Here is a 268,950-nt window from a genome sequence, read left to right as displayed (position 1 = left end):
ATTTATGACAGCAAGCAAAGGAAACAAATGTTTGGATTCATCGCAGGGCAGGGTGCCTTGCTAAGGCACTAGGCATTTTGTGGGACATCCCTCATTTTCACCAAACGGAAAAACCAGATCTGGCGAGCGTGTGGCGAATGTTTCTATAAAGTTTACAAGGCTCGGGTGCCTCCCTTGGTTTCAAAAGTTTTCGTGGGGAAAGGACTCGTACTAATCACTATTCACATGTATATTGCGCTTTGGTGTATGTCATCATAAGGTCTTTGGTCTCAGTGCCTCCTCAGAACAGCTCAGAAAGATAGGCCAGAGCAGACTGCATGTGGAGTTTGCACAACCCCCCTGGGCTTTTTACAGTTAATTAATTAATTTACAACGTGTATATATTGATGGGTGATAATGCTAAGGCCTGGTGCCTCCCCTTCAAAGCAGCGTCACCTGGGATTCATCACTCCAGTCTCCTGGCACGCTGATGTGGCCCATATCAAGGGACATGAGCACATGATTAGCAGAGTTCAAAACAGAAGCTCAGCCGTGAGGAGTAACATCTAAGCCTAATTTATTGCAAATTAAATCATATGTAACAGAACAAAGAAAACATGGCTTCTCTCTCTGTCTTTCTTCCTCAGAGAGAGAGCAGCAAAAGCTATACAACAACGGAACAGCGTATCTCCATGTCCCCTCACAAGACTCCAACAATCAGTGCTGGAATGTAAACAGACATGTGACATGTAACAATCCCACACAACTGCAGCTCGGGAGGAATGGAATTCTCAACATCCTCCCCCATTTCATGTAACCCGCTGCTGCAGTATTTCAGCCTAACTGCAACCGCTGTGCATAAGCCTGAAGTTGTTCCCTGTCAACAACTTTTGACAACAGATAAGCAGGAATTTCCTTTCCTGGCTTGTAGGACACCTGAATGAGTCCCAAGATATACTGCTTGATTGTAGTAAAACCTCTAAGCACGTTACAAGAAATTTTAAAAATCATCAAAAGGAAAAAAAACCCTGTTGATTAAAATCAATTGGAAAAAAAGAGATTAAAACACAGTAGCATCTACGTGTCTAGCAAGGCTTACCAGAACAAAACTGTTCTAAGCAGTTGGGAGCCCCAGGGGGGGGGCGCTTTCACAGCTTTGGGGCCATCATAGAGAAGGCCCTCTCCTGAGCTGGCACCCCTCTATGCGATTTATAAAAATACAACATAAAACATTAGAATTCTCAATAAAAACAGTTAAAAACTGCTCTTTAAAAATATTCAGATGATGTTTAAAATCATCAGTAGCTGAAAAGAAATAAAACACATGTAACTTCTATAGGCTTGCATACTCTTGGCTAAACAGGCATGTTTTTAATCAGACACTGAAAAGGGTATAGCAAAGGAGCCTTCCTCTGTCAATAGGCATGGAGTTCCAAGGGGCAGTTCCTGATTTCTTACAACTGCAGAATGACCCGCAACAGTGCCATTTCCACAGGTCAGAGGAGTTGAGTGTGCTGGTGATATCATTAGGCATATATTTCTTTATTTGGCACTTTGTTTGTTTGTAACACTAAAACACAATATTAAAAACAGTTTAAAACAACTTGCAAGTATAAAAATAAGGTGGGTCCTAAAAATATGCAGCTCAAGTGTCAAAAATCAGGGTAAAGGTATGTGTCTTCCACATTTTCCAGAAACTGCATAACGAAGGGGCCAGATGCACCTTTGTGGGAAGGGGCTTTCACAGCTTTGGGGCCATCACAGAGAAGGCCCTCTCCTGAGCTGCCACCCCTTTGAGCCTCTGAGGATAGAGGAACTATCCAGGTGCTGATCTCAACATCCGAAATGGTTTTGAAGGGAAGGAAGTGGTCTTTCTGTTATCTGGTGCCTGAGACATTATGTAGAATCCACTTAATCAGAGGCACACCCTCCAACCCACATGAGATCACAGAGCCCCAAATATGTGCTTTTTTCAGAGCTGTGCTTGCACAGCACCTTAAAATGCGTGTTTTGGAGAGTTGCGTGAAATCATGGTTCCCCCAAAAATGTTTTTTTTAGGGGGTTGCTTTTTTACAGGGCAGGATCTCAGCGTCAAATCACGCAAGATCATGACATCCAAAATGGCCGTCATGCTCTCAAGCAAGCAAACAACATGTCCCATTTTTTTCGGGACACTTGTGGGTTATGAGAGAGTCCAGAGCTTTCCATACTTTTCATGTTGGTGACACACTTTTAAGACGTGCATCATTTCGTGACATAATCATTCAGTTTCCCTAACGAACCGGAGGTTAAAGTAACCCCTTTTCCAGCCCTGGGAGGTGTGTGGAGAGCATTTGCATGACACAACTGCACACTGCAGCCGACACACTAGTGTGTCGCAACACACAATTTGGAAAGCTCTACTCTAGTCTACGAAGGCTGATGATGCCACAATACATCTGTTGATCTCTAAGGTGGCAGGATATTGCTCTTGTGCCAACAGGCTCACATAGTTGCCCCTCTGAAATTTGATGGCTAGGGCTTGCTTTGTGGGCATCCTCACAGGTCAGACCCATGGCAGCCATTTTGTGCTGTCACCCACAGCACTTTTATCAATATAAGATGACCCCCCCCAAAGCACCAGTCAGACTTATAGTCTCTGAGCACAGTAAGAGTCCCACTGGTTCAGATCAGAGGCTTGTCTAGTCCAGTAACCTATCCTCCCGATGGCAGATTCTCCTTCATGATCGCCAACAACACGACTATCTTGACTTGTAGCCATCGATAGATTTATTTCACCCTCCTTGAATTTGTCTAACCCCCATTTAAAGTTGTCCAAGTTGGCAACCATTACTCTATCACATGGGAGCAAATTCCATAGTTTAACTGCATGAAAAAAATACTTCATTTTGTCTGCCCTGAATCTTCCAACATTCAGCTTCCTTGCGTGACCCTGGGCTATGAGAGAGGGAGGGAAAATTTCCCTTTAAAAGGACTAGAAATTTGAGCATTAAAATAAATTCATGCCAAATTCTGCTGTGAGGAGCTGTGACAACACTTCCCAAAGTTGATAATAAAGTGCCTCTAGAGCGTGGATGGAAATGTAAGAGCATGTGAGCCGTGCTGGATCAGGCCAGAGGCCCATCTAAGCCTAACATCCTGTTTTCATCAGGTACCAACCCAGGTGGCCCTGATGGGAAACCCACAAGCAGAGCTAGGAGGCAATAACGTTTGGTATGTAAAGGTATACTGCCTCTGTCCATGGAAGTTCTCTGTAACTATTGTGGCTAATAGCTGTTGATGAACATGGATTTATTCAACTCCCTTTTACTCAGGGCCAAACTAGATGTGTCACTGCCATAAACACACAGGTTTCTAAACGCAAATTGCATCAGTTGGTGAGGTGGAGCGATAATTCTTTTTTAAAAATCCTTCTTTAATGTCAGTATTGGCCTTGCAAGGAATTCCCCTCTGGGAGCTAACAGTCAGTATGAACCCATGGCTGGATTTGTTTTTACATATGTAATTGCTTTTCATTGTTTCTTCTACGGAATTGTTTTTAATTGTTTCTCTTGCTGTTTTTCTTACTGATTGTTGATTGATTCTATTTTATGGGAAGTTATTCATAAACGGAATCAAGCAATAAACAAGCAAATAATTTGCTTTGGGAGGAAATTCCTTTCTGGATTTAACCACGGTTTATTATGAGTGGAATCTAGCTGGTGCCCTTGAGCTCACACAGTGGGGAATGTTTATCTGTCCATTTTGTTTTCTCTTAATTTTCTCAGTTTCTCAGTCTTAAATTCAGATTGCTACATTTCCTCACCAGTTTGTGGTTTTGTCTCTGTATAGTTTTAGGCGCCGGGCAAAAACTTTCCTTTTTATCTGGGTTTTTGTCCCTTAATCTGAAGGGTTCTTAAATATTTGTGGCCTCCTGAGGTGAGGACCTGCTAGGCCTGTCTTTTATTTGTGCAGATGTATTTCTCTATTCATTGATTGTGTTTATTGTAATTGATTTTAGTACAGTGGTATCTTGGTTCTCTAACTCAATCCATTCTGGAAGTCCGTTCGACTTCCGAAATGTTCAAAAAACCAAGGCATGGCTTCTGATTGGCTGATTGGCCCTGGAAACAATACCGACAGCCGAAACGGATGTTTGGCTTCCGAAAAACGTTCACAAACCAGAACACTTACTTCCGGGTTTGCAGCGTTCATGAGCCGATTTGTTTGTCAACTAAGCCGTTCGGGAACCAAGGTACCACTGTATTGCTATTGTGTTCATAAGTTGTTTGAAGGCCTTTTTATGAATAAAATGACTAATAAATAATAACAATAGTTTTAAAAATATGTTTTTAATTAAGATTTTCTAAGTAACAAAAGTACATTCAGTGTCTCTATTTTCAAATTGCAGAGTCTTTCATATAGGTCAATTGCAGTCAGTCTGAAACATTTTTGTTGTACATAATAGTAATAATAATTTTAAAACCAAAAGTCATCATTCAGAATTTTGATATGCATTTCTCCTGATAGACACATTTTCATGTGTTCAATTTTGCCAAAGATGCACCTTTTTTGCAATGAATTTTCCCCACAATAATGCATTTTTATATGTGATTGCCACTAATTATATAGGCATTTGGCTGTTAGAGGTACTAAGTTCCACCTGACATTAGGGGGGCTCGTCGCATGTGCATGACATCACATGTGCAATACACACCCCTCTCTGTCTGCAAGGTCCGATGAGCCCCCCCCCCCACAGGCAGGCCCAGCAAGGCTTGGACACTCAAGATTGGGGGGCTCAGCCCCATCCCCGCATACTTGGGGGGGCAGACTCAGTTGCCCTCATCCCCATAAAGTTGACTTTTATGTTAGCTTTGATTCCTAAATTGCAGGGGGTTGGGCCCTTCCAACTCTACAACTGTATGATTCTGATCTATTAACCACCTTGGTTCTCCATCTTAAGGACCAAAACAAGGAATTCTGAGCCGCTGCTTGAGCCGCTGCTGGCATCAACACAGCTTCCTCTGCTATGTACTTCCCTCACCCTCTGGCAAGCACAGCTCTTAATTTTGGATGGAGGAATTGGAATTGCCCAATTCCGGGGCTGTTGGACGCAAGACATTAAAACTCCAGCAGATAATCTGATGCAATTGAACTGCTCTGCTTTGCAGTTGGCATTCCTGGAAGTCAACATTCCAGTGTCTCTGGGTGGGGCTGGCCCCGGCCAATTGTGGTGCTGGTTGTAATGCAATTTGGTTACTTTTAATTAACTCTAGCTCTAATTAGGGACTGGAAGCAAGCCGGTCGGAAAGCTAGTCAAGTGGCTAACTGATATCACTTCCCAGGAAAGAATCCAGCATTTTGGCAGTGAAGCAACAGGGAGACGCTATTTGTGGAAAGAGGGTTCTGTGTTGTCAATCTTGGAAAGGAAAGGAGAGGAGAGGGAGCGCGAGAGAGAGAGAGAGAGAGAGAGAGAGAGAGAGAGAGAGATTTAACATTAGTCCAGGGGCCTAAGAGTGCATTAATCACAAGTCAAAACAAATCAACAGGGGTTTTTAAATTTAAAAAAACTCTCCAACAAAATCAACATGCCTCATCTTGTGGGTTTTGTATTTCCCTGGGAGTGGCATCCACAAATGGGTGGCAAGAATTGGTAACTCCGCTTGGTACACTGAGGTCATAAGAACTTAATTAAGGCCTTGCTGGATCCGGCCAAGTTTCATTGATGTACAGTATTGCAAACAGCAGCCTGCCAGGCGCGTGCATGCATGCCTCCTGCAAGCACAACAGCAGAAGCTGGCCAGAATGCGGAAGTTGACTGACCCTGGACCTGGAGCCTTTACTGAGCAATCAAGAGCGTGAACTGGGGCGTCCTAGCTCCCAGTTTCCCCTGAGAACAGGGGTGGAGAGACTCGAACCCAAGGGTCAAACGTGCCTCTCCAGACCTCAATGGCATGTGGGACTCCCCCCTGCCCCAGCAATGCACTCCCTCCCCAGGCTACACCCCTCACTGGCCCTGCAGCATACCCTGAAGGTTTATGCCTGGCTGGCATTTGCCCTTGAGCTAGTAGCTGATATTCCTGCATTGTGGAGGGTTGAGCTAGATGGCCTTTGGGGTCTCTTCCAGCTCAGTGACTCTATGACTCTATGGCAATGCCTTTTGCTTCACTGGCTGGAGGGCAGAAATGGGTGTGTGTGGAAACTGGCCTGCTGGAGAAGAAGAAGAAGAAGAATATGTATATTTGCTGCTCTGCCTACTTTGGCTTTCAACCTTGCCTTCCGCTCACATGTGGCCCCCAAAAGGTTGCCCCACAGGGAATGCGGCCCTCAATAGGAAAAAAGGGTTCCCCATTCCTGCTCTAAGCCAATTGACTGTAATCCACCTTGAGTAAGATAATTCCCAATGTATTAGTGATGCATTGCATCAGTAAGGCACTTCCTTTCATCATTCCTGAACCTAATGCCATATCAATTAATTGGGATGACTTGGAGTTCTGAACAATGTCCGGGTGTCCACACCATGCTCACAGCACGCACCATTTCGCAAACCTCTCCTGCAGTCATGCTTTCCCCCTTAAATTAAAAACCCCACATGTTGTAATTGTTCCTTGCCAAGGAGTCAAGCAGTCGCTTGAGCACTCTGGCCACCCAATTCCAAATCTACAATATCATTTTTGAAATAAGCAACAACAAGAATCTGTCACGGTGTTGTTGTTATACACGTGGTTTTTTCCTTAGGGTATTCAGGGGTACACAATACCAGCATCTTCGCACCAAAATGTTAAAAGTGCGGCACTTAATGTAACAATTCATGGCGAGTACCAGCACCTTTTTTTCTAAGTAAATAAAAAAAGCACTGAAGATGACGATTTTCATTTCTATACTGCTTTATATTTCAGAGAAAACACCTCAAAGCTGTTTACGACCTACATTAAAACATCAAATAAAACAATCCAGAATGAAACATCACTGAAGAAAGTCAGATATGAAGTATACATTCAATGCAACATGGTTAACAGGAAACTAAAATGTTACCTTAAAAGATTTCAAACTAAAGCCTTACAAAGGAGGTCAACGTCAGAATCCATATTTAACGCAGCAAAGTTAATGAAAAGAAGTATCTTAAACGTTTCAAAAGAAAGCATCACTAAAGGAAGTCAAATATACCACCTTAATTTCACTTTATTGTTCCAAGCTTTCTACCTCACTTTTTCCTAAATTTTTGCCCAACATTTTCATCTTTGCCTTATTCAATTTAAACCCTGCCAATTGCCCAAATTTTTCCATTTCTTCCAATGCTATTTTAACACTTTCTTGAGGCTCTTCTAGGGTTAATACCAGGTCATCCACATAGGCCTTAAGTTTAAAATCTTTGGCACCTATTCTGTAAAGGAAGTCAAATATAAAATGGACATTTAAAACAGCATAATTAACAAGAGAACAAAACATTATCTTGAATGTAGAATGTATCTGCCAATCCTGCCCATAGAGGTTCATAGCAAGTGGCAGCTGTGGAAACTCAGGCTCCATGACCTGGGTCTGCACGATGAGACAAGCAAAATGTCACTGGCGATATCACGATTCAGGGAGCCTACAGACTGTCTGCCTGCCTCCTCCCACTCAGCCGCCCTACAGCTTAGGGCAGGCAGCAGGCAGACCGTTTGGGGAATGCAGAACCTACGCGCATCCAAGCCACCATGTCTCTCCTAGGAGAGACGCGTGGCTTGGGCACGCTGCAGGCCCCGCAGTGAGTACAGCCTGGCATTTTGTCACCCCCCCCCCCAGTGGTGACACCCAGGGCAGACTGCACCCACCACACACCCCTTCTCCGTCCCTGGCAAAACGTAGCTTCGGGCGATTAGAGTGGATAAAAGCACGTAAAGCCTGAGAGCAAATCAGCGTAAAATGCAGGATGAGTGCTCATTATATATATATAAAATAGACCAGATTTGCCACCGCATAACAATGAGAGAGGAATTCGATTCAGTTTGCATTGAAAAACAGATTGATTAAATCTGCACATTCCAAAACAATGTGAGAACCAAAACAGAGCCACTGTTTGAATTACGCACCTTTCCGAATTGTCTGATGCAATTCTTCCTATAAATGGAAGCAGAACAGGACTTGAAAAGCAAAGAGTTATCTCTCACCTCTTATCAGCAGCCTGGGGCAATGTTGCCAAATCCTTGAAAACCTTCAGCATCTGTCATTTGGATTGCTGATACTCCAGGGTTTGGCAAATTGCCCTTCTTGTAAAGATCTCTCATAAACTAAAAGTACTGTACCTCAAGGGTACAAATGACAATATTTGGTGGTTATATAAAGGTAAAGGGACTCCTGACCATTAGGTCCAGTTGTGACCGACTCTGGGGTTGCGGCGCTCAGCTCGCTTTATAGGCCAAGGGAGCCGGCGTACAGCTTCCGGGTCATGTGGCCAGCATGACTAAGCCGCTTCTGGCGAACCAGAGCAGCGCACGGAAATGCCGTTTACCTTCCCGTCGGAGTGATACCTATTTATCTACTTGCACTTTGACGTGCTTTTGAACTGCTAGGTTGGCAGTAGCTGGGACCAAGCAACAGGAGCTCACCCCGTCGCGGGGATTTGAACCGCCGACCTTCTGATCGGCAAGTCCTAGGCTCTGTGGTTTAACCCACAGCGCCACCCGCGTCCCTCCTTGGTGGTTATATGGCCTGATTTTATTTCTAATACAAATATTGGCACACGGTCTGTGCAAATGTCCAGCTCATCTAAGACTCTACAGAACCTTTATTCTCAATAAAGATGGAACTCTCAGGTAGAGAATGCTTTTCTTTTTACACATCTTTTTTATTAGCTGTAAAGCGAATCTTTGTATGAGTTAACATATTATTATCCCTCTGCACCGTGTCTTTGTACTTTCCTCCTACTAGGCTGTGACGCTTCATGGTTGATAGTTTTAATTCTTTGTTTACTTTTTGTACTTAAGGAAAAACAAATCAAATTAAAAAAAGAAACGGAGAGGACTGAAATTGGCAGGTCCTCCCATCCCTGCCTATGTCTCTAAGCTTTGTGCAAGCAAATCAGGATGGATGCTGAGCAAACAGAAACAGCAGCCCAGGCCTCTCCTCAAAGTGGCTCCACATTCTCTGCTCAACCGATTTTTCAAGTTATACCGTTTGATCAATTGTGCCTCATCCAAGCACTTCCAGCTTCTTCCTTTCCCTCCTACTCTCCTCATCACTCACACCCTTCTCCTCAGTCATGAAAGTCTGTGCCTCATGCTCAAGGCGTGGCCCTTCCTCCCCGTGACAGCTCTCTTAATCGCCCGTGAGTCTCAACACTTCCCTTTTCCTTCCTCCTTTCCACACGACTTTGGTCACTGGGCAGTTCCCCTTTCCTTAGCTGCTCAGACAAACACCAGGATTTCAATAGGGACATTCTGTGCTTCCAGAATCTTCTGTACACATCCCTCACACCCTCCAAGTGCCCCTATTTTCCAGGGACATCCCTCATTTACAGAAGCTGTCCCGGTTTCTGATTTGATTCCGGAATGTCCTGCTTTTCTTTAGGATGTCCCTATTTCCATTGGAGAAATGTTGTAAGATATGGAGTTATCCGACCCCTGAGCCATCTGAAGGAAATTCTGTATAGGGAATTTTTTTTAAAAAAAAATATGTATTGTTTAAAAAATGTTTAATGTTTTACAGTGGAACCTCGGAAGCCGAACGCCTTTGAACTCGAATGTTTCGGCTTCTGAACAATCGAAAACTGGAAGTGATTGTTCTGGTTTTTGAATGATTTTTGGAAGCCGAATGTCCGGCGCAGCTTCCGTGGCTTCCGATTGGCTGCAGGATGCTCCTGCAGCCAATCGGAAGCCATTCCTTGGTTTTCAAACTGTTCCGGGAGTTGAACAGACTCCTGGAACGGATTAAATTTGAAAACTAATTTACGACTGTATTATGTTTTTATATATGTTGGAAGCCACTCAGAGAAGTGGGGGCAACCCAATAAGATGTGTGTGGTAGACATAGTAAAATTATCATTATGGAATGGGACGTCCCTATTTTCATCAGAGAAATGTTGGAGGGTATGATTCCTCAGTTCAGAGATGGGGAAGCTTTTCCCTCCTGAGGGCCACATTCCCTTCTAGTCAACTTTCCAGGGGCCACAGGGTAGGCCAGAGGTAAAAGCAGGTAGAGCAACAGAAGCAAATGTTACCTTTCTTCATTTTCCCACTCAGACAAGAAAGAAGCATTGTTATCAGAGCTCCAGGAGGCACTCCAGCCGGGAGAAATTTGTCAAAGAGCAAAGAAGAGTTGGACGGGAGGCGGGAGGCATCCAGAGTGCCCCAGGGGCCACTTATAGCAGTTTGGAGGGCCACATTTGCCCCTTTGCCTAAGATTCCCCATCCTTGCCTTAAACACTCAAATCTTTTTGGACGTAATCCCAACTAATCCCAGCTAATCCTTTTGACAAATTGATAAATTGTAGGGATGTCATGGCAGCATTATTCCAATACGGCAAGTGGCTAGATAGTGGTGTCCTCAGGGCTGATCTTGGCATTTTGCAATCATCACAGCAGAGTTTCGCCATCTTGTTTTTAATGAGAGGAATCTGTTGACAGCCTGCTGTTAAGGCACTATGTGGAGGAGGAGAAGGCCTAACCTATTCTCATCTGTTTTCCCAGCCAAAATGGGCCTCTCCAAAGCAAGTGCCTTGGAGCGAAAGGGACCACCCAGCTCAGTATTGTCTACACTGACTGGCAGCAGCAGGGTTTTCACAAAGGCATCTTTCCCATCCCTAAGATTGAAGCTGGGACCTCTAGCCTACAGGAAACATGTGTTGTGTGGGGCTGCCCTTGTAGGTGGTCCGGGAGTTTCAGCTGGTGCAGAACACAGCAGCCAAGGTGCTCATAGGAGCAAGTTGCTGGCCATATGTTATTCTCTTTAGGAAGAAAATAATTCAGGGCCTCCTGTCATTTTTACTCAGTGTGGCTGATTGGGTCAGATTGATCCTACAATGGTGGTTCCCTCAACCCTCCAAGCATATAGTCTAGATAGGTAGGGAGATGGAATTGACCATTCCAGCATGAATAGTGCCAACAAGGTTTGTGGGGATATAGATGGGGGGGATGGGGAAACACAATGCCTAAACCCTAGAAATTAATAAATGGTAGGATTTTATTTGGGATATGAAGGGAGAATACAAGCTGTAGTGGAATTCCTGGGCTAGCTTATGCCAAATGACCTGGCCAAGCTAGGACCACTGAGAAACAATACAGGGCTATAGAGATTCTTTGGCAATACAAGAGAACTGTCCTCCCTTAGGGTTGCTATGTGCCTGTTTTCCAGGACATGTCCTTTTTTTCAGGTGTAAAATTTCTATCCGGGTGGATTTTTTATATTTGCCAAAATGTCTCTGGCTATACTTTCTGGATGAGACATAGACATAACTGATGGTTGAAGACTTGCCTTCCTCTTCTCCTGCTCCCCTCAGCAATATATCACAGCTTCTATAGCCTACATGTAGTAGAGGTATTTAAAATGAGTGTCGTCACAGCGTCCTCTTTTTTTGCTCTTCAAAATATGGCAACCCTATCCTCCCCACCCCTTGCGCTGAGGTTGTGAACAGAGACTGGGGGCTTGGAAGGTTGCTAGAATAACTGGAAGTGAGGTGACAGGAAAGGAGAGGTTTTAGCAAGGTGCGCTGGGAAGAAGAAGGGGAGAGAAGAAAGACCGGGATCCATCTTGGGCAGGCTGGCTGAAGGCTGGCTGGGAGAGATGCCCTGGACTCCAGGGCTGCACTGCTGTGGGGGACAAGTCTCTCTGGAAATGACCATGCTTTAAGATCTGGACTCCCTCCATGCAGACTGAAGGTGCAAATAGGTGAACAAACCATATTTCTTAAAGCTACGACAGTCTCCGCCGTATCTCAATTCTCCCAAGGAACACAGACCCTGGGTGAGTGCCTGGAACCCCATGGGCTCTTGCCACTGCTCGGCAGAGAGTGGGGTTGGCGCATGACTTTTGTAACAATACATTATGAAAGCTGAAAAGTAATCCTGTTGCAATTCAAGGATAACAGTATAAACAAAGAATATGATTTCAGCTGAGTGTCACGTCAAAGTGCCTGTTCCCAGTCAGCAATGAAGGGAGAGAGAAGCTCCAGGAACCGGATCTATATCAGGCCCCAGCCTGTGGGACAACTTTGATAAATGGGCAGGCGCTTGTCAATCACACGGCATTATTATGGCATCACAGGTTGATAGGTGGGTTGTCATGCCCATTTCAAAATCCTTTGCATGGGCTTCGCTATGCTTCTCCTTTCTGTCGCCAAAGCCAAAGGCAGAAAGGGGAGGATGATGCTCATCTCACCTCTCCCCCACTGCCTACTGCCTGCTCTCTGTGGTGTTTAAAGAGAAAGGGGACAACTGCATCAAAGAGCACCTTTGCAAAGGGCTTCAAAACACCCTCTGCACTCCCATTTGAGGCTCTGGAGGCTCAGACAGGAGCACGGGGGCTGTCTTAAAGCCCTTTGCAAAAGCGATATTTGAAGCAGCCCAGAACTTCTTTAAGTGAGCTGCCCACAACCGTACCCCTTTAAAGAAGACATGTAGAGCTGCTTCCGAGAGTGCTTTTGCAAAGGGCTTTAACCCCTCCTCAGTAGCCGAAGAGTGGGGATTACACCCTGCTGCCTCGGCTGCACAATCATGTACCCTGCTGGGAAGAAGGCAAGCAGCCAATACAGGGTTAAACCCTGCCATGCCAGCCATCGACTGACATCACCGATGGTTTGAAGAAAATGGGCCTACTGTCCAATCTTGGCCTGTGGGCTAGAAGTTCCCCACCCCTGCTATGTCTGTTAATGCCAAGCATTCTGTTATCACCAAAGCACCTCTGCACACCAGATCCCTTGTCTTGTCACAACCTGACCCTTCTCGTGTACACCCATCCAGTTTCAGTGTTTGTATCTCCTGATATTTAAGATTTGCCAAGCTCCCCAAACCAAGGGTTGCATACAGTGTTAGTCCTTCTCAAAGTAGACATGACTAATGTGGATTCAGTGATTTCAAAGTGTCTACTCTGTGTAGAACTTAGTTGGATACTACTCTTGACGCTTCAGAACATTCACCTGATGTCTTAACTAGAAACCGCAAGCTGCTGCACGTGTGCCTCGTATTCCTCTTCCTCTCTGTCCAGCTACTCCCAGCTCTTTTAATAGAAAAACATGCCTTGCCCTCTGTGGCATCATGCTGATTTTGGTAACTTATAATAGTAGTCGTTTCGGCAAGCTTTGAAGAGATTCCCATGCAGCAGAGTGATTGATACCTTTGCCAGGTGAGTCCATATGAATCACTTCCAGCTGGGTGAGAGGGAGAGCTGCACTGGAGGCTAACTTGTGCTTGGATCACATTCCAACGGCTGTAGCCAACTACGTCCTACTTAGAGTAAACCCAATGAAAGTAATGTACCTGTTTATTTCAATGGGTCTACTCGTATTTACGGGACCGCCTCTCCTGGTATGCCCCGCAGAGGACCTTAAGGTCCACGAATAACCATAGTTTGGAGGTCCCGGGCCCTAAGGAAGTCAGACTATCCTCCACCAGGGCCAGGGCCTTTTCAATGATGGCTCCGACCTGGTGGAATGCTCTGTCCCATGAGAACAGGGCCCTTTAGGATTTAACCTCCTTTCGTCGGGCCTGTAAGACAGAGCTATTCCACCTGGCCTTCAATTTGAATTCAGTCTGATCTTCTATTTCCCTTCTCTGCCCTCTCCCTCCCCTTTTATGAAGATTACCCGCTCTGAGACCCCACAGCTAATTCTCCCTGGCCTCCTTGCTGGCCCAAGTAGGACTAATTCAGCCAGCTAGCCCTGGTGGTTATCTAATGCTTATTAGATGGATTTCCCCTAAATTGATTTCTGAACTTTGAATTTCATTGTTATTCGTGTTTTTATACTGTATTTTATGCTGCTTTTACAACTGTGTTTTAAATTTGTTGTTAGCCGTCCTGAGCCCAGTTTTTGAACTGGGAAGGGCAGGGTATAAATAAAAAAATATTATTATTATTATTATTACTCTGAGAAGGACTACCCACACTACATGCAACCTAAAGGCAACAATTTTATCCACTATTTTTCAACAATTTCTCAACAATTTTGGGTTCTCCCCCCCCCCCCAAAAAAGGCTCAACAACCTGGTTTTTACTTTTTGTAAATACGGTATGTCAACTGTAGCCTTATTAGACTATACCGACTGGTGGGGTCTGCGTTGCTCCTGGGAGGGAGAAAGGAAGTCAAATGACATCGAGGTTTGGTTCAGAGAAAGAGTTTATTCTGCTCTCCGGATAGCAGAAGGCACTTGCGTGGTCAGCCCACAGCAAGTCCAAAGAAAAGAGAAATTTCATGCAGTATATATATCCTCCAGGCACCCTCTCTCCCCTTCCCCAGGAATCTAACCACGTCAGCTTATACACGTAAGTTGACATCCATGACCATAAACAGTTGTTCCTGTTCCGGCACTCTTGACCATAAAAGGTTGTTCCTGCTCCTATTCCTACTCTTATCTTGGAGCAAGAGGTCACCAACTCTAAGAGCTCTCCTGGCGCCGTTCCCGGGTGGCTGACAAGGTCTGTACGTCAGTGTGGTCAGGACGTAAGATAAGACCCAGACGTGCCATCCCTGCTCTATTTTGGAATGGACAAGGCCATCCATTGCTGTCACGGACTGATAAAGGAGAGGGCTTTGAGCACTTGTTTATACAGCTGGCTTTCTGTTTATACATTGACTCAAGCTCAAGCTTCCTGAGCTTGAAAAGCTCAAGTTAATGCATTTTAGAAATGCTCCCTTGGAGGAGGAAAAATGGGGATTTTGGGGGCCCATTTCAGACTGACTGCACAGTCAGTTTTTGGGTTTGGGAAACCCATTCCTTCACAACCCTACTTCCATGCATCTATATAAACTACGGATTTCATAGAATCATAGGGCTGGAAGGGACATCAAGGGCCATCTAGTCCACCCCCCTGTAATGCAGGAATCCCAGCCATCCAAGCTCCATTTAGAAACTTCCAACGAAGGAGAGTCCACCGCCTTCTGAGGCAGTCCATCCCACGGCTGAACACCTCTTACCATCTGAAAACTCCTCCTAGTTTTTAGTCAGAATATCCTTCCGTGTAATGTGAATCCATTGGTTCAAAGGCATCCTGTGGCAGTGAGTTCCATACATTAACTGTGCATCATGTGAAGCCCTCTCTCTTTTCTATCCTGAACTGACTGTCCATCAATTCCAGCGGGCAGCACTAAGGAATAATATTACTAAACAGGGGAAAGCATTTCTCTCTATCCAGTTTCTCTACCCCATGCATTAATCGTGTGTGTAAACTTCAACAGGTCTCATCTGAGTAGGACTAGCACCAGATACAACAACAAAATTCGGGTGCTAATTCACAAAGCCCAAAACAACTTGGGACCAGGGGACTTTATGGGTTGCCTAATTCCTTACTATCCAGATCGTTGGATGCTGTTCCCTCCATCCCCTGTGATCTGGCAGGCCTTTATCAGAGTGTAGCAGGCCCAGCCCTGTGGAACTCCTTGCTACCAGAACCCGGCAGCCTCTGTGTCTGGTTTCTTTCAGACATCTTTTAAAACTATTTTTCAGGCAGTCCTTTGGCATATGAAATTCGCTTTGCCTGCTGGTTTTTACTGGTGCATTACTGAAGTTTTCAATATTGCATATTTCCCACAGCTACATTCCTTGTTATATTTCCGGTGAGAGTGCAGCTTAAGTAAAGGTAAAGGGACCCCTGACCATTAGGTCCAGTTGTGACCGACTCTGGGGTTGCGGCCGCTCATCTCGCTTTACTGGCTGAGGGAGCCGGCATACAGCTTCCGGATCATGTGGCCAGCATGACTAAGCCTCTTCTGGTGAACCAGAGCAGCGCACGGAAACGCCGTTTACCTTCCCACCGGAGCGGTACCTATTTATCTACTTGCACTTTGACGTGCTTTTGAACTGCTAGGTTGGCAGGAGCAGGGACCGAGCAACGGGAGCTCACCCCGTCGCGGGGATTTGAACTGCCAACCTGATTGGCAAGTCCTAGGCTCTGTGGTTTAACCCACAGCGCCACCTGCGTATAAGAGTGCAGCTTATACAGAGGTAAATAAAATAAAACCATCCATAGGCATAGGCACTCTCTACCCACTGCTGCCTCAAACCCTGGCAAGTCGCTGCCTGTCCGTGTAAACAATACTGAGCTAGATGGACTAATTGTCAGATTCTGTATAAGGCAACTTCCTGTGCTGTTTCCCACTGTTTCCCACTGACAAGGGAGAGGACGATTGAGGTGCCTGATATTTCCCCTTGGCTCTGCCATTCCTCCACTGAAACTCATGGCCTCTGTGGCTGCTTTTCATATTTTCGTACGCGGGGAAGCCTTGGGAGACATCAGCAGCATAATATCTGGTTTGGCTTTTGGGTTGACCAGCGAGTTCGTGGCTTAGCTGGAATGTTAAGTGGGGACTTCCTGGTTTGTAGCCAAGGCTTTTCGGCACAGCCGAGATCATCGTTATTGTCTAATTATTATTTATTGTGTTTCTGACCCGCCCTTCACTAGAAGGGCTCAGCGCATGTTACCACATATAAAAACAATTAAAGCAACAACAAGAAGGAAAAAGTCAGTAGCAACACAACCCTATCCATCATCTCAAGTCCTTAAAACCAGCTGCCTTATTTGTCAAATATTTGCAAATATTTTTCCTGGCATTTATCTCCAGCTAGTAAAATACCCATTGTTATGACGGCAGTGAGAAGTAGGTTAGAGGTTATATATTTTTTTTTTTATAAAATTTTTATTGGTTTTTCAACATATAATATAAAACAATACAAAAGACAAACACAAACAAACAAACATATAAACATATATAATTTCATAAATTTTTTCATGCACCCAATTTCAGCGACTTCCCCATGCCTCCCTTTTCTGCATCCCTATTTTGAGCTTTTTTTTTCAGCAACCCCTGGTCCAAATTACTTATTAATTCCTTTCTTTAACCTCTTTCTTTCCTCTTGTCCAATCATTTATCGCTACAAATCTGTTATGCTTTACCCATGACATTTTAACACTCAATAATTTTACAAGAATTTTTAAGATAAAGTTTAAATTTCTTCCAATCTTCTTCCGCCGTCTCTTTCCCTTGGTCACGGATTCTGCTCGTCATCTCTGCTAGTCCCATATACTCGATCACCTTCGTCTGCCACTCTTCCAGTGTGGGTAGTTCTTGTGTCTTCCAATACTTTGCTAGTAGAACTCTTGCTGCTGTTGTAGCATACATAAAAAACATCCTATCTTTCTTTGACACCAATTGGCCTACCATGCCCAGAAGAAAAGCCTCTGGTTTTTTGTGAAAGGTACACTTAAGCACCTTCTTAATTTCATTATATATCATTTCCCAGAAGGCCTTAATCCTTGGGCACGTCCACCAAAGGTGATAGAAAGTACCTTCAGTTTCATTACATTTCCAACATTTATTATTGGGCAAATGATAAATTTTTGCAAGCTTGACTGGGGTCATGTACCACCTATAAATCATTTTCATAATATTCTCTCTTAAGGCATTACATGCCGTAAATTTTATACCGGTGGTCCATAACTGTTCCCAGTCAGCAAACATAATGTCATGACCAATGTCCTGTGCCCATTTAATCATAGCTGATTTAACCATTTCATCCTGTGTATTCCATTTCAGCAGCAAGTTGTACATTCTAGACAGGTTCTTCGTATTGGGTTCTAACAATTCTGTTTCTAACTTTGACTTCTCCACCTGGAAGCCGATTTTCCTGTCCTGTTTGAAGACTTCATTTATCTGGTAATAATGTAGCCAATCTCTTACTTTAAACTTCAGTTTCTCATAACTCTGTAATTTCACATTTCCACCTTCTTGTTCTACAATTTCCCAATATTTTGGCCATTTAGATTCCATATTAAGTTTTTTAACTTCCTTAGCCTCCATTGGTGACAGCCACCTAGGGGTTTTATTTTCCAACAAATCTTTATAACGAATCCAAACATTATATAATGCTTTCCTAACAATATGGTTTTTGAAGCTTTTATGAATTTTTACCTTGTCATACCATATATATGCATGCCAACCAAATCTATTATTGAACCCTTCTAGGTCCAAAATGTCTGTGTTCTCAAGAAGTAGCCAGTCTTTCAGCCAGCAAAAAGCTGCTGCTTCATAGTAAAGTTTTAAGTCCGGCAGGGCAAACCCCCCTCTTTCTTTTGCGTCAGTTAATATCTTAAATTTTATTCTGGGCTTTTTGCCCTGCCAGACAAATTTCGATATATCTTTCTGCCACTTCTTGAAACAGTCCATTCTGTCCACAATCTGCAATGTTTGAAACAGAAACAACATTCTTGGCAAAACATTCATCTTAATAACAGCAATTCGGCCTAACAAGGAAAGTCTCAAATTTGACCATATTTCCAAATCTTTCTTAAATTCTGTCCAGCATTTCTCATAGTTGTCTTTAAATAAGTTCACATTCTTAGTTGTTAAGTTAACCCCTAGATATTTCGCCTTATTTGCTACCATTAATCCAGTTTCACTCTGAAACTTCTCTCTTTCCTCCACTATTAAATTCTTTCCCAATACCTTTGTTTTTTGTTTATTTAACTTAAAACCTGCCACTCGACCAAAGACTTGTATTATCTCCAAAACTTTTTTTGTACTAGTGTCTGGCTCTTGCAAAGTTAAAACTAGATCATCTGCAAACGCTTTCAACTTGTATTGTTTAGCTCCGACCTGAATCCCTTTTACCAGCTGGTCACCTCTAATCATATTTAGTAAAACCTCCAGAACAGTTATAAAAAGTAGTGAGGATATTGGGCACCCCTGTCGTGTCCCTTTTTCAATAGCAATTTCTTCAGTAACCACATTATTAACAATTAGTTTTGCTTTTTGTTCAGAATAAATTGCACCTATACCATTCTCAAAACCTTGGCCCACCCCCATTCCTTTGAGATTCTTTTTCATAAAACTCCAAGAGATATTGTCAAAGGCTTTCTCAGCGTCCACAAATATTAATACTGCCTTAGTGTTAATGTTATTCTCAAGTAGTTCCATAATGTCTATTATATTTCTCACATTATCAGATAAATGTCTTCCTGGGAGAAAGCCAGCCTGGTCTTTATGAATCTCACCCACCAAAACCCTCTTCAATCTTTTTGCCAAAATGTCTGCAAAAATTTTGTAATCCACATTAAGCAATGATATAGGGCGGTAGTTCTTAATCTGGTTCTTTTCAGTCTCCGATTTTGGTATAAGTGTAATATATGCTTCTTTCCACGATTCAGGTGCCTTCTTCCCCTCTAAAATTTCATTACAGACATCCTTAAACGGTTGAATCAGCCAATCTTTCAAAGCTTTATAATATCTGGAAGTCAGACCGTCTGGTCCTGGAGATTTTCCCAATTTCATGTTTTGAATGGCTCCCTCTATTTCCTGCTCAGTTATTTTCTGATTTAAACTCACTTTACTTTGTTCAGATATTTTTTGTAATCCATATTTTTTAAGAAATTCTTCTATCTCTTTTTCATCCACCGGCCCTTGTGCATAAAGTCTTCTGAAATAACTCTGAAAGCAGTTTCTAATCTCATTTGGCCTAAAAATGTTCTTTCCTTCAACCTCTAAGCTTGTAACTATATTCAGTTTTTGTCTTTTCTTCAATTGCCATGCCAGAAGTTTCCCACATTTATCTGCCGATTCAAATGTCTTTTGTCTCATTTGCTTTATTTTCCATTCTATCTCCTGGTTCATCAGTTCCATGTACTGTCTCTGGTAATACTTTATTTCTCTTAAAATTTCGTGAGACTTTGGCTTTGATCTCAATTTTTTTCACCTTCTTTTATTCTTTCCAAAATCTTATCTTTCTTTTCGTTCTGTCTCTTCTTTTTTAAGGTGTTCTGCTGTATCAAGAATCCTCGCATAACGGCTTTACTTGCGTCCCAAATTGTTCTTTTCTCCACCTCTGTTTTCAGGTTTATCTCAAAGTAGTCCTTGATAGTTTTCTGGGCCTTTCTGTACACCTCTTCATCTCTAAATAGGGAGTCATTCATCCTCCATCTGAAGGAACCAGCTGTTGTTGTGTTCATTTCCATCTTTACGGCGTTATGGTCGGAGCAAGTCTTTGGGCAGATTTCCACTTTTTTTATCTTAGGTGCCATTCCACTAGTTACCCAAATTTGGTCGATTCTGGTCCAGGTCATTTTTGCTTCAGAGAAAAAAGTTCCCTCTCTCTCCAGAGGGTTTCTTGTTCTCCAGATGTCAATCAAGTCGATATTATCTGTCATTTCAAAGAAAGTCTTGGGTAGTCTCCCATCCTTAGAAACCACCTGTCTTAGTGCTTTGTCCATATTTGTAGAGACCACTCCATTCATATCTCCCATCATGATTATATTGTAATCCAAATAGTCCATTAATGTCTCATGTAGTTTCTTAAAGAACTCTGACTTCCCTTCATTCGGAGCGTAGATCCCAATTATCAATAATTTTTCTCCTTGGACTTGTATTTCTATTGCCAAATATCTTCCTTGTTCGTCTTTAAACATCAACTTAGGGGCCAATTTTTCCTTAGCATAAATCACCACTCCTCTTTTTTTCACTTTATCTGATGAAATAAATTCCTGTCCCAGTCTTTTATTAACAAGTAATTTTCTATGTGTTCTAGTCACGTGGGTTTCTTGCACGTGGGTTTCTTTAAAAAGGCTCCTTCGCAGTAACGGGGGGCGCTTCAGGTGCCCACCGAGTCTCCTTGTTCACAGGCTTCCGCGCCTGTGATTTTAGGGGTCCCCGCTTCGCCGTAGCGGTCGGACCCGAACTCACGGAGTAGTCTCCCTGAGCGGAGCTCAGCAGGAGACCGCCATTAAACGCTGGCGCCGACCGGAAGTCTTAGGTTAGAGGTTATAAAAGCTGTCTTTTGCTCTCCCTCTCGACAGGATAGAGAGATGCATTACAGGCGCTCCTTACTTATGCTTGGGTTTCGATCCGGAGCCCTGCACACTTAATTGAAATTGTGAAAAGTGGGAAGCACCCTCTAAATGCCCTCTTTGATCCATACCAAAAATACTGTATCCAAAAATATCCACAACTAGAATTGATGCTCTGGGGCTGGCAGGAGGCAGGAGGATGCGCTACCCCGCAAACCAGCTGTTAGGCGGGGAGGCGGAGCAGCTTAAACAAAGCCCTCTGGTCTTTTCGGGGCTTCCTCTGGCCTGACGTCATTTTTGGGCTCAGGGTAGGGTCTCCTTGTGAGCCACAAGAACTCTCAAGCTCTCTCCTGCCATTTCTGGGTATGAATCGAATTAATTACCCAGCACAACACATATACAAAGCCACATGCGAGCAGAAAACTTGTAAGTGGGGTGTGTGTGTGCCTGTAGGTTTACTTTTGTGTAAAAATACAACTGTCTGCTAGTCACAGATGCTCCGCCCATTTTTTCTTCCAGACCCACCCGTCAGAGACATGGGAATGTGGTTCTCAGGTGAGAAAATCCCCCCCAAAGGTTGCCTGGAAGCCAAAGGAAAGAGGGGGCTTCACAGAGGTGAGTGAGGAGGGTGATTCTCTCCATCCATTCTCTGCTTCAGCCAACACACTTGGCTTCTGTGCCTGGCACAGAGGAAGGGAAGTCATCCCACAAAGGCTTCCTACTTTGCAGAACCTATTTTTAAACAACCTGCTAAAATGCTCTTAGCCAGTGTTTCTATGCAGGCTGCAGAGGAGGCGGCTAGAATTTGGGGGCAGGGGTGCCAAACTTTTATGGGTTTCTTATTGAAGCTCTGGATAAAGAATGGCAATGAGGAAGAAATCAGATGCAGTTTGCATTTAAAGGAAAGCCAACCAGATTTACAATACAGAAACTGAAATACTTTCAGAATTCACACTTCTCACAGGTCTCCAGCTGAATAATGTCAGAAATATGTACATACCAGGGTAAAGTGTGCATATATTAGCAAAAATAATATGCAGAAATGCATTATATATGGGGAAATCGCTTCAGCAAAAAATGTATTTACAGTGGTACCTCAGGTTACATACGCTTCAGGTTACATATGCTTCAGGTCACAGACTCCGCTAACGCAGAAATAGTACCTCGGGTTAAGAACTTTGCTTCAGGATGAGAACAGAAATCATGCTCTGGCGGTGTGGCAGCAGCAGCAGCAGGAGGAGGCCCCATTAGCTAAAGTGGTGATTCAGGTTAAGAACAGTTTCAGATTAAGAATGGACCTCCGGAACGAATTAAGTACTTAACCCAAGGTACCACTGTATTTGGCAAAATTGCATGCAAAAAGAGAAAAGTGCACTAAAATGCCAATGAATTTTCATGAGGACTTCCTGGGCTGTATCCAATGTTAGTCCTACTAAGAGTAGAACCATTGCAGTCAATAAACATGACTAACTTAGGTTCAGTGGGATAACACCCTACAAAATAAATAAATCACAAACGGAGGTGGAAATGTGGAGAAATACGCTTACATGGTTGGGTGGGGGGATTAGAAACTGACAATGACAGATTCGACCCTTCCTAATTAAGGGGCCAATGGCTCCGTGAACTTCTGGGTCATGCCCTGAAAGGGAAGAGAGGAAACAAAACAAAGCAAAACACAAATCCACACAGATGTATCCAGAAATAGGTCTATTCATAAAATACTCTTGGAAAGTAAGAAAATAGAAAATCTAGGCTCCACGTAGACAGTCTACAAGGTGTTGTGGGTGATGGAGGTTCTTCCCCCACTCAGTGCACTGACTGGACATAGGCCTTGCGCTCCACCTGGGCACAGTACTTCTCGGGGAGGCCGGCAGCTCTGCAAAGAAGAAAGAGAAGAAGGAAACGCTGGTCACTAGAGGGCACGCAGTCCATCCTCGCGTCAGTGCTGTGCAAGAACGCCAACCAGATGAGTGTAAATCGGTCGCTGCCTGTGTAGCACATTTGAATCTTACGTGGAGGTTCAGTTCCAAGTGTTCCATGTATACATGAAAATCGTGTATACCCAAACCCTTGGGTCCGCTCATGTGCTTGACAGGTGGGGGGGTGGGAGAGAGATAGAGAGACAGAAATACAGAGAGAGAGAGAGAGAGAGAGAGAGAGAGAGAGAGAGAGAGAGATGTCCCTGTACTCCCAGAGCCCAGGTGCTGACCACCAAGCAAAGCACATAGTTTAACAGGGGTCAGCAAACTTTTTCAGCAGGAGGCTGGTCCACTGTCCCTCACACCTTGTGGGAGGCCGGACTATATTTTGAAAAAAATAAATAAATGAACAAATTCCTATCCCCCGCAAATAACCCAGAGATGCATTTTAAATAACAGGACACATTCTACTCATGTAAAAACATGCTGATTCCTGGACCGTCCGCGGGCTGGATTGAGAAGGCGATTGGGCCACATCCGGCCCCCGGGCCTTAGTTTGCCTAGGTAAAGGTAAAGGGTCCCCTGACCATTAGGTCCAGTCGTGACCGACTCTGAGGTTGCACGCTCATCTCGCTCTATAGACTGAGGGAGCCGGAGTTTGCCCGCAGACAGCTTCCGGGTCATGTGGCCAGCATGACTAAGCCGCTTCTGGTGAATCAGAACAGCACATGGAAACGCCATTTACTTTTCCGCCAGAGTGGTACCTATTTATCTACTTGCACTTTGTTGGGCTTTCGAACTGCTAGGTTGGCAGGAGCTGGGACTGCTCACCCCGTCACGGGGATTCGAACCGCTGACCTTCTGATCGGCAAGTCCTAGGTTCTGTGGTTTAACCCACAGCACCACCCGCGTCCCTTAGTTTGCCTACCCATGGTTTAAAAGCTATTTGGGTAACCCCAGGCAGACCATGCGCAAAAAGAGCTTTTAAGCCCTCCACCTTTGCTAGGATTTAACTTGAGCAATTTCAACCAGCCTGCCTGCAACCACGTATGGTTGAAATTGCACCTTGTGCATGATGCAATCATAGCAGGGGTGGGGAGGGGGAGAACGCGAGCTGAGGGAACCAGATTTTGTAAAGTGCTACGGATTCAGAGACTGGGATCTCTGGCAAACATGGACAATGGGTCAAGAGGAATCATAGAATCATAGAATCATAGAGTTGGAAGAGACCACAAGGGCCATCGAGTCCAACCCCCTGCCAAGCAGGAAACACCATCAGAGCACTCCTGACATATGGTTGTCAAGCCTCTGCTTAAAGACCTCCAAAAAAGGAGACTCCACCACACTGGTCCACTGTCGGGGGTCGTCGCGCAGCCTCACCGGAGCTCGTCGAGCTTCTTGCGCTTGATCTCGTTGAGGCGCTCGCTGCGCCGGCGGGCTTCTTCCTTGAGCCTCTTGCCCTCTTCGAAGATGGCGATGCGCTCCTGGACCTGCTTCTGCTGGTGCTCGCGCACCTGGCGCCGGATCTCGTCCGCGTGGGTCTGCTGAAGAGCCACACGCTTCTCATGCTCTTTCCGCTCCTTCTCAATCTGTTCCTGTTGGATTCTGGGGCAGGGGAGACAACAACATGAGTTAGTGAGTGTGCGCGACTAAGTCTGGAAGCATTTAACCCGGCCAATTGCAGGGGTTAGTATGTGGCAAACACCCCCATCAAAAAAAGAGAAGAAGATTGCATTGATTTCCAGAGGTGGGCAAATTTCGAGAATGTGTGTTGGGTGTGTGTGATTTTATCTTAAAATCAGATATTGCTACGGTCCAATACCTGCCATCTTAAGCCTGAATTGAAGAAGGCAGCGCAAAGGATGTTTCTTTGTAGGTTCAGTGTGAGCCATAATAATAGTGATAGTTTTATTATTTGTACCCCGCCATGCCCACCAGTAAATTTTGGCTCACCTGACACCATTGTGATGTCAGGTGACTGGCAGGTGGGAGGCTCCATCCACCTGTCAAAATGGCCCTCAGGAGAGCAGGGAAGTCAGGATCCTGCCTGTCGGTTGGATCCTATTCCCCAGCTCTGTCTTAAAACTGGGAATTCTGGCAGCAGGATTCAGGCACCTTGCGGGAAGAGGGAGCTGCTATCCTGATCCCAGCTGTGTTGCAGTGCAACCATCTGCAGAAGGCCAGAGCAGGGATGGGGAAGCTTGTGATGCAAGCACTGCCTTGTGGCAGTCCACAATGACTACACAAGATAATCTTGCAAACAGGAATATAGGAAGCTGCCTTATAGCAAGAAAGACCCTGTAAAGTATAATTGTTTAATTGCACACTGAAAAAGAGAAATACCTGTATGTATATTGCTAAGAGTTTAATATTGAAAAAATCCATTGAAGCATACTGAAGCTCTCTGAGCTCTAACAGGTTGGTAATTAGCTGCTGGCGTTCTCTGCTCTTTCACGCGAGTGTTTAACCTTAGATCATGTGAGTAATGTATTTAGTTGAAAATCTCCATCTTGATGGGTGTTTGTTGCCTGTTAGTTATTCTCTGGAAGCCACAGAGAATAAAGGATGTGATAATGATGCCTCTCCAGGAGCAAATAGCCTTAAGCTGGATTAAGGCTAATTCAGGCTATGAATGAAACAGAGCTTTGGTTTTTGTTCTGATTGTAATTATGTTCTATTTTGAAGAAGAAGAAACCCATGCTTGGATATGCATATGTTTTATACAACTTTCTGGGTGTATCATTGATTGTCTTGCACCTGTTTTGAAGATGTTCTGGTTAGTAAAGCTTTGAATTGTATTCATGGGTCTGGAAAATGATTATTCCAAAAGGTGTCTGTTTTGTATGCATCCTATCACAGCAGGGCCCCTACCCCTGCGCCACGGCCCTTCCATGCACTGCCAAGCAGCCCGCTTCCCTACCTGACGATCCTCTCAAACTCGGCCCGGTCCCGCTGCACCTGGACAGCCAAGGTGTGCTCCTTGTGGGCCACCTGCTCCAAGCGGCTCTGTTTCAGCATGGCTTCTGTCTGGGCCTTCTTATGCGCCGCGTCCTTCTCCTTCCGGCGCCACTCCCGCTCGGTGGCCTCCTGGTTACGCTTGGCCCTCAGGGCGTCCTGGAGGGGATGGAAGGGAAGTGGGGGCGTTGGCTGGGCCGTGAGGTGCTGCGTGTGGCGATGCCTGGGGGAGACTCTTATCATATTTCAGAAGAGAGACAGGGAGAGGAGCACTGTGCTTCCCTGTAATATATTACTACAATGGTACCTCAGGTTACAGACGCTTCAGGTTATAGACTCCGCTAACCCAGAAATAGTACCCCGGGTTAAGAACTTTACCTCAGTATGAGAACAGAAATTGTGCGGCAGTGGGAGGCCCCATTAGCCAAAGTGGTACCTCAGGTTAAGAGCAGTTTCAGGTTAAGAACGGACCTCCAGAACAAATTAAGTTCTTAACCCGAGGTACCACTGTATTTATTATTGTTATCGTTAGAATCAAGGGTCATCCATTCTAACCCCTTGCAATGCAGGAATCACAGCTAAAGAATCCCTGACAACTGGCCATCCCACCTCTGTTTGAAAAGCTCCAGCGAAGGAGAGTTCGCCACCTTCTGAGGCAGTCCACTGTCAAACGGCCAAACGGAATTCCCTCCTCTGCTCTAACCACCATGCTGCCACTGGTATCGATACTTCAGAATGAACAGGTGAATAAATGAACAGCATCGTCTAACTGTGGGCTGTCCACTTTATCCATTCACTGGTCGAAAGAGCTAGGGAAATTTAGCCAGGAAAGGAGGAGACAGAAAGGAGATACGATAGCAGTCTTCAAATCTCTAAAGGGCTATCACATGGAAGAGGGACCAAGCTTGTTTTCTCCTACTCTGGAAGGTAGGACTCAAACCACGGTGGACGCTCGGGTTGCGAACGTGATCCACGTGGGATGCACATTCACAACCCGCAGCGTTCGCAACCCGCATCTGCGCACGCGCGGGTTGCGATTCAGCGATTCGACGCATGTGCAAAGCGCGATTTAGCGCTTCTGTGCATGTGCGACCACCGAAACCCAGAAGTAACCCGTTCCGGTACTTCTGCGTTTTGGTGGTCCGCAACCCAAAAAAACGCAACCTGAAGTGGCTGTAACCCAAGGTATGACTGTAATGGCTTCAAGTTACAACAAAGGAGATTCTGACTAAACATACGGAAAACCTTTCTGACAGTAAGAGCTGTTTGACAGTGGGAAAGACTCCCTTGGTAGGTTGTGGACTCTCCTTCCTTGGAGGTTTTTAAGCAGAGGTTGGGTGGCCATCTGTCACGGATGCTTAAGCTGAGATTCCTGCATCGCAGAGGGTTAGATTGGATGACCCTTGGGGGTCCCTTCTAACGCTACAATTCTATGACCTGCACTCCTGGCCCCGTTTCGTGCTTTAAGAATGCACTCCTGAGCCACACCTGCTCTGCTTGGTGATCCTGGGCTTTCTCCTGCAGCGCCCTTAGCCGGGCCGTCTCCATCTCCTTTTCCCGGCGGATTTTCTCCTGCTCAGCCTCAAACTCGGCCTCCCGTTCCTGGCAGGGTACAAAAAAACCCAAAAAACGTACATTTTCACAAAGTTTTAAAAATATATATTTAAACAAAGTCACAGGTTGGTGCAAGCAGACTTATGAACACACGCGAAACTGACCCAGCCTGACCAGCCCATCCCTAGCCAAGAGGAGGCCGAGGCAGGAGGGAGTTGGCTCTGGGAAGGTTTTCCGCTGTACCTGAAATTTGCCCAGGCGCTTTTTCTTCCCCAGCGGTGCCCTCTCCCTGCCCACATGCCCTGCCACCACCACATACCATCTTCTTCCTCTGGTACTCCAGCACCCGCCGGTCGGCCATCTTCTCCTGCTCCAACATTTCCTGTTTGCGCTTCTCGTTCTCGTCGTTGACGCGCCTGATCTCGGCCTGCAAACGCAGCTGCTCCCTCCTCCTGCGCTCCATTTCCTGGAGGAGAGCCGGAAGAGTCATTAAGCATCCTCGTTAACCGTGGGTTGGGTCCAGCTACGTCAGGCCATGTCTGTGATTCCTGAGGGGTCTACTTGGAGCAAGACTAATGTTGGACAAAACATGAGCCTGAAATACCACCGGTTCCTTCTGCTCTCCTCAGTCACAGAGATCTTCTGACTGAGGCACTTTTGGCGGTTTCCCCATGCTTCTGAGGTCCGCCTTTCTCAGCCTTGGGTTCTGAGATGCAGTTGGACTACAACTCCCATCATTCCTAGCCAAGATGGCCAGGGATGATGGGAATTGTAGTTCAAGAACATCTGGGGACCCAAGGTAGAGAAAGACTGGTCTACAATGTGGCTCTTCCGCAAAGGCACCTGCTCCTGGGGGCTGAGGCAATATAGGCCCTCAATATTCAGAGGGCCCAGCACACAATGTCAGGATAATAATAATAATAATTTATTTATACCCCACCCATCTGGCTGGGTTTCCCCAGCCACTCTGGGTGGCTCCCAACAGAATAATAAAAACAGGATAAAACATCAACCGTTAAAAACTTCCCTGAACAAGGCTACCTTCAGATGTCTTCTAAAAGTCAGTTTTTATTTCCTTGACATCTGATGGGAGGGCATTCTACTGCCGAGAAGGCCCTCTGCCTGGTTCCCTGTAACCTCACATCTCGCAGTGATGAAACCACCAGAAAGCCCTTGCCGCTGGACCTCTGTGTCTGGGCAGAACGATGGGGGTGGAGGCGCTCCTTCAGGTATACTGAGCTGAGGCCGTTTAGGGCTCTAAAGGTCAGCACCGTATGAATGCTGATGACACTGAATTAAAATGAAGGGGTTCTAGTAATAAGAGATAAAAATTTGAAATTTGGGAGGTAAAATAAATAAGGATAAAGTAGTAGGATACGAATTTGCTGAACTAATTGTTAAAAAGGGATATAAAAAAGGGAGGCGTGAGGAAGTCAGGAAAATAAGTTAATTGAAGATGAATAATTGGAAAAGAGTGATTTGTGTTTTTCTTATTCTACTTTTTGAGTGTTGATTGTCTCTTTTTTGTTTTCTTGTTAAATGTTTATATTTTATGTATCGTGAAAGTTTGTATTGTTGTGTTTTATATTTTCTTTGTGTTTTTATTGTTTTACTTTTCTATTGTTAAACTTAATAAAATATTATTTAAAAAAAACAACTAAAGGTCAGCACCAACACTTTGAATTGTGCTTGGAAACCTACTGAGAAACATTGTGCATGTGGGGCCCCCTCAATCGTATGGAGAAGCTGGCACTTCTGTTCTCCAGGGCTTGGGGCAGAGGGCATTCCCCTCCCTACCTGGAGATCTGGGGCCTTCTGCATGCAAAGCAGGTGCTCTACCTATGGGCTCCTCCCAATGTGTAACTCCCCAATTCTTACCAGAAGGACTGCTGCCCCGTCCCAAGCTCTTTGTCCAGCTAGCTCAACGTTGTCTGCACAGACTCGCAGCAGCTTCCCAGGATCTCAGACAGAAATAATCTCACTCTTCTGTGCTGACTGATCCCTTTTGTTAAACTGGAGGTACTGCTGGGGACTGAACTGCGAGTCTTCTGCATTCGGTGCAGATGCTCTGCCCCTCAGCTGCAGTCCTGCCCCCTTACCCTCTCGTCTTCAAACTGCAGCCTCTCCAGGTACTCCAGCATCTCCTGCGCCTCTTGGTCTCGCTGCTCGGACTTCACGGAACGCATGTCTTCGTTCTTCTGTATCTGCTCGAGGAGGTGGCGCTTCCCCCTGAGAATCAGGTGAAGGAGGAATTTTCCTTTGGAGCAAATGGGTTCTGATGGCACAGAGAGGCCTAATGAATGGTATTCCTCTGTGCAAGGAACCAATTGTGGCCAAGGTTCCCAATCTTAGGTAGTTGTGGTATCACATTAATCTGTTGACGTATTTCTTGTTGAAGCCAGATACGATTTCCCAGGTATGCAAAAATTTGGCCACAACTGAAGGAACCTTTGTTAAAGTTCTTTCAATTTGTTTCCTTATTTTGTTCCTTCAATTTTGTTTCCTTATTGTGTAGGTCACGGATAGAAGCTGAGGGTGGCAATATTTTGAGTGGTAAGACCCTCTGACCTTGGATATGACATTATCAATGTGCAATGGAACTGTTTGTGCACAAAGAAACCTTTGAAATCTGTCTCTACCAGGATAAGAGAGACCTCACTAAATTTCTTCTTAGGTGGCATTTCATGCCAGTGAGATTGTCCCACATCTCAAGTGACTCTGATTCTAATTGTTAGCAGGATTGCAGGCTTAAAGGAACCTTCTTCCATATATGGTGACACTGCAGACAACTTTCAGACCAGTGTCTTTAGAGAAGCAGGTCTCCTTTTTTCATTTACTTACTTACTTATTATTTTTATTACAGATTTCTTGGTTTACAAAAGTATGTGCAATGTCTCTTTTTTCAAGTTACATTTTCTACAGATCAGTTTCATTTGCTGAGATATTAGTGTTACATTAGGAAGGAAAAAAGGGGAAAGAGGTGGAGGGGGGGAATCATGAGTTGGGGGTGGGGGTCGGGTGGTGATGTTTCTATTTTACTTAATGTATGTGTGGGGTTTTGTGTCAGCGTCGCTTGTGCCTAAGGGCATGTAGCAACTTCACAGCAGAGGTGAGACCCAAACCAGGGCCTTCCTGACTCACAGCTCATTGGCCTCTTGCACGGTTTGAGAGGGAGGCTCTGATTCTCCAGGGGTGTGCTCCTTTTAACTCATGCTGCTGCACACATGCAGGGAAGGCAACGCTGCAATGATGCTCCACCACTGAGCTACAACGAAACCCCTTGGCCAGAAGCCGCACAGAAGTCTGGGCTCTCACCTGTACTTCTCCTCCTTCCTCTTCCGTTCCAGCTCATCCTGCATCATGCCGACCTTCTGCCTCTCCGCCTCCATCATCTTGGCCAGCCGCATCTCCTCCTCGTTCATCTCCTTCTCAATCTGCCTCTTCTCTAGGATCTGGGCATCGCGGATGGCGTGGCATTTGGCCTCCAGGATGATCTGCAAAGAGCGGAAGGGAGCTGCTGCCGTGGGCCGAAATGCACATGCGGGGCTTCATCTGGAGCTGAGCTCCAGCACCTCTTTTTCCCAGATCCCAGCAGTTCCACCTTGGAAGGTGCAGAAGCCAGCAGTTAAATAAATCCACTCTTGGAAGAGAACCTGAGCGCAACAGTATTCTCTCCACCTGCAATTATCAGCAACCAATATGCAGCTGCAGGCAGCAGAGGTCAGAATATAGCTGTTCTGGCTAGTAGCTATAGACAGCCTCCATGAATTTGCCCTGTCCTCCATCTACCATATTTTTCACTCTATAAGATGCACTTCCCCCCCTCCAAAAGCTAAGGGGAAATGTGTGTGCATCTTATGGAGCGAATGCAGGCTCCATGGCTTCAGCGAAAGCAATGCAAAGCCTCTGGAGCGCAGCAGGAGCTCCCACCGTGTTCCGGAGGCTTCGCGTTGCTCTCGCTGAAGCCAGGAGAGCAAGACTCTCCTGGTTTCAGGCATAGCCGCCAACCCCTCTCGCTCTCCAGGCTTCAGGGATAGCAGCCTGAAGCCTCCAGAGCGCAGCGGGAGTTCCTGCTGCGCTCTGGAGGCTTCACGTTGCTTTCGCTGAAGCCTAGAGAGCAAGTGGGATTGGTGCGCACCGATCCCTCTTGCTCTCCTGGCTTCGCTTCGCTGGAGAGGCGCTGCACAGCTTTCCCTCTCTGCGCAGCGCCCCTTCAGCGAACCGGGAGGAGAAATGGAAGGGGCTCTGTTTCTCCTGCCGCTTTGCTGAAGGGGCGCTGTGCAGAGAGGGAGAGAATTTTTTCTTTCTTGTTCTCCCCCTCTAAAACTAGGTGCGTCCTATGGTCGGGTGCATCCTATAGAGTGAAAAATACGGTAAGTTGAAGCCATCCAAGTTGGTGGCCATCACTTCCTGTGGGAAGTAGAACATAGTCATCATGGCTGGTAGACACTGGCAGCCCTTTCCTCCAGGAAGGAGGGGCAGAGAGGCCCCATATGCCTCTGCTTCACTCGCCTACATGGAATTCCTCTTCCCCTGTGACAAGAGGGAGACATGTGAAATAGGAAGCTGCTTTTCTTTTGGGAATTATAGGGACAAAGCTACCTAAATTGTATAGAAATTCATTTATGTCTGCTACTACAGCAGCAGCAAGAATGCTACTCGCCCCCAAAATGGAAAGAAGCAGAAGTCCCAGCAAAGGAAGAATGGATACAAAAACTTATGGAATATGCAGAAATGGCGAAACTTACCGGAAGCATAAGAAATCAAGATAACAAACTTTTTATAAAAGAATGGAAATGGTTTACTGAGTATTTACAGATAAATTGCAAATGGATAAAAACACTGGCAGGATTATTGTAACAACCTGCAGTTTGATAAGAGTATATTTTTAAAGTAGATAATTAAATGAGCAAATTGAATGAATTTGGATATGCAGAAGATATTTGAAAATAAATTTAAGCAACCGCAGAAAGAGGGGGAAAGAAGTCAAGCTTTGAAATGTTAAAATGATTGTAAATTAATGAAATGTATAAACCTGAAAAATATAAATAAAAATTTAAAAAGAAAATAAAATAAATATGAGGCCGCCCTAAGGGGAACCGCCACTTCTCGCTCCCTCACCTCGCCAAGAGATTTGATCTCATCTTCCTGCTCCATGCGCATGTTGGCGGCTCGCTGCAGCAGGTACTGGGCCCTCTCCTTGGCCTCCTCTTCCAGGTCGTTCAGCTTTTCATTCTTCTTCCGCAAGATCTCCTTTAGCTTCATGGATTTCTTCCGCTCGTTCACGGCAACCTGGGGGAAGGGAAGATGAGAGGGAGAAGCAGACGGGGTGCATCTTGCCACCCAGGGTTGGGCAGGCCACTCTGGGGCTGTAAATGGTTCTCTATTTACTTACTTAGGTTAACACAACGGGGGGGTCCCAGGTGGGCCAGGACTATATCTCCTCCCACCCAACTTTGACAGGTGGGTGGGGCCACCCACCCACCAGTCCTCTGGTATCATCATGGTTCGAAAGGGAATGTGTTAGCAAGACAGCACCCGGTAGAACTGAACCCCCAGGCCCACCTGTCAATCAACTGACATCACCAGAGGATGTCAGGTGATTTGACAGGTGGGCATGGTTTGAGAGAAACAGCCTTGCGGGCCAAACTGGACCCCCTGGCTGGCCAAGATTGCACCACAGCCTGGAGGTTCCACCCGCATGGCTTAAAGATTTATACACTGCCTGTCAATAAAATCTTTCCAGGGTGGCTTACAAAGTAATCGCAAACATAGTCATTTATCATGTCTTTGTTTTATGCCACAAATAAAAAGAGGAATCAGCAACGTTTTAGCTCTTCAATACCAGGCCAAGATATTTTTTTGCTCTTCCAGGCTTTTGGTTTTTAAATAGAGATTTATTTATTATCCTATAGTATGGTGGGGGAAGGATATGTGTATTTCTTTGCTATGTTTTCAGTGGATTAAGACTTTTAGCAATGCTGTTTTTCCGAGAAAAAGAGGTGCCAGAACTCAGCATGAACGCCTCCCTTGTTCTCTTATAATGGCAATGGTGCCCACCTGAGATTTCCGGCTGGGAAAAGGCTTTTACTATGATGTAGGCCTCCTCTGTTTATATGCATGACATTTTTGTATTTTAAACCTTTGTAAGGTGCTCTGAGTCCCTTTTGTAAAAAGCGATGAATATTTGTAATTAATAAATAAGTCAAATCCACTTTGGCTGGTATCTCAGTTACATCTGCAGTATCTACCTACATTCCACTTAAGAGTGGATCCATTGATATTGATGGACCCAAGGTACTCGTGCTGATGAATTTCAGTGGGCCTACTCTGAGTAGGACCAACAGTGGATACAACCAAGAGACCTGGCCAGTGACCCCTGTGCACCGGTGACTTCCTAATTAGACTACTGCAGCAAACCTTTGTGGGACTGACCCCCAGAGACTGTTCAGAACTTTGAGAGAGCATAGAATGTCGCTGCTGATTTGTTACAGAAGTCTGTCGGATGATGATCTGAGGCCAGGACAGGAACAGCTGCGTTAAGGGGGCAGATGTGTTTGCTCTGGGGGCAGAAGCAGCGTGGTAAAATGGTTCAGAGTGCTGAGGAGATCCAGGTTCAAATCTTAACTCAGCCGGGAAGCTTTATGGAGTGCACTTGGGTCAGTCACTCTCTAACACACACAGGATTACCGGACTTTTAATTAATTTATTTAACAAAATTTATATACCGCTTGATTGCGACGAAACCTCTAAGCAGTGTTGTGAGAATAAAACAGGGAGCTTCACGTGTACGGCCCTGAGCTCCCTAGAAGAAAGGCCGGAGATAAATGCAATTAAAAAACAACAACATTCTCTGCCATGACGAGGAGAGCCTTACGTACGATGGTGGCTTCTCGCTCTGCCTTGAGGGCTGCTTTCTGAGCTTCGCGCTCCTCCTTGGTGAAGACACGGGACGAGTCTTTGATGCGCTGGAAGTCCTCGGGGCTTATGATCAGGGACTCTCCAGAAGGGTCGAGTTTGGGCACACTGGGCATGTGAGAGAGAGAAAGGAAGGAAGAAGATGGTGATTTCATCTCTCCATTTGGAAGGGTGATCGCAAGCTGGACTAGGCCAGGATTCCACAGAACTGCCAAATCTGATACCAGGAGAATAATTTCGTCTTTCATTTTAAAAAAGGAAAAGGGGGAGGAGCTCTTAGCCTCACCCCAAGCACCCTTTGGTTAATAATAATAATAATAATAATAATAATAATAATAATAATAATAATATTTTGGGTACCCCACCCATCTGACTGGGCTGCCCCAGCCACTCCAGGCAGATTCCAACAGAATATACAAAGACACAATAGAACATCAGACGTTAAAAACTTCCTGATACAGGAGTGCCTTCAGATGTCTACTGAAGGTCATATAATTCTTTATTTCCTTGACATCTGATGGGTGTTCCACAGGAGGGTGCCACCACCGAGAAGACCCTCTGCCTGGTTCCCTGTAACTTCACTTCTCGCAGTGAGGGAACCGCCAGAAGGCCCTCGGAGCTGGACCTCAGTGTCCAGGCTGAACGATGGGGGTGGAGACACTCCTTCAGGTATACCTGAAAACCTACCCAGACATTTCATAACAAAGAACCTCAGGTCCTGGGGGACAGAGAAGAGCCACCCTCTGTGACACATCCCTCACGAGCCCTGCTTTATGCCACTGAAGGCTGGTCCATTAGGACCAACAAGGCATGGCCCCACCAACCTGTCTGCTCTCAGCCGGTCCCTACCTGTCCGACTTACAACCAAACAGGGAGCAGCTCTGCCTATTATTAACACTGGCTCCCCCTGCTGCTGATCTCCCTGCCTTCCACCCTACCAGTGTATTTGTTTATTCAACATATATCCCACCCTTCCTCCCAAAGGATCCCAGGGCAGCAAAGAACAGGTGATAAAACGTCTTTCAAAAAAAGATTGTTAAAATGATTCCAATACAGATGCAGGCTGGGGAAGAACTCAACATCAAAGGCTTATTGGAAGAGGAAGGTCTTCAGCAGGTACTGGAAAGACAGTAGGGATGGCACCCCATGTGATATTTAGTGAATTCCCAGCAACCACCGTTCAACTGTGGAGGGGAGTGCCTAGTCCGAGTTCTAGAGAGCTTACATGAGGTCCCGGATGAGGTCCCGAGTGATGAGACGGATCGTCTCCGGCTTGTGGCCCCAGCCCAGGGACTTCCTGGCCGAGTCCACATCTCGAAGGACCACAATGGGGCTGCCAGTGCGGGACAGGTTAACATTCTGCAAGAAGGAAGGTGGCATCAGAAATGTTCACGGATGCTTGGCAGGAATGCTACCAGCCTCCCTCTCCCTCCCGCTTTGGCTTCCTTCTTCTGGCGCTGCTTGGGCAATCGTAACCCAGTTTAAAAGCTAAGATATGGATGAGCCTTTTAGCAGCAACCAAGTTCCTTCCATCGTGAGCAAACCAACCATTAAGTCTTCCTTTATTTGATTTTATTTAAAATATTTATAAACCACCTTCAGGGTAACCACAAGGCAGATTCCACACATGAAAATACAGAAAACCCCAATAGCTACAAGATCATATGTCTCAAAATCATCCAGTAAATATTGGATACAGGTACACTGAGTGGTATTCCATGTTTGTCCTCCTCAGAGTAGACTCACTGGAGTTAAGGGACATATCTAACTTAGGTTCATTAATTTCAGTGGGTTTACTTTGAGTAGGATTCAGCTGAATACAACTCACTGTTCGTTCCACTCAAAGTAGACCTACTGAAATTGATGGCACTAAGCTGGGGTTGTCCATTAATTTCAATGCTACTCTGAGTAGCGCCAACACTGGATATGACCCATTGTGATGCTTTGTATGCTACTGTTCCCATTTTGTGTTGGCACTGCTCCCTTTTCTATGGCTGATTGCTACTGTTTTATACAAGGTTGTTTTGCTTAAGCTGTTAGGGGAGATTTCAGAGCAAGAAGAGCATCATTCAGGATTTTAAAAAGGAGATTTTGCAGAGAACAAAGAAGCTGCCTTTTAACAAGTCAGACCATTGGTCTGTCTAGCTCAGAATTGTCTACAGTAAACAACACAGTGCCTTCCGTATGTCTTGGCCTACAATTCTCATCAGTCCCAACCAACATGGCCAATGGTGAGGGATGATGGAAGCTGTTGTCCATCAACGTCTGAGGAGCAACACATTGGCTATCCCTGGTCTACACAGATTGGAAAAAGCTCCAGAGATTCTGGAGATTAAACCTAGAGCATCTGCAGGCTAAACAGGTGCTTTATTGTTTTCCCTCTAAAAATAAAGTGTTATTTCAGTCCTTCTGGTTCTAAAGACAGGTTTGATTTAAAGAGGAACACCGGAATCTGCCTTCTACTGAGTCAGACCATTAGTTCCATATAGTGGCAGCAGCTTTCCAGTGTTTCGGGCTGGGGATATTCCCAGCCCTAAATGGAGGTGTCAGAGATTGAAGGTCTGGGATCTTCTGCATGCCAGGCAGATGCTCTTAGCCCAAAGCAGCCACTGCTCCCTTCTGTCCTCACCTTGGCAAGCCCAAAGAGGCTCTCATCCACTTCTGAGCTGGCAGCCTTGGTTCTGTAGCGGGCGTGGGAGCGCGAGCGGGACCGGCCCGAAGAGCTGATGGAGGTAGCACCCAAGGAGCATACACTGCCCGGCTGCGGGAAGGAAAGAGAGGCAGAATTTTGGAGTTATACGTGATGGGGAGCTGAAAGGAAAGATGCAAGGGATTTGTGTGTGGTGATTTGTAGGCCTTTCCCATTCCGAAAGATCATTCTTAAGAAACAAGCTGCAAGATCCTAAACTGAATTTAGCTGGCCAAAAATGTAGGGCTGCCTCTGTAGATGGTTCGGAAACTTCAGCTGGTGCAGAATTTGGCAGCCAGGTTGCTCACGGGGGTAAGATGGTTTAAGTATATTACACTGAGCCTGGCCTGACTGCACTGGTGGCCAGTTAGTTTCTGGGCCCAATTCAAAGTGCTGGTTTTGACCTTAAACGGCTCAGGACCACAATGCCTCAAGGATCGTCTCTCCCCATATGAATCGATCCAGCCCCACAGATATAATCTGAGGGCCTTTTTCATGCGCCTCTTCCACAAGAGATCCAGAGGACGGCAACACAAGAACGGGCCTTTTCTGTGGTGGCTCCCCATTTGTGGAATGCTCTCCCCAGGGAGGCTCGCCTGGCACCTTCATAACATACTTTTAGGCACCAGGCAAAAGCATTCCTCTTCAACCAGGCCTCTGGCTGATGGACATCCGATGCCCTTTTAAATGTGTTGTGGAAGGGGGGATTTTTTGTTTTGTTTTTGTTTTTATCATGTACTTGATTTTGTCTTCTCATTTTGTATTTTTTATGTTGTGAACTGCTCTCTGATCTTTGGATGAAGGGCAGTATACTACTACTACTACTACTACTACTAATGATAATGATAATAATTGCCTCCAACTGTGGAGGGCAGAGCCACAGCCGGTCTGGCTAGTCACTTATATTTTAAAATTTATTTATTTATCACTTGATGACGATGATGATGAATGTATTGCCTTCCACCTATACGTCTCAAGGTGATGTACACAACACAGTCAAACCAGTTAAAAACAGCATGGAAAATAAAAGCAAATGTCTTGGAAAAACAGTAAAAGGATATACCCTCTGCAGACACCTTAACATCCAGCAAACTATATTAGTTAGCTTAAACGTGAGATATATTTCTATATTCATAAAAACCAGTTCAACTGGGGTTTTTTATTTTTAAAAACCCCAGTTAAACTTCCTTAATCAGCCAGGACACTGCTGTTGCATTATTTGCTGTGTGAATAAACTAGCCTTAATAAAAGTATTTTTAAACCCCTCCAACGAGGCCTCTCTAGAGCAACAGGCATCTCCCCCCTCCGCCTCCCGATGAAGTGGCCACGCTGACATAACCTTAGGGGGCTTCAGGGCTTCCCTGAGCCCCGGCACCCTTTTTGGGTCAGATTCAGCCCCGCGCTCACCATCTCGCCCTCCGCGGCCGGCTCCGGGAAGCTCCGCCTCCTGTTTACCCGTCGCCATGGAAACAGCCGAACCCTCCTCCTTCCCCTGCCCGCCACGTCTCACCTTGGCAACGGGAATGTCGTCAAGGGAGGAGCGCGGGGTTCCCCGAGGCGGGGAAGTGACGTCACGAGGCCTGCTCAGAAGTCAGCCCCGGCTGAGCGGGCGGGGGGGGGGGGAGCTTTTTCCAGGGGCCGTTTTACTTATGCAATATACCTACTTAACGAGGAACGCAGGAAAGCGACTTACCCCTGAATCAGACCCATCACTTAGCTCAGCATTGTCCGCACTGACTGGCAGCTGCTCTGCAGGGTCACATTCCCTGTCCTGCCCGGAGTTGCCCCATCGGGGATTTGAACCCGGGACCTTCTGCCTGCAAAGCGGGCCCTGGCCCTATGGCACTGCGGAGGTGGCGTTTGCGGACGCTGCGTGCCGGTGGTGTCCTTGAGCTTCGGCTTTTCCTAAAGAAGAGTCAGCAGAAATATGCTGTGGAGTAGGAAGGGAATTGCGGGACTCCAATTCCCATCATACCCAAGCCAGCAAGGCCATTTGTGATGGGAGTCTAGTGACGCCTAGAGGCCAGTCAGAGATGCCCATGCCATCGGAGCAAAGCATGTGTAGTGGGCCTTTTGTATTGTGCAGAGCCTTTGGGATGGCATGATATCTATAACTTTACTCAGTGCTTTTCTTTCCTAAAAAAATGTTTAGGGGTACTCTCATTTTCCTAATCACATTGAAATACTGCCCCTCAACGAGGCCAAACTTAGATTCACAAAATGTTTAGGGGTATGTGTACCCCTGTGTCCCCCCAGAAAAAAACACTGTCTATACCTATACAGGAAATAAATATGAAATAATAAAAATACTCTGACAATGCCGAATGCTTAATTAATAATACCGGGTATAGGGTGGTTTATAAATTCAATAAATAACAGAAAATTAAAATAGCAATCCATTAATAATACAGTCTGTTTCCCATTATTCTTGCTGGGGTGGTAGTGCTTTAAATGTATGGTGTGTATGCAGCCTAGGCTAAGTATCTATGTCTTCAGTGTGTGTGTGTGTGTGGCCTCATTCACATACGGCATGTGGCCCCCAGCCCCAAAAAGGTTTCCCTTACAGGATAACTAGTCAATGCATGTGACGGGCTTTCGAACTCTCAAAAACGCTATACCAATTATTATTCTCCTGCTCCCATATGCAGTGGCCACAAGGTGGCACATGGACACCACAACCCGACACAAATATCTTTGCAGTACAGTACCTTTTAATGAAGAGCACATACCTAAAGGTTTTGGGGAGGAGAAAGGGTGTTTGTATGAAGGATATTATTCTTCCTCTACCTGTCAAAATATTCCAACCCCCCGCTCACCATGTAGACCAGGGCTGTCGAATCACTGAGGTGGCCTTACTAAGTTTTCCTCAGCGTATCCAGTGCCAGGAAGTTGGAATGCATGAAACTGCTGGATGTGTGCTTACTGAGCAGCTGCTGGGGGCTGAAAAGCAATGGTAATATCCTCCATCCCCATTGCAATAGTCTGGACCCTTTCCTGACATGTTCAGCAGTTTCTGAAGGCAGTGTGGGTAGCTGGATACAGGAGGCACCAAAGCAGTGTGGCCAAACTTTGGAGAGTGCTCTTAACTTGTATTTTTATCATCACCATCACCATACCAGCAGCCTTGTACCCACAGTTAATAAGGAAGTCTAAGAAATGAAAAAAATCATTGCTGTTTTGAAAGCAGCGGTCAAATTCGGTGCCGTTTTGACAAGTTCTTGATTCTTGATTCATCATGGCGCCTCATTGTATCCAAGCATAGACATAAAGCCTGCTGGTTTGATCTCAAGAACCACCCTGCAAAATTTGGTAGCAACATCTTCAGAAAGGTCCAAATGCACTGCAAACAAACAGCTTTCTAAAACACGTGGAAGATTATTAATTTTTTTACCAGCAATATATATATATATATAAAGACAAGTACAGTGGTACCTTGTGTTAAGAACTTAATTCGTTCTGTAGGTCCGTTCTTAACCTGAGGTACCACTTTAGCTAATGGGGCCTCCTGCTGCCACCGCGCCACCAGAGCACGATTTCTGTTCTCATCCTGAAGCAAAGTTCTTAACCTGAGGTACTATTTCTGGGTTAGCGGAGTCTGTAACTCGAGGTACCACTGTAACATGTAAATGGAAACCAAACAGAACAACATAGAGGTCTACATGATGCCTTCTGTATAGATAATAATTTTGCAATAAAAGAAGGTTGAAAAAATTCTGTCTCGGTGCACAGTGGGCCCTTGAGTCCAACCATAACTTTTGAGTTATGGTTTGGGATCTTCTTTCTTGCCCATGCGAGTTTATCAATTCAATAAATGGACACAAGATAATAGGAAATATGTCTGTGCAACTGGGAGCCTTCTTAACAAAATTTGTACGCTTTTCGGACAGCGCTATGTAGTTCACAAACAATTATATCAAGTAGGGGGTGAGACGGAAGTAGTCTTGCAGATCTGTGACTTCCTGTATAGGAAATTCATGTTTGGGGCAGCACCCATTCTATAGCTGAGGGGCAGCCAACCTTTGTGGGCCAGTGGACACATTTGGAAATTTGAAAAAGTGCTGAGGGCGCCAGTCACAAAATGGCAGCCATAACGTCTTTGGCATAACAAAATGACAAGTACAGAGGCATGGAATAGCCCAATATGGCCATGACGTTTGAGAGAGCAGAGAAAGAGAAAGGGGCACAAAATGGTGCTGGCCTGCCCCCTCACACCAAGGGAAGAAAAGGCGCCTACACCAGTCCCTGCTGTGTTTGCTCACAGAGAGAAGTTCTTTGTGCGGTTCCTCTGTTCAGAACTGGGGGGAAGGAGGGTGGGGGTCCAATGCTGACACTCAGTGAAATGTGGGCATGTTTAAAGGGTTCCGTTTCACGATGAAGCTGAGCCAACGTGAACAGGGACTGAGCAGGGGGAGCAAACAGTTGCTTCTGCATTGTCAATTTTTGAGGGGATATTTACAGGAACCTTTCGCAGGCGCCATAGGAGTTCCTGGAGAGCACCCTGGTGCCCATGGGTGGCAGGTTGGCAAACCCTGGCAGCTAAAATGGAATTGGAACGACAAGAACAGCAACACCGAACTGGTTAGAAAACTGCAGGGTAGGCCTGAAAGCTGAAAAAGAAAGCAGGGCTATTTGTTTCTTAAGCGACTTCAATTGAGAGTTCAATGAGGTCACAGAAAGTTTATTTTTTACATCATTTTTTTAAAACGTACGGCCCAGCTTGTTCTTGCCACAGTCCTGACCATTGCTATGTGCGTGGCACAGTGCCCAGCTAGCCAGGAGAGGGAGAGGCTGCCGGCCGAATCCGCCACAAAATCTAGACAGAGGTAGCCCCCCGGCCTGCTACTACTGAACACTGTTTTTGGGAGCCCTGCCAAACAAATCAGTTATGCCACCACCAGCTTCCCTGCTTCCCGCCCTCCTAGGGTCAGGCCTCTCCATTGTGAAGCTGCAAGGAGCGGTTAGAAAAGAAATCAGAAGCGAGAGGGGGGTGCAACTCTCTAGCTACGGCAACAACACAATTGAGCACAAAGGATAGTTGAGAGATTATGAAACCATAGCAGCCTTGTCTGGCACAGCTGCCTGCCACATTCCTCTTGGGTTCTCACAGCAGTGGCTCACAGCTGCTGTTCCCCAGGAGCTGAAGGAGGCATCCGCGGCAAATTCCTCCCCACCAAGGAAACCATTTCCCCCTCAGGGGTGGGGGTGAGGGAGAATAAAAGTCATGCAGGGGTTGGGGGTGGATTAACTTGAACCCTAGAATCTTTGCCCAGAGTTCCAAGGCTCAGTCTGTGGGAGCATGTACCCACAAGACAAAAGAGCATCATAGAACATGTGCAGAGTGCTTTTTGTCACCAAGTCGTTGCAATCCTTGTTTTGCAGCGCTAGCCTTAAGAGGGACACGTCATTGCATCAGAGGGAGTTATCTAGAAAGGTTGAAGTGCCAGTTCTTTCTCGTTGGCACAGCCTTCAGACTACAACTCCCATCATGCTGGTTGGAGCTGATGGGAGTTTTAGTCCTGAACATCCGGAGGGCACCAGGTTTTAGGCTGCTTCAGCAACTGAACACTTGGGTGGGTTAAATTTGCTCTTCCATATCTGCAATGGAGATCCCAAATAAGAAGTGGAAAAACAACTTTCATGTCAACTTGTCACAGTTTTGCCAGATATTTTACAGCTGCTTGGGACAGCAAGCCAAGTCCAGCTCAATAGCCTGCTTCGAGGGTGGGTGAAAGCTCAGCTTCTTGTTTTCTTTCTGGGCTGAAGGGCGTTCTTTTGGCACTGGAGCAGAAAAGGGAAAGTTGCCAGGTCAACAGGGATAAGAAGGAGCTGCCAGTCAAATGCTCCAAACGCAGGTGATCAGCTGTGTGAACAAGCACACCCTTTTAACTGGTCAGCAGGCCTAAAACAAAGAGGCAGGTTTTGCAAGAAGAAACCAAATCACAAAGAACCAGTGGACAGACTCTCCTTTCAAAGGAAACTGCTCCATATCTTGCCACTGGAACCTCCACTGGGAGCCAGTGTGGTGTAGTGGTTAAGAGCAGTGGACTCGTAATCTGGTGAACCAGGTTCGATTTCCGGCTCCTCCACATGCAGCTGCTGGGTAACCTTGGGCCAGTCACACTTCTCTGAAGTCTCTCAGCCTCACTCACCTCACAGAGTGTTTTTTGTGGGGGAGGAAGGGAAAGGAGATTGTTAGCCGCTTTGAGACTCCTTAGGGTAGTGATAAAGCGGGATATCAAATCCAAACTCTTCTTCTTCTCTTGCCGCTTGAGGAAGTATGAGATTGCAGTACAGTTAAGAGATACAAACCAGAGGTAGGGAACCTCAGGCCTGGGGGCCGAATATGGACCTCCAGTCCTCTCTTTCTGGCCCTCAAAACTCTCCCCAGACCGCCCCTTCAGCCCTGTTTTGCACCTTAATTTTTTTGCCTGTCCTGAATGTGGACTTGAATGCTGATTAATGTCTTGTGCTTGCTAAGTTGGATGGTAGAGAGGGGGGCTTGAGTGTCTGTAGAAATTTGTCTATGCACAAGCATAAAATCTGCATCCATTGCTCCGCCCATTTTAGCCTCTGGCTCTGCCTACCATGTGGCTCCCAGAAGATCACTCAGAAAGGAATGTGGCCCTTGGGTTTCCCCACCCCCAAAAAAAGCAAAGCTTTTCATAACCTCTCTTCTAAAAACAAAACAAAACTTGGGTTAAATCATGACTTCTAACAAATCCAGACTGGGCTTTAGCCTAGTGAGAACCTGGGAGGAAAATGCTCTGAGGTTCTGACTGGGCAATTTCTAAAAGTCCACCTCATATTCCCCCTTCCTTCCACTTACCCTGAGAATGCCACGAGCAAGTGAAATTTAGCCAGCATGTCCAATTTCTCACACTTTTCCAGCAATGCAGCATTTTCTCAGCAAAGCAGCCCCACTTTCTCATCCCGCCCCCCCATCATACCCCCCCCACCGCCTTGTGATTTTCCACTATACAAATGGCGGGAAGTGACTCATTTAGAGGCTCTGCACTGGCTCCCCTGCCAATCTCCTTTTCTGGTGGTGTGTGACAGCCATCTTGGCCTCGAGCCACTGGGCTGCTGGATTCTCCATTAAGCTAACGAGCGTTTCCTTTGATGTACTTGACAGAGAGAGGGGAAAACACAGAGGCTAAAGCAACATCCTCCAGCAGGATGACAACACTGCCCCCCCCCGAATGCCAGGAGTGAGGGGTGAGGTGAGGAAAAAGCTCACTGCACATGCTCAGTGGTACTCTCACCCTTCCTTTGGCTCAACAACAAAGCATTGCATGCAGACGGTTCCGGGCTCAGTCCCTGGTAACGTCCCTAGATAGGGCTGGAGAAAAGCCTCAGCCTGGAAAGCCTCTGCCAGCCTGTGTAGACAGTACTGAATTAGATGGTCCCTGGCTGAATGGAGGAAGTGGTTTATATCAACCCCCTGGTATCAGTGGGACTGGGAGCGGGCAGCTGAATAAAAACCTGGGGGTCGAAAAGGGCCTAGGGGTGGAAAATAGATTTATGGGATATAGTGTGAAATTTTTAATTTGGAACTATGATCCTCAAAAATAAAGAGCATGGACATGTACAGAGTGCACCTCCCTTGCCATTGCAGAACCTCTGCATGATATCATAATTATTTTCACTTGTAAGCCTTCTTTATTTTTTATTTTATTTTATGCTTCCTAATAATGGATCAAATGTTGATGACATATTCATATTTCATTTGCATTCCTAAGAATTGGAACTGGGGTCAACAGGTTTGAGCAAACCTGGTGTACAAGCAGTACAGAGCAAGACGGAAGAACGGCGGTCGGACTCAGTGTAAGGCAGCTTACACCCCAAAAGCAGATTGTGAGATTCCAGGAAGTTCCAGGCACTTACCCAGGGTCTGTATTTACCTTTGGGCATTGAGGCACAGCGGAGTCTGTGGTGTCTTTATGACATATGATTTCTTTAGACTTAGTACAACCTCAGTCTACGATGGATGGTCTCCCAGCATTACGCTCCAAGAGGGTTCCATTTATCCTCTACCTGCAGCCTCTGATTCCAACTGTCAGCCCACATTGTGCTCGGACGCCCCTCACCAGCTTGCCGCATTTAACAAACTGCAACCTCTTTTCCCCCAGGTCATATCATCCCCATTGCAATCCTAAACTCAAAACTGATTTTTCTCTGCTTACTATCTCTCAGTAGAAGGAGGGACGCCACCTGCTTACTGTTTGGTACAGCCTATACCTTCTTAATGGCTTTTCTCCTCTTTTAATGGTCTTCTCCCAGATGATTTCCTGATCACAGAAGAACTGGCCGGTCTGGCCTGTATTTCAGCGCTTTGCTAAATCCAGCGTCTGGCAGCCCCATTCCAATACTCCAAGCACTGATTTAACTTCAACACTCATCAGACCCAGGAATTCAGGAGAGTCAAAGCACCCACAAACTCTTAACTGCCTTCGGTGCCAAGCGCTGCAGGAATGAGAAGCTGGGCAGAGACTACAGCTCAGTGAGAGACCATTTGCCATGCTGGCTGGGGCTGATAGGAGGCAGAAGAAATCCAGCAACATCTAGAGCAGGGTTTCCCAAACCAGCTGTTGTTGTTTTCTTGGACTACAATTCCCATCATCCCTGACCACTTGTCCTGCTAGCCAGGGATGATGGGAGTTGTAGTCCTAAAACAGCTGGAGACCCGAGTTTGGGAAACCCTGATCTAGAGGCCCAGATGTTCTCTAACCATGAGCTAGAAGTATCAGATTATGCGAAAGGTTTTTCTTCACCTACCCAACACCTTGGGGCAGCGGAAGAGGAGTATGGGTACAGCACTCCCCCGCCCCAGGGCAGGAGCAATGACGTCATGTGCCAGGGCAGCAGGAGAAATGACAGACCTCCTCTTTGCTCCAGCATGTGGATGAGGCAATAACAAGGCTTTCCAGTTCGCTTGTAAAATTTACATTCGTTTTCTTTTGCCCACTTTTGCCTCTGGCTCTGCCTGCCACTGGAATGTGGCCCAGAAGGAAATATGGCCCTCGGTGTTAATTTCCAGGACCCACCCTATCCCTGTGACTGCAACTTTATTTTATCTGGTTTTAATACTTGAATTGCTATAACCTGCCCTGGGACCTGCTGGTGAAGAAAGGGTAATAAACGGAATTATAATAATTTATCCTAATATGCACATACAGCAAGCCCGCAACTTACTGTGCATTTAACTTGTGCACATTCAGCTTCACATGCTTGGCATATATATACCTTAAATGTTTTGACTTATATGCAGTTTTGGCTTTAGGATCAATCCCTGGAATGTAACTCCCACGTACGTTTCAGGCTTAATGTATGCAATTTTGCCCTACTGAATGTATTGTGCCCATTGTTTTCATTGATCTTTGTATTTATATGCACAACTTAACACAGCAGGTACATTTTTGTAGACAGTACTTGGGAGAACTGCATTGCAAAATTCAGAAAAGTGCAAATTTTGAAGCATAGCTGTGCTTTGGTTTGCTTATTGTTTTGGAACGTGTGACTTAATTAAGTTTGCTGCTATTATTATTGCTTCTTAATGGCATTTAGCTAAAGGGACCCCTGACAGTTAAGTCCAGTCGCGAACAACTCTGGGGTTGTGACACTCATCTTGCTTTACTGGCCGAAGGAGCCAACATTTGTCTGCAGCCAGTTTTTCGGGTCAGGTGGCCAGCATGACTAAGCCGCTTCTGGCGAACCAGAGCAGTGCACGGAAACGCCGTTTACCTTCCCGCTGGAGCGGTACCTATTTATCTACTTGCACTTTGACGTGCTTTCGAACTGCTAGGTTGGCAGGAGCAGGGACCGAGCAACGGGAGCTCACCCCGTTGCGGGGATTCGAACCGCTGACCTTCTGATCGGCAAGTCCTAGGCTCTGTTGGTTTAACCCACAGTACCACCCACGTCCCTAATGGCATAATATCCCACCTTTTTATCTGAGGAGCTTAAGGTAGCATACATAGTTCTTCCCCTCTTCAAACAACCCTGAGAGTTAGGTTAGGCTGAGAGGGCACTGGCCCCAGGTCACCCCATGAGTTTCATGGCCCAGTGGGGATTTGAACCGATGTCTCCTGGGTCCTCGTCTGACACACTAACCACCACACCACAGTGGCTCTTTAAATGCAGAGTTGAATTTCTCCTCCACCTCCAGTCCCTAAGTCTAAAAATTACCTGACTGTGCCATTGGTTCAACGGCTGAAACTTGGGCTGAGGACTAGGGCCCAGGATGCAACAGTCTCTTTGGAATGCATGGAAGACGACAGAAATAAGGGTGTACGCCCCACATTTAAACATAGGGAGCCTGGGTCTCGCTGCAAGTACAGAGGCTCAGCCCAGCTGACACACACACGTATACACAGACTAAGAGCAAATACCGACACACCCTTTGGGGGCAGACACACACACACACACGACAACGTGGAAGTAGCACAAGTGTCAGGCGGGCGTAAGCATAATGCTCCACTTGGAATTGCTAGGAGCTGCTTCCACCCCCCACAAAACAGTTCTCTTTCTTTTTCTCCCCTTCAGGACTGGCCCTAAACAATTTGGCAAAGGACAAGGTGGTGCCCCACCCCATTCCGTGTAGAGAAGGCATAAAGGTAAAGGGACCCCTGATCATTAGAGTCCAGCCGTGACCGACTCTGGAGTTGTGGCGCTCATCTCACTTTATTGGCCGAGGGAGCCGGCGTACAGCTTCCGGGTCATGTGGCCAGCAGGACTAAGCCGCTTCTGGCGAACCAGAGCAGCGCACGGAAACGCCGTTTACCTTCCCGCTGGAGCGGTACCTATTTATCTACTTGCACTTTGACGTGCTTTCAAACTGCTAGGTTGGCAGGAGCAGGGACCGAGCAACGGGAGCTCACTCTGTTATGGGGATTCGAACCACTGACCTTCTGATCAGCAAGTCCTAGGCTCTGGTTTAACCCACAGCGCCACCCGTGTCCCAGAGAAGGCATAGTGGCAGCCAAATTTTTGGCCCGATCTGCACCTTGCATTTAAAGCAGTATTGCGTCACTTTGTCATGGCTTCTCCGCAAAGAAGCCTGGGAACTGTGGTTTGTAAAGGCGCCGAGTGATGTTAGGAGACCCCCTATTCTCCGCACCAAGCTACAATTCCCAGAGTTCCCTGAGAAGAGAGACTGACTGCTAAAACTGCAGTTTGCATCCAACCAAGTTATACTCAAAAGTAGACTTACATTGCATGAACTCCCACAAAAAAGGCATTTTCAACCCGATCCTCGGGGACCAGGGATGCCAACTTGAATATCATATGGGGGAGGGGGGACAGGTAAGCCCCACCCTCGAAGCACACCATTTGAATAGCAATGCCCATTGGCTTTGGGGGGCCCCTGCTGCCCTCAAATATTTTATTGGGCAGGTGGCAAATAGACCTGAGTTTAGGAGTTGGCTCCTGTGTCTGGGACAAAAGCTGTTGACTTGTTACCTGAACTTAATGTTACCTGCATTTAACGAGGGCTGAGCATGCTCCGTGGAGGCAACAAAATGCTGGCTGGCTTTTGGGTGGGGAGAATGGAAAATTAGGAAGGAGTCGGCGTGGGCTGTTATGGAGAAACGCATGGCTGACTCAGACAGTAAACAGGAAGGCTACACCTCGCAACGCTGCAGCAGGTCCCGCTTCTAACTTTAGAGAGGCACCCTAGGCGTCGCTTTCTCAACGATAAGGCTAATAAACGGCAGATAAGCTTCCTTGGGAAGAAACAGGATTCCCACGTAGATGTAGGAAAGCTCTGTGCGCCCTTGCGGTGTACACTCCCTGGATGACTGGCAAAACGGTCCCAGTTTGGGCTTCACGAGAACCAGAGGTGTGCACATTACCCAGAATCCTCTTTGTGGGGCAGGCAAGTTTCCATGATAAAGACACACTTGGGTGGAAAAGGTTTGCCCTGTGGGCAAAAAGTTTGGCATGAAACAAGCTGCGATTTCTCCTTGGACTTTTGGCAGAGAGGAGAGCCCGCTTGACAACAAAAGATCTCTGTTGCCAAGGAAACAGCGGCCGGAGTTATGCTAACAGAAATTAACCTCTGGTTCCTGGTTGAGGAGGACAGAGTTTCTTGGAGCAGCCCAGAAGCTGGAATTGTGCCCTGGCTGCTGCTTGGGTCCACTCGGGCAGAATTTCTCAAGATCCGCTGGGGGTGGGCAGGAGTGGGGAGGTGCAGACTATGAATACTTCTTTTCTACACAGCCTAGTTTAAAAATCCATGGCATTGTCCAACCTGGTACCGCACTCCCTCCCAAAACACATCATGTCTTTGAACCTGAAGATCTCCCCTGCAGCGCTTTTCATGTTCTGCTCCTGGTTTATAACCAGGTGGGGAACAAGACAAAAGGCCCTAGAGATGGACTAAAGCAGCTGTGGGGAGCCTGTGGCCCCACAAGCCTAATCAGTCCTGTCAGGCCTCCCCATTTTGACCCATGAGACTGCTTTGGTCAAGCAGCCACCTGCTCACCTGTGTACAAGAACTTAGGTGTGGAGCAGATGGAGACATGGCTGGGCTACAAAGGGGTTTTCAGGCACTGCCAAGCGGCCCATCAGCAGAACCTGGAAACAAACAGCTGCAAAGGTCCATGTGCGGCTCTTTTGCAAGACCTAGCACATCACGGGATCATCGGGGCTTGCAGAGAAGTGTGTGCGGCGCTTCAAAGCCCCGGCAAACAGCTGTTGGGCTGCAGTGCAGGTAGAGAGGCTTTGTGACAGATGGGTCTTCCTGATCCAGTTGTGCTTGCTAAAAAGCTCTACCCCCTCAAGAAACAAAACAAAACGCCCCGCCCTTTCCACCCATCCCAACCCAGATAAGAAATACACAGGGGTTATAAACAAAGGACTGAGCAATGTTTATTCCTTATCAGTGATCTTGAGGCAGAGTACATTCCACAGTTAAGAATGCCACACAGTTTTAAGAGTTCAGACTCAGCCCTGTGCCTTTTTGCCCTGGAGAAGAGGCAAATTTGGAATGGCAAGACAGCTCTGACCAGGCCCCCCACCCAAAGTAAAAAAAAAAGAAACAAAGCCTGGCAGGCAAGCAGGAGCGCCCAAATGGGTAGGAATTAGCAGCAGAGAACGAGGTTTTCCACTGCAAGACAAAAATCAGAGGATTTCCAGGGTGGGGAGAAACTGGCTGAAAAGTTAAAAATCCCCCCTTTACCCCCTTAAAAGCACCCCAAATGAAACAGCTACCCAGGAATGTAGTTGTAGAGAATCTGAACCCAGCACCTTGGGATCTCTGGAGGTTGTGCCAGCTAAAGAGATCCTCCTACCATGTGGGTGTGAGTTTTATTTGCCAGGTAGACACCACAGGAAGAGGTTAGCTGCCCTGCTCCCCTCACATGCGCGTGCAAAAAAAAAAAAAAAAGATTGCAGTGCAGAGTGCTGAGATTCTAGATATTATCCAGGACTGCTTTGCTGGCAAGTTGCTGAGTTAAGACTGCCAAAAACAGTGTCCAAAAAAGAAACGGGCATTTATTTACTTTTTTTTTTGGTCCAGATAAGTGTAAAAGGAAAGCAGGGTTTAAGGGGCCAGATTCTGGAATGTGAGTTTAATAATAATAATAATAAAATGTTGCAGTAGAAGGGGCATTTGGCCACTAGAAAAACCACATTGGCATTATGAAGGGTGGTGGGGAGAAAAAGGAGACACACACCTTTCTTTTTGGTCCCTGTATTCTTCAGATGAGTGGTTGGTTGGCCCCAGCATTATATTTAGGGGGGGGGGGGAGAGAGGAGGTGTTGTATGGAGAAAAACCCCCCTGGGGGGAGTGTGGTTAAAGCGCTCTTGAGAAATGAGATCAAGAGTAGGCAGGGAGAAGGAAAGAAAGTGTACTCACTCCAGTCGTGTGTGCTTAAGAGGAAAAATATGGGTAAAAAAAGGGCAGTAAAAAAGAGAGGAGGTTACCAACCAGGGCTGGCACAGGGGGAAAGTGGGCACCAGAAGGCCCATCTCCTCCTGGTCTGCCTTTAAGGCTTCTCGTGGTAGCACAATTTGGAGAGAGACAGAGAGAGAGAAATTCTTGGGGATATGAGGTGCTGGGAAGCAAGGAGCCATCGCTTGGTGGGGCAGCCTGGCTCAAAGGATCTGGCGTGGCATGCCGTAGCCCGTCATCCCCGCTTGTGAGGCTCCCCGGTTGGTGCCCATCTGCAGGCCAATGACGCTCTGCCCTTCCTTGAGCTTGTCCTCCGGGAAGGCACGGCGGTTCTCCTGGGACTTCCTGTCGGGGGGGGGAGGCAGGAAGTGAGGGGTAGAAACAAGCACACACATCATTGCAGAGGACATAGCCTAGGAGGTTTGTTTTAAAAAAGGATATTCTAAAAAATTATAACTCGGCTCATTTGTACTGCTTGTCTTTGTTCAGCTTAGAACAGAGTTTCCCAAATTTGGGTCTCCAGCCGCTTTGGGACTACAACTCCCATCATTCCTAGTTAGCAGGACAAGTGTTCATGGATGATGGGAACTGTAGTCCAGAAACAGCAGGAGACCCAAGTTTGTAAACAGTGGCTTAGAAGATCTAGATAGCTAAAGCACCACCAGATCACATATGAAACTGCTTTACGCTGAATCAGACCATTAGTCTCTCTGGAGTTGGATACAGGGGTCTCTCTCAGCTCTCCCTCCCTGCAGATCCTGAGGACTGAATCCCAGTGGGCTTTCTCCCAGCAACAATTTTTTGAGCACCAGATTTTTTTAAAATGCAGCTGTTTTCTCCAGATCTTCCCGCTGAAGAAACTTAACACAGATTTATGACCATTTGGAAAGTCCATTCCGACTTTTGTTTTTACGCTGCTTTTACCCTGAATTATTTATTTGTAATTTTTCTGTAAGCCAAGCTTACAGAAACTGAAAAGGCGACATTACAGTAATGTCTACATTCCTCTCCTCAAGGAAGGCAAAAGGCTGTATCATAGGACCTAATTTTCTTGTAAAATAGTGGTTTTGCCTGAGACTTTCATTATGGAGCAATTTCATTCTTGGCTACCAGGTGTTTTATGGTTATTCAATAGCATATGAAAATTGATAATAGTTAAAACACACCCCTGTAATCCCCCGTCTTCCAAGTTCAGTTGTGATCCAGCATTGCAGCGTGTGCCTGGGGAGGGGGGAAATCTGACCTGTCAGACCGCTCCCCCCCCCCGAAATTTCTGGTCTGTACCTCCCATCATCCCCTACCACTGGCCATGCTGGCTGAGTCCAACAATATCCAGAGCAAGGATGGCCAATGTGGTGCTCTCTGCATGTTAGGGACTACAAATCCCATCATACCCAATCATTCACCCCAGAGGCTGGGAACTAGGAGTTAAATCTGGAAGGCATAGGGCCAGATATGATGTGGTCTAGAGGACCACAAGGTCCTGTGCAGCAGCAGACTCTGAGCCGCCAGCTGAAGTGCAATGGATAAATGACGTTATGCAGCTGTGTATTGGGAAGTTTTAAAATGTTTTTAATGTGCAGCAGCAGCCTCTCATCTCCTGCCACTGTCACCCAACCTTCCTCTTCTCACAGTAGCTAAATGAGGATAATACTGGCTTACCCAACAAGGTTGTCCCAGTGATGACTGAATACAGTGGTACCTTGGTTGTCAAACGGCTTGGCTCCCAAACAAATTGGCTCCCAAATGCCACAAACATGGAAGTGAGTGTTCCGGTTTGTGAACGTTTTTCGGAAGTCGAACGTCCAACGCGGCTTCTGATTGAGTGCAGGAAGCTCCTGCAGCCAATCGGAAGCCACGCCTTGGTTTTTGAACCATTTCGGGGGTCAAATGGAATGGATTAACTTCGACAACCAGGGTACCACTGTAATGTTACAGAGTGCATTTTGGAAGCATTATAATGCAACTACTACTGGGATTGAAACCGTTACAGAACAACACTACGGTGAACAGTGATTTTCTTCCCTTATTCCATGCCTTACAAATTTGAGCCCAATATGGAGTTAGTACACACACACACACACACACACACACACACACACACACACACACACTTGCCACAGTACTTACTTAGGAAACCAGTTGGGGTCCCCAACGAAGAGGCCATCTCCTTTAGAGACCGCCAAGCCTCCCAGGTTCATCAAGGTTCTCTGCACGCTGGCCATGTGTTTAGCTGTGGGTTGGAAGAATTCAGAAGTTGCATCAAATATATGCACCATGTCCAACCTTAACACCATTCTCAAGATCAAGCAGGAGCACTGTGCTCTTTTACAGTCTGGCAGAGACCCTAAAGTGCTGAAGCCAAGGACTGCAAAAGGCCACTCCCTTTTACAAGTTAGGCAAGGCGATCTTGCATCGTTTCCCCATAATTTTTTCCTGTTTCGGCTCACCATCACCAGGAAGCAGCAACAGTTACATGAAAAGCTGCTTTGCAAGAAGGGTGAAACCACCAAGTCCAGCGCAGTCTGCTCCGCACAGACTGGCAGCAGCTCTCTAGGGCAGGGGGAGTTTTTCCACACTACTTTCTACCCAAGGCCCTTTTGATTGGAGATGGCTGGGAATTAATCCTGGATAAAGAAAGAGTCTGGGACGTGGGTGGCGCTGTGGGTTAAGCCACAGAGCCTAGGACTTGCCGATCAGAATCCCCGTGACGGGATGCGCTCCCGTTGCTTGGTTCCTGCTCCTGCCAACCTAGCAGTTTGAAAGCACGTCAAAGTGCAAGTAGATAAATAGGTACCGCTCTGGAGGGAAGGTAAACGGCGTTGCTCTGGTTTGCCAGAAGCGGCTTAGTCATGCTGGCCACATGACCCGGAAGCTGCATGCCGGCTCCCTTGGCCAATAAAGCGAGATGAGCACTGCAACCCCAGAGTCGGTCACGACTGCACCTAATGGTCAGGGGTCCCTTTACCTTTACCTAAAGCAAGAGGCAGTGTAATGTAGTGGCTAGAGTTTTGGACTAGGCAGACCCGGGTTCAAATCCCCACTTAGCAAAGAAGTTCACTGGGAGACCTCTTAGTCTCACAGCCTATCTCACAGGGTTGCTGTGAGGATAAAATGGAGGGGGGGGGGACAATCTACACAACCTTGAGCTCCTTGGAGGAAAGGTGAGACAGAAATGTTGCTAAGTAAAAGCACTCTACCAAACACCAAACAGGCCATTAAGAATCCACCCTCATCTCACACTGCAGGTTAGGCAAAAATGGAAGCTCTGATCTTAACTTCTCCAAACGGCCAGGAGCTTATTTTATAAAGTGGACCGATTTGGCAGAGATCTGCGTTGTTTTTAAAAGTTGTGCCAAAAGAGACACTTCCTTGGCCTTGCTCCTGTTTTTCTGCCCTCGACCCTTTAGAAATGGAGAATTCAATGATCCAGATACCAGCTCAAATCAGAAATGTCATTTCCAAGCAGAATGCCAGCCCCCCAAGTCACAGTGGTGAAGTGACTTCATGCCTGCCCTTTACTTGCTGAAGAAAGCAATCTAGGTTTCTTTTCCTTTCCATCCCTAATTGCCAAGAGGGAGTGGGGAGACTTTCCTGGAGACTGCAGCTGTGGGAGGGAGCATTAACACTGCAGAGCCCTGATGCGCTCTTCTGGAAGACTGCCGCCCCATAGCAGGCAGGCTTTGAGGGACAGCCTTCAACCCTAACTGCAGTCAGGGAGGAGTTGGGCAAGGCTAGGCTTGGGGAGGCTGGGAGCCAGGTGAGGTGGCCTATGGGCTCCCCACACCTGTCTTAGATCACACGTGGTTTCCCCTCAGGGATGCTCCCTCTGCCCTCCCTCCTTCTCCCCGCCCTCCGCTGCAAATACTTTGTACCTTCCCAGAGGTCCACCGTCTGGAATATGTCTGTGGCCTGAATGCCATACTGCTCGGCTGCACGCAGGAACTGAGAAATCTGCTCCATCTGCTTGAAAGCCATACTAGAACTCTGGATCTTCGCCACCAGCTTCTGTCCCTTGGGGCAAAGGCTGTTGATGAGGTGGCATAACACCTAATCAGGGGCCAGGAAGAAAATGGAGTCTGTTATAATAATAATAATAATAATAATAATAATAATAATAATAATAATAATAATAATAATTTATTTATACCATGTCCATCTGGCTGGGTTTCCCCAGCCACTCTGGGCAGCTCCCAACAGAATATTAGAAACACAATAAAACATCAAACATTTAAAACTTCCCTAAACAGGGCTGCCTTCAGATGTCCTCTAAAAGTCAGATCGTAGTTTATTTCCTTGACATCTGATGGGAGGGTGTTCCACAGGGCGGGCACCACCACCGAGAAGGCCCTCTGCCCGGTTCCCTGTAACCTCACTTCTCGCAGTGAGGGAACCACCAGAAGGCCCTCGCCGCTGGACCTCAGTGTCCGGGCTGAACGATGGGGGTGGAGTTGCTCCTTCAGGTATACTGGACCGCGGCTGTTTAGGGCTTCAAAGGTCTAACACTCTGAGTCAGTGTTAGAAACTCGGATAAATAAGCTAGGCACCAAATGGTTCCTTAAACCAGGGTTACTGCTGCCAAAACGAAATGTTCAGCTGTCATTTTGGGGCCAGGAAGCTCGGAAGTTGTATTTTTCAATACGACCTTTCGGTTCCTGAAATTCATTCCGATTGTGTGCAGATAAAATATATCAGGCAGAATTCTAAAGGACATGTTGCGAGTGTCGTGAAAGCAGTCAAGATCCAAGGATCCCCAGGCAGGCACCTCCAGATGGTGGAGCCGTCAGACGCCATCCTGGCGCCACTTGGCCACAAGTGGCCAATAGTTAGATGCAAAATGCGCCTGGCGAATTTCGCAAGCTGCTCTGAGAGGCAGCACTAGGCTCCAGTTAGTAGACCTTGGGTGGTTTTGTACGAAATGGAATAGATCAGGCAAACCTGAAGCTTGCCTGCTCTAGCCCATGGGAGCTCACACCAATGAATACCTGCACCCTCTCCTTAAAGGCACTACACAACTTAGATTGGATTTTTGTAACGACAGAGGGACCCCAAACCTTCTAGGCTGAACGAAGCCACACCGATCTCCTTACCGTTCCATCTTTCAGCCACTCTTGGAAGTTCTTCTTGCCTGGCTGGGGCTGCCCGACTTCCGGCCCACACTGGGCAACGATCCACTGGATTAAAATCTGCTCCAGTTCGTCGTCATACTGCTTGTCGATCTTGTTCTGAACCTCCCTGCTGAGTCCGTAAGAGGGGCCTCTGTTTGCCATGGCGGCTGTGTGGGGTTTTTGTGTACCTCGGAAGGCTAGATAGAGCAAAGACACACAGACCTAAAGAAAGAGAATCATAGAATCATAGATCTGTAGTGCTGGAAGGGAACATGAGGGAGGAGCATCAGCCTGGCTCTCCAGGAAACCTCAGGAGCACATGCTGAATTTGAACTCCCAAAAATACCATGGGTACCATGTTGCCACCTCCTTTTTGGTGGGAATTTTAACGTTACAGAGAAATGCATATGCTGAATGTTCTTACAAATACCTGTTTGTTTGAAGTGCGTGTTTTGGCAGACAGCTTAAGAGTAGACCCACTGAAATTAATGAGCCCAGGTTGGTCACGTTGATTAATTTCAGTGGGTTTATTCTGAGTAAGATTAACACCAGGGTACAACTTATAGTACTCATATTTGTGTCTCATTTTTCTCTAGACTTTAAGAGTTTTTTTAGAAAAGAAATTATAAAGACAAAAGCGAAAGCTCAAAATAAAAACTGTTTCTTTAAAAAGAAAAGAAAAAAAATCAAAACTATATTTTATTAAATGTCAAGGCAATATAATCCTATCATAACCAGAGACTTTTCTGAAATAATATAAATCCAACAGACAAAAAGTCAGGGAAGAATCTTTCTCTTATGAAACTGGCACTAACCCTCTAATGTCTCAGCCAAGGACCTGCTTTCAGTTGGAGAAGACTGTGATGTCCTATATGTATCTGAGCTGCAGCCCCATCAGATAGATTGGAGGGGGTGTGTGTGTGTGTGTGCTGCTTTTCACTTCCAGAACGCTTGCGTGTAAATGCCTGCCTGCAATGAACCCTGGACACACTCTGTGGTGTACGGCTTGTGCTAATTACCCATTATAGATGGTTTTTAGAAACTGCCCTTCCCAGGAACACTCTGCACAAGCTGAGGAGCAAGTAGGATGGGCTGCTGCAGAACAAGCAGAGCAGGCGGCGATGAGCCTTTAGCAAACCACGCGGGAATTCTCAGGCAGTGTTCCGTGGCCCAGAGATGGTTAGGTGGAGACAAAAGAGTGATGGCCCTTCCCAAATGCATACTAGTGCAGCTCCTGTTCCAGCAGTTTTTTAACATAGACACAAGCCAGCTAAGTCTTCTACCTACCCCGGTTGACTCTTATCATTCTGGTAAGGCAAATCAGGTAGATTGGTGTTTAAAAACACACACAAGAAGAATGTGGCTTTACAAGAACCTTAAGCATCCCTAGACAAGGGATTGCAGGCGTGGGACAGAAGACTGCAACAGCCCTGGCAATCATAAGTAATTGGGTTGCTAGAAAAGCCAGAAAAGGTTTTAAGTATGCCAGACCATGAAAACAACCCACAAAACATGACATAAAGAGGAGCTTGCTGGATCAGACATGTGGCCCATCAAGTCCAGCATCCTGTTCTCGCAGTGGCCCACCAGATGCCCGGGGTGGAAAACCCATAAGCAGGACCTCTGAGCACAAGAGCCCTCTCTCCCCTCTTGCGGTTTCCAGCAAGGAGCATTCAGAAGCATTGCGACTCTTTAGGCAGAGCGCAGAGCCATCGTGCTCAAAACAGGAAGCTCAGCAAGCAAACTGGCACCGGCAGGAAGGAAGGAGGCGGCGGATGACCCAAGTAACTGCAGAATGGAGAAGCGTTTCCATAGGAAGGGCAAATGAACCTGCCTTATACCCCTGGGCCTATTGAGCTCAGAAATGCCCACTGAGATTTGCAGCAGCCTCCCAGGATTTCAGACAGAGGATGTCCTTAGCCCTACCTGTGGACACCAAAGATGGAACCTTATGCATGCAAAGCAGGCACTACGACTGAGCTATGGCTCCTCCTTTAAAAATAAAGATTCCAGTCCTCATGGCTTTAAATAAAGGCCGGCTTTAAATAGCAACACGGGAATCTGCTTTAAACCAAGCAGTGTTAGGCTCCAATGTCTAGTTGCCCTTTTTTCAGCCAGGCGGCTCTAAAGTCTTCTTTTTCAAATGATGGGTTTCTCAGTTAAACATCTGGCTAGTTCAGATGACAGCTAGTTCAGATTTTGAGAACTTAAAGAGTGAAAGTCTCTTGATCCAGGACCAGTCCACATGTAAATTGGCCTAATCCGACCTCTTTTTCTTAATGGCGACTGCTCCTGCTCAGGCTGCACAGCCGAAGCATTTTGGTTCCTGAAATTCATTCTGATTGTGCAGATAGAAGTATAACTGGTAGAATTCTATAGGATGTGTTGTTAGTGTGTGTAAACAGTCCAGATCCAAGGATTCTCAGGCATGCACCGTGAGATGGCAGAGACGTCAGGTGCCATCCTGGCACCCAGGCACCTTCACTTGGTCAATAGCCTGGTGCAAAATGCACCTGATGAATTTTGAACACTGATGCCAAGCCAGATTATTGGTCCATCTAGTTCAGTATTTTCCACACTGATTGGCAGCAGCTCTCCCAGCTGAACCTGGGACTTTTGGTATGCATGGCAGATACTCTTCCATGGAGCTATGGCCCACCATTGCGGATTAGCAATGCCAGCTACTGCATACATCAATAAATCCCTGGAGAGCACACACAGGCCCTTTATGAACCATTACAGCACCCAGCCCAAAGGCTATATTGTTTTGCAAGAGGAGGGGGAGAATGGCAGTTGTGTGGAGGCGGGGGCGATTAAATCCCTTCTCCTGAGGCTTCGGAGAGTTCCCTTTCAAGGGATGCTGTTTTACAAGTAGGTGGGGAATCTCTGCTTGCTCAGAGGCCAGGCACACCCCAGTTTGCCTTTGCCTGCAGGGCAGGATCTGTGCCAAGCTGCAAAGCAAGGGCAAGGCCTGAGTGGTTAGATCAGGCTTGTAAACAGACAACTCGCCTGGGGTGATCAGAAGTTGCTTTCAAGTGATCAGAGAGAACATGTTAAAAGAAAACACACACCAAAACCCCAAGCTGCAACTCCCCCTGCCTCCTATTGGGTCACAAATTCCCATGTCTCACCGTTTTTTTACATGCACTATCCAAACTAGGAACAAGGGAAATGGTCCAAGAGAGAGTCAAGCTATTGGTCCATCTAGCGTATTCTGGTCCGCAGTGACTAGCAGTGGGGATCGAACCCAGAACCTTCTGCATGCCAAGCAAATGCTCTGTCCCTGAGTTACAGCATCTTCTTCCCCATATTCAAGTGATCTGAAGTGCTGCCACACGGATGATGTTTTCTGCTGCTCCAGAGGGGAGGACCCAAACCAACAAATCAGGTTACAAGAAAGGAGATTCCAATTACAGCCATACCTCGGGTTGAAGTAGCTTCGGGATAAGCATTTTTGGGTTGCGCTCCACGGCGACCCAGAAGTAACAGAGCGCGTTACTTCCAGGTTTCGCCGCTCGCGCATGCGCAGACGCTCAAACTGACGTCACGCGCATGTGCAGAAGTGGCGAATCGCGACCCACAGATGTGGGCTACGTTCACTTCAGGATGTGAACGGGGCTCCAGAACGGATCCCGTTCGCATCCAGAGGTACCACTGTACGGGAAATATCAGCAAGAACTTTCTGACAATAAGAGCTGCTTGACTGTGGAACGGACTCCCTTGAGAGGCAGCGGACTCTTGTTCATTCTGCAGCCAGCTATCCCGACAATTTTTATTTTTTTTAAAAAAGAGCATGTGTAGGCCTTTTTGAGTATATGGTAACTGAGCCTGCAAGTTTCGATTCAGGAAAGAGCAAGGACACTTTGAAAAGAACTCCGGGCCAGAAGCTTCATTTTGCAGGAGAACCCAAGATCGACTGGGGAGGTGGTAGTCAGAACAGAAGCCTCCTTCCAGGAACAGCGCCCTGAAAATGGGAACAGCTGTTCTGCCAAGGAGCCAGTTTTACACTCCAGCAGATTCTCACAGGCCTCCCTGCCTCAAATCCCCCACCAATTCTCAAAAGCTTACAGAACCACCCACCGTAGCCCATTGTCCGACCCTCTCCAGACAACACTGCCAGCCATTGTCTCTTGCTCTCTCCAGACCTTCCGTGCCCCCCACCCGCCACAGTCTGGGAAATTGGGGTGGGGGAGGAGAGAAAGGAAGAGAAGCCCCCCCCCAGCTGCTCCGCAGGAGGCCTGAAATTTGGAGCCAGCCACAAGCTGGCCAAGGAGGAGCGCCTGGGGCCTTCTCAAACCACACTGGGCTGACAGTACATCTTAGGGGCTGCCAAGTTTTTAAACACGTGGAACCTCAGGCCTCTGAGCATGTGCAGTGTGTCTCCCCCCAAACCCTCATTTTTAAAAAAGGAGTGGCAAGGTCACTCTCAGTGCTGGTTCTTTCTTATTAAAAAAAATTATCCCTCAAAATAGGAGCATATACAGTGGCACCTCGGTTTTTGAACGTAATCTGTTCCAGAAGACTGTTTGACTTCCGAAATGTTCGAAAACTGAGGTGCGAAGGGCGGTCTGCAAATTTAATTGAGAAAATTGAGAAACACTCAGCGGAAGCCGTCCGACTTCTGAGGAGCATTCAAAAACAGAAGGATTTACTTCTGGGTTTTTGGCGCTTGAAAACCAAAAGGTTCAACTTCTGAAACATTCAAAAACTGAGGTACTGCTGTATATGGTTCATCCCACACTATCACCCCGTTGCATTTCATCCTCGCAACAGCCCTGTGAGCGAGGAACCAAGCTCCAACCCGCAACTCAAACCACTTTGCTACTGTGGTTCTGAGGTAAGCAGTTGGATGGGGTCATCTAGCCCAACCCTCTACAGTGCATAAATGTTTTTGTATTGGAGGCAATCTTAACACCGTTAGGCCATCTTGCTTGGCACTGTCTGCCTCAGGCCCAAGGACGGGACATAGCCCACAGAGCTTCTTTATCTGACCCTGCTCCCAAAGCCAGGCCTCTCATAGAATTGTTGGGTTGGAAGGGGGCACCAAGGGTCATCTGGTCCAACCCCCATGTAATGCAGCCTTTGAGTGCTTTGTCTTTGGAACTGTGATAGCACCTCTTGCTTGCCGGATTGGAGAATTGAGAAGCATGTGTTCCGTGTGTGCAGAATCCTCTTGATTTTTGTGGGGTGGGATCCATGGGCGTGTTCACATCACTGCCTTAAGAGTGCTGTGAAGCTGTTTTCTTAGTGTGTTTCACAGGGCTCCCCCTACCCAGCCCAAGCTGTTCAGATCAGCATAGCTTCAGGAGTGTCAGATTCGCTTCTGCTCGTGTCCACACCAGCAAGCGCTGGGGCACCTTTACCCCTATATGCAGAGGTGTCCACACCTGAGCTAGAGTTGAACTAGAAATGGCTTAAGGACTCGAACTGGAGGGAAGATGGTTTGAATAATAGTATCTTAAACAGTAGCATTTTACACAGGGTACACAGGCATTTCAGATAATGGTTGTGTGAAGGCGGGATTAAAATCTCAGCACTAGGAATGCAGTAAATGGAGAATGGACAGGAGCCTGAGTCTACAGTCCTAGTCTACTCTGCAAAGAGGTAAGACTCTCATGGAACAGCAGGCAGGTGAAGCCAGGTGAAGCTAATGGCTATGGGCTACTGCAACAAAATACGGTTCCCCCAAACCCATTTCACAGAAGGCCTGGTGGTAGGAGTTAAGACACAGTGGAGAGTTTTAAATAAGAGGTTGGGTGGCTCTCTGTCAGGGATTCTTTAGTTGTGACTCCTGCACGGCAGGGGGTTGGACTAGAAGACCTTTGGGGGTGCCCTTCCAACACTGCAGTTCCACGAGGAGAGAAACACAGAGCAGGCTGCAATTCTATGCGTACTTATGTAGGAGTAAGCCTCAACACACTCAGCCAGACTTGCTTCCAGAAGCACAATAATATTAAGGAAGTTTTAAGCAAATTTGCCTCGAGCCCCCAAACTCCACCAGAAGGCAGCGTTCAGGGACCCATCAATTCAGAAAAAAAGGGGGGGGGAGTTATGAAACAGGATTAAACCGAAAGGTCACAGATTCCTCCTCTTCACACACTCAAGACTGAAGCCAGGCTTTCCATATTGATGTGAATCTCTCTTCCTGGCACCTTCTAATGCCCCCCCAAGTCTTCTAGGAAATAAAACAACTCTCCCCCACTTTTGAACACTTGTTGGGGATGTCTGAGACCTGAACTGATTTCTATTTTTAAAAACAGTTATATAAACAGGAGGGGTTTTTTTGTAAAAAAAAGGAAAAGAAAACAGAGAGGTTGAGTAGTATCACAACGAAGTTATGTGCAACATCTTAAATCACTGGATTCTCTCATTTTCTCAGAGGCAAAAGCAAAGGGCAAAGAAACGTATATAATTTGCCTTTGCACGACAGGCCAGATTCTGTATACATTCACACAGCCCTTTCTATCCTTTCTTCCCACAAGGAAGAGGCATTATCAGCTTGCAAAGACATATTTCAGCCAGGCGAAAACACTCAAAAGAGGTGCAAAGCAGGGTTTGTGAGGTGTGAAGTTTGTGAGGAGTCCTGAGGGCCACCTTTGGCCCCCAGGTTGAGTCTTCCCCATTCCTGGAATTAAGACCCTGCTAGAATTTACCCATAATCCATCAGGGTTTTGCACCATGGATAGATGCACTGAGAGTTAGGTATGACGTGAAGGATCAAAGTGGGACAGGTACAACGCCCTTGCAAGGTAGGCTGGTATTCTTGTCATCCCATATTAGATGTGTGTGTAGGTGGGCTGCACTTAAAGATTCAGGGATAGAGAATAAACCTCTCCTTTTATTCTTCGAGCCCTTTCACTAGTGCTACAAGCAGGCACACTGGGGCCTCATCAACAACCCCTTGAAGTCTGTTCAAACCAATTAAATAAGTACACACTGCTTTGTTCAGATCAAATCTGAATTCAGGTGTTCAAATTCATTTTGCCCAACACCACATTAGGTGACTGGACCCGCAAAGTGTGTCGTCACAACACACCGCCCTTCATCCGAAGATCACAGGGCGGCTCACAACATAAAAATTCTAAAATGAGAACACAAAACACATAATAAAATAAAAACAATAACAAACCAATAAACCCCCTTCCAACATTTTAAAGGCCACAGAACAGGCATGTCCAAAGTCCGTTTCAGGGACCTAATCCGGCCCACTGGTTAATTTAATCAGTCCTCCGTGGCAGTATATGTATAAAAACCCTTTAAAAAGCTCAAGAACTTTGGGGTAAAATTGTAAAAAAGCTCAACAACTTTGGTCGGCCCTCACGCATGTTCACTTCATCAAATCTGGCCCTTTTTGAAAAAAAGTTTGGGCACCCCGCCATAGAATGTTCAGCAGCCAAAGGTTATATAGAAACATTTTTGTCTGGCGCCTAAAGGGTATGTGGTGAAGGTGCCAGCGAAGCTTCCCTGGGGAGAGCATTACACAAATGGGGAGCCACCGCCGAAAAGGCCCGTTCTCGTGTTGCCACCCTTGGAACCTCCTTCAGAAGAGGCACATATGGAGAGAGGTGGTCTGTAGCCAAATAAGGCTTTATGTTGAAGTCAAGAGGGAGGGAGAAAGCAGCAAATTGCAGGTGTTGTGGACAGAGTCTGGCTTATTCTTCGATTTGTTGCCCACCCTTCACCATGCAGTCCCTGGAATGGAGAGGATAGGGGGGGTGCAACTCAGCTTGAAGAGGGCTTTGAATGGTGTTAGAGTTAAAGACTCCCAGGCTGTCCCCGTAACTTTAACTTCAGCTGACCTGTCATGGTTTAGACTGATACTCAGGTTGCATCCTTTTTTCTTTCTTTTTTTACAACCTCCTCCCACTTCTATCCTGGACCTCAAAATTAGAGGTTATCTTTAACTATGAGAGAACAAGCATGGCTGCCTTGTTCTTCTCCAGACTAGTACTAGAAACCTTTTCTCTATCCAACTAATGCAGATCCTACCACAAACAACAGCATCTCTGTGCATGGTTGCAACAAGTCTACCCTCTAACCAAAATTCACTAGGTTAAATGCTGCTCGCTACCTACTTAAAGGGGTTTCAATAGGGAATTGAACCCTGCGAGCCCATTAGAAGGGGGCTTAACCCTTTGCCCTCCACTGCAGCCCTGTAGCCCCCCCAGCCTACGCCTGCAATTTGCATTGCCAAAAAAGAGTAGATGCACAATGGTTGGAGTGTGCAAGAGGTGGTTAAGAAATGCACATTGGTCCCAGGCCCTCTTCACAGACAGATTCCATGTATGCTGCTGCCCAGCTCAACTTACATTACTCCTGGCATACATTGTCTAAAGCTCATCTCAGCCCTTGGTGCGCATCTGTGTTCAGGGAATGTACTGTTTGGTGCTTCTATTAAGGCAGCCCATGGAGGCTTCCTACTGAAGAAGTTCCCAGCCCCAGCCTAGAAGGCAATGGGAGAAAGAGAGAGAGAGAGAGAGAGAGAGAGAGAGAGAGAGAGAGAGAGAGAGAGCTCTCCATCTGATCCTCACCTGCAGGGCAATTTCCCTTCACCCCAAGCGATCAGGGGAAAAGTGCCCATTTACACACCTTTACCAAGTACGCTGTGAGTTAAACCACAGAGACTAGGACTTGCCGATCAGAAGGTCGGCAGTTCGAATCCCTGCGACGGGCTGAGCTCCCATTGCTCGGTCCCTGCTCCTGCCCACCTAGCAGTTCGAAAGCACGTCATGTGCAAGTAGATAAATAGGTACTGCTCCGACGGGAAGGTAAACGGCGTTTCCGTGCGCTGCTCTGGTTCGCCAGAAGCGGCTTAGTCATGCTGGCCACATGACCTGGAAGCTGTACGCCGGCTTCCTTGGTCAATAAAGCGAGATGAGCGTCGCAACCCCAGAGTAGGCCACAACTGGACCTAATGGTCAGGGGTCCCTTTACCTTTACCAAGTGCCAGGTTTGCCTGCCCTTTAGCAGCAACCATTTGCCAAGCAGAGGGCAATGCGGGGTCATGCAGTGGAGGAAAAAGAGTGCCAGAATGCTCAAAGATCAGACTCAATCATCTAGAGAGCCCAGAGAGGCCCCACCGGATTTCAGAGCGGAAGCCACCCTAGAAGAGGCAGGCACAGGGCCAAGTTAGCAATCAGGAAGCAAAGGAGGTTTCAGATACGGACAATTCCTAGAACCGGCAAGGCTTTGCGGGGAGGGAGAGGGGACTCTCAAGGTTTTTCCTGCAGTTAACCTAAAGGAGAGACCACTCTGGAGCCAGATCAAGTGTGCTAGCAAGAACAACGTTTAGGAAAGAAACAGGAAACCCTTTCCCCTCCCCAGCCATTAAGAAGGGGAAAGGAGGAAAGGGGGGGGGTCACCTGGGGACAGGTCTGTATGCCAAGCAGGCTGTGTTGCTCTAGCCATTATACTGCCCATAGCTCAGGAGCGCAGAACCTGTGGCTCCCAAATGCTGCTGTACTATAACTCCCATCAGCCCTAGCGAGCATGGCCAATGGGAATTGTAGTTCAGCAACATGTGTAGGGCCAGAGGTTCCCCACGCAACTCGTGTATACTTTTTATTAAAAAAGCCTATGTGCCTAATTCAGAGGTGGGGAACCTCAGGCCGGGGGTCCAATGCAGCCCCCCAGGCCACTCTGTCTGGCCCTTGGAAGGCCACATTACACAGCCTGTGCTCCAGCGCTTTTGCAAAAGGTGAAAATGTTTTAGTTGCCCAGGCTTAAAATAAAAAAATTGCTACCACTTTCTATTGCTGGTTTAAGATCACTATACAGTGGTACCTCAGGTTACATACACTTCAGGTTACAGACTCCGCTAACCCAGAAATAGTGCTTCAGGTTAAGAACTTTGCTTCAGGATGAGAACAGAAATCGTGCTCTGGCGGCACGGCGGCAGCAGGAGGCCCCATTAGCTAAAGTAGTGCTTCAGGTTAAGAAGAGTTTCAGGTTAAGAACAGACCTCCAGAACGGATTAAGTTCTTAACCCGAGGTACCACTGTACAGTACTTTAAAGGTTTTAGTTAGTGCTTTTTTCTGAGGGACTACCCATGATGTCCATTTACTGTACAGTGGTACCTCGCAAGATGAAATTAATTCGTTCTGCAAGTCTTTTCGTCTTGCGATGCTTTTCGTCTTGCGAAGCATGGTCCGTCGCAACTGCGCCTCTTCAAGCGGCTTTAGGAAAAAAGCGAACAAACTCGCAAGACGTTTTCATCTTGCGAAGCAAGCCCATAGGGAAAATCTTCTTGTGAAGCGACGCAAAAACCGAAAAGCCCTTTTGTCTTGCGCGTTTTTCGTTTTGCGAGGCATTCGTCTTGCGGGGCACCACTGTATTTATTTTTCCCAATTTGAACTATAAAGTGGTGATTTTCTTCAGCCAAAATAAACGTTTTTAAAAAAGAAAAAAAGCACTGGTTTTAATTTATTCCTGTTCTTTGATGATTGTGCTAGAGAAATGCTGTAGATATCTGCACAACTTGAGTGACTAGCCAGGCTATGCAAGGTAGACAAGGATTTGTATGTGCCAGTACTTTCAGGGACTCATCCACAAACCTGCTATAAAGCTACTGTTTACTTCTGCAGGCAGCCTGCAAGCCATGAAGGCAGCTGCCCCATGGAGGCTGGTCCACAGTGTGCTGACCCACCTTCCGGTCTGCCTTCTTTCTTACAACCAATCAGGAGCTGCCTCTGTCTGTCATTGGCTCTGGCTTCTCCTAACCTTGGTCTCCCTCCTGCCTTCCACCCCACCAGCCAACCTCTGTAGATGCCAGCCCACGTCCTCCATACACACTGCCCAGGCTTGCGCCCAGAGAGGTCACTTTGGTGCTGCCAAGGCAGCAAAAACAATGCAGCCATTACAAGTTACCGGTCTCTGCAGCCACAGCAGGTGCCATGATTCCACAGTGGTTTGACTTCACCCCTAGAGGCACACTCCGTTGTCTCTTGAGACAGATGGATACCAACAACAGTGAGCCAAGGGGAAGTTTTGCTCTAGAGCAGAGGGCGGGTGATCTTGATTCTAGGGGCCAAATGCAGCCCCCAGGTATCTATCTCTTGGGACTTTCTCCAGACTACCCCCTCTTTACCCCCCACTGTCCTGCACTGGCTCATTTGGAACACACCTCTCATTTTCTGAAATACAGGGGGTTACCTGTATGCTGGTAAGAGTTAAAGAGCCAGTCTAGTGCTTAGAGTGCCAGACAAGGACCAGGCAGGTCTAGGTTTCAAATCCCCACACAACCCTGAAACTCGCTGGGTGACTTTGTACCCCTCACCGTCTCTCAGCCTAAGCTACCTCACAGGGTTGTTGTAGGGGAGAACGGTGTGCTGGACCAACTTGAGCTCCTTGGAGGAAACATGGAATATAAGTAGAATAAAGCAGGTAGAATAAAGCAAGCTATCCGAACCCCCTGCCAGGTTCATGTTCAAATGCATGAATTTAGATGTTAAAAAGTCTAATCCAGGGTAGGTCAGCCAAGAAGAGTCTATTACGAGAGAGAGAGAGAACCTCCTCCCCAAATCCTTTGGGGCATCTGGATGAAGCACAAAGGCTGCAGCTGCTGACATTTTATTGGGCAGTTACACTTATGTAGATCCACCATTCAGTCTCAATTGCGGCTGCCTATAAAACTCTCCCAGCCTCCGATCTCTGCCTGTCATTATGGCTCGTAAATAGGTTGCTGCAAGGCCTTCCTTCCTTTTCAAATAGATGTTCCAAGCCAGTAAAGCTACAGTTTGGTTCAAGCCTGCACCATTTCAGAGGCACAGTCCAAGATATTTTATTTTTTATATTTATATTTTATACCGGTATACACCCCAGAAGCAGCTGAGGAAGGAAAGGTTTGTCCCTGCTCTGGCTCCAGATGGGGTGTCCTGCAGCAGCCACAAGCTGCCCCCCTGCAACTGCAGTATAATATTGCAACCCCAGTTTTCACTGCCCTGATACGGTGACACATGAGCGAGGCAGGGATGGATGCATCATGCAGACAGCACCTCTTCCAGGTGAAAGAGCCCACTGAAAACACCCTGGCAAACCACCTCTCCATTTCAGGATCTGAAGCCAACAGCCCAGCTGTTTATTCCATTCATCCATTTGAATAATAAGGATGGGGTCTTTCTCAGCCCACTCCAAGACTCCGGGACTTGAACCTGGAACCTTCCGAGCACCAAGCACAGGCTACCAACACCAAGCTATGGGCCTTCAGCCTTGCTTGGAATTTGCTGACCACACTAAGCCGTCCTTTACCCATCAGCCCGACAGACACTAAGCAAGCCTGGACATGCTAAATCTGAATGATGCCAGGGGCCTCCTAGTCTCACAGATTGTTGCTTATTATCTGGCAGCGCCAGCTCTGTAGGAAAAGGAGCTGGGTTTTGTGGGAAGATGTGCCAGGTAAGGGAGATTGTGGCAACAGGGAAATAAGTGCAAGAGTCATTTAAGGCTCCCGACTGAGACTCACAACTGTGGCAGGATTCTTTGTGGTGGCACTAGTCCAGGTTTTTAACCAATGAACTGGCGAGGGATTAAAAAAACCACCGTTGGTTAATATATAGCCACCCTAAGGGCTTCAAGTTACACTGAAAAGCAGCTTATTTTTAAGGTAAACACAGCCCTGTGAACAGCAAGGTGGGGGAGATTTGCTGTTGTGCTATGGTCAGGTCCAGCTTACAGAGTCATATATTAGGCAACTGTTGACTTCTGAGTGTACCTGTACCCAAACGTTGTGAACCCTTTGACAAGGCATTCGCCAGCCTCTGTTTTCTCAGCTGTGAAATGGGTGAAAAACTGTGGGCCAGTTTAATTGACAGAGCAGAGACACCGCAAAGGAACTCTAACTAAGGCAGGTGATGCTGACCAATCCTGTCATGATGTGTTTTCAAAACAAATGTCCCAGCAAGCACTTTAACACTGAAGTCACTGAATAACAAGCTTCTGAAAGAAAAAGAGGATTTGATGGAAGTCTTAGCATAACTTTTCCTTTCCAATATGGATACTTCCCAGCCAGGACAGTTAAACATCTGATGGGAGAGACTTTCTCTGAATTAAAATATCTTCTAAAACCAGAAGAAACTTGGCTTTGGTGTGTGTGTTTATAGAGAAGAGAGTGTAAAAAGTTATTTTACCCATCCTCTGGGTTACCCAGGAGGAAGGGTTCAGCGTCGGAACATCTGCCTTTGCTTGCAGAAGGCCTTGGGTTCAATCCTTGGCATCTCCAATTTGGGTTGGGAAAGACTTCCTGCAGGAGACCCTGAAGAGACGCTGCCAGTCGGTGTGGGCAATGTCAGTCCTTGGCCTGACTCAGTGCCAGGCAGATCCCCATGTTCCTAAAGCCAGCACAATTTATCACACTAACACAGCAAACAGGCTCCTGAGAATGACAGCCTTAATTTTAATCTGCACACTAGCATTCCTTTTCCATCCACGAATGTCTCCTGGCACACTGTCTCGCGTTCCTGACTGCCTGACTGCCAGTTTGGGTTTTTCTCCCCAATGTAGGAAGAGAGCATCTTCTTCCAGCCTCGCGCACGCCTCATTACGTACTCAAAGGCTCTCAAACATCCTGCAAGGCCCGCTGACACAAAACCCATTTCACGGGTCCTTCAAAGGATGTAGAGGCCATGGTTGCCCCTGGTTACACCACCTGAGAGGCTAAGGCAGGGGTGGGGAGCCTTAGACCCGAGGGCCATATGTGGCCCTCCATACTTCTCCATCTGGCCCCTGAGGCTCTCCCCAGCTCACACCCCTCCCTGCCCCACCTTTGAACATTCCTCAAAGGTTTGAGCCTGGTTGGAAATCTGTCCCTGAACTCTGACAATGCCAGAGGAAACAGAGACAAACGTGTGTGAAAGGCTCAAAACAGGCCTACTGAGGAAATTTAAAATCTGCATTCAGCATACCACCTGCTTTTGCCTCTGGCCCTGCTCACGACTGTCATGTGGCCCTCAGAAGCAGTGTCAGAAATTAGCCAGGTGCATTTTGCTACTGGTACAGGTCTAATCTGCAACCATGTAGAGATCTCTGGATACCAGGCTGGTGACCGACGTCTCCATCTCCACTTTTGTGATTTTATTTCTTTAACATATAAAGCAGTATAGAAATGAAGAATTAAAATAACAGCAAATCTCACTGGAACAAAATAAATGGTGCCTAGACATTCTAAGGAATGCAGGCTGGAGAAAACCCATGGGGAATCATCAGGCATGGGCACATTGGAGAACCACAGAGCCAGGGTGGTGTAGTGGTTAGAGCACCAGACTAGGACCTGGGAGACCAAGGTTCGAATGCCATGAATCTCACTGGGTGACCTTGGACCAATTTCACTGAGGAAGGGGAAGCATGATGTATGCCACCTTGAGTTCCTTGTAGAAAAAGGTAGGGTTTAAATGCATTAATTATTATTTTTATACCCCAGCCACTCTGGCCAGCTTCCAGCACATATAAGAATGATAAATAAAATTCTGCAATTATTATTTTTTAAGGTGCAGGATTGTGCTTCATTCCTCCGTTGCCGCTTAACAGTGCAAGCTTCCCAAAGGATGAAGAGAGGAGATAGCCTGGGGAGTCAGGGATATTTGAACATTTTATTAGCCTGTGTTTCCTCCTCTTTCTCTTCCCCCTTCATGAACCTGGCCTAGCCCCAGATGCCGGAGGAGTAAGAAGATCTCTTTTCGCCCGCATTCCAAGTAACAGCTACTTTTCCCTTTTATGTGCAAGAGGCGAGGGAAGTGGCAGTTCTCAAAAGCGTGATTAAGCACCGCGGCCAACACCCCGGCTCACCCCATCTCTTGCCTCCTCTTCCAGTACAGCTTTTTTCTGAAGCCACAGTAGCCCTTGCCAAAAAAGGCACATTTTTTCTCTCTGCAAAAGTAGGGAGGGCAGTGGAAGATGGCCAAAGTCAGGAGCTGCAGCTTATGGGGTCCCGGGTGTGTGTGAAAAAAAACAAACACTTTTCTCATATTTATACAAGGAACTGTTGTAGCAATACAACCTTTTCCATGCACTCTCGGTCCCATAAGGCCTAATTTGGGTGGAAGAGGCCACAGACAGGCTCAGCCAGTCTCATACAGGCCTATTCCTCCAGCGTCTTTGTGCGCCCACCCCCACGACCCCCACCAGGCCTCAGGCAACCAGCCTGTGGGAAGTTCACAAGCAGGGCAGCAAGAAAGCCGTGGCCTTCCCCTGCAGCTGCTCCCTGGCATTCAGGGGTAGACTGCTCCTGAATACAGAGGCTCAGCTGCCGACAGGTCTAATCAGGGGCATCTTAACCTGCCCCCAACCCCCAGATGTTGAACTCCAATTCTAGCCGTCATGGACAGCAGTCAGGGTTGCAGTGTCAGAAACTCAGATAGGTAAGCTAATCGCTAAATGGGTTGATGGGAGTTGTAGTGGAGGAACATCTATCCAGAGGGGACACAGATTAGCTATTGATGAGATCAGCTACCAAGAATACGCCTTTGTTTGATCCACCTGGGATCATCATGCAAATCCAGCCTTGCGATCCCCTCGATCAGGGATCTGCCACACAGGGAAGGCTTTCACTGGTGCTGTAGATTTCAAGCTTTCATTTTCTTTTTTACAAATGGTCCTTAACGCTCCTAGAAAGGAAGTCATAGGGTAAAACGTTCAGGTACTTTCCAAGCGGTTTCCGAAATGAGAGAGAGTGGTACAAATATCTTGTATATGTTTTTCCTGGTAACGAAGATGCTGGCTGTTGTGTGTGCCTGACTGTAAAATCAATACTGTGAGTTCTCCACAGTCAGGACCAGCAGGACACAGCTGGCCCCCCATGGTAAGTGCACAAGGCTGTCGGAAGAAGCTCTCTCTTTTAATCTGCGCTATTTCATGCTCCCCCTCCCCGCCACCATCGCCAACTATTTTGTGACCGACGCCTCTTAGCAATACCTCAAAATTCAAACCCCATAGTAGCACAGCCATCTGCAGGTCTGTCTTGAGTCGCTGGAAGCCACCCCCCCCCCAAGTTCAGGATGGACAAAATCGTCCGGCGCATGTGCTGGGTAGATGTGCAAGCATGTTCTTCATGCTAGCGATCCAGGGTGCTTCCAGACTGTCTCTATTTTCAGGCGGGGTTCAAATCACACACCAGCAAATTCAAGTTGTGCAAGTAATTGATTTGGCACAACAAAACTGCTTAACCCAACTTTTAAAAACAGACTTTTTTTCAATAAAGAAGACAGGGAAAAGCACTGGAAAATGGGACATGAACGAGCAAATTGACACAATTGAAAGCTCGCCAAGAACAAACCATAATGAATGCTCAATATATAGCCGATATTTACTAACCTCCCCACAAAATTTGCGCAAACAAATCAGAAGGAATGCTCAGCAAACAGGTCACCTGGAAGCAACCCAATTCTTTACACATGCTCAGGAGCACTGCCTGGGTTTAGAAAAGTTTACTTTGCCCATACTTTGTACACACGTGTACCTAGGAGGCGAGGAATTTATTCCACTGGCCAACACCTCGAGTAAGGGCTCTGCAGAGGTCATTTCCACTTGTTTGGTTGCTGTTAGAATCTAAAAGGCACCAGATTAAAACCCCACCTTGGCAACAATAACGGAGTGCGGACGGGTGGAATTGAGATTCGCTAGCACCTCCACACCCTCCAAGGCAGCAAAGTCAGTTAAACGTTTATTTAAGAAAAGAAAGCCAGGATTTGTGTCTGAGCCACACCTTTTTCCAAAACAAACCAAACCAAACCGCTGATCCTAGAAAGAGGACAGATAACACACGCAGAGCTTGCGGCTCCTGGCTTCCTCTGCTGCAGCCAACTTTAATTATTTTAATCAAGCTCTAGTCATATTTTAATTTAGTAGAATTAAAAAAAAATGCTGACCTGCTAGTGACATGGGAAAGGGAGCTTCCCCATTTGCATTGAAGGTAATAAGGAGAGGTGCCTAATAAACATGGGATCCCGGAGTTCAAGCCTCTGCCATTTCACAACAAGGCCTCACAAGGCCTGCTCTCAGCCACCCCTCCCATCTCCATTCTGGAGGTGGACTCAGCCGCTCCACCAATTCCAGGAAGTAGCAATCAAGTTAGCCAATTCCCTTCCTCACTCTCCAGAAGCGATAAGCAGAGGCTCAGGTTGTACATTCCAAGGCAGAGGCAAGGAAACCTCAAGCCTCCAATTTTCGTGCACCTGGGATGCAGGCAAAGTAAAGCTCACACCTGTTGCCCACCCACCACAGGCATGCCTGCCCCCCCCCATTTGCTGGCTCTGGTATACCAGGCAGTATGGCGGCAGTATTAAATGCTTCACTGCCTCATCATTCAGCAGGTGACAGTGTTAGGGAGAAGTAGTCCCTGTGTACAGACAAGCGCATGCACAGATCACTGCGAACCAAGAAACGGCACAAAAGGGGGCAAAAACGGCCTTAAAAATAGCATGAAATGGCAAAAATTGTACCTCGCAATCCCAGAAGCCTTTGCACTAACCTTTGAGTCCTGTAGAGAGTTGGGAGTTTGAGCAAGGGGGCTTGGAGGGAGCGACCATGGTGGGGTTTGGTGGATTTTTTGTTTTTAAATGGTTTTTTGAGGGTTTCCAGAGGTTTAGAGGGCGTTTGCAGGCTTTTCCAATGGTGTTCCCAATATATGCAATTTCAATTAAAACATACAGTTCCTCAGAAATCAGCCCCCATGTAAACGGGGAGTTGCCTGCTATGTAGAAATCTAACACCAGAGATAAAGTTCGGCCTCACAGCCTCTCCACCACACAGGAAGTGCTGCCACCATCTGTGAAGGCTGCAATGCGGCTGCAGGTGGTACAGCCCAGGCTGAGATTTACCGCTTGATTTATGCCGTCAACAACAGCAGCAACTTACCCTGTCAAGGGCTGTGCTTATTTAGGCTGTGTTCAACACCCACCAGCCAAACACACACCTCAACCAGGCAACTGCTAACCACAGCAACATAGGCCAGTGTGCAAGACACAGACATATGCACCCATGTTAAAAGGCGAGTTAATAAATCACACACGTACCCAGCTGTGTCAATCATCCGTTTCCATCCTCATGGTCACCTGTATGGATCACTGAACAGCTGGGTCTGAGTGCCACCTGCCATTTCAAGATTCCCCACAATGCCCTGGGAATAGCACTACTACCTAGCAGGGCATTGTGGGTATCCAAGCTCATTGCCAACCACCAAGACCCTTGACAGGGAAGCCCACCTAGGGAAGAGCCCTCTGCCCACCCGAGACGCTCTGCCAAAGGCCTCTTCAGACCCAAAGCCAGCCTTGATCTGCATGACTACAAGTGATTTTAGATGAAGTTCAGGCTCCAGAACCTGAAGGAAAGCCGCAACCCAGCCTTGAAGCAAGAAGCATTATCAGGCACATTCCAGCCAGCAAAAATATTCAGGGCCTTGTGAGGGGCATGGCCTGGGGAGAATGGCAAGGGCTGGATAGAGAGGCTTTGAGGGCCACCATTGGCCCCTTGGCCCAAGGCTCCCCACCCCTGGTTTATGACTTCCTGGGCCCAAGGCTCCCATTGCAGAATTGACCCAAGTCTAACAAAGGAAGCTGTGTGTGTACTGGAGGAGAGAAGGCAGGCAAGAAATAGGGCGGTTTCCTTTTGCTTAAAATTAAAACGGGTCCTATCCCTTATTATCAGGGTGTTCCACACCCATTTCAAACAATGCAGCATCAATTACCAGCTCTATATGTGTGCCAATTGCTTCCATAGCTTTGGGAGACAATGGGGGTGTAGCTGAAAGGAGGCAGCTTCCAGGTTATGGAGGGTTATGGTATAAGTTAGCCCAGAGCTTATTTTGGGGTGCAGGGGTGTGCCAACTTCAGTTCCTTATTCAGGCTGCACAAAACAAGGAGCCCACTTCAGCCTCAATGTCAGCGTATCAAAGACTACAAAAGTCAGGGCACCTAGAACATTCAATATGCATCTGGAGTTTTATAACTCTCTTGCAGCACCCAAAGCAATTCTGACCTGTCTTATCAGGTTGTCAGCAGTATCCACATTACAGACACAAAACCAGGTTTGCTTCCCAGGTGAGACACAGAGCTGAAAACATACTAGGGGAGTTCTACACGGGTCTGCTGCATCCACACATTACTTTTGCCTTTCAACATCTGAAAGTGTGCCAAGGGCCTTGCAAGTTTTTAAGGCAGAGGCAAGCCCTGAACACTTTTTGAAATGTTGTTAATCAGATCAAGGTTCTACTTAACTCACTGCTGGCTACACAGCAGTCACTCTCCAGGGCCACAGGGTTAAACGACTTCTCCCTTATTATCTGCTGCTGATCTGTGAAAAGGACATGTCAGAATTCAAAACTGGGGTCATCCGTATGCAAAACAGGAGAGCCACTTTGGGGCTACACCCTCATCCTGCTTACCCTGTATTTGGGAAGGTCACAGAATCACAGAGTTGGGAGGGACCCCTAGGGTCATCTAGTCCAACCCCCTGCAATGCAGGAATCTCACCTAAAGCATCCATGACAGTAGCCAACATGTAACCGTTACTGGACTCTGTGGTTCCTCTTAGCCCTGACCGTTGGTCCTGCTAGCTGGGGCTGATGAGAGTTGGAATTAAGCAACTTCCAGAGGGGCACAGCCTCCCCATGATATGAGAAGCTCATGAGTTAGGGCCTATGCCAGTACCTAGAAATCCAGGATACACTGGGCCTTGCTATGGAGGCTCTATCGTGGGCCAAAACCCATGAAAACAATATTCATGGACAAGGCTGGGCTTAAATCGTACGAAAGATACTTCACTCTCCTGTATAAAACCGAAACCCTTACAAGTGCCTTGTGGCCTAGGCAAATATCATCTCAGTATGTGGACATGAGGCACACCTAAAACCACCTAGTGAGCATGAGACAGAGAGAGAGGGAGTTTTGAAAAGGCAAGGTCCCCTGATCTCAAGCTCATCCTCAGCCACAGTGCTATACTGAGCCCGGCTTTGGCTGGGGAGGGTGGGATATAAATAAAATATTATTATTATTATTATTATTATTATTATTATTATTATTATACCAATGCCATAACTGAGCAGTCACTGCTGCCGCTCCCTCCTGTGGCAAGGAGTTCCACAAGGTAACAACGGAACCCACACATGCCTTTCTGCCCACCTTGTCATCTCCCACTAGAAAAGTAACTAGACTTCTTCCGTTTTGTGACCACAGCCCTGGGGCAGCTGAAATCATTCCCTAAGGAGTCATCATCAGGGCAACTCAGTCCTTTCTTGCGTAGACTGGAAGTGGGCTCAGAAGAAAACTTCTCTGCGCCCCCCCCCCGCCCCACCAGTTTCGTCATCCCTACATTCCGACCTCCGTCAGAGATCAGTCGAGGACGTGCCTCAGTTGAAAGAAGCAAAAGACAGTCTGCAAGGAGACATTGCCAAATTGTCTCATTTCCAGGAGAGGGTCTGCTCAGTGATGCGGTTCAAATTCCTCTCTCTCCCCCCCCCTGCATAAATAGAGACAATTACTCATTCAGACCTCATTACTCAAAAGCAGTTGCACAGAGTTAGGAAACCGCATTCCCCCTCCGCCTGCTCTATCCCATTGATAACAGATTTTGGCGCGGGTGATGCAGGCCCCACTGAAAAACCCAGTAGAGAGAGATACCCAAAATTGGAAGGGAAATGTAGTAAATTGGGCTGGCGGGGGGGGGGTTGCAAAGAAGCGCCAAAGAGGGGTGGAAGTACGCTCAGGAGAAACTTTATCCAACAAGTTAAAAACTCCAAAATAAAATCGTACACGCAGTCCTACATACAGTCAGTAGCAAGCCCTGTTGCTTTCAGTGGGGCTGGCTCCCAAGTTCGGGCACCGATCCTAGCCATGCCTACTCACAAGTTAAGTCCCACTGAATTCAAATGGGCTTGCTCCCAGGCAAGAAGAGTTAAGGCTGCAGTTTAAGTGTGCCTAGGATTTAAGTGTAGCTTAGTCTGGATGAACGCTCTTGTCCTAAACATATTTCCTTTGGATTAAATTTTGTCAAGTGTACACACACACACACACACAAACACGTGTGTAGGAGTAATCTAAAGACACGTACAGCTACAATAGCTCAGTCAGTAGAGCACGAGGCTCACAATCTCAGGGTTCTGGGTTCGAGTACTGCATTGGGCAAAATATCCCTGCATTGTAGGGGGGCTGGACTAGATGACCCACGGGGTTCCTTCCCACTCTACAATTCTATGACATCACTTTCAAGCAAGTAGACTAAGGGTCACAGCCACCTAGTTTCTGGTGTTATGGCAGTGAACACCTATAATCCGGTTGATGAAGCAAAGGAGCGTAGCGGAGGTGACATCATCCCGCAACGCACATGTTCGCACAGGCCGGCGTTTAGATGCGGGGCAAGGCAAATCAAAGGGCCTTGAAAGATGCCTTAGATGCTGTCCACCTAGACCAGTATTGTCTACACTGACTGGCAGCAGCGCTCTAGGACTAGAGACAGGAGTCACTCCTATCGACAAAGCAAATATTCCGCCACTGAGCTTTGGCCGTTCCCCAAACAGAACCGGGAGACTGGGCGGGGGAATACATCGTTTACACAGGAGCCCCTTAGACCGGAGCGCCGTTTACCCTAAAACTTCGGAAAACCCACCCGGACTCTTTACTTTCAGACCAGACCTCCCCGGTAGCAGAAAGGGTGGCGATCGATTTGAAAAGACCACAGATAATTAGGTGAAATAGCTCGATATCAACCCTCTTTCTCCCCACACGAAAAGGGGGCTCCAAGTCCCCCCCTTTTTTTGTTCTCCCAAAGCACCCACCCCTGACCCGTCCCACGCCTTAAACCGGGATGGGAACTATTTGGGTGTCGCGGTAAATGCACCACAATTAACTGCACCGCATAGTATATATCCCCCTCCAGTCCTCTGGCTCTGAAATCAGGACTGAGGCCTCTCTTGGAAACTCAGGCACGGAACAGACCACGCTGAGAGAGAGAAGAGTTCACCAGCACATGTGCAGAGCGCGGCGGCTTGGACCACAGCTCCCCGACGGAGCGAGCGCAGCTTAAGGCTGAGCCCCGGCCCCTCTCTGCCGCAGCGTCCCCTTACCTTCCCACCGGGGCGTCGCAGGCGCTGTTGCGAGCGAGACACCGGGTCGATCAAGCCGCGCCTTGCGTTGCGCCTCCACGCCCAAAGCTGGGACTTTTAAGGCTGATGTCAGCGCTAATGAGGGGCGGGGAGGCGGTGCCACCCCCGGCGGAGGGAAAGCGGAGGGGGAAGACGGGGAGAGGTCTTAAAGGCGCAGGGCGGCGGTTGGGAGCCGGGCAAGGGGTTTACTCGGGAGCAAGCCCCGAGGGGGATCCACTGGCGCCCTAAGGACCCCCGCTTTGGGGAGTGAAGCGCTACTTGATTTCAGTTTGGGAGGACTTGCTTGCAAATAATTCGCTCGCGGTGGGACAGTCCCGGGGAGGCTGCCGGTTTATTCGCGAGTAAGTGGTGTTCTGCTTGCAACGTGCTCCGCTCCCCGTTGCAAGCCCGTCTTAAGTCCGGAGTGAAAATAACAACCAGAAGTCCAAACGGGGCTTATTCCTGAGTAAACGTGCACCACGCACAGAATCACACACTCATTACATACCCCGTGGACTTCCTGAGATCTGCACCTCGCACACGCGTGCTTGCTCGCGCGTAGGCTGCGGTGAATGCGGGTGGGGTTTTGCAGCGGCAGGGCTCGATCCTAGACAAGTTTTCGGGTGCGTTCAATGGAGCTGATTCCGATCCAAGGAAAATTTGCAGAGGCAGCCAGCCCTGTCTCTGGACGGCTGCACGCTTACTCCTGAGCAAACGCCATGAAGCGGGACCTTTTCCCGGCTGCGCAAGTTCAGGCTACTGGAACTTAACCAGAATCAGTTCCATGAGGACTAGCTCCTATATATAGTTTAATTTCAGTGGCGCACTTAGCGAACCCTACTGCGCTCAATCGGTACTTACTTTTGGGTGAAAGCTACTAGGGCCCCGAATTAGATAACGAGGCTAGATTGGGTTTTTTATCTGTCTTATAAAGTGGGGTGCCCCCCAGGCCTCTCCAACTGGCCCTGGGGACTCCCACCAGACCGCACCCCTCACTGGCCCTTTTTTCACACCTTGTGCATTTGCCTATCTGGGAATGGGTCCTTGAACTCTTAATACTGCTTGGCTGGATGAAGGAGAGAGAGAAAATTGTGTGTGTGTGTGTGTAGTTGCTGCTATGGGCAGGGACATGCTTGTTCCCCCATCCCTTCCTGGCACTTGCAGAATTTGGCATCCTGAAATGCACACATGCCAGCTCATTTAAACAAAGCATCACGTTGCTAGTCCTCAAGGCTGCACAGGCAGGCGCCCCCCCTGCAAGTCTCCAAAGAGATGGTTGGGGTGCTGAGAAGGGATGGCTTCTTGGTCTACTCAGGGCATTATTTCCCCCCCCCCCTTTGGTGGCAAGAGGTCTCAGACATCAGGGGGAAAGTGGGGACATATTTGTAGAAATATGGGAAGCGGCCTTATGCAGACTCCAACCCTTGGTCCATCTAACTGAGCATTGCCAACACTGACTGGCAGCACTTCTCCGAGTTTCAGGCAGGGTTCTTTCCCCTGCTATAACTGGAGATGTCCTTGGGGTTTGATCCTGGGGCCTTCTGCACCCAAAGCAGATGTATGGGATAGCAGCTTAGTTGGTAGAGCATGAGACTCTCAGTCTCGGGGTTGTGGGTTCAAGCCCACATTGGGCAAAAGATTTCCTGCATTGCAAGAGGGTTGGACTAGATGACCCTTGGGGTAACTACAATTCTATGATTCTATGAAAAACCTATTTAAAACAATTAAAAACACTGGCTATGCCCCCTCCCTTGCCTTCCAAGAAAGGGCATATCATGGCTCTGTGGCAAAGCAGGTGCTTGGCATGCAGAATGTCCCAGCCTGGTTAGAAGGATCAGGTAGCTAGCAGGTTCTGGGAAAAAGCTTTCCCTGCCTGAGGCCTCCTGTTACCAGTCTGGGCTTTATGGACCAGCAATGCGACTGAGAATAAGGCAGGTTCAAAATATCTATAGGTGGTCAGCCAGCTCTAGAACCCAGCATTTCTCAGTAAGGGAATTTCTGAATCTTGGGTTGTGCATTCCCATGTTGGAAAACAAAAGCTGTTTTCGTAGTCAAGGGGAAAGCAGTCTGTTGTTGCTTTTTAACTGGAGGGTGGTGCTTGCATGATGGGGGGAGAGCATTAGAAAGGTTAAATGCAGCTGCAAGCTCTCCCTGCCCATACAACATATGGCAATGGGAAGCTGGAAGAAAGCGACTTGCCTGTGGCTGTTTCGCGAGTCTGCGGCAGAGGTGAGAGTTGAACTGAGGACTCCCAGGTTTGTCGGCTTGCCACCACGGTCCTTCTGCAGCTCCCAGATAGCTGCGGAACCTTATGTCCTCCAGATGTTGCTGGACTCCAGTGCCCATCATCCTCAGCCAGCACGGCAAGTGGGGAGGGATGATGGGAGTTCAAATCCAACAACATCGGGAAGGCTGCAGGTTCCCTATCCCTGAGCTAGAGCCTAAATCCCAACAGAAGGTGAACAAAGGAGCCGTATTCTGGAGTCAGAACATTGGTCCATTATGCACACTGACTGGCAGCAGCGCCTTCCCAGTCCTACCTGGAGATGCCAGGGATTCACCTAGGACCTTCTGCATCTAAAGCAGATGTTCTGCCACTGAGCTATGCTCCTTCCTAGGTTTGTGGTGTTTTTCAAATCCTACCTTGATTGAAATAATTTGGGGAACCTCTCAGAGCCTGGACAAAGTCGCCTTGATGTTTGCATCTGGGCCAGGTAAACTGCTGGTTATTACAGTATGAAAGAACAGTTAATAGAACAGTTGAGGAACAGAGCCAGTGTGGTGTAGTGGTTAGAGTGTCAGGCTAGGACCTGGGAGACCAGGGTTCAAATCCTCATTGGTCTGTGAAGCTCACAGGGTGAACTTCTTTCTCAGCTTAACCAACCTCACGGGGCTGTTGCAGGGATTAAACGAGGATATCATGTGCACTATCTTCAGCTCCTTGGAGAAAAAGTTGGGATATAAATGCAACAAACAAATAAACAGTGTTCAACAGGGCTGCAATATTCTGTGAACTGACTGGAAGCAAAACAAATTGATTGGCTGTCCTGCATGGAGCTGATGGGAGTTGGAGTCTAATAACATCCGCAGGGTGCCACATCGCCTAAGGTGATGCTAACTAATGCAGATCTGAGCAATCAACTGCAATATGATTTATCAACTTAAGGTTTCCCTTACTGGGCAGCAAGACTAGTGCTAGGGGCTTTCAAGGCTGTCACCATTTTCACATGAAATTCAACCATACCAGCAAATTCAGGTTGCACAATTAAAAATCCTTTTGCGCTCTTGCACCACAAACCATGTTCCCTTTTGAAATCACTTTTTGCAATAAGGAAAGTGACAAAGTGAGGGGTGGCGATGACTTAATGCAGCTGTTGTCTGACCTCCCCACAAGCAAATCAGGCTGAATGCCCCCCAAAAGCAGGCTGTCTAGAGGCTGGGATAGGAGAGAGATTTGATTCTGTTTGAGTTTAAAGGCAAATCTACCTACTATCCGCTTCCTTAAACAACATGCAAACTGAAACACGGCTGTGTTTTGAAATTCACACTTCTTTGAATTTTGCAGTGTTTTCCAACCAAGTAATGGGTGCAAAAATGCATGTACTGGTTGAAATGTGTACAAAAACACAGCGAATGCACAAGGATCGCTTGCTAAAATGTGTATACTGCATGCAAAATGTGCATTTTAGAGATTCTCACAATGCTGACAAATTTTCATGGGGACTTGAAAAAGAATTTGCAAACTGATGTAGAAATGTGGAGGGCTGGAATTAACAATGTAAGAAGAAATGGAAAGGAAACCAGAATGGGAGAGATTTGCCCATCCCTAGCTGCCTTGGAATAATTCGCCGGCTTGCTCCCTTGATTCATCACAAGCAGAACGCCCTGCGCACACAATCGTCTGCCTCCCTGCTCCTTCCTGCTTGCATTACTGTGCCTGCTGCTGCCCTTCCCTCCAACTGCGTTCCTGCAGGGACTCTTCCCTAGAATTCAGCCCCTTGGGGCCATGTGACTTGCAAGAGAAAGGCCAAATTTGGGAAAAAAGGAAGCTCGGGAGGATTTTTTCAGCGCAGGGTCATCAACCTCCTTTTTAACCCTGGATGGTCTGTGGGGAAGCCACTCTGAACAGAAGCTCAACAACTGTAATTGCAGGGAACCGGGATGCGGAATCTGATTGGGGTCGGGCCCACCAGGAAGGACGGCCCTTTTGGCAGACTCTGCGCTTGGGGCGTGAGTGTATGTTGCATCCAGCCCACGAGCAATCTCCGAAGCAATCCGGACTGCCCAACTAGTTCATTCTTCTGAAAGACCTCCTAGTGGTTTTCTTTCTTGCTTGCTTTTCTTCCTTGCTTGTTCAACACTCCAAGTAGCTTCTTGAAACCGGATGTAACTTGACCCTAGGCAGCGCATCACAGTTCTCTGCTTTGGAGACAGGCGTCAACATTCAAAGTCGCTTCCTGAAGACCTGGTCAGTGAGCATGCATCTGGATCTGTTTGCTCAAAGGCTATTATGGTAAGGTTAGGCTACAGAGGCGCTTCTAGACGGTAATGCGCAGGACTGGCTCCAGGTTTCTTTTTTTCGTGGTTTTTGGACAACTGAGTATCACTGGGATCCCTTTGAGGTTATTTTAAAGCCCTGGTTCCTCCCAACACGCCGCCCAAATTGACCCTGATGAGCAAAGTATTGAACTGCTGCTTGAATGCAATGCTGCTGACGTCAATGAAGTTTCCCTTTTAGAACACCGAAGGTTCAGAACGACCTGGCCTACCTCTTGCACTTCCATGCACTTTGCTATTCTAGGTGTCCCTCTCTGAATGAAAGGAGCTGTGAGTTGTGCAGAGACCAGGCAGCCTCCCCTTGGAGGACGGGTCATCCTGCTGCTTCTCTGCGCAGGGAGCAGTGGACGGCTCCCATACTATCCAAGGTTAACAAAGATATGGGGCAATGGGGAGATAAGAACAACATGGTGGGCAGCCCTTTCTGTGGGTATTCGTTTTACAGGCTCTTGCAAGCGCACTGGTGAAATGGATTTACCGTATTTCCGAAGATACACATATTGAATGTCGAGGAAACATTTTTTTCTATCCAGCTTAAATTGGGCACCCTCACATGCAGTGTAATGGAGTGAGGGAGGGGGGGAGAGGACTTCTGGATCCTGCAACAAATTGTTGCAGCGTAGAGTGCTGCAGTTTAGTGGTCCAGGCAGCCAGCCATGCCTTTTTTCCCAAGCTACTCCATTCCATTCCTCCTCTATATCCTGGTTTTCCGTTCCTTCCCATAACAGCATTCCATGGCAGTTGAGCAGGCTCAGTCCTCGTTGGGCTATTTTTGGCGACTTCCAGCCCAACCTCCTTGGGGATTCCCCCCCCCCCACTATTTTTCTTGTACTTCTGCCAACCTTGGGGCTCCTTTAAGCTTACCCTCCTGTGCTTGCATGGTGCAGTCTTGGCTACATAACGGTTCAACACTCACCTCTGAGCACCGGAAACAGAAGGAGCAATGAGGCTGATGACCTGTAACTCGAGGCACTGATTTTGCCTGCATTGGCAGGGCCCCTTTCAACTTGTAAAATACTTTTTAAACCAGTGACAATACAATGTGGCAGCGAGTTCCACAGCCTAACTATCCCTTGGGATAAGTGCTAATTGCATGGGTCTGTGTGGGGAGGTGTCTGCCCTGAACCTGCGGCCAGTCAAATCGATAACAGGTAACACTCCTCCCCACATGCCTCAAAATTTTATAAACCTCTATTCTACCTTTCTGGGACCGATGGGAGCTGTAGCCCAAATGTCCAGAGGGCACCGGGATGGCAAAGGCAGCTCCACCCTCTTCTCCACGTTAACGTAGGGAAAGTGTTGCTGTTCTGCTCAGGGCCCTGCTTTCAGCCTTCCCATAGTCATGTGGTTGGCCTCTGTGAGAACAGGATATGGGACTAGGTGGGCTCCCTTTGACCTGATCGATCAGGGATCTTCTTCTCTAAGCTAAAAAGCCCCCCAGCGCTTTGGGCCTTTTCTGAAGGTGCTCATAACCTCTTGAGTCACCATTTTTCCATGCCTTGGCTCAAACTGTCTCCATGAGGTTCATCAAGCATATCTTGTGCCCTAGCATTTTGCGCAGTTCCAGTTTCTACAAGTGACACGACACCAGACTCAGTTCAATTTCGTTTTTTTCTTTTCAAAGTCCCGTTTTACAAAACAGCACCCCCCCCAAATTCCACCCCACCCCAGCCCAGCATCAGCTTTAAAATAAATCAAAACACCAGTAGTTTTAACATATCGTCTCCCAGCAGGGTTAAGAAGGTCCAGAGTTCCTCCTCTCGCTATGTCAGCCTCAAGCTTTCCCCTCAATGTCTTTGGAGCCAGTTGCTGTTCCGCGCAGGACACAGTTCCCTTGGTTAGCTCTAGAGGGCACTGTCTCTCAACAGGAGCATGGTCAAATGGAGACACCGTCCCCCTCACGGCGTGTGTGTCGGGGGGGCAACGTGGCCAGCTTAGGCTGTTGGGGCCCCCTCACAACAAGGTGGCCTGCTCAAACCGCTCGTCCCCCGGCTTCTGGCCAGAGCCCAGCTTCTGGCGGCGTTGCTGAGTGGCCTCCCGGCGCCGGCGGTAAGCCAGAAATTCTTCGCGCAGGGCGGCACAGCGTTCCTCAGGGCTGGGCAAGGGCACCGGGGAGCTGGACCCATCTAAGGCACCCACTGACTGGGAGTTTGAGGGCGAGCTGCTGCTTTCGCTGGAGGTCTTTGAGCCTGCGGAAAGGAGGGGGTGGGAGAGTGGTCAGAGGGTGCAAGGCAAGAACAAGCTCTCTCCAAGCGGGACGGATATATGGCAGGGGAATGAACCTTAAGCAACGTAAGCACACCCCACGTCACCAACACAGATGCTCAGTCGTAGAGTCGTAGAGGATCTGCTGTGTGTGCGGAAGGCCCCGGGTTCAATCTATGAAATCTCCAGCTAAGAGCTCCCACTCTGGCCTGAGATTTTGGACAATGCTGAGCTGGATGGGTTTGACTCAGCAGAAGGCAGCTTCCTATGTTCCTACTCTGTTAATGGAGAAGGGCCGTAGCTCAGTGGCAGAGCACCTGCTTTGCATGCAGAAGCATCTCCAGGTAGGGCTGGGAATGCTCACCCCCCCTGAAACCCTGCAAAGATGGTGCCAGTCTTTGCTGACAATATGTAAAGCACCTGGCTTCCTGCAAAGAATTCTGGGAACTAGTTTACCCCTCGCTGAGGTACAATTCCCATCATGCTTAAAACCCCCCACAGTTGACAGGGGAAGATGTGTGCTTTAAATGTATGGTGTGTGGATAATACAGTGGTACCTCGGGTTAGAAACACTTCGGTTTACAGACTCCACTAACCCGGAAGTAGGACCTCGAGTTAAGAACTTTACCTCAGGATGAGAACAGAAATCGTGCACAGGTGGCAGCGGGAGGCCCAATTAGCTAAAGTGGTACCTCAGGTTAAGAACGGTTTCAGGTTAAGAACAAACCTTTGGAATAAATTAAGTTCGTAACCAGAGGTACCACTGTACTCCTTTCCTGTCCAAGAGGATCCAATGGTCCGTCCAGAGCCAGAGGGACATCAGAGAGAAGCTGCCACCTGCAGTTCAGTGGTTTGCCACATGGGGCAGCTGCCCACAAATCACTCGCTCTGGACATAAATCGCTTATTCTGGACACTGTGAGGGCTAGTAACCTGGCTGTGCTTTAATGAAGGTTGGGGTGCTGAGGAGGCCTGGTAATGCATGTTGTACGCCTCTGCATACTTAGCATAAGCCTCCCTGTGGGCTCCAATGAGCCACCATGAAAGAAGGACACATTTCCTATGGCTTGGTGTCTGTGGCAGCAGAGGGAGGCTGATATTAAGATTCCAGCCCATAACAACCTGCCCCATATTAAAATTCTGAACCAAGATGAGCTAAATTCAAAAGCCTGTTCTGCCGTTTTTGTCTGAAATAATGCACACATCTACTTAACGTTACATATACATATATATATATTTCTGCTTCTGCTCATCTGTGGCCTCCTTCCCCACAACCCCCCCCCATGCTTACTCTGCTTCTCCAACTCCTGTGCCGCGATGGTGGAGACCGGCCTTTTGGGGTTCCCACTCCGATAAAGCTGCAGCGCATCCAGCAGGTCAGACTCCAGGGCGAACTCAGAGTCCCATTCGTAGTTCTCGTCCACAGATGTGTTCCTCCTGGAAGCGATAAAAGGGGAGTTAGATATGGCCGTGTGTGCGAGAGAGGAAACATGGAGGCCGAAAAGGCTAAGAGGGAGAGAGGGTGGGATCCTCTCCACCAGGCTGTTTGCAGTGCTGCCCATTTGGACTGATGGGGTGGAAAGCAGGGAGTCCAACAGGAAGCGGAGACAGCGCCTAAGGCAGGCAGAACCAGCTCAAGTCTAGTTCCATCCCACCCTCCTTGTCTGTTGAATTCTATAAAGGCAACACTGAGGATGGCAGTGACAGCCACTGGACACTGCTAAAAGTAAAAAAGGCAGGCAGATGGCGGAGGGCAGAGTGAGGTCGGTGGGGCAGTGCTTGCCCCATTCTATAAATTTACTCATATATTGCGTTTTCCACAAGTAAATCTATGCTCCAAGCAATGCACGCAAAAATAGTAGTACAGCCACAATACATTGTAAGACATATAACATTACTGCAGCATAACACTAATAAGAAGTAATCAACAATTAACAGTTCATTTAACATACACAAACATTTACGTAAATATACAGCTTACCGATAGGACAAGTTAAAAGTATCCATAAGCAATGCTTCCAAATCGATCCCCCTCCACTGCCTTTTTGGGTCTTTTTTCTTTTACATTTTATTTATTGATCCCCCCCCCACCCCCCAAAAAAAACTTTATAGATTTTAACATAGACCATAAATTACTTTATTCATTGACTTTATCCCATCTGCCACTTCCATGGTTTCCAGATTTACCCTTAAATGATACATTTTTCACATATGACATTCAATATATCCATTTTAACGTATTTATTTTAATGATTAATGCTATTATATTGCAAAGATCCATGGAATACAGGTGGACTCAGACAGTGCACAGAGCAGTCCCCATTATGACAGGAGAGCCGGCACAGAGTTGGGGAACCCCAGGCCTTGGGGCAAAATGTGGCCCTCCAGGCCTCTCTATCCGGCCCTCAGAACTCTCCCCTTGCCGCTTCCTTCACCAGCTCTGCTTTGCACCCTCCTTGGGTGCTTTTGTCCTTGAACTCCGATAATGCCTCTTGCTGGTTTGGATGCAGGGCAAAGACGAGTGTGCAAGCATGTGCACAAAGGTAATTGAAAAGAAAACGACCTACAAATTTAAATTCTACACCTTTTGCTCTGTGCCCTGTCCCCTATGGCTTCACCCAACCTAGGTATGTGGCCCAAGGAAAGGTGCTTAGAAGGGAATGTTACTCTAAGACTGAAACAGGTTCCCCATCTCTATAATACCAGGTGAGTCTAATTCTCCAGATGGCCCTGGACTGGCTCTCCAGGCTCAGGTGATGGGAAAGACTCTGATCTGCTAATTTTCTTTTTAACCTGTTGCCTTCTGTATGCCAAGCAGGTGCTCCACCACTGAGCTATGTTCTCCCTTAGAACACAGGAAGGTGTCTCGGTCCAGCTCAGATTTTTTGCTCCTGTAACCCAGTATTGTTTACTCTGACTGGCTGTTTCTCCAATTACCTGCTGCTCCTTGAACCTTTGTAATCAGATAGAGCAGGGACTGAACTTGGGGCCTTCTGCCTGCAGAGTATAGGTGCTCCACCACCAAGGTATGGTCCCTCCCCCCTCCTGTATTGCAAAGGACCTTTGGGTGGTACAATGTGTCCCTGCGTGGAGACGTCTTGCACCCTGACCAACCTCCAGATTTCAAACGGTTGGGCTCAATTTCAAAAAGTTAAATTTAAAAGAATGCTGGCGAAGACTTTGGAAGCTTTAAGAATAACAAAATTAACACAGAAAGGATGTTTAGAAGGGAGGCTCCATCCTGTGGACACAGAGTGTATGGCAGGTGTGTGTCCTGCCTCCTCACATCCTGTTCTGCTTGCCTGCTGAAGCTGGAGAGCCTAAGACGATAGGAAGCTGCCCTATACCAAGTCTCAGTATTGTCTACACTGATTGGTAGCAGCTCTCTGGGGTTGGAGACAGGAGCTGGTCCCCAGCTCTACCTGAAGAACCCAGGGGTTGAACCTGGAGCCTTCTGCATGCAAGGCAGATGTCCTACCAATTAGCAGTGTCTTTTCTCCACCAGCAGCTTTTTCACTGGGGACAGAATTTTGTTTGCATTGGGCTCCTGTTTTGATTTCTTTTGTAGTCTCTGTGCCCGCTTAGGGTTGCAGAGTTAAGACCCCGAGAGGGCTCTAAGTGTGGAAAGGAAGGGGAAATTCCTACCACGGCTGCATTCTCATGTGGGGTTTATTGCATTAGTTTTACTGGTTATAACCTCTTGAAATCCCATTTATTCCTCACTCCAGCTTTTGCAATTTCATCTGGCATTGTCCCTGTGCTTCCAGGTCCTGATGCACAGTCGTAATGGCTAGAAACTTTTAAATTTGCTGGACATGTTTCACCCTGGCTCATCCTTTGCGAGGTGCTTACTTGAGGCCCCCAAGCACTCTTCCAACCCACCAGAGCCTCCGGGGAAAACTGCAGGCCTAGTTCACCTCCGCTCCCTTGCCTGCCCTTGTCTCACCTTTTATTGATGGCAACCACCGAAGGGTCCTTTTTGAGTCTGCATTCTTCACCCGCGGAGCTGCTTTGCCAGCCGGTCATTTCTGCAAAGGGGGAACTGAGGTAGCTACCCGCCAGTGACGGCGCCAGCGAGGGAGGTCTCAGGAAGGACACACTGCCTCGGCCGCTGCTCTGGCTGGTCAGGCTGCCCCTCGGCAGCTTCTCAGCGAGCGGCCCTGCCAGGGCAACGGCGACGGGCGACTTGTGTCTCTCAGGGGGCAGAGACTCTGGGAGCTCCTCCGCTGCGTGGAGCCAGTGAGGCTCTGAGGGGATGGCTGTGTAGGCAAGCTCTGCCTGACTGCTGTCCATGGGGGGCTGAGGGGGCGACAGCACCTCCAACCAAGGCCCTGGTTCCTTGGGTGAGGGCGTTTCCAAAAAGGAACTGAGGTAACTTGGGCAAACCGAGGTCCCGGGAAAGGCAGCCTTAGCCGGGCCCATGTTGGCGTGAGGGAGCCTGAGGAGAGATTTGGCCAAGGCCTGTACCTGAGCAGGGTCTAGATTGGCTTGCGTGTCCATGTAGGCTGGACACACAGTTTTGTCCTCATCCCCCAACCCAGTGAGTTCAGTGCTGCCCAGAGCCTCATGAAGGGCTGGTTTGGAAGGTTGCTCCTCTTCCTCCTCTTCTTCTTCCTCCTGCTCCTCTTCCTCTGGAGGCCAGTCACCATCCACATTCATCTCCTTGAAAAAGGGGAGACTCAAGTACTGCAGAATCCCACTTTGGGCTGAGGTATTTGCATGGGCTTGGCTGATCGGCTTAGGGCAGGTTGGAGAGGAAGGGGGTGGCGAGGAAGACGAGGAGGCGGCAGTGGCGGGCCCGTCCACGTGCCCCTCGGGGCTCTGGGTAGTGGTCTGGGCACGCTGCTTGGTAGCCCCATACGGCATGGTCGCCACTGGGCTGATGTTGACAATGCACAAGGGCTCGGCCTCCTCCGTTGGGCTGCTGCTGCTGTAGTCGAAGTAGCGTCCCTGGCGGTAGCCGGAGGCCTTGGCTTCGCGGCGGGAGCGGCTGGCGCTCTTGGGCCTCAGGGAGACGCTTTTCTGCCAGACAGGCTCTTCAGGCCTAGGGGGGGAGTAGACCTGCAGGTAAGGCTCCAGCTGGCCCAGGCTGCTCTCTGAAGAAGCCAGGGACAGGGAATAGCGTTCCAGCATAGCCGCCAAGCGTTCCCGAGGCGGCGCTTCGCTCTGCACCACAAAGCGGCCGTCGGGCCCGCGGCAGATGCGCTCCAGGGGTAGCGGCTCCCCGACGTGGCTCTCGTAGAGGGTGTATCTGGAGTTGTTCCTCGCATTGCCGCTGGTGATGTTGAGGCCTAAGCTGGTGCTGGCTTTCTCCCCCCACAGCAGGGAGCGGCGAAGGCTCTGATACGGGGAGGCCTGGAATTTCATCTTCACAACGCTGTCTGGGCTAGCAGTGCCTGTAGAATTTCTGGAGCGGGGAGAAGCCCAAAATATATATTTGTATTGGTCAGCTGGCAAGAGATTGGGCCCTGTTTCCCTCCAACCCCAGCCCCAGGGTTCCCTAAAAGCTGTCAAGAACAGACACCACCCTGCCCAAAAGGGAGGATGGCCAGCCTCGCAGAGATCGAGCTGCGCAAGGCAGAATGCACGCTGTGGCAAGCAACAGGATGTGCGGCCAAAAAGGTGCTCTAGGTGAGAGTCAAAACACAAACACAGGATTACCATGTGGTCCGCTGTACCACTTTTTGTAGCTGCACTGAGAAAACTAGCACGCTAAAGGAAGATGAGGCTCTATACCTTCTCCCTGACAAGGCAGGTATGACTTTTTAAAAAAATAAAAAAAGCAGAAAGTGTATTTCAATAAGTGATTGTTCATACCAGCTCCTCAAATGCACGTGAACATACAAACTTCTAAGGGCCTTTCATCAATTTCACCCGGAAAAAAATGTCTTTCTTGATCCCAAATATGGCAATTGGACAGAATTTGAAAGGGAGCTTGAGAAACCTCTGGTGATAACTCGTGGGGTGAGTGAGGGACTCCAAACTTGGCATCAGACATGGACAAAATGCTATTGCTGCAGATGATTCTATAAGCCAAAAAAGCATTTAGGCCTATGCTCATGTGGTACCAGGTGCAACATTCAGCTTACTGAGAATCAGTGTTCTCAATTATTATTTTTAAGATGTGTTTCAAGTCCGTAGCATTGCTAAGTCTGTGTGTGGGGAAATGCCTGGCAAAATTTTGGAACCCAGATTGCCATTTTGTGCTTTGCACAGCAACCTCGCTATGACCAGCAAATATGTCCAAATCATGCAGATTTTTTTAAATGACAGAATTTTGCAAAATGCCTACTTATCCAGTTCCTACAGGCCACAGGATTCAGCTTTGAAGGTCACAGAACTTCTGTGCTTTTGCATTTTTGAGTGTTGGATTCACAGAACATACACGCAGTATGTATATGACTAGGATTGTGGTTAAGAAGATTCCCACCAAAGGCAGCTGCACCATGCACTTTCACAGTTCAGATTACAGTGCCGGGACTAGATAATAGTAATGATCAGACATATTGCAGCTCATCTGGTGTCTATGGAATACGGACAAAAAGTTAAACTGATGCAAGTGGACTCTTAATAATTTGTTTTTATTATTTTGATTGGTTTGTTATCAGTTCTGTTTCAACCTGAATACCAGTCACCGGAAACATCAGTAGGAGAAGGCTATGGCATTCACGTCCGGCTTGTCTAATGTTGGAAGCTGCTTTATGTTGAGTCAGAATATTGGCCATCAGAGTCACTCTTGTCTACATGGACTGGCAGTGGCTCCCCAGGTTTTCAGATGGGGAGTTTCTCCCAGCCCTACCTGGAGATGCCAGGGATTGAACCTGGGACTTTGTACCTGCAAGGCGGATGGCTCCACCACCGAGTTATAAGCCTTGCCTGTTGTGGGACTCTGTTTTTGCCGTCCTGCGGAGCCCTGCTGCAGCATTTCCCTTTCCCACCCCCTAGACGCTTCACCCCTCTCCCCCTGGCTGTGGCCTGCAAAACACAGGGCGGGCTGAGCAGAAGCAACAGGGGAAGGAGCTGCAGGGTTGGCATGAGTGGGAGCAGGAAGTGATGTCATGCGGTGGCGTGACTTACTGTGAAGGCAGAAGCTTCTTGTTGGGGGAGAAGACGGTTGGTGGATCTGGAAGGTCACGAGAACATAAAGGGGAAATCACACGGAGAGCAACTCAAAAAACAAAAAAGAAGTGACAATGAAAGGGGACGGGACGACTGCCACGTCACGGCCAACAGACAGATGCACGCACACACATGCCCGTGTCAGCCTCAAACTTGCCCTGACCCCCACTCCCTTCCAGCTTCGGTTCCAAGGACCACCTCCGTGTCCAGCTCAGAAAACAAGCAGGATTTTCTTTTTCCTCCTCCTCCTTTTTTAAAAAATGCAGTCCCTTGCAGCTTGCAAGCAACTCTAGTCACGCAGCGGCACAAATTGTGAGAGGGGAGAACTGCACATCTTCTGTGGTCACAGACATCAGCATCGGGCATAGAATTCAACCCTCTTGAGGATCCCAGCTGTTACTTAAGACACCAAGTTTCTAGTCTTTAAGGATGCAAAGTCTGAAAGGGTGTGTGTATGTGTGTGTGTGCCCCCCCCCCGGGTGCTGATAAGGGATTTAATGTGGCCAGGAGTGGGTTTAGATGTTGCATGTGTTACTCCTCTCCCCACTGTCCCCCTTGGAAAAACAGCAGACTGCATTACCTAGGAAAGAAAGCCAATGAAGGCAATTTGCTTAACAGAGAACAGAGCGGAGAATCTACCTCCTCTTTTAGAATTTAAGTTACCTTGATGGTAAATTTTGCCCCCACCCTGGACAGGGTATTCTGTCCTAGCTAAAAGGTTAGAACAGAAATGTGGACCATCTTGCAAACTCTCCTGCAGCCTCTCCACCTCTGCACTCGCCTTGTTTCCTTGAGTTTTTGTCTGGTTGGAGTGTGTCCTTTACCTCTGATAATGCCTCTTGCTTGTCTGGATAGAGGATATGAGCAAGCAAGCACACATAGAAACTAGCCTTCTGCCCAAAGGTAAAATTGACATTTGTGGCTTTGTCCATTTTTTGCATCTGGTGCCGTCCCTGCCACCCCCACAGGCATGTGGTGCCTGAAAAGTTGTCCAGAACGGATTGGAGCCATCGGGCTGAAGAAGGTTCCTCACCTCTGGGACAGACCCATGTGGAGAGAAATAAGTAAGTGGACTCATGCAATAGGCTGGGAAAAATGCGCCACCTTGTCTCAGAACTTCTAAGGACAGCACAGTGAAAACTGGCTGGTGGCAGGTTCTGGATATTATCCAACGACAAAGTGTGTCTATGCAAAGCGGAATTAACCTCTGCAACTCATTGCCGTGAGGCAGAAAACTTTGAAGAAAGAATTTTAGATTCATTCATGGAGGAGGAAAAGGTCTTTCAATGGCTTTCGGACATGACGTGTACATGGACCCTCCATGTTTGGAGGTGAGAAGATGACAAATATCAGACACTGGGGGCGAACAACTGGGGAGTGCTTTTGCAGCCACGTCCCACTTGGGGACTTCCAGGACACTTCCAGCTGATTTGGGGAGGTGCAGAATGCAACTGGTGTAGCTCAGACTTGGGTTTGCTTCCTTCGATCGCTTCACTCTGATCTTGTGCCTTTTTCACCGGCAACCAGTTTGTGTCCAAGCCCAATTAGAAATGCTGTGTTTGGCCTTTGCAGTCTGATGGTGGGAACCTATGGCCCTCTATATGTTTTAGACTACAACTCCCCTGATCCCTGACAATTGGCAGTGCTGGCTGGGGCTGATGGGAGCTGGAGTACAGTTGGAAGGGACAGAGATTGCTCAGCTGTGCCTCAAAAGGTTTTTGGATGCAGGCTATCACCTCCCATGGAAAGCTACCTATGCACAGGTCCTCAGTGGTGGCCCTGTAGAATATCTCATCACCCTCTAAGCTGCAGCAACTGAGCACACAAGACGGGGCCTTTTTGGTGGTGGCACCCCAACTTTGGAACTTTTTGCCCCTGGAGGTCCTTCTGGCCATCTCTCTGCCTTCAGGTGTTAGCTGCAAGTTCCCCTCATGCGCTTTTGACCTGGGATATGACTCTTAGCTCTATTAGTAAGCTTTTGGTGGACCATTGCTGCTGTTGTTTCCATTTGCAGCTTAAAAAATAAATAAATCCATTGTATTCTTGTTTCTCATTGGTTGTGTGTATTTTTATGTAAAAAAAACCCATATTGCTAATGATTGCATACGATTGCTAACTGCTTTGGGGGTCCCATGTGCAAACATAAAAAGTTGGGAGAGAAGAAAAAATATTTTGATAAATAAATGTTTAAAAGCTAGATCAGGTGAATTCCACCTCCAAGGTAATGAAAAAAGCAGCTGATGGAGGACCTTAGCAACTGTTCTCAGGTGGGACAGGAAGGGGAGCTTGAATTGATTCTGTTTGGGATCTTGCTTAGTCTGCTTTTGCTGCTACGTCTTGTAACAAGGGCTGCCAACATGGCACTCATGGGCGCAGTGGTGCCCTTGAGGTCTTTTCCAGCTGCCTACACAGCTTCTGAACCCCTCCTGCTCACTGACAATCTTGGTCATGAAGGGATGAGGATGCTAGGGTTCCCCCCACTTTGAAAAGTATGCTTTGTCTCTGTTTTGGGAGCTGATCTGGGAAAAATTGCAGAGAGCTGCAGCAGGAAGTTGGAGGAGTGGTGCTCTGCCCCACTTGCTATTTCGGCTCTATGTGCTTTTATTTGGAAAAGCACAACCTGCATGAATGTGCTTTCTCTTTTTCTGTCTCTCAAGGGGGTGCCAATCTGGGGGACAAGTGAATGGAAGGGCACGCACTCAAAAATCCAAATGTACCCACAAAGTTAAAAAAAAAGGGGGCGACCTCTATCCTATGAGTTGCTTTCCAGGCTTTAAAATAAATAAATGAAGAGATATTATTTATGCCACACTTTAAATAAATAATATTTTTTTAGCAAACCAGGGTATCCACAATGATTAACTGCTAGAAGCAAACTCAAATGTGCCAAAACATAGCAGCTCTTAAAAAAATTAAGCCAGATGCTGTTGCCTGAATGGATTGTGCGAATCTGTGCACACTTTCTTATTCTGCATATTAAACTGCATATTAAAATTCTCCTATAAATGCAATGGTGGGATCCTCAGAAGGCTGGATTCTGCACCAGACACCATTTTCTGCAACCACAGGGTCTTGACTGTTTGCCTCACAAAATCATCGGGTGGTACTCAACGCTAGTCCTACTCAAAGCAGACCCACTGAAGCTAATGGCCATGACTAACTTAGGCGTGTTCATTTCAGTGGTCTACTTTGAGTAGAACTTAGTTGGATGCAGCCTATGGAGTTGGGACAGTGGAGGCTGTGTAGACCAACCTTGTCCAGCTCAGTGCAGAATCTGCAGAGCAGGATGCAATGACAGCATCCCTGACAAATGGCTGCTTGGCCTGCTGTCACCACCTGAGGCAGCCTGGCCCACCATCGAGTTTTATTGTAAAGTCCAGTTAAAATCTATGCCCTGCAATTTCTACCCACTAGCTCAGGGGTGGGAATCTTTTCTGGCCAGTGGGCCTAATCCTTACCTCCCCACCCCTGCAGACATGCAGCTGACCTGCCAATCACTTAGCATTGCTATGACAGCAGATGTGCTTTGAAGCCCCGGTTATCAGGACTTCAAAGCGCAGTGTGGAGCTGTTTAAAAGCCCTTTTGCAAACAGCCCCACATTGCCCTTTAAAACTTCAGAAAACAGGTTTTCAAAGGTTCAAGGAGCAGCACTGGGAGGGAGAAGTGGTTTCAATGGGACCAGCACAGAAATGATCAAAAGCTCACTTTAAGGTCCCAATTGTTCCTTTGACATCAGGTGCAAAACGGGCGGATGTAACTTGCCCCAAATGGTGCGGCAGACCAAGTTTGGCTCGCGGGCTGGAAGTTCCTTATCTCTGTTATTAGGTCTGGTCTCGCCCTCTGGGGCGACAAGAGGACATGTCTGCTCAAACTTGTGCAACAGCTCCTTACCTTGCCTGCGTTTGCGGAGACGGGCAGCTCGCCTCTGGTTCATGATGCAAGCCGCCATTGTGCTGAAGATGACAGCCGTGCTGAGAAAGCAGACCCCGCCAATCACTCCTGCCAACACTGGCTGGGGCAGGAGCTCAGGGAGCTGGGTGCGAGAGGGATACACCTCCATGCCTGGTGGGAAGAGGGGGAATGTCACACTATCACAACGGCAAGGGTAGGAAGAAACCTTGACATGGAGGAAGAATCGCTGTAGGAGCCCTGTTGCATCAGATCACAAGGACTTTACTTTTTTTATTGCAAACTGACATGGAAATACTGGGAAAATGAGAAACCGAGAGATTCGCTCCCGCCTTCTATTAATAAGAGTGACATTTTAAAGGAGCTTTAAACAGCTCCAGTGGCCTCCTGCAAAGTGAGCTGATCCTGAGGCTGCTGCAGGTTTTGCTGCCCCCTTTCTGGCCCTTACCTATTGTGGAGACATTGACCGTGTTGCTGGGGTCACTGATGTAGCTGCCAGCAAAGGCCACCAGGCGGAATTCATAGAAGGCGTCCTACAATGCGGCGGAGGGTGGGAGAGAAAGCAGGGGCACACTGTGAAAACCCTCTTATGGTCACTGTGGTCGTACAGTAAACCCTTCTCCCACTTAAAAGCATCCGAAGGGGCATCATTTTGCGTAACTAGTTCCACTTTTTGACCGTCCCAAGGAAAGGCAGGGAGCCATGCAGTGCCCTGAAGTCAATGGAAATCCCGCCCAACCTGATCCCAGCTTTTGATATTTTGACACACTTTCAAGCAGCACACGTTCTACGCATGTAAAAACACCAGGCAGGCCCTACAAATAACCCAGAGATTCCCGGACCGTCCGCGGGCGGGATTTAGAAGGCCATTGGGCTGGATCTGGCCCCCGAGCCTTAGTTTGCTGAAAGGTAAAGGGACCCCTGACCATTAGGTCCACTCGTGGCTGACTCTGGGGTTGCGGCGCTCATCTCGCTTTCTTGGCCGAGGGAGCCGGCGTACAGCTTCCGGGTCATGTGGCCAGCATGACTAAGCCGCTTCTGGCGAACCAGAGCAGCGCATGGAAACGCTGTTTACCTCCCCGCTGGAGTGGTACCTATTTATCTACTTGCACTTTGACGTGCTTTCAAACTGCTAGGTTGGCGGGAGCAGGGACCGAGAAACGGGAGCTCACCCCGTCGCAGGGATTCGAACCGCCAACCTTCTGATCAGCAGGTCCTAGACTCTGTGGTTTAACCCACAGCGCCACCCGCTGCATCCATGCACTAACCTTTCAAAACTGTATTTCTGACACCCTTCTGAACCCACCTTGATTAGCCCAGGCACCAGGAGCTGCGTCTCAGAGCTGGAAATGGATCCGTCGAGAACCTCCCAGCCGCCCTGGTCTTGCCGCAGCTCCAGGGTGTAGCCTGTTAGAGCCACAGAGAATTGGAATGGGGGCTCCCACAGCAGAAGGACCCCCCGTGTGGTCTCGTTGGCCATCAGGGATTGAGGTGGGGATAGAAAAATCTGTGAGGTCGTAGATGAGGGGTTGGGCGGCATGGTGTTTGTTGGGAAACCTGAGAAGAAAGAAGAGGAGAAGAAGGAGAAGAAGAGAGAGAATGGGTGTTGAAACTGTGCATTGTTCCTTTAAGGGAATAGTTTGGGAGTGACACATCGCTGATCAGAAGGAAAGGAGTCCTGTGCCTCTCACCTAGTGGCACGGTGGTGACGATCTCACTGAAGGGACCACTACCCAGCTTGTTCTGGGCCAAAACGCTGAACTGGTAGCCGGTATCTGGCTGCAGATTCTCCACCAGGACGTGGGAGGCCCCAACAGGCACAGGCAGTGAAACCCAGTCGTGGTGAGGGCGATTGAAGCGTTTCAACCTGTGTGGGGCACAGAAATGGAGGAGAGGCTGCAGTCACTGAGAAGAATCCAAACCAGAGACAGAAAAGCCCCTGTGGTTTTGAGCAGAAGGCAGAAGGAACTTGTGAGCTCCTGGAAGAAGCATTCCAGTACAGTAATGTTTATATTTAATTAATCTATTCACTCAGTTTATCAGGCACCCGATAGATTACAAGAGTTGTCTGGGCAATGTATAAAAGCAAAAGCAACCTAGAAACCCATTGCAATAAAAGAAAATGGGAAAGCAGCAATTGAGACAACCATCACGGCATTGACAAAACTGATCTGCTGGAAGAGAGTGTAAATAAATGTTTCGTGGAGCTATAACAACTATATTAATTCCACATCATAAATGTAATTTAAAAGGCTTGGGTTTTTTTTTTAAGTCTTTGGTACGCAAAAGACATTCAAAGAGGGATTACTGCCCAATACCGTCAGTGTGCCTGGCATGACCTCCTATGGTACCCATGGAAGGTTTCAGTAAATATTCCCTGAAAAACTACACAGTATATGAGGGGCACTTTGCAGTTCCTGCTCCTGCACTGGCTTAGCCTCTCCTACACTGAACACAAACAAACTAAACTTGCTCACATTTCTTTGGGTGCCAGGACAAGATGCCCTCCTTTCGGCTCTGAACAGAGGGGAGGTGGAAAGAGCATATATTTGTGAGGAAGTGTGATTGATATAGGTGCCTTTCCCCCCACTGAGAAAGCAGCTGATGGAGAGGGGGCATCCTTGCCCCCATCCTGTATCCCCCCCCAGCACTTTTGGGCACAGCAGCCATTTGGGGCCTAGCGCCCACAGCCTCCATTCCAAAATCCTAACCGAGGACTCACAGCGGCGTATACCAGATGCTGAACCTCTGGAAGTAGCCCCCGTCAAAGCCTGGCTCCCAGGTGATGTTGACAGCCTGTTGGAGAGGCAGCACCGAGACGTTGGCCACTGTGTGGGGGCTGGTGCCTAGAGTTCACGAGAGGGAACGAAAAGCAGAACTGAATTAGCTTGACAGGATTAGGATGCGGCTCAACAGGGTTTTGTGGGTGGTAAAATCCACAGCAGCAGCAGTTTTATCAACTAGCGCCCCCCCCCCAACATTTGTTTTTGAGGATTAAACCAGGTGCACGGAAAACTTCCTTATGGTATTCTGTCCATCAAGCCCGGTAGTGTCTGCTCCAGGAGGTGGGGAAGGGCTTTTTCTATCACTTCTGACCCAATCCCTTTTTAACTTGAGGTGTCCAGGATTGAATCTGGACTCTTCTACATGCTCTACTACTAAGTTATAGTCCCTCCAGTATAGGAAGCTGCCGATTACACTACATCTTGCCGAGTACTAGCTGCTCCGAGTGGCAGAAGATCTTGAAGGTCTTGAGCAGACATCTTTACTCACTGCCTGCTACCCGATCTATCCGAGACACCACAAATTTAACCGAGGACCGGCTTGTGATCTACCACAGTTATGGCAGTTTCCCCACCCTGCTCCAGATGCTTGCCGAGCAAACCATGCCTAATAAACCATGTCAGGTTTGCGTGCAATGACAAGCCATAGTTAGAACAAGCCAAGGTTTGTAAGGAAAAAACAAACTGTGGGTTATGACCATTGTTTGTTGGAACAAACCACGGTTAAGCTGCTGGTCAAAGAAACCATGGTTAAGCCATACAAACCATGGCTTAGTACCAACAGGCAAACCAGGCCAATATGTGTATGCATACACACTGCCCTCCTATGAAAGTTGCAGCACACATCCCTTTTCACTCAAAATAGTTCTTCAATGCATTTCTGTACAGTTTGCTTAATTCTGTTGTGCTCTGAATGAAGTACCCACCCAATACGTAGACAGTGGTTGCAGTACTGATGCGGGCCACACCGTTGTTGGCGGCGCATTCCCATAAGCCGTGCTGCTCCTTGGTCAGTGGGCGCAGGACCAAGCTGTTGTTCTTGTCTACCTGGGCATTGGCTAAGCCCTTGCTGCCCATCTGTAAGGGGGGGGATACCAGAGAGATGTTAGTAAGTTGTTCAAGACCCCAGGGGAAATCGGGGCCCTGCTAACTATACTATGGCTGAAGTCAGTTTAAATTGAAATGTTGCCAGTTACTTTTAAATTTCCTTCAAGTTCTCAAATATATTGCAAGGGGTTGGAATAGAAGATCCTTTGGGTCTCCTTACAACTCTATGATTCTATATACTAGTAGGTATAAACCAGGGGTCAGCAACCTTTTTCAGCAGGGGGCCAGTCCAGACCATGTGGTGGGCCAAACTATATTTTTGGGGGGAATGAACAAATTCCTATGCCCCACAAATAACCCAGAGATGCATTTTAAACAAAAGGACACATTCTAACTCATGTATAAACACTCTGATTCCTGGACCGCCCCTGGGTCGGATTGAGAAGGCGATTGGGCCGCACCTGGCCCCCGGGCCTTAGGTTGCCTACCCCGGTATAAACTGAGAAGGAATTCGAGCCTAGCTAAAAGGTGGAGCTCTGAGTAAACCAGCCAGACTTAACAGGGAAGCCTCTCAGCCTGCTTGTCGGCTCCTTCAGTCTCAGTGTTACCTCAGCAGAGAGGAGGAGGGAGGATGGGGACAAAACTAGAATAAAGTTGTCTCCACCTCTCACTGGCTCTGGCTCCGCCTCCTGTTGGCCTCCCACCTGGCCAGTCCCAATGGGCAGCAGCCACCACCGCTGGACAGCCTATCTAGGATCTACCTCGTTTGTGCAGAGAGCCGCCTCACCTTTGTCCAAGAGATGACAGGCAGGGGGTCACCTCTAGCAGCGCAGGGGATGAGCAGTTCCCGTCCCACCTCCTGAAAATACTCCTCCTTGGGGCACAGGCTGAATGTGGGAGGGTCCTAGGCCGTAAAACACAACACATATTTGGCATCCAAACCAGGCAAGGGTTGGCCACAGTGAACACAGGATGCTCATCCAGTAGTCAGTCTCTTCTTATACTCTAACACACACACACACACACACACACGGCCGTCTCTGCTACTCACCTTCAGGAGAACGCGCGTAGGTGCCGAGGAGCCAGCACTGCCGTAGCTGTTGTATGGGGTGCAGGTGTAAACACCCACGGCATTGTCGTTGCTTGTGGCAATGACAATGGCACCATCGGGAGTCGTGGACCAACCTGGGAGCTAGGAGAGGGAGAGAGAGTTCTGTTCAGAAGAGAGTTATCCCCAAAGGCCTATGAGCCCAAGAAGGTGTGATGGACGCTTCTGCCAAGTATACCTTGCCTAACTCCAGCGGCTGCCCGTCTTTGGTCCAGTTGATGAAGAGCAGCGGAGGATTGGCCTTGTTGGGGCACCTGATGGTGCCTTGCATCCCTATTGGCAGGAGAGTCTCAGGGGGCATGTCGATGACTTGTGCTGGGTCTGCAGAAGGCAGGGAGGACACGGCTTCAGACAGTGGGATGGCTAGTGGGGGAAAGCTAGATGGGGCACAGCCAAGGCTGGGTTGCCTCTCCAATCAACTGCTGGGATGTCCCACTAGGACAGCAACCCGCACCTTGCACCAGCAGCCCTGCAAAACAACAGGATGTGGATAATGCTGCAAGACTATTCTTTCTATGTAGTCTGATACAAGCCGAGGGGCAGGCGGAGGTGACAATTCTGGTTTCTTTCAGTTTCTCATTTTTCCGATCTTATGATCAGTTCTCCACATTTCCATATCAGAGCATGATTATTATTTTTTAAATCGTCAGAATTTTAGTGCACATTTCCCCCCTAACATATGCACTTTTGCCTTTCACACACACTTTCACCAAAGCAATTTCCCCAAATATAATGCATGCTTGTATGTTGATTTCACTAATGTATGCATTTATGCACACTTAACATGCACTTCTGTATGCATTACTTGGCTGGAGAACCGCACCGTAAAATTTGAGAGAGTGCAGATTTTGAAGGATGGCTGCATTTCAATCCACATATTGTTTCAGAAAGTGCAAGGTCAGTAGGTTTGCCTTTAAATGCCATCAGAATTCAATTTCTGCCCCATCCCTGTCTGAGCCCACCCAGCAGGTTGAACACCGAAGGTGCCTGTCTTCATACTGTCTTTTTCCAACACCCTTAGACTGTGTCTACCAGTTGGAGGTCTGGAATGATGGGCAGGTGCCATGCTTACACAGAACTGTGAGGAACGCTGAGGCAGAAGGTGGTCTCCTTAGCCCATTGCTAGGAACACAGGTATATTGTCCCGAATCCTCTGGGACAGTTTTCTGTACCAAGAGGCTCCCGTCCACCAAGACGCGAATCCGGGACTGGAGATGGCTGAAGGAGGGGAAGGAAAGAGAACTTGAAGAGAGTAGGAACAAAAAAAGTGCAACAGCATTGTATTTAAGCACCTGCCTGGCTAACGTGGGCAACTGGGAGTTCTATGTATCTTATATATAGATAAGGTCATATCTATATCTATGAATGAGAGAGAATGGAGCCAAACACATACTATCTGAGTTCAAAGAAGACCAAGTCTAATCAAGTGTACAAACAAATGTAACTGCAGCAATTATTACATATTTTTCCAAACAAATTCACATCGAGAGAATATAAATGAGTCTGAAAATGTCGATTCACATGTAACGAAACTTTCCACCATGCTGCTGCCTAGTCTTCTGGGTTCTGCTTGTTCTTTTTAGGTGCATAAATGATGAGTGAGTTTCTCACAAATTGCCATAAATAATGCTTTTATTTGTACCATTTCTCTGAAGTAACTGATGAAACATCCTTGTGAAATAACTAGGCGTACTGCCAACTGTCAAACAAATAATTAGGGATTTCCAAACAAAACCAGCATTTTATCAATCATATAACAAACATAACTTGCAACGCAAGACCACTCTGTCTCCCGGGGTGGTATTCATCTCTACTTGTTCCCAAAGAGGACAAGCTTTAATTTAAGCTCTATGTTGTGCTCCCTTTCACTTTGCTGCCTGGAGCACCCTTGGGGAGGGAAATATTACATAAATAAAGAAAAGAATAGACCATCATTTGCGGAAGAGCCCAGTGAGCCATTCTGCTCCCCGCTCTCGCAAAACACTCACACCTGGAGTTTCCTACCTGAGGTGAAAAACGTTTGTGTCCCCCTGGAACCAGCTATACGTGAGGTTGGCAGGGTAGGCCTCGGCTTGGCAGGCCAAGAAGGCATCTTGGGTGATGTTGACAGTGACGTTCTGTGGGGGCACCACAATTACCGGAGGCCCTGGGAGGAAGAAAGTGCCTGGAATGAGTGGCTAAGGCAGGGGCAAGGAACCTTTTCCAATTCCTTCTGCAAAACCTTGCTGGGGGGCGGGGGGAGACACATGCCAGTTGTAAGCATGGAGAGGTAATCAAATTTACATTTTGCCTTTGTACAGTAGGCTAGTTTCTACACCAAACACACACACAAAAACCACACACCAGAGGTTCAAGGACACATCCCAAACATTCAAAAATCCAAGGCTGGTGAGGGAATGTGGCTGAGGAAAAGTGCCAAGGGCCAGAAAGAGAGGCCAAGGGAGCTACATTGAGCGCCTCTCCCTGAGTCTGAGGTTCCCCAAATCTAAGGACAGAAAGGCACTCCTCTCCCCCAAACCCTGCCAGTGATAAAATGTGGAACTATTGACTCTGAAGTTATACCAAGATTCCCTTTGGAAATCAGAGACATGCTTGACTCCCATAGCTGTGCACTTGTATCCACCAGAAAGTCTGGATGGGAAACTGGGGGAAGTGATCGTAGCTCGGTGGTAAAGCACATGCTTAGCACACACAAAGTTTCTGCTTTAATCCCTGGCATATCCAGTTAAATAGCAGGGTTGTGGGAAAGGCTTCTGCCAGGGTCTTTGGAATGGGGAGGGCTGGGGAGACAGGGACTGCCAGGCTAGAGAAGGCAGTCCTGGGCTAGCTCGGCAAATTTTGGCAAGGCACAAACTTCCTGTGCTCTGGGGAGGGAGAGCCCAGCTCAGTGGCAGAGCGCAGGACTGTGAACATGCAGAGAAGGTTCCAGGTTTCATCCCTGGCATCTCCAATTTAAAGGATACGGTTGAAGGTGATGCGAAAGGTTCTTTTTCTGCATGGCACGCTTGGGAGTTGCTGCCAGCGAGAGCAGGACAATTTTGAGCTAGGTCAGGGGTGGGGAACCATTTTTCAACCCACTTATGAGTAACCTTCCAGGGGCCAGGAATATACCCCATCTTCATCCTGGCAAGAAAGTAGCATGCATACACTCCAGCCAGGTAAAGATCAACTGGAGGAGGATGCCGAGGAGGACCAGCCAGGGGTGTGGCCTGGGAATGGGAGGAGCTTGGGAAGAGTCTCCGGAGGGCCGCATTTGGCTCCCAGGACTGAGGTTCCCCTCCCCACCCCCCATGGGCTCTATGGACAGATAAAGCTTGTACAGCAGCATCCTGTGTTAAAATGCTGCTTAACCCAGTTTGGGAAAGATGCTGCCCCTTCTCCTGTTTACCTTGCACCAACAGGCGGGTTGTGTGGGTGATGGCACCCTCTTCGCTGGTGGCGTGGCAGGTGTAGGCCCCAGCGCTGGCCCGCTCCACACCGGCAAAGACAAGGCTCCCATTCGTCACCTGGTGGGAAGCACATTGTTTAGGAAAGGCTTGGAGCAAGCATGAAAAAACCCCTCCAGCATCTCCTCACCAATAAATTGTACTGCCAACGAGGAAAGGAAAATCAATTCCTCAATGAGCTGGAGAAAGTTTTTGTCAATTCCCTCAAATAGGGATGGGCAAATGTCTTCTCTCTGTTTTCCAGTCTTCAGTTCTCTAGATTTCCAGTATAGTTGATGATTTTTTAAAAAAGTCCTCATAAAAATTCATCACCATTTCAGCAAGAATTTCTCTAAATATATCACCATCATTATTAATTTGATTTCATACCCACAGCAGGTTACAGCAATTTTAACTTCAATACTGAAAACAGTTTAAAGCAAATTGCACTCACAGAAATAGGGTGTGCCCTGAAAATATATACCGTAGGTCTCAAAGGCTAAGATAAAGAGCGGTGTCTTTGGCATATGCATTCATATACACAATTTTACCTAATATACACATTTTGCAAAGCTTATTTCCCCTAACATTTATATTTCCTCAATATAATGCAGTTTTGCATGTTATCTTCACGGATATATGAATTTCCACACATACTTTACTCAAGTATATGCATTGTTTTTTTACACAATACTTGGCTGGAGAACTGGATTGCAAAAGTTGAGAAGGGCAAAATTCAAAGGATGGCTGTGCTTCAGAAAGTGTGAATTAAGCAGGTATGTCTTTAAACGAGAACAAATCAAATTTCCCCCCCTCCCTCTTATTAACTTAAGAACAGCAACGACTAAGTATGTGAGCTTGTTCAGATCTCACCTGAGTTCACAGTGTGACTCTAGGAAAAAACACTGTCCTCTTGGCCTCAGCATTCTCACCTGAAATACGGGTTTTACACAGGGGTGCAAAATTTCTTCTCTTTTGCATGAAGGTCCAATTCCCATTTGGCTAATCCTCCAGGGCTGCATGTCAGTGGGGAGCATGGATCAGTCTAAGTGGGCTTTCCCACCCCCACCCCCCAAAAAAACCACTGGGATATATTGGAAAAGGTCAGGGCTCGCTAGCACTCCAAACAGTAGCATACCACACTGCAAGGCTTTTTTGAAGAGAGCAAGTCAAATGCTTGTTTCCTTTGAGTGGCCAGCAGGGGTCAGCCAGACCTTAGGTATATTTGTTAGAGAACGGTCCTAAAATAAGCTTGACAATTAATTTAGTGCCTATGAGCCCACAAGGAAATCCATCTCTTAGGGTTTCTGAAACTAATTATTGGTTTTTTATTTTTCTGGGTGGGGAAGGCATGAAATCCCTCTTCAGAATAAACAGCACTACAGGGAAGTCCTCAACCAGCCACAAAGGCTCACTAGTTGCCCCTAAACAAATCACACGAAACAGCTTCCCATTCCCAGGCAGTGAAATCTGGGGTGGGGTAGCTCAACCATTTTCAGGAGGGGACAGATTAAAGGGGGTTGGCAAACAGGTTTAACTGGCCTGCACTTCCTCAATGAGAAGGAACAAACAAAGGCAGGGGAATAAACTTGGGTGTTAATTACACCAGTGGTGGACCATAAACTAAGTAAGCAAAAAAGTATAATAGCAAAGGTGTCCCATGATGGAAAAGAACCTCTAACACAAATGTGGGGAAGCTTGCTCCCTCTGGGTGTTGCTGACCTACAAATCCCATCAGTCCCAGCAGGCCAAGACCCAGAGATGATGGGAGTTGCAGTTCAACGGTTCTTCATATCTGCTCTAGAGGTAGGCTCTGAAAGCTTCACCAGGCCTCCGGATGTAAGGGAGATGCTGGGTTTCAGGAGACACATGGGACTCACAGAGGAGGATGCTTCACGGACGGCAGTAACACGAATACTAGTACAGTGGTACCTTGGTTTGCAAACCATACGCTTTGGATTACAAACACGTCAAACCCGGAAGTGCGTGTCCCAATTTGCAAACTTTTTTTGGATTACAACCCTTGGGGGGGGGGAATTTGAAAAAATAATAATTGGGAGGCCCCGTTGACGAAAGCACGCCTTGGTTACAACCTGTTTTGGTTTACAAACGGACCTCCGGAACGGATTATGGTTGTAAACCAAGGTACCCCTGTAATTGTAATGGGCTGGCTGGATGCAGAGGAATGGGGGGAGGTACCAGCTGGGGAACCCACCAAGGGAACTTCCAAGGTAAGAAGGCTCAGAGTCAGGGGGTGGTGGGACAATGCTGAGTGGGTCAGGCTGGGAGGAGAAGGTGTCAGAAGCTGAAGAGGCAACAGGGTTTAGTGAGCAGGAAGAGGCTGCAGCAGAGGGTAGTCCTGATTCAGAGGCAGATGCAGAGGGGAGGTCAAGAAGCAGAGGGGAGGCAGACTGCTGAAGAAGCCAGGGAATCTCCCTCTCCTGCAACCAGCTCCCCTTCCTCCTGGGTGGGTCCTTGGAGAGCAGTGGGAAGGTAGGAGCCTTCAGTCCCCGAAACTCCCTCATTGGTTCAAGTACTGCTGGGAAGAGTTGCTGTGCTCACCAGGCCTGTGCTGGGTTTCTGGAATCAAGTGTTAACATCACTGACACCGGTGTTTTTTAAAAATGGTTGACCTACTCCTGACTCTGGCTCCTGACAATAACGTTCTCTTAAATACCTGGATTTGTTAAAACCCTAAGTTGTGAACCATAGAAACTGCTCATGTAGGGGAGGGAATCTGCCACCATTTTTAGCTCTCTGTAAGACCAGAAAACACTGGAGGTATTCTGAAAATGCAATTATTTAAACACCTTTTTAATTTTGTGTGTATGGAGCAGGGGGAAATCTCACCAAATCCAATAAATGTGAACACATTCATTTATTGCTGGCATGTTATATCCTGCCCTTCAATGTCAATGACATTTCCAGGGAGGCTAACTGAGAATGAATACACTATTAAACAACCATAAAACGAAAATGAAAACAGCATATTCTCATTTGAGATTTGTAATCTGCACATTTTGAGGAGGTTTTAAAGCAGAGTATTGGCTAAAATGGCTTAGGATGAAGGGAGTGGAAGCCCAACAACACCTGAAGAGCCAGGTGTGAAGGAAGGGAGAAGGCACTATGCAGGGCATCTGAAAGTATGTTCCAGGCAAACAGGGGAGGAAAGAGAGAATTGAAAGTCATTTAAAACAGGAGTCAAGAATGGGGCACTTCCAGAATATGCTTGATTACCATGAGGTCTAGAAACATACTCACATCCCCTTTAAAAATAAAACAATCACACTATTTCCAGTTCAAAGGCCAGGTTCCCAGCTTGTAAGATGATTGTGTCTACACACATTTCTAGACTAGGGGTTGGAGACTTATGGTCCTCCAGATGTTGTTTGACGGTCACTCTCATTCTCCCTGACCACTGGGCCATGCCAGCTGGGACTCTTGCAGGCCAACAACTTTTGGGGGGACCACAGGCTCCCCACTCCTTTTCTTGACCAGAGTTCTTCAACTTTGGGTCTTCAGTTGTTGGCTTACAACTTACATCATCGCTAACCAATGGTTCAACCAGGCTGGGGGTTGTGGGAATTGTAGTCTAGACTGGCATCCCCAACCCGTGGCCCTCCAGATGTTTTGGCCTACAACTCCCATGATCCCTAGCTAACGGGACCAGTGGTCAGGGATGATGGGAACTGTAGTCCAAAACATCTGGAGGGCCAAAGGTTGGGGGTGCCTGGTCTAGACCCTTGGTTCCTGGGCTACATGCACACGCCTTACCTGAACCTTGTCTCCACTTTCTATGGCTTGGTTGTCCCTCTTCCAAGTGACGACTGGCTGGGGGTTTCCCGCTGCAGAGCAGGTCAGCGTGAGAGACTTTTGGTCTTGCACTTCTATGAAAGCTGGCGGGGTCTCCTGGAAGGTGGGGGGGACTGCAAGACAAGACCTTATGAGAAGAGCGCCTGAATCATCAGAAATGTTATTCTAAGATCAACAGATGAGCCCTGGCTAGATCAGGCTGGAGGCCTATCTAGACCTGCATCCTGTTCTCACTGTGGCTGATCAAATGCCTATGGCAGTGGTTTTCAACCAGTGTGCTGTGGCACCCTGGGGTGCCCTGAATGGCCAGGGATACTGTGGGCAACACTGGCCTCTGTCCCTCTTTCCTTCCCTCCCTTCCCCTGATACTCTCTCGCATCTCTGCCTCCCAAAGGCTTGCACAGCTGTTTGTTGCAACAGTCCTGGCTACAAGTTCCCCAGGTGAATGGTACCTTTGGGGTTGGCCAGGGGGTGCTTCTCAGGCCCCTGTGGGGCAGTGGGAGGAGGCACCTCTCTTTGGGGCAGGGGGGGCAGCTCAGAGACCGGAGCAGCAACCCAAAAGACTCCCAAGGAGAGGAGGCTGAGGGAACACTCCACAAAGGAGGGTGTTTGAAATGGGGTGAGGGGCTGTTGGCCCTGCAGGCAAGGGGTGATGTAACTGGGCTCCTGAGCCCCACAGGGGTGCTGCAGAAGGAATGTAGTTGGTCAAGGGAGCCATGGACCCCAAAAGGTTGAAAACCTCTGGCCTATCAGACCCCCACAAGCAGCACCCGAGTACAACAGCACTTGCCCCACCTGTGATTCTTAGCAACCTACTGTTGTGCGGATTAAATGAAAGAACCATGTACACCACTTTGGCCTCTTTGGATGAAAGATCAAATGTCAAAATATGTTTAAAAGGTGCAGATTTTGGTATAAAAAAAACACTTGCTAGCACATTTTAAAAAGAAATATATATCTTCACCTAGGGATGGGCAAAACAAGTCAATTCTCTCTGTTTCTCACTTTTCCAGTCATAATTTCAGTTCTCCACATTTCCACAACAGTTTGCGATTTTTTAAAAGAGACATTTTTTCAGCATTCTAGTGTGAATTTCTCCTAATATACACTTTTCTTTTTTACACAATTTTTTTCAATTTTACACAATTACACATACAGATTTATTTATTTTTTTGCAAATAAATCTCACCTAATATTGCATTTTGGTGCACATTGCTTGGTTGGAAACCTGACTTTTAGAATTTGGGATATCTCAGCTGGTACAGCATGAGGCTCTTAATTTCAGAGTTGTGGGTTCGAGCCCCACATAGTGCAAAAGAGTCCCGCATTGCAGGGGCCTGGACTAGATGACTCTTGTGATCTCCCTTCCAACTCTACAATTCTAAGGATGCCCTCCAGCCAAGGATTACAGGACAGTTTCTAGTATAAAAACACAAAAATATGTATTGTAATGATAAACAAAACAATACCTCTACCAGCCCCAACAATTTAAAATGCGATAAACTGTTTAATTGGCCAAAGGCCTGGGAGAAGAGGGATGCTTTATAAATCTTTGTGAAAATTAATCAGCATTTTCGTGCAAAATTCTCCCAATATATGCACTTTTGTGTGGAATTTTGCCTAACATACACATTCTTGCAAGCAATTTCCCCAAATGTAATATATTTTTAAATTTTATTTTCAAGATTATATGCATATTTATGCACTTTTTAATGCACTTTTGTACATGTTACCTTAGAAAATAGCAAATTCCAAAATGCATTTCTGTTTGCAGATTGGTTCTGGAAGTGCAAATTATATAGGTTTGCCTTTAAATGTCAAACAAATCAAATTCCTCCCCCATGCCTATCCTCCCCTGGTACCCCAGGTCTTATCCCCTTAACAAATGCCCACCCCCTCCCTTTTTAATGTCTCAGCTGCAAGTAGGGGCTGGTCATCTGTTCAAGGATAATAGCAATTGATTAGGCAGCAGAGCGGGGATGAGGAGCTGGGGAGACAGAAGCTGGGAGAGGGCAGGATTACAGACTGGGATGAGGGTCTGGAAGAAGAGCTAAGCAGATGGGAGACAAAAGCGGGTCTGAAGCAGAGACAACCAGGATGCGAAGGATAGGGGATGGGCCCAACTGAGGACATTTAGGTCACATCCACAAAATGCATCCTGGGAACTGTAGTCTGTTAAGGCTGATGAGAAGGGTCTCCTAACAGCTCTCAGCACCCTTAACAAACTACAGTTCCCAGGATTCTTTGGAGGAAGCCATGACTGTTAAACTGGCATTAGAGTGCTTTAAATGCATGGTGTGCAACCCTCCTTATATCATTGTGCATACTGCTTTAAAAAAATACAAGTGGACAGGCTCCTGCACCAAGGGGAACCCAATTTCCATCATCCACACTGGCTGGGGCAGATGAGAGTCCAGCCATATCTGTTGTGCCACAGGGTTCCCCATTCCACACGTCAGTGCATTTCCAAACAATATGCAACAATTTGAAACATCCTTTGAAACTGGCTGTTTCCCGAGCTTGCAAAGCAGTTCTCCAGCCAAGAAATGTGTGGGAAAAAGCACATTCTGAGGGAAAAGCATGCATAAAAATGTGTATTTTAGTGACAACAACATACAAAAATGCTTTATAGTATGGGAAATTGCTCTGCAAAAGTGTACACATTAGGAGAAATCCACACTGATTAATTTTCATGAAGACTTTTTCAAAAATAAAAAAATAAATTGCACACTGATGTGGAAACATGGAGACCTGAGTTTAAGGTTGGAAAAATGATAAACAAAGAGAAACCAAAATTGCCAAAGTTGTCCATCCCTATGTCACTTCAATTGTTGTTATAAGCAAGGGGGGAAATATCGTCCTTTTCCTCCATCATGCACCGTTAATAACTGTATAAGCCTCTTTTATCCTAGCTTCCTGAACCCTTAAAAAAAAAGTTTTTGCTCTATGGAAAGAGACAATATAGAAATTGAAATCAATCAATCTAATGTGGAGCCCTTCAGATCTTGTTGAATCCAACACCCACCATTGCTGGGAGGGGGTTGGGTTAGATAACCCTTTGGGTCCGATAACCCTTTGGGTCCCTTGCAACTCTGCAATTCTTTGATTCCTTGATTCTATGGCCATTGGCCAGGCAGGTGGAAGCTGATGGGAGTTGTAGTCCCAAACATGTAGAAGGAACCTCATTGACCAACCCTGAAGTAAATTAAAAAAGCTGGAGATGTGGGAGCAAAAGTGCGAACTTAGTACATATGTTGATTAACTGCCCGATGATAAGATCATTTTGGTGCGAGGTGAGGATACTTATAGCAAGAGTAATAAAAAGAAAATGTTATTTAGGGGAACTGAATTTAATTCTAAATTATATTCCGGAAACGTGGGAGATTTCAAGGGGTAAAAAAATAATAATGGATGTACCGTGCTATATTAGAAGCAAAAAAACTTGTTTTGATGAATTGGAAGAGCCGCAAAAAGATTCCATTGAGCACATGGATTGATAATATGGACAGATTAGTTACATACAAACGAATTGCATGTCAACACAAAATAAGCATGGATAAATATGAATAAATCTGGAACGAATATTTAAGCGATAAGGCGGATCGTGGTGGGAAGTAGTGGGAGGAGAGAGAGGTGGGAAAATATTGTTAAAAAAGGTTTGGTCGTAGGTATATCAGTGTATTCAAATCTGAATTGTCAAATTGTGTTGTTATTGTTGTTATGGTTTTTGTTGTATGTGTCTTTTGCGGTTGATGTTTGTATCGAAAAAATGATTAAGCAAATTTTAAAAAAAGTAAATTAAAAAATAAACACCCAGAGCATACAATTGACAGTGAGGTGGATCCAGGTGCCGTTTTGGAACTCGTCGTCACTGTTGGGTCGGTCGAGAAAGAGCACCCGGCACTCGTACCAGCCCTGGTCCTCGGCACGCAGCTGCTCAATCCAGAGAGAGGCGCCCTCTTGGATCCGCACACGACCTGCATTGCAGACAAGAAACCACAGAAGCACATGCAGGGGGTTATGGAAGCAACAACACCATCACAGGAAGCTGTGATTCCTGCATTGCAGGGGGTCAAACTGGATGACCCTTGGGGGTACTTGCTAACCCTATGATTACAGTCATACCTCGGGTTACAGACACTTCAGGTTGCGCGTTTTCGGGTTGTGCACCACACTGAACCTGGAAGTACTGGAACGGGTTACTTTAAGGTTTCGGTGCTTTGCGCATGCGCAGAATTGCCAAAATGCGACCCGCACATGCGCTGCAGGTTGCAAACGTGCCTCCTGCACGGAACATATTCGCAACCCGAGCATCCACTGTACAGTGGTACCTCGGGTTAAGAACTTAATTTGTTCTGGAAGTCTGTTCTTAACCTGAAACTGTTCTTAACCTGAGGTACCACTTTAGCTAATGGGGCCTCCCGCTGCCACTGCGTGATTTCTGTTCTCATCCTGAAGCAAAGTTCTTAACCTGAGGTACTATTTCTGGGTTAGCGGAGTCTGTAACCTGAAGCGTCTGTAACCCGAGGTACCACTGTATATGATTCTAACACCTCAACCCAGCCCACTAAATTTTCTTCCCCTGAAATGGAACCAATACACTTGTCTTATGTCCTGCCCAGGTACCCTATTGATAAAGGGGGGAGGTGCAGTAAATTGAATGAAATAAATAGTTGAGAACTCATTATCAGAATATTGCATGGAGACAAAAATGGCATTGTGCAAAAACAAGAGGGAAGCATCAACAAGCGTCCCCAAAAGGGGAGGTGGTAGGAGTATAAAAAAAATATTTGGGGGGGGGAACTAAGTGGGGGAACCCCCTCAACCCCAAAGTACAGGCCACTGAGGATTGGGCATGCTCAGCAGGTGCAGAATGCTGAATGGCTATGGAGAGGGAATGGAGTGTCCTGGAAAAGGGCATGGCTCTCTGCCTTGAACTCTGAGCAGGAGCACTTCATGCTGCAAAGGTTTTGTTAAAGGTCCAACTTGCATTTGGAAGTCCCAAGAACCGGTAAAGGAACAGAGTGCTTTACAAAAATCCAAAATAAGGGCTCAGCAAATACAAATAAAGCAGATGTGGCAGCATACCTACTGGCTGCAACCAGAGCAATTCAGAAGCACGTAAAAATATGGAAGGGTTTTTGTTTTTTTTAAACCCACAACAACAACTTTGGGTTTAAATAGCATTTGCTTTGCATTTAGAAGGTCCCAGGTTCAATCCCTTACATCTTTAGGCAGGGCTGGGAAAGACTCCTTGTATGAAACCATGGAGAGCCACTGCCAATCAGTATAAACAATATTGCACTAGATGGACCAATGGACTGTATAGGCAACTTCCTATGATAAAAGAAGAGCTGCAGCTCAGAGATAAGAGCATCTGCTTTGCATGTAGAAGGTCCCAGGTTTGATTCTTAGGCAAGACAGGGAGAGACTCACTGTCTAAAAACCTGTAGAGGCTGCTACCAGTCAGTGTTGACAATACTGAGCTAGATAGACCAATGACCCGACTCTGCTGCCTTGTATTGTTTCAGTACATACTGCCTTATGTTCCTACTTAAAGAAGTCCTTTATTTACAACCATGAGGGCTGGAACCCTACTTTATTTTAGGAGAAGAACCATAGCTCAGTGGTAGAGCATTGGCCTGCATGCGTAGGTTCCCTGTTGTCCCCCAGGTAAGGCTGGGAAAAGCTGCCAGTCAGAGCGGGCGACACTGAGCTAGATGTACCAACGTTCTGAATCCTTTCCCTGCTTCCAAGTTACTTTAAATGTGCTTTTGACATCCACTCGCAGACACAAGTCAAAAGCAGCCATGGGGAGTAGCCAGCGGGAGGGCGGTGACGCTAACCTCCTTCATCCATGCTGTTTTCCTGAGGAAATCCCCCCCCCCCCGTTACAGCTTCCAGGGAGGGAGTGCAGTGGGAATACCAGTTGCTGGGAATCACAAGTGTGGAGAATTGTATACTGGACTAGATGGGCCACATTGGGCTATTCTTATTTTCTTATAGGATTAGACAAATTCACGAAGGTAAAAGCTCCTGGGCTGACAATGGCTACAAGCCACAGTGGCTATGTTCTCCCTCCTACCAGTTGGTAGGAATCGCAAGTGGGGAGAGGGCACTTGCACCCAGGTCCTGCTTGTGGGGCTTCCTATAGTCATCTGGTTGGCCACTCCGAAGACAGGATGCTGGAGTATGACTAGGCCGACCGAGCAACCGGTCTAGTCAGCTTCCGCATGTGGCCCTTCACGTCCTTTGCCTCGGACAGCAAAATGTCTTGGGCCAGCACGGGCTTGAGAGCCTACTTCCCGCTCTCTCGGGGAGTCCTGAGAAGACCACCCTTGCTGATGCCCCATTCCCCTTCTCTCTCTCCTTGCCCAGCTGGGACCATGACGCTGGGAAGGAACCGTTTCCTTTTGTGGGAACCGCCACGGAAAACAAAAGCCGGAGTCCAGGCCCGGGCAGCGACGCCGGGTCAGGGGTCAATTCAACAGACATTAAGTGTTACACAGTGTCTCCCCCCCCCAATGGGCAGGAGGGGTGGGGAGCTGGGAAAAGGAGGCCAGCGAGAGTGCCATGCCGAGGGGAGGGGGTTGGATATGTGCCCCACGGACTCCCCACCCCCACCCCAACACTTCAAAAGGGCTTTGTTCCTTAAGGAGAAACCAAGTGGGTCTCTTTTCTTTCATGCCGTTGCCCCGTCTTCTCCAAACTGCCTCCCTCCTTCGAGCCTCAAAGAGGCAATGGTAGGCCGTATGCAACATCAGTCGTCCTCAGAACAGATCCATTGGAATTAAAGGACATAACTAATTTAGGCTTATTAATTTCAACGGGTTGCATGCAACGTTAGTCCAAGTAGATCCATCGCAAAAGAATGGACATAGGCTCATTAATTTCAAGGAGTCAGCTCTGAGTAGCACTTAGTTGGATGCAACTGAATGCGTTGTCTGCTCAGAGGAAAACTTCCTGATGCTATGAGATGCTAGGCATTGAAACAGGCTGCCTTGGAAAGTGGCGAACTCCCCATCATTAGAAGTTTTCAAGAAGAAATTGGAGGGGCACACGTCAGGGGTGCTGGAACAGCAGATCACCTATGAGTGTGGTGGAGTGGTTAGAGAGTTGGACTAGGACCTGGGAGACCAGGGTTGAAATCTCCACTTGGCCATTAAGCTGTCAGTGTGACTTTGGGCTACACAACAGCTCTCAGCCTAACCTACCCCACAGGGTTGTTGGGCAGATAATACAGGGGAGGGAGAACCGTACACTCTGCCTTGAGCTCCTTGGAGGAATGGTGGGAATATCTATGCAGCCAGTTCAGTGCCCATTGCAGCCAAGACCAGCTGGAACCGGATGGTTCCAACAATACTGATTTACAATGAGACAGAGTAAGTTTTAAAGAGCTAATTTTGCCACTAGGAAACAGGCCTTCAATTAAGAAAAAAAATCAATTAACGTACTGAAATCGGGAGAGGGCAGAGAAGCCAATGCAAAGCAAAACATATCAAAGCCACTCACCCAGAGAGTCTGTTTTTGCAACAATGCGTTGCGACCAACTAAATTATACTCAGATTAGAGCCACAGAAATTAATGGACCTAAATTAGGCATGTCCATTGTTTTCAATGGGTCTGAACTGTGTAGGACTAACAATGGATACAGCCAACGCCTTCCCCTGACGGGATGGCCACAGGGAGGCCTGTGGAAGAGCGAGGGGGAAGCTGAGCCACTGGGCTTTTAGTTTAATGCTGGTTCTGAACCAATGATGCTAATTTTTAATTCTGCACACATACAAACCCCGATTGGAAGGAAAAGAAATCACAGAGTGCAGCATAGCAGCTAAAATGCGAGGGCATTTGCCCCCAAAACTCCTTCCTTGCAAAGGTGATGGCGAATAAAGAAATTTCCAGCCCCCCAATTCTCCCCTCCCGACCTGTTCTTTATTTTTCCTGGCCAAAGGTGGCAACCCTATCGGTAACACATCTTGCTTCTGAGATCTCAGCGGCTTAGAACTTGTTCCTTTTACAACACCCCCCTCCTGAGAAAAAAGGCAACAAACAAACAAACAAACAAACAAACAAACCCCAGTGTTTTATTTTTAATACAATTAAACAAAAGCAGATATGAATGTAAATATTGTCCTAGTGCTTGCTATTCCAAAACATGAAAAACAAAATCTGCCTTTCGATGCACTTAATCAGCAGCTGCAATAAATTAGTTTAGATAATAATGCAATTACCATAATCATAATTTCATCACATCCATGGTACCTTATAGAATGGCATTAACAAAAGAGACGGGTCTCTGCCCCAAGGACTGTACTATTCAAGATACAAAGTGGGAAGAAAACTTAGGGAGATACGCAAATTATTGGTGGTGGTGGGGGGGGTTAGTTTTACATTGCAACTTTTAGAAGGTAAAGTGTACTACTTCACTAGCTTCAAATTGTGGTAAGCGATCCACTCTAATTCCCTTGGGGGCCCTTATTCTACTCAGAGGGGCGCCTACCCTGAGACACCCTGAAAAATGATCGCTGGAGCTGAGGGAGGAAAAAACACATAGTTTAGGTGGTTACTGTCAAGAACAGGATTAAGGGCTCTGGAGTCAAGGGCCAGAAAGAAAGAAAAAGCAGGCCTCAAGGAGGGATAAAAGGTAGGCCTTTAGAAAAGAGTGGAAGGCAAAGTCTATGAGGGAACCGTCAACAATTTTAAAAACATGTTTTAAATCTTTGGCTTCTTATATTTTTCTGTCATGGTCTTCTGCAATTTGTGGTTTTATAAAGACACCCCCCCCCCGTAATATTTAATATACGTTGACTTATTTTCAGGATTAGGAAAAAGAAAAGCAGCTGCAGACTGTTGTTGTGCTTTGGATCATTGTAAGCCGCTTGGCCTGAAAAAGAGACAGAGATGCTTCCAAATCTTAACTAATCAGAAACTTGCCGATATGAGTAATGAGGACAAAATCATCCCTGCTGTTCCCCCACATGAGTTTGGCAGCAGTAGCTCATCAGGCCACCTTTGTATATCAGCAGTGGTTCTGGATGACAAACTTTGCAGGGGAAAGTTGGCTTAGGAGACAGTCTAAAGTAGATGATGGAACATGGCTGGGCATTTGGGAACTTCGTAGGAATTGCAATTTGACCTCCCTATTCCACCAGTAAGTGGTACAGCCACAAGGGACAGGGCGAGAGGGGTTTCCTGGCTAAGAACTGGGCATAGCTTGTTTTGACGATGGAGCGGGGAGGATAAGAAACTTAAGGAAGCAGTGACCACAACCGGCCTAATCCTGCCCCAGGGCTATTATCAGACCTGTAATCGGCTCAGCAACCCTGCAGGCATTTGGCACAGACCCAACACACACAATGACAGTGCAGGCATCATGCACTATGCCCCTAGGAGCCCCCAAGAGTTGGCCAGCCTGACCCCCTGCCACAGACTTGATAACCTGGATGTAAAGGGTCTGCAACGGATGACCACCCAAACGCTGAAAGAAATCATTCCAAGGACATCATCCCATGTCCTCATATTAAAGTTTACCAGGCCAATCACAGCCCCCCTGATTTTGGACACCATTCCAATCCAGGGCATTGTGTATGTACGTGCGTGAAGAAACAGCAGTCCTAACTGGCAGCTGCCACCTTCTTTTCCCACAGTGCTCCAGACCTGCATGATATACAGGTAAAAACAAAATGGCAGCCGTTGTGGCAACGGCTAGAGCCTAAGGTAAGGTTACTAGTTTTATTTAATGAATCTGGGGACACTTTTCAACTTCAATGGATTTTGTATGGGGACTGATTTGTAAATCCAGGGTCATCTGGTAACCTTAGCCTAAGGGCCCTTCCAGGCTGGCAGATTTTTCCATAGGTGAGTTCTGCAACATGTCATTGACACAACAGCAACGCATTCCTGGTGGATTTGTACTGGACATCATTCTGTCTTCTAAGTTGTTCTGTGGCGCTTCCCCAACAAACCCAGAACATTTGCATTGCAGGATTTTAGCAGGAAGTTACAGGGCATGCAAATTGGAAACAAAGCCGTATGTCTGCCTCAGAGATTTTGCAGGCACAAACAACACTGAAAGTGGGATTGCATATACCACAATGAGCACAAATTGTTATGAATACACAATCTGGAGGGGCTCTAACTCTTCTACAGGAGACTGGAGGCAGGCATCAGAGCTAGGTGGGTACTTCTGGGAAACCAGGATCTGTCCAAGGGGACCATGAGCAGATGCTGGGCCTGACTCTCTCCTAGAGTGAAGTTTGTCTCAATTCCAATTCCAATTCAGAAAAAAACAGGGCACCCAAGTGTTCAAAGTGTAAGGTAAAGGTAAAGGGACCCCTGACCATTAGGTCCAGTTGTGGCCGACTCTGGGGTTGCGGTGCTCATCTCGCTTTATTGGCCGAGGGAGCCGGCATACAGCTTCCGGGTCATGTGGCCAGCATGACTAAGCCGCTTCTGGCGAACCAGAGCAGTGCACGGAAACGCCGTTTACCTTCCCGCCGGAGCGGTACCTATTTATCTACTTGCACTTTGACGTGCTTTCGACCTGCTAGGTTGGCAGGAGCAGGGACCGAGCAACGGGAGCTCACCCTGTCACGGGGATTCGAACTGCCGACCTTCTGATCGGCAAGTCCTAGGCTCTGTGGTTTAACCCACAGCGCCACCCGCGTCCCTGTACGAAACACCAAAATGGGTGGTGGTGGTGGTTGGGACAGAGACTGGCTGACTAACTGCTGATGGATCTCAGCTCTGATCCAGAATGGAAATCCTTATTTTTTAATTCCTTCCTGGAAGCAATACCAGTTTCCACATGGTTGACTTTGCACAGGTTAAGGCATTAGTTAAAGGCAGCTGCTCCAAGCTTCCCAATGCCTGGGAATGGGGAGGACCCAGGTGGAAGGATGCCTGAGGAAGTGTCTTGCTTCCAGGCTTCCCATAGGTTTTTGGCTCTCCCCTGTGAGAATGGGATGTTGGACTAGATGGGCCCTTGGCCTGATCCAGCAGGACTTCCCTTAGGTTCTCACTGCTTGGATTCCCAGATCCAGATCCTACTTCACCCAAGGGAATGGCCTTCTCCCCTCTGAAGAAAGATGCCTTTGGAACAATAGATTAAACCCAGTTGATGGAGTTTAATTAGGAGGGCACCGTCCCAGCCCCCTCCGCCCCTCTCCCTGAAGCCAGCCAGCCAGGCTGCCTGCCTTGCCCAGCTCCCCTCCCCTCCCTTCAATCACCAGAGGGTCTTTGGCAGTTAACGAAAACCCATCAAGTGGCCTTAGCAACCGGCAACCTCCCATTGCTTAGCAACGGCCCTTTCAAAAGGCATACAAAGGTAGAATGGCCTGCCCTCCACCCCACTATGCTTAGCCACTGCCGGGTTGCACAGGAGGTGTGGAAGGCGCTGGGAAGAAGGGTGGTGCTTAGGGGTGGGGAGCAGAGAAATGAGTGGTTGGGGAAAGTGGAGGGAGAGAAGTTTTGGGAAAGACTGCATCTGCAAGGTAACAGATGCTCTTCAGCAATGGTGGGGCCATGGGAGCATTTCTCAAATCAACCAATCACTGTGCCTAACTGAGTGGCTGGGGAAATATTTGGCATTTGCAGGTTGCACCCAAACTTGTGGGCGCAGGGGGCAGGAAACACTTCCACTTCCACTGAATAGCGGAGTCTATGGGCCCATATTTTTCACTGTAGTGAGTTAGAATCATAGCATTGTAGAGCTGGAAGAGTGCCCAGCTAAAAGCTCTCCTATTCCAGCAGCGGCTTCCGTGAGGGCTAGCTAGCTAGCTAGCTTTATTTATTTATTTATTTCACTATCATCATCATATTTCATTTATGAATCATTTCCCATGAGGCATCCTGAAACAATTTACAACAACAATATAGTAAAAAACATATATAAAACAATTGCGTATATAAAAACAAAACAATTATATGCATGCCAAAACAGTTTAAAACGACAACAGCACATACATAAAATCAATTCAAATCAAGTTCAGATGCCCACCCAGTGGCATGGCTCCTGTTTTGTGTACAGAAGGTCCCAGGGTTCAATCCCTGGCAGTATCCCTGGAAAGCTGCTGCCTGTCAGTGCAGAGAGCACCGCGCCAGATGGAAGAAGGGTCTGACTTGGTATAAGGCAGCTTCCTATTTTCCTGACTCATAGGGCTATGCCCATTTCCATACGCAGTACAGGTAACTTGCATCTTACATGGAGGTTGGCCATTGTGCGCAGAAGCCAACTGCAGCTGTTTCTCCTCAAGGTCACGCCTCACCTCTGGAATGAACAGTTGTAGAACCATTCCAGATATTATGAAGAAGTCACCCAGCAGATTCTTTTTCTTGCCTTTTAGGGCACGGGCATATTGGGACCTGTACAGCAAGCCAGGCTTTATTAAGTGTCCAGCCGCAATGCTACAGAGCAGCACAGTCACTTAAACCTTTGCACCATTGAAGCCAAGGGCTTGGCTTTTCAGCTCTGGAAATGTAAGTCTGTTTGGACATTTTCTCCAGAAAAGCCTCGCCTGCACTGAAGCCGCTCTGGAAGCTATACTTCATCGTCCAACAACCACTTTAGTTGTGCACTTTTACAGCCTCTTTGTTTGCAGATACAGCCTCCCCTGTCCGTCAGACATTCTTCAGGTGGAAGCGGATCCTAAAGCTGTTAAGCCAACCTGGGCCAGCTTTAGATTCCTTGGCAGGCTGGTCCCCATCTGTGGTGGAAGGTCTGACGTGATCATAGGGGCTCAGAGCCTTTTGGTGCAAGCTGCTGCCATCCATAGGAACACATTTCTGGTCCGTGACTTCCAGCCACAAGTTTAGTGCCTTCTCCATCTTCACCAAAGCCTTACCCTCCACACCTGACTGGTCATCTTTGCAGTCAGTGGTACGCTTGCTGCCATAGCCCCGCGAATCTCCTTATGCAACCTGATAGCACAGGTGTTGGACTCGTTCTGGATGAATTTGTGCGCCACAGCACATGCAGACATGCCATCCCTCAAGCAGTCTAGAACGGCTAACCTCTTCTAGCATGGGAACCAAACTCCTCCTCTTCAGTTTCTCAGCAGCTGATGATGATGATGCCTTGCGTTTTGGGGCTGTTATGAAATCTAAACCTCCTCCTCTGCACTCCAAAACCCTCCATTGTCTCCCCAAACCTTTCCACAAGCCTCTATGGCCGCCTCCTCTGACCACTCTCTCCAACCGCCACTTCTGCTCACAAAGACTGCTGGGATTGCCAGCTGTTTCCCCCAGCAATCCCGCCCGATTTTCCTCCACACGCACCATTTTCTTGCCATTTCCTCCCCCCGCCCCGCACTGTGTGCACAATTTCATTTATTTCATTTATTTATTTTTAGATTATTTTCTGGCAACATATGTAAAGCTGTGAACACATATGCTAAATAAGTGTACGATCAAAGTGTACCAGATTTTGCATGCTCCAACTATCCATGTTGACAGGGATGCTGCTGACCGTCGCCTTGTAGGGAAGTGTTGAAGGAGCACTTTTTAAACAGTTTTAGAAACTGAGATAGTAAAGCTAGGAGCCAAATGCCATCTTAACCCTGGGTTTCAGTCGCTACAACTAAATGCCTAAGTGCCCCGCAGATCAGCTGATTTTTGCAGTGACACGGCATCAAAAGAGAAGCTTTCCCTGTCCAGAAAAGACAGGGGAGGAATCAGTTGATCCCAACAAAAAGTGCTTTGAACACAGGAGTCTCTAGGGTCAACACTGGCTCAAGGGGGACACCCCCCCTCCAAGCAATGCACCCACTCCTTCATTTCGAACTTGGGACAGGAGAACAAACAAACAAATAATACCAATCAAACGAAGAAAAGAATCAGCTAAACTGCCTCAGCAGAAGAATGTACAGCACATTCCAGGAAGCTCCTTGGCTCAAACAAACTAGTCAGATTCCCACAAGTGGCTGTTAAACAAGGAGGGGATCAAAAGGGTGGCCAGACAGTCGGGCTGAGAAGCCTCTCTTAAAAGCCGGTGACCCGGAAAAAAGGAAGAAGAAAGAGAAGGAGGAAGAAAAGGGGAAAGAGACAGGCAGATATTTGTCACAGTAACTACCCCACAAGAGGTTCAGCTCAGGACTCAGACTGCAAAGCAAGCTTCTCCCATCAGCTCCACATTCATACCACACAGCATCGCTGAGCTCAGATCAGGACAGCTCTGACCCCATCACAGCCAAGTCCAGAGTTCAGGTGCCTCTAGTCTGCCAGCATTTTGTGGAAAGGATTTGAGTGCACACTGAGAAATGTAGCTTTGTGCAATTAAAGTGGATCGAAGCCTTCTGTTGCCTTGGTGCAACAAATCCACTTTCAACAAAAAAACTGACTTTTTTATTTACTTGCCTTTATGTAGATATCAAATATCACAATACAGTGCAGAACAGAACAGAAAAGCACAGTAAAAACAATTAAGAGAGCAACGCTGGTTGGCAAAGGATCTCAGGTTCTGCCTAAGATATCTAAAAGCAAACAAGGATGATTCCTGCTGAACCACTATTGCCAAGGTTTTCCACAGGGGGTGGGGATGGGGGTCTGCCACACTAAAGGCTTGTCCCCTGGTAAATGACACCTGAAATTCAGGGGTGTGTGGGACCACAAATAGTACCCCATCCAAAGACCTTGGCAATGGAGATGGTCCATAAAGAATCAGGCATTTTGGGGCCAAGTTGTTTTAAGGCTTTGAAAATTAACACAATAACCCTGAACTTCACCCAGCAGCAAACTGACAACCAGTGCTGACTTTCTGCAGTTTGGAAAGTGATGGGGAAACGCATTGAAAAGTGTAGGATGACTAACAGGAAGACATATGGGTAAATGCAGGATAATGCTCATTGGCATATAACCTCCCTGCAAACACATCAGAGTGAATGCTCAATAAAGGCAGCATACAGCCTAACCACAGCATAAGCTTTGTGCAAGCAAACCAGGTTGTCTGGAGGAGCACCCATGTCCCAAGACCTCATTCAACACCCTGAATCATCTCCAAAACACATGAATGTGATAAGAAGCTGCAAACCACTTTTTGGCTCGATAGCATCTTTACCTGCTCCACAACTGGCATTCACAGGCCAGAGGCTCCCCATTGCTGTGATGGGAAAGACATGTTGCTGCCAGAGACCCTGGAGAACTGCTGTCAGACAAAGCAGACAGTAATGAGCTAGACGGACAAATATTCTGACCTTGGTATTAAGATAGTTGCCTAGGTTTTCTTGCTTTTAAGGAGATTAAGTACTGCCCAATTAAGAAGTCAGTTCTGACAATGAAGAAGTCAACCCCCAAGTTTATTTCAGTACCAGCTAGAAAGCATGTTGAACTGGTCTTGGGAATGATGATTTGAATGTGGTGGGTTTGGTATAGCATTGAGAACTCACCTCCCCTTTGAGGGAAGGCAATGAAGTTCAGGGGTGGAACACACGCTCTGCATGCAGAAGGACCCAGACTGAAACTCCAGTTAGTAAGCCGGCACGGTTGGGGAAGATCCTTCTCTCCTTAAGAATTTGGAGAGCTGCTACCCTCTATGGATGAATGATTTGGCTCAGTGTAAAGGTGGCTTCATATCTCTGCATCTTTTCTTTTCTTTTAACAAGTATTATGCATGTTTATGAAAGGGCTATCCAAGACATCTAGCTGCTGGAGATGTAATAGGGGCAATGCAGCTTAAAAACATACAATGTTTTCTTACAATGTCCTATATGGGCAAATTTTTAGTAGAGGGATCAACACAACTGTATGGGGGGAAATCTTAAATTTGCAGAGGAAAATATCCTTCTGAATTATACACCTAACAAAGGAACAATATGAAGGGAATCTCCATGCCCTTAACTATAGCAAAAAGACTGGTATTGATGAACTGGAAGAATAAAAATGGGGCTCCTTTTAACGAATGGATAGAAGATATGTAGAATCCAGCATCACATGAACAAGTTGTGTATAAACGTAGACTTGCCATGGACAAATTCAGTGATATTTGGATGGGCAAACCTGTCAATAGCAGTCCCTCTCTAGCTTTTATTTTTCGTCCTAAGTTCAGTTCTCACATTTACATACCAGTTTGTGATTTTTTTAAAGTCCTCATGAAAATCCAGCAGCATTTATAGTGTGGCTGTCTCCTCATATGCACAACTTTGTGTATATTAATGTGCACATTTTTGCAAAGCTGCTTCCTCTTATATAATGCACCTTTGCATGCCATTTTCACTCACATATGCATTTTCCCAGACAGTTCACCCTAGCTTATGCATTTCCCCACATGTTACTTGGCTGGAGAATTGCACTGCAAAGTTCAGAGAAGGGCAGATTTCAAAAGGATGGCTATGTTTTGGTTCGCAATTGTTTTGGGAACTGCGAATTAGGTTAAGTTTGCCTTTCGATGAGAACTGAATCAAATTTTTCCATTGTCCCTACTGAGCAGCAGGGGCAGACTGAAGTTCTCAAGAAAATCTGAGAAAAGGCAGAGAGAAGCTCAGATCTTTGCATGGCCAATGCCTTGCTGTCTCCAATGTCAGCAGCCAGGTGCGCCCACTGGGAGCCCCTTACCCAAGACTCTCCCAAAACCTGGAGCCTGCAGGGAAGAGGGTGGGGGATGGAGTCAAGAGATCTCTAGGTTGCTTCACACGGCATAAACAAATAGGCCAGCCGGCCTCACTGCCATAAAGCCACGACTGTCAATATTACCACCCATAAAAAGAAGACCATGGACCCAACCCCACCCGTAATTACAACCTCCAACAGGAAGAAAGTAAACAGAGAGAAAGTCTGGTTTTCAAAAGCTCTCCATTTGCTCTCTGAAAATAAACACAGTGTGAAAGAAATGCAGACCAGGAGTAACCTTGACTGCGCTATTTGCATGTGTGTGCATGTGTCTATGTTAAACGGTGCTCCTAGGACTGTGGAAAAGGCCTGTATGAAGCTGGAAGATTCAGGACAGGCAACAGGAGGTACTTCTTCACATGGCGCTTAGCTAAACTCGCTCCCACAAGATGCATTGACAGTCACCAAGCTTTAGACAAATTCATGGAGGATGAGGCCTTTAGCCACAGTGGCTATGTTCTTCCTCCACTGGTGGAGGCAGCATGCCACTGCACTCAGGTCTTGCTTGTGGGCTTCCCATAGACATCTAGTTTGGCTGCTTTGAAGAAAAGATGCTAGACAAGATGGGTCCTTGGCCTGATCCAGCAGGGCTCCTTTTCTTATGCTCTTGCATTCCAGTCAGGGTGAATTACACCCTGGATTGCAACAGCTTGGAGTCAAAGGCAGCAGAGTGGGCTGTACTGCTTCTCACTACAGGTAGGCAATTGATGTTCACAAATATTCCCAAGATTCTAGCCCTGCCTGCTCCTTTTTTACCTGCAAGGACGTCTTTTAACCAGGGGAGTGAGCTTCCTCACACCTGTGGTTCAGAGTGACAGCGGACCATTCTACCACAGCGAGCGTCTGCCACTGGGGTGGGGGGTGGCTGTCCCAAACCAGGATGTGAGCTTGTGAACAGTTTACTGTGTTCAGAATTGCAGCCTATCCCAACCAAAACTAATTTCCTGCCCTTCAAATGAACTTATTAAATGAGTTTTACAATCTAGGGTAGGGCCAATCCCAAGTCAAGTGCCCAAGCAGTAGCGAACATATTACTGGAATGGAAATCAGAGGGTGGAACTCAACGCTGAGCTAAGGAAACAAAGATTTCTGCTTGCCAGGCAGAATGATCTTCTCTCCCCTCAACCACTCTGTTCTGGGGGTTCTTCTACCACCCCCAGAGCCGAATTGGGGGATGGCACAAGAGGGTGGGAAGCCCTCATTGAGTTAGCTCAACTCATTATGACTCCTCCCACTAGCACAGCTATTTACTTGAATCTAGTCCAGGGTATCCCCTAGGACAGGCACATCCAACTCCCAAGAGACTGTCATCTACTCCCAGTGTAAAAAAACTGGCAGTGATCTACCCAATGTCATTGGAGGGAGGAGGCGCGTATGTGGAGTGGGTGGGTGGAAGCGGGGGAAATTGACCTTAATTGTTGAGCTTTTCTTGTGGAGGGTTGCCCACAGTTGTTGAGCTTTTGGGGGGGGTGTCGGGTTCTTAAGGTTTTTTTGGGGGGGGGGATGCCAAACATCGATCACCAGCCTGCCCTACGCTGCCCCTCGCACGCGTCACGCTTACTTGCTGCTGCTGCTGCAGCAGTGGAGGGACCTGGCGCCGGGGGACAGGAGGCAGGGACATTCCTTGCCCACTTTATTTCATCCTGTGATCAACCACAATCACCCATGATCTACCAGGATCACCCTGGGGATCTACCTATCGATCGTGGTCGACCGGTTGGACATGTCTGCCCTAGGAGACTGGGAGTTTTGTAGAGTTGGAAGGGACCCAAGGGTCATCTGCTCCAACCCCCTGCAATGCAGTAATCACAGCTCAAGAAACTTCTTTTTAAAAACCTCCAATGAAGGAGAGCCCACCACCATCTCCAACTCCTCCGGCCATTTGCCTAATCCACTTATAAAGCCATCTAAGCCAGCAGCCATCAACCCATCTTGCGGCCCAGAGTTCCGTAAGTTAAACTTATGGAACTGTCTCCCCCCGCCCCCCCGTTCTGCATTTGTTACCAATCAACTTTACTGTGGCCACTGCAAGTTCTAGAGTTATGAGAGAGGGCAGGGGGGAAATTATCCACATTCTTCATCTCACTTCACCACTGTTTTAATGATTGCTTTCTTTCAACACTGCTGTACACCACATTGATATTTTATGAGGGCTCTTTCTCTCTGTGTATGTATATGAGATATATACATACATATACACACACACCACATGCACACTTATAAACAATAAAACTTTTTTTTTAATGCGGCAGCCACTCATGTTCAATGCTGGCTCAAGGCCTCCTAGGGCCTCTCTTGCCAACAGACTCCTCAGGCTTTTGCAAAGGGCCACCTGGGAACCATGGCAACACAGTTTGAAATCCTTTCGGCTGACCTTGACAGTTCAAAAGGAAAAAGAAAACAGAGAGAGAGAGATAAAGGGGCTGCTGTTCCACTCAGCAGACCCACCCACCTCTTTCACTCTTGCAGGCCCCAGCCGTGGGCCTCTCCTTCACCTCCAAGCCCACCCACCCCAAACCACGAGGGAGTGCTGAAAACGGACAGCCCGCTACCATGGGAACTGTCCAGAACACCATCCCGCCCCCTGAGCTTCCCACACCACAGGCCCTGCCAGCTTTTGGAAGAAGGGCGTTAGGGATAGATTGAAGGATCGCCCCCACACTCCACACACAGGCTGAACCCTCCGAGATGCTTTTGGCTTCCCTACTCCCATTGGCCACAGCCAGCACTGGCCAATGCTGGGAGTTGCAGGGCAACATCAGGAGGGTGACAGATTGGCTACCCCGATCCCACGTGAGGTGCCAGGGCTTGGCTGGCCTCCCTGCTTTGGAGAATTAAAGCAGCATTTCTCAAGTTGGGTGCGGGTGTGTCTGCATGTCAACAGTTTTACATGTCTTTTGACCAATAGAGAGGGGTTTACGAACCCCCTGGCCTTGCAGAAAGGAAGGAATGGAGATTCCGATGGATGCTACAGCTGTGCCAGGCCCACAAGGCCATCTTGAAATGGTGGAAAGATGTTAAGGGTGTGAAAGCAGCCCTGCTACCTCAGGCCAGTGCCCGTCTAGTCCGGCATCCTGTTCTTACAGTGGCCAATAATATGTCTCTGAGAAGCCCACAAACGAAACCTAAGCACAAACTCCTTTTTTTCCGATTCCCAGCAACAGGCATTCAGGGACATACTGTCTCCAATACTGGAGTAGAACACAGGCCTTGTGGCTAGTAGCCACTGGCAGCCTTATCCCTATCAGTCTCCAGTCAGATGGGTGGGGTATAAGTAATAATTTTATGCTGTTGATAATGAAGGTATTTTGGGGGACAAGGATGACAGGAACACAAAAGAATTCTCCTCACTTCACTCCCCACCAGGAGTCTTTACATATGCAATCCAAGGTGCTCACTTATTGGTGTTCAAAAGCGCTAAATCACATGTTAATAAGTGGAGATGGGGCCATTAGTGCCCATATGGGAAACTGCCCCACTGACCTCATTCTGCTCCTAGGCCGATCGCCGGTTCGATCCCCATAAGCAACAGCTGCATATTCCTCAATTGCATGGGGTTGGGCAAGATGATCCTCGGGTTCCTTCCAACTGTATGATTCTTTGATAATATGGGCTTCCTCTGTGGCAGCCCATAAACTGCGGAACTCCCTCCTAACAGAAGAGCATCCAGCATCTATGCTGAAGACGCACCTCTTCACCCTGGCCTTTGACAGTTAAAGGGATTTTGTTTTTAGGGACCCACCTCTTCTGCTGAATTTACACCATTCTGTTCCATCTTACTTGTTTTTCTTATATATTATTCTTGTCACCAACTTTGATACCTTACAGTGAAGGTGAGATAAGAAACCTTATTGATATGTAATAATTATAACACCCAGGCAGCCAGCACGAGACATCGCTCCCTTCTTCTAATTAAAGAGCAGGAGATCCTGTGGCCCACGCAGCCACTTTTATTAAGGCTGACGGGCTTCCCAGGGGAATCTGCCGGTGGCCCACTTTAAATACCCAATAGGAGAACATCCCCCTCCTACGCCACGGCTGCTGCTGATGCAGCCCCATCTCCAAATCCCCAGTGCCGCCAATTAATAGCTAGGCTGAAAATCCCCTCCCAGAGAACAACCTTGGAATGACCCACCAGCACGGAGGCTGAACATTACAGCATGCAAAAGGCAGAACACACTTTTGCGTGCACACACACACAATTATCCAGGCCCTGTGCTCCAATGACCCTTTGGAACCTATCAACTAAAAAAACTATGCTTTGGCGGTGGGGGGGGGAGTTGCTAGCCCACAGCATACCAAAAAATATGAGTTTTAAAAAGTAAATTGAGGACTAGAAACTTAAAGCCTTAAAGCATTAGGTTTTTTCCCCAGTTTTGGAGTGAAGCAGGGTGATGCTTAAGAGTCCCAAAAAGTAGCATTATTCAGATAATACACAAACACAGTTCAGTAAATCCATAGTTGCTATTACACACACACACACACACACACACACACACACACACACACACAGACTGATATCAAGGCTTTTTTTGGCTGGACAAATAATGAAGCCTGCAAGATACAGTGGGTTTAAAAAATTTTTTAAAGTAACTTGAGGACTAGCACCTTGCTCTTTTGAAAGCAGAGCTTTTCAGAGCCTTTGGAATGAAGAAAGGGATGCACAAAAACTGCTTCAGTATGAACATCACAGCTGAGATCCAAAGGGCCACAGTGCAGTCTTAGAGCACATTGCTTTCCATGCAGAAGACCACAGGTTCAATCCCTGGAACCTTCACTTAAAAGGATCACATAGCAGGGTGGTGGGAAAGACATTCTCTCCAGAGATTGCACTTGGCACCTTGTGTGTGCAAATCACAGCACACAGCTCACATTGTGCAGATGACACACATCAGGGAAGGGCCACCAATCAGTGGTAGAGCTCATGCTTTGTGAATAAAAGATTCCAGGTTCAAGGTTGAAAGAGACCCTGGAGGGCTGTGGCCATGTCAGTGTAGAATGAGTGAGATGGACCAATAATCTGGTTAACAAAAATCAGCCCTCAATTCAGATCTATAAGGACTGGAGTTGTTATTTTTAAAAGGAGAGCCACGTCATACAGGAAGTACCAGGTTCAATCCCTGACATCTCCAGACAGAGACGAGAGCTGTTACCAGACCAAAAATGCTAAGCTAGATTGTGAGACAGGACGACTGATTCTACCTAAAGCAGCTGCCTGTGTACTTGCCACCTCACAGCACAGGCCAAACACACAAACCAAAGGCCTCCTTCCAAAAACCTCTTTGCATCCAATGTGAGGGCTCTGTGCGCCTTAACAAAAGACATGCCTAGGTAGGAAAGCTCCCAAAACAACACTGGTGTGGTTGGGCAGAGATGCTTATGGGTAGTGAGGATGCATGCAAGTGTACAAACAAACACACAAACACACCTCCCCCTCTGGGCTTGCTTTCCATTCCCAGAGAGACCCCCAACCCCCTGCTCCATCTCTCACTCCACCCTGGCTTCCCCACCCAGCAGGAGCTGCCAAGCAGCCAAGGCTTCCAGGCAGGATTAGGAGATTAGAAAGAAACAAAGGGGCCTGCAAGCAGCATCCATCTGACCTTTGTGCCCCCACCAAGAAAAGGGCCTTTGTGCAGGCCCAGGCCCCAGCCCCGTCTCTTTCCCAGCCCATCAACAGAGCCGCTCCTTCCGTCTCCTTGCTCGCATCCTCTTGCTCTGCAGCCCCTCGCGGGAGCATCGCAGGGCACCGGTTGCTCATATAATCGCCGTCTGTGGGGTTAGGGGGAGTTCGGAAGTTGCTTTGATAGGAGGTCAGGCTAGTCTTTTGTAAGTTGCCTTGGGAGGGCTTTGCCACAAATGGCAGGGTACAAGTACCTTAAATAAAACAAACAGTTGCGTCTGTTCGGCTAGTGCACGGAACCTGTGGCGATCCAGATGTTACTGAACTGCGACTCCCATCACCCCTGGCCATAGGCCATGCTTGCCAGGGCTGATGGGAGCTGCAGTTCAGCAAGACAGAGCATGAGACTCTTGATCTCAGGGTCGTGGGTTCGAGTCCCACACTGGGCAAAAGATTCCTGCATTGCAGAGGGTTGGACTAGATGTCCCTTTCAACTCTACAATTCTATGATTCTGTGAGAAGATCTGAAGGCCCAGAGGTTCCCTACACCTGTGTTAATGGCTCTCTGACAGAGGAAAGACTTCCCATCTCCTTGGAAAGGCCAAGGATTGAACCTGGGACCTTCTGAATGCAAAGCAGGTGTTCTGCTGCTGAGCTGTTGTTCCAGGCGTGGTGGCAGGGGTCAGTAAGGTCAGGTCACGCCAGGCCCTGGACTGAGGACCTCATGAATTGAAGAGGTCCCTCACTGGCCCAACTGCATCAATATTCCCAGTCTCTCCTGAGGGACAGCCCAAATGCTTAATGTTTGTTAAGGGTGCTGGGATTTATAGTTCTGCAACAAACTACAGTTCCCAGCATTCTTTGAGAGTGGCCATGACTCTTGAAAGAGGTATAAGAGTGCTTAAAACGGTGAACTAATCACCAGCCTTAATTCTTGGGCTGCTCTTTATATGTGAGAGAAAGTGACAGGTAACCTTTCCGAACCTGGTGCCCTCCAGAAGTTTTGGATTACAACAGGTCAGGGCTTATGGGAGTTGTAGCTCAAAAGGGCACCAGGTTGGGGAATGCTGTGATAGATGAAATACAATTCCTTCCCATCTGGCCCCCTTCAGGATAGTCCAGGCTCCTTCCCTGAATATTCTTGTTTTCTATTAAAAAGTAAGCCTCTTACTTGCAGATGCAATGAAAATATTTCCAGCATTATTGTACAGTTAAGTAGTACAGCTCAGTAAGTTGTAATACAATTAAATGATTATAAACACATTAGGCTACCTGTAGTTACGTTATATCTGTTCTGCAAGACTCCATGGCCTGCTAGGCCCCTCACTCTAGGGTTGCCATATTTCAAACAAATTGTTGACTTTTTATTTAGAAAATTCCCAAAGGTATTGAGTTGTTTTTTGTTTTTTTTGCAAGGCATCCCAACTCCCATAAGCCCTAGCCAGTGGTCAGGAGATGATGGGACTTGTAGTCCAGCAACTTTCTTTCTTTCTTTCTCTTTCTTTCTTTCTTTCTTTCTTTCTTTCTTTCTTTCTTTCTCCCCCCCCCTCACACACACACACAAACGTACACACAGGGGCAATTCTGTATCTTTAAATGCCTCATCATGCCTAGTTTGTCCCTCAGCCAGTATATACTCCAGAACAAACACCTAATGGCCCCCCAAAACCATTTGTCCAGGCCAATGCCTTACCCCAAAAGACCCAAGCAAATGCACTGAAACAAATCACAGAAATTGCAAGCATTTTCAATACGAATAGCTCTTCCTGGTTTCTCTCTCTCTCTCGCACACAGGGATTGAAGCGGTGCCTGCTCCTGAGCCCAGGGGGTGCGAAGCAAAAGCGTGCCCAGCCCTTCATCTCCTCACCCCCCAACTCACCACCACCACCACCAGCCCGTCAATAAAGGGGTGGGTGGTGGGCAGACTGTGCTTGGGGCATTTCCTGCCTTGCTTCAGCAGGCACTCATTGATGCATGCAAAGCCCCTTTCCCTTGGGGAGCCAGCATCCCCGCCCGCCCGCCCCACTGCAGGCTCAGTAGCGCAGACCTCTCTGCAGCCCAGGGTGATGGGGGCTGGTTGGATCTGCACGCTGTCTCTGATCAAATCAGACAGTGTAGGGTGGGTAACTCATGACAAGGGAACCCCACCTGTCACTCTGCGTGGCCAGCCAAGCGTCCCTCCTGAGTACCTTGCGTTAGACGCATACTAGCTCCACACCACAGAATTATGCATGGTGCGGAAGAAGTTGATAGGAAAGAAAGGGTGAAAACTTTCCTCTAACACTGGAACTCAGGGAACATCCAATGAAGCTGAATGTTGCAAGATTCCAGGACAGGCAAAAGACAGAACTTCTTCACACGGCACAAAGTAAAACTACAGGTTTTTGCTTCCAGTGGAGGCTGTGATGGCCACCAACCTGGACGGCTTTAAAGCAGGATTAAACAACAGTCTGGGGGGGGGGGAGAGGAATGGCTACTGGCTACAATGGCTTGTCCTCCCTCCATGCTGGAAACAACAGGTTGGGAGAGTGGCTGCTGCATTCAGCAGTTCCTGCTTTTGGTTTCCCCAAAGGCCTCTAAGCTGGCCATTGGGAGATCAGGATGCTGGATTAGGTGAGCCACTGGCCAGCCTCTCCTTATGTCCTCGTTTTCTTACAGGTAACTCCCACCTGGACCAATGGGAGTGTGAGCATTGCGGACAAACGCCGGCTCCCTCGGCCTGAAGCGAGATAAGTGCCGCACCCCATAGTCGCCTTTGACTGGACTTAACCATCCAGGGGTCCTTTACCTTTTTATTAAGCATATGACAAAATCTTTTACTAGTTAACAAAAATGTATGGGTTGTTTTGTTTTGTTTTAACCAGATCACATTTCTTATTTGTTCAAGTTTGCAGCTCTGGCTGAGTGTGTGTGTCACAATTTGGTTTGATGTGCACAAAAACAAGATGAGAAACTCATCAAATGCCCAAAAACCAACAAGCGTCTAGATTTGAGGTCCTGGTCCCTATCCCCTGACTGGTCCTGCCTCCTTCTGTTCCCCTTTGGCTTCTTCTATCAATCAAAATATAAAACCCTACTAAAGCTCTTCAGGACAAACTTGCTCTGTAAAATCACCCTGACGTATGTGAAAACAGAGTCATAAATTAATAAATAAAAATGCTTTTTTTAAAAAGTCCAGTACAGTAGGGAGCCTGTGGCCCTCCAAATGTTGTTGGACTTCAACTCCCATCAGCCACAGCCAGCATGGGCAGAGATCAGGGATGATGGGAGCTGTAGTTCAGCAACATCTGGAGAACCAGAAGTTCTGCATCCCTACTTTATTCCTTTTTTGGAGAGGAGGAGGAGGAAACAGAACCTAGTTAGTTCTGCCATGGCCCGGTTATTATCAGATTCTGATAATATGGAAGCAAGCTTTTAAACTGGTGGTACCAGTGCTGTGGAATGCCCACCCTACTGAAAGACGAGAGGCCCCATCAGTAGTGCTGGCATGCTGCCAACCCTTGGAGACCCACCTGTTTAGGCAAGCATTCCTCTGAACTTGAAGCTCCAGATGTAATTGTTTTTAACTGTTTTAATTGTTACGCTTTTAATCTGGCTTTTTTATTGCATATTTTCATTGCAGGTGTTTTCAATGCTTTGTGGGAATTATTTTAATGTATATTAAAGAATACACATTGTTACATTCCATATGATTTCTTTTAGTATTTTAAACTTGTAAACTTATCTTGGGCACCTTGGCAGAAAAATGCAATAAATAAATAAATTCATATTTCAATTAATGTATGGATTGTATAATTGATTTTTTTCACTTGAGAACACCCTTAGAAGCCATTTTGTCATGTAAGTGGCGTATAAAGTTAATAGTCAATAATAATAAAAGGAAGGGTAGGCAGCGAAACCAACTCACCTACGTACTCTGGATCCACACGTGGGGAATAGAGGCCGAATTTGATAAAGATGGGGAGGAGGAAGCCAAAACGCACCCACTCAATGACATAGAGGGGAGGAGTCGCTTCGTCTGGCTTCAGTAGGTCGCAGCCCAAAATGGCGCTCTCTCCCGTCCGGCCAATCACAGCACGGGGCTCTGCTTCACGGGTACCTGCTGGTGGTAAAGTCAGAAGCACATTTTATTTTATTTTTTCTATTTATTCCATGGAATTTATATACCACTTGATTGTAGGGGGGGGAACCCTCAAAGTGGTTTACAAAAAAGGCAAACAAAGGTTTTCTGTGCAGCCTTGAACAAAAAGGCTTCCAAAAGTTTTATAAGTTCTAGTCCAGAGGCCGGCATCCCTTGGGGGGCCCGTAGGCACACCTGGACTTTTGAGTAACTGCTGTCACAAAATGGCTGCCATAAGGGGTTTCGCACACACAAAATGGCTGCCACATTGAAAAGGAAAAAAGAGAGGCAGGAACACACAATGACACTCAGGATCCCTCTGCCTCCCCAATAGGGGAGAAATCACCTATATAAGCCAACACCGCACTTGGTTAAAGAGAAGCTCTTTGCACCTTTCCTCTGTTCGGATGGGGCCGGGAGTCCAATTCTAGTATTCAATTAAAAGTTTACATGTTCAGTGCAGGTGAGGCTGAAACAGCGTGAAAAAGAACTGAACAAGAACACCAAACAGCCTCTCACGCATTGTGTAGTTTTGAGAGAATATTGTCCTGCCTGGCCCTGACCTGGTACCAGACACCCCAAAGGCCAAGGACCTCAAGCAACAGGCCTGAATCCAATGCTGAAGATCCCCTTGAGGGGCTCTCTGGCTTGATACCTGGAACTGTCATGAGAAGGAGGAAGAGATGGGGCAGCCCCCCCCCCCAGTCCTCAAGAGCAACAGGTCTGAGTCCAGGCCAAAGTGTGACAGCACACTATGCACCCACAGACTGACAGTCATTGGTCTACTTGTGAGTAAGAGGCTTATCTGTGAGTAAGCAATCCCCACTACTCCATCACAGCTAGCAGCTAGTATGGTTTAGGAGGCAAGAATATGGAAACCAAGCCTTACGAGGAACAGTTGAGGGAGAGACTGAGAGACGATATAACAGCTATCATCAAATAACTAAAGGGCTGTAACATGGAAGATGGAGAACACTTGTTTTCTCTTACTCTGAAGGGTAGGACTTGATCCAATGGATTCAAATGACAAAAAAGGAGATTCTGACTAAGCATCAGGAGAAACTTTCTGACAGGAAGAGCTGTTCGACTGTGGAACCAACTCCCTTGGTAGGTTGTGGACTCTCCTTCCTTGGAACTTTTTAAGCAGAGGTTGGATGGCCATCTGTCATGGATGCTTTAGTTGAGACTCCTGCACTGCAGAGGTTGGATTAGGTTCCTTCAAATTCTACAATTCTGTGGTTTAAGACCTCCCTCGAGTCATCTAGTTGCTGTGAACAAGAAAAGTCTCTGGCTCTCTGCTCTGGATTCCAATTTTTTGTGCTATAATTTGCCTGAGACTAAGGTTGGACTTCTGCCTGGTTTTTGGATCTGGCTCACGGTGGGACCAAGACTGATTCTCCACACTTGAACTTGGCTTGTTTGGACTGTGCTACATCTGCAACCCTGCCTTCATTGGTGACATCTTTGGTCAAGGCTTATACAGTGGTACCTCGGGTTAAGTACTTAATTCGTTCCGGAGGTCCGTACTTAACCTGAAACTGTTCTTAACCTGAAGCACCACTTTAGCTAATGGGGCCTCCAGCTGCTGCTGCGCCACCAGAGCACAATTTCTGTTCTCATCCTGAAGCAAAGTTCTTAACCTGAAGCACTATTTCTGGTTTAGCGGAATCGGTAACCTGAAGCGTATGTAACCTGAAGTGTATGTAACCTGAGGTACCACTGTATAAACTGGTCACAGTTCCACTAAGCAGGGATGTTGTGGTCTTTCTGGTCCCTTCAACTTGCAGGAAGAGCTGGATTTTCTGCATGATGGGCTCCATCTGCAGCCCCTAATGCTATGCTCTTTGCGCTTGTCCTCACTCACTCAACATGCTCTGTTGCCAAAAAAGTGGCACTCTTGATCCACACCCCAGATCAAAAGTGCCATTTCCCCCTCCCTAATAGTGTTCCTGTGCCTTTCCAAACAGCAGCAGGACAGGCAGAAATACAGTGTTTTTTCTCAGCACGCAAATGCAGCAAAGCTTCACCTGCTAAAAGCCAACCTATCACGGGGCTGAGAAGCAAGTTGGCCACACTAATTTGTGAATTACTGCCGCACGGAAAGGCATCCGGAAGCAAAAAGGCAGCTTCTTAATTGAGCAGAGGGAAATCAACAGGCGGAAAGTTAAGTTGCAGAAATCCCAGGGAAAACAGGAGTGCCACACACTTGGCTGGCTATGTAGACTTGAGTCTGCAAGAAAGATACATTCGTAGACTCCTTCTACTGACAAATGCAGCCTGGTTGCCAATTCTTTCGGCTCCTAAAGTTCCCATTATAAGCAAACAATGGATGATTCAAAGATGTCTGTGTGCAATGATTCCATAGCAGAATAAAACAAATAATGAAAGCCAAGTTTCTAGTCCCTAGGCTTACAAAGACCAGTTCCACAGGGCTATATTAACTTGCACCTCACTTAGTAAGAATGTGTTTTATATACTTTATACTGTTGTAAGTTGTGGTGCAAGTAAGGGAACATAAGTTTTCATAATGTATTTTTCGTGGTCTCCAAGGAAATAAACAAAAAACCCAAAACAAACCCCCAAAAGATTTATTTAAGGAATGGGGAACCTCAGGCCTAGGGGATAAACGCAGCCTGGAGATTTCCAAGCGCCAGACAGAGAGACCTAGAGGGGCCGTGAGCCAGAGGTGCTCCACCTCTGGGCTACACAGTCTTCAGTCACCAAGTCCACCCACTTTGGGTTTTGGCTCCGCCCACCACCAGCTGCAGCCCCCCAAATGACATTTCCCCAGGGTCAGCCTATTGGAAAGACTAAGTGCACTGCCAGCATCGTCCTCCAAAAGAGAGACCAATGAGAAACCTTTGCCCACCTTCAGCGAAGCTGCTGCAGACCAGGGCAAGGCGGACAATCCATAAACGCCAATTCATAGCACAGCTGCCCCCACCAGACACCTTGCAGCACCGCCAAAACCGCCCACTTGCCGAAACAACGAGCTGGCAAGCTGACCAGCTGCACGTTTGAGGAAGGAGGTGGGAGAACAGAGGGTCAGGCTGCCCCTTGCAGCTCAGGAGACACCATCGGATGATCCCTGGGGAACCTGGTGATGGAGCCTTGCAGCCCGTATGCCGTTTCTCATCCCCACAAAGCCCTTTGGAGCAGCACCGGTTTCTGCCACTCTAGCGAGCTGGCGGGGAAGTCTCAAGACTTCAGAGCTTTCTGTCGAACTCTGCACCTCAGCATAGACCAAACCCTATGGGAGCAAAAGATCCAGAAAGGGGAAATTAATTCAGATTTATCTTTGTTTATCCGTACATAATAAAAGGTTATTTAGCTGAAGTATTCATGCAATACAGTACTGCGGCGCACATTGATACATACAATAGCATACAAAATGCCACAAAGTGGTACAAAAAGTTGTGACTGGCTGATAAAAAATAAAATAAAAGGGGTTTCATTTTATTCAATCAAATCCCCACTCGGCCATGAAACTCACCTTGGGCCAGTCATGGTCTCTCAGCCTAACCTACCTCACAGGGTCGCTGTGGGGATTAAAATAAGGAGTGGAAGAAACATGAAAATAATAAATGTCTTCAAGAGATACCTGGAAATCAAAAAATGAGGGTCTCCCAACCACATCTGGAGGGCCACAGGCTCCTCAATCTTGTTCTTGCTCGTTCTTGTGAATCTGCTCTTACGGACCAGACATTATACCTAACCGAAATCTACTCTTCTGTAATTCCAGTTCATGGGCTCCAATACCAGCAACAGAGAACAAGCCTGTCTCTACTGCGGCCCGTGTTCTGTTAGCCCCAAAATGGAAAACAAGCAATGTCCCAACCAAAGAAGAATGGCAACTTAAGCTGACAGAATATGCACAAGTTGCAGACTTAACGTATAGAATGTTAAAGAAGGCTGGAAAACATTTATTGAATATATGATAAATAATTGTGTACAGCTGAAAACGCTGGCAGCATTAAGATAAATTTGACAGTGTAAATAGGTTTGGATGGATGCAATAATGGAATACTGACTGGCATAGTTTTTGCAAAATATGCAGGGATTTAAGATCTGTAAAATGAATCATGGAAAGAGAAGGGAAGGCAATGATATCTTAAGGATGCAATATGAGCATTTGAAATTGTAAAACAGAAAATTTAATAATAATAATTATTATTTTAAGAAATGAATGACTCTCGTTCCCCGAGCCCTTGAAATAGCTTAGATTGTAAAGGGGGATACAGAAGGGTGTGTCACTGTGTATAGAAACTAGCCTACTGTGTGCAAAGGTAAAATTCACAGGTAATTTCCCTGCTCACCAGTCACAGGGACTTTTGAAGGTTGCCCAGAAGGTAACATGGTCCTTGGGCATAGAAAGAGTTTCCTGTTCCCTTTTACAGAAGCAAGAAAGCTGATGGACTGACAGATTCAACTCTGCAAAAATCTCCTATTCTACCTCCTTCCCTTCCTCAGCCCTCATTACCTTTCCTCTCTCCATCTCCTTAGCCTCATCTCTCTCTTCTGCCTTTGGGGGGGGGGGAAGTGAGGTCTAGAGGTAATTCGCCTTCCCCAACCTTGCTCATAAGGAACCTCCGCTTTCCACCTTCCCAGCAGACAGAATTTTATAGATTCTGCCCAAAGCCCACCCATATCTATTTCTGTGTTTAAAACACCCTGGGAAAAAGGGGGGGGGGGATAATGGGCGTCCCTTTCATTCCCACCTCTCCCTAATATTCTCTCTCCTCCTCTTGTCGTTTCAAATCTTCGCAACTCTTCTAAATTAAAAACACACACGTCTTGGCCAGCAAGTAACTCCAGGCAGACTCCGACTCACACAGGCTCAAGAGTTGTTTGGCCCACTTCGCGCTTTCTGATACGATCTGTGCAAAACTCGCTGATGGATGGGCTCTGGGGAAGGCTGCGATTTGATTTTTATTTTAAAAAGCATTGGCTCGAAACTGAAGGCATGCAGGCCAATTCAGGTTAAATTTGGAGAATGGGGCCCTGGAAGTGTACAAATGCCAGCTCACAAAGGAGGCAGAATTCCTCCCCCCCCCCAAAAAAAGATATTTATTTTGCTGCACAAAGTGTCTTGGAGATCAGTTTATTTTTGTTGGTGGTTGGGTTTAAGAATGCCATGGCTGGGACAGTTCCAGAAAACTAGGCCGCATTCACACCAACACGTTTAAAGCTCTATTATATCACTTTAACAGCCATGGCTTCCCTCATGTTGTGAGGACAAAACAGAGGTGCCTTTTCCTATATCAAGGTAGAGGAACCTCAAAAGCCAAATGTGGCCCTCCAGGCTTCTCTGCTCGGCCCTTGGGGCCCCCAGGCCACACCCCTCACTGGCCATGCACCATGCCCTGTCATTTTCGTGTGAACTGTGTTAATGGCTGCACACTGTGTTGGAAACTCAGATATATAAGCTAGGCGCCAAATGGCTCCTTAAACCAGGGTTTTATTCGCCAAAATGGAATGCCCAGTTGCCTGTTTTTTTGGCCAGGCGGCTCAAAAGTCCTATTTTTCAATATGAATCTTTGGTTCCTGAAATTCATCCTGATTGTGCAAATAAAATATAACAGATAGAATTCTACAGGATGGGGTATGTGTGTGAAAAAAGTCAAGATCCAAGGATCCCCAGGCATGCACCGTGAGATGGCGGAGACGCCCGGTGCCAACCTGGCACCTGGACACCTTCACTTGGTCGCAAGTGGCCGATAGTCAGGTGCAAAATGCACCTGGCAAATTTCAGACACTGACTGAACACCCATCATAGAGGAATTGAACTGGAAAAGTGGAATATTAACACGCATTATTAAATACAGACAAACCAAAATTATGCCCCTGGCATTCAGCTGGTACACAGGCAGCATGGTCCCTTGCTACTACTGTGGACTACAGTTCCGCAGGCAGAACAGGTGTTGTATAGCAAAGCTCAGCTCCTCTTCCCTTTAACCCACACCCAACACTCAGCTTGCCAATCCTTGCTCAATATTAGGGGGCCAGGGTCTTTATCCTAGCATCCCAGAAAGGTTACATTTCCTCATCAAGTGTGTCTATATTCACCTTTGGAAGAGTTTACAACATGATTCCACCCAGTTCAGCATCCTGCAAATCTTAGTGCACCTTACCCGACTCTCTTTAAAATGAACAAGTTTCTAGTCCTCATGGGCTGAAATGAAAATTGGCTTCAAAGTATGTGGGCAATACATTGTAAATTCTCAAGTAGGAGTCTTTCTACTCTGCCTAAAGCAGGGCACCAGGATACAAGGGCACTGCCTTTGTGGTCTTTAAAAGAGGCCGTGTGAAATATACACACATAAAATTATCTAGGCATCAGTTTGTTTTGTTTCTCGCTTTCTAACCAGACGATCAATGACCAGGGTTGGCACTTCTGTGCCTGTAGCTCACTGCCGTTCCCCATGATTACTGAAGCAGAAATGAATTTATGCGAACTAATGGGATGCGTGCCAATTTTCATGATTTACACAGGTTGCAGAATTCTTCTTTTCTCCTGCACATTCCTTCTCACCACACTGATGAAGTTTAGACTGTAAGCACCTCGAGGCAAGAGCCTGTACATGACTGCACCACAGCAGACATGCAAGGTTACTGTTTGTGCAATTTAACTTTCGAGTCTATCAATTTACTGAACCTGCACACACTTTTATACGAGAAAAATCCATCTTGGGTTGGGGGAGGCATACATTTTCTAAAAACAATGTGCACCTATGTTGCAGCAGGTCTTCAAAGAGGCATTTGGTATTCTTGCTCTCAAACAGGAAAGAATACGTCTTCTAAGATGGTTCCTGCTGTCTGCAGTTTTAGTAAGTATATTTCTTTTAAAAATATTTAACATTTCCTCCAATGAATATGAGAAGAGCCTGCTGGATCAGGCCAATGGCTCATCTAGTCCAGCATTTTGTTCTTACAGTGGTCACCTAGATGCCTGTGGGAAACCTTCAAGCAAGACTCAAGCAGCAGAGTTCAAGGCACCACACTTCATCTTCACAATACCCCTGTAGGGTAGGACAAGCTGGGACAAAGTGAATAGCTCAGGGTCACCACATAAGCTTCTTGGCCAATTGGAGGATCAGAACTTAGGTCTCCCTTAGAGACTCTTAACTACTTGACAGGCCAATGCCTCTCCAGACATTCAGGATAATATTAAAGATAGACTTCACTGTGTGTGGTGAAGTTTCTGCAGCCATTTGGCCAAAGTTGAGTATGATTTCTGCCTTAGCGGATAGCTGACGACAAGCTATTCTCATCCTTGACTGTCACTCCAACCACACCAGCATGCAAAAATAATAATTGGCTGTCCAACTAACTGAGGGCATTATTACAGCTGATCAATTTTTTTAAAGCCAATTAATTAAGTAACCTAACCATGCAGCCATAACAACCACTCCCACAAAGACTGGACTGGTTGGGGGGGAGGAGTTCTACCCCTAATTCTCCACACCCTGATTTTGTTGTCATTGTTGGTCTACAAAATTTTTGTTTCTCCTAGGGCTGCCTTACGTCCGGATATTCCTGGACATATCTGGGCGGAAATCGGGAAAATGTCAGGGGAAATCTGAGCGTATGGCAGCCCGTGTTGGCAGTGCCCTTTTTGCAGGTTTTTTCTTTCTTTCAAAAATGGCATATTTTCATCTTGCCCAAAAACTTTGGCAAGAAAAGAAGAGTTCAACAACTTTTCTCTTTGAAATATGGCAACCCTAGTTTCTCCCTTATCCTGCTGTTCCTCCATCTTGTTTCTTGGTGACACTGCTTTGGTTACTATCCTGCCGCCCACCACAGAGTTCGCTATTAGAAAGAGCTGCAGTTCCCCAGCCTGGTGTGCTGAAAGCCACTCGCCCGCTCCAGAGCTTTCGGCTGATTTTTGTTGGAGTGCATTTTATATTGTTTCGTTAGCTACTTTGACTTTAAGGGAAGCTGGGGTACAAATGTTTTAAATGAACACAAAAAGGAACACAGTGCAATTTCCCCCCTCCTCCAGCAAATAATCAGGACTGGACAGAGATGCATGGAAAGGCAATCTCAGAAAGCTTTTATGCATGGTGGCTGGATCAGGCCAAAAGGCCCATCTAGTTCAGGATTCTGTTCTGACAAATGGTGAACCTACATTTAAAAGCAGGGGAATTAGAGGAAGAAGCAATTTTCTGGAAAGAGAGGAGCCGGCTAGTACACTTATGACAAAATTAGAGTGGCTCAGTTACTCTGTCTTCTAGGGAAATGTTTCTGGCTCCAGTTATTTATGAGAATAGCAAACCAAGAGTAGCAAAATCTCCTACAGATTGCGCCCCAATTCCAGGTGAGAAAATCCAACCCATCACATCTCCACTTTGGAAGATCCCTCTATACAAAATATCACCACCATGCTCTGCTTCCTCTGGGCACCACTGCCAAGCGACCAAACACACCGGCAGTCTTGCTGCTTTCTAATGAATAGATTTCCACTTTTTAAAGTAAAATAAGAACTCCTGTCAGCTCCATAAGGAAAACAGACGGGGAGAGGAAGGATACTGTGCTTTTGCATGAGGAAAAGTGCTAAAATAGTTATTACTGATGATAATCGGTATCGATATTATGTGGGCCAAGCTCCCATTTGCCAGATGCCCCTCTCTTGCTGAATTGTTTGAACAGCCTTCCTCCAGCCTGAGCCCCCAATCGCAAAGGGAGATCGGCCTCCATTTCCACCCCCAATAAATTTCTGGGGGAAGCGCTGGAACAAACAGCCAGTGCTGCATCTGGGATGTATGCTCACGATGATCCAGTGTAAACGCAATAAAGCGCCTTGGGATATTTTGTATTAATTTGAATCCACAGCCAGGCGCCACCTTTCGGATTCACTTCCAAAGCTTTCAAAGCACTCCAAAAACTGTCCACCAGGCTGGATGTTTTAAACAAAGGGGAGGGGGTGTTGTTGAAACGAACCGTCTTTATGTTGAAGCCTGGAACCTGCAGTCGGTCACAGTCTCATAAGTTGGAAAACCTCCATATTTGGCTCTACACACTTTATTCCCCACCCCAGGAGTTTCCAGCTGAAAGACACAATACTGCTACACTGCCTTGTACCTGAGTGTGAAAAACCCAGGAGTCCTGCCTGCTCAGCCCCCACCTCTTCGAGCTGGGAGGGGAACCCAGGCACCCTGAGAATCCTTCTAGGCCACAGATGGTGAGTATCAAACCCAGGGGCCAAATATGTCCCTCCAGACCAGTCTGGCCCTTGAGACTCTCCCAGGGCAACATCTCATCCTGGTCCTGCTGTTTCCACCTGGGTGGAATTTGCCCCTGAACTCCAAACCCTCTGCACAAAAGGAGACCGTGCATTCACTGTTCCTGCCCACTTGGAGGCCGATCACATGCATGTGGCCCAGGGAAGAGTGTCTCGAAGGGAATGTGGCCCTTGGGCTGAAACGGATTCCTCCCCCTTGCTCTAGAACAGACTCTCGGCTCTCCAAGACCACCCAGTTCTTCTCCCGGAGATGGAAGCGGAGGCTCTTACTTCCTAGCGACAAGCGTCTCCTCTGAGCAGAGGCTGTTCCCGACTCTCCACCGCAAACCACTAGACTTCTCTTCCCTCTCGCTTCAAAGCTGGACATGGAAAACCGCGATTCTGTGGATGGGCAGACCTCTCCCCCTATGCGCGCGGCGGCGGCAGAGGTGCAGGTCCCAACTGCTGTTCCAGACTCCCCTCCCTCTGGGGAGACAACCCAGGCGTCCTGGCTCTCCCGGATGCGCCTCCCCAGCCCCCTGCCCGGCCCCGCTGGAGTTGGGAGGGGGAAGCAAGAGGAGGATCGCCGACCCACCAAACCCCCAAACTCTCTCCTGAACAGTTGGGGGCTCATTCGCCACAAAAGCTTCAGCTCCTACCAATTGCGCAGCCTCTCGAGACTAGGGGAAAAGCGCACGCATTATTATTAGATCCAGGCTCAAGGCGAGGGACCCCATCGCCCTCATGTCTCCGACGCACAGAGGGTTTGTTTTTTTTACCTGCGCACTGGCGCCGCTTTGCTGTGCCCCCTCCCAGGAAGGGCTTTTCCGTCCCGGCCAGCCTCTGAGCTCCGGCAGCCGGCTCCATCAACAAGTCCCCAGCCAGCAAGCCGCGGCGCTCCCAGGCAGCTCTCACCGCTTGGGCGCAAACATTGCGCGCAGGATCGGCGCTTGGAGAGGGGATGTGCGCGCGCCCCTTTAATTTTCGGAATACCCTCTTTTCTCTGCGATCAAAATTTTAAGTATTTCCCCCTTTCAGTGTTCTCGCATCCCTCCACCCGCCTTGCAAGACACCGGATTCCCCTCAAGCGCAAAATAAAGAAGGCGCGCGCGCACAGCCCGCCTGCGCTGATATATAAGCGCTCCGATCTCAACTCGCTTCTCTTTAACTCCCCGAGCCAAGCTTTTGGCAAGAAAAACTCGCAGCACAATGGAGGGGCGGGTCCCCTGGCCCCCTCCCTTCCCCAAGCCGCTTTGTTGCCACAGGAACAGCCAATCCCGCGCCCAGAAACGCCTCTTGCGCCTTCCAAACTCACTAATCAGAAAAGCGGAAAGGCAGGACTTGAGAGCTTTTAAAAGAGGGGGCGGGCAAGGCTATGTGTGGATTTATAGCCATCTATGTCCGTTTCGTTTGCAAAGGCTTGTGGGAGATGTAGTTCATCCCCCGTGGGCCAAGGGCTCCTCTATTGATGCGGAGTGCCTCCTAGTGGAATGGGCTGATGAGAAGGTTGCAAAGGATGGTGATCTCTCTTCCCTCCCCATTTTACAAATGATTGCCCCCCCACCCTCAGAGCCAAAGGGGCCCCACCTGTCTTTCTAAATCTATTTTGATTATGCTGTTTTACTGGTTTTTATGTTGTCTCTCCATTCTGTTTTATTATATATTTATTACATTTAGTGGTTGCTTTTTAACCAAGGTAACTCAACATGACACCCAAACAAAGAAACACATACATTGAAAAGGAAAAACGAATAAAATCCTATTTTTGAAAGGCAGGATTAAAACATTCTATCCACGGGTAATTAAGAGCCAAAGACCTGGTGAAAAAGAAATATTTTTGCTTGGCGTCAGGTGATGATTACAGGGTCGGGGTCGTTTCAGATGGGGAGAGGCAGACCATGAGGTGTTAGGGTACTGAGCCATTTAAGCCTTTATAGGTCAAAACCAGCACTTTGAATTGGGCCTGAAAACCAATGGGCTGCCAGCAACTTGGCCACCGAATTCTGCACCAACTCACCTTCAAACATAACACATTGCAGTCATCTAACCTAGAAGCTACCTACAGGAGCATAGACAACAGAAGTTCGAATGTTTCATTTTTGGAACACCACTTAAAGATTTTTACTGAGCAGTGTATAAATGTTTTAAAATGAATGAACTCCCTGAATGAACTTTGGCTATGCAAAGTCCAATCCCAAACCCTCCAGGTGTCCTTTTCATTCTGCATTCATGTGTATTCCGCAACCTGTCATTGACACGATAATAGCGTATTGGTGGCGGATTTCGACTGGACTATCCACTCATCATTCCACATTATTAGCTGCTCTGCAGTGCTTCTCTGTTATTACCGTCCGGAGGGGCACAGCATAATAAAAACTTAAACCTGAACAGTTGTGGTATGAAATATTACAGGATTTCAGCAGGGAGTTGCAAGGCATGCACTGACTGGAAATGGAGAAGCATGCCGCCCATGAAACATTTGCAGATGCAAATAGTGTAACTGCCCTGATAACGTCATGAGCACAAATAATCATGAATGCACAACTAAAAGGGCATTACAAAGATTTCCAGTGAGTTCAGAAGAGCAGGAGCCCCTCCAAGTAAATCCAAGACACATTCTACTTTCCTGATGCTTTTTGGACAGGCTCTGAGATGCACAGGTGCATGATCAAATGTGACTCAACACGCCGCAGTGGGGAGCCCAGTCTCTCGCTGCGGCTTCTAAATTGCCACTCAAACCCAAATTCCCCTTCCATTCTCCATGTCCCCCCTGGGCACAAAGCACACACTACTCTGACTGCACACACATCAGAGCCAGGCAAGGCAGCAGGTGTGTGACGGAGGGATTATTTTCCTCTCTCTAATCACTACCTCAGAGGGGCTGAAACAAGAGATATTGTTTGAAGTTCCCTTTAATCTAATCCTGGTCTGGGCGCAGGAGACATCTGATCTCTCGCTGCGGCGGCTGAGCTGGAAATACCTGTCTGGGCTCAAATCCATCCAGGCCTCCCCCTCCCCTTTATTTTGTCAAAGTTTTAAAATATATTTCCCGGCCAAGGAATGCGTTGGAACAAGGCTCAAATTCCATTCACCCAGCCCCTCTAAGCCTTCACAAGTAGGAGCTGCTCTAGGAACCTGCATTTTACCAAATCAGACCCCAGGGTGCATCTCTCTCAATATCATCAAACACCAGAGGTTCCCAACCTTTATTTTTTTTTACACACCTGTGGGGTCACTTGAAAGTTGCTGAGGATTTTGGTGGATCACTCAGTTATTATTGTTTTTTGCTTTTTGTTTTACAACAGAAAGCAAAAATAATAATAACTGAGTGATCCACCAAAATCCTCAGCAAATAATTGTAATGTGCTGTGCTGGGGCTTCTTTTATTTGTTATATACTGTATTTTATTGTATAGGATTCAAATTGCATAGGGATAGCTCAGGTGGCAGAAGCATGAGACTCTTAATCTCAGGGTCGTGGCTTTGAGCCCCACGTTGGGCAAAAGGTTCCTGCGTTGCAGGGGTTGGACTAGATGACCCCCAGGATCCCTTCCAACTCTGCAGTTCTATGATTCTATGAATTCAAATTGTGATACAATAGAATCCAATATAGGAAATTAAATAAGAAATAAGCATACAATTAAAATTCAACAGGAGGCACATGCCATCTCCTGCCTTCAGCCGCAAACCCACAGACATGCCATGGACCAGCTCCATGAAACTCCCAAACTCCTGGTGTTCTGCAGACTACGGTTTGGAAACCCCTGGTCTACAAAGACTGGGAGTGGCTCTCCAGGATTTCAGACAGGGCCTTTTCCAGTCCCATCGATAGATGCAGGGGATTAAACCAGTGACATTCTACATGCAACGCAGATGGTCTACCTCTCTTTTAACCATGAATATTGCTGTATATTCAGCCACATTTTTGTACTATAGCATTACTCTGCCTTTCCTCCAAGGAGTAGCAGCTTTGTCCTCATGACAGCAACAATGCTGCAAGGGAGGAGGGGCTGGCAGAAAGAGAGAGGAAGGCTGTATCCAGGTACGTCAAATAAGCGATTCAGTTAAACGCGTTGTAAACTCATACAGTACAGGGAAATCCGGTAGGGAAAGACAGGACTCCACAGTGCCATCTGGTGTCACAGTGTTGTATTGCATATACAACACATCTAAAATGCTTTTCCTTTACCAATCTAGCTGAGTCCAGAGAGAGAGAGAATGTTACTGGTTTATGGGAACCCAATGAGCTTCATGGCTGAACAGAGAAGCCATTCTGCCCAGGCGAGCTCTGCCAGTCCTAGTCCAGCGTCCTGTTTCCTCCCCTGTCCAACCAGATGCCTCTTGGGGAGCCCACAAGCAGGGCACGGGGACAACCCCACTAGGGTTCACCAGCAACTGGAATTCAAGTGGCACCCTGCCTCAGGTCATGGAGGTAAGACATAACTAGTGGGATGTAATGGGACTAGTTGGATACAGAGGAATGGTAGGAGGCACCAACTGGGGAGCCACCAAGGGAAGAGGCTCAGAGCCTGGGGAGTGGTGGTGGGACAATAATTAGTGGTTATAGAGAGAAGAGGAAGAGGTGTCAGAAGCTGAAGTGGTAACAGAGCTTAGTGACAGAGGAGTCTTTGGCAGAAAGAGGACCAGAATCAGAGGCAGAAATAGAAGCCAGGGGGGAGGGAGGCCAAGAGGCAGAGATACGTCAGGAGGGTGTCTTCCCCTCCTGCTATGACAAGCATCCCTCGCTTCTGTCTTCCAGAACCAGAAGAGGGCTGAAATGGGCAGAGCAGTGACAGGCTTCACACAGGCGCAGTCTCTGATTGCTTGGGAAGAGCCCTGGAGAAGACGGGACTTTGATGGCTGTGGGGAGGCAGGGGCTCAGCAACTGATTTATGAGGTAAGAACTACCAGGGATGAACTGCTGTGCTCATTAGGCATATAACGTCCCTGCTCCCTGATCTGCACTGCTTGCAATTTGCTACCAGGCCAAGTTCAAGGAGTTACTATTAGCATATAAAGCCTATCACAACCTGGGATCAATTTACTTGTGGGATTGCTTTGCCCCGTATGTACCCACTTGACAGCTTTGATCGGCAGAACTGGCGCTGTTACGGAGGCCCCATAATACCCCTTCTGCACTTGTAAGAAATCGATCAGCACCTACACTTTGGAACTCCCTGCCTAGTGACAGAAGGCAGGAACAATCACCGTACTCTTATTGGAGTACAATTTTGTTAAGGCAAGCCTGTTCAGAAACGTAGGAGCAACCCAGGCAGCACAGAAATATCAACACCATCTTCTCTTTCTAGCTTCTGATGATTTTAATAATCTTTTAACTGTTTTTAAACACCTGTCTTTAACTGCTTTCTATTGATCATTTTAACCTTTTGCATTTTTGTAAACCGCTTAGAGCTCTTCTTATGATCCAGTGCTTTATAGATTTTGTCAGTGCTTTTAAAAAAAAAAAGAAAAAAAGGTGGTAGTACTCAATGTGAAGTTGTTACAATTAGTGGCACTTTTGACATTTTTTTTGGGGGGGGGGGAGATGCCAGTACTGCACACCCTTAAGCACCCCCAGAAAAACACACTGGATTTTGTTAAATAAAAAAAAATATATATTTAAATAACAAGAAAATCAGACCAAGGCTGCAGTGTTTCTTTGCTGTAGGTTCCCATTCAAATCAGTGGGTCTCAGCGTAAGCGCTGTGTTTTTATACCCTCAGGTTCATGACTGGACTGAGATCTAGGGGGCTTCTTGGTCCATAAAGGCAGTGACCCTGTTTCAAGGCCAGGCTCTGGGCAGTCAGTGTCCCTCCAACTTTTGGCAGTGGGCGGAAAAGCCTACGTCACACAGCCTCTGCCAGGCACCCTCTTAGCTGTGAGCTTGCTGAGGACACGGCTAAAGGTAAGAGGAGTTTAAGAGTAAATAATATTGCAGCTAAGCTGCTTTCATGTATCTCCCACAACAGCCCCAATCAATCCCTTGCAGTTTGGCAGAAGAATCTCCTGGTTCGGAGGGGAGCCGGCCTCTCTTCCTCTCCCCACAGCGGCCCCATTTGCAATAAGTCTCATCTCTCTCTCTCTGGGTCCTTCTGTGTGTTGCTCTCAGAGCTGGCGTTTTTACAAGCCTGAGCTGTCAAAATGGCAGGTAGCCGGTAATTAGCCTCTGAAAACATAGCAAATCAGATGGCCACCGTCTGCCGGGTTCTGACAGGCTCTCCTCTGCCCGTAAACCTGCTGGCTTTTTTTTTTTGCCTTGGCTCTGCCCCCAAATAGGGATGGGGAAGAAATTCAATCCAGTTTGCATTTAAAGGCACGTCCCGAAACAATAAGTGAACCGAAAAACAGCTGTCCTTCAAAATTTGCAATTCTCCAGATTTTGCGACTCAGTTCTCCAGGCAAGTAATGTATACAGAAATGCATATACAGGACTAGGGAAAGGTGTGCATGAATGCATATGCTAGTAAGAAAGAACATAAATGCATTACAGTATGGAGCTTATGTGTGTGCATGTAAATACAGTGGTACCTCGGGTTAAGTACTTAATTCGTTCCGGAGGTCCATTCTTAACCTGAAACTGTTCTTAACCTGAGGTACCACTTTAGCTAACGGGGCCTCCTGTTGCTGCTGCGCCACCGAAGCACAATTTCTGTTCTCATCCTGAAGCAAAGTTCTTAACCTGAGGTAATATTTCTGGATTAGCGGAGTCTGTAACCTGAAGTGTATGTAACCTGAAGCGTATGTAACCCGAGGTACCACTGCATATGGTTTGTTTGTGACAGGACTCACTAGTACAGAATACTGGCATCTCTTCTCTCTCTCTTTTTTGCTCCCCATGGCAGCCATTTTGTGCCGGCACCCACGGCAGTTTTAGCATTATACTATGACTACGGTATATCATAAGCTTAAATGTCTCCAGTAAACATTAACTTACTAGGTTGCCAAATAGACAAGTTGGTGCCAGTCCTTCTGCTGATTAGGGTTGCCAACTTACTAAAAAAATGTTTTAAAGCACAAGATGAATTTTAATCATGACACTGGAACCTCATTTTTTTTTACCTTTTTCTCTGCATGTATATAAACACTGTATACATAAATAAACCATGTTTTTGTCAGATAAGTAGTTTGGGAGTGTGAAAACTTCCAAAAATGATTATGCGCCACCTATGGCCTACCTCATCCTCGTAGGTGGCTCTCATAACACATCAGGCTCCAATCCTGACACAAACCCTGTTTCATCCTGTTCCATTTTGACTCTGCCCCATAGTCATCAAGTTCTACTTCAATTCCACCTTCCTTCTGCCAAAATCTTTTCTGGCTCCACCCCTCAGTCATCAAGCTCCACCCTCATCCCATACCTGCCCTGCTTCTCTCCCGAGTCTTAAGTTTCCATTCTGTCTCTGCCCTTGTCCTGTGAGATTGCATTCGGGCTTTGCCCAGTATGACTTCTATGGCCCCAGTACGATCCAGGAACCAGTAATGTAGGAATCATTGTTGACAACCCTACCTAGCACTCAAAACGGGCCCCAGAGTTTTGCTCTGGTTCATATTTAACCTCTATGCATGCAAAGATTCCCTTTCCTCCAAGCCGCTTAAGTGCACAACAACCCTGCAAGGGATCAGGCTGAGAGGTAATGATTTGCTTGTGGGGCATCAGGTGGGTTTAACAGCTGAACAGAACTTCACCTTAGCTCCCAAATCTGCAACTGTCGCCGTTATCTGTAGAGCGGGCAACCGTCTGGACCCCCAACAGTTATTTTTGTTGGCACAGAATTCACAAGGCCGTCTTCCGCTCCCACGGCTTCCAGAATCGGAACTCAGGTCTCAAAGTCACTTGCCTGCTTTTGCAAAACTGGCCCCCAGGGGCCTCGAGGCGAGGCAGGAGAGAAGGGAAAGGGAGGCAGCGCAAAGCTTTCCAGTTCTGTGAAGGTTTCTTTAGTGGGCAAGAGTTACCTGTCGGTTTGCGTTAGCTCACTGAAAGCGAGAGGTGTACAGTGATGACAGCTGGTTGATCGCTTTGACAAGCCAGCAAGCCCAACGCCTGAGACCCTGGGGCAGCGCAGGTGGAGCAGCACTTTGGCCAAGCCACGCTGGGATACCATCTGTGGTTAGAGGAACCTGATTCCAGACTTGCTGGTATTCCCAGTTGCTGCTGAAACCATTTGTAAAGCCAGCCAGATCATTTGGAGAAACCCTCCCGAAAGTCCCACAGTTATCTGGTATTCATTTAGTTTCTTCTTTACTTGTTTAAGAAGTATTTTTTTAATTAAAAAACTATCAGCCTCATGCCCAGCAAAACAAAACTATTGCAGTTCTGAAAGCAGTGGTTAAAATCAGGGCAGTTGCGGAAGGCCCAGTCCGCCATGTTGATTCAAAATGGCGCCCAACTTTAGATAAAGCTTGTCAACTTTAGAGAAACCTGCTCCTTCATCTCATGAGAATCTCCCTTGCGTCAGGAAGGTCCTCAAATGAATCCCCGGCATCTCTGGGTGGGGCTGGAGAAGACTCCTGCCTGGTACCCTGGAGAGCCACTGCTGCCAGTCAGAGTAGGAAATGCTGAGCTATATGGACCACTGGTCTGCCTTAGTATAAGGCAGTTTCCTGTGTTCTCGAAAGCCCCACATATTGACTAGATATTTGGAACCAGTCAACCCCGGTTTTCCCAACCTCCCCTGAGATGTCTATAGCTGGAAATTGTTCATTGAGTGGGCCTATGGAGGCAGGAGAAGCAAACAGATATAATAGGTAGCTTAATAGGTTCAGGAATCATTTACAGGTAAAGGCTTAGGTCTTGTCAGTTAGCTCTGTGCATTTGTCCTCAAAGGCTGGAATACCGGAAGATGGGGGCAAGTTTAATAATAATAATAATAATAATAATAATAATAATAATAATAATAATAGTAATATGATGCCGCCCATCTGACTGGGTTGCCCCAGCCACTCTGGGCAGCTTCCAACCAATTAAAACATCAAATACAGTAAAAAAAAAATCAAACCGCACTGAGGTTTTTAACAATAAAGCGGTATATAAATTTTATGAAGTAAAAAAAAAAATGAAGTTAGTGAGCAACCTAATACAAACAGCCTGCATCCTTTTTGTTCTGTTGCATTTTTTTTAAAGGACTGGACACTTTTAAAAGCAAAAAACTGAAATTTAATGAAAGAGGCAAGTTGGAATATTGGGGGGAGGGAGGACTGGGCTCCAAAAGCCTCAGAAGCACAGTCCCCCTTAGCTATCATTTTGGCCCTTCTATGTTCCTCTGCACCGTCTCCTTCTCTTTATGCTCTCAGATCCCTCCCTATTGCTATTTCTTCTTACTCCTACCATGGTTATTCTCAAGTTTGCTCGGTGCTATTTTTTTCAAGAAAAAGAGGTGGCAGAACTCACCATGAACTTGCCCCCTTATAATGGCAACGGTGGCCCATCTGAGAGCTGCCGGAACTGAGTCTCGGCTGAAAAAAAGCCCTGAATTTGCTAATGCTCCCTGCTCCAGGCCCTTCTGTGTCACCACCCCTCTCTGGGAATAGAGCTGTGGGGCCAATAGCCTCCAGACACACTTAGGCCTGCTCTGTCCTTCTGTGATGTAAGAGGAGCTCAGCCAATCAGTGACAGAGGCTCCAGCTTCACAGCTTCATTGGGCATATTACGGCCTCGACTGTTTGTGTCCTGCTATCGTGCTGAGAATGAACATGAAGCGCTCAGGCGGCATGTCTTAAAAATTCCCGCGGGATCACTTTCCCGTGCCCATGTGTTCTCCCCCCCCCCCCGGCAATCCAAGTTAAAAGCCAGCCTGGTGCACCTCTTATAAAACATGGGAGCAGTTGCGTAACCATCTCAGAGGGAGTTCTACAAAGTTTTCTGCGAGAGAAGAGCTCCTTGCTTCACAGCATGAGCTTTCTGGAATGGGATCTGAAATTTCAGCCCAGCCTCCCCCCCCCCCCCAGTCTCTGTGGGTTTAAAAGGACAGAAAACCTGAGAGAGAATGTTCTGGAAGAAAGCAGCAGCAGCAGCAAGAAGAGGAGAAATGGCCCAGAGCTATTCCTCCCCACGGGCTGCCTCCCCAAGTCATTGTGGCCATTGATAGCTGCCTTCTCTGTGAATTTGCCTAAAGGTAAAGGTAAAAGGACCCCTGACCATTAGGTCCAGTCATGGCCGAATCTGGGGTTGCAGTGTAGCACCCTGCTTGTGGTTAACACTTAGCTGGAATGAAATATTCAACGCAGCAATAGAGAAATTAAAATAATAATTTATTTGTCAGACAAATAAATAAGAGGCACAGTGGTATATGGTTACCAAGCTCTGGCCTGGCCTCCTGCCATTATGGCCAGCACTTATATTCCCTCAGCTCAGCCCCCTTGCTCCTCCTTTGGCTGCCTCTGTCCAATCAGCCTGGTTAAAATTCCTATTGGCTGTTTGCTAGAACCAATCATAAAAGATACACCCATTTCCTATTACCTTTTATGGGAGACAAAGAGCTATATTTCCTTCTATTTATAATTGGCAAATAAGTAGTCATATATCTTACATTTACCTCGACCAGGCACCTTAATTACCAAATAACCTTTTGCCCTAGACTAGGCGCCTTAACTAACATTTCATCTTTTGCCCTATTGCCCTATTCACTCCAAAACAGATGGTGGCTAATTTTATCTGAACAGATCTTTTTGTTCATCTCCCCACACATTATCAATGAAAGATCTCCTTCTTTGGAGGTCACCAAGCAAAGGCTCGACAACCATATGTCAGGAGTGCTCTGATGGTGTTTTTCTTGCTTGGCAGGGGTCTGGCCTCAATGGCCCTCATGGTCTATTCCAACTCTTCTATGATTCTATGATTTCTTACTTTCTAAATCCTTTGCATAATTACATTTAAGCCAATATATTTCATACATAGCATATATAGATTTTTAGAAGAAAGGGAACTTAGCAAAAGCTAAGCTAAATTCTAAATTCTAAAGATTCAAAGCAGTTTCGCCTAGTGCAGTTGCTGTTTGTATTAGCTCTTCCCCTTTTAACCTTAGGAAGATGTGGCTCAAGTTTAATGGGAGGCACAATAATTATTACTATTTAATTGTGTTTTTGCAACCTTGATTGTATTCTATAATTTGTATGGTCAGTGTGACCTTTTGCTCCTAGCCTGTTTTATGACCGCAATAAACCAAAGGGGCCTCTGACAAAGACCTTGCCTGCTGGTTTCCTGCCTCGAAAGAAACATTTGTGAATTTAAGCTCATTTTTAGAATACAGGAATCTGATCAAAATATAAGCCTTGATTAAATGCAGGCTATGATCAGATGCCTCATTCCCCCCTTTCAAGCTCAAGGACCTTCCCAAGTGTCCTTGATAGCTTGACCTTCATCATATTCCTGAGGTAAAGCTCTGTATAGGGCCATGATATGAGGTAAAGTTTCATTTGAAATCATCTTGCTAATTGTACTTCTAAAACATGAAATGATACATGGCACCATACACAAAACCATTACTACTACCGTCAAGAAAAACAAGCAAGACAATAGTATCCCTTTGAGTCCTGCGACATTTGGTAACCAGTTGGTGAGCCATCCCATATCCCATCCTTCCCATGTTTGTACTGGGACATGTGCTATATTCTCCATCTTTGTGGCCAACACACGGATTGCCTCACCATTATCAGAAATGTTAAAGCAACAGGCATTCCCTGTCAAGTTCAAGACTCCACATAGGCCTCCCTGCCTGGCAAGTACATAATCCATTCCCATTTTCAGCTGCAAAATGGCGGCTCTACTTTCATCCAACTGTTGTGCAATAAGTCTCAAACTCTGGGCCGTTGCATTGGTTACAAGTTCCACTACTGCTTGCAATCGAATTATTCTGTTTAGATTATAAATAGGATCCCGAGCCCCTTGTATGAGCTCATCAGGATTCCAGGAGGCAGGTTCATAATAGGCTATAATGCGCTCTGGTGGCCAATCATCAGTATCGCTCCAACTTTGGGTACTTCCTCCTGCTATATGAGAAATATCAGCGTTTCTTCGTGTACGCTTGGCTGAACTAGTGGGCATAATCCACATTGGTGGTAATACCCATCCCAGGAAACAAGTCCCACTCCATTTGGAAGGGAGTTTCTTGTATGCCCATTCTCCACATATCCACCACAACCATCGGGTCTGAGGTTTTTGGTACGTGGAGTGCATAAGGCGAAATATCAAAAGGGGTACAGAGTTCACAGTGCAGTAAGTTAGATTGCCTTTTGCTGTCACAGTTATGTTCCACACCATTTTCCATGCATGAATAAAAGGAGGTGCACAGGGCAAGGTATTCCGAGTTCGATAGGTAGTACCGTTTGCCCAGGTTTGACTATTCTTAATATAATCCCAAGTATAGTGGCAATGAGAAGAGCCTATCATGGTAGAATCAGCTGCCTCTGATGATTTATGTACACAGAATTCCCCTTGTACAGGTATAACTCGTATTGGTTTAGTTGAGTTCCATCCGGGGAAATTCTGTACTTCTGTTTGGTGTGGCATTTCGCTTACCATACCAATGGCATTTAATGGTATCGGTAATAAGGGCATACCTCCCTCTGAATCATCTGGCCCAAGAGAGCAAACAAGACAATTGGTCCTATTTGTAACATTGGCTACCATCTCAGCTAAGCCTACCCACATATTGTGGTCATGGCGGAATCCATATTTAGCAAATTTGCTCAAATTCAAGGACCCTTCCCCTTCCCAAGGGATCAGGATTAATAATAAAATCATGTTGATGTCTAGTATATGCATTCCTTCCACAAAAGATTACCTTATTGTGATAACAAAAAAATATTAGCCCCAATATAATTCCTCCAGTGACAGAAATGGGGAACCACCAAGACCAAAACATATATCCCAAGGATCCCCAATGAGTAATATCTCTAATAATTGTTCCACGGGGGGGGGGGGGCAGTCAATCAATTGTATAAGAGAATCTTCCCGTTCACAATCGCTGGTTCAGACGCTCCTCAAGCTTCAGGCGTGCGCAGGTCAGCCAGCTTCCAGGTTGTGGCTGCAGCAGGCCAGTCGTCTAATGTTGCCCGTGACCTAGCCCGTTCCCCGTAGGGCTAGATACAGGGGTTTTTGGAGAGAGTCAGTTTTAAAGGATTAGAGGGGTCACCTTTGCACGTCCAACTGCCTTCGGACTTCTTCAAATGGGAGTGATGAATCCAGGGGGTCACCTCAGCTACCTTCACCGCTGTTGGAGTAGAGAGCAAGACGGTGTAAGGTCCACGCCACTTAGGTGCAAGTGGATCACGTTTCCACTCTTTCACCCATACGCTATGCCAGCCTGGAACTGATGAATCGGCTCGGCAATGCTGCACGGCGTGTGCTTGAGGGCCCACCTGTTAAGATAAACAACAACAAAAAACACGGGAGAGAGACAAAAACACGGGAGAGAGATTGCACTTGTCCCTGTGTCACATGGTCTCCTATTTGTTTGAGGTCAGCTGGAATATCCTGAACAAAGGAGGGTGGCCTCCCATACAGGAGCTCAAAAGGTGACAACTTAAGTCTTTTGTGGGTGCACACTGAACACGAAACAGTGTTATGGGTAACACATCACTGCTGTGGCCAGCATTACCATCTTTTCTTTCTGCCACTTCTTCTTCTCTTGTTTCTCAGCCTCATCCCTATTCCGATAAACTCGGCGTGCAATGGCCATAATTTGGCTCATCAGCATCCCTTCCCATCCTTCTGATTTCTGAATTTTCTTACGAATGTCAGAAGCGCACTGGGCCACAAAAGTAGCAGTAATCATTCTGCTGTTTTCAGGGGCTTCAGGGTCAAAAGGAGTCCATATACAATAGGCTTCCTGCAGCCTCTCTAAAAAGTCTCCCGGACTCTCATTTGGTTTCTGTTCTACTTCTGAGACTTTAGACATATTAGTGGGCTTCTGGCATGCCCTGCGGATACCTTGCACAAGCGTCTGGCGGTAGGTGATAAGCCTGGCCAGGTGAATTGCATTGTTTGGATCCCAATTAGGATCTTCCAAGGGAAAGTTATCCTGGAGATGACGGTCAATATTAAAAATATTTCCCACTCTGGCCTGCTCACGCAAATATATCTGTGCCTTCTCAATTATGTCTCTCCTTTCCTCAGTGGTGAACAGAGTATTCAGGAGTTGGCGGCAATCTGTCCAAGTAGGACTATGAGTATTTACTATTGAAGTCACCAAGTCCATCATAGCCTGAGGTTTTTCTGTGAAAGATGGGGTGTGTGTTTTCCAATTCATCAGATCCGTAGTTGTGAATGGAATGTACTGGAGGGTCGAAGTTCGAGGTGGCCGTGGTCCGGGTTGCCCGTTAACCAGCACAGGCTCCTCAAGTGTATCAAATACTCTTCTAAGAGGGGCTACTACGTGACCTTTCTCTTCGCTTTGCTCTAGGGGCCTCAAATCATAGGGGATGGTATCTGTCCCAAGGCGTTCTTTTAGCAGCTTTATACGCCTTGCTGTATTGCTTGCTGACCGATCAAGGTCTCCCTGTAACTCCTGTAATAATTCTCTAGGACTTGGATGTACAGGGGTTTGGGGTGGGCAATTGGTTGTTCCACTAAAGGAGACTGTAGATGGAGTTCTACTGGGACTCACAGGTGGAATAACCACTTCTGCTTGGGCTTTATTATAGGACTCCAAGGCCTCCTGAAGATATTTATCATAATCTATCAAGGAATCAAGTTCTGTGACTCCACCCCCATTATTCATTCCACTTTCTTGCCTTGGGGTTACAACTGGTGGAGTATTTGGATTAGGCTCCCCTCGATGTGGAGCATAGGGTGGAGGTGGAAGCACCTCTTCCTCTGGTCCCTCAAAAATGGGTTTGAGTTTATTTGGCAAGATTCCTTTCCTAGCTTCGGCTTTTACAGCCAATAATTTGCATCGTTGGACTTTGCATTCCCTTATCCATGGAGGATTTTTATTTAATGTGCTCAGCCAAGAATCTATATATGAAAATTGTTCTGGGCACCCTCCAGTTTCTTTGGCGATATTAGACCAAAGTTTGCTTACTAAATTTATATCAAAGGTTCCCTGAGATGGCCATTCAGTATTTTGTTTCGGCCACTCTAATTCACATAACGTTCTCAAGCGCTCTGGCGTCATTTTGACTCCATATGCCCCTGAGAAGGCTTTCTTAAAATTATTTAACATACATTCAAGAGGTGTATTTCCCCCCTTTGAACCTCCAACTCCCATTATATGGGCCTGTGAAGTATCCACTCAGTCACTCACACACTCGCCTTACTGGGAAACGAAGTAGTACCCACTCCACACTTACAGATTGTACTTTCTCACACATACAATGCGCTGGATACTTCACCACACTCTACCTCCCAACCTTTCCCTTTTCCCTACATCAGATCACCATCTGATGTACCCAGCCATGTAGCGTACTCAGTTTCCCCTTACTGAGACGCAGAAGTTTGATCAGGACTTCTCTTCCTCCTAATTAATTGGAGGGCCAAACCCTTTGTGCACTTACCCTTAGCTGGTTCCCAGTTTATTTCTCTGGTTACCCCCGGTCCGTCGCCGTCGGTGGGCAGGATATCAGACAGACGAGACTTCTGCGTTCCCCTGGAAAAATGTTCCAGTGCGCGCTGGGTAAGCAGTCAGTGGTCCTCCCTCTTGTACCCTGCCCAGTAAGGCGAAGGGGCTGCGTTCCAGCAGACCACTTATCCGAGTCACAGAGGCACCATAAAATGTAGCACCCTGCTTGTGGTTAACGCTTAGCTGGAATGAAATATTCAACGCAGCAATAGAGAAATTAAAATAATAATTTATTTGTCAGACAAATAAATAAGAGGCACAGTGGTATATGGTTACCAAGCTCTGGCCTGGCCTCCTGCCATTATGGCCAGCACTTATATTCCCTCAGCTCAGCCCCCTTGCTCCTCCTTTGGCTGCCTCTGTCCAATCAGCCTGGTTAAAATTCCTATTGGCTGTTTGCTAGAACCAATCATAAAAGATACACCCATTTCCTATTACCTTTTATGGGAGACAAAGAGCTATATTTCCTTCTATTTATAATTGGCAAATAAGTAGTCATATATCTTACATTTACCTCGACCAGGCACCTTAATTACCAAATAACCTTTTGCCCTAGACTAGGCGCCTTAACTAACATTTCATCTTTTGCCCTATTGCCCTATTCACTCCAAAACAGATGGTGGCTAATTTTATCTGAACAGATCTTTTTGTTCATCTCCCCACACATTATCAATGAAAGATCTCCTTCTTTGGAGGTCACCAAGCAAAGGCTCGACAACCATATGTCAGGAGTGCTCTGATGGTGTTTTTCTTGCTTGGCAGGGGTCTGGACTCAATGGCCCTCATGGTCTATTCCAACTCTTCTATGATTCTATGATTTCTTACTTTCTAAATCCTTTGCATAATTACATTTAAGCCAATATATTTCATACATAGCATATATAGATTTTTAGAAGAAAGGGAACTTAGCAAAAGCTAAGCTAAATTCTAAATTCTAAAGATTCAAAGCAGTTTCGCCTAGTGCAGTTGCTGTTTGTATTAGCTCTTCCCCTTTTAACCTTAGGAAGATGTGGCTCAAGTTTAATGGGAGGCACAATAATTATTACTATTTAATTGTGTTTTTGCAACCTTGATTGTATTCTATAATTTGTATGGTCAGTGTGACCTTTTGCTCCTAGCCTGTTTTATGACCGCAATAAACCAAAGGGGCCTCTGACAAAGACCTTGCCTGCTGGTTTCCTGCCTCGAAAGAAACATTTGTGAATTTAAGCTCATTTTTAGAATACAGGAATCTGATCAAAATATAAGCCTTGATTAAATGCAGGCTATGATCAGATGCCTCAGCAGCGCTCATCTTGCTTTATTGGCCGAGGGAGCCGGCGTACAGCTTCCGGGTCATGTGGCCAGCATGACTAAGCCACTTCTGGTGAACCAGAGCAGCGCACAGAAACACTGTTTACCTTCCCGCTGGAGCGGTACCTATTGATCTACTTGCATTTTGACGTGCTTTCGAACTGCTAGGTTGCCAGGAGCAGGGACCGAGAAATGGGAGCTCACCCCATCTTGGGGATTCAAACCGTCAACCTTCTGATCGGCAAGTCCTAGGCTCTGTGGTTTAGACCACAGTGCCACCCGCGTCCCTCGTGAATTTGCCTAAACCTCTTTTGAAGACAGCCACATTGCTGACCATCGCTGCCTCCTGCAGGAGAGTTCCACACTTGCTAACTATGCGCCGTGCGAAGTACAATCTATGTCCTGCATCACCCAATGCGATCAATTCCAATGGATTTTGGAAGCCCGCAAGCAGGACCTGAGGGCAACTTTCCTTGCTTGTGATTCCCAGCAAATGGAGGTAGAATATGGCCAGTGTGACTTTTAGGCCTTGATAGCCTGACCCGCCCCTCCAACCTTCCTCTCCAGTGTCCCCTCCTCCTATGCTCCACCCACCTATGTAAGGAATGTGTGAAGCAGACGGGAAGAGTAATCAGGAGTTATTAAAAATAATAATAAACAGGTTCCAATTAGGGACGATGTTTCGTCTAAAGAGAAAAGACGACACACAAACTCCCCCTTCTGGTAGCTTCTAGCCAAAGCACTTCAGGGTGGAGAAACTTTGTTTGGTGTGCTATTTTCCCTTTAGAGATACATGATGCTAAACAGTCATATGATTTTCCTTATTGTAAATGAAATGCAAAGGTGTGCCCTGGATGGAGGCATGCATGACTACTCGTTTTTAGCATCCCTGAATTTTACAAATGCTAACTGGGTTCTATTCATTGCTATATCATAACAATAATAATACTCATATTCAATCAATTATATTATTTGTTTTAAAACGTTTTATAGACTAAAGTGACAACCCCCTCCTCCATTTAATCACCTCTCCACCCGTGCTGGCATGCGACCCCCCCAGAAGGTTTCCCAGAAAGTTATGTGGCCCTTGAGCTGAAAAAATGATTCCCTAGCCCTGCTAGGGTGAAATGGTCAGAGTGCTAGACTAGGACCTCGGAAACAAAGGGTTCAAATTCCCACTCAGCCGTGAAGCTTACCAGGTGACTTTGGGTCAGTCGCCATCTCTCAAACTCATAGGGTTGCTGTGGGGATAAAATGGAGAAGGGGGGAACCGTGTACAACTCCTCAGAGGAAGCAGTGGGGTGCTAGTGTAAGAATAAATAAAACAGAATAAAATGAACTGAAGTGAATATGTACAGTTGTCACCTTTGATCGCCTTTATTTCTGGGCGGTGAGTGTCAAGACAGGAGAATCTGCTGGCTTGTGACAGAAAATAGCACCCCATGACACTCCTTAAATGCACAGTTTGTAAAATGTCTCCTGACTGCCCATGCTGGCTGTTTCTTCCAGGGTGAAAGGGAAAACCCACTGCTTGCTGCCAACCCTTGCAATGGGGTCCTGTTCCCTGAGTATCTGAATCTCCCACAAAAAATAATAATCAGTTTGTACTCTAACCAGAAGCCCCCACTAAAGAACCCAAAGCATCCCTTTAAAGCATGTGCAGGGAAACATTGGCCCTCCAGATGTCACTGAACTACAACTCCCATTAGCCTTGGCAACAGGGCCAACAGCCAGGGGTGATGGGAGTTGTAGTTCAGCAACTCTGGAGGGCCACAGACTGCCTACACCTGCTTCAAACAAGAAAACCAACCAACCAACAAACCAACCAACCGGCCTCCCCATTTGGCAGCCAGATAACTCTCCCCCAGCAACAGGGGTTATGGTAAAGTTAAAATTCCCCATGGAGTCAACTCAGCAGCCGAGGAGTTCCTATTGCCACTCCTCATCTCTTCCTCTGGCTATTTGATACAGTGGTGGAACTGGACAACGGCCTTCTCCTGGTCGTGGGTCTCGATGGAGCCTGGCCGCAGCTTGCGGATCTCGTGGATGGCGTCAACGCCAGTGATCTTCTGGGTCTTGGCGAGGTAACAGGCCAACATGGTTCCGGTTCTGCCAAATCCCAGCATGCAATGCACTGCCACAGCCTGGTGAAGAGAGGGAAAGCCGCAGCGTGAAAGGGCCCCTCCGGCCCGTGAAGAAATAAACATTTGTGAAATTAAAGAGGTCCTGGCACGTCTGCACTCTACTGTCACACGCTACCCCGACCTCCGAGCGGTGCGAGATCCCAGGAGTTCCAGGCACTTACCCAAGGTTTGTGTTTTCTTCGGAATGAGGCACAGTGGGGACTGTGGTGTATTTATGATATATGGTTTATTTACATGTATATACAACCTGAGCCTGCATTCACACCCCAAGAGGGCATTGTTTCCTTCATAGCCACAGCCTTGGATTCAAAGAGAAATCAAGCATTGCTCTGCCTCTCTCTTGCTTCTAGATCACATCACTGTAGGCTCAACCCTCACCTCTCATTTTTCTAACTACCAGCCAATTGGGGGAGGGTTTCCTGGGAATGGGGATTGATTGTTAAATCACTCTGACAATTGTAGCTCTGTGAAGGGAATAGGAGTATCCTAACATCTCTCAGCATCCTTTAAAAAACTATAATTCCAAGGATGCTTAGCCATGATTCTTAAAGTGGTATAATAGTGATTTGAACTTCAGGTATGGATGGGGCCTTGCAAATCAGTGCCATTAATTTTAAGGCCTCTTTTGCACCAGTGCAAGAAATCTGCTTGTAAAAAAAAGATGGGGTGTTTTTTGTTGGTTTTTCGCAAATTAGGGAAGCAACAGGGAAATGCACTTGAACAGGAAGATATCAGAAGCGGTTTGCCAGGTGGGGTTTCCATCGGGTGGGTCGCTGTTGCTTACCAGGAGGGAGAGGTGAGGTGCTGGATTGGCTCTGCTGGTGCTTTTGCACCAGGCCGAACCTCTGCCAACTCCCCACCCTCCCACAGCGACCCACTTGCAGTGAAGCTAGTGAAGCTACTGAGCTGCTTCTTGAACCTACCTATTCCACGCTTTCTGAAACAATGTGCAAGTGGGGAAAAACAGCGACGCATCAAAATCCGTACCTCTCTGAATTTTACAAGGTAGTTTTCCAGTCAAGCAATGTGTACAAATACACGGACACACAAATGAAAGTGTAAAAATGGCACATTACAGTACAGTGGTACCTCGGGTTACATACGCTTCAGGTTACATACTCCTCTAACCCAGAAATATTACCTCAGGTTAAGAACTTTGCTTCAGGATGAGAACAGAAATTGTGCTCCAACGGTGCGGCAGCAGCAGGAGGCCCCATTAGCTAAAGTGGTGCTTCAGGTTAAGAACAGTTTCAGGTTAAGAACAGGCCTCCAGAATGAATTAAGTACTTAACCCGAGGTACCACTGTACACTAAAAATAACATACGCAAACACGTTGTATTTGACAAAATTGCTCATAAATTCACACAAAAATTTTCATGGGGATTGTTTTTTAAAATCGCAAACAGATGTGGAAATGTGGAGACTTAAGGTTGGAAAAGAAACTCAAGGAGATAAGAATCCGGCCCGCTACTCAAAGTCCAGTTCTCCACCCCCGGCATAGACAACACTAGACCAGCTAGAGAAATCGCCTTGATACGGCGGCATGAAAACTGACCTCCCCCTTGGCGTTGGCTTCGTCCACAATCTGCAGGAAGCGCTGGATTTGCTCAGGCGAAGGCGGGCAGAAGTCGGCGATACGCAGGCGGTGGAGCTGGATGCCGGGGCAGGTGTCGTGGTACGGCGGGCTGCGCTCCGTGAGTGACACCAGATGTCGGATGCCATGTTCGTGCATGTACCGGTAATGTGCGGGCAGGCGGGGCATGGCCAGCCCCGCCAGCTGGCCTGGCGCTACCCAGGAGAAATTGGGTGGCTTGTTGGACGCCATGGACCCTGTGAGCGAGAGGGAAGGAAAAACCAAAGCGGAGGTAGTTCAGCGAAAGGCAACTCCCTTCTCCCTGCCGTGTTCTCAAAAGGCTGACGGAGAATTGGGCGCGGTTCCCCAGCACCACCCTTTGCGGAAAACTTCGCCTCGGTGCAGTCTGGCTGGAGCTGCCCTGAGTGCAGCCCCGGAGGATTCTGGGAACAGAGCCGCCACCGCCTAGCCCTCAACGCAGCCAAAGGTATTGGGTTGGGATTAAGCGTTCTTAGAACCAAAGCTGGTGTGTGTGTGGAAATCCGCTGCCCGATTTGGAAAAGAAAACAAAACACAGGATGATCGCTGTGCTAACAGAAAAAGGGTGGGGAGGTGCCGGAGAGATCTCCGGCTGTTGTCTTTGCAGGTATTAAAAGCGAACAACACAGGAAAGGGAACAAAAAGGTATTAAGCAAACATTCGCATAGAGAGGCAGCCTGTCTCTGTGTACCAGCTGCTAGAAGACACACAGAGGAAAGCGCTACTGTCTTCACATCCTCGTTTCGGCAGGGCCACACTCCTGTCTGGGCAATCTTCTGAGGGCCACATGTCAGCAATGACCGGGATCAGATGCAGAATTTCCACCAAGGTCACTGCCTACCTCTGTCTAATGGTAGGACCGGCCATGGGCAAATTGCTGGGATGAACAAGTAATATTCTGTTATTTGCTTGTTTTGCACCTCACTTACCTCATGGGTTATTGTTGTGAGGAGAAGCCCCTTTTGCAGAGTAGGCAAAAGAAAACTGGAGCGCTGCAAGAGAAAGAAGTAAACACAAGAGATTGTTGTTTTAATTAAGATCCTCTCGGCGGTGCTGACGAATTTACTCCAGCAACCTATTGCAAAGGAAAAACAACAGTCTTGTGGCACTGTGGAGACCCTGAGCTCTTCCTGCTGACCTGTTTATTGAGCATTCATCCAGATTTGCTGGTAGAAAGGTTGTGCGGAGGTTATACAATGTCCACGCTTTACTGAGCATTGGCCCTGATTTGTTCACAGGGAGGACAGACACCGTTTTGTCAGTTGATGGTTAACTCAAGGTTTTTGGTGCCTTCCACCATCACTTTCTTTACTTTCCTTATTTTAAAAAAATTAGTTGATATGTTGCACCAGAGGGAGCTTTAATTGCACCATCTTAAAGTTCTCAAATATGCTTGAATCCCTCCTGGGGAATACTGGAGGTGTCCTAACATAAAGGCTAACTGGCATAAGATTATATGGAGCAAAGTAGTAGAGCAATTCATAATGGATAAAGCTCTCAATGGCTATTAGCCACCAGGACTTGGTTCTCCCCGCGCTGTCAACTAAGCTACCAGAAAGAGATAATATTCACATCAGTTGTTCCACCTGCTTTTGCCTCTAGCCCCGTTGGCCATTGGCATGTGGCCACCAGAAGGTTGCTAAGAAGGAAATGTGGCCCTCAAGCCCCAAAAGCATCTCCACCCCTGCATAAAGGGTCAAAACAGCACTGTAGATTCTGTAGGTCGTATGAGTAATAAAAATGGCCAGAGTCTCTAAACCTTCTCAGAGGAATCATCTTGTTCTTGTCAAAGGACAAGAAAGGAGATTATTATTTTTTAATCAATTAATTATGGTTTATAGAGAAAAAGAAAACGTACAGTGGTGCCCCGCAAGACGAACGCCTCGCAAGACGAAAAACCCGCTAGACGAAAGGGTTTTCCGTTTTGGAGGCGCTTCGCAAAACGAATTTCCCTATGGGCTTCCTTCGCAAGACGAAAGCCCATAGGGAAATCTCCGGGACAGCGGGGAAGCGCAGCGCGTCTTCCCCACTGTCCTCGGACCTCCTTCTGAAGGCTGGCGGCGGGAGGAGGTCTCTCCGCCCCACCGGCAGCCTTCGGAAGGCTCCTCCTAAGGCTGCCGGTGGGGCGGAGAGTCCTTCTCCCGCCGCCAGCCTTCGGAAGGCTGTCCTGAAGACTTGCGGTGGGAGGAGGGTTTTCCTTCCCACCGCCAACATTCAGAATGCTGTTCTGAATGTTGGAGGTGGGGAGGAAAAGCCCTTCTCCGGTCTCCATAGGAACGCATTAATTGATTTTTAATGCATTCCTATGGGAAACCGTGCTTCGCAAGACGAAAAACTCGCAAGAAGAAAAAACTTGCGGAACGAATTAATTTCGTCTTGCGAGGCACCACTGTAATATATTTCCCCTTTTTAAAAACCAAACCAAGACTTTTATCTAGATACAATAAAAAACAAAGGGGGGGGGGGAGAGAGAGAAAGAAACAGAGAGTAGAGAGGGTAGAAAAGAGGTTAAAAGAGAATGATAGAAAGTAAGATTCAGAAAGTAAAGGACTTCCGAGTCTTCATTTGCCCGCTATGTTAATGTTTAATGCTGTATTGTGTTTTTAATATTCGGTTGGAAGCTGCCCAGAGTGGCTGGGGAAACCCAGCCAGATGGGCGGGGTATAAATAATAAATTATTATTGTTTAAATAATAAATTTGTTTTTGTTGTTGTTATTATTATTGTTGTTGTTGTTATTACTATTAAAAAACAATATTCACTTAGTCCAATCAAATATAACAAGAAAGGAGATTGTGACCAAAAGTTAGGAAGACCTTTCTGAGGGGGAGAGCAGTTGAGACTCCCTCAGAAGGTGGACTCTCCTTCCATGGAGAGCAGAGATTGGCTTGGCCACCTGTCAGGGATTCCTGAGCTGAGATTCTTGCATTTTTTTTGGGGGGGGTTGGACTAGATGACCCTTGTGCCCTTTCCAACTCTGCAGTTCTAGGATTCACCAAGGAGCTCCTGACAAGCTTCCAAGGCCCGTCAAGCACAGAGGCATGATGGGAATCTCTGGCGGTGGCCCACCCTTGGCACTTAAGAGCGATGACTCAGCACCTCTTCCCATAGATAACAAAAGCAGGGGGGATTATCTCCTCTGAGGTCACCGGAGTCAATGAGAAAACCTGCAGGGAGGCTCTCCGGGTGGGATCATGTAATCTCTCTGCCGGTGGAACTACCCAGACCTGAAGCTTTGCAAAGCAGAAGCCAATGGCCCAGGGTGCCGCCATCTTTGCTGCCCTCAGCCCAAGCAGATATTCCCTGGGTGGCCTCCCAGGGGAAGGGGCCTTCGCAGACCCTCCAAATGTCCCTATTTTCCAGGGACAGTCCCGGATTTGCAGAAGCCGTCCCGGTTTCTCATTTGATGCCAGAATGTCCTGCTTTTCCTTAGAAACATTCCTATTTTCATCAAAGAAATGTTGGAGGGTATGGAGTTATGCAACCCCATAGCCCAGGAGATAAGTAACTATACAACCTTTAGAAGACATCTGAAGGCAGCCCTGCATAGGGAAGTTTTTTTTAATGTTTTATGTTTTATTATGTTTTTATATATGTTGGAAGCTGCCCAGAGTGGCTGGGGCAACCCACTCAGATGGGTGGGAATAATAATAATAATAATAATAATAATAATAATAATAATAATAGAAAAGGATGTCCCTAGTTTCACCGGAGAAATGTTGGCAGAAAATCTGCTTCAGTCTGCTCAGTGGCAGAAAATCTGCTTCAATCCCTGGTGGCATCCGTTTCGGAGCTGTGCAGGGTCTGGTGGGGAGTGCGCTAAGGAAGAAATAAGGATAAATATATTTAGGGCTGCAGATGTACAAGTTCACTGAGTTCAGTGGGGCTTACTCTCAGGTAAGCATGCCTAGGTTTGCAGATGCAGTTTATAATGCCCTCCAAAATGCAACCTTTGGTGTTACAGCAGCCTCTTGTGGCCATCATTGCTCTGTACAGGAGAAGCCAAAATCTTGCTTGTGAGCTTCTCTATTAGGCATCTGGTTGGCCATTGTGAGAATAGGATGCTGGACTAGACCATGGGTAGGCAAACTAAGGCCCGGGGGCCGGATCCGGCCCAATCGCCTTCTAAATCTGGCCCACAGACGGTCTGGGAATCAGTGTGTTTTTACATCAGTAGAATGTGTGCTTTTATGTAAAATGCATCTCAGGGTTATTTGTGGGGCATAGGAATTCGTTCATATTTCCCCCCCCAAAATATAGTCCGGCCCCCCACAAGGTCTGAGGGACAGTGGACTGGCCCCCTGCTGAAAAAGTTTGCTGACCCCTGGACTTGACAGTCTCCCTCTGGCTTGATCCAACTGCACTGCACTTCTCTCTGGCCCCACCTCCTGCAGCCAAGGAAAGATAAATTTCCCTAGTACAGTGGTACCTTGAGTTACATACGCTTCAGGTTACATACGCTTCAGGTTACAGACTCTGCTAACCCAGAAATAGTGCTTCAGGTTAAGAACTTTGCTTCAGGATGAGAACAGAAATTGGGCTCTGGCAGTGCTGCGGCAGCAGCGGGAGGCCCCATTAGCTAAAGTGGTGCTTCAGGTTAAGAACAGTTTCAGGTTAAGAACGGACCTCCGGAACGAATTAAGTACTTAACCTGAGGTGCCACTGTAGTTAAAGGGTGAGTGGTGAAGGTGAATTTAGGCGCTCACCCAGCCAATTTGAGCATATTACACCAATTTGAACATATTACAGTTTGAGCATATTACACCGATCCTGGCCTGACTGCCAATTAGTTTCCGGACCCAATTCAGAGTGCTGGTTGTGACCTATAAAGCTTTAAACAGCTCAGGACTGCAATACCTCAAGGGCCGCCTCTCTCCATATGAACCAACGCAGACTCTGCAATCATCCTCTGAGGCCCTTCTTCGTGTGCCTCCTCTTTGAGAGGTCCGGAGGGTGGCAACACAAGAATGGGCCTTTTCTGCAGTGGCTCCCCATTTGTGGGATGCTCTCCCCAGGGAGGCCTGCCTGGCGCCTTCATTATACACCTTTAGGTGCCAGGCCAAAACATTCCATTTTAGGCAGGCCTTTGGATTATTAACATCCTATGCTCTTTTAAATGTCCTTGTGCGAGGTATTGGTTTGTTTTGTTCTTTTTCTTGTTCATATTATGTATTTTGTGAATTTCACCTTGTACTCTTATTCTGTAAGCTGCCCTGAGGTCTACAGGGTGGTATATAGATTTAATCAATAAATAACAACAGTAATAATAGCAACAACCTGAGCCCCAGGAGATCTGCCTCCTCTCCTCCACCCATCAACACTACATATCTGAGGATCCTTGGCTCTCTCCAAGCCAGCTTCCAAGTAGCGCATTTCCAACATTATTATTATTTATTAAATTTGTATGCTGTCCTTCGCCCATTTAGGTGCCAGGCGAAAACATTCCACTTTAGGCAGGCCTTTGGATTAAGGGCAGTTCACAACATAAAATTGCAACATAAACAGCACAAAATACATAATAAAAAAACGAACAAAAACAAACCATCCCACCCAAGCATAGGCCTTCTATATAAGTCTGTTCATCCTTTGGGAAGTCACATACCATCCAAGCAAAATATTAAGAGGTGCGTTTCTTTCAATGAAGTACAAATGGAAAATAGTAATTATTATTTGCTTCATATTTTCTGGCATCCTTCCATGGGGCAGTCATCCGCAAACCTCTTTCCGAAAGCATTTTATACATAATTTTATATATACATATATTTTATATATACATATATACATAATTTTATGTAAGGCAGCTTACACCATGGAAAGAATACGTAAGTACAACATAACAAAAGTAGTCACAAACTCCCTGTGGAATCCCCTCCCTTCAGATGTCAAGGAGATACAAGAACTATACAACTTTTAGAAGACATCTGAAGGTAGCCCTGTATCTGGAAGTTTTTAATGTTTGATGCTTTATTATGTTTTATATATACTATAAGCTGCCCAGAGTGGTTGGGGAAACACAGCCAGATGAGCGGGGTATAAGTAATGAAATTATCATCATCACCACCACCATCATCATCAACATCAACAATAAGTAAAACATCAAGAAGTATACAACCAAACTGAAAAACTTCAACATAAATAATGAGCTCTAAAATAAAGATACAAAAAAATAATAACAGCAACAACCACTCCACCTGCAACAAAAACAATAGCTCAGGCCAAGGCTCTGTTCAGCAGCCTCAACTTTTGTAGTTGGAGTCAGTCAGGCCCCTGCCCTCCCAGGCCAGGTGGAAAAGGCTCACAAGGCAGGGAGAAAGTATTCCAGGACTCACAGCCAAGATGGATAAGATTCTCTCTTTTGTCTAATTTCCCCCTCTTTGAAAGCCTTCAGAAGCTAGCAGTAGATAGGGGTAGGGAGCCTGTTTAAATCTCGGGGGCCACACTCCATTCTGGGAAACCCGTTGGGGGCCACATGCCAGAAATATGTGTATCCCGAGGATAAAGCGGGCAGAACATTACCGGTGTGTCTGTTTCCACACGCGTCTCTCTCCACCCTCCAGCCAGGCAAAAGCACTGAAGGGGCGGGGGGGGGAGAGGGGGGCAGGACAGAGCAGGGCCAGTAAGGGGTGTGGCTCTGGAGGATGGGGAGAGTCCTGAGGGCCAGGCAGAGAGGCCTGGAGGGCCACATTTGCCTCTGGGCCTGAGGTTCCCCATCCCAGGACTTGCCCCTTTGACAAAGTGCATGAGAGGCGAACATTGTTGCTTGCTGCTGATCCTAATCTTGTATTTTTATATTGCTGTAAGCCAGGATCATAAAACTGTAGATTTGGAAGGGAGTGGGGTGGTTTCTTGGTTTGTTTTTGTTCCAGACTGCATTCTCGCTTTGTTATTTTTTATGTTGTGAACTGCCCTGTGATCTTCAGATGATGGTGGTATACAAATTTAATAGAGGAATAAAATATGTAAAACCTTGTTTGTCAACAAGCTTAGGATCTTAGGACTAGTCCACCATCTTGCAGTGCAGGAATCACAGCTGGGATCTTTGGGGAAGGGCAGGTAAGATATCCAAATGCTCCTCCAAACAATACAGTTTTCTCATCACTCTTTTTAAATGTACAGAAAACACTTTGAGGGCAGATTTAAAACCACGTACTTCATATACAAGCTGCCTGCTTGTCAGTCCTCGCCCCCCCCCTTTGCTGGACAGCCTAAAAATAACCCTTGGCAAAGAAATCTTGTCCCAGGACGACATTGAGGCTGCCCTCAAACGCCTCTCCCCCCCCCCATATAGTCCTATAGTGAGTCAAATCATTGGTCCATCTCGTTCAGTATTGTCGACACTGACTGGCAGCAGCTCCCAGGGATTTCAAGCGGGGACATTCTCAGCGCGACCGCAAGATGCCAAGCAGTGAACCTGGGACCTTCTACATGCCAAGCAGGTGTTCTATCACACTCTCACCCTGCAAATAGATGGGGGAAATTTAAGAAGTGGGTCTCCAAATGCATGTTTGGGTTAAAAGTGGGTCCTGGGTCTGTAAAGATTGGGTGGCTACCAGCTTTGGGGCATCTACAGGCTCGGCATCCGTGCATGTGGATGGGCAGCGCGCCCTGGAATCAAGGCCTCCTGATCTGCTGCCGCTTCCCCCCTTTTTCTGACATTGTTTTGGGAACCCGATTTCCCGCGCAGTACCTGAAACGAAAAGCAGGGTTGCAAAACAGGAGAAAGGAGCCGGCTTGGAAGCCAGACCGATGCCAAGGGGCGCACTTCCTGCCCGCACAGTGCAAGCGGAAAGGGAACATCTGCAAATGCCCGTCCTTTGGAGAGCAGAAGAGTGCAAGGGAGCCTCTCCAAATTCCCAACTCTTGCAGCAAGAACCAAGCCGAGCAGAAGGAGCTGTTCAGGGTGGGACTCCCAATCCGCGTCGGGAGGTCTCCACTCTTGCTTCCTGTGGACCCACATGGTGATCGCATTGGGTCAGGATTAACAATCCCTGGGAGCCGGAGAGTGCGCCCCGCCTGCTTTTACGCACGTGTTTGTTATGGTGCGCCCTGCTTGCCACTTACCTCTGCGAGTTTTGCTGCATCGCCGAACACCCACCCACCCGCGTGTTTTTTCTTCCTGAGAAGCTGCTGAGTCGGTGCTGTGCGGAGCTGATTCCAGAAGCTGGCCCGTGGGGAGGAAAGGGGGAGGCGGACGATCTGGTGCCCCGGGGATCCCTCAAGGGAGATCTGCTGCTGCCCCGCCCCCCGTGGCGAAGACCATCATCTTCTGGCCCCTCGGGGTGCTCAGTCTCTCGGGGGTCCTGGCGCAGACAAGTAGGAGGCGGCCGTGGGGGAACGAAGTGGCTCTGTCTGCCAGCCCATAGCTCAGGGGCAGAGCCCCTGCTTGGCCTGCAGAAAGTCCCGGGCTCTGGACTACGCAGAATTAGACAAGCTAACGGGAAGGATCCGGACCAGAGGTTTACCGAAGACTGGACTAAATTTACTGAGTATCTGAAAAGTATTTGTGATGATCAGATTACGTTTGTAGGACTACAAGAAGTTCTGTGAGGAGTCATTTAAGAAATATTGTAAAAATGGAAAGGGAGAAATGATTTCTTAGAAAATGTAAAGGCAATATTAAGTTAAGAATTGCAGGAGAAATAATAAAGACGGAAGGCTATCAGAGATGCTGAAGGAAGTCCAAACAAGGACATATGTATAATAATTTGTGTGGTATGTCTTTAAAATTTTTGTATGCTAAAAATTAATAAAAAATATTATATATATATAAAAGAAAGTCCCGGGCTCAGTCCCCGTAGTCGTCCAAGCAGGGTGGGAGAATAGTGGCTCAGTCAATACATTGGTTCATACTGGGACTTGCAGGGACCGGAGAGGAGCTCACAGCCCTGCGGAGCCAAGGGGAGGGTTTCCTGCGTCTGTCCTCTGAACCTGGTCTCCGATGGCAGGAACCTTGGGCGTAGCCAAGGGGGGGGGAGGCAGGGAGTCAGCTGCCCCACCAGCAAGTAAATCAATAAAAATACTTAACTAACTGAGGTTCTGTCTCCCCTAACATGAAGCCCCCCCAAAAAAATCCTGGCTATGCCCACGTGGGGAACGGCTGCTTTATCTCACATAGCAGAACAGCTACTTTGCATGCAGAAGGTCCCAGGTGGGAAAAGACCCCCTTCCTGCAATCCTGGACAGCTGCTGCCAATCAGCGTAGACAACACTAGGAGGAAATGTTGGGTATATCCGAGCAGGTTTGGAGGGGTGGGGAAGCTGCAGGACAAACTGAAGTGTGAAAGGGTCCTTAATGTTGTTGCAAAATATAAGCGTTTAGGCAATGAGATAAATGATTCTGATTAGGTTTTGTTAAAAAACAATTTTTCATTTTTCATAAAACAAATAAGAAAAGAGGGCATGTAGGGAAATGGTTGCTTATGCATAAGCGTATGGGCGAAAGTTTATTGCAGGGTTCAAGCAAGAAGCGTTGTTTGGAGCATGAACAGCGCGTGAACAGCTCATGCGATCTCAATGATTGGTCCACGTAGCATAGCCTGATGGTGGCATGATACCCATATATGGTATTGTCTTTATCTGCCGGCTGATACAATGTTGTATGTTTTTACTGTTCATAATAAATGTGTTGGGATACTGCCAGGGAGATAAAGTCCATCTGAGCCCCCAAGCTCCTGCCGGACGATCCATCGATCTCCCGTAGACAGGCAATATCAGCAATCAGCGACACGAAGCCTCAAGAATAGATTGCCACATTCTTGGACTGGTGCACACTCTATCAGCAGAATTCACACAGCAAAAGATGCACAGCAGGAGAGCATATTTACAGTTTATTCAGCGGTCTGCTCAGGCAAGAAGAAGCGAAAGCAACTGAAAACATAAACATCCTGTGAGACAGGAAATACGCAGGCTGTGACACAAACATCCTGCTCCCTTTTAAGGTGGAACGGAAATATCCTAACAAAATGTTGGGCTGCAGCAGCTCCTGAGGCTGTTAGGCTCCTTCAATCCATCTTGGCGTGAGACTGATTATTACTGATGACGAGCAGGTTCTCCTCATAATGTAATAATGTTTGTATTTTTAAATTTCTATACCGCTTTATATTTTTAATAAAAAAGTGGTTTACAGCATATTAAATCAATAAAACATTAGCTGGGCGATCTTCCTCCGGCCTCATGAGGAGCCTCTTCAGTAGGGCTGGTGAGTGTGGGCCCTGCTCCTAGGCCAGGTGGAAAGAGCCTTGCAGGGAGCAGCCTTCGCGTAATAATGAATGCATATAAAATAGCCAGGATCAGAATGCCTAAGAGATGGTTGGGTCATGGAGCCTATCTGGTATTAACCCCTCCCCCAGTTTGTGTGCTCTTCTGGGGTCAGTGGGGGGGGGGCACGTGCCCCTGGGGGTCAAAGTCAGAGGCAGGTGTGGGCCGAGCAAAGAATGGCTTGCTGGGTACAAGCAAATAGGTATTCTGTAGTTGAGATCAGATGTTTAGATGTTGTTAGACTCCCATCTTCCAACATCGCTTAAGGAAGGGGGCGTGAGAGGCTCCTCAGAGCATATCCATCCTCTCCACAACTGTCTTGAAAGTGTTTGTAGAACCATGGGTTAGGAAGAAACCGAAAGACTCCCTGTCGCAGGCGGAAGGTCGTTTTTTTAAATTAAACATTTGGTGCCTAAAAATGCAAGAACTGCAGATTTATTGATTATGTATTACATTTATATACCACCTTTATCTTCCAAGGATATCAAGGTGGTGTACATGGTTCTCCTCCCCATTTCATCCACACAACAACCCTGTGAGGTAGGTTTGCTTGTTGTTGTCGTTTAGTCGTTTAGTCGTGTCCAACTCTTCGTGACCCCATGGACCAGAGCACGCCAGGCACTCCTGTCTTCCACTGCCTCCCGCAGTTTGGTCAAACTCATGTTAGTAGCTTACTCTAAGCTTACTCTAAGCTAAATTGCAAGATGAGACTAAATGGGGAGAAAAAGAGATAAAGCAAAGTCTCTTGTCATCCTCCTGCCAAGGAGATCTCCACCTCAAAAGGACCACACACATAGTTTAAAGGAAGTCCGCAACAGAGATCTGATGCGAAAAAGTTCTCTTTAGGTGAGGTGTTCAGGCGTAAATGAATTTCCTAAGCTGGAAAAAGGCTTTTGGATATCAGAAAACAAACTAAGAAACCCTGAAGTCCACCAGGGAAGTTTCCTTGCCCCTGAGCTATGGCCCTTCCTGTCCCACAAAACCTGGCTAAGAAAACTGTCCAAAAAGGCTCTTGGAATCCAAGGATTGTGAGGAATGGTTTTGAGCTGGAAGGAGTTCAAAAGAGAAGCCAGTGCTAGTTGAGGTAGTTTTGAAAGTGGGGGAGAGGAACAGTTTTGTCAATACGTTGGGGAAATCCCCAGGAAGTAAGCAACAGGAAACTCAGCCTACCCAGGTCAGTTCAGAGATAAATGCCGAGAAAGTTTGCAAAATTTCACAATAGCAGATTGACTTTGCTGAGAACAGAAGTTCCCAACAGAAATCAAAAGCAGATTCTGGGGCCGCTTTGACCAGTTTGTTCTGCGTCCAGCCAGAATGGAGATCCTTCACTCCTCTCTTGTCATCCTGGCCTGCCTTTTAGGGTCTCTGGCACAGGAAGGTGAGTGCCGTGTTGAGCTGTACAGTTGAAATGCCTGTAGCTCTGCACCAGAGCTAAACAGCTGGATCGTCCGCTGTGGAACCACCAGGGCAGGACTTGGGGGGAAAATCCTGGAGGGCTCCAATCGGTTCTGCAGCGATAGAACTGCTAGCGCATTGGAGGGACAGACAGGGTTCTGGAACCTGGGATAGGAGCCCATGTAGGACAAGGAAAACGTTGATTCTAAACCTCTACTGCCTTGTGGGATATGTTTGGGAGAAGAAAAGGCATATCATCTTTCAAGGCTTTTAATGTTGAATAGATTATTGTATTTTAATATTTTGTTGGAAGCCGTCCAGAGTGGCTGGGGAAACCCAGCCAGATGGGCGGGGTATTAATAATAATAATAATAATAATAATAATAATAATAATAATATCCAGAGTGGAGTCCTTTAGGTGGTTGGATGGCACCTTGTATGCCTTCTTCCAGCCACTCCTGCTGCCAAGCTGGTGCCAAGTGTATTGCTCTGCTTTCCCTTGGACCATATCGGTGAGGCCGAGAGAGGGGTTTGTCATCTGGGAGCCCAGGACCTCCATACACACTGCCTAGGCTTGCCCCCCTCACTTTGGCGCAGCTAACGCAGCAGTTTGACTTCCCCCACCGGAGGCATACTCCATTGTCTCTCAAGACCAGGGGTCGGCAACCTACGGCCCATGGGCCACAAGCAGCCCACGGGGGTCATTTAACTGGCCCACGGACCCCCGCCACCGGCTCGGTTGGTTCCCGTGCGCTGCACTAAACTGGCGCAGCGTGGAGCAGAATAGGGACCGCCTTCTGCGATGCTGGCTGGCTTCCCGTTGGCTGTAGGAAGCTCCTGCAGCCAATGAGAAGCTGCGCCGGAAATAGTGTTTGTGCATGTGTGCGTGTGTGTGCAGTCCAGCCCACCACGGCGTCTGCGGGATTGTGAACCAGCCTAAGCCACAAAAACTTTGTCGACCTCTGCTTGAGACAGATGGACGCCAACAGCATTTGCAAAGCTAAGCGGGGTCCGTATTGGTTTCAAATTGGATGGGGGGTGTTGAGATTTCTGACCCTCGGAGTCCATTCCAACCCTCCAGTTCTGTGATCCTATGAATGAGCAGGAGTGGTCCGGGTTGCAGCAGGGCTGATGGTTGAACACATTTGAAGGAAGTGGAATAACACATTGCTATCTAAAGAACTGCCCCTGACCATAAATCTAGAGTGAAAGGGTGTTTTTTTAGAGAGGAGACCATGAGGCCACCGAGTCAGGACTCGAAAATAGCCACTGTGCCGCTGTTTGTGACTCAGAGGCACTTGGAGGAAGGAGAAGATTTGGATGGGGAAGAGCTGGGGTTTCCTGGTGTGGTGAAAGCAAACACAGCTGTGAGATTACTACCTTGAATAGGCTGCGGGTTTTGAACTTGGATTGCCTTTCTTTAAAGAACAGGAGTGTCCCTTGACTCATTGTTAAGAACAATGCGAAGTACTGGTGCTCATTTTTAAGTAGTAATGAAACAAAGATTTAGTAAAGAAAAATAATAAAATAAAATCTAGTAAAGGAAAATAAAAAAACAGTAGAGATTGGTTCTTCAGAGCAAATGAAGGTGTTGCACCTTGCACACTTGTTCTTGTTCATCTGGGCAAATTACTTGAGATTTTTTTCAAACCCTTACTGTCCGCTGTGGTTCAAATATTTAACTATGCATTCTTGTGTTTGTTTACTTGTTTGTTTGTTGTTGTTGCACCTCAGGTTCTGCTTGTGTGCTTCCCTTAGGTAGCTAGTTGGCCAATGTGAGGACAAGATACTTGAGGGCCCACTGGTCCGAAATAGCATCTTATGTGCTTATGCCATTTAATCCTGCTGCTTTTTTTTTTTTAAAAAATTGTCATTAAATTTATTGTATTTTAATGATTTTCTTCTGACTTTTGCCCATGGATCAGGCTTCCTCAACCTCGGCCCTCCAGATGCTTTGAGACTACAATTCCCATCATCGCTGACCACTGGTTCTGCTAGCTAAGGATCATGGGAGTTGTAGGCCAAAAACATCTGGAGGGCCGAGGTTGAGGAAGCCTGCCATGGATTATCTTAACAATGGCCTATTGGTGGTTTATGAACGAAGTGATTCATTAACAATACTAGCACAAAACAACTTTTGCATGTAATTCTGCCAGAGTCACAGTTCAGCCGTTGGCTAAGATTGTTGGTTTTCTGAGCTCATAATTAAAAACGGTGGAGATCCCACCCAGCCCAGTGTTCAGCCCAGTGTGAGACCCATCTTCTACAGAGGGTGTGATTTTCTATCCCCTTGAGGATAAAGGTGGAGAAGCAGGGCTGACCAAGGCATTTTGCCACTTGAGGCGAGTCAGAAAATGGTGCCCTCTGCCATGTCTCACTCCTACAGAGGGTTTAATGTCACATGCACCCTCACCAAAACTGCTTCTAAGCTGCAGGGCAGGGCATGAGACAGGGTCAGTTCAATACATTTTGCTGCCTGATGCAAAGGACAAGACTTCCCCAAAATCCATACACAAGCCAACTGGACTTAATCTACTCCAATACGGGTGAAAGGACTGTCTATTCCACTGCACCTGAGGGCAGCAGGCTAACACAGGGGGTACAGAGCACTCATAGCTGTGCTTACTCCCTGCTAGGGCTGCCATACGTCTGGAATTTCCTGGACATTGCTGGGATTTGTCCGTCAAAAATGGCATCCGAGTGAAATTTTGGAAAATAGCTTGAAATGTCCGGGAAAACCCAGGCGTATGGCAGCCCATATTGGAAGCGTTGATTTCCAAACACACACACACACACACAAAAACCCAACAACTTTAAAAAGCTCAACAACTTTGGTCAACGCCCCCCCCCCCCAAGTCTGGATTTTTACTTTCTGAAATATGGCAGCCCTACTTCCTGCCCCCTCATCATCTGCTGCCTAAGGCAGCTGCATCCTTGTGCCTCATCATAGGGTCAGCCCTTCAAAACAACAAGTCCCATAGAATTGAAGGCATATTATCATATGACCTAGCCTTCTTGCTGATACAGTCATACCTTGGTTCCCGAACAGTTTAGTTGCTGAACAAATTAGCTCCCAAATGCCGCAAACACGGAAGTAAGTGTTCTGGTTTGTGAATGTTTTTTGGAATCCAAAAGTGTGACGTGGCTTCCGCTTGAGTGTGTCTTTATATGTTATTTTATGTTGTGGTATAGAAATTTAATGAAGAATAATAACAACATACCCTTCAACATTTCTCCAATGAAAACATGCATGTTCTATTCCATAATAATAACATTTTTATTATTTATACCCTCCCATCTGACTGGGTTGCACCAGTCACTCTGGATGGCTTCCATCATATATGAAAACACAATAAAACTTCAAACATTAAAAAAACTTCCCTATACAGGGCTACCTTCAGATGTCTTTTAAAGATTGTCATCTCCTTGGCTCGGAGGTTGCATAACTCCATACCCTCCAACATTTCTCTAATAAAAATAGGGACCTCAAAAGGAAAAGTGGGACATTCCCGGATCAAACCAGAAGCCGGGATGGCTTCTGTAAATCCAGGACTGTTCTTGGAAAATAGGGAAGCTGAGAGGGTCTGAAACAACAACAACAGGTCTCTAGGGTTGGACCAAAAGTCAGTGGGCTACAGGATATTAAAGCAATCTCTCAGACAACGTTCAAGTAACACCTGCATGTAGTTATAGGTGTGAGGGAAAAAACCCTTACTCTCTTCTTTTCCTGCCTCCAGACCTTCAAACGAAGGTATTCATATTCCCAGCGAGTTCAAACACAGCCGCTGTGGTTTTGAATGCCTCGTTCCAGGATCCTTTGACCAGCGTCACCGTCTGCCTGAGAAGCTACACATTGCTGAACCGCAACTACGGCCTCTTCTCTTACGCCACACGGAAAAGCGACAATGAGCTCCTGATCTTCAAGCCCAAACTCAACCAATACAACTTTTATGTGGGTGGCACATCGGTGACCTTCAGCGTTCCAGAAAGAATGACCTCCGGACCTCAGTGGGAGCACATCTGTATGAGCTGGGAGTCTGCCACGGGGTTGGTGGAGTTCTGGTTGGACGGGCAGCCTCTCCCCCGAATGGGCATGAAGAAGGGTTACTCTATAGGCACAGGGGGATCCCTTCTCCTGGCGCAAGATCAGGATTCCGTTGGAGGTGGCTTTGATATCAACCAGTCCTTTACAGGAGAGCTCACGGATGTGTACATGTGGGACCGGGTGCTGACCCCAGATGAGGTGCTTCTCATCCGCAATGGGGGCACCCTTTCCAAATGTATTTTGAACTGGAGATCCCTGAGCTATCAAATGAAGGGGTATGTCGTAGTTAAGCCTTCCCTGAAGACCATCTACTGAACTAGGGAGCTGCCTTAAATGAAGCCCTTGCCTAAAAAGAAATGGAGTTGTCTTAAAATTATGCAGATTTTCTTCAGGGTGTTTCAGTGGTGACGGTGTTGATCTCAACTCTTTCAGCCTGTGAACAAGTTCCGGGAAATCATACATGCAACTTCTTGTATACCATTGCCCTTCTAATAAAAAAAGATTGCACTTTATTTCCTTTTCCTTTTTTAAAAAATGTTTGTATTGCTGAGAAGAGAATGGGACAGATGTCCAACCAGATGTGGGAATGTTGTGGATACTAGGAGAGGATATATTGATTTAATAGTATCCTTCCTCACTCATGCTTGTGAGTCAGCAGCAGCAGAGTGCATTCCCTAATATATATCAGGAATCTAGTTGGTAGATTCATTTGAATCCCTTTCCTTAAGCAATCCAATCTGGCTTTGTCCAGATTGGGTTTTGTTCCTGGGAAGTCCCCTTTATCCCTCCTAAAGAGAATAAAGACACAATAGCCTTCTTTATAAGAAGTTTACTTGCATTCAGTTCACAGCTGAATCCCTGAAGTCAGGCTTTAGCTTAGAGTTACAGAAAAGAATGTGGGTTCATTCCACACGAGGATTTGAGGTGTGAGAGCCAGCGGACAGCAAAATACAACAGTATCAGCAGAAGAACAGCAAAAGAGAAAGAATGACCAGCCCTTTTTATGGGGTCTCCCAGGGGCACGCCCATCTACCTGGTCACACGCAGGGGGAAGACGCTCCAGACCAGGTGTGACAGGAAGTCCTCCTGGCTGGAGTAACATCTCCCTGCGTGTCCGCTCTGGGCAAACAGGAAGTGTTGTACTTGATTGCTTATGTTACATCCCACACCAGAATGGTCCAGGCAGGTTTTGGGAGGAAAGTCTTTGTTTTGCTTCTCCCAAAATTTGGAGATGGGGAAGTAGAGATGTGTGCAAAATGGCCTCTTGGCACCCTCCATCCTGTTTTGGAAGCAGATCACTTTGGGGTTTTTTTGGGGGGGGGATTTCACAAAATTTCTCCAAGGGTAGGAGAAATTCTCAGGGGTGGCCTAACCTGCACCATTAGCAGCGGTAGTAGCGCAGCTACCTTCTGGACTGGAGAAAGGGAATAAAATTGCTTTTACCCCGGTGGGGATATTTAGTAATTTATAGATCTGTATCAAATGGGAACTTCACAGCCAGAACATTTTGACAGTAAGAGCAGTTTAACAATGAAAACAATTAAGTAGAGCAGTGGTGGGGAACTTTTCTGGCTTCTCCCAGGCCAACATTGACAGTAGGTTAGTTTTTCTGTACACACTCACAAGCCGTCCTGTCTTGCATCCAAGCAAGTAAAAGACATCATCACACTTCAAGGACTCATTCTGGCCAAGCAAAGACACTCAAGGGGGGTGCAGAGCGCATTGCAGATATTAATATTGCGCAGCTTGAACCAGTAGGATAAATAAAAACTCTTGGAATAAAAATGGTCCAGACCCATCAATATAATTCAAAAGCTTTACTCGAACTGTCTTCAAACAGACTTAAAACAATAATGAGACATCCAAGTGGTTGCATAATTTAAATGCTTGTCCAAGCATAGGTTCAGCTACTTTAAAACATAATGCAACTCCAAACAGACCAGAAATGAACAGTCTTCCTCTCCACACCAGACTCCATTTAAGTCTGGAGTTGTTTTCTCCCCAGGCAAGACCTGATTACTACATATCTCTACTTGGGTGGTTTTTGGACCCACACAAAATTGTGATTTGCAGCCCTCCCGTATATGTCTCTCGTTGCCAGAGAATTGAAAGGGATGGGGATTCAGCCCTTTGCAACAGACCACCAACCCTCAGAGTGCTTCACTCCTGTTCCAGAATATTCTGCGTCTCATGCTAAGCCTACAGCTGACCTTTTTTTTGAAGTAGCAAAGAAGACAATGCACAGTGTGATAAGTCAAGCTCCCTGCTCAGGTGGTGGCCACTGGGGAAATTTCCAGACATCCAGCAGTTTTTCAGAGGGCTTTAAACAGAAGAAACACATCTTTGTTTCAGGTAACAGGCACCCTTTGTTTCCGATAAGGGATGTTGTTTTGGCCAAGGAGAGCTCTGACAGCATGGAATCTTGTTCAGACCTCATGTTTCCCCGTCGCCAAATCATGGCTCTGAGATCAGGAGACGACTTGAACTCCCTCCTCTCTGCTTTTGTCCTTTAATGTAAGGTTACCAGATTTTTTTCAATGAATCCGGGGACACTTTTCAACTTCAATGGATTTTGTATGGGGATTGATTTGTAAATCTGGAGACTGTTCCCGGGAAATGGGGAACGTCTGGTAACCTTACGTGGAGTTTTGTCTTCATTTTTTTTTTTTAAAGATATTTATTAAAATTTCCAATTTTTATACAAACAAAAAGCAAAAAGGTTTAAAAACACATATAGTTCACAATACTTAGTTTTCAATGACATTTCCCTGACCTCCATCTTTACAGTGTTATGGTCTGAGCAAGTTTTAGGGCAGATTTCCACTTTCTTTATCTTTGGTGCCATTCCTCTAGTAATCCAAATTTGGTCAATTCTAGTCCATGTCATCTTAGCTTCAGAGAAGAAAGTTCCCTCTCTCCCCAGGGGGTTCTTAGTTCTCCAAATGTCAATCAAGTCCATATTGTCAGTCATTTCAAAGAAAGTTTTTGGTAGTCTACCATCTTTGGTGACTACCTGTTTTTGTGCTTTGTCCATGTTTGTAGATACAACTCCATTCATATCCCCCATCAATATTATATTATAGTCCATATAGTCCAAAAGAGTCTCATGCAACTTCTTAAAAAAATCAGATTTCCCCTCGTTCGGTGCATACACCCCTACAATCAGAAATTTCTCTCCTTGAGTTTTGTCTTCAACACAACTGAAGACCAAACAACCTAAAACTGATAATTTAGTCTAGGAATGGTGGAAGAAATTTGATTTCATTCACCTCTAAAGGCAAAAGCAATGTATGCAGCGCTTTCCAAAGCAATACGTGAACTGAAACGCAGTTTCTGAATTTTGCAATGCCATTCTACGGCCAAGTCATGTATACAAGAATGCACACCGTTGGATAGGAGTGGGCATAAACATGTGTATATTAGTAAATAACATACAAAAATGCATTATATTTGAAAAAAATGCTGTGCAGAACATTGTATGTTACCCAAAATCTTATATAAATGATAGGAAATGGAAATGGACAGATTTGCCCCTCCCCAACACCTCCCCATGGATAAGCAAGAGGCATCATCATAGATCAAGGATATATTCTAGTCAGATGGGAGACCAGGATAAGCATGGTGAGAAGATTAAAATAATTCACACGAAAAAGTATCAAATGAAGCAGAACTGCACACCAGCAAGTCACCAGATATCTCTGTTTCTCAAAGAATGACGTATATTTGTAATGAAATTCCCCCTAACATAATGCATTCCTCCCCACCGCCAGCCCCACAAGCTGGAGGGACAGCGGGGAAGCAGAGCGCCGCCTTCCCGCTGTTCCCCGACCTGGTCTTTGGGGCTGGCGGTGGGGGAAAGCAGCGCTCCCCCCCCGCCAGCCCCAAAGAGCAGGTCAAAAGGAACCCAAAGCCTCCAGAGCCCAGCGGGAACTCCCTTGTTCCCTTGAATGCACAGAACGCACCTTGTTTTAGAAGGGGGGGGGAACAAGAATTTTTTTTTACCCCCGTTCTCCCCCTCCCATGGTCCAGTGCGTCCAATAGAGCGAAAAATACGGTATTTATTTTTAACTAATAAATGCATGCAGACTTTACTCTAGAGCAGGTGTGGGGAAACTTTGGCCCTTCGCTTGTTTCTGAACTACAATTTCCATTATCCCTAGCAAATATGGCCAATGGCTAGGCATGATGGGAGCCGTAGTTCAGTAACATCTGGAGGGCCAAAGGTCCCCCCCACCTTAGTACATGCCACACGGGACGTGGCAGGATAACTGCATTGCAAAATTCAGAGTACAAATTTCGAAAGATGACTGGGTTTGGGTTCACATATAGTTTAGGAAAGCGGAAATTAATTATGTTTGTCTTTAAATGTGAACTGAATTGGATTTCTGTCCCTTCGCTAAGTTGGAGGGTGAATGTAGGGAGCCTCCCACAGTCTTGGAGGATTCCTGCACATTTCAGGTTTTCCAGAGAGGCAAAGCCACCTGGTTTGCTCAGAAGGAAGGTGTTAAACCAAGCAAAGGTCCAGTGAAGACTAAGAAACTTGCCTGGGGAGAATCCAAGGGCCAGATAGAGATTCCTGGGGGCCACATCTGGTCCTTGGGCCTGAGACTTCCCACCCCTGCCCTAGGATCCAAAGGGCAGAACATCAACATAAAAGCACAGAAGTAAATGCCAGAGGTGCTCTTGTGGATTAAAGGTAAAGGTAAAGGGTCCCCTGTGTTGGGAGACATTCTGCACAGAAACATGTTTGTACCTTTAAGAACAGTTTTTGTGAGCTCTGGGCTAATTGGTTGCAGCTGGCTATGGCTACAAAAGGAGAAAAGCTGCAGTTTGAACCTTGCCTGCAGGAAAAACACCCACAAGCGTTTCTGTTTGTTGTTTTGAAATAAAGTCTTTATTTAATTTGGTTTTACACCAGTCTCATGGTGTCACAGTCTTCTGTCATCTGCCACCAGTGGAAAATCCCCCTCTAACACCCTGACCATTAGGTCCAGTCGTGACCGACTCTGGGGTTGCGGCGCTCATCTTGCTTTATTGGCCAAGGGAGCCAGTGTACAGCTTCCAGGTCATGTGGCCAGCATGACTAAGCCACTTCTGGCGAACCAGAGCAGCGCACGGAAATGCCATCCCACCGGAGCAGTACCTATTTATCTACTTGCACTTTGATGTGCTTTCGAACTGCTAGGTTGGCAGGAGCAGGGACCTAGCAACGGGAGCTCACCCCATCGTGGGGATTCGACCCGCCGACCTTCTGATCGGCAAGTCCTAGGCTCTGTGGATTAAGGGGGCAGTAATCTTGATTGTTCTGTAAGATTATCCCTATGATAGGAAATACACTTTAATAAACTTGCCTCTAATCTTTTCAGCAGCCTTGGCAGGCATAAAAAGCCACCTGAGAAGCAACATTTACCAGAATTGGATAATAGGCAACCTACCTTCTGGACATGTGCTTCTTAAGAACAGGTGCCAGGTAGAAATCAGCAGCCAAGAAGATGGAGTCCCAAGGAGGTTGCCAACAAACACCCTGGAAGGAGACATGAGAGACAAGTGGTGGTGGTCCTATTAAACATATTATTTGTGCTCATATTAAACATAGAAGATTTGTTCAAAACCCCACCTAATTGTGTAACTATGGTGGGTTTGAACTAACATCTAAGAGGGAAGTATCATTCAACCTCCTGGGCATATGAAAAGCTGTGTTCCATGGCTCACCAGCCAAGAACAATGGGAAAATTCTCCCTCCTTGCTCAGAACACCTTGGGTAGGCGAAGCCAATATGTTCACGCAGACCCATTGACCAGGATTCACCAAGAGGCACGCGACAGGTCCAAAGGACACCCCAAGCTGAAGGCTGTAGAAGGTGGCAGGTTCAAGGCTCAAAACCTGTAAAAAGCTGGAGAAAACAAATTTCAACATTTTGTGCCAAATAGCTCACAACGTATGGGAAATAATATAACAATTCAACAAACAGATTCACAAACAATCACACCATATTGATAATAAAAAATGTATCCTTGTGTCCATTAAAAAGCCAAAAGTGCCCCCCCATTTTTTCAAGCAAAGAACTGAATCACAAAATTCTGAGAGTTCAGATACATTATTTCATTCAGTGTGATTTCTCCAATGAGAAACATTTTGAATTTTTCAGAAAACACATTTCTACCTGTAAATTCTGTATCCCACAAGGTTGTCTGGAAAGCCTCCCGACGTTTGTGTGGACTAAGAGGGATCGTTTTCATACTGGCAGGGTTTTGCTTTTTAAAAAACCCAGCTGACAACTGATACCACATTTGGGATGGGAAAAATATTTCCATCTATTTCATGGATTATCCCCCTGCAAATCCCTTGCTGTGCACCTATAAATACCAGAGAGACTCTCCAGCAGCTGCAAATCGGTGACCAGCTTCAACCAGGAAGGAAGTCTCCAAGGCAGATCTGACCATTTCGGAGATCCATTTCATCCTCCCTCCAGGCCCCTCCCACCGTGCAGCCAACAGCATGGAGATCTTCCATCCCTTTCTCCTCATCCTTGCTGTCCTGCTGGGATCTCTTGGCCAGGAAGGTAGGTGCTGCGTTGAGCTGTAAAAGCATCCCAGGGGCGTGAGCTGGAAGGCTGGGGCACATTTGTGAAAGTGGCTTTAGAGGAGATAAGACAAATTCATGGAGTAGGATGGGTCTATCAAGGGCTATTAGGCATGACATCTGGAAACAAAATATTGCAGCAAGGAGTGCAGCTTTTCACAGTTCCAACTCCTTCTTTCCACCCTTTCCACCGTCCCTTTGAAAAAAAAGCTTTTCTGTTTCTGAGTTGTTCTTTGTTCTGTTCTGCTTCCATCTGTGATTCAGGTTGTGTTCCCCATAATCTTTTACTGGGAATATAAAAGCAACTATCACTCACCCCCTCTTTTGACAGAAGCAGATGGAATTTGCAGGTAATCGTTCCAGGCAATACTTTCTACAATTTGAAATATAGTGGTACCTCGGTTTACATACGCTTCAGGTTACAGACTCCGCTAACCCAGAAATATTACCTCGGGTTAAGAACTTTGCTTCAGGATGAGAACAGAAATCGTGCAGAGGCGGTGCAGCGGCAGCAGGAGGCCCCATTAGCTAAAGTGGTGCTTCAGGTTAAGAACAGTTTCAGGTTAAGAACGGACTTCCAGAGCGAATTAAGTTCTTAACCCGAGGTACCACTGTATAGATGTTTTCAAAACTTGTGCTGTCTCTTAATTGGAATCAGTTTGTCTCCTTTTTCTATGATATTCTCTTGACTGGAGATATTCACACCAGAACAGAAAATCACCACCTACTAACTGTTTTATTTCTTCCTATGACAGGAAAAAAGTCCTCATATACCTAATTAAACTATGGAATTTGCTCCCACGAGAAGTAATGATGACTTCTAGTAATGATGACTTTTTTTTACATTATTGTTTTAGGGTAATTTAAATGTCACAATGCCAGTAATATCGTTCGAATTTTGTTAGGTTGCTTCTCTCTAGCTTTTTTGTCTTATCCTGCTATGGCTGTATGCTAATGCAATAAAGGTTTGATGATGATGACTTCTAGCAGCAGCAGCAACAGTTTTATTATTTATACCCCACCCCTCTGGCTGGGTTTCCAGGAGGGCTTTAAAAGAGAAGTAGATGAACTCATGGAGAATGGCTATTGTCAGGAGCTGGCCTGAGGAGGAATGTTGGGAACCGAGAAGAGGAGGACAGTATAGATTTAGAACAGTGGTTTGCAGAAGGTCATAGTTCAGAGGCTGCAGGGGAGAGGAGCTGGGAAATATTGGGAGAGTAGCAGGAATAAGCAGCCCAGGGGAGAGACAGCTAACAGACTCAGTGTCTCTTGAAAGCATTCCTGACCCCCCCTCTCCCAGAACCAGGTGTGCCTTGAGGGCAGTAGAACAGAAAGCTTGGAGGCAGAAAGCACAGATAAGCTGGCACAGGAGTGACGTAGAATAGGAGGGACTGAGGGGGTGGGACTTTACTTGGAGCAACATCATTATCTAAGAGAGATCGCATCCCTTCGTCTCTCTCTGTGAATGCTGAATAAACTACTCGGTAACAACTCTTCTGGTTTTTCTGCTTCTTGGCACCCCACTGTTTGAGAGATAGGATTCCCTGAAGCCTTGACAGCTATCAATGGTTACAAACCATGATGGTTTTGTCCTATCTCCACTGGATGGCTGTATTTTAATATTTTGTTGGAAGCTGTCCAGAGTGGCTGGGGAAGCCCAGCCAGATGGGCAGGGTATAAATTTATTACTACTACTACTACTACTACTACTGTTGGAGGTAGTCTGCCTTTGAATGCCAGTTGTGGGAATCACAAGTACAGAGAGTGTCGTTGAGCTCATGACATGCGTGTGAGCTTCTCATTGGTTGACCACTGCAAATACATGATGCTGAACTGGATAGACCATGTGGCCAACATCCAGACTTCCTTCAAATGAGGCAGACAGAGAAACAGAGCCTAACATGAATAATGGCACCGTCTTGGTGCCATACTAATCCTTGGAAAAAAATGTCTGCTCCTTTTAAACTGTTCTCTTCCTCCACCCCCCAGATCTTGAAAGGAAGGTCTTCATATTCCCGGAATCATCCGACACCAGCCACGTGGTTTTGAAGGCCACCTCACAGCAGCCTTTGACCAGCTTCACCATCTGCCTGAGATCCTACACGGACATGACCCGGGCTCACACCCTATTCTCTTACGCAACCAAGACGAGTGACAACGAGATCGTGATCTTCAAATCCAAAACCAACGAGTACAGCCTTTATGTGGGGACTGCAGATGTGATTTTCTTCTTCCCAGAAAAGCTGGTTTCAGAACCTAGCTGGGAGCAGATCTGTATGAGTTGGGAATCTGACACAGGATTAGTGGAGTTCTGGCTTGATGGGCAACCTTTTCCCCGAAACGGTATGATGAAAGGTCATGTTATAAGTCCAGAGGCATCGATTGTCCTGGGGCAAGATCAGGATTCCTTTGGGGGTGGCTTTGATATCAACCAGTCCTTTGTAGGGGAGCTCACAGATGTGTACATGTGGGACCGGGTGCTGTCTGGGGACGAAATGTGCCTTGTCTGGGACAACCATGTTCCTTCCAACCCAATAATTAACTGGAGATCGTTAAATTATGTCATGAGAGGCTACACTGTTCTTAAGCCCTACCTGTTTTCCAACTGTAGAGCTGAGTAGGCTTTGCAAACAGACGGAGAGTCTTTAAAAAAACAACACATTACGGGGGGTGGACTAAATGATCCTTAGGGTCCCTTCCAAATTTATGCTTCTTTGATTGAAGCCTCCAACAGGGCTTAAAGTTAGGATTGTGGTGGTAGTCCTTAAAAGATCTATACTTTTGCATGGCAATAGACACTGTTAGTTGCACTGATTTCAGTTCTTTCTGCTGGAATGAGGAGTTCTGTGAAACCCACAAGCTCTCGTTTCCATCTCTTCCTCCAATAAAAGATTAACTCTTACGTCTGTTGTATTCTTCAGCAGCGTCTTCCTTCAACAACAACCTTCAGTGGGGAGACTTGAGTTTGTTTCTTCCAAAGTCTGGTGCTGGGGTGGGGGGAGGGAATCGCTTTTAAAGCTGATTCTACCTGATTCACACTTTCCAAAACAATGCCTGAACTGTCACACAGCCATCCTCCAAAATCCACACTGCTCTGAATCTTGCAATGCCATGTCATGTGTACAGCCAACATATACAGATACTGGGGGTGAAGTGTGCATACAAATGCGTATATTAGAGAAAACCAGCTTACAAAATGCATTATTTGTTTAGGGAAAATTCTTTTTGCAAAATTGTGCATATTAGGCAAAATTGCCTAGAAAAGTGGCCTAGGAGAAATTTGCACTAAAATGCTGATAAATGTGGGTGATAAACCTTAATAATAATAACAATAACAATAATAATAATAAAGCAAATGAGCTTGTGAAGAACTGAAGTTAAGATTGGAAAAAGGAGAAAATATGAGAAATCAATACACTGGCAGATTTACCCGTCTCTAGAGACATGAGGCTGTGATGGTGGTGGGTGGGGGTGCTGATTAAACTGGGGGCATTTCATTGCCCTTGTAGTTTGACTCGGGGAAGGGAAACAACAACTCAATTCATCTTAGTTGGCCCCAGCACAGAATGGCTATGCATCTCTACCATAAACCACCTGCCATCATTTTATGCGTTCACAAATATTTGGACAGTAATCTAAAGACTGTAAAACTGGGCCTGCAGGGTTGTCATCCCATCCTCCCCACCCCCAAGAAAGGGAGAACCAGGTGTTAAATCAACCACACCTTTCTTTTAAAGTGTCTTTTGTTGATTTTCAAGAAACTCATTTCAGCTGCTCTTTCACCGGAAACAAAAACCAAGTGAAAAGGAGTATGGTCTCCTCGTTTGCATAAAGCAATTACAAGTATACATCATGGTATAACACACCTAAATTCTCTCTGCTGCGATTCATGCGTCATCAAAGGTTTTATTCAGGAAGCTGAACTTGCTGGCATAAATAAGAAACATAAACCATGTTGTCTCAAGTTTGAAATCAATGCCTTTCTGAAAATGTTCTTGCTTTTGAACTCCTTTGTGAAAAACTTCCCCCTTTGGACTCCTTTGTGAAAAATTGAAAGCAAGGAAACACCAGTTGCCAGTTCTGAGGTATGTAATCTTTCCCCAAGAGCGTTTCCCAAAACATTTCCCTTCATGCCCCTCAAGCGCATATTTGGGACAGAGTTTGAAGCTCTCAGTTGATCTCTTGAAGAGCCTGTTATCTTGACACCCTCTCGCCTCTCTTCGTTCTGCAGTTAGGCAAGATGGAGAAGGCCTTCCTCTCCCTTCTTGTCCTTGTGAGGGTCTTGGGGTCTTTTGGCCAGCAAGGTGGGTGACAACCTCAGCTGCATTGGGGTGTGTGTGTGTGTGTGTGTGTGTGTGAAGAAGTGGGTGGGCGACTTCTGTAGCACAGTCTCACACATACAAAACCTTTTTTTTTTTATAAAGGGTTTTAGATTTCTGACACAACATCTTCATTCTTTGTTTATTTATTTTTTTATACATTTTTATAGTTTTTTTAAAACATATTATTTCCAACAGTCATTTAACATAGCTTCTTATCTTATACAACATTTTAGACTTCCGTCAACAACCTTTGATGATTTTCCGTTCTTTATCACTTATTTTGAATTTCTTAATTTCTCTATTACTCTTAATTGTCATTAACTAATAATTCTCCTCATAGTCTTTCTTGCAATATCTCAAATAATCCTCCTTACAGAACTTCTAGCTGTCCTACTAGCGTAATCTGTTCATTACAATTGCTTTTCAAATAGTTCATATATTTACTCCAGTCTTAGTTTCAAATCCTTCCTATTAATTTATCTAATTCTGCATAGTCCATTAATTTCATCCACCATTCTTCTTTCATCGGTAATTCTTCTTGCTTCCATTTTTGTGCCAATAATATTCTTGCTGCCGCCATTGCATATAAAAACAACTTACAATCCTGTCTATTAATATCATCTCCTACAATGCCAAGTAAAAATGCTTCTGGTTTCTTAATAAATGTATATTTCAACATCTTTTTCATCTCATTATATATAATTTCCCAGAGGTTTTTCACTTTATACATTTTAGCTAATTTCACAGGGGTGATATACCACCTATACATCATTTTCATCACATTTTCTTTCAACGCATTGTATGCTGTAAATTTTAACCCTTCTTTCCCCAGTTTTCCCCAGCCTTTCATTCTTTGTTTATTTAAAGGGGTGGGTTGAATCTAGAAAAGGAGTTTTTGTTTTTTTTAAAGGAAGGAATCTGTGGTGGTTGATGCTTCCACTGCAAAATTCTGTTGCTTCAACCATCTTGGGGCCAGGGACGGAGGAAGCTGCTTAGGTGCCTGGGGGGGGGCGCACACTGCGGGGCCTCCAGAATCTGCCTGCCTCCTCCCACTCAGCTGCCCTATAGCTGGGGGGGGGGAGGCAGCGGGGGGACCATTAGGACAGTGTGGAGCCTGTGGGCACCCAAGCCACCGCATCACTCCCAGGCCCCACGGTGAGTGCTGCCTGGCATTTTGTCACACCCCTCAGTGGTGGCACCGGGGGGGGGGCTGACCCACTGCACCCCCCTTTCTCTGCCCCTGCTTGGAGCTACCTTCCTCACCGAGCTGAAGACAAGGAAAGGAGATGAAGACTTCTGCAAAGGAGGCATGGCTGGTGGTGGCGGCGGCAAGTTTTGGGGGGACTCTTAGGGAAGGCAGCCTCAAGGGCTTGCAGAAACTAGAGCAGGTGAGATGCAGAGATAGGCGAGTATTTCATGCTGCCTTTGATGCGAAGGAAGGCAGGAAGTTTTGACAAGAAAGTTGTGACATTTTCTCTCTTTTTCTGTTTGGGACTATTGCAGATATTAATATTGCACAGCATGAAGCAATTGGATGCATAAAAGCTGGCTCCTTTCGGAATAAAAATTGCCCAGGCTCATAATTAAGATTCAAAGCTTTACTAACCAGAACTTCTTCAAAAACAGGCACAAAACTATCAACAACACATTCTAGAAAGCTGTATAAAGTACATGTATACACAAGCATAGGTTCTTCTTCTTAAATATATAACTTAATTATGATCAGAGCGGAAATCAGTGCTTTGCCTCTCCCATAGCCTGCAACCACCTAAGGCCATGCAGCTGCAGGGAAGGCCTCTTATCACACCCTTCTTTCACTGTGCCAGGGAACAAAATGCAAAGGCGGCTTCCTTTCGAAATGGCGAATTTGCAATTGAACACTTTAATCTAAGGTTAAACACTCATGTGAAGGATAATGGTTTAATTTCCTGTAATGGAAATGTTTACCGTATTTTTCGCTCTATAACACGCACCTGACCATAACACGCACATCGTTTTTAGAGGAGGAAAACAAGGGAAAAAACATTCTGAATGAAACAGTGGATGTATCATTTTTGTGCTTCATGCTGTGGCCACAGACATGTGATCTGATGGTGAATTTGGGGTGACCCAATGCAAAGATCCTGAGAATTCCTGTGGATCCATGCTTTGTAACCACGTTTTTGCACCATTGCAGCCCCAGGCAACAGTGGGTGCGTGATTTTTTTGGTGCAGGCTGTAGTCATGGACATGCTATGTGATCTGATGGTGAATTTGGGGTGACCCAATGCAAAGATCCTGAGAATCCCTGTGGATCTATGCTTTGTAACCACATTTTAAGTGGGGAGCGAAGGAAAAACAAAGAAGGGACATGAGAGGGGTGTGCAGAGAAGCAGCTGGCTAAGAATGCAGGAGAGGGATTTAACGGGAGGGAGGAAAGAAAGGCAAGTTTCCCCCCACCCAAGCCAGCCATCTCTCTCTCTCTCTCCCTCCCCCCTCTCCCTCCCCCTCTCTCCCCTCCCCCCCCTCTCTCTCCCTCTCCCCCAGCAGCACCAGAGCACAGAGAGGAATTAGAAGGAACGACACTCTGCTTTCCCCTCTGCTTGCCTGGAGGGGAGGGGCTTTCCCTGCTCTTTGTTCCGTTTCAGCAAACACAGCAACGAAACAGAGAAGGGTGGGCAGTAAGACCCTGAGGCAGAATGCAGGAAAGCAGCCGCTTCCTCTTTTCAGGTTTCCCTTCTCCGTGAAGCGCGATTTGATTTTTGCCTGATTTTTCGGCTCCAGGGACCACACATTTGCTCAATAACACGCACAGACATTTCCCCTTCCTTTTTAGGAGAAAAAATCTGCGTGTTATAGAGGGAAAAATACGGTACTTATGTTGGGTTACTGTGTCTTTTTAATATGGGGCTTTTAAATCTGGCAGAGGCTTTCATGTGATTGGCTGACTTTGAGTCACATGAGAGAGGCATTCCATTCTGTTGTGACTGTTATGCCTGAAACTGTCATTTTTATCCGTTTTTCTACTTCTCTCTCTCTCTCTGAGAGAGGCTACTCAGGATACTGCTGTGGGCAGTGTGTGTGCTGGTGTGATCTATCGGAAGTGAAACAGACAGAGGAAGATCCCTAAATGTTAATAAGGATAAACATGCGCAGGGGCTAGATTGTAAATATATTCTTCTCAACTATATGTTTATGAAAGGAAAGTTCTTTTTGAATATAAAGAGTCTGGGCACTGTCTTTACAAAGAAGTTTTCAACTACTCAGAATAGTTATTTAGCTTCCTAGCTGTAAGCTACTTTGCATTTTATCAAAATTTACACACACACACACACACACACACACACACACACACACAGGCTAGCAGAGAACATCAGTAGTTAATTATCAACAGGTTAGAGCTTAGCGAGAGCTTCAATATAGTCGTACGTCAGCTCCTGAACACCTTGGGAGCTGAACGTTTCAGCTCCCGAGTGATTGAAAACCAGAAGTAAGTGTTCTGGTTTTTGAACATTCTTTCAGAAGCTGAACGTCTGACGGGGCTTCCACGGCTTCCAATCAGAAGCTGCACTTTGGTTTTCAAACGTTTTGGAAGTCGAGCGGAGTTCCGGAACGGAATTCTGTTCGACTTCTGAGGTACGACTGTATGCTTCAAAGGAATTTTTCAACGTGAAACCCTTAGCAACATACATGCAGGCATTCTCCATTTCAGTGTGCAATTAAACAATTATATTTAACATGTGGCACCCTTAATTCTCCTCCTCTCACCTCAGGTTCGGGCCTCGCTGGGAAGCAGCTCGTTTTTCCACAGGCATCAAACTCTGCCCACGTGGTTCTGAAGGCCGCCCCAAAGTGGCCCTTGACCAGCTTCACCCTCTGCCTGGCCCATTTCACAGACCTCAACCACCCCCACACCTTCTTCTCTTACGCCACCCGGGGAAGTTTCAATGAGATCATCCTCCTCAAAGAAAAAAACAACGTGTACGGATTTGCAGTAGGGAATGAAGCAGTGACCTTCACGGATCCGGAAAAAAAATCGCTCGGCAGGGAGACCTTGTGCGCGACTTGGGATTCTGCTACCGGTTTAGCAGAGTTGTGGGTGAATTCAAAGCGCATGCCCCGCAAGGGCCTGAGGAAAGGGTACTCCATAAGTGGGGAGCCGTCGATCGTGCTCGGTCAAGAGCAAGACATGATGGGGGGTGGCTTTGACATAAACGATTGCTTTGTGGGGGAGCTCCAGGATGTGAGAATGTGGGACCGGGTGCTCTCCAGCGAGGAACTGGAGCTCGCTTTCCTCAACCAAGACATTCCTGGCGACTACGTGTTTGACTGGAAAACAGTCGATTATGAAATCAAGGGTTATGTTATTGTTAACCCCGTGGCCTACTGAGGCAGGGGTTACCTGAAATCCAAGATGCTGGTCTAAGAAAAGGTCTCTCTGTGTGTGACTTTTATTTACTTAGCGATTCCTGTATTGATCTCTGAAGCTTGCTGCAGATTTTTTTGGGGGTGTGTGTGTGTTGCAAAATTCAAGGAAATGTTCATTTCAAATGATACCTGCATCTTGGTTCCCGAATTGTTCTGTGAAGTGCAGTTAGGGTAATACAAACCAAACTAAATTTCGAACTCCATCTGAAGTATCCTCTTGGGACAAGAAGGGTGTGGAAGGAGGTTTTGGGGAGGTCTTTTCCTGGGAAACATTGCGTAACAATTGGCAGCTGGGGGCGTTTCTAAAAGAAACTTGACCGAAACAGAAAAAGGTTGTAAAAATCAGATGTAATCTTTTATGGAGAAAGAAGAATTGACAAGAGGTTTGCACTCCTTATATTACCACTTTTGTGGAGATTGTGGAGATTTTGCAGCCCCTGGACTTCTCCTGAGCATGCTGGGCGCCTCATAAATAAGAAGATGTAGGGGAAAGAATGTGAGATGTGATACACAAGTAGCAGTCAAGTACAACATTCCTTGTTTTCCTAGAGTGGACATGCGAGGGAATGTTTGGTCCAATTGGTTGAAAACTTCCTGTTTCCTCTTGACTGGGACATACTTCCTTTTGCATGTGACTAGAGGGGTGTGTGACCTTACCTGCCCAGGTAAAAAAAGGGCAAGGCTCGCAGCACACTCTCTTCTTTGCCTCTCTTCTCCATCTTGCTTTCATCTTGTGAGCTGCATTGACTGCCAGTCTGCAGTCACTGGGACTACTCCCCCCCCCCCAATATGGGGTAGATCTACATGTATATACTTTGTAACTAAGTCTGCCTTCAGGGATCCAACTGTGAACTGATGGTGAGTAAACTCCTTTGACATACTTTACACAAGATTGTGGCGTGCTTATTCTTTTAAGGGGACTTACCAGGAACCTAATATTGAGAGGCTTAAACAAGCCTGCAACCAGCTATCTGCTGTGCGTTTAAAGGGGAATATAAACTCTGCTAAGTAAAGGAACTTGCTAGCGCAAGTTAGGAAGGATATTAATAAACAATATATCCTCTCCCGCCTCCCTGAGCATTCCCACAAAGAAATTACAGCTGCCAATGCTCCATTGTTTTTCTTGAAGGTGCCCTCAGCTCTGTAGACAGGCAACAGGGCAGGTGTGAGGCGCACTTTACCTTTGGTCTCCGAATATGGCCATTCCCCACTACAACTCTGTGAGGTAGGCCAGGCTCTGAGTGGTTGGCCTGAGGTCACATGGTGAGCTTCATGGTAGAATGGCAGTTTTAACCCTATTCTCCATCCCACACTCTCAAAAATAAGGCGAGGAAGGGAATAACCTCTGGAAGCAAAATTGATGAATAAAACCAGACACTTCTTGAAATTAAAAATGGTCCAGTCCAAACATATGGTTCAAAGGCTTTACTTACAGAACGTGCTTCAAAACAAACAAAAACCAAAAATTTTTACATTCAGACAATTGCATAATATCATGTGCTGATCTCATGACAGGTCTGATTATGTCACAACAGGTCATGCCATGTCACGACAAGACAAGACATGACAAGACAAGAATGTTGAAGTGCAGTTTTCTAGCAAAGTAATTTGTGCAAAAATACACTGCATTGATTCATGAAAATGCAGTATTTTTCCATGTATAACACGCCCCCATGTATATGACGACCCCTAGTTTGGGGGACTCCAAATTGAGAAAAACGGATTGTATCTGTGTATAAGACGACCCACAATTCTGAACATAATTTTTAAATTTAAAAAACCTAGTCTTATACACAGAAAGGTACAGTAACTTGCAAGAAGGCATTAGATTCGGGAAACCATTTTGCGGAAGTGTGTATATCAGACAAAATCGCATACAAAGCACCTATATTCACCCTAAGACGCTGACGACCTTTCACAAGTACTAAGAAAAAAATTGCAATTGCAAACCGAAGCAGAAATGTAGAGAACGGAAGACTGTAAAAACGAGAAATTGAGAGTAACCGAAACCGACAGATCCATCCTCCTTCATCGGAAGAAGATTAGCATAGGGCAGGTGCGGGAGGGGAACCTTTGGAACACCCAGAGGCTGCAGAAACTAGAGCTCCCATCGTTGTTGGGAGTTGTAGTTGAGCAAAATCCAGAGGGCCACCCCTCCCCCACAAATCTCACATAAATCTTAATAGGCTGGAAAGTGCTGAGCTCAACAGAGCAGCTCCTTGCCAAGCTAGCAAGAGACTCTCAGAGCGCCAACCTCCTCCAGCAGCAGGGCACCGCTTGCAAAGGGCACCCGCAAGCCGCTCGGCTAACTGGCAAGAGGGTGTGCGTGAGAAAGACATTGCCCTTGATCTTGTAAGCCAAGGACCCCCAGTTGATCACGGAGTTGGCCGGGATGCGCTTGTCCCCCAGGCGACACATTTCCTGGGGGCTCAAGACCCGTTCCCACATGTAGACGTCGGTGAGCTCGCCTACAAAGGACTGCATCAAGTCGAAACCGCTCCCCATGGCATCCTGGTCTTGCCCCAGGATGATGGAGGCCTGGGGGGCGATGGCATAGCCTGGCTTCACCGCCTTCCGGGGCAGAGGGTTGCCGTCCAGCCAAAACTGCACCACCCCACTGGCGGAGTCCCAAGCCAGGCAGATGTGCTCCCACGCCGGCAGTGGGGCCGCCCTCTCTGCAATGTTCAGCTTTACCGCATCACCCCCAATGTACAGCCTGTACTGGGAGTGGCTCAGTCGGTCGACGGCGATGTCGTTGGGCTCGGCCTCGGTGGCGTAAGAGAACAGGGTCTGGGCCCGAGCGACGTCCGTGTAGAGCCTCATGCAAACCGTGAAGCTGCTCAAAGGCCGCTCCAGCCTGGCTTTCACGACCACATGAGCCGTGTTGGTCGGCTGTGGAAAAAGGAAGACCTTCCTCTGGAGATCTGCGGAACCATAAAAGTGTAGAGTTGCAAAGGGAATCCCCCAAGAGTCATCTATACCTGAAGGAGCGTCTCCACCCCCAAACATTCAACCCAGACACTGAGGTCCAGCACCGAGAGCCTTCTTGCGGCTCCCTCCCTGCAAGAAGTGAGGTTACAGGGAACCAGGCAGAGGGCCTTCTTGGTAGTGGCACCTGCCCTGTGGAACACCCTCCCTTCAGATGTCAAGGAGATAAACAACTATCTGACTTTTAGAAGACATCTGAAGGCTGTTTTGGGAAGTTTTAAATGTTTGATGTTTTATCGTGTTTTTAATACAGTGGTACCTCGGGTTAAGAACTAAATTTGTTCTGAAGGTCTGTTCTTAACCTGAAACTGTTCTTAACCTGAAGCACCACTTTAGCTAATGGGGCCTCCCGCTGCTACCACGCCACCGGAGCACAATTTCTGTTCTCATCCTGAAGCAAAGTTCTTAACCCGAGGTACTATTTCTGGGTTAGCGGAGTCTGTAACCTGAAGCGTCTGTAACCTGAAGCGTCTGTAACCCGAGGTACCACTGTATTCTGTTGGGAGCCACCCAGAGTGTCCAATCCCAGACAGGCAAAAGCACTCAAGGAGGATGTGAAGCAGGGCTGCTGTGGCACCTGGCCTGGGAAGAGTACTAAGGGCCAGAAATATAAGCATGGAAGGCCACATCTTGTTCCTAATGGATTCCCCGCCCCACCCCACCCCCCTTAGTCTTTGAAGAAGATGCTCTTACGGCTGTCTGAAAGACTGATCAGCACTTCATTGGGTTTACTGGGGGAGAGGGCAAAACATGCTTGCAACTCTTCCGCTTGCCCCATCCCCTCACCTCAATCACTCAAGCCCCCCCCTCCGCCCCCCACTATTTGCCAACTATCCTCTTCTCCCTTTTTCTAGATGACAGCTCCGTGGCATAAGACAGACCTGCAATGGTTCTTTGGTGCTCATGTGCCACCTGGCGGCTGATTCGGATAGCGCATGCATGTGTCATTATAGCAGATTCCATCCTAAAGGTAAAGGTAAAGGGACCCCTGACCATTAGGTCCAGTCGTGGCAGACTCTGGGGTTGCGGCGCTCATCTTGCTTTATTGGCCAGCTTCTGGGTCATGTGGCTAGCATGACTAAGCCGCTTCTGGCGAACCAGAGCAGCGCACAGAAACGCCGTTTACCTTCCCGCCGGAGTGGTACCTATTTATCTACTTGCACTTTGATGTGCTTTTGAACTGCTAGGTTGGCAGGAGCAGGGACAGAGCAATGGGAGCTCACCCCGTCACGGGGATTTGAACCGCCGACCTTCTGATCGGCAAGCCCTAGGCTCTGTGGGTTAAACCACAGTGCCACCCGTGTCCCAGATTCCATCCTATTCACTTTAAAATATGGTGGCGGGGGCACAGCTCAGCTGTAAGCGCACAGTATGCTGCACAAGCATAAGGTCCCAGAGTGGAGACAATATTGGGTTGGCTGGGGGAACAGACTGATCTGCTCTGAGGCAGCTTTTTGCGTATTGCTGATCCCTTTTATTCCTGTATTTAAGCCTGTGGTTACGTCTCTTGTTCAAATCGACGGGGCTCCTCAGCGCTTAATTCTGGTTTGTGTGTTCAGCCACACAGACTCTGTAAGTAATCAGGCATTACTGGCCAACGAGACTCTGTTGTTTAAGCCCCAGAGTGGGAGGGAATGGAAATTCTGACATGCAATTTGAGAGTTTGGGGTTGTTGTGTTTTTTTTGCTGTCGATCTGACATTTGCGAGTTGCATTTGACACCACTCCTGCCTTTCCACGTTTCACACATAAGTAACTGATATGCAGATCCGACCACAGGTCCAGCTAGCTCAGTACAGTGGTACCTCGGGTTACAGACGCTTCAGGTTACAGACTCCGCTAACCCATAAATAGTACCTTGGGTTAAGAACTTTACCTCAGGATGAGAACAGAAATCACGCGGCAGCGGGAGGCCCCATTAGCTAAAGTGGGGTCTCAGGTTAAGAACCATTTCAGGTTAAGAACGGACCTCTGGAACGAATTAAGTCCTTAACCCGAGGTACCACTGTACTGTCTCCTGACAGGAGCTCTGTAGCATTACAGGGTCATAGAATTGTAGAGTAGGAAGGGACCCTAAGGGTCATCTAGTCCAACCCCCCGCAATGCAGGACCTTTCATGCAAGCGACCTTCCCAGTCCTACCTGGAGATACTGGGAAATGAGCCTGAAACCTGCTGTACACACAGCACGTGGGCTCCTTTCCCTAAATATAAAGTAAGCTTCCAGTCCTCGTTGTTCTTAATAAAGGGCTGATTAAAATAGGAACAGTATTGTCCACACTGACTGGCAGTGGCTGTTTGGAGGTTTCAGACAGAGAGGTCCTTCCCTGGAGATGCCGGGATTTGAACCCCGGGCTTCATGCAAAGCAGTTCCTCTACCCGCTCAGCTACAGCTCTTCCCTTTGGCTCTAATTCAAACCCAACCAGAAACAGGGATACCTCCATGTCTGCCCTCACAATGCAGCCAGTCAGTCCATGCACACAGCAACCCCCAAATAACTCATTGCATCTGATCAGAGCACCCACCTTCCTGGGCAAGAGACCCCAACAGTCCGGCCAGGATGAGGAGGAAGATATGAAGGAACCCCATGCCGTCTGTCTGCAGAATAAACTTGGCAGGCGGTTGAAATGGATCCTGGACCTGCCTGGATCTGCTCAGCCTGTCCTGGAGGAAACCAAGCCCTGGCTGTGAAGTCCTCTCTGGATCTTATCCCTGGGCTGGAAGGGGCGGGCACCTCCACTCTCAGGGCAGTTCCACAGGGCAGAGATTAAAAATCAACAAATGCTCTCCATTCGCCTCCCCTGGTCTTATCTGCCTGTTGGTTAAATTTCCATTCCTTCCAGAATGAACCTGCCTCTTTCAAACCCTGAGTGCCAAGAACCTCTCCAGATCATTTTGATAGGCAAGGAACGCATAGATCCCCACATTTTATGGATCATGATTCTTCACAGTCTGATTTTCACACAAAGGATCACTAGGGTTGCCATATTTCAAAAAGTGAATATCCGGACACAAAAGTTGTTGAGCTTCTTCTTCTTCTTCTTCTTCTTCTTCTTCTTCTTCTTCTTCTTCTTCTTCTTCTTCTTCCTCCTCCTCCTCCTCCTCCTCCCAAAGTTGTTGAGCTTTTTCGGCAAAAATAACAAAGAAAAATTGGGGGAACGGCAAAAATGACACTGCCGGCATGTCGTACATTTTGCTTCAGGCTGCAGCATTCCGGATATGTCTGGCAACCCTAGACGGGATCACATACCCTCCAACATTTCTGTGATGAAAATAGGGGTGTCCTGTATAATAATAATAATAATAATAATAATAATAATAATAATAATAATAATAATAATACCCCACCCAACTGACTAGGTTGCTCCAGCCACTCTGGGCAGCTTCCAACATATCCAAAAGCATAATAAATCATTAAATATTTTAAAAACTTCCCCATGCAGGGCTGCCTTCATGTTTCTTCTAAAGGGTGCATAGTTACTTATCTCCTTGGCTCGGGGGTCAGATAGCTCCATACCCTCCAACATTTCACCAATGAAAAGAGGGCCGTCCTAAGGAAAAGCGGGACATTCTGGGATGAAATCAGAAACTGGGATGGCTTTTGTAAATCCAGGACTATCCCTGGAAAATAGGGACACTTGGAGGGTCTGGATCACTGCGAGGGCCTTGTCACCCATCCTGCCAAACACACATTTACGTATTACAGAGAGCTCTCCATTGCCGCAACAGAACACACCCAAAAAAGAAAGGAGAGAAAGAAAAAGGCCTTTGCAGTGGGGCGGCTGGTTTAAGAGATTGCAAGGAGCTGCTGATTTGAAAAGCTGTCAGCAGGGACTTGACATTTCTTTTCTTCTCTTTACAGTTTTGAGTAATTACATTTTGCTGATGTTTTGTCTTGTGGTTGTGGAGCAATGAGCAGATTTTGCAGCTTCCATTGGGAGGGGTTCAGCCCTTGCCTGTTATCTGCGAGGGTCAAGCCAAGATCAGACTGACCTATGGAGGACTGAGATGACAGAACGTTCTCTGCCAGGGACAACGCAAGCGTCCCAAAGGCCAGGAAAATGACGAATCTCATGGGTGCCAACTGTTAGCTGAAGAAGGCTCACCTTTAGAAGCAGCAGAATTGCGGGGCTTATAATAGAGGGACCTTTGAGTTTGCTGGCTTGCCTTCACGAAAGAAGAATCTTTTCTAAGCCACTTAGAAGTCCTTTGTTTAAGTGGCATATCAATTTTGTTCAATAAATAAAATAAAGGTGCACAGGAATTTTCCACCCTGCACTCATCTCTCACCTGTGGCTCCTAGAAGCTGCGACAGTGGCTACACCCCATGAAATGGCCTAGACTGGCCAGCTAAACCAGGTGAAGGGAGACAATGTGTGAGTTAGGGACTTCCCCTGCATGTGAAGACAGGCTCTAGCAGATTGAGCGGACGAGGCAAATAGTGGGTCCAACGGTCAAGAAGGCGGTTTCTGCATTTGCTGTAGAAGTATTATTATTATTATTAATATTGTTGTTGTTTAGTCATGTCCGACTCTTCATGACCCCATGGACCAGAGCACGCCAGGCACTCCTGTCTTCCACTGCCTCCCGCAGTTTGGTCAAACTCATGCTGGCAGATTTGAGAACTCTGTCCAACCATCTTGTCCTCTGTCGTCCCCTTCTCCTTGTGCCCTCCATCTTTCCCAACACCAGGGTCTTTTCCAGGGAGTTGTTGTTGTTGTTGTTGTTGTTGTTGTTGTTGTTGTTGTTGTTGTTATTATTATTATTATTATTATTATTATTATTATTATTATTATTATATACCCCGTCCATCTGAGTGGGTTGCCCTAGCCACTCTGGGCAGCTTCCAACATATATAAAAACATAATAAAACATTAAACATTAAAAAACTTCCCTATGCTGGGCTGCCTTCAGATGTCTTCTAAGTCAGGTACATAGTTGTTTATTTCCTTGACATCTGATGGGAGGGCGTTCCACAGGGTGCGTACCACTACCGAGAAAGCCCTCTTCCTGGTTTCTTATAACCTCACTTTTTGCAGTGAGGGAACCGCCAGAAGGCCCTCGGAGCTGAACCATCACCCCCCCAGCTGAACAATAGGGATGGAGACGTTCCTTCAGGTATACTGGACCATTTAGGGCTTGAAAGATCAGCACCAACATTTTGAATTGTGCTTGGAAAGCGAGGGGCAGATGGTGCTCATCAACCTGGAAAGGTGGAAGGAGAAGGAAAACTGATCCTAAAATATCTACTATCTTTACAATCAGGAGAAGAAAAGCTAAAGAGCAAATCCTACACAAATCTGGAGTCCCTAAAGATGGTTGGAGGCACCTTGTGCACCTCCTTCCGGCAACTCTTGCAGCTAAGCTGGTGCCAAATGTATCACTCTGCTTGCCTTTGGACGCACAAGTCTGGGATCAAAGGGCACATGCTTGCCACATCCCCACACTGCCCTCTCCCTGAGTGGCCTTGCAAGGCTTGGATCCGGGGAGGGCGGTGCGAGAAGAGCACAACAACCACACACTGTGCCACCTGCGTAGGGGGAGCCTGGCCAGTTGATGCAGCACTCAGCAGGCACAAATGAGGTGCCCCCAGGCCATGCTGGAGGCGATGGCATGTGGGCACCTGCTTTGCGCTCCCCCCTCAGAAATCTGCACCCAGGGCCACGGCCCCTCTGGCAAGCTACGCCCCGTATCAGGAATAACTTTCTGACAGTAAGAGCTGTTTGACAGTGGGACTGTCTCCCTCGGGAGGTGCTGGACTCTCCTTCCTTGGAGGTTTCTAAGCAGAGGTTGGGTGGCCATCTGTCATGGATGCTTTAGTTGATAATCCTGCATTTTAGAGGGTTGGACTAGATGGCCCCTGGGGTTCCCCTCCAACTCTACAATTCTATGATTCTACAATTCAAGGGTCAAATGACCCAGGACTGTCTTCTGTGTACGCTACAAATGGGAACTAGAGTCCAGTTCCCACAAGACGCACACTACCTCTGAACGTGGAGACAAGAGGATACTGCCCACTTTCTCCATGCTAGGCATAATTTTATAAACTTCTACGTGATCCCATTGTTCTGTGCTGTCTTTTGTTTGCCTTTTCTCTATAGTAAAGAGCCCCAAACTTGGCCCAAAGACTTCTCAGTGCTGCTGCTGACCAAACACATCGGAATGGTTTTTGATATATTGAACGCCATGACCTTGTTTGCTTTCTGTGACCCAAACAAAGAGGACAATCACCTCTAAGGTTTTTTGGGGTCAACTAGCTGGAAATTTAACCACCCAGGAGCCAACACAACTGTAGTCCCATATGTTATCTCATACACACATCACAGAAAGTTAGGCTGCCTGTCCATATTAGACTGATGCTACCAACTGGCCATGGGACGCGGGTGGTGCTGTGGGTTAAACCACAGAGCCTAGGGCTTGCCGATCAGAAGGTCGGCGGTTCGAATTCCCACGACGGGGTGAGCTCCCGTTGCTCGGTCCCTGCTCCTGCCAACCTAGCAGTTCGAAAGCATGTGTACAGAAGTGGCTTACTCATGCTGGCCACATGACCCGGAAGCTGTACGCTTGCTCCCTCGGCCAATAAAGCGAGATGAGCGCCGCAACCCCAGCGTCGGTCACGACTGGACCTAATGGTCAGGGACCCCTTTACCTTTTACCAAGTGGCCAAGGACCCCCCTTGTGCTAGAGTGTGTGTGTGTGTGTGTGTGTGTGTGTGTGTAGGATTGGGCGGAGGGGTCCCCCCTCCCCACGAATCTCTCCTGGCTCAGCTGGCCTCCTGCTGGCTGCTGTAACTTTTTCTATTCATAGTTCATAAGTTTATTGTGCTAGCCAAAGGCCATGACAAACTTGTAGCTGTAGTATTTGTAAAATAATACAGAACATACATCCCTAATATAAGCCAACAAGCTGCAGAAACTGAAGGTGGGCACATTACTGTCAAGGAGATGTAACTCAATAACCTTTAGAAGACATCTGAAGGCAGCCTGAAGGTTTGCTACTGTTTAATGTTTAATGATGTTTTTATATATGTTGGAAGCTGCCCAGAGTGGCAAATAAATAATAAATAATAATAATAACTACCACCACTACTACTACTATAACTGCCATGGCTGCGCCCTCAAAGGATCCCAGGAATGGTCACTGCCTATCTTAGAAAGCAGCAGAATCGTCTTGTTGTTCAGGCAAGTGAGAAATTCTCATGCAGAGGACAGACAAGATCCCTTCTGAGCACTTTTTGCTAAGGGAATTTCTCTCTTTGCACTCCCATCCTTTGACCAGAGGATGGCAGTGGTGAGCTGCTAAATTAGAGTCAGCCAAAACTGACAATTACAGTGGTACCTCAGGTTACAGACGCTTCAGGTTACAGACTCTGCTAACCCAGAAATAGTAGCTTGGGTTAAGAACTTGGCTTCAGGATGAGAATAGAAATTGTGGTCTGGCGGCGCGGCGGCAGCAGGAAACCCCATTAGCTAAAGTGGTGCTTCAGGTTAAGAACAGTTTCAGGTTAAGAACGGACCTCCAGAACGAATTAAGTTCTTAACCCGAGGTACCACTGTACAGGTTCTCTCCTCCTTTCCCCCCATTTTAGGTTACATTCACTCCATTTCTGCATCAGCAATTAACACATGTGTTTTTGTAAGAAGTTTCTCCCAACATAGCACAAGTTTGTACATTATTTTCACTCAACAGACACATTTATGGCACATAATTTTTGGCTGGACGATTTGCAACTTTGAAATTGATGGAGAAGTGTAAATCTTGAAGGAGAGCACTGTTTCTGTTTGCATATTGGTTCACAAATTATAAATTGGAAAGGTTTGTGTTCGAATCAAACTGAAATTATTTCTCCCATCAGGCTTACCTTTCATGCACCTCAGGTCCCATGAGCTGCTCTCAGTGCTAGTTTTGGGGGAGCTAGTCTAGTTTTGGGAGAGCTAGTCTAGCTGCATCTGGCAAGCACACATTTGGAATGACCTTCTGCTTGAAATGCACCAGGTTAGTGGGGCACCTGTAGTCTTCCCAAATGTTGCTGGTCTACAACTCCCATCACCTCTGACCATTAGTCCTGCTGGCTGGGGCTGATGGGAGTTGAAGTCCAGCAAAACCTGGAGGGCCACAGGTCCCTAGCTCCCCAAACACGTAATGACCAATAATTGCCGGCCTTTGAATTGACTCTAAGGTCTTATTGGTTTGCAAAGCCCTCCTCTTCAATTAGAATTTTCTTGCAGCACCGTCTGCCTTTTAGGACTCTTTTATTTAATTTTATGGCAATCCGCAAACATTTTAAATAAATAAACTTCCCTGGAACACTCCATGCCATATCAGGCAGGCACTTCAGTTGCACTGTTTTCAATGTGTGCTAAAAAAATGTTTTTGTTTGTTCAGGAGACCCTACCCAGACAAGGAATCTCATTTTATATTGGTTTATTAAATGAAAACATATCGGAAAGGAGGTGGGAGAGAACATTGCAATTAGAACCACACCAAATCCAGAGAAGAGACCCAGCAAAGCAGCAGCTGAACACCTCAGCGGCAAAACGTCATCCGACAAATCATCATGTGGAAGGCACCAAGAGCAGATTCGTAAACACATGCTTGCCTGGTTGCCTTTGGTGAGCGAGATGTGCTTCCAGGCGACCAGGAGGGGGGAAGCTGCAATAAACCAAGTGGATGAGTGGAAGTTCACGGCTTGTTTTTTGTTTTTGTTTTCCAAAATGCTCAGTGTGCCACACAACACCTCAGTGGCCAGGTGGGTTAGAATTTGGGACAGAAAAGGCTGATTACTCTGCTTGGGAGGCTGGATTTCCCTCGTTTCCTTTACCTCAGCCTGCCCTTCACCACCACGTCTCCCTTGATTTCATAGTGCAGGTTCTTCCAGCCCAGAGCGCATCGGGGCAGCTGCAGATCCTGGTAGGCTGCCCTCATCTTGTGAGGAGACAGGAGGAAATCCCACATGTAGACGTCCGTCAGTTCTCCAGAGAAGGAGTTGTAGGAGTCATAGGTGCCCCCAAAGCCGTCTTGCTCTTGGCCCAGCAGGATGAAGGCCCCGGAGCCAACCATGTAGCCTTTCTTCAAGCCTTTGCGTGGCCAAGGCTTGCCATTCATCCAAAACTCAGCGATGCCGGTGGCCGATTCCCACCCGAAACAGACGTGCTCCCAGTCTAGGGTGTCCTCTGGGACTTTGAAGGACAGGTACTCTCCACCGATGTACACCCGGTATTCTCCCCGCTTGGGCTTGAAGATCAGGATTTCATTGTCCTCAGACTCAGTGGCATAGGAGAAGAGGCCATAGGGCCGAGTCAAGTCTGTGTAGGACCTCAGGCAGATGGTGAGGTTCTGCAGCGGCTCCTTGGGCAGAGACTTGAGGATGATGTAGGCCTCGCTAGGCTCCGTGCGGAAGACAAAGACTTTTCTGGTTAGGTCTGTGAGGAGACAAGGAAAGAGAAAGACGCAGGGGAGAAAGGTTGGGACCATTTCCTCTCTGAGAAGGCTCCTGAGCTTTCCCCAGCAGCATCATTGAAAGGGGTGGGTTCTAATGCACGAAAGAAGTAAAATAATAATAATAATAAATAATAATGCCGTCCACCTGACTGATTTGCCCCAGCCACTCTAGGCAGCTTCCCACAGAATATAAAAACACAGTAAAACATCAAACATTTCCCCTAAATGGGGCTGCCTTCAGATGTCTTCTGAATGTCATATAGTTGTTTATATCCTTGCCATCTGATGGGAGGGCGTTCCACAGGGAGGGTGCCACTACCTAGAAGACCTCCATAGATTTTACCAGGTTCTTCACACACGATTACAAATCCAATTGTGGCTCCTGGTGAGCTGTGATTTAAGGTGAAGCATGCAGGCCGGTATGTGGCACAAACAAACATAGAATCATAGAATTGTAGAGTTGGAAGGAACCCCGAGGGTAATCTAGTTCACCATCCTACAATGCGGGAGCCACAGCTAAAGAACAGACATAATAAAGCTGTCACAATTATAATTATGATAATTAGTATCACAATATTATTCATGAAAACGGCTACAATTGCAATGGTTTCATTACTATCATCATCATCATCATACTCAAAGTAAAGCCATTCATGGACATGACTAACTTTGGTCCATTAATTTCAGTGGGTCTACTCTGAGTAGGACTAATGTTGGCTACAAGCCCATCTTCATCATAATTTTAGTTGTCAGAAGGAGATGTCATAAGATGCCCACAAAGGATAAGCTGAATAAGCTACTAACCTTCCTGGGCAGCAGCCTCTGACAAACCTGCAAGGATGAGGAGACAGACCAAGCGGGAGTCCATCTTCAGGGCTATCCAAAAATGGGATTTTAGAAAAAGTGCAAGCGGAACCTGATCGCGGGAGGGAGAAGCTGCAGCCTCTGCAATCATCAGTGACCGTCTGCAAATCACAGAAACTTTGAGGGCCATGTCTAAATTTATCCCTGCACTGAGACAGGCGGAAGAAAACAGCCCACCAAAGGCTGAGTCTGCAATTGAGCAACCCCTTCTCAGCTTCCAGAAGTTGCAGAAGAGAGGCGGGAGGCTGCTTGACTCCTTAAGAAGGAAAGAAATAGCTCAGCTGCTGGATCAGGCCAAAGGGGACCCATCTAGCACAACCCTCATAAAAACATTGAATTGTAGAGTTGGAAGGGATCCCAAGGATCATCTAGTCCAACCCCCTGCAATGCAGGCATATGCAACTGCCCCATACAGGGATCGAACCTGCAACCTTGGCATCATCAGCACCACACTCTAACCAACTGGGATATCCAGGTTGCATTCCTCCAATGAAAATAGGGACGACCTATTCAACAACAACAACAACAATTTTATTATTTACACCCCACCCAATATTTGGGCCAATATGGTATATACATATACGCTCCAACATTATGAAAATAGGGATGGCCTCTTCTTCTTCTTCTTCCACCACCCATCTGACTGAATTGCCCCAGTCACTCTGGGTGGCTTCCAACATATATAGAAACAAAACAAAGCTTTAAACATTAAAAAAAAACCTTCCCCATACAAGGCTGCCTTTAGAAGTCTTCTAAAGGTTGTATAGTTACTTATCTCCTTGGCTCAGAGGTTGGATAACTCCATGCCCTCCAACATTTCTCCAGTGAATATAGGGATGTCCTAAGGAAAAGTGGGACATTCCGGGCTCAAATAAGAAACCAGGACGGCTTCTGTAAATCCAGGACTATCCCTGGAAAATAGGGGCACTTGGAGGGTCTGTGTTCCCACTCTACAGTTCTATGATAGTTTGAAAACACCCCATTCTATGATCTAGTGGGAGTGAAGTGTCCCCTTAGCTATAGTAAACCTAGCCCACAGAAGCACACCAAGCTGTTTCTCTTCCCAGGCTTTTAGGAGGCTGGCGATATTAATTTTGCAAAGCTTTTGCAGGGGCTGGCTAATTGCTGATGCTATCAACCTGTTCTCCCTGGCTTTGATTGGCTTTTGATTAGTGGTTTTAATTGGATGTTTTAATGGGGCTCCTTGATTGTAACTTGCTCCCTCCCAGCAATTGGCTTTGGGGAACCTTGTCAAGGTAAAGTAGAAAAGGGAGAAATTAAGTGAGGAATTAAGTTAATAAGGAAAAGGCAGCTACTTTATCCTCTGCACAGAGTTAGTTCCACAACCACCATGCTAGGGCCCTAAAAGGCCCAACTGAACTCGAGAGCTGAGGGCAGCAGCTACTGTTTCGGGGTCACAAAGGGCTGGGAGATGTTTTTCATCCCAGGGGGTCCCTTCTTTTCTGGCCCCCCTTTCGGAATCTGCAAGTCCTTGATGGATGAGACAAAAGTGGGCAGAGCAACAATTGCAAATTTTGTGGTGTTTTTTGTACAATAGGCTAAATATTTTCCCCTCCAGATCAACAAGTGGCGTTATAAGAGTTCAAGGACAAAGTCCAGCCAGGCAGAAACACCCAAGAGAGCCAGAGAGCGATGCTGTCATGGGCTGGCTGGACACAGAGAACCAGCGGGAGGCACCAGCTAGGGAACACCCAAGGGGAGAAGGCTCAGAGCTGGGGAGTTGGTGGTGGGACAAAGATGTGTGGTCTGAGGGAGTAGACTACCCATTGACATTAGAGGGAGGAGGAGCCAGAGTGGTTGAGTTTTTTGGGGGAGAAATACCACAACTGGCATCAACAAATGCCAAATTTGTTTGGCACTTTATGGAGGAACAGAGAGAGGGGGTAGGGGGTCAGAAACATCCATTCCCCCGTGATTTTAACCCCATGAACGATAAGGGTCTGTTGGCAAAACCTATTGGTGTTTCGCAACTTCCTGACTAGTTGCAGGACCTTAGCCAGACCTAGCAGAGTAAACGCAGAGTTCTCGAAAGCAATTGGCAACTTGGCTGCAGACAGGATGGACGAAGCAGGAACCAGGAACTTGTAGTTAGGTGTTTATTATATACAGTGGACTATTTATAGGAACAGAACACAGATCTTTGACTTGCTCTCTCTGACACGACTCACAACTCTCTCAACCTCCAACTCCTACACTGACACACTGAACCACTGAATTAACAGTTAGTAGGCCATTAATTATCACTCCCTTGAGAGAGCTTGACCAATCATGGAGCTGTCTCCATGCCTCTGTATCACCAGGCAGACTTACTCCTTCACATGACCTTTTGGCTGTCTGCCAAACCTTAATTGACTCTGTGGGAGTAGCTGCACATATTCAGATTCCCAACAGGGTCCCACGATTGACCGCGACCTACCAGGAGCACCCAGGGATCTACTGATTGATCGTGGTCGACCGGTTGAATATGTCTGCCATAGAGGTATGAAGAAAGCAGAGAAAATATAGACCAGGCGAAGAATTCTCAGGTTGCTTGAGAAGGACCTGGGGAAGGAGCAGCCTTAGAGAGCAGTGGGAAGGCAGAGACCTTCCACCCTCGCAACAGCCTCATTGGGGCAAGGCCTACGGGGAAGGGCTGCTGTGACCACTAGGCCTGCACTGTTTTGGCTTTATTGCTGACCAGCTCCTGACTCCCGGTCCTGACAGGGCTGTATTTAGCTCCTGTATCTGAGGTTCCCCATCCCTGGCCCAACAGAACAACAGAGCTGAGAGCATCGTCAGGAAACAATGTTGTCCGTGGCAATGAGATGGCTTTAGAAGATGATGGATTCAGGTTATCAATGGCCACTAGCCATGACAGTGAAGCTCTAACTCCACTGTCAGAGGCAGAGATGTGCCTTTGAATACCAGTCTCTGCGAATGACAAGTGGGGAGAGTTGCTGTTTTATCCAGTCCTGTTTGTGGGCTTCCCAGGGTTCTGGCCATCGAGAAGGGCTGATCTGATGTTCTTGGATGTCTCCAGCTGTTCAAGGAAGCTATTTTTGCCCAGACACACACTTTTGTGTGTGTGTTGGGGGGGGGGACACACACCACAGAATTCAGCTCGCCTTCCTTCTTTCTTGCAAGAGCTGCAGGGTCACACACTCCACTGCTGTGCTGAGGCAGCCTGCCTGCAGCCTTGGGTGTGTGTGATTCACCCACATCACGGCCAAAAAGAGGAAGGGATGACCCAGAAAGCTGACCATCTCAGATTTCTCCACCTCCTCAAAGGGGATGAGATGGCTAAATGAATTTGCTCCAGCATTTCACAGATGGAAACAGAAACACTATCACCTTCTTGTGACCAGGGATGGAAGGTTGGCGGTGGGGAGGAATTTGACCCAGTTCACATTGAAAGGCAAACCCATCTCAAACTAGAGCAAGTTTGGGATGTTGCTTCTGTACCAGTTATCATGGGCTGAGCTTTAAATAAGGCTGCAGCTCAGCCTGGGACCCGTTTGCACTACAGCCATACCTTGGTTCTCGAACAGAATGCATTCCGGGAGTCCATTCGACTTCCGGAACTGTTCGAAAACCAAGACATGGTTTCTGATTGGCTGCAGGAGCGTCCTGCAACCAATCAGAAGCTGTGGAAGCCACGCTGGATGTTCAGCTTCCGGAAATTGTTCGAAAACCGGAAAACTCACTTCTGGTTTTCGATCGTTCGGGAGCCGAAACATACGAGTTCCAAGGTGTTCAGCAACCAAGGTACGACTGTATATGTATATGATTGTTCCACTTTGAACAATCATGGCTTCCCTGAAAGAATCCTGGGACTTGTAGTTTGTTAAGGGTGCAAGGCAGAGGTGGCCCTGTTTCGAGGCAAAATGGGAAGTAGCTGCCCTGCATAAGTGGTGCCTGCCCCTGCTCCCCATCCCCCCCATTTAAGCTTTGCTTACTGGGCTCACTTGGGTTCTGGTGCAATTGTGCAAGGCCTTTGCAGACCTCCACGTGATTTTGTGGGGCTCTTGTGTGAGACCTCACTGGAAGCTTCCACTTCTCCTTGCTTCTCTGGCGATGGGGTGTGTGCCCAGGGAGCACGCCTGTGGAAGCGGCCTTTGGATTCTGCCGCCTGAGGCAGCTGCCTCAGTCTGCCTCACGGATGCGCCAGCCCTGGTGCAAAGAGGAGGCCCCTATTTCCCGCACAGAGTGACAACTGGCTGAGCCATGACTGTTTAAAGTGTTCTGATACTGCTTTAAAAGTATAGTGCAGATGGGGCCTGGCCTACCTATGAGTTGGCCAGAGCTGGTGCACAGTTTCAACTCCCCTCATTACTCCTCTTTCCTTTTGCAGAGAACAACGGCGCTTTTTGCTCCAAGCCCCTCCGCACGTGTGTATCTTCTAGACGAGGCCTGGGATGCCATCCTCCTAATCGGAATAAATGAGGGCTGTTTAGAGCCCTCTGCTGCTTGATTTAAGGCTCTACATTTCCTCCGACCCCCCCTCCCCCACTAATAGCCTGGGGAACGTCTCCAAAGTTATTAACTTTCCTCCCTAATTTGGAAGCATGGGGGAAGCGTATGGCTCCCATTGCCCATCAATGCTCCCTTGGGGAGCTTTAATTGCCTTGGTGACAGGAGGGGATGGATTGGAGAGCTGTAATGAGAGTCCCCTTGGCAAAGGAATGGGGCTCACTGGTAGAATGTGCTTGCATGGGGGGGGGTCTCCGCTGTGGGGAGAAATGCCCTCGGGTTGTGTGGCTGCGTTTTCCAAGTAGCTCATGAGCTTGTTAGAGAAGAGCAGGGCTTGCACCACCGCGAGACCCTCTCTAGGAGATGAATTGCAAATTACGGGGCCATCATAAACACAGCAGAAAGATCAGCTGGGGAAGAATAGGCAGAGAAGTGTTCATTGCCACCCCATGGAAAATGGAGAAGGTTCATTTCCATTAGAGTGCAGGGGCAGAGAAGCCTTTTCTCAGCCAGGATGGAGGAGGCGCCCTCCTGCAAAGGCAACCAATTGGGGGCCACGTGCTGCTGGTGGGTGTGGCCAGAGGTAAAAAGTGGGCGGAGTAACATACCTGACTCTTGCACATAATTCAGAGGTACACACACACACCCTCTCTGCCCAGGCAAGTAAGAGAATACCAGAAGGTGAGCATTCTGGATCAGGTCATTATATTGTTATAAGTTCAGGGGTGCGAGACTCCCCTAAAATCCTGGATCTAGTAAAGGTTTAGAATTTAATCAAGCCTCCTGAACCCCTGGATCCAGCAAGGATTAAGATATAAGTTAGGCCAGCTTCCTCAGGCGATCGCCTGGGAGATGGGCTATTAAAGGAGAACAAAGGGAAGGTCATTAACAAATGCAAGACTCAGGCAGCAGTGGTGTGGCGCACCTCCCCGAGCTCTGAGATGGTTAGCAGAAACAAAGCAGAGTGGGGTTTTAGGACTGCAGTTGGGGTCTGGAGTGGGGGGAGAATGGTTACGGGCTGTGAAAGTCAGCAAGCTGCAGAGAGTGGGTGCCATGGTTGGTGCCTGTTTGAATCCAGGGCTGTGGCTATGGCAGAAGCAAGAACCACTTGGGGGGGGGGCTGAATGCTGTGAGCCCTCCATCGCAGGCTCAGGTTGTATATATGTGTAAAAACACCATATATCCTAAAGATACCACAACCTCATTTCCAAAGGAACCCTCAGCAAGTGCATGGAAAGCCTGGAATCTCACACCGCTCAGAGATTGGGACAGCATGCAGCAATATTAAGGAAGGCTGCTCTCAGAAAAATGTGTGTATGAGGAAAAATTTCATTCAGAAATGTATGTATGTGGAGAAATTAGCACCAAAATGCTGAATTTTCATAATGGATTGTTATTATTATTATTATTGGTCAAGCTGATCTGGAAATGTGGAGAACCGAGCTGAAGACTGGCAAAATAAGAAACCGGGACCACATTTACACCAGACATTTAAAGCAGCACGCTACAGTGGTACCTCGGCTTAAGAACTTAATTCGTTCCGGAGGTGCGTTCTTAACCTGAAACTGTTCTTAACCTGAGGTACCACTTTAGCTAATGGGGCCTCCCGCTGCTGCTGCGCCGGCGCCACCCGATTTCTGTTCTCATCCTGAAGCAAAGTTCTTAACCCGAGGTACTATTTCTGGGTTAGCGGAGTCTGTAGCCTGAAGCGTCTGTAACCCAAGGTACCACTGTACTTAGAACACTCACGGCTTCCCCCAAAGGATTCTGGGAGCTATAGTTTGTCAATAGTGCAGAGAGGAGACCCCTATTGCCCCCACCCACCCAGAGTTACAATTCCAAGAGTTACCTTTGAAGAACCATTGGCTGTTAAACGACTCTGGGAATTGTAGCGTTGGGAGGGCAACAGTGATCTCGTAACGACTCTCAACATCCTCAACAAACTACACTTCCCAGAATTCTTTTTTTTGGGGGGGGGGGAAGCATTGGTGGTTTTGAAAGTGTCATCACAGTGCTTTAAATCTATTGTGGAAACGTCGCCGGGGAGAAACCGGAATCGACTGATTTGCCTGTCCCTGGTGATTATGGGATGGCAACAATGAGGCGGATAGAGAAATAAATCCAGTGCAGCCAAATCTCTTCCCTGGCTTTGACAATTCTGTCCCTACCAGCCACCCACCAACCCACCGATTCTCTGTTGCCGAAGTTTCTCCTCCTCTCCCTGCTCCCCGGTTTGATTGCTGGCACATCTCATAACCATTTGCTATTTCACGGCCGACAGGGCAGCTGACAAGTTATTAAAAGAGGAAGGCATGTCATCCACCAGTTTGGGCTTCCTCGTCGCCTGCCCTTTTCAGTTAACTGTCATTAAACGTCGCTTCAGTCCCCGGGAAGAGGAAGTGACACATGGGGGATATTGGCCATAATCCTCCGCCGGCTCAGCCTGTGACATGACGTTTATCTTCCCTCCTCAGCGAGAGAGTGAATCTTCTCTCCCCCTTCTCCTCTTTCTCTTCATTTGCAGAGATAAACGGCTGAGCGGTACTCACTCCCCGCTGCGGCCACCTCAATTCCTCCTTTAAAGAATACAATTCCGAAGGTAATCTGGACCAGAGTTGGGCCAGGTTTATTTTGAAGGAGTTTTTTAAAATTATTACTAAGGATAAAGAGCTATAACAAATATAGCAACATCATCAACGCTGGAGGAGGCCTTTTTCTTTTTTCTTTATTAACTTTATTGCAAAACAATTTACATATAACAACACAAACAAAGGCAATATCTCAATGACAACTAAACATTAACTAACAACACATCATCTTACATCACACACACTTTTGACTTCTGATTCACCTCATTGTGCTTTCTACATATTTTTAACCGTTACGCATTTCTTGTTATATCTGTTACATATCCAGAAATTTTTCTACATTTATAGTTTTCCTTAATATTCAAGATTCCATCTAGACCTGTCAGGAGATTTGCATTTTCACAATGTTGTTTTAGATATTCTTTAAATGTTATCCATTCTTCACAGACTTTCTGGTTTGAGTTTCCTCTTGTTCTCCCAGTCATTTTCGCAAGTTCCAAGTATTCTCTCATCTTCACCTGCCAGTCAAGCTTTGTAGGGAGGAGGGCTTTTTTCAGCCGGAGGGCCGCATTTCCTACAGGGAAACATTCCAGGGGCCACAAGTGAGCGGGGACAGAGGTGAAAGTGGGCAGAGCAATCAGAGAATCATAGAAATGTACAGCTGGGGTATAGCTGAGGTACAACCTCGAGGCATGGTTCAACAATATCTGGGATGTGACTATTTCAGAGCGACTAACTGGGCTTAGAGGGATGTGGGTGGCACTGTGGGTTAAACCACAGAGCCTAGGACTTGCCGATCAGAAGGTCAGCGGTTCAAATCCCTGTGACGGGGTGAGCTCCCGTTATTCAGTCCCAGTTCCTGCCCATCACACAGTGCAAGTAGATAAATAGGTACCGCTCTGGTGGGAAGGTAAATGGCATTTCCGTGCACTGCTCTGGTTCGCCAAAAGCGGCTTAGTCATGCTAGCCACATGACCCGGAAGCTGTACGCCGGCTCCTTTGGCCAGTAAAGCGAGATGAGCGCCGCAACCCCAGAGTCGGCCACGACTGGACCTAATGGTCAGGGGTCCCTTTACCTTTAACTGGGCTTAGAAGGGTTACCAAAGGTGTTATAAAGAGAGACACACCTTTGATGAAACCCGCCCCCCATTCTTTTAATATGTAAGATAGCAAATTTCTCCCACCAAATTCACAAACATGTCTGTGGAGAGCCTACATGGACCATTAATGCTTTGAGATTATGTAAAATGAGGCTATAAATTCAATGCTTTATTTATTTGTTTTGCAGAGACTGTATTAAATTTTCTTTAATCAATAATTTTTTTTTGAAAAAATGAACTGTGGAGCTGGAAGGGTCCGCACAGGGTCATTTAGTTCAACCCTCTGCAATGCAGGTGTCGCAGCTAATGAATGTAAATTTTGTACTGATAATTTTTTCTCTCTCTTCCTCCTTCTCTCTCTCTCTCTCTCTCTCTCTCTCTCTCTCTCTCTCTCTGTGTGTGTGTGTGTCTCTGTCTCTCATGTCTTCCTCCCAGGCAAGCAAGAGGTATTATCAGAGGACACATTCCAGCAAAAATGCAGAAGGTAACAATTAGTGGCAGAAAAGGGCTGTGGCCTATGGAGACGCCCAAGGGCCAGACAGAGAGGGCCGAGGGGCCGCCTTCAGATCCTGGGCTGAGTCTGCCCATCCTTTCTGGAGCATTTCACAGATGGAAATGGGGATATGCTTCTGTCATGTCAGTCTTTCCTGCCACAGCATGTTCCTTTGAGATACCCAACTTCTCTCGTCCGCCGCAGCGGAGAGGTCACCCTTCTCTCTCTCCGAGCCTGAATATGCAAGCTGAGAGAGGCTTGCTGCCTAAGCAGGGGAGCTGGGCCATTCTGACAGCAGTTAACATGTTGACAGCCCCATCACTCAGCTTCCCAGAGATGTTAAGCTCACTTCCCTCAGGAACACAGTGTGCATATGAATGCAGACATTAGCAAAAAATAACATCTGCAAATGGCATTATTTTAGGAGATTTGCACAAATGTGTTTATTGGGCAAAATGGCATTCTGACATGTGTATATTGGGAGAGAGTCCTACTCAAATGCTGATGATTAAGCAACAAAAGAGCTCCCTAGCTGCTGAGCTTGTCACCCACCAAGCCATTGATAGCCAACACATAGACAGGGAAGTTCAAACTGAGTCTTGTGACCAGCGCATAGCCCTGAGCTTGAGCCTTTATTGCAGCCAGTGGGTCACCAGGAGCTGTCCTTAGTGCTGCAGATGCTGGCCCACCTTGCTGCATTCCTCCGCCATCTGCCTCACTGTCATGCAAGGGACGCACTGGAACATCGCATTATCAGCTTGTCAAAATACCTCCCAGCTGTCGTAATATGGGAAGCGGGAGGCCATGCGCCGCACTGCACCTTGCTGTTCACGTGCGCGCATGGATTAATGTGCATATGCTCATATGTGGCAGGTGCCCCCATTCCATACCTGTCCACGCTTTCACTTCTCGGAAGCCTGGGGGGAGAGAGGGGAGCCCTGGAGAAGGATGATGCCAGCAACTCACACTGGCCAGAAAACATTTCCACAACCTTTGAAAGGCTAGGAAGTCGACTGTGGGATCACTTTGCAAGGATCTCTGTCATAATGTCGAGAGTGCAAAGGCAGTTGTCAGGGACTGTGCTGAGGAGGACTGCACGGAGGAGGAATTGTGGGAGCCTTCCCCCCCCCCACTCCTGCTCCAGATCCTGAATCTTCCCAGGAGCAGGAGGACAGTATAGATTTGGAACAGTGGTTTGAAGAGGGACATAGTTCAGAAGGTAGAAGCTGGGAAATACTGGATGGGGAACAGCTAGCAGAAGAAACAGTGGGAGAGAGAGGGTTAACAGATTCACAGTCTCTGGAAAGCATTCCTCTGCTCTCCCCAAGGTCAAGAAGAGCTCAGAAAGTGGCAGAGCAGAAAGCACACAAAACACAGAGGGAACAAGCTCAGATTACAAGTTGTAGAAGTGATGTAGATCAATAGGGATGGAAGGGGTGGGATCCTTAATTGGGAGCACCGCCATTCTAGGAGATGGGTTCTTTGTTCTCTCACTGTAATTATTAAAGTTTCTAACTGGTAAGAAGACTCCTTTCCCATTGTTCTGCTTATCTACTGTCATGGGGGGAGGAAGCTGATTCCCTGAAGCCTGACAGCAGTTGGTCAAAGGAACCCACTGGAACCTTTAATGTGAGCCCGTAAGTGCAGGAAGTGTAGCACCCTGCTTGTGGTTAACGCTTAGCTGGAATGAAATATTCAACGCAGCAATAGAGAAATTAAAATAATAATTTATTTGTCAGACAAATAAATGAGAGACACAGTGGTATATGGTTACCAAAGCTCTGCCCTTCCAGCCCTGATGGCCAGCACTTATATTCCCTCAGCCCAGCCCCCTTGCTCCTCCTTTGGCTGCCTCTGTCCAATCAGCCTGGTTGAAATTCCTATTGGCTGTTTGCTAGAACCAATCATAAAAGATACACCCATTTCCTATTACCTTTTATGGGAGACAAAGAGCTATATTTCCTTCTATCTATAAATGGCAAATAAGTAGTCATATATCTTACATTTGCCTCGACCAGGCACCTTAATTACCAGATAACCTTTGGCCCCTGCTGCCCTATTCACTGCAAAACAGATGGCTAAAACAGATGGTGCATGCTTTTTTAATTTCATTTTAAAGAGATCTTGGGTTCACCTCACACACCATCCATGAAATAAGAATCTAACATAAGAATCTAACATTTCTTACTTTCTAAATCCTTTGCATAATTACATTTAAGCCAATATATTTCATACATAACATATATAGATTTTTAGAAGAAAGGGAACTTAGTAAAAGCTAAGCTAAATTCTCTCTAAGTTCTCTAAAGCTTCAAAGCAGTTTCAGAGAGCTGCTTTGCCTAGTCCAGCTGCTGTTTCTATTTGCCCTTTTAACCTTATGAAAATGTGGCTCAAGTTTCTAATGGGAGGCACAATAATTCTTACTATTTACCAACTCTTAATTGTGTCTTTGCAGCTTGATTGTATTCTGTAATTTGTATGGTCAGTGTGACCTTTTGCTCCTAGCCTGTAATTTCCTTTTACAACCCTGAGGCACTCGTCTCCTGCTAATGCTAATACAAATCAGAGGGGCCCTATTTAGGAAGATAAACATCTGCCAAAACACCCAGCTGGTTTCTACCTGGCATGAGAGATACAAACATTTGCAAATATATTTTTTAAGCTCATTTTAAAATACAGATCTTGATCTGATGCCTCAGAAGAGAGCCTGCCTGGCTCAGATATAAGGTCTAGCTAGTCTGTCTTCCACCTTTCTACAGTGACCAATCAGGAGTCGTTAATGTGCACAATAACAAAGAGGGAACTGTGCACATTTCCCAGTCAGTATTCCCAGCAAGCTTTGAGGACTGTGCATCTCTTGGCTGAATTCTGTACACTCCCCAGCTATTATGCATGATCTCCAACAGGTCTTGAGAAATGTGCACATTATTTATTTATTTATTACCATCCCTTTGTATTTTATTTTATTATTTATTTATTGCCACCCTTATTTGTATACCAGCCTTCAGCCAAAGACCACCGGGAAGCTCACAACATAAAAATACAATTCTGTGCATTATCCAGGCAATGTGCACATTCTCCACTTGGTATGCAGTCTCCAAGAAATATGCTTTCCCCCTATTTCTTAACCACAACTTAACATTTCGAAATCAGGTGCAGGCTGCTTTGAGCGGAAAATGCATCAAACAGCAGTACTTCTCAGGATACCTATAGATTGTGGCAAATTCCATTTCACCCATGCCACAATAGAAAGTATTTCAGAGGAGTTCTGGTTTGTTTGCAACATTGCCACAAACTGGGGGGGAGGGGGAAGCCTTCAGCAAAAGAACAGGGTCTCCCAATTGTTCTGTTTCCCCTCCCTGTGTCCAGGCCGTCTCAACTCTACACTGCTGTTGCTTTCTTCTGATGACGGACCTGTGATCTAGTTTGGAGATACTAGAATCAAATATCCTCAACCTGCCGCCCTTCTCACTTGGCTCCTCTTTGTGGCTGACCTTGTTCCCTCTCTTTCCAAAAGCTGACACATTATGCCTGGGAGAAAGCTCTCCAAAACAGACTAGGCCTCAGTGCTATTTTCCTAAAAATTGAGGTGCCGGAACTCACCATGAACGCCTCCCTTGTTCTCTTATAACGGCAATGGCGCCCACCTGAGAGGTGCTGGAACTGAGTTCCAGTGAGTTCCGGCTGGGGGGAAAAAAGCCCTCACAGGTCTTATTTAGTTTTTATTATTACATTTTTATCCTCTAAGGAATATGGCTCCCTACAAAAATCCTGCAAGACAGGTTGGGCTGAGAGCTGGTGACTGACCCAAGATCACCCAGTGAGCTCCATGGCCAAATGTGTGTTTATTTTAATGTGTTATACATTTGATGTTAGCCACTCTGAGCCTGGTTTTGGCTGGGGAGGGCGGGGTATAAATAAAAAAATTAATTATTATTATTTATAAGGTATGCCTTTTACAGTGGTACCTTGGGTTACAGACTCTTCAGGTTACAGACTCCACTAACCCATAAATAGTACCTCGGGTTAAGAACTTTACCTCAGGATGAGAACAGAAATCGTGCGGCAGCGGGAGGCCCCATTAGCTAAAGTGGTACCTCAGGTTAAGAACAGTTTCAGGTTAAGAACAGACCTCCAGAACGGATTAAGTTCTTAACCCAAGGTACCACTGTATGCTCTAAAAGCAGCAAACTAAATGTTAGTTTGATAAGGAGGTAAGTATTGCCTGTATTTCAATCTTTCCCAAAGGTTTCCTGTGTGTGTGTGTGTGTGTGTGTGTGTGTGTGTGTGTGTGAAGTAAATGGTGATAAACATCCCCCCCGGGCCATTTCTGAACATGTTACATCTATAGAATTGATTCTCACAAACATGAAAACCACGCTGTTCTGCCTTGGTTAGACCCAGCCTGGCGTACTGTGCGCAGTTCTGAGCATCACAACTTAAGAAGCATATTGACAAGCTGGAATATATGCAGAGGGGGGTGACCAGGATTATCAAGGGTTTGGAAACCAAGCCTTGTGGGGAGTGGTTGAGGGAATTGGGTATGTTTAGCCAAGTAAAGAGGAGACGGAGAAGAGCAATATGAAAGCCACCTTCAAATATCTAAAGGGCTGTCACATGGAAGATGGAGCAAGATGGTTTTCTCCTGCTCCAGAAGCCAGGACCCAAGCCAATGGCTTTGTTACAAGAAAGGAGATTCTGACTAAACATCAGGAAGAAGGTTCTGGTGGCAAGAGCTGTTCAGCTGTAGAATGGACTACCTCAGGTGGTGGTGGGCTCTTCTTCATTGCAGGCTTTAAAACAGAGGTTGGAAGGTTGTCTGCCATGGATGCTCCAACTGAGATTCCTGCATTTCAGGAGGTTGGGCTAGATGACCCTCAGGATCCCTTCCAACTCTACGATTCCATGTTTCTCAATGTTCCTGTGCTATGTTCCTCGGAACCTCAGGTAAGCTGGACTGCGGAAGACCCTGCTTTTCACGAGGTCTTGGAGAGTTGCTTTGAGAAGAACTCAGAGATGGAGAGTTACTCCATATTAGCCTTGGAATAAAAGAATCCACTGACCAGCAGCCAAGCAGAAGGTCCCAGGTTCAACCCCCAACATCTCTAGGTGTCAGGCGGCAGAGGAACCAAGCCCCACGGCAGGTTGCCAGGAATGGACAAGACAAGGAAAAGTCCTTACCATCTGCTTTTTATTCAATATTCACAGAGAGAGGCTTGGGAATGCAGCCTATTGGAATAATAGCGTTGTCCTGAGTGAATGTCCACCCCCTCCATCTCTCCCACTCCCTCATGCGTCATCGCCATGGGTGCCCTCTGCCTCTGAGCTCTTTGCTCTCCTACTTTCATTGCTCTCCGGGTTCTGGGGGAGGGGGGTCTGGAATGCTTTCTAAAGACACTGAGTGCATCATCTGTCACTCTTCTTCTTCTTCTTCTTCCTCCTCCTCCTCTCCCATTATTTCCCAGCTTTCCCCCTCATCTGCCTCTGAGCTGTGACCTCCCTCAAACCTCTGCTGTAATTCTGAACTGTCTTCTTCTTTGGAAGGGTCAGGCTGGAGAAGCGGTCTCCACCATTCCTCCTCTAACCAGTCCCTGACACTAGGTAGGGCTGATCAAGACCCCTGCCTGAAACCCTGGACAGCCACTATCATTCAGTGTGAATCAGGGGCGTGTACCCTTTTTTGCACCCATGTGGGCAGGTAGTTGGAGACAGCACAGGTGTTGAGTGTAGATGATGCCACACATAGGCAGACACAATCGGTTGGCCACTATGACTAGAGGGAGCCTTTGGCCTGATCCAGCTGGACTCAGTTCCTGTCCACTGTCCATTCTGGGTGGGGCTGATGGGAGTCTTCATCTTTACAACCTCTTTTTTTGGGGCCTTGTTCCTTCTAAGCCAGGCATGTCCAAAGTCTGTTTTGGGGGCCTAATCCGGCCCACTGGTTGGTTTAATCCGGCCCCTGTGGCATCTTATTTCCTGGGGTAAAATCTTATAAAAAAAACCTCAACAACTTCAACCCTCATGGCCCTTCACTTCATCAAATCTGGCCCTCTTTGAAAAAAGTTTGGACTAAGCAAAAGTACACACTCAGGATCACTTAATGCAGATTAGCTCTGCCTCCACTGCTCAGAGAGCCTTAGCATGGCCTTCCACATTTTAGACACATCAGGGCATCCGGAATCCTAGCACAGTGGTACCTTGGCTTACGAACTTAATCCGTTCTGGAAGTCCATTCTTAAACCGAAACCGTTCTTAAACCGAGGTGCGCTTTTCCTAATGAGGCCACCTGCTGCCGGTGCCCTTCCACTGTTTGGTTTCTGTTCTTAGACCGAGGTAAAGTTTGCAAACCAGGACACTATTTCCGGTTTTGCGGAGTTTGTAAACCGAATCGTACTTAAACAGGACTGTTCTTAAACCGAGGTACCACTGTAAATAAATGCCCGCCCTGCAAGTCTGGAGACGTCAGCCTATCTCCATCTCGGTATACGTTCCTCAGCGCTCATCCCAGCCAGCAGAGGGCAGTCTGAATCCAAGAATGCCGACATCCGGGAAGAGCATTTCCCTCTGCCCCCCCGGTTTTGATAAGTGCATTTAATTTGATGTGTATTTAAGTCCAGTGAACAATAGTTAATGAAAGCATGTAAGGAGCAAAGGGTACAGGATGTTTTAGAGCTTGCATTCCGGTTAGAGAGTGTGCAGCGGGATTAATATGCAGCCTTGTAAAATGTTCTGTAGATGGGCAAATCAATCCTTGGTTTAGGAGGACAGCCGTTGTGTATGTGCGTGTGTTTAAAAGGTGATGTGCTGAGAGCTCTGATCAAATAATGGTTCACTAAGTGCACTGTTGTGCCAGGGGAGAAGCCACATGGGGCAAGAGGGTACTTGGGACCGGGAGGGGGGAGGCGGAGAGTGTTGGTCCCGAGGAAAGGATCCACTCCTCCTATTGCTTTCTGTACATTAGAACTGCAGCACAAGTTTGAAAATTTGAAAGGTTGGCCTGAAGACTGTGCCATGGCATGGACGGCTGAGCGACTGGGTGTGTGGGATCAGGCTTGCATTGGAAGCAAGCACCACCCTCCCCGTGTAAATTGCACAAGAGTAAAATAAAGAGTGTGTTGTCAGATGATCAGAAGAGCTCAGTGGCTGGTTGAGGCCAGAGGCTCACCTAATAGAGCATCTTGTTCCCAAAGTGAACAACAGGGATCCCAACTTGAATAAAATATGGCGGCAGGGATGGACGGACACACAGGTATGGACCATCCCACACAATTGATCACAAGACGTGGCACATGAACACCATTTGAATGGCAAAGCTCATCAACATTGGGGGGGGGTCTCCCTGAAATATTTTAGGGAAGGGTGGAAGAGATCTTCGCCCCTGTGGTGGTCTGGCCAACCAGATGCCTCAGTGGGAAAACCACAAGCAGGAACTAGACACAGCAGCAGCTCTCCTCGATTGTGATTCCCAGCTAGCAGTCATTCATAGCCGCATCCTCCATGGGTTTGCCACGTCCTCTTTTAAAGCTATCCAAGCCGGTAACCATTGCTATGTCCTGTGGCAGAGAATTCTGCTTTCCTTTTGCCTGTGCAGAATCTTTGGGCATCTAACCCAGTTGGATGGCTCTGACTTCTACTATTAAACACCACAGAAGCGTCTCGGAATAAAACAGGACATCTCATTTTCTCGCGTGAGAACTCGGCAGTTATTTTCGGTGCTGGGATCTGGCGTGATTCTGCGCCGAGATCTTGCCCCCAAAAGTGCTTCCCCCCAAGAAACCACTTTTAGGGGGCCACAATGTTGCATGCCCCCCAAAAGCGCTCCATGATCTCATGTGGGTCACACGACTCGCACAGAGTGCAGGCCGGAAGACCTGGGTCCTGGTTTTGGGACTCGAGATGTCGGAGGGCAGAGCTTTTTTTCTGGGGTAACGCAGGGGTACGCATACCCCTAAACATTTTGTGAATCTAATGGGAGAAGAAACTATTTTTTAAAAATTTATTTTAGTTTCTTCTCTAGCATGGTGAATCATCAGTTCCATTGCTACCCCCGATGGCGGCCTCATTTCCTGTCACAGTGTTTTCTGAGTCTCAGGCGGAAGCGAGTGTTTAATGTGTGAAGCAGTGTGGAATGTGGATATGTGGTGTTTTACTGATGAAAGTTTCACCTCATTGAGGGGCAGTATTTCAATATGAGTAGGAAAATTACTATTTTTCATCATCATGAGGTAATGCAAGTTCTTTGTACTTTTGTCCATTTACTGTATTTATTTTTCCTGATTTGAACTATAAAATGGTGGTTTTCTTTAGTCAAAATGAGAGTACCCCTAAACATTTTTTTAAAGAAAGAAAGCACTGCTGGAAGGTATGGTATTATGAGAGTGGCAAAGAAAAACTTCCATAAATTGAGTTTGTTGTTGCTGTAGAGAGGCTGTAAATTGAACTGGGGACAAGTGCTCCAACGCTGCACTGATGTGTCTCCCCTCGACTCTGTGAGGCAGTTCCAGTCCAAGCATGACAACAAATTTGGGTGAGCATCTTCTGTCCCAAGGCCTAGGAGCAGGAAGAGAGTCTGCCTGCTTTGCAGTCCTACTGCCAGCCTTAATGGAGCGAGCGATTCTGCTACCCGCTAGTAAACAGAAATAGGCCCCAGGGTGCCCTCCTAGCGTGCCTTGAGTCAAATGGTCCGTTGGCAGGTGGGGGGGGGGAGAGTCACATTTCAGCCGGAATCTCTCCAGCAAAACATACTGCATCTTCATGGGGGAGGCGGGAGGAGAAGGAGGGAAGAAGGATCCATTTTTTGCTGCTTCCATGCAGCCTCTCTCTGCCCATAGCGCTGGCACCGATCCCTGGAGATGGAAGAAGAATTATTGTCCCGAGAGGCATTCTGGGAGAGACGCCAGGAGAGAAGGAAGCCAGGCCTTTATTCTCCTGCGGAAGAAGAGGCAATCTGTGTCTTAAGATGAGATAGTCCAATGTGGTGTGAGGCAAATATATATTCTCAGGTAGAATGGTCACAGAGTTTCTCTTCCAGGTGGTGGTGGTGGGGGAGGAAACGCCCTCCCATCAAATGTCAAGGAGATAAACAACTACCTGACATTTAGAAAACACCTGAAGGAAGCCCTGTTTAGGGAAGTTTTTAATGTGTGGCATTTTAATGTATTTTTAATCTTTGTTGGAAGCTGCCCAGAGTGGCTGTGGAAACCCAGCTCGATGGGCTGGGTACAAATAAATAATAATAATAATAATAATAATAATAATAATAATAATAATAATAAATAAAAATAAAATAAAAATAAAAATAAATATTATTAAATGGCAGGTTTCTTACCCAAAGTCACTTCCTTCATCTCTCCCTCATTTGCCTATTATTTGGCAGGTTGAATTCACTCTAGAGCATCGGTCTTCAACTGATGGGCCAGCACTGGAGCTGAGCGATATATTGGCACATTGTCTGAAAACAGTATGGTGCTAGCCCAGAGATGGATGGAAGGAATGACCCCGACTAAAGAAGAATGGTAAACCAAGTTGACGGACTATGCCGAAATGGCAAAATTAACCGGGAAGCTCAGAAATCAAGAAGACAAGAACTTAAAAAAAAAGAAAATAATGGGGAAAGTTTATGGTTTATTTATGAGACCATTGTATTAGCAGGATTTTAATCACACTTGCAAAAGTAATGGAAAGTTTGGAAGGAAAAAAAATTGGACAAGTATTGATATGCAGTTTGTAAATATTATTATTTGGAAGGGATGCGGTGAGGGAGGGGGGGTCAGGAGATTCAGAGCAATCTTGATATTTGGATTTTGATTTTTTTAAAAAAATGTACGTTTATTTCTTTATTTTTAAAAATCAAATAAATAAATAATTGAAAATAAATGAAAACAGTATGGTGCTCAGATCGTGATACTGGTTCCAGACATTTTGAGCTGGCAATACATCGCGCCAGCTCAAAATTGCCTGCGGATGGCAAAGGCGCAGGCAGGCAGGCAGGCAGGCAGGCAGGCAGGCAAACAGACAGAGTCTGAGAAAGGTTCTGGGTGAGGGCCTTCTGGGGCTCCATCTCCTTCCTTGTGTGCGCCTTTGAGGAAGCCCCTCCCCCTCTGGCTCACACAAGCTGGAGTGGTATGGGGGCTCACTCAGCTGAGGGGGGGGAGGCTTCCTGCTGAGGAATTTTAACGAAGTGGGAGCTTGGGTTTGGTGATGTATCTCGGTTGCTCCTCCCTCCCCTAAGGTGGGGAGGAAGAAGCAGCCAAGATACATTCCAGATATTGTGATATATCAGTATATCATGGTATTTAGCTGCAGATATATCACGATATTGAAAACCAGATATCAGCCAGGACAACTAGTAGGCCACAGCCTGGTCCAAGGTGGGTCCACGTGGCTTGAAAAGGTTGGGTCTACTAGACCCAAATTGAGTCACACAACTTGAAAACTACATGGCATAGGAAATTTTTATTCACACCAGTGACTTGGGACATGTGAGATAGCCCAGTACAGTGATTTTAATCAAAATCTGAGATGTAGTAAGTTTTTTTTTTTTTACAATAACAGTGGTTACCCAGACCTTGTTGCTGGTTGCAAAGTGGTCCTCATAACATTTAAAGTTTCAGGGCTCCCAAAATGTAGGTCTGTCAATGGCTGAAAGCATATGCTTCATTACCCCTGCACAATGTGGCCTCACTTCAATTTTCAGAGGCGGAATAGCCCATTTTTGCAGAATTCACGTTGCAGAATCCACCATTTCTGGAAGCAGAATTGGGATTGCCTGACTGCCAAACTTTATTTATTCAGCAAGCTTGGCTACTAGGAAATTCTAAGGAAGTCCGCCACCCTCCAGGCTTTGTTGCAGAGGCAGAAGCAGATACAAAATGATCTGTAGATTAAAGCTCTGTTGATTGTAGTTGGACACACCCCCCCTCCTGAATTTATTGCCTGCCTCATTGGGCAGCCCTTCGGTGACGGATGACCATCCCTAGAACTAAGAAGGGGCACAGAATGCAGTGCAGGACCCCCAGCCCCTCGGATAGCCCCAGGAAGTAGCTGAGATGCTCTTGCAAGCTGCAAGTATGGGTGAGCAAGTTCATCTGCAGCAGCTTGTCCAGGATCAGGGCCACTCCATACGGCGCCCAGAGAAGGTAGAAGAGCCAAGTGACGACCGCGGGCGGGTGCCACCCAGCCCTCTCCCACTTCAGCGCCACCTTGGCCAGAGCGACCCCTGCTGGGAGGATGTAGAAAACAGCTATCCAGAAGATGATGTGAGTGAGAGACCACCAGAGCAGCTCAGGTGCCTGTCTCAGGGCACATATTGCTTCCCCGTCTTTCCCTGTGCCATGGATCACGGCTACGGGGATTGCAAGCAGGAAGCCTGTGACCCAGAGAACGAGAGGAAAGAGGCAGCCAGGAAGGGCGGCCTTGGGCGTTGGACACACACAGGCAGCCACCAAGAGCCCCTGGGCAAACTGGCACCCATACTTCATGGCCTGTGCCGCCTGGCAGAGCCCGTTCCCAAAAGTCCAGCCCCAGCTGATCCCCGCTGCGAAAAACGGCAAGATGGTGGCAAAGAGGGCAGTTGACAGCGTTGTGAGAATGAGCCCGGTTTGCTCCCAGAGCCGGAAGCACATGACCAAGGCGATGGCCAGGGCGAGACTGCCGAGGATGCCCAAAGTGCCGGCCACCACCAGGAACGTTGGGATGATGCCGCCGACCGAGGAGCAAAATGTGCTGTAACACGGCGCAGGGAGAGCGCTGTCAGCGAGCGTGGTGTCTTCGTAGGGATAATACTCGGTCCAGGTGGCCAGCAGGTCTGCAAAGTCAGCAGATTCCAGGACATGGCTTGGGCTCCTGTCCTGAAAAAAGGGCGAGACACAACACAGAGGTTTAGAGAGCACCCTTAAAAAAATTAAAAATAATCAGAACTATTTCAACCAAACGCAAATGCATGGATGATGTCACCAGAAGCAGTTGCACGGGGAAGGTCTGTAGCTGGCTCAGGGGTGGAGCATCTGCTTTGCATATGGAAGGGCCCAAGCTCAATCCTTAATGGTGTCTCTAGGCGGGGGGAGACGCCTACCAGAAGCCCCAGGGAGCTGCTGCCAGTTAGGGTTGGCAATACTGTTCTGTACCTGGACCAGCGGCTTGACTCAGTGTAAGACAGCTTCCTATGTTCCTTTGCTGCCTCTCCTGAGAGCCAACGAACAACACAAGCAACACAAAGACCAGCATACTAGATAGCACTGCAATTCTTATTGCATAATATACAACAAAAACAAATTGTGTACACTTGTAAATTCTCTAATATATTTGAAATCAAATGAACACATGTCTGTCAATCTTTGAAAGTCTGTAGAAGTATAGAAAGGTAGCCGTGTTGGTCTGCCATAGTCAAAACAAATTTTTTTTTTCCTTCCAGTAGCACCTTAAAGACCAACTAAGTTAGTTCTTGGTATGAGCTTTCGTGTGCATGCACACTTCTTCAGATGCCTGCACACGAAAGCTCATACCAAGAACTAACTTAGTTGGTCTTTAAGGTGCTACTGGAAGGAAATTTTTTTTTGTAGAAGTATAATGAGTCTATAGTTGAAACACTGTCTACCTGGTTTCTGGTTTCTGGTTGCTCCGCAGAGACCTCTGGTGTCACATTTTAATAATGCATTATGAACGTTAAAAATAATGCATTGCGAACATTAAAAACCATGAGTGTAGATCTGCCTCCAGTGTGGTGTGGTGGTTAGAGTGTTGGACTAGGGCCTAGAAGACCAGGGTTCAAACCCCTACTTGGCCATGAAGCTCCCTGGGTGACCTTGGGCCAATCACTGCCTTTCCGCCTAACCTACCTCACAGGGCTATTTTATTTTATTTTATTTTATTTATTCTATTCTATTCTATTTGTATACCATCTTTCATCTATAGATCTCTGGGCAGTTCACAACATAAAAATACAAGATATAAAACCACAAAATACATAATAAAATTAAGGACAACAACAACAAACCAATAACTTCCCCCCATCCCACAAGGGCTTGACATGTCAATCAGCCAAAGGCCTGTTTGAAGAGGAACGTTTTTGCCTGGTGCCTAAAGGTGTATAATGAAGGTGCCTGGTGAACCTCCTGGGGAGAGAATTCCACAGCTGAGGAGCCACTGCAGAAAAGGCCCTGTTCTCGTGTTGCCACCCTCCAGACCTCTTGTGAAGGGGGCACACGAAGAAGGGCCTCAGAGGATGATTGCAGAGTCTGGGTTGGTTCATATGGAGAGAGGTAGGGATTAAAGGAGATGGGGGGGACAGGACAAACCATGTATGGCACCTTATGCTTCTTGCAGAAATAAGATGGGATAGAATTGCAACCAACCAACCAACAAAATCTTAGTGGTGGCTGGTCCCATTGGCAGGGTGGGAGGCAGTGTGTCAAAAATTAGGTGGAGGTAGAGCAGAGCCAATGGGAGGCAGAGCCATTCCAATTCCATTCCCTTCTTCCTCCATCTTCCTGCCGTGTTCTAGAAAGGCATCATTGAGTCTAAGGAGGAGGAAGCTGGCCAGAAGAGCCTGGTTGGAAAAAAAAAGGAAGCAGGCAGGTGGCGGCTGGCCAAGGGAAAACCATGGCTAGTCCCATTTGAACCAGCCTCCACTGCCTGGTCTGCTGCCTGAGCCAAGTGGCTTCCTTTGGCTTTTGGAAAGGGTGGCCTTGGGAGCCACCTTGCTGAAGCAAAGCAGTTCTGGACCTGGTCCCTGCTGGCCTTGGGGAACAACTCAGGGCTGGCCTCTTGAGGTCCGCCAAATGAAGTTTGTTTCCTCCTGCAGACCCGTACTTCGAACGCTTCCCTGTTTCTCCAGACTTAAGATAACATAAACATTCGAGGTCAATTTCTGTCTGGAGGATCAGGGAAGGAGAGCCATAAACCACCCTGAGCTGGATTTATTGGCTGTTGATGGGAAGCTTGGCATTCATTTTTTGCTTGTCATATTCACGCAAAGTAATTGCATTTGAGAAGGGACGCCTGCTACCTGGGCTTGAAAGGAAGGGCCACAATTTTCTCTGCTTGTAGCTTTTGACTTAACTTCTCTTTGTTTCCATTCCGAGAAGGATGGGCTTTGCAGCTAAGACCACCTCTTATATCTATCAGGCCCTGGCTAACTGTAGGCTTGTGCAGTGATGTATGGTGCCCCATTGCGACCCGTGGGGCGGAAGGCAGGGAGCCCAACAAGAAGTGGAGCCAGAGCATAGCTGTCAACTTTCAGATTTGAAAATAAGGGATCAGCAGCCTCACCTGTCCTGGGGACAGTCTACGGGATGTCTAACAATCCGGAATAGTAGCGGGAAGCAGCAGGAAATGGCGCTGGAATAAGGGAATTTCCCGCAAAAAAAGGGAAGATTGACAGCTATGAGCCAGAGCTACTGATAGGTGGAGCCAGAACCAATGGCAGGCAGAGGCAAATAATTCTAGTTATTATCCCCATCTTCCTCCTCCCTGCTGAGTTCTACAAAGGCGTACCCTCCAACACTTTGGAGTCTAAATCTGGGACTCCATCATCATGAGAGCATGGCAGCCATTTTGGTTGCCATGACCTGGTGTGATTTTTTGCCGTGCCCCCTACCCAAAGCACCTTTTCAGGCATGGCACCCCAAAACATGTGCTTTGGGGGCACCACACGAAATTGCAGCCCTGAAAAAGACGCTTTTTCACAGGGTAGGGTGAGGTGGGATTACCGCCATAAAATCGCATGAGATCACAACAACCAAAATGGCCACCATTCTCTTGTGATAGAAAATGGGATGTACCCTTTTCTCCTCAGTATTCTTGCAGGATATGCAAAGGGCAATACTGAGACTAAGGAGGGGGAGGACATTGGCAGGCAGGAGTGCTCCTTCTTCTGGTGTCAAATAAAGGTCTGGGACCTTCGAGTATAGGGCGGTATAGAAATTAAATAATAATAAAAATTAAGATATGAGTTAGCTGTTTGCATCCCTTACACAAACTAAGCCTTTGAAAGACTGATCTGGCATTCTTGGATATAGGGAAGAATTTTGTGGGGAAAGGTGTAGGAAAATAGTTGTGTGCGCACGCACGCACGCACGCACACACATGTGGCTTGAAGATCTCAAGGAGCAGTAGATCTATTTGGTCCAAAAAGTCATCACTGAAGGACATACTCAGCTAGCATGTAAATGAGCCTCCCTCCTTCATATTTGCTTTGATAACTTTATGCCTCTCCTGTCAGGCTGCGGCTCTGAATTAATGGAAATTTATTTCCCACCTTAGCCTTTTCTTAAACAAGCAAATTGCCTGGGAGTTCTGTTTGTTGCATACTAGGTGGCCTGGGGAAAGAGGGGAGCAAAGTTTTGGAGACTGACTCAACTTGCAGAAGGGGGGGGGGGGGTGAACCCTGGATCAGAGGACCAGGAGGAACAAAGATGGGTGAGCCACATTTCCACACCAGTTTGCAGGTTTTGCTTTGTTTAAGTCCCCGTGGAAATCATCAGCATCTAAGTGCAAACTTCTCTGGATGTGCACATTTCTGTATGCAATCTTGCCTAACATACATGTTTGCAAAGCAATTCTCCTTAATGCAATGCATTATTTTCACCAATAGGCTGCCTATTGAACACTATGCAGTTTCTTTCCCCCCTTTTTTGGCCAGTGAACTACATTGCAAAATTCAGGCAAGCACAAATTTTAAGGGATGGCTGTGTTTCAGTTCTCAGATTGTTTTGGAAACTCCAGATTAGGAGAAGCCTGCCTTTTGGAGGCAAACAGAATCCATTTTCATCTCTAGCGAGTAGCAGGAAATATTAAGTGTGGGCGAAGCAGTCTGTCAGCTGGCTAACCTTTGACAAAATGGATGCTTTAGTTGAGATTCCTCGGTTGGACCAGATGACCCTCAAGATTCCTTCCAACTCTACCATTCTATGAAAACGGAAACTTGAGTTTTGGCAATGATGTCAGTGCAACAGGCCTGATAGATAGCCTGAAAGCTTCTGTCAGGCCTATGACTTTGCATCAGACCTCTGCACAATCTCAGTACAGCCATGCCCTCCCTGGGCCTCAAATGGACCCATTTCACTACACCAAGGAACTTTCCTAAAGGGTCCCAGTGTAACTTAGGCCCACCTACGTAAATCACCAAAAAAGAGAAAACACCAGTTGGTGGCTGGTTCCCTTTAGGACTGATAGAACAGAAGGCAGGAAGCCCGACAGGAGGTGGAACCAGGGTAAGTGGCAGGGAAATCTAGGGATGGCCTGTCCCATTTCGCTGCCTGAGGTGAGGTGGAGAGAGGCTGTGCCCTCCGCCGAGGCCTTGCTCGCTGTGGTTGTGTGGCGGCGGCTGGCGGTGAGATCTCACCAGAAGTTGTAGCATGGGATTCCACCACCCAAGATGGCTGCTTCAGTCCACCTCATGGGCTGCCCAGCCCTCAGCAGAACCAACTCATTTCCGTTTGGTCCCCATTCTCCTCCCTCCTCATTTGTACAAAGGCAAGACTGAGACCAAGGGGAGGAAGCTGACAGGATTGGGATGGGTATTCCCTGGGTTGGCCCAGATCCGGTATTTTCCAGTTCTAAGCTAAATTGCTGCCCCCATCTTCTGGCAAGTGAATTCCTTATGTTATGCGTTTGGACGCCGACAAGACACACAGCCTTAGGAGGAAAGGCCTCCTCTAATCACAGAATCCACACCAGACTCTCCAGGAACAAAACAAATTATTTCTGTTTTGACGGTAATTAACAGTCGAGAACAATGGCCTGGCAGGGCCAGTCTCCCCTGTGACTCCACAGTGCAAACAAACTCAGAGATTGTCCTAGGAAGGCTGCCAATTTTGCCCTGTCTGGACTTGCGTTCTCATGAAAACACTTTCCATTGGGGGGTGGGGGAGAAAGACGTCCAGCACATGCCAGTTGCATTAACGCAGGAACTGGGTTCATCGTTTCAGAGGCTGTTGCCACCTTTATCTTCTTTTAAGCATTTAGACTCTTTCTTTTGACTGTACTAACACCCTTCAAGCAACCCAAGGGCAGTTTACAACAGGCAAATAGAGGAAAATAAATAAATAAAATAAAAGCAGCAGAATCCTTTAAAACAGGCATCCCCAACCTGCGGCCATCCAGATGTTTTGGCCTACAACCTCCATGATCCCTAGCTAACAGGACCAGTGGTCAGGGATGGTGGGAATTGTAGTCCAAAACATATGGAGGGCCGAAGGTTGGGGGGGGGTGCCTGCTTTAAAACATACCGTATTTTTTGCTCTATAAGACTCACTTTTTCCCTCCTAAAAAGTAAGGGGAAATGTGTGTGCGTCTTATGGAGCGAATGCAGGCTGCGCAGCTATCCCAGAAGCCAGAACAGCAGCGATCCCTCTTGCTGTTCTGGCTTCTGAGATTCAGAATATTTTTTTTCTTGTTTTCCTCCTCCAAAAACTAGGTGCGTCTTGTGGTCTGGTGCGTCTTATAGAGCGAAAAATACAGTACATAGCAACAAGTCACCAAACAACGGTGGTTATTACCGCTACTAGAGGCAGCGGTCGGGTCTCTTTTCCTCAAAACATCCTGCTGGAAAAGGTTTGTCCTAATAGACCACCTGAAAGTATAAAGAGATGAAGCCAGAGAGGGAGCTCCAAATATGAGGAGCCACCACTGAGAAGGCCCTTTCCCGGGCCTCTGTGCCACACTCTTCAAACTGAGGAGGGACCATCAGGACCACCCATCTTCTGGCTTTAGAGCACAGGCAGCTCAACGCAGTGTGGAATAACATTTCCTTCTTTGGCTTAAAATGTCTAAGAAAGCACCTTGAATTGGGCCCAGAAAACAACCAGCAACCAGTTTAGTTGCTTTAAGAGATTTAGCAACACAGGGCAGGACAATTATTTGGAGTAACTTGAGCTATTGCCGGGGTGGGATTGCAGAGAATAAGAGACAGGAAGATGTTCCACCAGCTCAAGTGCAAGGAAAAGAGTCAGGGGATGTTTTTCAGGGTCTGGTAGTGCTCGGGGGCTCTATGCAATTAGGGGAGGGAAGTTTTGGCAGAGCGGATGGAGACAGCGATCAGCTATTTAAAAGCGTGTCCAAGAGGAGAGGAATAGTTCTGTTGATGTGTGAAGTGAAATGTAGTTATCTTTGGATAATGGAAAGGTATTTCTCTCCGTGTTCCCAAGTTCAGGGTCTGGCAGTTCTGTTATCATCCCTGGATGAAAGCACACCTTTCTTTTGCATTTCATAACAACTGGAATATAAACATGTGTTTCTTGCTTGCAAAGCACTGTGTATGAAACTTCTGTTTTAAAAACTGATCCACGTATCCATTTTTATTTTTAGAGCGTTGCTTAAAAACAACAACGGAAACAGAAGACGACAGGAGGTCAGTAATATTTGCACATCGCAAATACAATACAATACAATACAGTAATGGGCATTTGAATTTAGGAATTCCAAATTTTGTGAATTCTGATGTGGGCTGGCCTGATTTGCATTTCTTGGACAAATGTGTGGATCAGAATGAAATTACTTTTTGGATTTCATACATGTCTGGATTTTGTGATGCAGTTCTTGGTTCACCCAAACATAGCAGAATGCAGTACTGGGGCTGGAGAACAAGGCAAATGGATGTCTCTCTGTGTGTAATTTTACCCTTCCCAAGTCAACCCACAATATCAATAGAGCATCTGGGTCATATTTGGCCCCCCACAAAGCCTTGTATTGCTCTTCACTTTTCTGTCCCCTGTCTCTCTATGCTTCCCTATGTCTCTGAGTTTCTCTACTCTAGGTCCATGGGGCTTTCATGAAGTAGGCTGTCTTGAATGCTGCCTGTGGAGCACTGAAGAGTTCTGGATTTGTTTATTTATTTTACTAAAGCAGAGCAGTGGATAGTAGTTGTTTTAAGTTGAATACTTCATTTAACTTTTAAAAAACCAATATGCTGCTCTACTTGAAACCATCGCCATCATCATTGTAGAGCTCTTCAGCATGCTGCAGGCAGCATTCAAGACAGCTTCACCTTGAAAGCTGAGCTGGGCAATGGATTTTGGAGTTTTAGTTGACCTAAGAAAGTCACTGCCCTAACTTGGATTATTGGGAAGAGTTACCATAGTTTTCCATGTATAACACAATGTTTTTTTTATTATAAAATAATGTTAAAACTTGGGAGTCGTCTTATACATGGATAGTGCAGAGGGGGGACGGTCGATTGGTTGCAGCCGCGAGCAGGAGATTGTCAGTGGTGATTGGGCGGGTGATTGGGGGCTGCGACAAGGGCTGCTGTCGATTGGCTGCTGCTGCACCAATTGGGCAGGCGATTGGCGGCTTCGGTGATGCGTGTGATTGGCAGCGTTGGTCTGGCGGGTGAGCTATTTTTGGCAATCTGCTCAAAAGAGCTCAACAACTCTGGGCAATCTCCTTCCATTTTCTTAATTTGGAGTCCCCCAAAATAGGGGCCATCTTATACATGGGGGCATGTTATACATAGAAAAATATGACAATCCCTTTTTAACCTCATCTACTTCAAGGCTCCTGAACCTATTTGCCTGCAATTTGGCAGGAGTAATCCACTGGGGAGTGGAGCTCCTGTACCTGCAAATTTTATCTGCTTATACCAAAAGAAAGAAAGCATAGATAGTTTTAGATCTGCCATAAGAACGAGTGAGGAACATAGAACTTACATTATAAATTATATAGATATAATATTATATATTATATATTATATATTATATATTATATATTATATATTATATATTATATATTATAGAGTGATTCGGAACTTAAATCACAGATCAAGGAGAAAACAGAGTGCCTCAGAAATAGATTGGGTTTTATTATTATTTAAAAACACAGATTCAAGGCAAATCTTAGGCCCTTGTACACCCCTAGTAAATACATATTTTGTAATACTCATTTTCATGCATTTTTTATAAAAAAATCTAACAAATGCAGAAATGGAACAGGATTGACTTAATATATAAGACATGAAATTGACATGGAGCACATGGTAGGCTGCTGTTATTTTCCTCATATGACAGGTGTGGTGAGGGGGAGAACTGAGGTTTGACCAAGGCTACCTACTGGGTGCTTGGCAGAGACAAGATTCAAACTAAAACACTCCCAGATTAGGGATTCCCAAATAAACCAACAAGAGAATCATTCACAGAGTGGACTCCGCTACACAGGTCAATTACCGTATTTTTTGCACCATAACATTCACTTTTTTCCTCCTAGAAAGTAAGGGGAAATGTCTGTGCGTGTTATGGAGCGAATGCCTACGGATGGTGGGGGGATCTGCTGCAGTCGTAAGTAGAGGATCCATGGTTCCTCTTCCCTCCTCTGTCGCTTGCTTTGAAACAGCAAAGCGGGAGAAGAGCCGCTGAGTGGGGAGGAGAGAGGGACAGGGAGCCTGCTTGCTTTAAAGGAGCAAAGCGGGAGAGGAGAGGAGCCTTCTCCTCTTATACCCCTCTTCTGCATTATTAGCAGCATCCTTCTCCACACACCCCTCGCGTGCTCCTTGTCCCTTGAGCGCTTTCCCTTCCCTCCCCACCTAAAACATGGTTACAAAGCACGGATCCACATGGATCCTCAGGGTTTTTGCACTGGGTCAGATCACATAGCATGTCCATGGCTACAGCTTGCACCAAAAATATCACGCACCCACTGTTGCCTGGGGCCGCAGTGGTGCAAAAATGTGGTTACAAAGCATGGATCCACAAGGTTCCTCAGGATTTTTGCATTGGGCTACCCCAAACTCACCATCAGATCACATGTCTGTGGCCACAGCATGAACCACAAAAATCATACATCCACTGTTTCATTATAATATTTTTTTTTCTTGTTTTCCTCCTCTAAAAACTATGTGCGTGTTATGGTCGGGTGCGTGTTATAGAGCGAAAAATACGGGTATAACATAAATGTGTTATAAAAATGTGACACCAGATGGCGCTGTAGAGCAGCGATCCAAAGTCAATGGTAAATTGCACTGGGAGCTATATTTTTCATAGCAGTTCTTTTCATAGCAGTTTTTAAAAAATATCTGTGTAGATCCAGCCTCAGTCTGTGAATTTGTGGTAGTAGATGGGAGATAGCACACCTATCAGATTAAATATTCATATTGATTTTAATTGCATTTTCATTGCTTCTTCCATTTCTTGTACTTTATTGTGTTACAGTTTGAATCCACACTGAAATGCAAAACAAAAAATAGTTATCGTTAACTAAACCTTTACTTGGAGTAGACCCATTGGAAATTAATAGATCTACATTAGCCATAGTTATTCATTTCAGTGGGTCTACTCTGAGTAAACATTAGTTGACTATAGCCTAAAAGGAGCAATAAAATACTATTATAAATCACCCAGCACAGTCCATTACAATTGCTACAATGGGCAGATAAACCATTAAGTGGTCCTCTAAGACCCTCGGTAATTTTCAAGTGGTCGCGGGGCGGGGGGAGTTTGGAAACCCTTGAGCTAGATCATTCTCTTACAGTGCAAATTACACATGTCTTTTGAGATTAGTGGCTACAGGCTTGCAGCCTTAGCCTTTGTGCTTCTTTCTTTTTTTAAATAGTATGCTTTAGAAAGTGCTCAACCCTATTAAGTCAGAGCTGAACAAAGCAGAATGCATTTTTTCCTCATTGCTAATACACAGTTTTCCTCTCTAAAGAGACTCTGGTGATCAGAGACTGGAGGTTTCCAGACAAACTGAAGGACTGTTATTTCTAATTTGTAGAAATTAAGCGCTGATTTAAGTCTGCATACTGGTTGCTGAATGAAAATGGTTTCATTTATATTCCCCCCAATCGCCTCAGCGTGTGAAGAGTGGCTATTTTATAAATATAATAATCTTCCTTCCTGCACCCTTGGGATCTCCTTCCTAGTGTGAACGAAGATGGAACAATTTTTCACTAGGTCTCCTGAGATTCAGATAAGATTGCAGGGTTGAATTGGAATGAGATGCCTAGCTGGTCTCATCCAACTCTTCCTCAACCAGACTTCGGTTAAATCTAGCCTAAGTCAGTCTTTCTTTCTTTCTTTCTTTCTTTCTTTCTTTCTTTCTTTCTTCCTTCCTTCCTTCCTTCCTTCCTTTCTTCCTTTCTTCCTTTCTTCCTTTCTTCCTTTCTTCCTTTCTTCCTTTCTTCCTTTCCCTCCCTTCATTTCCCTCTCCCCTCCCTCCCTCCCTCCCTCCCTCCCTCCCTCTGTCCTTCCTTCCTTCCTTCCTTCCTTCCTTCCTTCCTTCCTTCCTTCCTTCCTCTCTCTCTCTCTCTCTCTCTCTCTCTCTCAGAACATACAAATGCAAGATTTTCTTCCCCGCCAGATGCAGATGAGAAGCCCTGAGTGCAACATCAGCTCTCCCCACTGGTGATTCTCAGAAACTGCCATTCAGAGACATATTGCCTTTGACAGAGGACAGAGCGCATGGCCATCATGACGAGTTGATAGCTGAACACTCCATGGGTTTTATCTAACCCTCAGCCACCCAAGTTCATGGCTACTGCTGCCTCTTATGGGAGCAGATTTCATACTTGAACTATTCACTGTGTGAAGTAGTATTTTCTTTGGTCTGTCTTGGATAGCTCAGTTGGTTAGAGCGTGGTGCTGATAACACCAAGGTTGCAGGTTTGAGCCCCGTACAGGATAACTGCATATTCCGGCAATGCAGGGGGTTGGACTAGATGGTCCAACATCTATGATACTATGTAATGTCTACAATTCTAGGAAGCTTCCAGCTTCCGAGGATGTTCCGGAATTCTCGTACTGCGAAAAAGGAAGAAAACATCTTGTCTGTGCTCTCTTCCCACACCTCTTGTGTTCTCCCCTCCCCGCCTTTTCTTCTGTGCTAAAAAGCCCAATATGTTGTAACTTGCCTTCATCCAACCCCTTGATTATTTATCTTGCTCTTTTCTGAACCTTGCCCCCATCTCCACAGCATACTTTTCAACCTGTACAGAGTATTCCATGTGTGGCGTCACCATAGATTTGTACAAAGGCATTGTGATATTGGCAGCTTAATTTTCAATTTCTTTCCTAATGATCCCTTGCATGGAATTCGCCTTCCCCCCCCCACAGCTGCTGCACAGCCAATACCTTCATCAAGTACATGCGTCCAGTTCTGGACACCGCAGTTTAAGAAAATATTGACAAGCTGGAGTGTGTGCAGAGGAGGGCGGAAGGGTCTGGAAGCCAAGCCTTATGAGAAATGGTTGAGGGAGTTGGGTATATTTAGCCTGGAGAAGAGAAGACTGAGAGGTGGTACAATAGCCACCTTCAAATAGCTAAAAGCCTGTCACATGGAAGATGGGTGCAAGCTTGTTTTCTGCTTCCCCAGAGGGTAGGAACTGAATCAACGGATTCCAATTCCAAGAAAGTAGATTCTGACTAAACATTGGGAAGAACTTTCTGAGGGTAAGAGCTGTTCAACGGTGAAATGGACTCCCTCAAATGGTTAGGGTTTTTAAAGAAGAGGTTGGGTGGCCATCTGCAAGGGCCCAGCTCTGAGGGCCTTCTGGCGGTTCCCTCACTGCGAGAAGTGAGGTTACAGGGAACTAGGCATCGGGCCTTCTTGGTAGTGGCACCCGCCCTGTGGAATGCCCTTTCATCAGATGTCAAGGAAATAAACAACTTTTTGACTTTTAGAAGACACCTGAAGGCAGCCCTGTTTAGGGAAGTTTTTAATGTTTAATGTTTTATCATGTTTTAATATTCTGTTGGGAGTTGCCAAGAGTGGCTGGGGAAACCCAGCCAGATGGGCGGGGTATAAATAATAAATTATTTAATAACAATAACAATAATAATTTTTTATTTATCTGTGGTTCTTGCATTACAGAAAGTTAAACTAGATGACCCTTGTGAATTCTATGATTGTGAGCTGTCCGGTATGACTGCCAGTTCAAACCCCATGAGTGCATATGTAAAACTAGGGAGTGATTGACGGATCAACTGCTCAGCTGAAAGCAGAACATTTTCTTAGGGGTGTTGTTAGGAGCCCCTTGGTTCCCCCCACAGAGTGAAAATTCCAGGAGTGGTGCAACAATTGCTCCGTCTCCCCAGGGAACTCTGCATGCTGTAGTCCTGTGAGGGGAATGTGGGTGGGGTCTCCTCAAGACCCTCAGCACCCTTTATGAACTACAGTTCCCATGATTCTTTCTTCTTTAAATAGTATAACCGTGCTTACACTCTATACAGTGGTACCTCGGGTTAAGAACTTAATTCGTTCCGGAGTTCCGTTCTTAACCTGAAACTGTTCTTAACCTGAGGTACCACTTTAGCTAATGGGGCCTCCTGCTGCTGCCGCACTGCCACTGCACGATTTCTGTTCTCATCCTGAAGCAAAGTTCTTAACCCGAGGTAATAGTTCTGGGTTAGCGGAGTCTGTAACCTCAAGCGTATGTAACCTGAAGTGTCTGTAACCCGAGGTACCACTGTAATAGAGATGAGGCTTCTGTCACATACTGGCAGATTCAGGTTGCCAAAGTTAAAGTGGATTTGGCTCTGAACAAATCTACTTTCTCCAAAGACCAGACTCCTTGCAATAAGGAAATTCACTGGGAATAAGGTGTGCATAGTGATTGTGTGATGATACGACGTTGCATAACTTCCCCACAGGCAAATGCTCCGACGTCATCTAATCTCCCGGGCAAATAAATCAGGATGAATGCTCAATAAACAGGTCGCCTGGAAGCGCTCTTCCTCTTTCTTCCTTTGCACCCCCAATTCCTACTCCTCCCTTCCCTCTGATTTTATTCATTCGAAACATTGCAAACTCCCATCTTTTCATTTTTGAAAAGATTTCAAGCTGGCTTCCAAAGGATTTCAAAGGGTGGAATCGTTAAAAGACAGTACAATGGCTAAATTACAAACTCAATAAAATCAGTGAAATACAGAGCACAGCATAAAGCAAGGAGGCACGTTGTAATAAAGACTCAAAAGCAGCCCTGGAGCAATTAGACCAGCAAGTGAGCCTGGCTCGTTCTAGACCAAAGATCAACACTATTCCTGTGTGCTGTTTTGCACAGCGACCAGTCAGGTGCCCCCCCAGGGGGGCAGGAGGCAACAGGCCTCCCCCGCCGGTAATTGGAGGTAGACTTCCTCTGAAGATGGAGGAAGAGAGAGGAAGGCCATCACTCAGCTGCTTTGCATGCAGAAGGTCTCTGTTCAGTCCCCAGTGGCAGGTAGGGCTGGGAGACGCTCTCTCTCTGAAACTCTGGAGAGCTGCTGCCAGTCAGTGCAGGCAGTACTGAGGTAAAGGTAAAGGGACCCCTGACCATTAGGTCCAGTCATGGCTGACTCTGGGGTTGCAGTGCTCATCTCGCTTTATTGGCCGAGGGAGCCGGTGTACAGCTTCCGGGTCATGTGGCCAGCATGACTAAGCCACTTCTGAAGAACTAGAGCAGCGCACGGAAATGCCGTTTACCTTCCCGCCGGAGTGGTACCTATTTATCTACTTGCACTTTGACATGCTTTCAAACTGCTAGGTTGGCAGGAGCAGGGACCGAGCAACGGGAGCTCACCCTGTCGCGGGGATTTGAACCGCCAGTCTCCTGGTCGGCAAGTCCTAGGCTCTGTGGTTTAACCCACAGCACCACCCGCGTCCCTATAGTACTGAGGTAGCTGGACCAATAGTCTGACTCCATGTAAGGCATCTCCCTATGTTCCTATGTTCCTATCTTGTATTTAGAAAACATTGATAGACTTATTCTCTGATAATTTGTCTAGGAAATATCCTTTTCCCCTATAGGCTGATGACTGCTATAGCTCCGTTGGTTAGACTAAGCCTGGTGCTGATAACAACAAGGTCACAGGTTCGATTCCCATAAGGGACAGCTAGATATTCCTGTGTCACAGGGGGTTGGACTAGATGACCCTCAGAGTCCCTCCCAACTCTTATGATTCTATGGTTCTGAGTCTATGAATAGCATACCTTATAACAACAAATTTCACAAGCGGATTATGCAGTGTGTCAAAGACTTTCCAGGGGGTTGGGCTAGATGACCCTTGGGCTCCCTCCCAATGCTACAGTTCTGCGATCCTCGAGACGAAAACCCGAACCCTGCCAGAGCAGCCCAGACATTGTACCCAAAGTGGCTTTACTTGCAAATTTAGCTGCAGAAATTAAGGAGGGTGTCGTCAAGAGCGATGCAGTTTGCTGCCTTGAACGATGTCGTATAACAGGGTCATTTTCTATATTGATATTTCAGTGTTTATGGATTGATTGCTCAGCCTCTTTCTCTGGCTTTCTTGTTAGTTTATATAAATATTGTTATTTCCAGAGCAGGGGGTGGGGGGGTGGGGGGCTCAGCAAGATGTTTTTCCTCCTTCCATCTTTCTCTCTCATGGCACGTAAAAGATCCTCTTAAAACCCAATTTAAAAGCACTAAATCACCCAATATACTACAATCTTGAACAAATATATCTGCTTTATACTGAGTCTGCTTTGCACTGAAGGTGGCTTCTGCTGTGGAGAGGGAAGTGAGGGGCAGATGGGGCTTGTCAACCTGTCAATCAAGGAGAAGGAAAACTCCGTAGCTAAACCTCTGCTGCCTTGTGGCTACGTTCATTTGGGAGAGTAAACCGTGAATAAAAATCTGTACCTGCTGCCTTGTGGGCCATCTTTGGGGGAAGAATAGGCTAAGGAGCAAGCCCTACACAAACATGGAGTCTGCCTCCTTCTGGCAACTCCTGCAGCCAAACTGGTGTCAAACATATTGCTCTGCTTTCCCTTGGACTACATCAGCAAGGAAAGAGGGGGCTCGTCTTGTCATTTGGGCAGCCCAGGACGTTCGTGCACACCGCCCAGACTTGCACCCCGAGAGGGTACTTCAGTGCTGCTAACGCAGCAAAAACAACACAGGAGGCAGCTGTTACGAGTTACACTTGCAGCCACAGCAGGTGCTGTGATTCTCCAGCGGTTTGACTTTGCCCCCGGAGGCGCACTCCATTGTCCCTTGAGACAGACCGATGCCAACAGCAACCCCGAGTCCCATCCCTGGCCCCACTCTCTCCAGCATGGTGCTGCCTGTTCTGATTGGCAGAGGCAGCTAACTGGGGCCTGATTTCATTGGATCCTTTATCTGTCAGTTGAACGTGTCCTTAACTCTGAGGACACTTCTTGCTTTCCTTCTACGCAGGATAGAGAGGGTTGTGGAGGTGCATGTTGAACCTAACCTACTTTACTGAGGTGGAAATTACCATTTTCCCTGCCCTTTTTCTCTTCCATCTCCAGCCACCACCGGGAAGGTTGCCCAGAAAGACCCTCAAGCTGGGGGGAAAGTTCTCCACCCTGTCCCAGAAAAACATTACCCCCTGCCTCAAATAGGAAGGCTGTTTCAGCCTCTCTTTTGCTGAGGACCTCTCACCCACCCCAAATTCAAGCCTAAAACTTTTCTTTTTTTCTTTAGAACCTTTCAGCTCAGCATTAGTAGGAAGACCCTGAAATGGTACTGTCAGTGCAGGGCTTAAGGTTGGACGTCTAGGACCCCAGACACAGCAGAAACAAGAGGGCCACATTTTTGAAGTGACTGAAATCAGACTCAGTCCCATTTAATGGTCTTATCAGTGGACCCCTTATTTAAAGGGGAATGGTTCTAGAGTCTAGACTTCCATAAGAGCGACAACAGGGAAACACACACTGCCCTGCGAGCGCTCCAGTTGGAGAACAGCCCTTACCAAAGGTGTCATTGACTTTGAAGATGCTCAGGATGAAAGGGAGAAATGTGCTAAGAGAAAGGCATGCTTGGCAAACCCTCACCGTGATCAACTCCTGCCCGGAAACCTATGTCCCCACTGTGGAAGGATGTATGGATCCAGAATTGGCCTCCACAGTCACTTATGGACTCACTCTTAAAACCGTGTTTATGGAAGACAATCTTACTTGGCTACAAGTGATAGAAGAAGAAGAAGAAGAAGAAGAAGAAGAAGAAGAAGAAGAAGAAGAAGAAGGGCAGCACTGAGACGCAGGACTCACCATATTCACACAATTGCCCATGGTTGTGATGCAGAGCCAGGCTGTGTCTTGTGAGGGTGATGCTGTTGTTGACCCGACTGCCTGCGAGAGGCGAGCGAATGTTCTTATAAGATAAGGAAGGTGGAAAGAAAAACAAGAAATGTGTGCTCATCTTCTTCTCATCTTCCCCTTTCCTCAGCAGGAGAGAGCGACTTGCCGGGAACTTTGAAAGCCGGAGACAGTTGCCAGGGTGTAAATAATGGGGAAGTGATGGTGGGAAATGAGGATGTGGACATCCTGACATGAGCTCTATGGGGCAGTCAGGGCTGGCGACCTTTGGAACTGGCAGGGCGGATAAAAGGAAGGCCAGTGAGAGAGGTGGAGCCAGAATCAGTGACAGGCAGAGGCAACCAAGTCTAGGTTTGTCCCCCATCCTTCTCTTCCTCCCTTCTGAGTTCTGCAAGGGGCAACACTGAGGAGGAGGCAGGTTGACTGGCAGGACCACCCGCTGGGATTATTGCAAATAAGAACATAGGCAGGTGGGGGGCGGTCGGTGACTGACCCATTCACTGTAATGGACCACCCTAGAGTGAACTGGTGTCACTGAAACACTTTTGCATGAATTTGCCAGTGTTTCGAATGAAGGCCTTTTGTGGAATATTTTTTTAAAAAAATACTATAGTCAAATGAAACTGTGGGCAGGATTCGAGATAAGAGCAACAGAAGGAAAATGATAGAATAAGTGTAATAGAGAAGCTTTCGGTAATAGATACAAATATAAAGGTTTAAGTAGGAGTGGGGGTGGGAGGTCAATTTATGAAACAATGTCACTATTTGAGGTGAAGATTATTGTGAAAACGGTTGAATAATTTAATTAAAAAATTATACTACAAAAAAAGAAAGAATTTGCCGGCGTCTTAATTTCCTCCTTGTCCTGTATCCTCAGATCGCTTGGAAGGTTTTAGGCATAGCTTCTGGTGAAACAACGATGGTGAGATCATAGCAGGTCTGCCAGGCTTGGGCCAGCCACGCTCCTGAACGGGGTTGGGAGCAGGAACAGTTTACACCAGCGTAATTTACCGCCCCCTCCCCCCCGGTGTAAATTATGCCGGGATAGCTCTGCCTGTATTTAATTTAGACAGTGCCTAGGACAATATTAGGAATCATTAGTTTAAGATAAATAGATGAAAAAACCAGATTGGAGATGTCTGAAAATCCCCAGGTCACGGTGGGTTTAAATCATGCGCGCGGTTCAGAGGTAATTGGCTGTGTTGCAAATCCCTCCTCGACTCAGCCTCTGAAGGGGCACCTTTCTGCTGGCGAATTCCTCCGCCGTTTAGTAATTACTGAGGATCTGAATTATTCAGCAATAATTTTGTATAACAAACGAAGTTTCACACGCTTTAATTACAGCGGGGAAGCGCCTGTGCCGGCGCGCGTGTGTTTGGGTGTGCGTGTGTGCAGGCTAAATTATTCACCACTTATCATCTCCACGAGCGACTATTAAGACGGATTACTCCTGGGACAAACCAACCTGTTTGGAATGTGTTGAATTATTGATCCCGACCGATTTACCTCTATTGGAGGAATGACAACATATATCTGCCCATCTTGTTTCCCCACCTCCCTTTCCTTTCCCCGGCCCCACCCCTCTTTCCAGTAAGAAGAAATCCGCATAAGAAGACCCTCTGCAAATAAGCAAGCATAATATGTAACCTCTTTTGCCATGACACAGATGCATGGAGACCAAACAAAATCGCACCCCATCAAAAATTAAGCCTTGCAGGGAAAGTGTTAGGTATGTAAAGCATTGTCGCTGGAAGTTAAGGAAAAAGAAGGGGAACAGCAATTTCTGTGTCGCTCCTAGAGATAGCAGTTCTCAGCAAGATCCATTCCAGGGTGCAGAAGCAGAACATCTTTTCAGGGCAAGACTTGCTGGTTCTGTGTGTGGCTGCAAATCCCTGAAAAGCCAGTGGCAGACTTTTCAGCCTCCGGGTCCTCGACTGACTCCACCCACCGCGACTGGACCTGGAATCAAAGAATCGTAGAGTTGGAAGGGACCCCCGAGGACCTGAGAAAATATTATAGCCAAATGAAATGGTAGGCAGGCCTTGAAATATAAGTGAATGCACGAGAATGATAAAGGAATCCAATGTAGGGTATATGTTTTAGAGAAATATTCCATTTATGACAGGAGATAAATGATTTGAATTAGAAGCATCATGGAAATAAGGATGAGACTTCAGGTACTGGATTGAAATTGAATGGAATTGGTTAAATTGTCTGAAAACGAACAAAAAATTATGGGGGGTGGAAAAAAACACGTGTTGAAACTATCCTACTGCACAAGGGCAAAAATTCCATTCATTTCCCCACCCACTTTTGCTTCCGGCTTCACCAAGCCCTGGCATGTGGCCCTCGGAAAGTTGCCCCGAAGACAAAGCGGCCCTGGAGCAGGAAAGGTTCTCTCCACCCCCCCCCGTCCCCCACTGCTGTTGTACGAAATGGATGCTTCTCCCTGTTACAAGACTATTCTTAGGTACTGTGTCCAAGCCAGGTGTGAGAGCTAATTGCTCAACTTCCTTTCATTGTGCATGCAAAATGTATTTGGATTTCTTCATTAAAAAAGCAGAAAGAAAAGTGTTCAAGCCAATACTGGCTTCGAAACTCTCCGGGGTTAAAGCGTGCGCATCTTTCTACTAACACAGCCACCACTGCATGTGTGCAACCTCCTCCTATTTCAGGTGTGTTTGGGGCAAAAGCTTCTGCACATCTGGAACAGAGAAGCCTTAAGGGAGGCTCTGCCAAAACAGCTGGCCTTCTGCCCAGCTCTGAGTTAGGGCCTGGGCTGCCGTGTACATCGGACACTAGGTGGCAGAATGGAGCCACCGTTACGCAGAGACACTCCCTGTACTGTGTATGTATATAATTCGCCGTCCGTGTAGTTAATGCCTTGGAAATTTGGGTCAGCTCTCTTTGTCTTTCGTTCTCTACTTAACGCAAGAAAACAAAGCAGCAACCATCTACATAACGGCACCTGCACATCCCTGACATCTTAGCCCCCAGTTTCTAGCTCCTGATCTTAGAGTCCCAGGATCTAGAGATTCTTTCTTCCCTGTTTCGTTCAGGTGGCCTTGAAGCCTGGACTTATTTAATTACCAATCCCCACCCCCGTCTACTAATAACAGAAGCCTTCATAATTAGGAGGTATAAATATTCTGTGTGGGCTGTTCTGTTCTGCTGCCACATTATGAAAACCCTGTACGGTTCTGATTGCCCAATCTCCCCCCAAAATTAAAAATAAGTACCATAACATGAAGCTGGAAGGGATGTGGAAGAGGACGGTTTCAGGCAGCCCAAGGGATGGAGAAACACCTTCCCCAGAAGGAACGGCTGGAGTGTTTTGGGTTTCTTGTGATCAAAGGCAAAGGTTTATGGGCAGCTTCCTGTTGGGGAAGGAGAAAAAGGAGAATGGAATAGATAGGGCACCCTGTGGGCCAAACGGCAACATTTTGTTGCAGTTTTAAAAAAATAAAATAAAAGCTAGAATTCAGAAAAAGCTAGAGGAGAGACTCATTTGATATGCCAAGGAAAGAGAGCATACTGTATCTTTATGCTGCTTTATTTATAAAAGTATTTATAACCACCCTCTCATAAAATGTCAGGGCTGTGCAGAGCAATATAAAAAATATATTTTAGCAAAAAAAAAAAAAGCATTAAAAGCAGTACAGAACAACCCTCCCAGTGACTGGCTGCTCAAGAGAAAAAAATCAACAACTGCATAGGTCTGTAATCGTATAAGAAAAGCTGCCAAGAGACTTCTAGTTGAAGCCAGTTGGGTCTTTGTAACATGGGGAACAACTAGCGGTGTTCCTCTGAATCAGCGGTTCTCAACCTGTGGGTCCCCAGATGTTGTTGGACTACAACTCCCATCATCCCTGACCACTGATCATGCTGGCTAGGAATGATGGGAGTTGTAGTCCAACAACATCTGGGGACCCACAGGTTGAGAAACACTGGAATGATCTCAGTGACCAGGCTAGGATGTAAGGACCCTCAAGTGGTCTTTAGGGTATCCAAGGTGTTGGCCTGGTAGCATTTGGGCAGCAGGTGTTGATGTTTTAGCATGAGTGTCACATGTTGTCATCCAGGCTAGCTGCTGCATTCTGCCCCAGCTGGAGTTTTCAGACCTGGTTGGAAGGTGTGGTGAATTTATGGAACTCACTGCCACAAGCTGTGATGGAAGAAGAAGAAGAAGGAAAGAGTCTGTCAGATCCATGGAGGAGGATGCCAGGTCTATCACGGGCTCCTGTATATCTGAGCTGAACAGGAACCTACATGTGGCCATTCAGCTTCTGCTTCAAATTCTCTGGCAAAGGAGATTTTCACCAGCAGCTGGGACAGTCTGTTTCACTGACAAGCTGCTCATACTGTCAGGAACATCCTCTTAAGGTTGAGCGAAAACCCCCTTTCCTGCAATTGGGATTCATTGGTCTGGGAACGACCCTAAAGGGCAGCAGAAAACAATGTCACTCCATCATCTTTGTGACAGCCCTTCAAATATTTAATGGTGGTTATTATGTCATCTCTCAGGATAAACAAACCCAACTCCCTTAGACTTTTTTTCAAGGCAGCCTTCAACCTTTGTTCAGAAAACCGTGGGTTGGCAGGCAATCAGATTTTTAAGATAATAATAATTAGGGCTGTTCCAAGACATTTTGGTACCTGAGGCAAACCACAACATGGCGTCTCTCTCCCCCCCGCCCCACTTCCAGGGAAGAAGGGGTGAGTGAAGATCTAGATTGGGGTGGGGGGTGGGGAATAAAGATTTACAATGGGAACAAAGGGCTTTGTGAAGATCTACATAGGGAACTTGGGGACAGGGGAATCAAATCATCCTTACCTGACAGCTGAACTGGGAATCAGAGACTGTTGTGGGAGAAAAGGGTCTGTTCTGAATCATGTCAGGTGGATGCAGAGCCCAGGAGACCACATAGGGCAGCCTCCCATTTCCTCCCTAGAGGTGAGAGGAGACCAACAGTGCTTCACATTCGCCAAGAGGCCACTGTAGAGGTGGCAGTGCCAAAGAGGCATGCTGCCAAGGAGGCAGTGCCAAGAAATGTACAGCAACCATCGCAGCTGCAGTGGCAGTGGGAGTGGGCAATGCAATCCTTGGAGGCCAGGTTTGTTGTCCCTGTAGATCCTGCCGCCAGAAGCTGTTGCCTCGCTTTGCATCATGGGTGGGCTAGCCTTGACGACAGCAGCAACAACAACAACAACAACAGTCTGGCTGCCCCCTCTCCGGAAAACTTTACGCGTTGTATCATTTGATCTGCTTCTCAAAACTGCAAATCAACTCAGGTGCTTGGGCAAAAAGGTTGCAATGAATTAATGGATGTCGTTCCTGGCCCTCCAGACCCCATCTGGCCTGATCCAGTATGGTTCTTCTTACATTCCTCTTCACCCAGGTATCTGATGGAATTTAAGAAGCTTTCAGGCAGCTTGCAACCCTGTGTAGCGACTCCCTTGCGCTGGGCAACTAATACATTAAATCCATCCATCAGGAATGCTGCTGACATGCCCACGTTCCGTAAGAGCAAACAAGCTGCTGTGTTTGGTCAAGATCTGGGTAGGCAAACTAAGGCCCGGGGGCCAGATCTGGCCCAATCACCTTCTAAATCCAGCCTGCGGATGGTCCAGAAATCAGCATTGTTTTTACTTGAGTAGAATGTGTCCTTTTATTTAAAATGCATCTCTGGGTTATTTGTGGGGCATAGGAATTCGTTAATTCTCCCCCCCCCAAAAAAAATATAGTCCGGCCCCCCACAAGGTCTGAGGGACAGTTGACCGGCCCCCTGCTGAAAATGTTTGCTGACCCCTGGTCAAGATAAAAGGTCCACCTACCCCAGTGTCCTGTTTCCAACTGTGGCCAGGCTGATGTCTCTGGAAAACCCCACAACCAAGTCCACCATATGGTCCTCGCCCACGGCCTATTCTCCGGCACAGTGGCATAGCACCGGAAGGAGGGCGCAGGGGCGGTCGCCCCAGGCGCAAAATTGTTAGGGGCAGAAAATGTCAATACAGCTGCACGCTTCCATCACTGGGCTCTGTTGAAAACATCTTCGCCGTGCAAACCAGGAAGTGACCTCTGCAGACAACGAAGCGACTCTTCTTTTCTTATCTCTGCGGCTATGATCTGGGTGAGGAGGACTCCATTAGGCAGCTGAACGCGCATGCATATTCTGTCTGTTTCCCTCCCTCTGTGTGGCCCCGGGAGCTGGCAACCCTTGCTACGCCCCTGCTCCAGCACCTGGTATTTAGCTATCGTGTTTACTGCCCCTGAACATGGAAGCTCTATCTAGTTGTTGTGGCCATCATCCCAGCTGCTGTGTCTCTCTCCTCAGCCCCTCCTGCAACCTGCGTTGGTACGATCCGGCATTCTGCCCCCTCCTTCTGTATCAGGTGGAGGCTGGTCCTTCCCAAGTCAAGGTGAAGGGGATGTGTGTGTGGTACATGCAAACTGTGTGAATATGTCTGCATTTCTATAGCAACTGAGCCTTCGTGCTCTTTGAAGAGGCAACTTAAAGTTGTGTTTCTCTCCACCCTCCTGTCGGGTTGATGGCCACAATTGGGAATATATCACTGCGATCATGGACGGTAATTAGCCCATTTGTCTTTGTGGCCAGCTTCCTCCGTGCTCCCCCCAGCAGCAGGCGTGCTGCGATATTATCCATACTATGGATCGGCTTCCTGGTTAAGAGGACGATGCTCAGCGATTATAAGGGTAAGGACTTTATCCTCCTTGTGTCTTTTAGAGCCATCCATCTACAGGCTTTTCACGCTGCAGTGAGAGCAGGCAATTGCCCTTGCCACCTCCCGTCCTGATCTTGCCTTCTTCTCCGCTTGCATGACACCAGGAAGAAGTGCAGTAGCTCCCTGGAGGACCATCTGGGTCCCAGGTTCAAATCCCGCAATCCCAAGATAGAGCTGGGAGAGTCTGCCACCCACATCTGAAAGCCAGTGTGGTATAGTGGTTAGAGTGTCAGACTAAGCCTTGGGAGACCAGGGTTTGAATCCCCACTCAGCCATGGAGCTCAATGGGTGTCAGGAGGCAGAGTCAGGCAATAAAACAGGAGCAATAAAACATGAGGCGTCCATGAAATTAACTCTTTTTTCAAAGAGACCAACACAGCGCAGACCTTGTGATCACAGCAACTCTTCCCAGTAGCTCTTGCCCCGAGGAGGCAGTTGCAAGAACTTCCCACAGCTCTCTAAGTCTCCTCCTTCTCTGGGCCCTTCCCAAGCAATTTCAGGCTCTTTTGTCTACTCTCTCTGCCCTCTTCATTCCTCTCTGTGTATGTGCCTTATTTTGATGTGCCTGTTCATAACCATTCTTCCCCATTGTGTTGCTGCCTCAGCCCTTCACTAGACGAGCCCAGCAAATCGGGGATCACATCAGCGAATTTGATGCTAACACTGGGAATATGTAGCCAATCAGATCCAGCGATGCAGTGACATTGCAGAGAGCAAGCAAAGGCAACTCGGAGTGATGGCGCAGCTGCCTGGGTCCATGCTGCCCTCACTCTGAATGGGGAAATGCTTTGGGGCCCACTTTGGAGCTGAGTGGGGTGGCTTTTCCAGGGCCGCTGCAAATATTCCCCCCCTTTCAGCACCTTCCCCTTTGGCAATTCCAGGGAAAATGCTCCAGTCTCCCGTCCACCTTGGCTAGGCCTTGGTGGCAGCTTCTCCTTTTTTGTTTACCTGCCTCCGACTCCACCGGCATCCTCCGCCGTTTTTATAGCCAGGAATAAAAGTTATAGCATCTTTACGGAGTGATCCGCTGCTATTTATTCCTTTATTAAACCTCCATTCCTGTTTTATTATGGAGAATGACAGATGGGCCCCCTGCAGGTCAGGGAAACGGTGAGCATTTCAAGCCCGGTGACTGATGGGTAGCTGCACACAGCGTCCGGGGGGAGCAAAGTGTGTGGGGGGGTCATCAATCAACAAGGTAACGGAAAATCTCCAGTGGGGATGAGGCTCTTTATGGCTTTACTTTATTATGATGATTATTTTTTAACAGGAAAACATGGATTTTGTTCCACTTCCCCAGGAAGTCACCTAGGGAGGAATTAAAGCTGTAGCGAGGAGCCAGGCAGGCTGATCTGCTTTCAAAATGGCAGCCAGCTACAGAGTCGGATGGCTAGAGTGACGACTCCTCCTCTTAGGAGGAAAAAGGAAGAGCAGCGGGTGGGAAAACTCAGCACTGGGGGACAAAGGCGGTCCTCCAGGCCTCTGTCTAGGCCACACCCCTTCATAGGCTTCCCCAAGCCACACCTTCGCAGAGCACCTTTACCTGACTGGAATGTGCCCTTGGGCTGTGATCATGGCTCTTGCTGGCCTGCAAGGAGGCTGAAGTAGTTGTGTATGAAAAACCACTAACTTGTGTGTGAGTGGAAATTCGGGAATTAAGCCAACCACAAGCTGAGAGACCATTGTGCTGTTACAGCTGCTCTTAAAATGTATGCATTTTAAAATGTATTGTATCAGACCCTCCAAGTGTCCCTATTTTCCAAGGACAGTCTCGGATTTACAGAAGCTGTTCCAGTTTCTGATTTGATCCTGGAATGTCCTCTTTTCCTTAGGACATTCCTCTTTTCACCGGAGAAATGTTGGAGGGTATGGACATCTGAAGGCAGCCCTGTATAAGGATTTTTAAAATGTTTAATGATTTATTATGTTTCTATATATTTGGAAGCTGCCCAGAGTGGCTGAGGCAACTCAGTCAGATGAGCAGGGTATAAATGTTGTTGTTATTATTATTATTATTATTATTATTATTATTATTATTATTATTATGGACTTTCCTATTTTCATTGGAGAAACGTTGGAGAGTATGTTTTCTGGAATTTCCGAAAGGCAGTGCTTTGTCCTGGAGTCAATTGAAAAATCACATTTCTTGGCATTTTTGTAAAAAAAGAAAAGAGAAAAGGAAAAAAAGAAAAGCTTAGCAACTTTGGGGTTTGTCTAAAAAAACTCAAGCATTTGGGGGTCTTCCTAAAACAAAGCTGAACAACTTTTGGGGTGTCCTGGCTTTTTGAAATATGGCAACCCTAAGTATGTTGTATGTCTATTTCTCTCTGTGTTTGTGTATTTGCACACACACTTTGCTTGTAAACTGGGACTTGAATGGGAAGCGATGTATAAATTTAATCCACCTAAACCTGAGACAAAGGAGTTGTTGGTGAATAGATCACCTGAGCTGCCTGTTGGGAAGAGGACTGGGCCGCCCCCCCCCCCCCGCTCAGCTTTTCAACCTCCACAACTTGATGGAGGCAAGCAAATCTTCTGCGTTGGCACCCGCAAATCCAAATGAGAAATGTCCTCTCTCTGACCTTCCTTCGGCTGAAAGTCAAAAGAGCAGAGCTGCTCGTAGAAGGGAGGGATGGGGGAGTTTGAAATGTGACCCGTGATTAATGCACCAGTTTGTGCCTGTGCGCTGCTTAAAAGTTCAGCCCTGCCCCCAGGAGATGGCAAGCAGGAGGAATGGCTTTGAAATACTGCTGGTCCTGCTACTCAGAATGAAGGGGAGGGAAAACCTTTTGCAGGGTGAGGGCCACACGCCCTTCTGTGCAACCTCATGAGGGCTTTTGTACAGTAGGTAATAATAATAATAATAATAATAATAATAATAATACACACAGTCAGAGGGATCCAAGGGTCATCTAGTCCAACCCCCTGCAATACAGGAATTCTGCCCATAGCCATCCCTGGGTGAACTCAAACCACCAATCTTCTGGTTAATAGCCAGACACACACTGAGTCATTGTTTATGTTATGTATTGAAGTTCTCACCCTGGGCCAGCAGGGGGATACTGTAGATAGTTTTCACTCAGGTCCACGTCAGTTATTTTAGGCGGGAAACCCTGGGTTGTTGTTGCTACAATGTTGACAGCCGGCTGCCTATAAAAGCAGGCCGGCTGAGCTGTTTGCTGTTCAGTTCTGTCCAGCTTACAAGTAAAGAGCTGCTCTGGAGAAATCGCTGTGTCGTCTGCTATGTTCGCTCACAACTTAACAGTTTATGTTTATGATTATGCCTATCTTATTGGGTTGCCCCAGCCACTCTGGGCGGCTTCCAAGTAATTATAACACAGTAAGACCTCAAACATTAAAAACCTTAAACATTAAAAAATACAGGGTTGCCTTCAGATGTCTTCTAAAAGTCAGGTAGTTGTTTATTTCCTTGACATCTGATGGGAGGGCGTTCCACAGGGCGGGTGCCACTACCGAGAAGGCCCTCTGCCTGGTTCCCTGTAACATCGCTTCTCACAGTGAGGGAATCGCCAGAAGGCCCTTGGAGCTGGACCTCAGTGTCCGGGTTGAATGTTAGGGGAGGAGACGCTAGTTTCTAGACACCCTCACACACCCTTCTCTATCCTCCAGGCAAGCATGATCAGAGAGTTCAAGGACATATTCCAGCCAGGCAAAAACACTCCCGGTGTGTAGCAGGGTCTGTAAGGTTATGTAGAGAGCCTGAAGGCCTGCATTTATGCCCTGGGCCTGAAGTTCTCCACCCTGCTCTGATAAGTTCGTTTGTGTGTTTATGGAGTTGCCAAGATGATAAAAACCTGTTGGGTTTTTGTGGTGGAGGAGGTATGTTGGGGGAAAAGAAGAGAATTGTAGAGTGGTTGAGTTGGAAGAGACTACAAGGGTCATCTGGTACAACCCAATGCAATGCAGGAAACCTTGGCCAACATGGGGCTCAAACCCACAAAAAAACTACACACAGTGGTACCTCAGGTTAAGTACTTAATTTGTTCTGGAGGTCCGTATTTAACCTGAAACTGTTCTTAACCTGAAGCACCGTTTTAGCTAATGGGGCCTCCTGCTGCTACCGCGCAGCCGGAGCACGATTTCTGTTCTTATTCTGAAGCAAAGTGCTTAACCTGAAGCACTGTTTCTGGGTTAGCTGAGTCTGTAACCTGAAGCGTATGTAACCTGAAGCGTATGTAACCCGAGGTACCACTGTATTTTGGATGTGCACTGGTCATGAGATTTGACTCATTTCTGAATCTGCAACATTGGAAAGCAGCCTGATCCATTTATTCCGTTCTCAGTTCAATGTGATAAAAATGATGCTATGTTCTTTCCCATTCACTGTAATGGGGAATCTAAGTATGTTTATAATGTTTTTCCCTTTTCACAGAAGTGGATGGACTTTGCAGGCAGGTCAACCCCTCCAGGGTGGATTAAGCTTGCCAAATTGTAGAGGCAAGTAGCCAGGGTTTCATGCAGTTTTTAAGGATCAGGTTTAAATTTTGTTGGCTTGCTTTTTTTAAAAAAAGGGTTTCCCCCCCCATTTTCTGCCCAAACTGAATGGAATTTGCAGACATAGTCACCATTCTGAGGTGACGAAGCCGGTTGCCAAATTTCAGAATGATAGCTGCAAGTGGTTCTTCCACAAGGGCAGACTTTATTATTTTGGGGTTGGTTCAATAGGAATCATTGGGGGGTGGGAGTGGGGGCTGGGAAGCATGAATCCCCAGGAAATATAGGGGTGTGTGTGTCATGAGGGGCCAGTGAAGTCAATGGAAAGTGAGAGCATGGGGATGTAGTTAGCCGAGGACCTAAATGGTAGCATCCTTTATGGTCTCTAATCGCCTCAGGGTTACTTTGGTGCTGAGTGGACTCTAAATGCATACAATTTTAAGGCTTCATCCCTGCTCTGGCAGAGTAATGCTACACTGATTCCGGGGTCCATAAAGCAAGACCCAACCTTCAAGAAGAAATTGATGAAGCCTTCTCTGAGGACTCCGCAGATGCAGAGATGGCCAAGGGAGGAATGAAAGCAATGGAGGAAGACAGAGAATCGGATGACTACGTAAACAAGACAAGGGAAGCTCTAGCTTCATATTAGACAGAGTCCTTGGACCCTTTTGAACAGAAGTTTGGAACGTGAGGGGATGCGGGTGGCTCTGTGGCCTAAACCACAGAGCCTAGGGCTTGCCGATCAGAAGGTCAGCGGTTCGAATCCCTGCAATGGGGTGAGCTCCTGCCAACCTAGCAGTTTGAAAGCATGTCAAAGTGAAAGTAGATAAATAGGTACCGCTCCGGTGGGAAGGTAAACGGCGTTTCCATGTGCCGCTCTGGTTTGCCAGAAGCAGCTTAGTCATGCTGGTCACATGACCCAGAAGCTGTCTGCAGATAAACACCGGCTCCCTTGGCCAGTAAAGTGAGATGAGCACCGCAACCCCAGAGTTGTTCGCGACTGGACTTAACTGTCAGGGGTCCCTTTACCTTTACCTTTTGGAACGCGAGAGCATGCAAGGGCAGTGCAATCAGGGCAGCTAACATGATGCTCTCCATTGATGGTGGTCAGGGATGATGGGTGATGGAGTCCAACAGCATCTGTATGGCGTTGACTACACCAAAATACGTGGAATATTTAAAAAGCAGTCAAACCAACATGCAGGGTTTGCTAGAGAGGCACATGACAGGAGCTGAAGCTGAAGCTCACAGACTATTTCCTGTAAGTTTGCTAGAGAGGACTCTGTGAGAGACACTCCCACTGTACCCCAAGAGGGCGAGGGAATAGCTACCGGTATATATTCTCCTACCTGCCTGGATACACTCTCTTACTTCTTTCCCCATCTCCTTCCATCCCCTCAGCAATGTGAGAACGTCTGCCTGTCTGAGCTCCTATCTCAGACTGCATTTTAAGCTAGGCCTAAGTATGTCCCTGTAGCTGAATTGCCATTTTAAGTCTGCCTGAACAAAGCTGCTGCATCTGTTACTCTTCAACAAGTTTTTTGAGTGAGGAAATGTTATTTTTACTTTTTCCAAGACTCATTGTGTGATTATTTATTCCCGCCAAATGGGCGGAGTATAAATAAGAAAATTGTTGTTTTAAGGGGGAGAAAAGGGGGAAATATTGGGAAAATCCAGTCTGCCTTAAGACAACCTGGATTGCTTAAAGTAAAAGGCTAAAACTAAGTTTCCCTTTTAATACACAAAGGGATGCACTCTGCTGAGCTCACAAACATGAGAAAGGAAAGATAATATCTAATACAGCGGTACCTTGGGTTACATATGCTTCAGGTTACATACGCTTCAGGTTACACACTCCGCTAACCCAGAAGTAGTGCTTCAGGTTAAGAACTTTGCTTCAGGATAAGAACAGAAATTGGGCTCCGGCGGCGCGGCAGCAGCAGGAGGCCCCATTAGCTAAAGTGGTGCTTCAGGTTAAGAACAGTTTCAGGTTAAGTACGGACCTCCGGAATGAATTAAGTACATAACCCGAGGTACCACTGTAAATATATCCTCTCCTAGCATCCCAACAAAATAGACATTTTGGGGAGGGATGGGGAAAATTGGGAGAAAAAGGGAGGGAAGTTTTTGAAACTGCTAGAAACTATTGCAATTTGTGTGTTTGGTCGAGCCGGCTGGGTCCCACACCGGGCTCCGTGAGAAGCCTTTTGTGTGGCTCCCCTGCCATCCCAGTCGTCTCCCTTCTCCAGACCAGGGAGGGATGCAGCCAGCCCGCCATGCACGCGCCACGGGTGGCGTCTTCTCTCTGTTTGCAGTCACAACGTGCAGCCGGAGCCCCCGTGGCTGATTTATAATCCCAGAGTGTTATTGCGGCTCGCTCTCCTCCCCCGAATACTAACGGCCTCGGTGGCAGCTGTTTGAATGGAACTTAATTAAAAAACAATCGCGGCCCATTTGGAGGCGAGTGCTAATTCGGAGAGATCAAAGAGCCGCTATCGGGGAGCGGCGGCTGCTCCTGGCGGGCTCCGGGCTCATTCGGAACCTCGTCACACAGAGAGCCGGGACGTGGCTGTCGCCTGGGCGTGGAGCCCGTGGCGGAGCGCGTGTGACGAGGGGAGGAGATGACACGCGGGAGGGAAGGAGGGCAGCCGGGAAGGAGCCCAACCCAGTATCCTGTCTCTGTCAAGGGAGGCATTAAACAGCCCTCTTAACTCAGTATATCGCCTCTTTCATGGGAGGACTGAATCACTCTCCTCTAACCCAGTAGGCTGCCTCTGTCAGTTAGGGATTAAATAGAGCCCTCTGAACCAGACAGTATATATTATCTCTGTCAAGGGGAGGCTGAATCGCTCTCCTCCAACCCAGTATACTGCCTCTGTCAAGGGATGAACAGCCCTTTAACTCACTATCAAAGGAGGATGGAGGGATTAAATAGCCCTCCTAACCCAGTACACTTCATCTGCTGAAAATGACTGCAGCTAGTGGCAGAGCATGGGTTGCCAGCACCCAGGGCCTAACGGTGTCCGTGTCATCCAGGAGACCGCAGCTGCAGAGATAAGAAAAGAAGAGTCGTTCTGTTGTCTGGAAACGTCACTTCCCGGTTCACATGGAGAAGCCATTTTCAACAAAGCGCAGTGACAGAAGCGTGCAGCTGTATTGAGGTTGAGGCAGTACGGAGCCTGCGGACACCCAAGCCACCACGTCACTCCCAGGAGTGGCTTGGGCACGCATGGCTTGGGCACGCTGGAGGCCCTGTGGTAAGTGCCAGCCCCCACAGTGTGGCACCCAGTGCCAGCCGCGTTTTGTTACGTTTGTTGACTGAACTAAAAAGTTTCGTGAGCCCAATTTAAAAAAAATTTTTTTTTTAAAACTCATATTTTTGTCATTTTGTCACCACACCCTCAGCGATGATAACCGGGGCGGCCCGCACCCCCCCCACCTCCCTTCCTCTGCCACTGCACCAAGCACCTCCTGCTCCTGAACTGTGCTGGCTGGTCATTACAGGAACAATTGTTTAGAAACTGGTGCCTGAGTTTTTGGTTTTCCTCTTCCCGCCCTGTCCCTTTCCCCTTGTAAGTTGTGTCTTTTTTAGATTGTAAGCCTGTAGGCAGGGACTGTCTTGTTTTAATTGATCATATGCAAGCCGTTCTGGGAGCCTTTTTGGCTCGTGAGAGGTGCTACAAATGCTCTACATAAAGAAATAACATTTGCATAGCTTTCACTGCACGATAGTGTGTTGTTTTTCCTGGTTTATGAGTCCTCTTTTTCTTCTTTATTAAATTTGTTTACCGCCCTATACCCTCAGGTGTCAGGTCAGCTCACAGGATAAAATAACCATATAAAAACACAAAATACATTATAAAAACCAGAACAACCCAATAAAGCTCCCCACAAAAAAACACATTTTTAAAGGGCATTGAATGTCAGTCAACCAAAGGCTTGGTTAAAGAGGAATGTTTTTGCCTGGTGCCTAAAGGTGTATCATGAAGGTCAAAGGTGGCATATACACCCTATGTTGAAAGCACAGTTAAAGTGCATGGCTCCCCCCCCCCCAAAAAAAGAATATTGGGAACTGTAGTTTGTTAAGGGTCCTGAGAATTGTATATTTGTGAGGGGTAAATTGCATTCCCCATAATTCTTTGCAGGAAGACATGTGCTTCAATGTTCTTTAAACACACAGTGTGTGTGCAGTCATAGGAGACTCTCCCCCTGCTCGCCTGGAAATCTTATCCAACCATCTCTCTGGCTCATGACGTTTCAACACTTATCGCCTTCCTGCACCCTTTCAACAACATAGCGGCACCCATAAGAACTTTTAAAAAGCTGACGTTCTCTGTACCTAGTGTGAAGTTTGAGCTCCATGGTGGCTGGTGCCCAGTGGCAGGGCAGAAGGCGAGGAGGAGGTAAAACCACCAGATCTAATAATAGGTAGCATTAACCCCTGATCATTTGATTGATTGGCATGTAGGTAGGTAAGAAGGTAAGTGAGGCTGCGGTTGGTGGGGCAGTGCCACAATGGATCAGCCTCCGGTTGCACAACTCAATGGTGCATCATCTTGGCCAGTGGTGGCTTCTCTCTGTTTGCAACCACACTCAGGAGAATCACAGCTTCGAAGCCCGCCAATCAGCTGCCTGCTACCAGATACAAATCTCCCAGAAAGGCAGAGCGGATCAATGTGTGTGTGCATGGATTAATTGGGCTTCTCAAGCACTTTGACAGTCCCTTTCTCACCCCCCTCCCCTTTCGCCGTCTTTTAAAGACTACTCCAGCTTTGCAAATAATTTCCCAAGGCCCGTCTGCCTGCACCCTCAACTTCACTCCATCTGCTTCCACTATCACGCTCTCTCTTTTCCCCTTCCCTAAATTCCATCTATCCATCTGCTTAAGGGAGGCGGAGGGAGGAAGCTGCAGGAGGGATGTCACGAATGAATGGATACTATATGTAGGGAAGGTTCGCTGCTCAGTTGTACAGCATCTCCTTTGCATGCAGAAGGTCGCAATTCCCAGCATCTCCCGGAAGGGATCAGAAAGTCCCCTGCCTGAATCTCTGAAGAACGGCTGCCAGTCAGTGTAAACCAGGGATGGAGGACCTCTGGCCCACAGGCTGATTTTGGGGTGCCAGGGGAGTCCAACCTAGCCTGTGAGGCCATTTCCCCCAAACCACACCCACCCACTGACTGACATCACTTGCGATGTCATTGGACGGGCAGATGGGCAAGGTTAAATTCTGATGCCTTGGCTGCCCATAGCTATTTCCCAGCAGGGGAACAGGGGCTGGATTTAACCCCCAATCGTCAGCTGACGAGTGGGGGTGAAATCCTGCTTAGTTCAGCCAGATTCCGTACAAATCCCTTCCTGATTCAGAAGGCAGTTGGCAAGGGAAACCCTTTTAACACATATTGCCAGGTCAGATATTATGAAAACAATAACACAATATGGACTTCAAACCGGTTCTGGACGATGTATCAGTATATTGCCTAGCCCTAGGAGGCATCTATCACAAATCACGATGGATGTGTGTGTGCCATGCAGAAATCACAATGTGAGAAAAACCTTGAAGCCAGCCGATGCTTCTCTCGATTCCTGCAGCCCCTGTTAACTCTGCTGGCGCAGCTCTCCCCTGCCTCACGCGGGGGGGCAGTGAATCACAAGATCAGGTGCTGGCAAAAAACACGATGCAGGAAAAACAGTGAAGTCAGCCAATGCCTCTACGTAGCTCCATCCTTATTTCAGACATCGTGATATATCTGTATATCATGATGTTTAGCTAGTGGTATATATCATATCATGGTGTTGAAAATCAGATATCGCCCAGCCCTAAACCCGCCCCTCCCATTTTAGCAGAGGATTGCTCTGAGTTTGTGTGCACCCGACTCCTATAATCCCTGGATCCAGCAAGTGTTAAAATTTAATTTAAGCCTTGGGGTGCTAAACTGTGCACCAGACACGTCTAATCCCAGGATCCAGCAAGTGTTAAAAGCAAATTAAGCCAGGCTAGTTTCCTGTGTTGAGGTGATTGCCTGGCCATGAAGAGGACGAAGGATCAGGAGGGTTGTGCCAGATGGCAAATGGGTGTGGCCCTCCTCCCTCAAGAGAAAAAGCAAGGGTTTATAGTAGTGAGGTTATGGCTGTGATGTGAACTAGAAGCAAAGGCTGCAGGCTGGAAAGGCTCAGAGAGAGAGAGAGAGAGACTTTTGATTTCTGCAGGGATCCAAGGCTGTGGCTATGGGAGAAGCAATACCTTCTTAAGATGTTAATGCTGGGAGTCCCTGCATCGCAGGCTCAGGTTGTATATACAGTGGTACCTCGGGTTAAGTACTTCATTTGTTCCGGAGGTCCATTCTTAACCTGAAACTGTTCTTAACCTGAAGTACCACTTTAGCTAATGGGGCCTCCTCCTGCCGCCGCGCCACCGGAGCACAATTTCTGTTCTCATCCTGAAGCAAAGTTCTTAACCCGAGGTACTATTTCTGGGTTAGCGGAGTCTGTAACCTGAAGCGTCTGTAACCTGAAGCGCCTGTAACCTGAGATACCACTGTAGGTGTAAATAAAGCACATATCCTAAAGATAGCAGAGTCTCCGCTGTCCCTCATTCCAAAGGGTAAACGCCTGGAACCCCTGGAATCTCACACCACTCAGAGATTGGGGTGGCGTACAACAGTATATAGTACCCCCAAGATGTAGTGGTATTAAGTATTAGGCTGGGACCTGGGAGACCAGAGTTCGAATCCCTGCCCGGCTGTGAAGCTTACTGGGTCCCTTGGGCCAGCCACTGCCTCTCGCCCTAACCTACCTCACAGGGTTGTTGTGGGAATTAAATGTATGCCACCTCCTTGAGCTCCTTGGAGGAAAAAGGTGGGATAGAAATGCAATAAATAAATAAAAATTTAAAAGCCACCACATTGTCATGAGTAAATGCCCCAGACAGGCAGCATGTTTCTGGTTATTATCACCAGGAATGGCAGAAGGGAAGATGGGAGGGTTGAACTGGGCAGTGTTGGGTGGGATCCACAGCCCCAAACTTCCCACCCTATTCTTCGTGGTTGAAGAAGCATTATGGGGCATTTCACAAAACATTCTCCCCCCACCTGAGGGGGAGTGGGGGACGATGACTGAACTCTCCCAGCAGTCCAGGAGAGCCTGACAAGGAAAACCCTCAGACGATTTCTCAGGCAGGAAAGGGAGGCATTTTGAACGAGAGCAGGTGGAAGTCTGTGCCAAACAACTAAAAGGGCAGGCTTGTATGTGCTTGTGATTTACTCAGAGCAGGTGGTGGGCAACTTGCAGCCCAAAGGCCATGTGCAGCCCCTCAGCCTCATTATGCAAAGCTCTCTGCCCAATTTCCAAAGCTGTCAGTTCAGACTTCTGGGAAAGGGGAACGTTTCCCTCCCCTGGCAGCCCACTGGGTGGGGAAGAGGAGAGAGCGAGGGCAAGGGAGAAGAGCGAAGAAAGAGAGGCAGCAAGAAAGGGGAGGCAGAGAGAGCGTGCAAGCGAGGAAGGAGGTGGAGGAAGGAGTGAGAAGGGAGGAAGGAAGGAGGGTGTGGAAGAAACAGAGGGAGAAAGAGACAGGGTGGCAGAAAATGCTAGAGTGGAGTGGCAGAAAGGGTGAGGAAGGGTGTGGCAGAAAATGAGGGGGGGGGAGAGTATAGAATCATAGATGACCCACAAGGATCATCTAGTCCAAACCTCTGCAATGCAGGAATCATTAGGAAATGTCTCAAGAAAGGAATACTGATTTTCATTCCTCTTCCTTGATACAGGAGACATAGAGTTAACCCGAAAAAGGTTCGAGTATTTTCATTGCCGAAGAATTGATGCTTTTGAATTCTGGTGCTGGAGGAGACTCTTGAGAGTCCCATGGACTGCAAGAAGAACAAACCTATCCATTCTTAAGGAAGTCAGCCCTGAGTGCTCACTGGAAGGACAGATCGTGAAGCTGAGGCTCCAATACTTTGGCCACCTCATGAGAAGAGAAGACTCCCTGGAAAAGACCCTGATGTTGGGAAAGATGGAGGGCACAAGGAGAAGGGGACGACAGAGGACGAGATGGTTGGACAGTGTTCTCGAAGCTACCAGCATGAGTTTGACCAAACTGCGGGAGGCAGTGGAAGACAGGAGTGCCTGGCGTGCTCTGGTCCATGGGGTCACGAAGAGTCAGACACGACTAAATGACTAAACAACAACAATTTCACACTAGCTAGGAGCCCTCATGATAGCTTCCCGATAGTAGCCGATTGCTGCAATCGAATGCCCATGTATTGAACTTTTGCACCCCTAAAAAAAGAAAGGAAAAGTGGGTACCTTTGACCACGCTTGGCTCTGTGCCTCTGTCTTGCTGCTCAATAGTTGCCCACACCTGCCCTAGAGCACTGGACGTGTGGTTCCCCCATGCCTGGGTGATCTTAGTGGTACCTTTGGCTCCTCTGCTCCACCCCCCCCACCCCCCTCGGGCCTTGGCCTGGGCCTTCCCTGAGCCAGCGTTTTATTATGGGCACTATTGAAATTCATGTTGAGCAGCGGAGCGCAGCCGAGAGTGCAGCCGGAGCACGCCAGACGCTAATGCTGCGCAGCCGAGATTGATAGAGGTCTGGAGTTTAATAGAGCACCCTCGCTTTTCTTTTGTCAGTCGCGAATGGGTTCCTCAAGGTCCAGGCGGGAAATTGCTTTTGCAAAGGGAAGGAGAAGAAGAAGAAGAAGAAAATGCACGCACACACGCACACACACATGGGCGCAGTCACAGCCAGAAATTCAAAACACCAAAAGCGCAGAGATAAAGAGCTACGCCAAGGCTGGCAGTTCCTCCTCACCCCCAAGGAGGGGAAGAGATTAAGGAGGTGGTGGCAGGCAAGTGAGCTGAAAATGGGCGCCCCCGTCCATCTCTGCAGAATACCGTGCAAGGTTGATGCTTGTTGTGCAGAGGCCGGTGCAGAGGCTGTCCTTGGATGCCTCTTTGATCACAAAATCAAACAGGGGAGGGGGCTCAGCTGAGCGGAAAAACACCTGCTTTGTATGCAGAAAGTCCCTGGTTCAATCCAAGGCATCTCCAGGTAGGACAGGGACCGTCCCCTTGTCTGACACCCTGGAGAGTCTCTGCCAGTTACCAAACTAGGTAGACCAATAGTCTAACTCACTGTACATTCTTAATATTTGCTGATGAGCTCTTTTTGGGAGCGCTGGACCCTGGCCAATAGATATTTGGCCTTCGTTCCTGCCTGGCTCTTGGTTCTGAATATCCCCAGTTGCCAGATTAAGCGAAGAGAAGTTTTGCTTATTGCTTCAATATCTTGCCCGTCGTAAATGCCTGGATCAATTAGATTTCTTTATAAGGAAACAGGAGTGGTTCTCTAGTAGTGCATCAGCATTTTGCAGACATTGTGCATTCCCATTTTGAATGGGAAGGGGTCTCGCTGTCACCATCCCAATTTGAAATTCTAGAATTCAGATTTGCCTGCGTTCCAGTGTTTCTGTGAACAAATAGGACCGGATCTTATTTGAACGAAATCTCAACTTCTTAGGATGTGGTGTTTATTCTGTACTAGAAAAGTTGTGCTGGAGAGACTTCTGGATCAGACCAAAGACTCATGAGGTCTAGCATCCTGTTCTCACAGTGGCCACCCAAGTACCACAAGCAAACCCTGAGCAGAACAGCAATTTCCCCACTTGTGATTTTCAGCAGCTGACATGAAAGTGGAAATCACAGCCATTGTGCCTGGAGATTGTTCATAGCCTTCCCTTGCTTCCTAAATCTGTCTAATCCTTTTCCAAAGCCCTCCACGTTGTTGGCCACATCTAGTGGAAGTGAGTTCCATAGTTTAACTAAGCCCTGCTTGAACAAATCCTTCCTTTGGTCTCTTCTGAATTTCCCAACTTTCAGCTTCACTGGATGACCTCAGAATCTAGTATCACGAAAGAAGAAGAAAAACCTAGCTCTATTCACTTTCACTACAGCATGCAAGATTTTAAGGCACCTCTTTCTCACCTTTTTTCTAAAGAGCCCCAATGTTGTAACTTTTCCTCACCCTTTAAAAATTTTCTTGCCCTTTTCTGAATGTTTTCCAGCTCTACAATACCCAGAGGCGGCCAGAACCGTAAACGATATTCCATAGATTGGTATAAAGACTTGATGAAACCAGCAGTTTGGTTTTTTGGTCCCATTTCTAATGACCCCCAAATGGAATGGACCTTGTTCACAGCTGCTGCATTGTGGGCTGACATTTTTAGCAAGCTTGACCCCTTGACCCCAAGGTCTCAGTCCTCATCGGTCACCTCCAGTTCAGACTTGACTAATGGATATATGATGTTACGCCCCATTGTACCTCACTATATGCCCAGGCTGAATTGTATTCACCATTTTACTGCCCATTCTGCTGGAGAGATCCTTTTGGAGCCTTTCACAATCCCATCTTGTTTCAATGTTCCTGAACAAAACTGGTATCGGCAGCAAACTTGGGGGCTCACTCCTAACTCCAGACCATTTGTGAGCAAGTTAAAAAGCACACATCCCACCAGTGGCCTTGCTGGGGGGAGGGGCTGGGGGGTGTTGCCCCAGGTGCGTTTTTTTGAGGGGGCACAACCAGGTGCCCCCATGGCAGGGGAAGCTGGGTCTGGCCTTCAGGGCAGGGGCAGCGATGACAGCAGCTCCTTCTCCTAAGGTTCAATCTGTTTGTGATTGATTGGTGGATAGAAAAGTCCCTGTGAGAATTTGCCAGCAATATTTTAGCATGAATGTATTGTGGTAGACCCACTTTTGGAGGCAATGTTATCTAAGATGCACAGTTTTGGAAAGCAATTTCTCCTAATAGAATGCATCTTGTCATAGTTTAATGAATGTGTATTCATTTTTATGCCCGCATTACCTGCGCACGTGCATTTTTGCACACATATCTTGACTGGAGAGCTGCATTGCAAAATTCGGAGACGTGCAGATTTCGAAGGATGGCTGCAGTTCAGATCATTTTTGTTTTGCAAAGTGCAAATCGGGCAGGCTTCCCTTTGCATGCAAACTGAATGGGATTTCTTTCCCTTTGCCCCTTTTAGCTTGACCCAAATGTTCGTACGGGGATCCCTGTGGGGTCGTGGTCTCTTCCAACTCCACGATTCTATAAACTCCCAGCCAGATGCAGTTGGCTCCCTCCTTCCTTACCAATTTGATTTATTCTTTTGCTCTGGAGAGGGGGAACTATTTCTCAGCCTTAATCCTAACTTAGCCTGAGGCTCTCCTGCCTGCTTGGAATTGGGCCTTCCTTTTTAGTCCTTTTTCCCACCGCTGGCTCCCTTCACTGCACTAAGCCAGATTTGCTTCTCTTAATCTTTCCCCCCAGAACCAAGTCCCTCCAGAGCCCTTATTATTTCGGTAGGTCTCCCCACACTCCCTTCCCCCTGCTGCAGTCTCTCTCTCTCCCTCTCTCTCTTTGAACTGCCTCCATCCTGTCAGTCGTTGCCAATAATGAGATGCCCAGAACACACTATGCACAGTGCATGCGATGCTCTCTCTCTCTCTCGCTCACACACATCCCTGCCTCTCTCCCAGGTGTGGTTCAGCTGCAGAGAGGTGCGGTATCTCTGCCTCTGTGCTCTGGAACATGATGGTTTGGCACGTGCCGTTTCCCCGGCTGCTTTGACAGGTCGGCAGCTTCGTCCCCTCCCAGCCAGCCTTCCCTCTTTGCAACGCGATGCCTTTTCCTCCCTCCCTTGCACCCTTCCCTCAGCACCCACAACCTTCTTAGCAAGCGAGCTTAGAAGGCTGGATAAATTGGCACAAGGGCGGGGAGCTCCTAGCATCACCCAAGCCTCTCTACTTGGCCCTCGGGACTCGCCACACCCCTCCCTAGTCCTGCGCCACACCCTCTTTGAATGTTTTGGCCTAGCTGAGGGGCCGGCCTGTCCATGAGGCAGAGGGAGGCAGCTGCCTCAGGCGGCAGAATCCAAGGAGAGCTTCCGGACGTTTGACAGTGTGAAATCTGCCACTACCAGCGGTGGCGTTATTATTACAGTCGTACCTTGGAAGTCTGTTCGGGTTCCAAAATGTTCAGAAACTGAAGCTTGGCTTCTGATTGGCTGCAGGAAGCTCCTGCAGCCAATCGGAAGCTCCCTTGGACGTTCGGGTTCCAAAAATAGTTCGCAAACCGGAACAGTCACTTCCAGGTTTGCAGCATTCAGGAGCCAAAACGTTCGAGAACTAAGCTGTTCGAAAACCAAGGTACGACTGTATTATTATTATTATTATTATTATTATTATTATTATTATTGGCCCACCCTTCACCATCAGGTCCCAGGGTGGGTCAAAACAATTTTACTTACTTATATGTTGCATTTATACACCGCCTTCCCCCCCAAGGTTCTCTCCCTCCTCATTTAATCCCCACAACCACCCTGTGAGGTAGTTTAGGCTGAGTGTTAGTGACTGACCTTACAGTGAGTCTCATGGTGAAGTGGGGATTCGAACCCTGGTCTCCGAGGTCCTAGCCCAGCACTCTAACCCCTGCACCACATTAGTTCAGCAATGAAATAACTGACTCCATGCTTTACAGGGTTAAAGAAAAAGAAAAATGGTGTAAAAAAAAATATACAAAGGTGGAAGTAATCTAATTAGACACAACAATGCAGTAAGAGTAAATTTTTCGAGGTCTTAGAACAAAGGAAGGAAGTCAATTTGTGTTTATGTACGT

The 268,950-nt window shown here is 47.0% G+C and overlaps 10 protein-coding genes and 1 long non-coding RNA gene across 22 annotated transcripts; 4 read left to right on the top strand and 7 right to left on the bottom strand.

Annotated features, from left to right (window-relative positions):
* Positions 1–22,614: 22,614 nt before the first annotated feature.
* CFAP45 (cilia and flagella associated protein 45) lies at positions 22,615–38,463 on the bottom strand. The gene is made up of 12 exons (XM_053369139.1): positions 38,365–38,463; positions 36,898–37,029; positions 35,494–35,627; positions 34,232–34,376; positions 32,472–32,642; positions 30,666–30,844; positions 29,450–29,579; positions 27,670–27,816; positions 27,285–27,398; positions 25,762–25,955; positions 24,222–24,446; positions 22,615–22,798 (listed from the first exon to the last, which is right to left on the bottom strand). Exons 1-12 carry the CDS (start codon positions 38,365–38,367, stop codon positions 22,729–22,731), a joined length of 1,644 nt encoding a protein of 547 aa, XP_053225114.1. The 5' UTR covers positions 38,368–38,463; the 3' UTR covers positions 22,615–22,728.
* Positions 38,464–49,799: 11,336 nt separating this feature from the next.
* On the bottom strand, positions 49,800–78,128 carry TAGLN2 (transgelin 2). The gene is made up of 5 exons (XM_053368831.1): positions 78,004–78,128; positions 55,940–56,179; positions 54,725–54,899; positions 52,980–53,082; positions 49,800–51,194 (listed from the first exon to the last, which is right to left on the bottom strand). Exons 2-5 carry the CDS (start codon positions 56,117–56,119, stop codon positions 51,053–51,055), a joined length of 600 nt encoding a protein of 199 aa, XP_053224806.1. The 5' UTR covers positions 56,120–56,179; positions 78,004–78,128; the 3' UTR covers positions 49,800–51,052.
* Positions 78,129–84,261: 6,133 nt separating this feature from the next.
* On the bottom strand, positions 84,262–144,836 carry IGSF9 (immunoglobulin superfamily member 9). 5 transcript variants are annotated; one of them, XM_053370223.1, is made up of 21 exons: positions 144,326–144,836; positions 137,196–137,576; positions 134,114–134,305; positions 111,812–111,964; positions 107,949–108,100; positions 104,138–104,255; positions 102,754–102,895; positions 101,822–101,967; positions 100,928–101,070; positions 100,693–100,833; positions 100,429–100,545; positions 99,521–99,671; positions 98,534–98,657; positions 97,503–97,678; positions 97,118–97,368; positions 96,260–96,344; positions 95,794–95,964; positions 91,860–91,950; positions 88,729–90,189; positions 86,074–86,219; positions 84,262–84,767 (listed from the first exon to the last, which is right to left on the bottom strand). In XM_053370223.1, the coding sequence occupies exons 2-21, from the start codon at positions 137,251–137,253 to the stop codon at positions 84,532–84,534; spliced, it is 4,254 nt and encodes a 1,417-aa protein (XP_053226198.1). In that variant the 5' UTR covers positions 137,254–137,576; positions 144,326–144,836; the 3' UTR covers positions 84,262–84,531. The 5 variants fall into 5 exon arrangements, with proteins under 5 accessions (XP_053226198.1, XP_053226195.1, XP_053226199.1 ...); XM_053370220.1 differs by having other exon boundaries at positions 134,114–134,308; positions 144,326–144,835; XM_053370224.1 differs by having other exon boundaries at positions 91,860–91,905; positions 134,114–134,308; positions 144,326–144,834.
* Positions 143,036–144,744, top strand: LOC128404500 (uncharacterized). The gene is made up of 2 exons (XR_008328114.1): positions 143,036–143,507; positions 143,773–144,744. It is a non-coding gene; the product is annotated as an uncharacterized LOC128404500 (long non-coding RNA).
* Positions 144,837–161,748: 16,912 nt separating the features above from the next.
* Positions 161,749–172,524, bottom strand: DUSP23 (dual specificity phosphatase 23). 5 transcript variants are annotated; one of them, XM_053368894.1, is made up of 5 exons: positions 171,839–171,935; positions 166,968–167,970; positions 165,082–165,144; positions 164,096–164,370; positions 161,749–162,539 (listed from the first exon to the last, which is right to left on the bottom strand). In XM_053368894.1, exons 4-5 carry the CDS (start codon positions 164,363–164,365, stop codon positions 162,354–162,356), a joined length of 456 nt encoding a protein of 151 aa, XP_053224869.1. In that variant the 5' UTR covers positions 164,366–164,370; positions 165,082–165,144; positions 166,968–167,970; positions 171,839–171,935; the 3' UTR covers positions 161,749–162,353. The 5 variants fall into 5 exon arrangements, with proteins under 5 accessions (XP_053224869.1, XP_053224872.1, XP_053224868.1 ...); XM_053368897.1 differs by lacking the exons at positions 166,968–167,970; positions 171,839–171,935 and adding an exon at positions 172,213–172,524; XM_053368893.1 differs by lacking the exon at positions 166,968–167,970 and having other exon boundaries at positions 171,839–171,956.
* A 3,043-nt stretch (positions 172,525–175,567) lies between these two features.
* Positions 175,568–180,360, top strand: LOC128404079 (serum amyloid P-component-like). Its single transcript, XM_053369377.1, has 2 exons — positions 175,568–175,786; positions 179,541–180,360. Exons 1-2 carry the CDS (start codon positions 175,723–175,725, stop codon positions 180,161–180,163), a joined length of 687 nt encoding a protein of 228 aa, XP_053225352.1. The 5' UTR covers positions 175,568–175,722; the 3' UTR covers positions 180,164–180,360.
* A 5,893-nt stretch (positions 180,361–186,253) lies between these two features.
* On the top strand, positions 186,254–189,332 carry LOC128404182 (serum amyloid P-component-like). Its single transcript, XM_053369616.1, has 2 exons — positions 186,254–186,410; positions 188,420–189,332. Exons 1-2 carry the CDS (start codon positions 186,347–186,349, stop codon positions 189,049–189,051), a joined length of 696 nt encoding a protein of 231 aa, XP_053225591.1. The 5' UTR covers positions 186,254–186,346; the 3' UTR covers positions 189,052–189,332.
* A 1,231-nt stretch (positions 189,333–190,563) lies between these two features.
* LOC128404338 (C-reactive protein-like) lies at positions 190,564–206,830 on the top strand. Of its 2 annotated transcripts, XR_008328088.1 has the most exons (3): positions 190,564–190,734; positions 194,505–196,017; positions 206,531–206,830. XR_008328088.1 is itself a non-coding variant. In XM_053369851.1 (2 exons), the coding sequence occupies exons 1-2, from the start codon at positions 190,671–190,673 to the stop codon at positions 195,119–195,121; spliced, it is 681 nt and encodes a 226-aa protein (XP_053225826.1). In that variant the 5' UTR covers positions 190,564–190,670; the 3' UTR covers positions 195,122–196,502. The 2 variants fall into 2 exon arrangements, 1 of the variants encoding a protein (XP_053225826.1); XM_053369851.1 differs by lacking the exon at positions 206,531–206,830 and having other exon boundaries at positions 194,505–196,502.
* On the bottom strand, positions 197,325–200,890 carry LOC128404337 (C-reactive protein-like). The gene is made up of 2 exons (XM_053369850.1): positions 200,671–200,890; positions 197,325–198,083 (listed from the first exon to the last, which is right to left on the bottom strand). Exons 1-2 carry the CDS (start codon positions 200,732–200,734, stop codon positions 197,401–197,403), a joined length of 747 nt encoding a protein of 248 aa, XP_053225825.1. The 5' UTR covers positions 200,735–200,890; the 3' UTR covers positions 197,325–197,400.
* LOC128404335 (serum amyloid P-component-like) lies at positions 206,553–215,401 on the bottom strand. Of its 3 annotated transcripts, none has more exons than XM_053369849.1 (2): positions 215,108–215,401; positions 206,553–207,567 (listed from the first exon to the last, which is right to left on the bottom strand). In XM_053369849.1, exons 1-2 carry the CDS (start codon positions 215,178–215,180, stop codon positions 206,963–206,965), a joined length of 678 nt encoding a protein of 225 aa, XP_053225824.1. In that variant the 5' UTR covers positions 215,181–215,401; the 3' UTR covers positions 206,553–206,962. The 3 variants fall into 3 exon arrangements, with proteins under 3 accessions (XP_053225824.1, XP_053225823.1, XP_053225822.1); XM_053369848.1 differs by lacking the exon at positions 215,108–215,401 and adding an exon at positions 208,418–208,637; XM_053369847.1 differs by lacking the exon at positions 215,108–215,401 and adding an exon at positions 208,391–208,627.
* A 12,458-nt stretch (positions 215,402–227,859) lies between these two features.
* ACKR1 (atypical chemokine receptor 1 (Duffy blood group)) lies at positions 227,860–245,184 on the bottom strand. Its single transcript, XM_053369846.1, has 2 exons — positions 245,035–245,184; positions 227,860–228,950 (listed from the first exon to the last, which is right to left on the bottom strand). The coding sequence occupies exons 1-2, from the start codon at positions 245,053–245,055 to the stop codon at positions 228,042–228,044; spliced, it is 930 nt and encodes a 309-aa protein (XP_053225821.1). The 5' UTR covers positions 245,056–245,184; the 3' UTR covers positions 227,860–228,041.
* Between the last annotated feature and the right edge of the window lie 23,766 nt (positions 245,185–268,950).

Source organism: Podarcis raffonei, chromosome 16, assembly GCF_027172205.1.
Source record: "Podarcis raffonei isolate rPodRaf1 chromosome 16, rPodRaf1.pri, whole genome shotgun sequence".
In the NCBI taxonomy this organism is placed as follows: Eukaryota; Metazoa; Chordata; class Lepidosauria; order Squamata; family Lacertidae; genus Podarcis; species Podarcis raffonei.
This window is presented reverse-complemented; position numbering and strand designations above follow the sequence as displayed.

Coding starts and splice junctions, on each gene's coding strand:
- LOC128404338 (XM_053369851.1), top strand. CDS start 190,671: ATGGAGAAGGCCTTCCTCTCCCTTCTTGTCCTTGTGAGGGTCTTGGGG. Junction 190,735..194,504: donor GGGGTCTTTTGGCCAGCAAG/GTGGGTGACAAC, acceptor CTCTCACCTCAG/GTTCGGGCCTCGCTGGGAAG.
- TAGLN2 (XM_053368831.1), bottom strand. CDS start 56,119: ATGGCAAACAGAGGCCCCTCTTACGGACTCAGCAGGGAGGTTCAGAAC. Junction 53,083..54,724: donor GACGGTGGACCTCTGGGAAG/GTACAAAGTATT, acceptor TCCAACCCACAG/CTAAACACATGGCCAGCGTG. Junction 51,195..52,979: donor GACCCCAACTGGTTTCCTAA/GTAAGTACTGTG, acceptor CCCCCCCGACAG/GAAGTCCCAGGAGAACCGCC.
- CFAP45 (XM_053369139.1), bottom strand. Junction 32,643..34,231: donor CAGAGCGAGAAGCCACCATC/GTACGTAAGGCT, acceptor CCCTTCCCCCAG/GTTGCCGTGAACGAGCGGAA. Junction 25,956..27,284: donor AGGATCACCAAGCAGAGCAG/GTGTGGCTCAGG, acceptor CATCCCCTCCAG/GACGCCCTGAGGGCCAAGCG.
- LOC128404337 (XM_053369850.1), bottom strand. CDS start 200,734: ATGGGGTTCCTTCATATCTTCCTCCTCATCCTGGCCGGACTGTTGGGG. Junction 198,084..200,670: donor GGGGTCTCTTGCCCAGGAAG/GTGGGTGCTCTG, acceptor ATGGTTCCGCAG/ATCTCCAGAGGAAGGTCTTC.
- DUSP23 (XM_053368897.1), bottom strand. CDS start 164,365: ATGGCGTCCAACAAGCCACCCAATTTCTCCTGGGTAGCGCCAGGCCAG. Junction 162,540..164,095: donor AAGCCAACGCCAAGGGGGAG/GTCAGTTTTCAT, acceptor TCTCTTCACCAG/GCTGTGGCAGTGCATTGCAT.
- LOC128404335 (XM_053369847.1), bottom strand. CDS start 208,580: ATGGCCCTCAAAGTTTCTGTGATTTGCAGACGGTCACTGATGATTGCA. Junction 207,568..208,390: donor AGAGGCTGCTGCCCAGGAAG/GTTAGTAGCTTA, acceptor GTCTCCTCACAG/ACCTAACCAGAAAAGTCTTT.
- ACKR1 (XM_053369846.1), bottom strand. CDS start 245,055: ATGGGCAATTGTGTGAATATG. Junction 228,951..245,034: donor TGGGCAATTGTGTGAATATG/GTGAGTCCTGCG, acceptor CCCTTTTTTCAG/GACAGGAGCCCAAGCCATGT.
- LOC128404182 (XM_053369616.1), top strand. CDS start 186,347: ATGGAGATCTTCCATCCCTTTCTCCTCATCCTTGCTGTCCTGCTGGGA. Junction 186,411..188,419: donor GGGATCTCTTGGCCAGGAAG/GTAGGTGCTGCG, acceptor TCCACCCCCCAG/ATCTTGAAAGGAAGGTCTTC.
- LOC128404079 (XM_053369377.1), top strand. CDS start 175,723: ATGGAGATCCTTCACTCCTCTCTTGTCATCCTGGCCTGCCTTTTAGGG. Junction 175,787..179,540: donor AGGGTCTCTGGCACAGGAAG/GTGAGTGCCGTG, acceptor TCCTGCCTCCAG/ACCTTCAAACGAAGGTATTC.
- IGSF9 (XM_053370220.1), bottom strand. CDS start 137,253: ATGAATTGGCGTTTATGGATTGTCCGCCTTGCCCTGGTCTGCAGCAGC. Junction 96,345..97,117: donor TGGTGCCTGGGCTAATCAAG/GTGGGTTCAGAA, acceptor GCCGCATTGTAG/GACGCCTTCTATGAATTCCG. Junction 95,965..96,259: donor GGTCAATGTCTCCACAATAG/GTAAGGGCCAGA, acceptor TCTTCCCACCAG/GCATGGAGGTGTATCCCTCT.